The following is a 238,408-nucleotide window of genomic DNA, read 5'->3' on the forward strand; positions in this document are numbered from 1 at the left end:
CATAGCATATGAAGAATCAAAAACATTACTATAATTACTATAATTACTAAATAAAAACATTACTACAATTACTATCGGTAAAACTGCAACTTATTTAACGGTACTATCAAATTTAAATTTATCTAAAATTTATTCAAAATAATTCCATTAGTCAAAACCTGCGATATAATAATTAATTCATTCAGATTTGTATTTTTAAAAACATGTCTTTATTTTTTAGCGGCAAAATAATTGTAAGTATTTGAATATTTCCTTTAATGATAAATGAAAACCAAAGATTTAATTATTTATATTTATATACAGTAAGTTTTACGTCAAAGTGACCAACAGTAATATTTTTTAAGTTCAATAATATGAATAGAAAAAAATTCAGTAATTTATTCAGGCTGTTCCTTTTAAAAATACGTATCGTCCGGACTGGGAATCGAACCCAGACCATGTTAGTTACGCGCTAAGTGGTCTCCCAGTTGAGCTATCCGAGTCTATACCATATTCTGATCAATTTATCAACATATTGTTTACACTGGGATCGATATATATCACGAAATAAGATTTCTGGGATCATTTTGCGCAAGTTATTTAGCAAAAATATATTATCTAGACTATTAAAAAAAAAAAAACCTCTTCATAAAATACTTATATGTACTTCCGATTTGATTTAATAAATTAATTTTCTTATATATATTTAAAATTACGTTTGTTAAAAATTATAAAACTAATTATTTACCTCTTTTTAATAAAAGAATGAAGTTCTTAATGACATTGTAATTTTCCGATACATAGAATTGGTCAGCAAGATTCTTAATGCTGACAAAATCCATTAAAAAATGATTATTTCATAGAACAATTGAACTTGATCAGTTCCCTTTAATTGCAACAAATAAACTAAAAAATATAAATTAAATAATTAATTACTGATCTTAAGTAAGTAATTCGATTTTTTTTTATGATTTATAAAGAAAATTTACCAAGAAAATACAAACCGAAAATTTCCTTAATGACTTTTCTTCTTGACTTTTTAAATAATTGTTGCAAAAAAAAACTAGATCAAAATAAATTCATGGGGCAAGTGCGAGAAAAGGGAAATAATTTTTTAAAAGTATGGGGTGGAAATCGCGAAATTTATGAAACTATAAAACCACGTCTGTTTATTAATTATTTTTTTATGTTCTTTGGGTATTTAAAATACGAGTGATTGAACTGAAACCTAAGTCCGAATGAAAACAATCAGCATCTGAATGAATTTTTGGTAAAGACAGTCTCAGTTCAATAGCAAAAGCAAAATTAGGAAATTATGTGAGCTCACAACTTCGACTCGAGTCAAAAATAAAGAAATAAAACTTATGATTGAGTAAAAAAATATAGCATGCAGAAAGTCACTCACCACACCAAGAAATATCCAGAGCAGCAAACAATTCTTTCAATTTCTGAAACACAAAACAAAATTAATTAAAATTAATAATTTTTTTTAGCAAAATAAAAATTTCGGATTTTTTTAATTTAATTAAAAAAATGTTTACCACGGCGGACGTATTTCTGCGCTTACAGCATCCGGAACCAGCACGAGATTCATGATGATCGGAACCAATAAATTAATTTTACTCTAATTAATTCTCACTAAAGTTGATTTTATTCTCAAAGCATTTTTGGACTGACTGAAAAATTTGTAAAAAATAATTAGAAAGACAAAAAATTAATTTTTAGTCCTGCGTAAAAATTTATGATCCTAAAATTTGAAGACAATTAAAAAATTTAAGTTTTTTTTCAATATATCAATTGCAAAAAAAATAAAAATATCCATATGTAAAAAATTCAAAAAGCTGTAAGTGAAAAATTTTTTTTTATAATTTATCCATTCAAAAAAATCAAAAAAATATTAGACATTGACCAACTTTATCATGAAATATTTTTTGTATTTTTTTCAAAATCATAAATTAAAAAAAAAATATTTTCAAAATTGCACCTGTAGTTTTTTGATTTTCTACATGTGCATATTTTTATTTGTACTTTTTTTTTAATTCAGATGTTGAAAAAAAAAATCGAAAAATTTTTGTCTTCAAACTTCAGGATCATTAAAATATTTCGAATTGACAATAACTTTTTTTTTAATTCTTTAGAACGTGACAATAAATATGAAATTTAAATTAATTACTGAAACGTCAGTGAAGAAAATGATGACGAACAATCATTCGAACAAAGACTCAAGCTATCCAAAATATATAAAATATATTGTTGATATTAAATATACGGTCATTCGTATCAATTAATAGCAACAAACAAACTTGATGACTTATGAAAGGGTAAAGACATAAATTGTTTACTATATACTTAAATAAATAATGAAAAATAATTAAATGAAAAATTTTTACAAAGGGGTTAAACTTGCCGTCAACTTCTCAACCGCTTTCTGCTTGCGGTTGTTCTTTTAACAGCGACTTTCATAAGCTATGGCGCTGATGTCTGCTTTCAGAGTTTGAATTATTTTTGCAGCGGCCATTTTTGTTACTAACTATTTATAACCTGAAGTTGGAAGACGATTAAAAATTTTTAGTTTTATTTTTCTAGTAATTTAATTTAAAAAAAAAAAAAACTAAAAATATGCACATGAAGAAAATTTAAAAAGCTACAAGTGAATTTTTTTAAAAATACATTTTTTTTTATTTACCATTTATTAGTATCAAAAACCTGAAAATTAATTATAATTTTACGATTAATTTAACAAAATACTCATTTTTGAAAATTCAAAATCGATATTGAGTAAAATAAATTTTTTAATTTAAATTCAAAAATAAAAATGTTAAGTAAACAAATTTATGATAAAAAATAAAAATTATTGCTCAGATAACTTTTGAAAACAAATATAATAAGTAATTACTTGATTATTAATTAAAAAATTTTAGCTGTTAATTGTCAAACCGAAACAATTCGGACATTTTTTTAAATTTATCCTTTTTAAAAAAATTAAAAAATTATTAAACGTCGGGAAACTTCAGTATCATCAATTTTTTAATTCTAATTGATTAATTAATTAATTATATTAATTACGTTTTTAGAAAGTTATTAAAATATAATTGAGTTCTAAATGACGTAAATAAATTAAATTGAATGAATTAATTAATGGAGCTTACATCAAAGATGTTTTCTGAGCAGCCATGACAGTTTTAGAACAATCTCTCAAAGTCACTTTAACTTGAAATCGACGGTAATTTGATATTGTACCTGAAATTTGCTGCCCATTTGACAGCAAAAGTTGGAAATAATTTGCAGTTTATTTTTTTTCAATTTAAAGGTTAGTTTTTACGAAAAAAAAAAGTCGGTAAATTTCATTCTTACCACTTCAGAAAGTTAGCAAATTTATGCATGAAATTGTCTACAATTTGACGGAAAAAAAAAATTTATTTTTTTAAGTCAAATTAATAATGAATTGATGTAAAATTTTTTTGAAAATTGACGACAACTTTTATCTAGTAAACTTTTGAAGTGAAGTTGCGTTCTATTGCGGGCAGGAAATTTACGTCAAATTCAATAAGAAGTTGCAAACAAATTGTCGTCGAAAATGAAAAGTCTGAAATTGACGGAAATTTGACAAAAAATTCAAGGAAACTTTTGTGAAGTAAACTTTTGCTAAAGCAACTGTGCTATTATGGATGGGTGACTTCTGGGTCAAACTTACCGTCAACTTACCGTCAACACTGACGGCAGTTTCTGGAACTACGCCGCTGACATTCAAAATTTGAAAGTTCAAAATTATTAGCGCGTCAGCTTTAAGGCGCTGCGGTGGCAACGGTTAGAACGGACATGCGTAGAAGCCCAGAGCTCTGTCCTGCTGATCGGTAATCGCTGTCGTCGTTCGTTAATGAATCTTAGTGAAATAAAGAGGTTATTTATTAAAATATTAAATTCTTACATCTCTAATTAGTTCATATAAATCATTTAGTGACCAAAATTTATTCCAAGACAATAACTGAAGTGTGTCAGTGAATGTGACGTTTTTGAAATAATTAAATTCAGTGTTGGTTTTTTTTCTTATCTGCACCAGATTCGTTGTTGAAATTTAAATACGAGAAGAAAAGTAATTAAATTTCTAAGAATAATTAAAATTATTATTTTGAAGTGAAATTTTGAGTTTTGTCATCAATCAGTTGCATCAATTTTATAAATTCAGTGAAATTTTTAAGTAAATTTTATTAATTTGTGACAGGACTCGTTGCTGACAAGAAAACAGTAAAATGGCGGCTAAGTGAGTAGTTTTTGAAATTTTTCAGATGTTTTATAGTTTTTGTTCAAAATCAATTCAGTCAACTGTTAAAAGTTTCTCTTATTATCAAATATAAGACAAGTTGATATGACAGACCAGGTTAGTAATTTGAAACGGAATTCATTAAAATTCTGTTTACTCAAAAAACATTATCAAAAATATATACTGTGAGTTTTCAAATTTTGGAACGAATAGATTCGGCAAAATTTTCGCAGAGCCAATTAGCTAAAAAAGAAATTAAAAAAATTTCTGAAGTTCACACCTCAATCTCTCATTTTTTTTTTAATCATTACTTTTACTTTATAATACTATTTTTTTTTATGTATGCAGGTTAGCAATTTGATTTCTGTATTTCTTATTTACTTTTATGTATTTTTTTAAATATCCCAACTTTTTACACTGAAAAAAAAAGTATTATTTTCCAAACAAAAATTTCTTGGTTTAAGAAATCCGTTGAAAATATTTATTTTATTATTTTTAATTATCAAATTCTTGAGAAAAGAGCATCAAATTTATTTTCGTTATTATATGAATTTGATATTATACTACGAGTAAACAAAAGAATAGCTTTACTTGAATTAAATAAAATTTATTTCCTTCAATTCTACGAATTCTCGAGACAAAATTATATATTCTTGAAAATTATCAAGAATATATGTTCTTATATCAAGTAAATATTCTCAATAAAAGTATTTTTTTTTCTCAGTGTAGAGGGCCACTTATATGTTGTGAGCTGCTGTAAGATGCTGTACCTCATCTAGGGTCACGTAAATTTTTTTTTTGAACCATAAATTGAATTTACTTCATTAATTTTTATGCCCACTAAGAAGTTCAAATTTTTCGATAATTTAAGATTTTTCCAGTGGGAAATTATAAACAACGATTTACTTCATAACTTTCTTTTGAGATTTTTTGTTACTCGCATTTTCGCGATGGACAAGAGTGCGAAATTACTATTTTTGAGTTTGTTGAGCTCAAAAATATATTAATGACAGCATTTTCGGGCTCAAAAGCCCAAAAACATTGGGAAGTTTTCGGGCTGGTCTGTAGGGTCAGACGGTTTTCAGATTTTTTTCTTGAAAAAGTTTATAAATCATTATAGAATAAACTTTTTAGAACTTGCCGTTGTTCCTAAAAAAAAAAAAAAATAATAATTCTCTTCAATATCCTAAAATAGTAGAAATTTTTTTTTGTACAAGCAGTTTTCAAACTTTTCAAATATTTGATTTATTTGTTGTTCTTTAGGCTCTCGAAATTTTTGAAGCTTTATTTTTTTCTACTTTTCTCTATCATATACGAAAAACAATTAAACAACTGAAATTTCCCGTAAATTTAATTTTATGATAAATTGCATTCATGTATGACCACTTTTTGAACTTTATTCATTAATCTTCTGTAAAGTTACTTTTTCCTTTATTCTCTATTCAGAGAAGGGTCAATATTTAGCTTTAAATGTTTCTCCTTACCGACGATACACGAAAAAGCTGTACGAATAAGGGAAGATTGAAATTATAGTCAGACCGTTAGGGAAGAACTTTACCGACGAGGGTTACATAACTTTTTGGGATGACCGCTAGGGTCGCTACTACTAAATATCATAATTTTTATTCTTTTCGCTTATATTACGTTAACACGAACTTTACCAAATCAAAACTAAATTTTATGAAACAAAAATTGTACAAAAGGGGCAAGAGAAGTTAGCTTATATCTATGTTACATATAAGCTCTTTTTTCAAGAGGGGTCCATTTTGCCCCATCCTCTATAAATAGAATTTTTTTCTTTCCAAAAAAATGTGAAACTTTTTAAAAACTAGGAATTATTTTTGTCAAATTTTCGGAATTATCACTAATTATCGATGTTTCGAAGGCTTGAAAAACTATATCAGCTATCCTCAGGATCAAGTGTGTGCGTGTGTAGGAATTCTCTCTTTAGAACGAAGCAACCGATTCAGAGGGACATCGCGACAATCAAAACTTAATTTGAATTAGGGTTACAGATATTAGATCATTCAGAAAAGTAGATTTTTCAATGTTATCAAAATATTCTAAAATCAATCCATTTCATTACTGACAGCAAAAATTTTTCGAGTTGGCCTTTATTCTGTTTTCCGTTTTTCTAATTTAATGAAATTTAAGCCTTGATGAATCATTCATTTCTGCCTAAAATTTTCAATCTTTTAATTTCCAAAAACATAACTTGAAATCGATAGAATCAATTACTTTTGACCTGATTCTGATTTCTTCATTCTAATGTTGAGATAAAAAAAATTTTTGAGCTTAAGAACCTTTAAATCGGATAATTCTTGCAATTACAAGCACGTCAATATATATGTGACCATGGGAGGTATCGACAAAACAACAAGGTAGAGTACATGGATACGATTTTATAAAATAAAGAGAAATATAAAATTCGACCACTCCTGAGCGATCATAGAAAAAAAGCGAGACGAATGTATCAATGGTGAGTGAGAAAAAATATAAAAGAGAAAAGAGATAAAATGCGCAGGACGGGAGTTAAAACTATAGGAGAGGGAATGAGAGAATATGAGTATAGAGGTGCGAGAGTGAACAAGAGACGACAAGTGCAAGGCAGAGACAGAGTGCAAGGGAATATGCAGCAACGCGAGGGAGATGAACACATATGTATCCTGAAACAAACGTTCGATCAGGGTGCCGATTGTTGCCAATCATACGTTGCCGCGGCATTCCCCTCTGTCCGCGGTCGGCCGCGGATTCAGTTCTGGGTTTTTACGCGACCTGACAACGACGTTGTGTCTTCGATTCTTTCAATATCAATACATTCAGTAGAACATACGTTTTTCCGAGTCTTAAATATCATACGCAGTAGCCGAATTAACGGCGGTATCATGGCTCGTTCGGGGTGCATGAAAGAAGTGAACGGAAAACCCCGGTCATCGACTGACGATGACAGTATCCAGTGGGGGTAACGTGGTGGGGTGTCTTTGTTGGTGTGAGAAGGGCTTGCATGTTTTTGCGGAAAACGTCGGTACGGAGCTGCCGTTGGCATGTGATGATTGATGACGATGGCTAACTCGCCGGCGAGCCTATGCGTGAGTCTCAAATATATGTGCGTACTCTCCCTGTCACCCCCTCTCGGCAATACAGTGATTCAAACTCGCGTCCTAGTATTCGTGCTCACTCTTATCTTCGGTCTCTTTCTCCACGCATTTCAATTATTGAGCTTTCATCGCATTCGTACGAGCATATTTGTGAGTAATCCGAGTGTGATGGAAAACAATTCGATGATTCCAAAAAATACCAATTGGTGTGTTTCGTCCGACGAGAATAAAAGGGAGGGTTGAAGAGAGAGAGGGACGACGACTAAGCCTGTATATAATTCATCAAACAAGGACGAATATCATCATGAATGCTTGTGTCCAGTTTAACGAGTTTCAACTCTTAGATCTTGAACCCGACACCTGCTCACTACTTCTACACTTTCATTGGGGTCATCGGTTACATTGTGCTATTGTACAACACAAGAGACCTATTGCTGCACTTAATAACTAAACAAGATTACAATCAGCTGGACTCTTGAGAATATTGTCCTGATAAGTGTCCAGAAGATATAGGAATATCCTCGTGAGATTGAGCCCAATCGTCGCTCAATTATTTAATCGAACTCAAACGCGATTGATAGGCATTAAGGGTCGCCTAGAGGATTTCGCCGAACACATGTACTTTAGTGACGCGTACATATTGCTCTTAAACACCCTTGAGATTTTCATCAACGGTTAAGATAAATCAGGTGGAAATTGGGAAAAATATTACCTTCGACTAATTATAAGCCTGCCCGAAATGACCCTCTTCTCCCCAGTTACTGTCCAAGCTTCCCCTTAACTGTTTTTAAAATTTCGTAACAGATCCCCCCGTTCAAGTTTCGCGGGATAATTTAAAAATCGGGACAGTGACGTTTGTAGCAAACGTACACACAAAAAATGGATTTCTTATAACGGTTGAGGACAAAACTGAACCCATGGTAGTAGGGAGTCTGAAATTCCAAGAAAAATTTCCCCTACGTCCCTTAAACCAGGCTTATAACGAGTAGACTACTTAGAAAAATCAAATAAATGATAGAAAAACAGCTCGTTTTTAGGAGAGGGAGAGAAGTGGATGCTTAGGGTAGTATATGTAGTCACGTTGCGTGATACAGACATAGACAGATTTCTAGAACACAGTAGGTGTGATAGGGGAAGAGTGGAGCTTTTCTACGCTATACGTAACATCAGGGCTTGTAGATGATAGTGCGGAGGGCAGATCGGGCGCGCGTGCGCTTTTTCGAAAAATCAATAAAAGGTAAAACGTGCCTAATGCTGTGCTACCGCGAGTAGACTCCGCCTTCATCTACTAGCAGAATGACCAAAGGGTGGTGGTTGATCGTCACACAGATACCGGGTTCTCTCTCCTCTACTGCTATCGCCTGAGATAGATTATCTAGATAATTTAGACAAAGTCGGGGAAATATGACAGAGAACAAGTTTGTTGCCGGACAGAGCTCAATAAACTTTTATTACTTTCAACATTACGTATTAATTACTTTTAATTTAAAATAATTTCCAGCAAATTTGTTTGCGCGCAACAGCAAATATTTTTGTGGATAACTAATTTTTTTACAGGATAAAATTTTTTTAATTTAATGATGATGATTAATGATGGATTTGGAATAGCAAGGAGATGAAGCCAGGAAATAATCAGTTGGAGGTCATATAAGCTGACGATGATGCATCAAGAGTACGTCCGGTATAGGTGGAGGAAAATAGGGAATGCGAATGCGGCTTGCCATTATTAGATTGTGGCTTGTGCTTCAGGCGTCCTACTAGATTCAGCGCGTTAGCGAGTTCGGGCCGTTGAGTGTTGACAAGTCCGCATCCTCCGTACCTTCAACGTAACTGTGTAATTGTAATGAGTTTAGAATCTCCTAACTCTGCTGTTGTTTCTTTATATCATTTATTTAAATTGCAGGTAAATGAACCGCAAAAAAAAACTAATTACTATAAACCATTTAGTAAAGCAAAATTTTTTTTAAGTCAGGATGAGTGGGAAAAGATGGACCTCTTGGTTTTTACTTTTTGTGATTTTCAACCATCAAATCAGTTTATTTTTGTCTTGTCTTGAACAAATTCATGGACATTTTTCCCAAGCTTTAAAAAAAAATTCTGGGGTACAGCCTCCTCCAAAATAAAAAAAAAATTTTTTTTTGGTTTTTTAAAATTGTTTTCAACGCTAAGAATTTAATTCGTTCTCTTGACAACTATTTTTTTTTTTTTTTACACCTATTGCAATACAATTGAATTTGAATTTGAAATTTCCGCCAAAATAGAGAAGAATACACCTAAACTTAGCAAAAATAAAATAAAGTCTAAAACTAATGATTGTAACTGTCTTTATTGCAATGGTTTTTATTCGGAATCTAAGAAATCATGGGTTCAATGTAAAAATTGTAAGAAATGGTCTCATGAATCCTATGCAGGTGTCGATATTATTTCGATTATATTTGTGAATACTGTAAAAATTAGTCGAATTGAAAAATTAATCAATTGAAAAAAAATTTATTATTTTTAAATATTTTCAATGGCCCACTTTGCCCCAGGTATCATGCGTAGGGCTAAAAATGTGCGAATATATCGGATTTATGGTAATTAGAAGAAAAACAAAAAAAATCTTTGATCAAATTTTTGGTGGGGACCTTTTTGCCCCACCCTCCCCTATTAAGTCAATGCCCGTTATTATGAAAGCAACTTATTAATTACGAGGATTGAAATAGCAAAATGGTATGATTGGAATTAAAACTGTTTGGGAAAGAAAAAGGACAGAAAAATTTATAACTTTTATCGAAGCGTCGACTGCATTTGATTAAAAGGTTCATTCGATTTCATGTCGGGTCCAGTTGGTCCCTCGGAAACTACTACTTTTAAATTGGCACTTTGTAAATTTAAAGCCATTAATCAATTTGGAATAAGTTTGGCAAATAAATTTCTAATAATAAACTTGTCCATCTTTGGGGAAAAAGAAAAAAAAAAAATATTCTGTAACCCAACCATTAATTGTCTTAGACACTTAAACGATGGTAAACATCAGAGCTCGAGGAAAGGGAAAGCTCGGGAAAAACGGTTCAAAAAGTTTTTTAACAGAGTAACAAACTTTTTAACGAGCAACCAAGTCGCGATACCGCAGCAATTTTCACGATTTTGCTAGGACTGTACGTCGAGGTAACCCTTAATGTTTAACCACCCCCACGGTAGTCATGACAACCTGAACGTAGTATTCCTCTCCGACGGCACCCCCTCACATCCAATGTTTCCCTCTTCTCCTAAAAACATGAGTGTAGCTGCCTGATCACGTGATAGCCAACACTGAGGCAGAAGAGTGAAGGAGTAGAGTAGAAAGAGATAAAGAGCAGGCAGGATGTCGATAGAAAGTGAGGATAGAAATAGAATAGAATAGAAGGGGTAGTTCCTAATTGCACTAGATGGGTGGAGCATTAAAGGGGCTCTAGAATTGATGCTGGGATTTTGAGGTTAGGTTAACTTAGCGCTCCTGCACCCGCGCGCCCCCCTTTCTCTACTCAGAATCCCTCTGTTCGGTCACTCTCAAGCTCTATTCCTAGCTCTCATATCCGGAGAACTGAACCAGGGTTGACAATCAAAACTTAAATTTTGTGGTGAATCCGCCACTGTTGTTTTTCAAAAATAACTTTTCACACGCTAGAGTAAATAGTAATCCTCAAAAATACTTGGGCTCATAGAAAACTGACTTTAAAATCGAGAAAATTCGAGCTCTCACCCAAATTTTATAAAAAAAAATTTTTCAAGATTCTAAAAAAAAAAAAAAAGAAAAAAAAAATAAAAATAAAAAAAAAAAAAAAGAAAAAAAAATTCGTATTCTTTTACAATTTTTTTATTTTTTATAAATTTTCGATTTTTTTATTTTTATAACTTTTGGACTCCACCCTAAAAGTTGAGGGCGCTCGAGTTCCTCTTTGGCAAACGATGAAAGCGGACGATGGGGTGAGAACCAGAGGGAGTTCGCCGGACACACGACGCTCTCGATCGATGTAGGTAAAGCGCGCGCAGCTTTAGGATTTTTTAAAAATCTACCCGCCAACAAGCTCTACTTTCCCCGCCATATCTTCCTCTATCTATATTTCCCCTGCTATACTTCCTCGTTGTCTAGGACTCATTAACATGGAAATTAAAAATTCGCTTACAAATTACTTTATCATAATTTAAATATACTCAATATTTCAAAAAATATTTTAATTACATTTTTACATAAATCCAAAAAAATTTTTAAATATTAAAAAAAAAAATTTCTTTTCTTGAAATTTCTGACCATTCACAGCAAAAACTCAAAAAAATTTTTATGACGAATAATTCCACATTTTACTTCAAATTTTAGAAAACTTGTAATTTTGTTCAAAAAATTTCTCAAAAAAAAAAAAAAAAATTGCAAATCAGAATCTCAAGTCATTATTTTTAAATATAGGTTCGATAGCACTAGTAACGCCATCTATTGAAATTTTTATTTTACCAATAAAAAAATTAACTCTTTGATGTTGAACTAAAGTCTAATAGATGGCGCCACGAATTCTTTTCCATGCGCTCGGAATATTAACAGAAAAAATAATGTACCGATGTGTTTTCTTTTAACTCTATCCTTCAATCGGATATGTAGTTTGTATTTTTCTAGTTTCTACCATTTTTCTTAATTAACTATCTATTCCTCTTTTCCACCCTTTCCCCCTCTTTTTCTCTTTCCTTCTCTGTCTAGCCTCTAATAAAAAAACTATGATCAAATTTTCCCTCTTTTTTACCATTTATAATTACGATACGGAGAGGATTTGTCCACTAGAATAATTAATTCTTGATCAGTTGATCTTAAAGAACTTCTTTGATTTTTTCAAATTTTGACCATCAATTCAAAATTGAGACTAAATTCTATCCTTTTAAAAAACTATGTCTGAACATTAACACAGTCGACGATTCGTCATAAGACTGGTTTAGGGAAAATAGGGAAATTTTTCTTCGAATTTCAGTCTCTCCACTACCGTTTAGTGTCATTCTCGACTACTCGTTATAAGCCTCTTTTATTTTCTTTGAAAGTAATTCATGGTTACAATGATAAAAGATAAATTAAGTTTTACTCTACAAACCTAAAAAAAGTGATAATTATCGAAAAATAGTGTTTATACACTATTTCACAGCTATTAGTACTACTTGGTATACTTATGGCTGTGAAACAGTAAATAGTCCCTGTTTTAGATTTAAGGAGTACTCACTATTAATTGCATTATTCTCCGCAAAATATAGAAAACGATCTGATACGAAACTCAAAAAGTAGTTGGAGGGGGAGGTGCTTGGATTCAGTAACTGCCGATAAGAAAAAAGGCTCATTATGGGGAGGCTTATAACCGGTTGACTGTAGCCAAGTTAAATCAGCTTGAAAGTATTGTAAGTTCAAGAAAAACATCATTGTCTCTTTTCGACGTATATGTAAATGCGAGAAATGTTTTATCGATTAGGTTTTTTTATAAAAAAAGTTGTAACTACTTTGTTACACACATGGATTCACGAGTCGCAACTGAAAGTTCCAGTCAAATGACTTTCTCATTAAAACTTTGGCAATTTCACACGAAAACCATGTGCACTAGAAATGTCTCGCAGGCTTTTGGATTATTTGTTTGCTATGAAGGACAGTATATTTTGTCATTTTATATGCTGGATTAATTTTATGCATTCGAGAAACAGGTTTTCAGGGGAAAGAATCATAAGAAAGGAAAAGAGAGCAGAGAGAAAGAGGGAAAGCGATCGATTGATTTAATTTTGCTAAATGGTAACTATCCAAAAATACAGTTGACTTCCCGTTATAAGCTTCTACCCCATAATCGACAGTTACTGCATCCGAACGAATTCTTTAGAGTTTTGTATCAGACCTCCCCCAACGTAACATTCAAAATCACATAAAACGGGCTTATAACGAATAGTCGGGAACAAAACTAAACGTATGAAAGTGGGGAGCAGAAATTCCAAGAAAAATTTCTCATAGCTCTCCTAGACCAGGCTTATGACGGGAAGTCAACTGTAGTGGCTTCAGCATAAATATGAATGTGATTCATTGACAATTTGTGTTTACATAATATTATATCTTAATGATACCGAGAGAACTAACTAGTGAGTACGCTAAAGCTATCGTTGTTGCCGCGAGATAATAAATTATTCGAGATAGATGATGTAACCACGCCACAACGGTCTGGACTTGCTCACTGCACAATTCTGTTCTCTGCAACCGGGTATTTATGCAGAGTCTGGTCCCCATGCTTCATACCACTAGTAGAGGAGCTGGAACTCTACTTTGAGTTATGTTGACCACGTTGCTCTTGATAGATTTTACAATTTATGATCAGCTCGTACACATCAAGCCGCACTACCTTATGCATTAGTCTTCAAAAAATAATATTCCCTCTTCGAGAACTATACACTGCAACAAAACGGTGTAGTCCACGATACCCTGGTGTTATTGAACCCCAAAATCGGTGGCGATGTTAAGATTTTTTTCTGCAATCGTATCCTTTTAAGAAATATAGTTTTCAAACAGGTAATAAATTGCCATTGTGTAAAAAAGTAAACGAATTTATTATTTATTTTATTAATGATATGTTTAAATACATTATCAGGCAATTAAATATGTAAAAGCATAATTTATTTTTAATTCATTTCCACAGGATCCTTTTTTGCTCGTTGTGGATCACAGTCTGGATTTATTATTCCTATTGATCATCTGCAACAAACATAATTCATTCATTAGTACTGTTATATATTTAATACTTTACAGTGAGCTGTAAACTTATTAAAAGTTGGATTTTCAAAATGCAATCCACAGGAATTCTTAAAAAATATTTTTGAACTCTACTGTTTTTTTAGTGAGATAGAGGGTGGGTCAAGATGGGGTACTTAAGGAAATGGTACGTTTTTGGGAACAAATGTTAGCTTGCGTTGAAAAACAAAAATTCATTTTTTGCGGGTAAAATGGAGATCCCTAAAAGGGTGAAAAAGAACTATTGGACGCAGAGGAAGAAAAGTAAATTTTAATTCGGATCCCCGAACGCCTTTATTATCCGTCAAAAAAATTCCCGAAAATCACCTATTTTTTCGATCTAATAAATGTTTAATAAATGTTTATCAAGTATTGTTTTCGTATGCAATTTTGTTTTTGAATACAGGCCATGCATTCTTAATTTTCACTTTTAATGACTATTGGCTACAACGACCAATAACAGGAAGTCCCTTCGATGTCGTTATAAACGGTTTCCCAAAGAAGATATTTCATACTATTTTTGTACAAAACAAAATTTTTCAAAAACAGTAAAAAAAAATTCAAAAAAGTTAAACCTTTATTCTCTTTGAATAGAAATAAGATCAATTCGATGATCTAAATTAATGAAAAACAAAACGACTTTCAATTCAGCGAAATCCACGATAGCAAACAATTAAAACGTTATTATCGCATTACTCATTTCAAACAGTACTGAAGTTAAGCGAAAAGACTGAGGGAAACTGAAGACTAGTATGAAATACTAATGCAATTAAATGCTCCCGACAAGCTCTACGCCTTGTTATTGGCACTTCTCGAGCGTCCAATTCTATTACGGTTCGGTACCTCGTATTCGAAATCATTCCCCTTACTATCTTTTGCAGCTCTTCACACCCATACCTCGGACCCCAAGAGAACCCACGGAACAAAGCAAGTGCCCAGTTGAAATCGTCCGATACATAGCACAAGGACTCTGAGAATTCGCGATATCACTTTCCAATAGTTGTACTGGAATGACTCCGAGCATTAGAGGAACACTGTCTCGCCTAGCTGTTCAATCGTCAATTAATTTCAACCTATATCGTACATTCTCAAAATTCTATTCCTTCTATTTCACCCTAAATTCAAAGAATATTTTTTTTCTTTATAAAATAACGTAATATAGTAAAAATAGTATTCTTTTAGAGTATATTTGATAAAGTTTCAATAAAATGTCTGAAACACACAGTATAATCCATAAAAACATCGAATTGACTCAACGTTACCTAAAATTTTCTGGTGTAATCTTAACATTTTGTTTAATGAGGTCGTTATTTATTTATTATTTATGAGAATATCTTTATTTGAAAACGTGTATGATAGAGCATACCGTAAATCATTGGATGTGCTTGATAGCACAAGATGAGAAAATTAACTTTGAGTAGTACAGATGTCGAGGCGGGCCGCGATGAGAAGCTAACACCTTGTTAGCTTGACAAATTTAGCTCATCTCAGAGTATTCTCCCACCTTGGGTCACGCGGTTTTGTCGTCTCTTCTCTGTTTCACTCTGTCACTTACTTTATATCTCGGTCTCTTTCTGTCTCCCTGTGCATGTTTACTTCAACGTTGACTCTAACGCAGTCCAATTCCATTTTGCTTGCACCCTAGATAGGATGTTAGCATCACGGTATATCACAGAAACTCGCCCTCTGGTATCTTCGTAGATGCCGCGGCTATAATTTCGGTCTAACTCAATCTGCCTTTCATCTATGCTTAGTAATAACGCTCATATGAATATATATTCAGACATACATGCCTACAGTCAGCTATCGATCACTTTATTAACGATCTTAAACTTTCGCACTTTGAAGTCAAAAAAAGTCATGAATAAAATGATTCAAAGTATTTTTAATACAAATAATTTTTAAATTTGGTATAAATATATTTCTGAAAACGCTCCTGGCTGAATTCGGCAATTAAGATGAGAAAGATACACATTTATAAGAAACTTTGCATTCTACACAATATTATTAGTCAATGGTGTTTATATTAGTGTCCACTAGGAATACCCTATATATATATAGACTTATCAAGCTGTCCTAATAGCCTCATCGAGATGCAAATGTATATAGAACTCATGATCTTCTGCACCCCTGTTATCATGTATTTACCTACGAATGACCAAACAATCGTATTTTCTGACCCATAGATATAATGGTATGAAATAATACTAAAATATCATAATCATACCTAAAAACATTTATTTTTGTTATTTTTAAAAATTCCGCAGTTTTGTCACCTTAACGACATTTTCGTCATCACTTCGCAATGCAAAAACTTCCTTGGGACGAATAAAAATATTTTGCGCTAAAAAACACTTTTTTTCTATGTAACACACCTTACATAGAAAAAGATCTTATTATGCGCGGAAAATTGATTTCCTACGACCATTACTCATGACAAATGAAATCAATTCTTAAAATTCTGTTATTAGTGCTCTATGTAATCAACAAGGTCTATAATGAGAAAAAAAATTTTTTTACATATATGCAACAAAGTATAGAAATGTGGAGTGTTCAAATTAAGCCACATCTAACTATTCAATTCGAAATTCAAATCAAATAATATGAATTTCCGAATAGTTCAATAAATTCAATTATTCGTGACTTTTATGAAATTTTTCAGTTTTAGAGTCGAATCGCATAATTCGTAAATTCGAATAACTTGCAACCCCTCATAAAAATTTATCATAAAACAATGAGTTATATTATTATTTGATAACAAACATGTATCGAAATATACGAGCAGAATTTTCAGTTAATTATTTCCGGAATTATATTTCTAAAGTATATGACAAACTATTTTCTTCAGCAATTTAGCCTGTGGTGTTTAGTGTGCGCATAACAAGTATTTCAAAACCGGACTCTAAAGTCGCCTTATCTTTGTCAAGCACTCAACCACATCTAATAACTCTCGCTTTTTCTTTAAAGTTCTTGTGAGTTATAATATCCGCTAAACCAGCAAATAATATTCTCTAGTTTCCTATTTACTCATAATGTCGCTCACTTACTTTGCATATTTAATTTCAATAATTAAAATAAAAACTAAATTGTCGTAAAATTTTCTCTCATTTGCGGAATACGGAATTGATTTAAAATTCAAAATAAATTTAAAAATAATTCTTGACCGAGACTTGGTCGTTGCTTTGGATGGTGAGTGCAGGTTAGGTTTAAGCAACTCTGTGGAAGTTGCGGCCAGGGTTGGTCCGTTCTCCCGTGGTCAAGCAACGAGAGTGTAGAAAGGGGGACGGGGGTTGGCGAACAGCAACTATTATAAACTGTAGCACCTCGAACTACCGCCTCTGAGCCACCCTCTTGTCTCGGTCATATACCGTCGTGGATATGCTCGCCTACGTTGCCCGCCGCTACCCCACCAAATAACCCAAAGCCTGACTAACTAACCCATACCTACTGTGTTCACTCTCTCGTACTTTCCTGTCTATACTAAACTTAACTTACTCTGTCGGTTTTTCCTCATCCTCTCTTATTTTACCCTCTAATCAATCAACCCCCTGGCATCTCGTTGCTGCCATCAGAAACTCAACGGACCCAAACGTGAGACAAGTTCTTGACTTAAGAGATTTACTGTCATGGAAAAATAGTAAACCATCCCTTGTGCTCTACTTTTAACCTTTACTCACTTTTTATGCACGGAAAAAAAAATTCTCAAGTGAAAGTACATTTTCTTGATTCAAGAAAATTTTTTTGAAAACATCAATTTTCTTGAATAAAGTAGAAATTTTTGACCAAAACAAATTTTCTTTGCTCAAGAAAATCTTGAGTGCATTCCCGAAGACGTTTTTTTGACTCAAGATAACTTTTGTCTGTGTATACAATAACTACCCTACACAAAAAAAAGTTATCTCAAGCCAAGAAAACGTTTTCGGGAACCAAGTTACGATTTTCTTGAGCAATAAATTTTTTTCTTGCTCCAAGAAAATTTTTCTTGACTCAAGGAATTTTTTTCTCGCCTCAAGAAAATTTTTCTTAACTTAAGACATTTTTTTTTCGCGCCAAGAAAATTTTATTGGCTCAAGAAATTTTTTTCTCGCCCCAAGAAAATTTTCTTGGCTCAAGAAATTTTTTTCTCGCCCCAAGAAAATTTTCTTTATTAATTCATAATATGAAAAATTTATTAGGACAAGTAAAAATTTCCTATGCCAAGAAATCCTCTTTTACTGTGTAAGTAGATGATCGAGTAAAATACATTATATTTATTTAATTCGATTGTACTTTATAGTTTTCACTAGATAAAATTTTGAATTGATAATTAATAAATAATAGGTGTTTGGAATTATTTAGAAATTTTAAGTCATAGATATGTAATAAAAGAATAATATTGGCTAAATTATCAGAATAAGCAATTTTACCTGCGGCTAACCGCGTTCATTCAGTTGGGGTGGAATCTATGCTTTTCTAACGAGGAATATCGAATCCATTATCGATATCATGTTTACAATACTGCAACCAATATTATATATTACATTATAGTAAAAAATTTTTAGTTGCACACTTTTTGGTGTTAAACTCAAGTCAAAAATATCTGATATATATATGGAGGTACAATAAAGATGTCTCTGTATTAGCACTATATTCTAGTTCCTAAAGCGAGGTTTCCGGTTATGTCGAGACTTTCATCCAGAGTTTCATCCGCGAGGAATATTCAACCATTCTGTTAGATTCTCTATTCTCCCTTGAGAACTCTCGTCCCCTTTCCTCTTGTTTCATATATGTACCACAGTGTGGTGCCTTCTCGTTCTCTTTTCTCCAATCGTAGCTCCAGCATCAGAACCTCAAAGTTTCGAGAGCTTGCCGCTCACTCGGGAGAACTCTCGAGAGAAGTGAGAGGATAAGAGACAGGGGGTACTAGAGAATTGCTTCGAATGCCACTGTGATTATATATTGTTCGTAAAGAAGATGGCGTCCGGGTCGATTCTCTACCAGACGATAATAATCGTGCAATACTCAAGAGATGAAAGCAATTGATCATTCTACCAGGAATTATTAAAAAATATTTTTTCTTTTTTAATTAAATTTTTAGTTTTTATGTACCTCAAAAAAAGGATTTTTGGCGTAAAAAATTTTTACTTGCCTCAAGAAACTTTTTATTTGCCGTAAGAAATTTTTTGCATTATGAACTGAAAATTAGAATTTTCTTGAAACTACAAAAAATTATATGGAGCCAAAGAAGAATTGTCTTGAGTTAAGAAGAAATTATACTGAGCCAAGAAAAACATTTTCTTGAGTCAAAGAAAAATTGTCTTGAGTCAAGAAGAAATTAGATTGAGCCAAGAAAAATTTTCTTGAGTCAAAAGAAAATTGTCTTAAGTCAAGAAAAATTTTCTTGAGTCAAGAAGAAATTAGATTGAGCCAAGAAAAATTTTCTTGAGTCAAAGAAACATTTTCTTGAGTCAAAGGAAAATTGTCTTAAGTCAAGAAAAATTTTCTTGAGTCAAGAAGAAATCACATTGAACCAAGAAGAAATTATACTGAGCCAAGAAGAAATTGTCTTGAGTCAAGAAATTTTCTTCTAAACCTAAGAAAATTTTTATTTTAATTGAATAATGTAAAATTTTTCTTACCCCAAAAAATCCTTTTATTCTGTATAAAATTTTCCGTTAATAGACAAGGGTAAATACGTAAATAATGGATAAAAATTTAGTTACCATTAGAGGAGTTGGTTTAAGGGCAGGGATAAGAGATTTTGGGACAGCGAGAGTTTAAAGACAAACTACCTCAGTGTTTTCCCTCACGGGTTGGGAACGTCGGAAATACCGTAGGAGCATTCTGAACAGTTAATTAGCTGAATAATGCAGCGGTAATCTAGTGAAAATTGCATGTACATCGACCACGCTCAGTTTCAACAACTTGATCATCTAAGCGAGAAAAATTGATGATTTTTTTATAGCTTATACGAGGTCTAGCTTATAAACTATTCACAGTCTCTATTATTGAGATTAGATCTAGAGTGAAGATAGACCTTATAGAAACTGTGTTAAGTCGAGAAAAATTATAAAATTAAATATAAAAAGATGACTTTTATAGTTTTAATTTTATTTATTATCCGCTATCGGTAATTGAGGCTGCTTATAAACTTACTTAAATAAATATTCAATGAATATATTAGAATTGGATTACGAAAATGACTTTATCTTATCTTAAAATAAGTGAACGAGAAACTATTTTACTATCTCAAATCAGTCTTCCGTATCTATTGTTCATTGAAGAATATGTTAGGTGAACTCCTGTGTGACTCACTCCAGTTAATCGGAAGTAATTATATTAATTGCATGGCACACCCCGGGAGTCGTTACGCAGACGGTCCACTGGCTCGTCGCGCAGTTAATTCAGGCGCAAGGCGCGTGTGCCCACCCGAGATACTCTACGGTGTAACTGTCAGAAGGAACTCGAGCGCACAATTAAACCTGTAACCAGTTAACATCTGCCAGAGACGTTCGGTCCTTCGAGTCGTATAGAGAATACAAATCGCATATTTGTCGATTACATACCTTCGCTATATTTATATGCACTCTATTCTTCATAATAAACTAGTAAACAACAAAAGTCGTTTTTATCTAAGGGTAGTCTTTTTAAATTTGAGTACTCATTTTTTACAGTAGAGACTTTGTCATTAGTCTGGTTTAGGGGATGTAGGGGAAATTTTTCTTGGAATTCGCGTCTCCCCACTACCATGCATGGGGGAGGGGAAGTGGCTTATAACGGGTAATCAACTGTACTAAACATTTTCAAATAAATTAGTCGTTTAAGAACCTCATCATCTAGACTCATTTTGGAAACATGAATGAAATGTAGACTTATGTTGTCATTTCGTACTTTTGTCTAACCTCAAAGGTCCGATTGGTCATTGTACAGCAAGTCTATCCCCAGTGCATCCCCTACATTTCCTTATTGCAAGTTCTATCAAGCGTATATTAAACAATGGAGTTGCCTAGACATCAGGCATCAACCCAACCCAGCCACCCACCATCTGGATATGTGCTCACATACGCGATGTACATTTCTAATCAAGGGATATTGTAACTGCGGTCTAACCTCCAAACACCACTGGCCCCGCAGTTCTCTTTTGCCCTCGCAGGTGCCACATCAACATCCAGCTACTTTTACACATATTCCTCAATTCCCTCGCGCTTCATATAAAATATTCCCATGTTGGCATCAAATTGCCTATCTTTGACTCAAAACATCTAAATTCCTACAAAAATGATAACTGATATAATTTTAAATGATTTCATGCAGTTCATGCAAGAAGAGACATCAAGATGATGATCTACAGCAGAACACCCTTTCTTCAAGTCACAAGAAGTCAATGGCAGCTAACTGTCGAAAAATTATAAATTTTTTGTTTGACCAGCACCAAAACTTGGAGATTCAATGCCTGTCTTTTGCAGCCGAAACAAGCCAATTTTAGACCCATGCGACTAGTAGGTAAACAATCGAGTTTTTTATAAGCAACGAAAATTGTAAATTACATAATAATCGAATGTCATTCTATCCAACGAAGTTGACATCTGAATTCGAATATGCACTATTGGTTCTAAATTATATCGGCTCCAGACACTAAGACTGAGTATCAATACTGGTAATCATGAAAAATATAGTGTGACTCAGGATAAAACATGACTTTCGACTTTTTGTGATGCCAGTCAACTTTACCCAAATAGGATCATACTATTCGCTTTGATTTTGAAACCGAATAATTTGAATTTTTGAATTAAGGTTCCCGCGGGTAATTAGGCCTTTCGGGTAATAAGGCCTAAGTGACAAATGATATTTAAAATAACCCCCTCCGCTAAATGCTACTCTAGTAGAAGGGTCTTGCAACTTTCGATTCTATTCAAAATCTCCCTTAGCTAGGCCTTATTACCCGCCGGTACCTTATTTGATTTAAATTTCCCTTATTAGGAGACCGAGAAGCAATTGGGACAGGAAATAGATTTAGAAAAAATAATAATAATCAATTGACTCTAAAAAAGACATGACTTATAAGTTTGGAATTTAAGTTTGTTGTTGAGAAAAAATTTAAAAAAATAAGATCTTAAAATATGTAAAAAAAATTAGCATAAACACTGAAAGCAGGTATGATCCGCGTCGGCGTCGTTGGTATCGACGTCTTGAAGTTTGCAAGTGAGTGGGACAACGAAACCTCTAAACTCACTCTATATGCTGGAGTCGTTTCCTTCCCCTTACTTCGAGAACCCCGCGTACTTTCAGTCGCAGTTTCTCAGCTCAACCCTCCTATCCTTGCTCGCTTAGAATCCCACCCTAGGAAACCGAGCAAACTCGAAGCTGCAGCTCTCGCCAACCCACACAAACATGGCGTCGTCGAGGACAAGAGAAGCGCCTTACAACCTTCCGTCCCTTGCTAGACCATTCAACCCTTACGGCCCAATACCTTCCCAACAATGCGTGATTTTGCGAACAGCGGATCTGTATTATTGCTCCAGAGGATTCGAGTAACAACCAAGAAGAGAATAATAACCATTTCTCTAGGTCTCACCATGCCTTATAATGAACCCGATCGACTGTACTTTGTATTATTCAAAATGTATGCAATACTATGCAAATTTTATATACATATATCTACTCAGGGAAAAATGAGATTCAAAAATACATGAAATAGGCTAGACTACCAAACTTTAAAAAAATCACAGCTTTTTTTAATTAGTGTAGTCTATACTTGGAATATTCGTAGTCTAACACAAAAAATAAAAGTCACTTTAAAAACCGAACTGTGTAATTTATAAGAACTATTACTCAGTATAATAAATTTTTTAGTGGTTAATTTTATTTTTACATTCTAGCATAACATTTTCTATCAATCTGTTTATATTTTTTGTAATGCCAGCATAATAAAAATTACTAAGTTATATTTTTCGAGAAAAAAGAGAGAGTGGGAGAGAGAGCTTTGTCTCTCAACAGAAGACTTGACTAGTTTAGTGACATGGCGTAGGATTGTGGAGCCAGGTTTCGAAGTTCATTTTTTTTCCGAGTCCCGGGCGCGATCACTGGACCTCGCAGTTTATTGGCGAGTCCTCTATCCACTTGCTGGCAGGCCTCAAGTGAAATTACATTTTATTTACACGTATTTATCGAGTTGTCGTTTGTTTTATCGAAATATTAAAAACTGTAGTATATAAAGTAACAATCGTTATTCCTTTATAATATTCCGGCGAGGAAAAATGAAAATCATGATGTTCATTTGTATAATTCGTTGCAGCGATACAGTTTCTATAGAGCAGCCAACAAATTTTATTATGCTGGCACTATAATTTTTGTATAAATACTTGTAATATGAATAGCTGAGGTCAAATGAATTTTTACTACTGAGTTATTGAAAAATGAATGTTGGCTGCATCAAATATTAATTGAACCATACATTTATTATCGAATCAGAAATAATTTTTATTTAAATTAAATGAATATAATAAAAAATACTGCAAAGTTTATTGTTCTTAAAATATTAAAAAGTGTAATCATAAGATTACGAATAATAAAAATCAGCCGGTGATAATTTGTAACTTATTCATTTTTTTGAATTTACATTAAAAATTAGAGGCTTAAAAAATTACTATACTAAAATTACAATTACTATCAGATGTCTTTTCATAAAAATTTGTTAAAGTATTTTATTTCGTGAAATATCCGGGCCATTTTTCTCCGTGTAAAATTTTATAATTTAAATAAAATTATTAACATAATGAAAAAGATTTTAGCTCCATCAAATATCTTACGTAGAAGAAAAATGAAAAAAAAATGTGACAAAGTAGCATATTATATGTCTAGACGCTGTACTATATTTAAAACCAGTTTAACTGCAAAGAGGAAGCTGCTATTTCTGGACCACTCGATATTCTCACGCTACTTAACTGACCACCGGTCATTTTGCAAGATACGCTTGACTTTTCAAAAATTATTATTTCTACTTTAAGATCAACTAACGGAGACTCGTCTGACTGGTTCAATGCTACCTATCCTTATCTACGAGTAAGTATTTAGCAAGTGAAATAAATGTTACACTATCGATTAAGTAGAGTAACATTAATAGTAAAATAAAATTCTAAAAATTTAAACTAAACTAACTTTTTTATTTCATGTATTTAAAAAATTTTTTCCCGCTAATTAAAATTCAAAATTACCAGATATCAGAAAATTCCAAAGTTTTCAAAATTAATAACTCTGACCCAAAGATAAGAACAAAAAGAAGTTAACGATAAAATTTCATGTAATAAATTGACAATTTTTTGGTTTTTTTTTTTTTTTAGAAGGCGATTTTAATATGAAAGTAAAGTGGACACACAAAAGTAGCTTACTAGTGAAAAAGTTGTTAGATCACTGAATGTTCTCACGAAATCTTCTTCTGGTCATCTCCCTAGTCTATGAATATTGCGGAGCAAAATGAGAAAAGAAATAAAAAGAAGAATTTCTGGATGCTAAATTTTACCGTGAGACTTGGAACTGGTTTAAAAAATTGCGAGTGACCAAAGTGATCGTCTCTTCAGCAGTCTTAGGGATGCTGCATCAAGAGCAGCATCCCTAAATTTTTATATAAATTTTCTCATAAATTCAAAATTTTTTTTTGCAAAAACGGAAACTTATTTTTTGACATCGGCTGCAGTTTTCCAGGTAAATTTTAATTTCAAATTTTCGCGGGATACAATTTTGTTTTCAGTACACAGTTGAGTTTTGTGTTAAATTTAACACTCAAATCGGCTAGACAATTTTTTGTGTTAATTTAACAAATTAAGCTTGTGTTAAACAATAACACAAAATTATGTTAAATAATTTAATACACGGTTGTTGACTTGGACATTTTTGGAGAAACAACAAAGTGTTAAATTTAGTTAAACAATGTGTTAAATCTATATTTTTTTGGCTTCAATTTGCTAGAACGTCGAAAAATAACATAAGTATTTTGCAAAAAAGTAAACAGGAGTAAATTTGATTTAAACTTTGTGTTAATTTAACATATGTATAGTGTTAAATTTTAATAACTATGTTATAAATATTCCTGATTAAGCGGATAGAAGCGTTACTAAAATCAAACACTGTGTGTTAATTTTACCTAGAAAAAATGTCCTAGTTAACAACCGTGTGTTAAACAACATAAAATTTGTGTTATTGTTTAACACAAACATAATATATTGAATTAACACAAAAATTTAGGACGTAACTTGTGTTAAATTTAACACAAAATTTCAAGAATTGTTTTGTGAAAATCAAGAGTATTTTTAACATATTTGTGTTAATTTGAGAGTAAAATTTAAAAAGTGTTAATTTTAAATAAAATGAAATTTTTGTGTGTTAAAAAATAAATCGATCAACGCCGGTCGATCAAGACAGTGTGTTGAATTAACATTTTCAAGTTTTAATTTAACACTTTGATGAATCGTTTTTTACTGTGCACGGTGTTAAAAAATTAACATTAACAAGACAATAACAGTGTGTTAAATTAATACTCGACAGTATTAAAAATTTAACACTCTTTTACACTTTGATAAATCATTTTTTACTATGTATTGTGTTAAATAATTAACACAAATAAGATGTCAGTGTCAAATTAACACTTAAGTGTTAAAAATTTAACACTCGATTTTTTTACACTTTGATGAATCTTTCTTTACTGTGTACTGTGTTAAATAATTAACACAAACAAGATAATATCAGTGGTAAATTAACACTTAAGTGTTAAAAATTTAACACTCGATTTTTTTACAATTGATGAATCTTTCTTTACTGTTTACTGTGTTAAATAATTAACACAAACAAGATAATATCAGTGGTAAATTAACACTTAAGTGTTAAAAATTTAACACTTGTTTTTTTTACAATTTGATAAATTCTTTTTTACTGTGTACTGTGTTAGATATTTAAAACAAATAAGATAATAACAGTGTTAAATTAACACTCGAGTGTTAAAATTTAACACTTCTTTTTTTTTTAATTTTGATAAATCTTATTTTACTGTGTACTGTGTTAAACAATTAACACAAAAAATTTACTCATCTACTTTTCCTTCACAAATTTCACACGAAATTTCCAACTGTGTGTAAAATATATACTTTTTAAGCATAAACTTTTATCTTATGTATAAAATCTTAGGTTGACACGAAAGTTTAATATAAATTACTCAGTACCACGTGACAACCGGGTTGAATAATGTGGATAAGTGTAACAATATCCCGTTGTACCGTTAAATGGATATATTATTAGACATAACACTAGCGTCAATTTTAATACCCTACCTTTACTTTAGAATATTATATCGTGTAACTTTGAAGCTGAAATTATTGATTTAATATTCTCGGAAGTTAAGCTTAGAGTTTACATATAGGACAGATCGTCTCCGTTCTCTATATACATTATTTTATCCACTTGTAAGCCAACACACAATGACGTCGGTCAAAATTCAGATCTTCAAAGCCGGTTTATCACCTAAAAGAAGTTATTTAACATTAATCAAGTTTCATTTTATTATTTAACGTTGCTGCACCTCCTCATCTTGGCATTATTATTATTAACAAAATGATGTCAATAATAAACTTTAGACCACTACTTCTAAGAGTAATAAATAGTTTTCATTACGTCAACAAATTAAACTATATATATGTATATATATGCCTTCTTGTTAAAATTTTACGGGAGCAAATAACATTGCAGCATTACGTAAAAGTAAATGACCTGTATACACCCACTTGATTGGTATACCCGAGAGCTGTGTTTCGAGTGACTAGAGTTGAGTGGAAACTACGAGAAGCCAGTGATTACGTCGATCGTCGAAAGAACAAACTCTGGATTGGATTAAACACCTCTTTCTCCGCTTCCTCGTCTTGCCGCCTTTAACATTGAGTTTGTAGTCTCGCTTTTACTCCATACTATTTCCATTTACCTGTTTTCTCACCACACAGTTTACCGTTAAGTTCCCAACTTGTCGTCGTATACCAAACGGTTCTACCCGTGTATTAAAGTGACAACACCAATGCTAGAATCTTTTTATTTTTTATTTCATACCGACGAAATTACCTACACTGTAATAAAAAAATGTGATGTTGGAAATTATTTTGATCGTGCAGAGTTGGAATTAAGTCACGCCTGTAAAGACATTATTTTATAGAATCGTCTTCTTATAATTAGCTAATTGGAATTTTGATTTAACAGATGAATATTCTGTTGATTATAACTTTGCAGTTTACTGATGGAATTTAGAACCAATAGAAACATTGTCTCATGTTATTTTCAAACCACGACTGGAGTTAAATGTATCATCAAAAGCCTTAATACCGCGACCTTACACCGGTTTTGAAGTAAGATACCCGCAGGTAATAAAGCCTAAGTTACAGAAATGATATTTAAAATAACCGCCTCCGCTAAAGGCTACTCTAGTAGAAATTTATCTGATGATTCATCTCTAACACCAATTTTATTAAGTATAGTTAAACTATTCCAGTTTGTTTAACCCGTAGGTCTTATAGAAGCTGAAGTTAGCGGCAAAAATAAGTAGCGGCCACGCAAAAAATTACTGGCCGCTACTTCTTACGGCCACTTGCTTCAGTTTTATGTAGGCCTTATTATCCTATCGTAGTAAAGTAAGGCCTATTCGTATGGTTTTTGTAAAAGTATAATTTTTTGTTTGTTTATGGTAAAAATTACCATTTCTTCATTACATTTTATGGCTAATTGAAATAAAGATTAATGATACACAGATAATTAAATGCAATATTTTCGATTCTATTCAAAATCTCCCTTAACTAGGTCTTATTACCCGCCATGTCCTTACATCATATTTTAAGTCTTTTCTTGTAAAAAAAAAAAGTTTTTATTTCTTTCAACTTTTATCGGGTATTAGATCCAGTTTCATAGATTGATATATCATAATTTTCAAAAAAATTATCTGTAACCTCAAAACTTCAACCCCGGTTTTTAAGAAAATATGTATATATAGATGCGTATATATATAGTAAGTGAAACTGGCTTGGTATCTATTCTCCTTAATTCCCGCGAACTAAGATGGCCGACAAACCACACGGGTACTCGAGTTCTATTAGAGCAAACGGTCGTCGTAGTTGAACCCCCTATAGGAAGAACCAGCGGGAAGGAGAGAACGAGAGAGAAAGAGAAACAGAAAATGGTACTATGGTCCCCTTGGATTGGAGTGTAGTCTCTATAACGCTTGGGTGAGGATAATTTTCTCAATTTCGCAGTTTCTCCCGAGGGGTCGGTTGTTAAGGGCTCGAAGTGAGATTCCCTGGGTCGTCGTCGTCGTGGGTGGCTGGGTGGGATTTCTGGCTGGATGTTCAAGGAACGAAAGAGAGAGAGAGAGAGAGAGACGGAGAGTTAAAAGGCTTGCTAAAGGTTAGAGCATAAGATAGTTTGATAGGCTTGGTTGCCAGGAGACCTCTAGAGAAAGCCTTAGTCCAAGCTCGAACACTAATGCCCTGGAAAGCTCGTCTCTTGCATCCTGCACTCATACTCCTATTGCTAACACCACTCCCTCCCTCTTACTTTATCAGCTCTCTCTTACTTTGCTCCCTATCTTTGTCTGTGAAGTACACTACCTATATATGCACTAGATATAACTTATGTATGTATATCTATCGAACTGGGAATATATACGCGAGTACAAAGTAAACGGAATTGGCGCTGATGCGATAGTGCACTATCAAAATATATATCCATATACTTGTATATACATGTATATAAATTTGTAGCAGTTGCTTACGTATCGATAAAGATAATACTCCACCGTTCGTGCGCTTTCCCGGTTTATTTTATAATCGGCCAAATGACCTTCTATTATTTGCATTAGTATTTATCTTATCGAAAATTAAAACTCATTATTTGTGACAAATTTAATATGACAAGTACACGCTGAAAATTTTAGTTAAAATTTCCCGAAAATTATACCTGTATGAAGATAACACATATGGTCAAAATATATAATAAATATCAAAAAATATATGTGACCGATTTAACTATATTTTTTTTTATATTAAAAAATATAATATGCATCATATACGAGTCCATATTTGTTAGCATATATAAAATATATGTCAATCATATACAAAAAATATATTTTCATCATATATGAAAATATATATTCTTGTCATATACAAAAACTATATTTTTATCATACATAAAAATATATATTTCTATCATATACGAAAAATATATTCTGATCATATCTAAAAACATATATTTATATTGTGTATGGAAAAAAAAGTTTCTTATTCGCATGACCCACTCTAATTAAATTAGATCTAAATTTTAATATATTCTTTAAATTGCAGATAAAATTCTCGAAATTAGTTAATTTTAAGCGAATATATAATATACCCATATATATATACATACACCGAATAAGATATATGCTTAAATATAACAAAGAAAATATATAATGCCATATATAATATAAATGATATACTACCATATATTTCATTTCATATAAAAATTTTATATTTTTCGAATATAAAAGGAAATATATCAATATAATATATTATAAAGTGAATGTAAATGTATATATGGCTTAATATAAAAAACATATAAGTTACATATATGGAATACATATATTTACTACTGTATATAATTTTATATTAAATCAGCGACAATCTCTATATGATTTTTTATAATATATCACATATTTTTTGTTGCAAACATATATGATTTTATATATTTTAACTATATATTATTTTTTCATACGGGTAACACAGACAATTTTAACGGAGTCAGGTAACGGGGGGGGGGGGTCTGTTACAACACTCAAAAAGTAAAGTGAAGGAAACTTATAACGGGTAGCCTGTATTTTCAAAATTTCCGTAAAATTCTCTGATTGTAGAAGAGGAATAGTAGTTTCGATAAAAAAAATAAAAGTAAAGTATTAAAGTATTAAATTACACTTAAAATAAGATAATGTATTTAAATATATGTAAATAGTGTAAAGAAGAATGGATAGATAACACTATATAATATTACTAATATCAAAATATCTTTATAAATTATTTTTTACGACGGTAATCGAGAAAGTTTAGTTTGACTTTATTGCAAATACAACCTGTACAAAGGTATACAAGACACTCATCCATGACGTAGTTGCACTTTAGTACATTGCTGAGCTCTCAAGAGATACACGTTCAAACGGTTTTATTCATATACATAGCGACCTATAAAGAATATATATACATCTATGCATATAAATATATATATGTGTGAATGTATTTCTATGTATGCATATGTGTCTGTTTTGCACGATGAGAGAAGTACGTATAAGGTAGATACTCTAGTGGCCAATGGCTGGACGGCTGCTATTCCGTATAGAATAGTTTTACCGATAAGACCCACCGTGTTTAACAGCCTCGAGCTAAAGCACCCGACCTGAGTGCTCTCTCTCTTTCTCCTATTTGAGTTTCTTTCTCTTCCTCTTATGATCCTTCTCTTACTATGAATCCTAGATGCAACTCGAGTTGTCTACCATGAAATCTCCCAGTATCCATAAGCTACCATCTAAAAATACAACAAAAACTCACTAAAATGTACATAAGACTATTTCAGGATTCAAATGAAAACCCTAAGATAAATAAAAATCGCATTTGTAAATGAAAAAAACATTCGTTGTAGATATCTGAATTTATTTAGATAAATTGTGAAAAGATAGGCAATAAGGAAAAATGAGATTCAGAAATACATGAAATAGGCTAGACTACCAAACTTTAAAAAAATCACAGCTTTTTTTAATTAGTGTAGTCTATACTTGGAATATTCGTAGTCTAGCACAAAAAATAAAAATCACTTTAAAAACTGAGCTGTGTAATTTATAAGAACTATTACTCAGTATAATAAATTTTACAGTGGTTAATTTTATTTTTACATTCTAGCATAACATTTTCTATCGTCTGTTTATATTTTTTGTAATGCCAGCATAATAAAAATTACTAAGTTATATTTCTCGAGAAAAAAGAGAGAGTGGGAGAGAGAGCTTTGTCTCTCAACAGAAGACTTGACTAGTTTAGTGACATGGCGTAGGATTGAGGAGCCAGGTTTCGAAGTTCATTTTTTTTCCGAGTCCCGGGCGCGATCACTGGACCTCGCAGTTTGATGGCGAGTCCTCTTTCCACTTGCTGGCAGTCCTCAAGTTAAATTACATTTTATTTACACGTATTTATCGAATTGTCGTTTGTTTTATCGAAATATTAAAAACTGTAGTATATAAAGTAACAATCGTTATTCCTTTATAATATTCCGGCGAGGAAAAATGAAAATCATGATGTTCATTTGTATAATTCGTTGCAGCGATACAGTTTCTATAGAGCAGCCAACAAATTTTATTATGCTGGCACTATAATTTTTGTATAAATACTTGTAATATGAATAGCTGAGGTCAAATGAATTTTTACTACTGAGTTATTGAAAAATGAATGTTGGCTGCATCAAATATTAATTGAACCATACATTTATTATCGAATCAGAAATAATTTTTATTTAAATTAAATGAATATAATAAAAAAACTGCAAAGTTTATTGCTCTTAAAATATTAAAAAGTGTAATCATAAAATTACGAATAATAAAAATCACCCGATCATAATTAGTAACTTATTCATTTTTTTGAATTTACATCAAAAATTAGAGACTTAAAAAATTACTATGCTAGCATTACAGTTACTATTATCAGATATCTTATAGAAATTTGTTATAGTATTATTCCGTGAAATTTTCTTCGGGTTGTTCTCGTATTAAGTAGAGAAGTACAAGTTTAGACAGACCGTGAAAAAAGTAGCTAAGAAATTTTGAAGAGAACAGAAGAAAGCTATAGCAGTGGATCAATAGAAGAGACTAGTTGATATGTATATTCAAGTAAGGGTAGTGGAGGAGATCCGGCAGAGTAAGAGGGTGGATAAAAGGTGTAAAAATCTTAGACCCCCTCTTGGATGCCTGTGGAGGGAGAACTGACCAACAGAGTGGGGTAACCTTAGACAAGAGGCGTGGTCTTGGCATCGTCTATATTATCTCACCGTTTCTCGGAGCACCCTCACACCTTCTCTACTCCATTTTTCAGGAGATGCGCAAGCACACCAGCAATCCTTATGAGGGTAAGCAGCTTCTGCCCACCACAAAGACAAAGACGAAGACACTGAATAGCACACGAGTAATATCCTTAAGTTATCTCCCAACTTGCCCTCGATTTTTATTTTTTCACCTTTTTACGTTTCTTTGTTTTCTCTCCCTTCTACTCGATCGACCCACAAGTTCACTCATCCCTGATTAAACTGTACGCTTAACAAATCCCGCGATATCGCACGGAATTACTTACAATACTGACGTCCGCTCACGCCCGGGCTACTCTAGAGCTTTTTTATCGACGGCGACGACGCCAAAGCTTTAGGAGAAAATAATATGAGCAACGTGCTTTTTTTTTTAACGCGCATGCGGCTCAAGAGGGTCGTTGACCAACACAAATACACTTTAACAATTGTGGTGGGGCTATTACCATTCCAAGTAAATAAACTTTAGTGCGAGCGAAAGTGAATTTATAAAGAGGACAAAAAAAGGAAAAAGGAAAGAATTGAAAATCGATGACCTGATAAGCAAAAGCGAAAGTATACACATTCATACTAATTTTTTTTATTTTTAAATCACCGCGCAATAAATGTTCTATTTTAAGAATTCGATTATTTTAAACCATTTCCTTATGGGAGGGGGGGGGGTACTTAAGGAAATAGTAAATTTTTCTTCTATTGTAAATTAATAAGAAATAAAATCAACTGATCCCGCATGAAAATATCATATATGGCAAACATATATTAAAAAATATATGTTACAGAAACAAATATATGTGACAATATATGAAATCATATATAGAACTATATATAGATTTTGGCCGATTTTATTATATTTTTATATATGTTTTCTCGTATATGATTTCATATATTTTCATATAACTTCAATATATTATTTATATATTTGAAAACTTATAATTTTAATATATTTAAAAATTAATGTTATTTATATATGGAAACAAATAAGAATACATATATAATTCATCATTATATAGCACGATATATGTACCATGTATTTAACTTTATAAATTTTTGTATATTTTTCGATATATAGAACCATATAAATCTCTCCATATATGTGAGAATAAATGAAATCAATTCTTTTCTGTCTTTCTCTCTCTGTTATAAGATTCAAACATTGTGTTCACAATATATCTGTGTGCTAGCTTACAAATTTACATATATAATTATCAATATATGTAATACATATATGCGCTAACTTATAAGTTTACATATATGATTATAAATATATATAATACATGTATTAACTTATAAACTAACGTATATAATTAATTATATTAAAACTTACTATATTATATATAAGAAAATATATATCGTTTTTGGCCACTTATATGGTCCCATATTGATTATATATTTTTCCATATATATTTATCATATATAGTATTTTCATGCGGGATTTCATACTATTGAAAAAATTCAAAATGATGCTCAGTTATATTTACAGTAAAAAAATGTTTTTCATAAAATTTGAAGGGTACACAAAAAATGATGCTCAAAATTTTAAAAGTTTGTTGTTTATTTTCGATTAAAAATTAGTATATTCGATCCTAATATAAAACCAGAATCATTATATATATTACAAAATGGCTATTATTTATATTAAAATTTGATACACAGAAGAGCGAAATTTGTAATTTCATATATTAAAATTAATATGAAAAAGAATTGATAAATTGCTATCTAGTTATTGCTATTCAAATAAACAGAAAAATTTAAAAAATGAGGAACCGAAAAATTAGTAAACGTACATATTAATATATAAAGATCTAGTATACGAATTTTTCATTTTATTATTTACCACTTATTCGATATATGTATATAATAAATTAATTTATAATAACGAATAAATAACATTTTATATTAATTATTAGTCAATGGGATAGAATTTATAAAATAAGAGTTAAAAATTTTCGGTATTTTTATGAGCAACAAAATCAGTATCTAGTATACTAATTTTTCATTTTATTATTTACCACTTATTCGATTTATGTATATTGTAAATTAATTTATAATGATGAATTAATGATATTTTAAGCTAATAATTGATCAGTGATATCGAATTTATAAAAAAAAACTTTGTAACTTTTGGAATTTCCGGCTGGAAAAATCAGTATCTAAGATACCAATTCTTAATTTGAATCATTACTTTTTGATAGATTATGCCATGAATTAATAAACTTTCCCTAATAAGTCACTTATACCTAAAAGTAATAATATTTTACTTTTTGAAATAATTGATAGTAGTTTTTAGGAATCTACAAAAATTAATAAACTACTTTGTATTTAGCACATAAAAGTACTAATTATTGATAACAGGTTCAACTTTTTCCTATTATGTATTAATTATCAATATTCTGTTTTTTCCGTGTGCTTTACATTCTGAAATTACTCCACAAATTTCTTAAGCCCACTCCCCCTCCCCTAATCATCGATTAAGTAGTTAAAAATGTTCAATATCATTTGTTGCTCATTGATCAAAATTATAACCAGTAGCACTGAATAGTGTCAAAAAGCAGTTACATCGTATGAAAATTATACCGATGGATAATTTACACCATTATTTCACACTACACCATGTAAAGTTCTCAGGGGCCATTTGTACACCAAAATTTCTTACAGTAGCTGATGGCTTTCTGAGGAAATAAATTTTTTCATGTTTTTAGATACGCCAATTTGTCTAGCCTTTCCCAATTGCATGTGGTTCGATAAATCAGACTCGATAAATTTGATAAAAAGTATTCTCTAATATAAGAGCTGTTTATAGATCCATTAAAAAGTCGTTAGAACGCCGTTGGGTTGTAGAGTTTCTAGAAATAGTTGGAGGTTGAGGTCATAAGAAACACAGCTTTGTTTGAGCGGATAACCCTGGGACATAAGAACTCGACGTAAGGGGGGTAGAAGAGACGACAGCTGAGGAGAGGTCAAGAAGGCTGAGGCGAGAGAGGGTAGTTCTCATGGTACTAAGTTGTATTGATCCTAGGTTGCACAGAGGGTGGAAAACCAGGCAGCCAGGGATAGTACGTGTTCTTAATCGCCAAGTGACCGCCCTACCTCTCCTACTTTCAGTTCCCACCCTCAAGCAAAGGCGACCGTGTTTCCACAGGTTTCTCTTTTCATTCCGCGGCTTCCCTCTACCTCGTTCTCTCTTTCCTGCTGTCTTTATCTATCTTACCCTATGCAACTCTCAAACTTATTGTGTATGTGGATGTAGGCGTACTAACACACCCTACTCTACCCACTATCCCCTCAAGCGTTTCTAGTTTCCGAGCTAGACCAAAGGGTTGTTTGCAAATTATCTTTTAAGAAAAGTTAAGAAAATTTTCTTAATTTTCAAACCGAATTTTTTTTTCATTAACTTAAATTATAAACTTTTATTTGTAACCGTCAATTACATCGACAGAACTATTAAGTCTGACTTGACAGTAATTGATTTGCCAGAATCAGGTTATACTGAATTTAAATTTTCGCTCCAGCTCTCATCATTCAGCCGGATTTCACATGGGATAAAATTTATCTCACGCACTTTTAACCCTCACTTTTGTATTCAGTTCTCCGTTTCAAATGATCAAAATCAAAACAGCATCTCTTTCATCTTAAATTTCTTAGCCAGTTCTACCGGTTTTTTTTTAAATTACTTTTAGAATGGAACCTGTAAAAGTTATTTATTAAACTTGGTTGCATTTAGAAGATTATTTAAAGATATTATACGTTATAGGTTTCTTCGTTGTGTAAAAATTCAGTTTAATAAATTTTGTTCTAGTTATGATTAAGGTAGACAAAAATTTTCTGTACGTAAGTATCATGCATAATGATACGAAGGAAATAATGTCATTACTCAGGACGACATTGACATAGGAGAAGAGAGGTATAACCAGATGGCAATGACCAACTCTACGTAGGCGAATGCAATTTGAAGAAGAGAGAGAGAAAGAGAGAGAGAGATAGAGATAGAGGGATTTTCACGAAATACCAGGATCCAGTATAGTCTCAGTTGAATTATGCTTGTATTTCCCGTCAGCACATCCGATGATGTCTACGGTAATGTAACTGAAATGTATGAACATTTCGTTGTAGTACATGCTTGTTGGCTGTGCATACAGACACTCTTCGCTCTCTATCTCTCTTAAACACATGTCACCCAGAAGTATGCTACAAGTTAACGTGAGAAGGTATTTGTGCTACACAATTTATTTCCGAGCATATCCGTGAAGTTCTGAATACATCCATATCCTTCTGTCCCTTCCATATATTCCATCTTCAAATTTTACATATAAACAGTGAATCATTGCTTCAATTTACATTGCAATTTCTAATTGTTGATAAATTTTACCGTCATCCCAAATTATAGTCATTGTGCCGTAATTCGATTATGGAGATGAGGGGCAAAATTATGTACTCGGAAAAAACAGAATATTGAAAATTAATACATAATTGTAAAAAGTGTAATCTGTTATCAATAATTAGTACTTTTATGTGCTTAATGCAAAATAGTTTACTAATTTTTGTAGATTCCGAAAAACTATCAATTATTTCAAAAAGTAAAATATTATTACTTTTAGGTATAAGTGACTTATTAGTGAAAGTTTATTAATTTATGACATAATCTATCAAAAAGTAATGATTCAAATTAAGAATTGCTATCTTAGATACTGATTTTTACGGCCGGAAATTGCAAAAGTTACAAACTTTTATTTTATAAATTCGATATCACTGATCAATTTTTAGCTTGAAATATCATTTATTCATCATTATAAATTAATTTACAATATACATAAATGGAATAAGTGGTAAATAATAAAATGAAAAATTAGTATACTAGATACTGATTTTGTTGCTCATAAAAATACCCAAAATTTTTAACTCTTATTTTATAAATTCTATCCCATTGACTAATAATTAATATAAAATGTTATTTATTCGTTATTATAAATTAATTTATTATATACATATATCGAATAAGTCGTAAATAATAAAATGAAAAATTCGTATACTAGATCTTTATATATTAATATGGACGTTTACTAATTTTTCGGTTCCTCATTTTTAAAATTTTTCTGTTTATTTGAATAGTAATAACTAGATACCAATTTATCAATTCTTTTTCATATTAATTTTAATATACGAAATTACAAATTTCGCTCTTCTGTGTATCAAATTTTAATATGAATAACAGCGATTTTGTAATATATATAATGATCCTGCTTTGATATCAGTATCAAATATACAAACTTTAAGTCAAAAATAAACTACAATTAAAATTTTGAGTATTATTTTTTCCGTATGGAGTAAATTACTAATGCAAAGTTTGGTCTTTCATATTTTGGCGGTCGCGTGACATAAATCTCACCTTTAAAAACCAAAATTAGCTGTCAATAATAAAAATAAAAAATAAAATAATAGACAGAAATGCTGAAGTCTCCAAATGATTTCCGAATCAATTTGGTACTCTCCAGCATTAACTTCCGTCACTAAAATTTCTCCAATTACCTAGCAAGATGGATTCATAACTCGATTGTTGGCGTGACGATCCTCTCCATTCTCGTTATCCATCCTCGTCTAAATTTAAACTCGTATCTCTAATATCTGCAATAGCATTGAAAATCAGTTGGACACAAGTACAGAAACAGATAAGAGTGGGGCTGGCATTTTCATCAAGTTCCTCAGAACCGACGGTACATATCTATATATATATATATCTTTATATATATAGGAGAAAATGACTCACGTTTCTACTAGTACTGAGATACACCTGAATGCCATCCCGTGGATGAGCTTCAGCCAACAACGTACAGCAAGCCAACCCGGCAAAAGCGATTAATTACTTTGAGCAATTTGCTCACCAACTCCACTCAACTCGTAGACCAACGCTATTCTCATTTCACTGAGCGGGGATGACTATGCCGAACCATCTCTCTTTCTTTCCCCATCCTATCCCTTTTCCTCTGTCTCTCTCACTCTCTTCCTCTTTACTATTTTCGACCCACACATTTTGAGCTTTTCTTCGTGTGCTTTCTCACTATGCCCACAAACCGGGAACACAAGACCGGAAGGGTGTCCAAGGCTTGTGTAACTTTAACGACCAAATCGTATACATATATACACATTTTGCAACAATGTTGATATACAGAAGAAGAAGGGGCAAAACGGAGTACTTAAGGAAATAGTAAATTTTCGCGAACTCTAAAGCGTCGCATTTTTTTTTTTATGATTTCGAAGTGAACAGAAAAAATTTTCATTTTTTGCGGGAAAAATGGGTAGACATTAGTCATCAATTTGATGATAATTTCCGAGATTTTTGATATTTTAAATTGTTCTATAAATATTTAATACCCCGTATGAAAAAACAATATATGGTTAAAATATATAAAATCATATATGTTTGCAATAAAAAATATGTGATATATTATAAAAATATATATAGAGATTTTCGCCGATTTAATATAAAATTATATACGGTAGTAAATATATGTCTTCCATACATGCAACTTATATGTTTTTTATATTAAGCCATATATACATTTACATTTACCTTATAATATATTGTATTGATATATTTCCTTTTATATTCAAAAAATATAAAATTTTTATATGAAATGAAATATATAGTAGTATATAATTTATATTATATATGGCACCATATATTTTCTTTGTTATATTTAAGCATATATTTTATTCGGTGTATATATATGTATATGGGTATATTATATATTCGCTTCAAATTAACTAATTTCGAGAATTTTATCTGCATTTTAAAAAGTATATTAAAATTTAGATCTAATTTAATTGGAGTCGGTCATACGAATAAGAAACTTTTTTTTCCATGCACAATATAAATATATGTTTTTATATATGATCAGAATATATTTTTCGTATATGATAGAAATATATATTTTTATGTATGATAAAAATATAGTTTTTGTATATGACAAGAATATATATTTTCATATATGATGAAAATATATTTTTTGTATATGATTGACATATATATTTTATATATGCTAAACATATACGGACTCATATATCATGAATATTATATTTCTTAATATCAAAAAATATATCAGAAAATATAGTTAAATTCGCCACATATATTTTCTGATATTTATCATATTTTTACATACATTTTGACCATATATGTTATTTTCGAGATTTTATAGAAATTTTTACCCTATGAAAAACAAATGAATTCTGTCATGTAAATATTGAGATTAATTAATATAACAAAACTTGAAAATTAATTCGAAGCGCGTATATAGAATCTGACCGCATAACTATACCATTATACGCTTGGGACATATGGGGAAAGTCAATAAAGATAAACCACTACATTTTATTCATGCATATAGATATTTATATTGAAACTAAACTTGGTAATTATATGTCACTTTAATAATGAATTAGTCATAAATCATTAAAATTATGATCATGAATAATCGATACGTGAAATCACGTGAGAATTTTATGTGCCGGAAAAAAATATTTTTTAGCGCGGGAAATATTTTGAATTTTAAATTGACGATAAAAATTTTTGTCTTCAATTCATGCGACTACACAGAAAAAAAAAATTTTGAGTGGAAGTTAATATTTTTTGATTCAAAAAAATGTTTTTGAAATTCCCAATTTTCTCAAATTAAATAAAATCTTTTCTGAGAAAGACAAATTCTCTTGGCTCAAGAAAATCTGACGGGAAAAGAAAATACCGAAAAGAAAATATTTATTTTCTCATTCTTATTACAGCAATCTTAGTAGTATCCGAGTGATGAATATCTTAGGTTTTGTGTATTTTCTTTGGTACATTACTCCAGCTCTCTCGAGTAACTCGCAGCCATCTTTGCTACCCCTTGCTTTTCATTCTAACCCTCACGGTAATTTCCCCTGCTAGTAGCGAGCAGACCACTACCCCATCTTACCCTTCAGCTCATGGTGAATACACCCCTTCTCTTCTCTCAAGTCATCCTGTGCGCTCCACCTCCTATCAATTTACCCCCGTCAAATTCACGCAAGCTAAGAAACGCCCGGAGAAACTTGTACATATTAATATATATTAATGCTATTCTTTTATTTAAATCACACCTAAAATTATTTTGATTGATCGATCAATAATAATCAAACAAACGCGTTAGGAATAAAGAATTTCTTTTCAAAAATTTCTGTTCAAAATAAACACAAAATTTTTAGTAGGACTAGAAAAAAAATTTTTTTTTTATTTTATGGGAACATATAAAAATTTTTTGCGCCAAAAAAATTCTTTTTTTCTGCATACATGTATATATATATATATATATATATAAATGCGGGTTGAAAGTTATAGAACTTAGTGCAGTGTAGAAGCTCAACGATCAATACTAAACAATCTATATATATGTGTATATATATATATATATATATATATATATGAGTATGTTTGTATAAGTATTCAAGAGTATTAGGGAGTACCCGAGTGTACATAGTAAAGGAGGTCAATAAAGAGAAATAGGAGTAGAAACATCCCTAAGGAGCCGATAGTTGCTATCGTAGTGTAGAGAGAGTAACCCTTTCTATCTCTAGTATCCTTTACTGTTTCTATCTACATTGAATGCAAACTCCTGGACCTCTAGAAACTAATAGTAATTCAAATATTATAATACGTTTCTATGAAAAGCGTTTTTACCAATATTTATCAAATATATGTTGAGGTTCTTTAGCAACGTTTATTAAGGTACTTCTACATTCACAGAAGTTCACGGTATTTTTTACGTACTTTATAGAAAAATCACTATAGGAAAAGTAGCTCGATGGTATGGAATTTAGGTAAAGATTACTGATGACGTGTAATTTTTCTAATGCATCCTTTTACTGTAAAATTTTCTGCGTGTAATAGAAAATTAATATAATGAGTTGAGGACAGCAACATTTATTTACATATACAATGCAATGAAAAAGTCAGAAAATGGTGTTTTTGCCTGAGAAAAGGGATGGAAACCCAGAACTACGCACGACGGGGCTTCATTCATGAAAGTGTTTTATTGTTTCAGGCACGACGCGCCACCGGAGGATGAGGGAGACCGGATAATAACAACGGGAGGAACCGGAAGGCATAAACTCAACGTAAAAGTGTCCGAGCATTTTAAATATTCGGGCATTTTCTCATCATGTTCTTCGCTGAATTATCGAAATGTCATCCGATAAACAGAAAATTTTTTACATTAGTCACTATTAGGACCAGGATTTTAGCTTTGATTTAAAAATAACAAAAATTTGAATCATTCATTATGAATCTTAATTTTGGAAGTACGGCGGAAATATTGATCGTATAAAAAAATTTTTCAGACAAAAATTGTAGGAAATTTAATTTTTCAGAGAAAATGTCTCTTATCATTTTTTTATACGACCAATATTTTCACCGTAATTTCAAAATCAAGATTTTCATAATCAACCAAATTTTGAATCATTCATTATGAATCTTAATTTTAGAATTACGGCGGAAATATTGATCGTATAAGTAAATTTTTCAAACAAAAGTTGTAGGAAATTTAATTTTCCAGAGAAAATGTCTCTTATCATTTTTTTATACGACCCATATCTTCACCGTAATTTCAAATTTAAGATTTTCATAATTAACCAAATTTTGAATCATTCATTATGAATCTTAATTTTAGAATTACGGCGGAAATATTGATCGTATAAATAAATTTTTCAAACAAAAGTTGTAGGAAATTTAATTTTCCAGAGAAAATGTCTCTTATCATTTTTTTATACGACCCATATCTTCACCGTAATTTCAAATTTAAGATTTTCATAATTAACCAAATTTTGAATCATTCATTATGAATCTGAATTTTGGAATTACAGTGAAAATATTGGCCGTATGAAAAAATCATAAGAGACATTTTTTCTAGAAAATTAAATTTCCTACAACTTTTGTTTGAAGACTTTTTCTATAAGACCAATATTTTCGCCGTAATATCATCATTTGAAGCATTCATTTCAAAATTAAGGCTAAAATCTTGTCGCGTCATTATATTTTTAAAAAGTCACCGATTCAGCCATCAAATGAAAGTTTCTGTCTGAATTTTCGTCAATCCCGATTGGTGGATTCAACGCATGAAATATTTCCACCCCTTGCATTGTATCTGGACTAAAGGCTACACCTTTTGTAACCCTTTCCAACCCCTTCATTCGACATCTACGCACACGTAGCATCATATGGGATTGACCGAATTTCCAAACCCGTTTCGGGACAATACTTTTACTGCGTCATACTTTAAGTATAAGATTTCGTAATGCGAATTTTTCAACGAAAAAAATGACCGCTCAAGATTTAAAAAAATATTCTACCAAATGAATTTTCAGTAAAAAAAAAAACGAAGTAAATCAAAGCGATGAATTATTAGTATGTGCGCTTAATTGAGTCAGTGTGAAAAAATATATGAGATTAAAATATAAATTCAAAAAGAGTACAGCCGCAGAAATTAGCATTCTTAGAGTATTAACTGAGACGTAAGAGGTGAGCGCGTAATCTGGGTGCCCGAAGGAAATAGAGGCGCCCAGTAAACCACACGATAAAACGGCAGACACGGCCACAACTACTTGGGAGTACCGTCGCCACTTGACTCTTGTTCGTTTTATTTTGTTACTTTTTATTTATTTTCGTTTTCCCTCGACCCATGTAAGCAACCAGCGGGTGAGAACGTGCTAAAAAAAAAAGTAACTAATATAATACCTAACACAAACAAAAACAAACCATTCATCATTTTTTTACTTTCTACTGGAAACGAATTAAATTAACGAATCAATGTTGGGATTAATCAAACTAATTAGTATTATAACTATTTAGGTAAAATTCGTTACTTAAAATTTAACTTGATAAATTATTCCTAAAAACTGTCTAGCCAACATCTAATTAACTTTAGATATTCATTCATTTTTTATAGAAACATAATTCGTTGAAATCGATAGTCTAAGAATTTACATATATACATACATATTTACATGTCAGTGTTTCCGAAAGCATACCCCGAGTCAAAATTAGAACAGTAATTTAAGCCTCTGAGTTCTATATGAGGGCAAGGAGGTTAAGATTATGATAACCTGTACTTCAAAAAGGTAATTTGAACCTAAACTTGATTTTGTCCACTTTTACAATGTTTAGGTTCAAAGTATGAATTTAAAAGGACAAAATTAGCATCCAGAGCCTACATTTTAAATGTGGAAAAGATTTTCAAGGGATCGCGTACGATAGGTAGAGAAAAAGAAGAAAAAGGGGACCATTAATTAAAAGTGGGCGCCATGATCGGAAAAAAATTTGAAATTTTAAAATTACACTAATAAATGTTCGATTGGAAGATTAAAAAAGTGTCGTAAAGGAAAATAGAATCTACCGAATTAGAAAAATGCTGAAAAAGAATCTCCTGGCGCCGGGACTTTAACCCAAGACCTAACGAACATCAAGCATGAGCGTTGCAGCATTCCCGCATGACAATATCATATATGGTAAACATATATAAAAAAATATATATTACAGATATAAATATGTGTGATAATACATGAAATCTTATATAGAACTATATATAGATTTTGGCCGATTTTCTTATATTTCTACATATGTTTTCTCTTATATGATTTCATATATATTCGTATAACTTCAATATATTATTTATATATTTGAAAACTTATAATTTTAATATATTCAAAAATTAATGTTATTTATACATGGAAACAAATAAGAATACATATATAATTCATAATTATATAGCACGATATATACCATGTATTTAACTTTATAATTTTTTGTATATTTTTCGATATATAGAACCATATAAGTCTCTCCATATATGTGAGAATAAATAAAATCAATTCTTTTCTGTCTTTCTCTCTCTGTTATAAGATTCGAACATTGTGTTCACAATATATATGTGTGCTAGCTTACAAATTTACATATATAATTATCAATATATGTAATACATATATTCGCTAACTTATAAGTTTACATATATGATTATAAATATATATAATAATGTATTAACTTATAAACTAACGTATATAATTAATTATATTAAAACTTACTATATTATATATAAGAAAATATATATTGTTTTTGGCCACTTATATGGTCCCATATTGATTATATATTTTTCCATATATATTTATCATATACAGTATTTTCATGCGGGAATAAAATCATTTTTTTTAATGTAAATAATTTAAAGTACGTAATTATATAATATAATATTAACTATTGTAAACCACAAAAAAAACTGTTTCAAACGTTTGAATACAATAATTGTTTAATTATTTATCTTTCAAGTTAATTACTCGGGATTATACCTACAGTGAAAGTACATTTTTTATTGTGTCCAATAAGCGCTTGCACATAGCCTACGAGTATGTCCCCAAACCACCGAGAGTGTGGCCAACAAATTGTTTACGAAACGGCCACACGTTAGTTACTTTCATCGTTTTGTGCACTTCCAAGTTAATTATGATATACATTTTTAATCGGGTAATTTATATAAAAATTTAACGTTAAACCCATACTGGTACAATGAATTCTTTAAAAGTATCTTCCTCAGTAAAAAAAAAATTTATAATTAATTTTCAATTTAATGTACTGTCATTGACCTAATACATGAAGAATGAGTTTGACGTTGGCTACAAACTACAAAAATGAATAAATAAATGTATGAGTTTTAAAATTTTGTAGACGATCTTTAATTCGATTGTTGATTTTATATTTTTGTAATCAATTGTTTATTTAAATAATTAACAAAAAAACTTTAAAAATTCGATAACTCAAGTTAAGCTGCGATGAATTTGAATAATCATTTATGAAAAAGTTTTATTACGAAATGAGCATGATAGTAATTATTAATAAGTGCTAGCAATGTATTATTGATGTTGTAATTACCGATTATTTGAAAAAAATTGTTGTCAATTTTTAGAAATAATAATGAAAAGTTGTGAGTACACTTGTACCGTTAAACTTAAAAAAATTTAGAAAGAAAATGCTGTACGGAAATGAAAATAATGAAAGTCATATTTCACGTTTCTATAAATTTAAAAATTTAATTTTTTTGGAAGACTATAAAAAAATCTCCATATTGGATTGCTTAGTCTAATACAGAAATTTAATTTCAAATTGATTTTACAATATCATTTAAATAATAATTAATGAGTGTTAATTTTTTCAAATATTTTCCATTAAGTGAAGCCACTACAACTCGGAAAATTCTTGTATAAAATTACATTTTTATCTTTCATTTTTAGAAAAAACCATAGACTTAATTGCGATCTTACGAAATCGATTATTATACCTTTGGAACGCCATAAAAAATAAACTAATCAATTAAAAATAAAGTTATAATAGTGTTAATTAATGATTATTTCATAATCTACAACATGAATTTTACGAAATTGAGTTATGTCTTATCATTCGGAAGTAATCCGATGATAAAGCTGCGAAAGTAAATTTCTTTGATTTTTTTCAAATTTTCAAAACCATGGTTAGAAGAAATCGTTGAAATAATAAGTTCTATAGCGGAAATTATTGCTAGTCGCACGAATTTTTAAATCTATTTTATAAAAGTGAGTTATAACTTCCGGTTCAGAAGTTTTTCAAGGATAAAGCAATAAAAGGTCATTTTTCGGAAAATCAAAAAAAATTTTAAACACCATAACTTTCAAACTAATCGACCGATTTGGCTCATCTTTGAACCTGATCAAGACAATCGTCCAAAGAAGAAGTCTATCAAATTTCATAATAATCTGATCAGAATTTTAGCCACAATCATCCAGAAGGCGCGTTATATCACATATATATACATTTTTGAATCAAAGGTATTTTTCGGCATTTCTCGACAAAATACAACATATTATATCAAAATTTCGGGAAAATTGCGATTTAAAACCCTCTACAATAGCTCTAAATCATTCAGATCAAACTCATTTTTTACAGTATTATAAAGTCCTTATAAATCAATTAATATAAAAATATATGTTTAAGTTCTAACTTTTGTAAAATATACTATATTCCAAAAATCCACTATTAACATTTAAAAATGTGAAAAACCAACATCTGAAAAATGTCAAAAGGAACTTACTAACCATCAAATCAAATTGACACCCGAAAAAATTAAATATCTAACTCTATGAAATTTTCAAGCCCGTTACAATATAACTTCACAGAATATTAATTTACGATTGAGTTAATTATCCATGTATCAGCCTACCAACAGTATCTAACTCTCGAAAATCCATTTTATCATTAAAATGATTCTAAAACATAATTAATTTTTTTTTCAATGATATCAATTTATTATTAAATTTGTTCAATAATTATATAATTTTTATAAAAAGGTGAAATTTGCTGAGTATCAGTATTTAACTCGAAATTTCTTATTTTTGAATTTTCGAATTTTTGATCAATAATTCTGCGCATCAAAATGAGACCCATAAATTTTTAAAAAATATTTTTGTTTCGCAATTTTCAAGGGTCACATTTTATCCTAAACTTTACTAATTTTAAACAGTACAATCATGTCTATAACATGAGAGTCCAATGAATAGTATTGAAATTCATAAAAAAATGATTTTGTAAAACAATTTTTTATTCATGTTATCAAAATTTCCATAGAATATAATAAATAGCAACAGAAGAAGCAGCAGCTGAACCAACGGTCCAGCGATGCCACCATCTGCTAAACCGGTTTGGTCATCTTACTGTTAAGTAATGTCCAGTTTCGCAAACAGCTTCAAGACCGGTCATCATTGTCTACCGATGGTCCATTATTGTTCACTGTCGTTTCATCAGGATGCTGGAAAACAACCCTCGATACACTGAGTCAAGCTGACCAGTTAGTCCGGAGTTTACACTGACTATTACCATCGCATAAAACTAACCCTTGATTTTTGAATAGCAGGACTGGTTTGCAAGGGAACTTTTTATTCTTACATTCCAAGGGAAATCAAAATCAGTCTTCAACGAGATTTTATACAGTGTTGAACGTTTCTTCAGGTGTTTTGCAAATTAAGAGTTATAAAAAAAATTTACACAAATGGTAACTATTTAATGGATTCCAAATCATCATTTAATGATGTGACTCCATATATATTTGTGATTCGTGAACGCTCAGTGTCATAGTAATGAAAAAATAATTTGTTAATATTCAAATTTAATTCGCTCATATTTTTTTTTATTTTAAAAAAGCTCTATTTCGATGGAAATAATTTTTATTTAAATTTTACGCGGCATTCTTTGAAATTCAAAATTTTTTTATTTAGCAATTAGAAATTAGTATTTATATGGTATTCATTTTAGTTAAAAGATCTCATTGTGTAAAAAATTTTAAGCACAAAAAAGATTTCTATCTGACCGATAGACAAGATATCTCTTATCGTCTTGAGCTTTATCTGAAGCTTAGTGTCTTAGAATGTAGGTGACTCTGGTCATCAAACTATTAAGACGGATCAATAATAGAGCTTTCATTTCATATAGGTAATACTTTAAAATGGACGCTTAAGTTAACGTTTTACTCAAATGTTTTAATTTATTAAAAACGAATTTTTGAAATTTTTCGGTATCGAAACACTCACAAGTGCTCTGATAGGCATTCATAAAGTTTATAAAAATATTTCTTTTTTTCTGTTTATTTACAATTCAATAATTTTGATTACAATTAAAAATAATTGCAATATTTAAATATTTGAAATTTTAAGCTCAAGTATAATTTGAAAATTAATTTATTAAATTTACTTTTTAATCGTCTCATATAATTAACGGCTGACATGAGAAATTTAAAATCATTGATTAGATATTTTAAAATATGTATTAAAAAAATCAAATTATTAACAATATATGTGTCAAAATGTGTAACTATTTTACTTTTTAATTATTTGTAATCGATTTATTCTTTTTGAAATCTTAAAAGATAGATTTTTTATCAATTTCAGTTAACAAAAATTTTTAGGTATATTTTTTTTAAAATGTAGCTATTGTAGAGGGTCTCATATCGCAATTTTCCCGAAATTTTGATATAATATGTTGTATTTTATCGAGAAATGCCGAAAAATACCTTTGATTCAAAAATGTATATATATGTGATATAACGCGCCTTCTGAATGATTGTGGCTAAAATTTTGATCGGATTATTATGGAATTTGGTAGACTTCTTTTTTGGACGATTGTCTTGATCAGGTTCAAAGATGAGCCAAATCGGTCGATTAGTTTGAAAGTTATGGTGTTTTAAATTTTTTTTGATTTTCCGAAAAATGACCTTTTATTGCTTTATCCTTGAAAAACTTCTGAACCGGAAGTTATAACTCACTTTTATAAAATAGATTTAAAAATTCGTGCGACTAGCAATAATTTCCGCTATAGAACTTATTATTTCAACGATTTCTTCTAACCATGGTTTTGAAAATTTGAAAAAAATCAAAGAAATTTACTTTCGCAGCTTTATCATCGAATTACTTCCGAATGATAAGACATAACTCAATTTCGTAAAATTCATGTTGTAGATTATGAAATAGACATTAATTAACACTATTATAACTTTATTTTTAATTAATTAGTTTATTTTTTATGGCGTTCCAAAGGTGTAATAATCGATTTCGTAAGATCGCAATTAAGCTTATGGTTTTTTCTAAAAATGAAAGATAAAAATGTAATTTTATACAAGAATTTTCCGAGTTGTAGTGGCTTCACTTAATGGAAAATATTTGAAAAAATTAACACTCATTAATTATTATTTAAATGATATTGCAAAATCAATTTGAAATTAAATTTCTGTATTAGAGTAAGCAATCCAATATGTAGATTTTTTTATGGAATCTCTCAAAAAATTGAATTCTCAAATTGATTGACATAAAAAATATAGCTTTCCAACAGATTTTTAAATAACAATAAAATAAATTTCAAAAATTATTCTTAATAAAAACAATAACAATTTTTTTAATTGTCTTAAATATTCAAATTGTATCAAAAATTAGAAATATATGAAGAAAATTTATTATAAATATGTTGTTATCCTCATAATTACTCAAAACTTCCGTAAACTTATTATAAATTCATCAAGTATCTGGCCACGACGGTACAAATGAATTCAAATGCGAGAAGTCGGTCAATCTTAAGACGACAGCTGGAGTTGAAGGAATTCATTAGTAATCTCAGTTGACTGCGTACTTTCGTAAAAGCAACAATCGAGGGCAAAGCCAGTGGTCCCATGAACAGATCCTTGCTCTCGCATGCTTTTGTCTGTGATAATAAGCCACCATTGTTAGCATAGGTGGATTTCAACCATAGTTCCCGAGCGTTATTGTCCATCGGTCTTTCCTCAACCCGCGTATAACTTCGAATCTTTGAGATAAGAGCTAGGAATTGTAATCAAACCTCTCTCTCAGTCTCTTTGTTTCTCCTCTCGCATTCATGACGCACTTCTTAGAGTACGCACCTTATCGTCACATAAACTATCCCTCAATCTTGGCAACCCTTTGAAAATGGTCAACAACCATCTCTATTTATACCAAATATTCGTCATCATAATTGACTACTCTGTTGTTTCATCATATTAATGGACAAAACAATCAATTCATTAAAATATATTTGTACAAAGAATTCCTAAAATATGTGTTTTTACAACTATTGTAATACAATTGAATTTAAATTTAAAATTGCCGCCAAAATAAAGGAGAAAACCCGTATGAAAATAACATATATGGTCAAAATATATGTAAAAATATCAGAAAATATATAAGGCGAATTTAAGTATATTTTCTGATATATTTATTTTTATATTGAAAAATAGAATATTCATCATATACGAGTCCGTATATATTTAGCATATATAAAATATATATGTCAATCATATACAAAAAATATATTTTCATCATATATGAAAATATATATTCTTGTCATATACAAAAACTATATTTTTATCATACATAAAAATATATATTTCTATCATATACGAAAAATATATTCTGATCATATATAAAAACATATATTTATATTGTGCATGGAAAAAAAAAGTTTCCCATTCGTATGACCAACGCCAATTAAATTAGATCTAAATTTTAATATACTTTTTAAAATGTAGATGAAATTCTCGAAATTAGTTCATTTGAAGCGAATATATAATATACCCATATACATATATATACACCGAATAAAATATATGCTTAAATATAACAAAGAAAATATATGGTGCCATATATAATATAAATTATATGCTACCATATATTTCAGTTCATATAAAAATTTTATATTTTTTGAATATAAAAGGAAATATATCAATACAATATATTATAAGGTATATGTAAATGTATATATGGCTTAATATAAAAAACATATAAGTTACATATATGAAGTACATATATTTATTACTGTATATAATTTCATATAAAATCGGCGAAAATCTCTGTATGATTTTTTATAATATATCATATATTTTTTGTTGCAAACATATATGATTTTATATATTTTAACCATATATTGTTGAGGCTCTTCTTGCCCCACTCTTCCCTACAAAATTCATTTATTTAGCGATAATGAAAATAGTGTTAAATATAGAAAACAAAATAAAAAATATAGTGTAGATGATAAATATAAGATTGATGAGTGTACAGCGATGCAGAGAACATGTGCAGTAATACTGTAACCCCACAGGAACAAAGTTACACCGTGTACAAAGGAAGAAGAAAGTTTTAAAGAGGAAGAGAAGGATGAGGATAAGAGAACACGAGGGGGCTAAGGGGATGTGTTCCTCAGGGAGCAACGAAGTTCAGTGATTACCTAGGACTCTCATAGGAACAGAGTTTCATACTTTGGCTATACCAGCTTCGGTAACCTAACAGTATACTAGAGTAACTAAGGCTAGGCGCCTCGCGGGGGAAGAGTAAAAGGAAGAGAGCGAAGAAGGATTCGATGCAGCCTCTCTATACTGCCAACTTACTCCCATCCAACGATCGACTTTGCTAGAGGGGAATCACCGTGATTGAGAGGACTTCCTTCGACCTTTAAACCCTTGCCCGAACATTGATACACTTCCGAAACTATTAGACAATAATATCTATTCAGAAAAAAATAATTTCGCGCCCGAAATATTTTTATTTTAAATTCAAAATTTAAATCATTTTTTCGCGCCAAATCCTTTTTTTCTTTAAAAATTAAAAAATGTCTCATACATTTTCGATCTAAAAAAAATTTAAGAAACAGCCTAAAATAAAAAATCTAAGAAACACCCTAAAATAAAAAATCTAAGAAACACCCTGAAATAAAAAATCTAAGAAACACCCTAAAATAAAAAATCTAAAAAACACCCTAAAATAAAAAATCTAAAAAACACCCTAAAATAAGAAATCTAAGAAACACCATAAAATAAAAAATCTAAGAAACACCCTAAAATAAAAAATCTAAAAAAACAGTTTACAGTCACATATATTTTATTACTTAAAAGCTATTGCAACATGAAAATCGAGAAATGATAGTAAATTTGAAAAATGCCAATGAAAATATGAAATATTGTAAAAATAATATTTAAAGTAAAATATTAATTACGGTCTTTGAAGGGTATCTACCCTCTTCACCCAAGTTTCTAGAAAGGTTTTGGAACGTCAAAGCCACCGCAAAGTCCGAGAGGATTCCCGAATGCTCTAAGGACGAGACGTTCGTTATGGGCATAACTCAATATCGCTGTACGTAAGACTTCGTGGACCGATAGGGCTCCCAAATGGCTTGTACCACCCTTAACTTTACTTTAAGCGATACACCTCTTGGCATATTAAGAATGACGCAACTATCATTTTTTAGACTGCATTTAAATCAACAAAATTATATAGTGAGTGAATATGGTTTTTTTTTATTTCTCAAGTACTTTTAATTTTAAGTAAAAAAAAACTGGTATACAACGAGTTTATTAACTTCAATTTACCCTTTTGAGTCTCGCCAATCTTTCTACGACTTAATGCCACTGATTACGTCTAGTAGAGAAATAAAAAACTTAATAATTTGAGTCAGACAAGTAACGCTAATAAATTCACTCAACAATTTTCTATGATCAAGAAATAATTATTAGAAATTGCTTATTAAATATTATTATATAAATTGCAATATATATGACCAATTATCTTGTATTCATTGCCCATAACCATTAGATATTTTATATAAATTATTATTGATATCAAATAAAAAAAATTAATTTTCTTGACGTTCAATAATTTTTGGATTTTATTCAAAACGATAAATTATAAAAAAAAAATATTTTTAAAAATTTGCACCTATAGTTTTTTTAATTTTCTACAAGTGCATATTTTTTTTTTTTTTTTTTTTTGTAATCAATTCGTTGAAAAAAGTTTTTAATTGTCTGTAAATTTCGGGGTAATTTATAAATTTCGAAACTTCTAATGACAAAGGGAATTTAAATTAAAAATAAATCGATTTTACAGTAAAAAGATTCAATAGTCAGTAATACATGAGAATATAGAAAAAGAGAGAATAAATCGCGCACCGAGATCGCGTAGGGGAGATAAGTTGGTCACCCAATCAACCCCTGCTTCGTCTTACTCACTCGAGTAAAGTTATCTTTCTTGTTCCTACCCTAGAGGCAGTTAGAGTTTACTACCAAACATACAATCCCCTATACAATATTCTTACCCTCTCGACAAGGACTTCTGGACCAATCATATTCATTTTTAAATGCATACTTTCGATAGCAGTTATTATTTTTAAAATAAAAATTATACTTTCACTATTCAAAGTTTTGTTTCCTTCATCATTTATCCAAGGAGGGGAGAAGGGGTGGGGCAAAATGGGCTTATATATATATTACATATATTTTTTTCTTAAATGACCCATTTTACCCCACTTTCTCTTGTATATTTCTTTGTCGCAAATGAATTCCTTAGATTTGAAAAAACATTTTTTCTTCGGTGATTTATTTAAAAAAAAAAAAAAGAATTTTTGGCGCGAAAAATTTTTGTCTTCAATTCGTAGTAATTTTAATATAAAAATACTTTGCGATAATAAAATTTTAAGGCGACTGTTTTGCCCTCTCTCTCTTACCCCTTTAAATATATATACATATATAGTTTATGAAAGCTTGTAGACTTCTTGTTACTCTACTAGTTAATTAATTCTAGTGATTTAAGATGACAACGCTCCAATGAATTTACAGATTGAAATAGTAAATACTCGAGAGAGATAAGACGAGAGATTGGAGTTTCCTTTCACGAAATTGCTCGCTCTTATGAAATTGCCTAGAGAAAGATAAATTTTACCAATCAGCCCTTAAGACATGCTCCTTATTTAGTTACCAAGATTCGAGGTACAAAATTCATTTATTTACGATTTCTTATTCTCATTTTTAGATACATTAAAATTTTTTTTGAACTTCCCGCTAAAAAGTCGACGATTTTCGAAAAATTCGAGGATATTGTTTTCACCCGATTTTCAAAAATTAAAGTTTTACAAATGTCGATGTTTTGTCCCTAGAAAGCTATTTTGACTAATGATTTATTCGTAGCGGAAGTAGAAAAAATATAAAAATTCCGTAGAATAGTTCAATGGAAATTTTTTATTATTAACATTCTCTTAGTCGCTCTGTTTACGTCATTTCTAGCTAAAGATAGTTTAGGTAGCCTTAGTATTTCGAGTTGGCAAGATAGTTAAAGCTTAAAGGGTTACGCGAAGCAACAAAATCTTTGGGGATGACCGGGGTCGCGGATGATCGGGGGCGGAGAAAACGGAGATTCGACATCGACCAAAAGGGTATTAGGAGAGCACCCTATCCGAATTTCCGTGAGCTAACTACTTCGAATGTCTACGGAATTCCGTCTTGGTATGGTCTTAAGCACAAAACTTTCTGGCGGTTTATTAAATTAATAAATTGTTGCTTTTCTTAAAAAATTTTTTTTCACATTATTGAAAAACTTTTTTTATATTTAATACGCCTTTCTAACACACCTTTTATTTTCGGGTATTTTCCTAAAAATCATTTTTCAACAATCAAAAATTGTAAAAATCAAACAATATAATTATGATACTGAAGTTAGCAGACGTCTAATAATTTTTGGATTTTTTTTTTAACTATAAACCATAAAAAAAAAAATATTTAAAAAAATTGCACCTGTAGTTTTTTAAATTTCCTATATGTGCATATTTTTATTTTATTTTTTTGCAATTGATTTATTGAAAAAAAAAAATTCAAAAATTTTTAAATGTCTGCTAACTTCAGGATCGTATATAATTTTAAAAATAATTACTTAAGTAAATTCGAAAGTGATTAAAAAATAACATTAGGTAAAGACTACTTTTGAAAATTCAATTACTGGACTAATTAATCTGTAATCTGATCAGTTTTTAATTTCAATAAACTTTCTAGATTAGAGCAGAGTTTTTTTTAATTAATTCAGATCTCGATTAATTTCCTTGATTCCTGCAGAAAATTTTCGATTCCTTTGCATTGAGTGATTCATTACTTATCATAAATGAATCGTTTATTTGAGAAACCCATAAGTCATGTTTTTTTCGAAATTGGGTTTTTTGCATTTTTGGGTTCTTTGGATGTTCCCCCATAAAAATTATTAAAAATATCCATCAAATCAGTGTTTAAAGAACAATTAACGGGGTGAGAAATTTTATTTTATTGAGAAACCCCATAAATCAATGACTTATGGGGTTTTTTAAATAAACATGCAGTTTTAGTTTTATAGAAATAATTTTTTTTTTTATTTAAAATTCGCGCTTTTTTTGGAAAAAAAAATAATATGACTGATTAAAATACTTAAATTAATTATTATTTTTTGTAATTTCTGAGTTTCAGAGTTTAAATGCATATTATATACTTCATTTTATCAGTCTGATAAATTATTTGAGTGGAAAAAAAAAACAATGATTTTATAACTTTTTCTTCCGTTTGGTTGAGAAACCCCATAAGTAAATCAACTTTAAATAATTTTTTTAAGTAGTTTCAATTAAAAAATTAAATTTTTCTTGTTTTAATATTTTTCAGAGACGCAAACATTATTTTCTTCAATTATTTATTTACTACTTCACTGGCAAGTTTTTCCAGAAAAACTTTTTTTGTGTTTTCTGAAAAAATTTTGTTCTCTTGACTTATGGGGTTTCTCAAATAAACGATTCAAATAAAAAGTAATTTTTTTTTTTTTTTTTTTTTCAGCGGAATTCAAATTTTTTAGATTGAAGAGTTGAAAAATTCAATTTAGTAACAACTTGGAGGTCAAAAAAATATAAAATGATATGATTATAATAATGTATGATTGAGTGAAAGTTTTTCATGCAGATAGAGCTTAACATGAGTATTAAGATTGAATAATTATATTTCATGTGATTGTGTTAACTAAACTTTTGTGAAATCAAATGACCGTATTAATCGCATTATCCAAGGTTTTCAATCATCTTCCAAGAAATTAATGGGCATCTGGCACTCCCTCGTATCTAGACGATATCACGAGGGTTTACCCTGGACGTGGACAAAGATTCGCGCGAGAAATAGAAGAGGATGAGGACGTACAAAATGTCGAGATTGGATCGCCGGCAATAAATAGATGATTGAAGCCGCCCGTTGTGACGACGGAAGGGATATGAAATTAATACGAGGCTATCGAAATTCTGGGGGTGGTGTTTCTCACTAGCATACGCTATAGAGCCTCGACCTCTTTGCTTACTAAAGGTATTTCTGGAATCCTTAGGCCGTCCAACCGGAAAAACCCCTTCCACGCGAATATCAGGGAAATTGGATGGGGTCTTCGTGTTTGCTGGATAATATCCAATAAGTAACCTATCGGTAATGATAATATATTTTACACTTTGCATAACAGTATTCACCTTACAATTATCGTATAAGTGAAATTCTCTTTGATTTTATTTTTATGTTATCTTCGATACCTTATTTTTTTGTATACTTTTAGTTTGCTGTACACAAGAAAAAATGAGACTCAAAAATACATGAAATAGGATAGACTACCAAACTTTAAAAAAATCACAGCTTTTTTTAATTAGTGTAGTCTATACTTGGAATATTCGTAGTCTAGCACAAAAAATAAAAATCACTTTAAAAACAGAGCTGTGTAATTTATAAGAACTATTACTCAGTATAATAAATTTTTTAGTGGTTAATTTTATTTTTACATTCTAGCATAACATTTTCTATCAATCTGTTTATATTTTTTGTAATGCCAGCATAATAAAAATTACTAAGTTATATTTCTCGAGAAAAAAGAGAGAGTGGGAGAGAGAGAGCTTTGTCTCTCAACAGAAGACTTGACTAGTTTAGTGGCATGGCGTAGGATTGTGGAGCCAGGTTTCGAAGTTCATTTTTTTTCCGAGTCCCGGGCGCGATCACTGGACCTCGCAGTTTGTTGGCGAGTCCTCTATCCACTTGCTGGCAGTCCTCAAGTGAAATTACATTTTATTTACACGTATTTATCGAGTTGTCGTTTGTTTTATCGAAATATTAAAAACTGTAGTATATAAAGTAACAATCGTTATTCCTTTATAATATTCCAACGAGGAAAAATGAAAATCATGATGTTCATTTGTATAATTCGTTGCAGCGATACAGTTTCTATAGAGCAGCCAACAAATTTTATTATGCTGGCACTATAATTTTTGTATAAATACTTGTAATATGAATAGCTGAGGTCAAATGAATTTTTACTTCTGAGTTATTGAAAAATGAATGTTGGCTGCATCAAATATTAATTGAACCATACATTTATTATCGAATCAGAAATAATTTTTATTTAAATTAAATGAATATAATAAAAAATACTGCAAAGTTTATTGTTCTTAAAATATTAAAAAGTGTAATCATAAAATTACGAATAATAAAAATCACCCGATCATAATTAGTAACTTATTCATTTTTTTGAATTTACATCAAAAATTAGAGACTTAAAAAATTACTATGCTAGCATTACAGTTACTATTATCAGATATCTTATCATAAAAATTTGTTAAAGTATTTTGTTTTCTGAAATATTCTCCGTGCGCGAAAAACCGCAGCTATATATTACTTGAGAAAATTGCAGTCACGAACTAAAACATGACTATTATTACTGAAAAATTCCATTTGTTTGAAAAACAGATCGAAAAATTCTAAAAAAAATTAATAGATATGACGTAAAGTTATTTTGTAACTCTAGTAATTTAAAAAGTTTTTGTTGTGTCATGTTAATAAACTACTTCAAAGTTTCAGAAGCAAATTGTTTACCAGATTCAAACATTAACTTAAAAACTTTTCCCGCTACTACATAAATTTGGTTAACGGCAATCTTCTCGGATAAATTTTTAAGTAACTGACCTAGATTATGAACGCTTTTTTCTACCGTTCGTATTTAGCTATTGAATTAAATAAGCAAATCATGTTAAATTTATGTAAAAGAATGACATTTGTTATCATTTAAAATGCAAGATTAGTTTTAACCTCATAATGGTGCAGAGTTTATCGTTATTGTGATTTTATATTACTCAATCGTTTAAGCTGTGTACATAAATAAATAATAATTTTTATGACAGCATTTTGTTAATCGAAATAAGTAATTTGAAATTCGAACAACTGCTCAGTTATCATCAATTCTTTATTTTAAAATATCGTTATATGACTTCACGAATATTAAAAATTTCTAAGTAAGCATAAAAAATATTTTAAAAAATTAATTTTAATTTAAAAGAAGATAAAAATTTTCTTAAGACTGGAAAAAATTTCTTGTCAAAATTTTTTTTCCTACAAGATTTTCTTAATCTTATGAAAATTTTTGTCTGCATATCATAATGTAAAATATTTCTACACCACGAAATTTTTTTTTTTTTTCGAAATATAAAAAATGATATTTTTATATAATTTCAGTGCATAACTATTTTTTTTTTTACTGTTTTCGAAAACTTTTGTTTTTGTAAAAAAATAGTATGAAATCAATTTTATTTTTTTTCTTATCCACGGAAAAAAATGATGTTCAAAATTTTAATAATTTGTAGTTTATTTTCGACTTAAAATTAGTATATTCGATACTAATATCAAAGTAGGATCATTATATATATTACAAAATCGCTATTATTCATATTAAAATTTGATACACAGAAGAGCGAAATTTGTAATTTCATATATTAAAATTAATATGAAAAAGAATTGATAAATTGGTATCTAGTTATTACTATTCAAATAAACAGAAAAATTTTAAAAATGAGGAACCGAAAAATTAGTAAACGTACATATTAATATATAAAGATCTAGTATACGAATTTTTCATTTTATTATTTACCACTTATTCGATATATGTATATAATAAATTAATTTATAATAACGAATAAATAACATTTTATATTAATTATTAGTCAATGGAATAGAATTTATAAAATAAGAGTTAAAAATTTTCTGTATTTTTATGAGCAACAAAATCAGTATCTAGTATACTAATTTTTCATTTTATTATTTACGACTTATTCGATTTATGTATACTGTAAATTAATTTATAATGATGAATAAATGATATTTTAAGCTAAAAATTGATCAATGATATCGAATTTATAAAATAAAAGTTTGTTACTTTTTCAATTTCCGGCTGGAAAAATCAGTATCTAAGATAGCAATTCTTAATTTGAATCATTACTTTTTAATAGATTATGCCATAAATTAATTAACTTTTACTAATAAGTCCCGAAAATGTACTATTTTCAGTTACCCCCCCCCCTATATAAATTATAATTAATCAGTATAATTACTATCTCAATATCAATCGAATTTTATCTATATTAATAAAAAAAATTAGAATTACGCAAATTCAATACTGATATATTTATCATATTATATTATACTACGTCATAGATTTAATATGACCCTCTCCAGACACGCACACTCATACCCTCATATATTATATATATGTGCGCGCATGGATAAATTCCATGCGTGGAGATATTCTATATATCTATATAAATATAACCTCTGCGGAGATTAAACATGTGGGTATGCGTCGTCAAGTAAACCGGTCTTCACCAACTTGATTTCTTTATTCAACGCCTAACTCACGTGAAAAGTATATATACAATTTAAAATATAATAAATTTATACTCTTAGTTGCAACTTTTTTATATTTTTTAATTTTTAAATCTTGCGCCAATAAATAAAGTAACAACATATTAATTTTTAGATTTTTCAACAGAGGAATAACAATGGACGCACGTGGTATTGTACTCTCTGGCACAAATTTAGCAAAGTGAGTAAAAATATCAATTAACTTTTTATAATTGACAATATTTATGACATAGTATACATTTAGTTACTTATTTTTATAAAAAATAATTATTATTTCATAAATTATATTAATAAAAAATATGTGTGACCTTGAACTTTAATGAGTAATTAAATATAAGAGATATATATAAATTTCATATATTTTTCAGAGAAATTCGGGATTCATTAGCAAAAGATGTAGAGAAAATTAAGTCAAAACTACCCGACTTTTCACCAGGACTGGCGATTGTTCAAGTCGGAGGGCGGGAAGATTCAAATGTCTACATTCGGATGAAAATAAAAGCCGCTTCGGAAATAGGAATAAATGCTACTCATGTTAAGCTTCCTGACACTACGACCGAAATGGAACTGCTGAACAAACTTCGTAAATTAAATAATGATCCACAGACTCATGGTATTATTGTGCAAATGCCGCTTGACAGTATAAATAAAATAAATTCAGACTTGATCACTGATGCTGTTATACCGGAAAAAGATGTCGATGGGTAATAAATGATTATCAATATTTAAATTTTATATTGTGCAGTAAAAAATATTGTATTCGCGACCCTCGCTTGAGTTTTCTACATAAATTTTGTGTTAATTTTAAAGTAACACTTAGTAAATGTTTTTAGCTTCAATTTTTATAGTAGACAACACTCTACTGTCTGTTTTTAACTCATATATGCATTTTTTTTACTGTGTATTATAATTGGTAAATTAATTTCAAACCATTAATTATGATTTAAACGATTGTAGACTTAATACCATAAATGAAGGCAGAGTAGCTATTGGAAACATGTCTGGATTTTTGCCATGTACTCCAAATGGTTGCATCGAGCTTATAAAGAAGTAAGTGCACTATTTCAGTAACATTCTCTAGTAGCATTGTTTTAAAGAAGTTACTGGACGAATGTCCTTTAGAAAGTTTCTTATGGAAGATTTGAAGAAGATAGATTTCATAAGTATACTTACCAAAGATTTCATCAAATCTTGCTTAAGATTTTTCTTAAAGACTTACGGAAATTTGTAGAAATTCCCGTATGAAAATAACATATCGTCGCAATATATGTAAAAATATATGATAAATATCAGAAAATATATGTGGCCAATTTAACTATATTTTCTGATATATTTTTTTTACATTTAAAAATATAATATTCATCATATACGAGTCCGTATATGTTTAGCATATATAAAATATATATGTCAATCATATACAAAAAATATATTTTTATCATATATGAAAATATATATTCTTGTCATATACAAAAACTATATTTTTGTCATACATAAAAATATATATTTCTATCATATACGAAAAATATATTCTGATCATATATAAAAACATATATTTATATTGTGCATGGAAAAAAAAAGTTTCTTATTCGTATGACCAACTCCAATTAAATTAGATCTAAATTTTAATATACTTTTTAAAATGCAGATAAAATTCTCGAAATTAGTTAATTTGAAGCGAATATATAATATACCCATATACATATGTATACACCGAATAAAATATATGCTTAAATATAACAAAGAAAATATATGGTGCCATATATAATATAAATTATATGCTACTATATATTTTATTTCATATAAAAATTTTATATTTTTTGAATATAAAAGGAAATATATCAATACAATATATTATAAGGTATATGTAAATGTATATATGGCTCAATATAAAAAACATATAAGTTACATATATGGAATATATATATTTACTACTGTATATAGATTTATATTAAATCAGCGAAAATCTCTATATGATTTTTTATAATATACAATATAATATATCATATGTCTTTTTGTTGCAAACATATATGATTTTATATATTTTAACCATATATTGTTTTTTCATACGGGATCAGTCTACAGCAATTCGTAACCAATATACGCACTGTATAGTAATGTTCTGTCAGAGCTGCTGCAAAATTTCTTAAGATATCAGGTTTCTTCATCTCCGAGCCCAAGCGCAGTTTCTTAAGCAAACCCAGTGATCTTCATTTAAATTTAACGTGCTACAAATAGTATTATCACTTGATAAAATTATATCAAACATTAAGTGGGCGCCACTGAATTGACTAATGCTGAATAGACAACTTACGAAATAACAAAGAGAGCAGCCATGTCCTAGTATCTTAAGCAATTCTGCAGCATGCCTACTGACTTATTTAAGCTGTCATACGGAAGTATCTTGCCTCAGACTTGTCCAAGACAAGATACAGATTTACTTAAGGCTTCCTTATGAATGCTAGGGATATTACTAGGGATATTTAAAATAATAAATTGTGTTTTGTATTAAGGAGCGGAGTTCCCATTGCTGGAGCAAATGCTGTTGTTCTTGGCAGAAGTAAAATTGTCGGCACACCAGTAGCAGAATTATTAAAATGGAATAATGCCACCGTGACTGTTTGTCACTCTAAAACTAAAAATTTACCCCAAGTTGTGAGTATCATTCAAAACGACTCGATATTGCTACAAAATAAATTTTAATTCAAATAATAATTATAACTTTTCGGTATTTAGGTATCGCAGGCTGATATTCTTGTTGTGGGTATAGGTCAACCGGAAATGGTAAAAGGTTCTTGGATAAAACCCGGAGCGGTTGTGATCGATTGTGGAATCAATTCAATTCCAGGTAAATTTACTACTTTACCAAATTACGTAATTGTGTAATCTTTGAAATGATCAGAAAATTTATTTTTAGATGCGACTAAAAAATCTGGCCAACGACTTGTCGGAGATGTCGAGTACGAATCAGCAGCAAAAGTTGCCTCGTACATTACTCCAGTTCCAGGTGGTGTTGGTCCAATGACCGTTGCAATGTTGATGAAGAATACGGTAATTTCGGCAAAACGATCAGCAGAAAAACTTGTCAGTATTAAGTGGAACATTTGTCCATTGCCATTGAAGATCCAAAATCCAGTGCCAAGTGATATTGTAATTTCTAGAAGCCAAGAACCCAAACCAATCACCTTCTTAGCTGATGAAATAGGCATTACTCCTGATGAAATAAGTCCATATGGTTCCAAAAAAGCCAAAATAAGTCTCAATGTTTTGAATCGTCTGAAAAACCAGAAAGATGGAAAGTTAATTGTCGTTGCTGGTATCACTCCTACGCCATTTGGTGAAGGCAAAAGTACGACAACACTTGGACTGGTCCAAGCACTGACAGCTCATCGCAACAAAAACTCGATTGCAACTCTCAGACAACCCAGCATGGGTCCAACGTTTGGTGTCAAGGGTGGAGCTGCTGGTGGAGGCTACGCTCAAGTTATTCCTATGGAGGAATTTAATTTACATTTGACTGGAGACATTCATGCGGTATCGACTGCTCATAATCTTCTTGCTGCACAAATTGATGCTCGATATTTCCATGAATCTACACAGACGGACAAAGCTCTTTATAATAGACTTGTACCGGCTGTCAAAGGAGTCAGAACATTTTCGAAAATTCAATTAAGAAGACTTGAAAAACTCGGAATCAATAAGACAGATCCTAATTCATTAACTGATGAAGAAATATCGAAATTTTCTAGACTGAATATTGATCCAGAAAGAATTATTTGGCCTAGAGGTATCATTCGTCAAGAAATTATTTTTTTCTATGTAGTAAATTTTAAATTAATAGTAATATTTCAAAAAATATTTTGTTTTAGTTGTGGATTTAAATGACAGATTTTTACGTCAAATCACTATTGGTAAAAGTCCAACAGAAAAAGGTATAACTAGAGACACATCATTCCGAATATCTGTTGGGTCAGAAATCATGGCGATTCTTGCATTAGCGACTGATGTTGAGGATATGAAAAAAAGACTAGGTAATATTGTTGTAGCATTTTCAAAAACTGGAGAGCCATTAACTGCTGAAGATTTTGTAAGTCAACTTGAACTGTATCACAGTCGACTACCCATCATAAGTCTGATCTAGGAGGCATAAAGATGTGCTCTTGACAAATTTTCATTAATTTGGTAATTAATGAACGAAAAACAGGGCAGGCTTATGACGGGTATTCTGTAATTTATCAATAAATTAATAATTAAAACAAATTCATGTAATAGGGTATGACTGGAGCAATGGCCATTCTTTTGAAAGATGCGATAGAACCGAATTTGATGCAGAGTTTGGAAGGATCTCCGATTTTAGTACACACAGGACCATTTGCTAACATCGCACACGGGTGTTCTTCTATTATTGCTGATAAAATAGCATTGAAACTCGTTGGACCTGATGGTATCGTCGTAACTGAAGCTGGCTTTGGTTCAGACATCGGCATGGAAAAATTCTTCGACATCAAATGTCGTACTTCAAAGCACATTCCCAGTGCTGTTGTCTTGGTGACAACGGTCAGAGCTCTAAAAATGCATGGCGGTGGTCCGACTGTCACTCCTGGAGCGCCTCTGCAAAAAGAATACGTAGAAGAACATCTTGATCTAGTAGAAAAGGGCCTGTCGAATTTGTTCAAACACATAGAAAATGGAAACCAATTCGGTGTCCCGGTTATCGTTGCAATAAACGTTCATTCTACAGACACTCAAGCTGAATTACAGCTCGTCAAAGATGCAGCTCTTAAATACGGTGTCTGGCAAGCTGTCATTTGTACCCATTGGTCTAAAGGCGGTGAAGGCGCACTGGATCTAGCAGATGCTGTCATTCAGGCAGTTGAACAACCCAGTAAATTCAAATTCCTTTACGACTTGGACATGAGCATTGAAGAAAAAATAAAAACAATCGCCAGCAAGATGTATGGCGCTGGTGATGTAATTTTAGCTGATAAAGTCAAAGAAAAAATATCAAAATACAATGAATTAGGGTATAGTAAATTCCCACTGTGTATGGCAAAAACTTCTAATTCACTGACTGGTGATCCGACAATTAAAAATGCGCCTAGAGGATTCCCGTTGGAAATTACTGATATTTTTGTATCCACTGGTGCAGGTTTTATTGTACCTATGGTTGGAGAGGTATATTATTATTTACTCTATTGTTTTTTATTGAAAGTAGAAGTATGCGAATTTCTGATTGAAAACTACGATTGAATCCAATTGGAAAATCCTAATCGGATCCAATCGGAAATTTTAAAGTCCTCATCCATAAGCGAAATTCTATTTGAGGTCTGGTAACTCGAGAAATTTTTTTGCTTAATTCGAAAGTTTAATATATTGAGAATATACTGTGAAAATTTCAAACTAAAATTCGAAATAGGAACGCGTTTTCAAGAGCGTCTTATAGTTGCGCGCCGAAAATACTGAAACTTTAAACGCATCTCAGAACGTTTTTATGGTCAGCCCGGGTCCTAACCTTTTTTTTTATTCAACCTATTGGTCTGAAACTTAAATTGATTATTCTACACACTTGTAGTTCTCGTCAGTACTAGAATTTATTTTTTTCACCCCTAACTTTTCATTTTACAACCTTTTTATGCAAAAAAAAAAAGATCTTTTTTTCAAAGTCCACCATTAAGACTAATTAAGAATTTTTAATTTCAGATATCCTTAAAAAATTTTTTCTGTTACCTTGTAAACAAAAACATACTAAAAATGCAAAAATTTTCATTTGTTCCTTCTAATAATAAGGTCCTAAAAAAGCATGAAAAAGTGCGAGTTACTAGACTACCTTAAAAAAAATTTTTTTTTTTCTAGATTATGATGATGCCTGGTTTATCAACAAGACCAGCAATTTATGATATGGATTGGAACAGTGAGACAGATGAAATCGAAGGTCTATTCTGAAAATTAACTTGTTATGATTCTACTGCCTAATTATTGTTAAAGTTTATATTTTTTCACAATTCTCAATGTTATATAAAACAGTTTATAATAAAAATATACTAATAAAAAATGAATATTTTGAAATATCAAATAGTTTTGTTTATTACAATATCTACAATGAATTATTAACATAAATAAATAGTATATTGTGTAACGAGTGAAATAAAACGATTTCAGACCAGAGTTAGATTGACATCACCCACAGTCTGAAATCGTATTTTTTTCTGAGTTTCACACTATTTTTCATTAATACCTGAATCGGAACTTAAAGCTTCATTGTCAGCAATCTCCCCGAAGATCAGAAAGTTTTTCGCATTTTGAAATTGAACTCAAATTTGATTTTGACTGAATGTAGACTCAAACTTAAAGTTTCGATGCCGGTTTATAGAAAAGTTATTTAATCTTCGCTATGGCCCGGAACTTGGCGGATCTTGATCGAGGATTTTCATAAATCTCTTCTTCAGTAGGAATCAAAATATGTTTATGAAGCATTCGCCAGGGGGATTCAGTCATCGAAATGACCTCACCGTGAGAGAAAACTTTTCCATAATTTTGAAATTGTAACGGCAAACTATTAGCAGCATTTTCAGTTATGTTCCCCGCAAGATGACGTTTTACAACAGTGTCTTCGAGTGAATGAAAAGATATCGTAATAAGACGTCCACTATTTTTCAAATATTTCTCAGCAACTAATATTCCATAGTTTATTTCATTTAACTCATTATTAACGAATATCCGCAAAGCTTGAAATACTTTTGTCGCTGAATGGGCGTATCTTCCAAGTTTGTCGGTTCTAAAGTCGCTGTCAAGAACCGACTCTACAAGACGCGCAAGCTCCCAGGTTGTTTTCAAGTTTTTGAACATATATCGAGCTTCAATAATAGCACGGGATATTTTTCTATACTGTTTTTCTTCCCCATAATATTTTATAATCCGAGATAAGTCTATTTCCGTACATCTTTCTAAGACATCAGCAGCTGTCGGCTCATCCGGGCATCTGAATCCATCCATCCGCATGTCAAGGGGACCATTTTTTGACAAAGAAAACCCACGCTCAGCAACATCGAATTGCATTGAAGAACAGCCAAAGTCAAACAAAAAACCGTCGATGCTATTTGGCAAAACTTTGTGCTGTTTTAGCAATGATGGCAACTCGGAAAACCGTCCAAGTAAGGGTACGATTTGTCCAGGATATTTTTCTGCCATAGCCTTGGCATAATTATGCGCAACTGGGTCTCTATCTAATGCGAAGATTTTAATGTTCGGTGCAGACTCAATAATTCGTGTCGAATGACCACCAGCGCCAAATGTCATATCCACGTACGTGTCACCAGCAGAAGGATTTAAATATTTGATGACTTCGTTTACCATGACCGGTGTGTGAGGTCGAGTAGGTTCTTCTGATGGCTCGGGCGCCATTAGAGTAAAACATCTTACGCTATAGTGCAATCTATTTGTCAGCAACTTTTTTATCTGTATCCCCATTTTTCATCAGTTCGTCCTTTACTTTTTGAAAAATGTTACGGTTATGCGACTTGAGTTGCTGCAAAAATTCGGGACTTAGTACGTAATTACACTGGTCAGAATTTAAAGTAGTTGCTGAACTATTGAGCTTCCGAGGATATAAATTTGCGTAATGATTTGATGATATTCTTTGGAGGCTGGTGTAATAACGATCACACTGTTCTTTTTCAGCCTTAGTCTGTATTTTACCGGGAGTGAATCCTAATTTTATTTGTTCCCTAATATGGTGTCCCAAATCCCTATTGATGAAAATAACCTTCATTATAATGTCTTATTATTTTTTACCCTTCAATAGTCATGAAAATTTGTTTAAATGCATGTACCCAAGTGAGTATTGAAGGGTTAACTTTTATTTCAATATTAAAACGATTGAAAAAAATGAAATTTTTAAAATAAAGTTTAGATTAATATAAAAAATAATTACCTTCCAGGTTTTGATTTATCTAGAGGCCAAGTTTCCAGTAGTTTTATAAAATTTTTATAAGTGCCGGCCATAATATTTCATTTAACTGGTCAATAAAATTAGAGGTTATATCTTACAATTTATTTTTAAATGATCATAATATAAATTTACCATGTGAGCAAAAACTGGTTTTTGATCTGATCTTATATTTATAAAATAATACACTACACTAACACGTGGAAGTAAAATAATTTACTGACTGTTAACATCTGATTGATGCTAAGTTAAAAGTAAATTAACATCATTAAGTTAACAACAACAGGATGTCAACTTTGTAAAAAAAAGATTGAAATTGTCATCCATAAATTGATGACGAGTTGCCTTTTATACAGAAAGTTAATGACAATTTGGATGCATGGAAATGTGCTGCAAGCAGCTGTAGTGTAACAGATACGGAACTTTTTAATTATTTGCGCGGTAAATTTAAATATTTGAAAAATAAATTATTAAAAATTAGAGAAAAACTAAAAATCTGATGTTAGAATAAAAAATGGCGGCAGAGTATGATAGAAAAATATTTAAAAAATTAAAAAAAAACACATGAGTGTTTAAACAAACCTTGATGAGGAAATAATACGCAGAAGGGTGTCCTGATACACGTGGAGATTTAATTTAAATTGCTCCAAGTGCTGCAGCTAAAAAAAACGTCACTTAACTGCTATTTCCCACCAGACGATGCCAGATGATTTTATTCAGGAACTTGGAAGACATCAACATCGTAATTCGCAACACTCTACACTAGCACTGTACACTCAACACTTTACGACACCACATTTAAAATTTTACAAACTGCACATTTTAATTAACTGCAATACTGTGTTGCAATTTAAACGTAAAGAAGGATCTGGACTCTTGCCGTTGTCGACGATACTGACTGCCGCTATCGAACCATCAGTTGATACCCCTCCCTTTTATAAAATTTAAACGTCGAATACAGCGACGCGGGCGAATACTCAACTCCCCTGATAGCCAAGTTGGCGAGAAACTGACGAGAAACTTGCAGCCGCAACTGGAACCAAGTTGATCGCCAACAGTTGGTACCTCCAATAGTTGATGGACATTTTCTGAGAAAGTTGGTGGCAAAAGTTGTAAATCCAAAAAGTTGACGATCACTTTCTGAGAAAGTTGGTGGCAAAAGTTGCTTGCAAAAGTTGGTGATCATAAGTTGACGGTAAGTTTACTTTCAATTTCCTCAGAAACTTGCATTACAGTTGCGGCTCCATACTGCCGCCAACTTTCTGAGAAAGTTGGCGGTAACTTGTAGCCAAAAGTTGCAAAAGCTGAAGTTGTCGATAACTTGTCGTCAAGTTGGTCGGAAACTAATGAATGACCAACTTTTTCTCGATCAACTCGTGTTATCAGGGTCTACTAAAAATTTCTTTACTCAAGTACACAGACGACATTTATACTCAATGACAACTACATTCAATGACAACTGTACTTCATTATATATTTGTAATCATCACATCTATATATCTGATAACACGAGTTGATCGTGAAAAAGTTGGTCATTCATTAGTTTCCGATCAACTTGACGACAATTTATTGACAACTTCAACTTTTGCAACTTTTGGCTACAAGTTACCGCCGACTTTCTCAGAAAGTTGGCGCCAGTATGGAGCCGCAACTGGAATGCAATTTTCTGAGGAAATTGAAAAAAAACTTACCGTCAACTTATGATTGCCAACTTTTGCAAGCAACTTTTGCCACCAACTTTCTCAAAAAATGTCTATCAACTATTGGAGGTACCAACTGTTGGCGGTCAACTTGGTGTCCAGTTGCAGCTGCAAGTTTCTCGTCAGTTTCTCGCCAACTTGGCTATCAGGGTAAACGTCGAATACAGCGACGCGGGCAAATACTCAACTCTACTGTATCTTTACTCAATAATTCACAAATAAGAAAGATTGTCGATAATGAAGTAACACATAGATAAGACTATTCGGAAGGTCAAGAACAAAATGAAAAAAGTATTTGAATATTAAATAAAGGAAAATTAATTTCTTAAATAAAAATAAAATGTTTTCATCAATTTTTACTTTAATAACGGTTTAAAAAATATTTTACAGAGCGTTTTTGTTAAGCTTTTTATTTATTTATAATTAATTAGTCATTTATACTTTCTCATGATGTATTGGTCCGAAATCAATGAAAAACAATTATTAAAAGAAAAAAAAATTTAATAAATAAAATGTTATTCATTCAATGAAAAATTTATTCAACATCAAGTAGGTTGCCGTATACATTTATGGGGCTTCTTCGCTGCGTTCGTTGTAAAGTGCAGCATTAACGTTAACGCACACATACAGACATTCGGACATCATTCTAAAAATAGTCATAATATTTTCCTAGGACTTGAAAACGTCGAGATCTCACGAAATTTTAGAAAATCATAGAATTTCTTAGCGGAAAGTTAATAGAAAAATTACCACACATCGAATTTCTGTCAACTTTTTGTTTTAAATTGTTTCTAGCATTTTGAAAAAGAAATATTTAACAATCGGTTTTTACCGACGCCGACTACTATTTTGTTTTTTTGTGCACATCAACTAGACTAACACATGAAAAAAAAATCTTAATTTAGTATAAGCTTAGTGAAGGGGGACTGATAATAAAAACCCCCTGTGATTTGCGCGCGCATCAAGTTATTCTCAGTATACTGAAGCCTAGCACGATCGAACAAACTAAGTTCAGTCCCGAATTGACATCGATCTGAGTCAGTCGACAGTTAAACTATAAATTTATAATTAACATAATAATATTTTTTTATTAAATTTACTTACAACTTTTACTTTAAATAATTTAATGATTATTTATTTATAATTGAAAGTCTTTAGATTTTATAATTTGCGTTATTAATTAATACAATAATGAAATTGAACATAATAATTACTAGTGCTAATAAAACTTCAAGGGATTTGATCGAAATAATAAATAAAAAAAATTGTAAGTAATTTGTTTTAAATTTAAAAAAAAAAATAATTTGACTTCCACTTAAAATAATATTTTCTCTGGGTCTTTTAATCTAAACAAATCAAGTTAGTAAATTAATAAAATTAAAATAAAATAAATATTACGATAAATCTCCTTGAGGTTTTTTAAAAGTAGATAATTTAAATAGCTTACAATCAGTTTGCCACTTGTATATCTGTCAAAGGAAAAAGTGGCAACGCTGGAGTTTAATTGTCAGTAAGAAGAGATTTAATGAATCATTGAGTTCACTGCGGCGTTGTCGGATCTCGGATCTACGTTTGTCTCAGGTACGATGTATAGTTTAAAATGATGCTGAAAAATAGTTATGACTGATTATGTTAGCAGGTATAAGAACGCCAGAGCTTCTGGCCACACAGAAGCCCCAACCTTTTCGGTGTCTTAAAGAAAAGTAAAAAAATTATTTATATAATTATTTTACTAATTTTCAGACTAACGTCACAGGATTAAAGGCGTAAAGATTAGTTTGAAAAAAAAAGTACTTGATGTTTTTTTTTATAGATGTAATACAGAGTTACGACCGGAAACTATTTGTATTTTTATAAAATTTAAAATTAATTATTAAAGAATAAAAGATATTAATAAAATTTATACGTTTTTGTAGTAGTGAATAATTTGTAAGTGATATGACTTCTAAGAGCAACCATCTTTTCAATTTTCTATTTGAATTGTATATTTGAGAAACCCCATAAGTCATGCTTTATCAAAATTGGGTTTTTTGCATTTTTGGGTTCTTTGGATGTCCCCCCATAGAAATTAATAAGAATATTCATCAAATCAGTGTTTAAAAAAAAATTAACAGGGTGACAGAAATGTCATTTTATTGAGAAACCCCATGAGTCAACAACGTATGGGGTTTTTCAAATGAACATGTTCAGTTTTAGAGTCATAGAAATAAATTTTTCGTTTTTATTCAAAATTCGCGCTTTTTTGGAAAAAAAAAAAAATAATATATGACTAATCAAAATACTTGAATTAATTATTATTTTTTGTAATTTCTGAGTTTCACAGTTTAAATGCATATTATGTACTTCATTTTATCATTCTGATAAATTATTTGAGTAGAAAAAATAAAAAACAATGATTTTATAAGTTTTTCTTTCGTTCGGTCGAAAAACCCCATAAGTGAATCAACTTTAAGTAATTTCAATTAAAAATTTGAATTTTTCTTGTTCAAATATTTTTTTCAAAGACGCAAACATTATTTTCTTCAATTATTTATTTACTACTTCACTGGCAAGTTTTTCCAGAAAAACGTTTTTTGTGCTTCCTGAAAAATTTTGTTTTCTTGACTAATGGGGTTTCTCAAATAAATGATTCATTCCGTTTCTATGTTTAATTCATCAATACGATCTTTTATAAATTTACAAAATTCATATATCCTATGCAGTTAATGGAAATTACCAAACTTAAAAAAAATTTATGTTTTCACAATTTATGAGTTGAAATTACACTTTATTGAATGTGTATTTGAATTATTGAAGTTATGTAGTAATGGTTCGTTTTGTGAATTTACTGTTTTTAGCCACTTTAGGGCCAGTTTCGGACACTTGAAAAAATTTCAATAAAATGATTTGTAAAATACACCAAGAAAAAGAAAAATAGATACACAATAATTTGTTAAGTTACATAGTAATATTTTCTTCTGGTCGTATAAGAATTTTTACTACACGCAAATAATTTAAGAGTTAAAATTACCCATAAAGTTGGGTACTGTAAGGAAATCTAGCCACCCGTATGAAAAAACAATATATGGTTAAAATATATTAAATCATATATGTTTGTAACAGAAAAATATATGATATATTGTATGTTATAAAAAATCATACAGAGATTTTCAACAATTTAAAATAAAATTATATATAGTAGTAAATATATGTCTTCCATATATGTAACTTATATGTTTTTATATTAAGCCATATATACATTTACATTTACCTTATAATATATTGTATTGATATATTTCCTTTTATATTCAAAAAATATAAAATTTTTATATGAAATGAAATATATGGTAGCATATAGTTTATATTATATATGGCACCATATATTTTCTTTGTTATATTTGAGCATATATTTTATTCGGTGTATGTATATATATATATATATATATGGATATATTATATATTCGCTTCAAATTAACTAATTTCGAGAATTTTATCTGCAATTTAAAGAGTATATTAAAATTTAGATCTAATTTAATTGGACTGAGTCATACGAATAAGAAACTTTTTTTTTCTATACACAATATAAATATATGTTTTTATATATGATCGGAATATATTTTTATGTATGATAAAAATATAGTTTTTGTATATGATTGACATATATATTTTATATTTGCTAAAAATATACGGATTCGTATAAGATGAATGTTATATTTTTTAAAATAAAAAAAAATATATCAGAAAATATAGTTGAATTGGCCACATATATTTTCTGATATTTATCACAAATTTTTACATATATTTTGACCATATATGTATTTCCGTACGGGCAATAACTAAATTTTTACTATGTTGTGAGTAGAAATTGCACTTGATGCACATGCTATTGAGTAGTATATTTTACGATGTGTATGGGAAAAATTCATATATTTACCACATGTCGAGTCAATGATTAGTGTGATTTTGCCTCACGTTAATATTTTTTTTTTTACATAATATTTAACTCAAATTTCCAAATTCATTTCAAATTGATGATAAATATACTGTAAAACGATTCCAGTCGTTATCTCATAAAATTCTGTAAAGTAAACATTGTAATTAATATAAAACCAATAAATGCAATTGATTTTAAAAAGTAATTTACCTGTATTTTATTTGTGACATAATTATCTCACTAGTTTAATGCTCTAGCATCAGCTACTAGAATTGAAAATAATAAATCGCTGTACTCTTCTAATATCCCACTCAACAATTTTAAAAATGATGAATATTTATTTTTCTAAATCACAAGTCACCAGCGTTAGGATGAAAATAAGACTTTTGAAGCAGATCTATCAACTTGAAATAAATAAAAATATTAGACAAAGCATAAAAAGTAATAAAACGCAATGACAGTGAGAGACATCAATCATCAAAATATTTCTTGAAAGAAAAGCAATGAAAAAAACGAATCTATTATTTACTGAAACGTCATTAAATAAAACGGCAACTACTTGATTTAAAAGTGGAAATTGAAGCAAACGATATGAATAACAATAGTTTAATCAATGGTTACCTGAATTTAATAAATTATCTAATCAAGATTAACAAAACATTTAGAAATATATCTAAAGAAGTCTTAATAATTTAAAAGGCAAGCTAGACAGCTTATAAAATGAGATATTAGTCAAAATTAAGAACTTGTACGAGAAATCATTTAAAGTTTAAAAATGAATAAGTTCAGTTATAATCCTCACAGAATAAAATCTAATTGATATCTGATTGAGAATTTACAATGTAACTAAAAGTTAATTTAAAAGTCATACTGTAAAATTGTTACAGGGGCTGATTTTAAATCATCTGAATCCTTAATACTTGAACTGAAAGTAAATTTCAAGCAGAGGATTTTAAATCCTAAACAAATAAAAGTAACGCAACTTAAATCAGAGCATACTAATATTATGGATTTATGATGGCATTTTCCAGAGAGCATTAGAAAATTTATTAGTATCCTGATGTGGGTACTTACAGACAAAATAAAGATCATTTTCATTTAGTCACCAATCACGACATCAATCAACTAGACAATATTCTAGAGCATCAGGATCATCAGCAATGAGACCAAGTGTTGCCGTTGACGGTACTCCTTCCGTTTCTCTAATCGAAAAATAATAATTTAATTAAAACCAAGATGACTTCACAATTGAATAATGTTCATTCAAACAAATTTATTTTATAAATTAATATTATTAGTAACTTTATTACTTTAATTTGATCTTTGAGGTTATGGAAATCGATAAACAGATGAATAGAATAAATAATCCAACCTCTTGGTGTTATTTTTCCGATTGTTGACAATTAAATAGAAAAATTTCAAATTTTGTTTTTTCTTTATTAGCTGTTTTCCAAAATTAGGCCATGTGCCAGTTATAGCTTTGTTTTTTTTTCGTTTATTTCTTTATTCCTATTCTGACTTTAATGGTGGTTCCCGCGCTAATTTAACTTTGTATATGATTTTATGTTTTTTTCTTTTTGTATAAGTTGAAATTTTTACCGTTTGTTATTGTTATTCATAATAAATTACTACGGTTTATCCTTCGCTTCATTAAGATTTTGAAAATTTTATTTATTTTTTTTCAACAGTCTAATTCAAAAAAGTCTGATTCCATTAAGTCTCAACAACCCCTCAATCTTGACCCCTGCTACAAGTACACTGTCTTTCACCTCATGCAACACAATGTTTGAATTTTCAGGAAGTTCCCACCCTTCATTGTCTAGCTGTCAGACTTTTCGGAAACAGACTGTAATTTTCTTCAACTTTTTTCGGAAGTTTCGCTTGCCTGGGAATTTGATTTTTTTTTTTAACGATAGCTGGAAATGTGGTGTAACCATATTCAAAAGTACAAAAATCCATTATTCTCTTATCCTGTTTTGCCCACGTTCCTCCTATTTATATAGATTTATATTTTAATGAGTTAATTTATTCAGGAAACAAACAATTCCCGACTAGAATTTCTTCCTGATTTGCTTAAAGTACCATAAGGACTTTGGTAGTTTAATATAAGGTTTGTTTTATTAGGGCAAACCTGACAAGTTTCTTTTCAGGACCTCATACATCCAGTTATAAGAACCTATCTCTTTTTTTCAGCGAGCCTTATAAATATCACATCTTTGAATACTAATTATTATTTGTTTATAATTAATTACAAAAATTACCTGAGAAGAACAGCTAATTTATTAAGGGTATTGATTGATTGGAAATTAATCAGCGTGAATAATCATAAAAATCACTTAAGAATAAATTACATTTGAATTTTAAAAATTTCGTGCTGAGAAAATTGAGTGCACGCGTCTCTTTGAAACGCTTAAACAACTGTAGATTTCAAATAAGAAAGCGCGATACCGACCTTATCATACTCACACAGAGTTTCGAGGGATTATCTTTGTTGCACTTATACAATTAAAGGAATTTTGAATAAACTATTTTTGGAAACAAACTATAATTTACAAAGAAATAATTGCCGCGCCTTTTATTAAGATTAAGGTTTATGATATTAAGTACCGGAAAAAATTGAACAGGAAAATTGCGTGTCGTTGATCTTTTTAAAGGGCTCCCATCTATTTTGCGATATTCGAAACAATATCGGAATTTTTTATTGATCGCGTCGTATGTGAACGATTGATCCTAAATTACAATGAGATGATTGGTCAAATTTTATTACCGGAAATGACTGCGTCAGCCATGTTCGCTCACAAATGTTCCTATTGGTCAATCATGTAACGGTGTCCGCGGATTAGTTGAATTGCAAATTAATACAGCCCTGAGGTACATATTACGTAACTTAAAATAAAATATATTTCCGGCCACATAGACAACGTTTGCTTCGTCACTCGCTTAAACTTTTCAAGAAAAATAATTTTTTGTTTTGGTAAAAAGTGTTTTTGCTTTTCGTTTAAAAAAAAAAGTGATTTTTTTTACAACAAACGCAGTTTTTACGAAACACGTGTAGTTTTTTCAAAAAAACAGTATATTTTGTAAAGAAGATTTTTTTTTTTTATTAAGTGATTTTTTTTTTTTTTTTATAAAAAACAATTATTTTTTTTTTCACCAAATACGTGATTTTTATTTAACACGTGGTGCTCATTTAAAACAAAGATATTTTTTCTCAAGAAACGTTTTTTTTTTGGTTGTTTAATTTTTTGAAACATTTTTAATAACATTATTGGTCTATTTTTTTGGTTTTTTAATTTAACTTTTCTGCAATTAAAAAGTGTTTTTTTTTCTTTTTGAACAAAAAGTGATTTTTTTTTTTTTTTATATAAAACTGTTATTTCTTTGTTCACCAACAACGTGGTTTTTATTCAACACGCGGTGGTTATTGAAAAAGAAAAGTATTTTTTTTCAAGAAAGGTTTTTTTTTTGTTTTTTGGTTGTTTAATTTTTGAAACATTTGCACAATTAAATTATTGTTTGATTTTTTTGGTTTTTTCATTAACTTTTGTGCAATTAAAAAGTGTTTTTGTTTTTTTTTTGAACAAGAAGTGATTTTTTTTTATATAAAACAATTATTTTTTTGGTTTTTATTTAACACGTGGTGTTTATTTAAAAAAAAGGTATTTTTTCTCAAGAAAGGTTCTTTTTTTTGGTTGTTTAATTTTTGAAACATTTACAATAACATTATTGCTCTATTTTTTTGGTTTTTTAATTTAACTTTTGTGCAATAAAAAAGTGTAATTGTTTTTTTTTCTTTTTGAACAAAAAGTGATTTTTTTTTTTTTTATATAAAACAATTATTTCTTTGTTCACCAACACGTGGTGTTTATTGAAAAAAAAAAGTATTCTTTTTCAAGAAAAGTATTTTTTTGTTTTTTGGTTGTTTCATTTTTGAAACATTTATACAATAAAATTATTGTTTAATTTTTTTGGTTTTTTAATTAACTATTGTGCAATTAAAAAGTGTTTTTGTTTTTTTTTTTTTTTAACAAAAAGTGATTGTTTTTTATATAAAACAATTATTTTTCTGATTGCGAAGAACGTCATTTTTACTTAACGAGTGTTGTTTTTTCGAAGAAAAAAAAGTGGTGTCGTTTGAAAAATAAAAAGTTTTTTTTAACGAAACGTTTTTATTTTTGTTGTTTACTTTTTGAAACATTTAAAAGTCCATTATTGCATAACTTTTTTGGTTTTTCATTATAATTTTGAGCCATTAACTTTTGTGGTGTTCATTTTGTACAATAAATTTCAATATGGCGGCAGCAACAAACAACAAGTAAGTTTTTATATCACATTACAGATGTCGAGGGCATACAATTGTTTATTATAAGTATTATTCTTTTATTTTATATTAATCGACGCTTGTGCGAGAAAGATTTAGGCAAAGAAGAGGGGGAAGGGGCAAAATTTTGTCCTAAAATTTTTTTTAATTTATAATTGTTTTTTTTTTCATTTATCCACCATTCATAAAATATTTATTAAGAAATTATTTTTCCTTTACAAATCATCATTCACAGTTCTCAATATAATTAGGAAAGAATTTTTTTTTTTATTTAAATTCTCATTGTTTATTTTATAAACAATTTGTAATAAAGTGGCGGAAGTGTAGACGGTGTAGACTCTACATTGTGCAGTGTACTTACTGGATAAGGGTAAATTAAACGAATGTTCAGGGAATATTCGGATATCATAACTGTTAAAGCTACCGCGTGATATCGAATCGGTTTGGATTCGATTCCTACCATGAGCAAACCATTTATTTTTCTCAAGTTTTTCAAAGATTTTCAAAGATATAGGACGATATATTTTTTTAAGTAGTCATTTATTTTCTTGAACCGAGACTACGTTTTTTTTAAATCAAGAAGAAAAATCATCAATGGGAGAATTTTATGTCTTCCGTTAAGTAAATGTTTTCGTGATTCAGGAAAAGTTATTTTATTAAGTTAAGAATATAATTAATTCAAATCGAAATTAAAATTTTCTCATTCCAATAGACCGTTGTCTTCAGTCGATAATGTAGTTTTCTAAAACTGAGATGAAATATTTTTCTGCCACACAAAAAAATTTCATGGTTTGAGATATTGATGTATATATTGTGACAATTTACTATACTCAACAACCAAGACAGAAAAGTATCTTGTTTTGATAGTTTTTTTTTACTTGATTAGAAACAAAATATATTTGACTTAAAATGAATATTCTTAAACCATGATTATTTAACTTGAATTAAAATTTAATTATTCTTGATACAATATTTGTATAATATTAGTCGAAGAAAATGTTCTCGGATTAAAAAAACCCAATTACTCAGACCAAGAATAAAAAAAAGAAGGCAAAAATTATTTTGGGCCAAGTCAGCCTTTTTTTCGGTGTATTTGATTTAGTAAAAAATCTATTTTAAACTAAAACTTTCACTGAGCTGCCATTAAATTCTTACTAATCCAGATTGTAAATATTGTCTCCTTAAGGTAGTTCACTCGCAAAACGACTTTTCTTAGGAATGCGATGAAATTAAAACATATGATTAACAAAAATGTCTAATATTTAATGAAAAAAACACGAAATTTTTTCATCGATTGTAAGACGAGACATTATCAGTCAAAAAGTGCATAATCAACATGCTGAAGATCTACCAAGTATAAGAAAAACATGTAGTTTCCTAAATATCTTGAAAACGGTTCTTACCATTTTTTTAAAAAACTTATCCACTGTTAAATGAAAGAATTAGAAATTTTTTGAAAAAAACTCTGAATTTCTTGACCGATTTGTTTAAAAAATATTGATTTTTAAATTATAAATAATTTTAAAAAACTTGACGTGTAGTGGGTTACAGCAATCACAACTCGGCAACGTTGCAGTCGTCATACTTAACCCGCGGAAATTCAAATGTCACTTAGTTAGGTTAATTTTTGAGCATGAAAGTATTGGAGGTTAAAAAATGTTTGGAAAATTTTTCGAAATAATTTTTATGATTGTTAAACATTCAATGATTTTAAACAAACAAAAAAATTATTTTTTGATATTAACTTATATTAATGATAGCTCGGCTACCTAATTCCAAAACACAGTAGGTGATAAATTTTTCAAAATCGACTTTTTAGTATCGTTAGTTCTAATGGAGTTTTTTGAACATGATTCTATGCACATCTAAAAAATTTTATTTTTGTCAGTTACTGTGTTTTGAAATAAGTCAGCCGAGCTTTTTTAAAAATTTTAGAATTTTTTAAAATTATTATATTGAAAGTAACACACATCGAACAATTATTCGCGATATTCTTGTAAGTTTAAAAAAAAATTATAAAAATATACAGAAAAATTAATTCTATCCAAAATTTGTGATTTTCAATAAAAACAAACTTCATGTATATTAAGCTCACACTACATAAAGATTCCTACTCATACATTCAATCTATAGACTATTCTATATGAATGTTTACAGCGTTGCCACATTTATTATACTCATCAGTGTAATTGCATTAGTGTGTATCTGTATATTTAAAACTAAAATGTATTGGATACAGTCTCTCACAAAAATGTATTATTCTCGCATTGAGGACACGCAAAAAAAATGAATTATAAAAGTTAGTAATTGATAGCTAAAACTTTAGAACGTCGTCACAACTTAATATCATTTCAAACAGTAATTTCGTAGTTTTATTGAATATATTATAAAAATCTTAATTTAAATATTGGAATTTCAAGTTTATATGCAAATATATCATGTTACAAGTAATATAATTCACTGTTTGGTAGATAAAAAAATGAAATTATAATAATTTAACGGTTCAGCTTCAACATTCGATGTTTGGAACATTCAAGTTTATAGTAAAAAAGTAAAAAAACATTCAGTATGATAAATAAAATTTTCAATGTCAAACAATTGATTTTATGAACAACGGTAAATAATTATTACTTTCTTCAAATTGTCAAAAAGTATATTTCAAGCGCATCAGTTTTTATAGCTTCAAACAATAAAATTTAACTTGTGTTTGTACGCTTTTAATGTATGTAAATGAATTAACCTAGAGTATTACTGATGCACGGCTACATCTATATGGCAAGATAACGTATTTTATCATTTCAAACAATAAATTTTAAAGACCAAAAGTGACTATTTTTTTTTTTTTTCATATCAATATATTTTAGAGAATTATTTTTATATATTTTCGCTTTCAATATTATATTATTCATGAATTACTTTCTTTGATGCGAGTTTATTGTTCAAAAATAGAAATGAATTGAAAATCCAATGAAAATTATAATTTATTTTTTAACGTGTATCTTTAACTTTTTGCAGTGACGATTACGCTATACTTTTGGTTAAGAATGTCGCGAGTGAACTAACTTAAATGTAACAATAACTTTTTTTTTTTTTCCAACGATATCCTAGTAAACATATTGAGGTAAATTTGACGTCAGAGTGATTTTACGCTACATCATAATTTACGTAAGATATAAGGCACGAATTAGTCAGGTGTGACTCATTATTTCACACGTTTTTACGTAAGATTATGATGTAAAACTAACGACGTATACATGACGTCAATGTGATGTCTGTATGATGACAAAACAAGGTCATGTGTTCACTGGGATATATATATATATATATCGTTGGAATGTATCTGTACATTTGTTTGTGGATTTATTTCAACTGTTATCTTAAAATCTGCGATCTTTTTTTTGACCACTGTGGGATTCGAACCTACGCCTTGAGAATAATCCAATTCGTATGCCAGCATGCTAACCGGTCAGCTACAAGTATCGCTCAAATTTCTCGAAGTATATGCCAAATATAAAGGAAATAAAATAAAGTTGAGATTATATCATCACTATCCTATCATCAGAGTCCGCAATTGCTCAAGTCATAAAATTGATAATTAATTAATTATCATCAATTAAAAGTACGAAACTCATTTTGTGTATAACTCAATAAATAAATTTTATTTTTTATATTGATCGCTCTCGTTGAATTGCTCTCCTTTATTTCGATCGAGAGTAATGACTTATTCAACGGAATATTAAAAATTAATGCTAATTAATTGAAATCGTAATTACAATGCGTAATTTAATTGAATTTAGACGCCAAGGTGGTAGTGCGCGCAGCCCAGGAAGTGGAAAAAGTGATGGGCATAAGTACGGCTCTTTTAAATTGGCAGAAATAATTTAATTTTTTAATTAAAATTTTTTTTGAAAAAGGCATAAAAAGTGGTAGTTCCTGATGTGTCTACAGGTGCGTACTGTTACGTAGTTGCATTTCAAGGTTAAATTAAGGTTTTAAATAAAGACAGTTTTATTTAGTTTCATCATGTACGAGTTAAGTTATAATATAATGATTATCAAATCGTTCCAGTATCGGGACATTTCACTTGGTTCTAAAATGTTATGAAGTAAAATTAATAATCTTACAAATCGCACTAATCGGGATGTAAACGAATAATTATTGCGAAATTCATATAGTCATAACTTGAGTCATGTGTGACTTTTCTGTTGTTCCCAGATAAAAATCACTATCTACTTTATACTCATATTTTTTATTTTATCAACTGAATTTTACAGAATAAATAAAAATAAATAAAAGTTCTACAGTAATTTATTGTTTAAATTGTAATATTCAACTTCTACGCTCACAATTCTTTAACTGGAAATTGTAATATTATCAAAACGATTTTTAAATATTGTTATTTCCCGAATGATCGTTGTGAAAAACTTACGAATTGTTACCATTCTTTCTTCAATTTTTACAAATCTGCATTATAATTTTTTACAAACCGTAAAATTTACAGTAATGATTGTAAGAATCAATAAATACATGGAGCTTTATATTGTGCATAGTAATTTGTGATTTGGATTGTGAATTTCCTTTTGGAAAGTAATTTTTATTTTACGACTTTAAATATCATCTAATTTTAAGCTCAGTTTTTTTTCCGTGTATGGTTTAATTTTTACAGACATTTGTTTATGAAAAAATGAATTACTGGAATATTTATAAAATTATATCGTTTAAACTATTGAAGTTACGGCTTTTATGATTCAAGACAATTTTATAGAGTAATTATGGGACTACTCGAAAATAATTTTTTTATATTTTTAATTGGATTTGTTCATCATTTTTTTTATCTATTTAAATTATTACACGGTTCAGAATACATTTTCTGGATTTTATTGACATTATAATGTTCTTGCTGTTTTCTTTTAATTTTGAAAGTTTTAATTTATCACTCAACGTTTGTAAAAGCAAAAACTCGAAATATTTTCCAGTAGTGCAGCCAAAAAAGCATTTACGAAGACATTTCTAAGATATCCCTGAAAATGTCTTAAAATTTCCCAGTCTCTAAGTCGACGCGGGTCTAAGATATCGGGTCAGATATCAGGTGATGTCCGGTAAAACTGTCATTTTTTCAAAAAAATAAAAAATTCCAAAAAATTCTGTCTCTGGACTTTCAAATTTTTCTCTTGGTCTCTAGGATATTTCTGTAGATGTGTAGAAAATTATAAGTCGACGCGAGTCAAAGATATCTGGGTCTGTATTGGATAAAGTATGGAAACCTTTAAGTTCTTTTAAATTATTATAAGAAAAATATTTTTAATCAAACATCGTCACTGACTTTGATAATTTCAAAAAAATATAGATTATATAAAATTTTCATCTCAATCTGGGCCCGATGTTATGACTGTAGATGACTTTGGAATACCCTTCATACTGATCTGCCAGTTTTGTTGGCTAGTTTCAGCGACATGACATAATCAGTATCTATTTGAGACACAGATATGGTTCATTTGAATGAAATACTGGTTTGTTTATAGTTAACAAATCGGTATTTGATGGCGCCATTAGCCGTCGTGAAATTTTTTTTAACCAAGATTTGTTAACTATAAACAAATACATATTTGAATGAAATAAATGATTTTGTTCAGTCAAATAAATCTATATACTTGGCTCAAATAAATTGTGCTATCAGTGTACCCCCAATAAACAGCATTTTTTTTTAACAAATTTTTATCGTATAAACATTTTTCAGTCCAAAGTCGATCGTAGATGGGATAATAATTTTGATTTTTTTGTTGCTTTTTTAGCGTACTCAAGGTTATTTTTCAAACCTTTGAGGATGGTTTTACGGCTGAGGATGCAAAAGCGACGAAAATTTCAGACACAAAAGTGCAATGGCGAAATATCGCGCTTAATGTTGAAGCCGTTACCACCTCACCGGAGGCTACAATGGCTGCCATTAAAAAAGGGCTGACGCCAGGACTCGAACCCCTCATCTTCCTCTATGGCAGAAGCGGCTCCGGCAAAAGTGCCACTGTGATGGGGCGTCCAGGGGCTCACTTCAGGGGCTTAGCCTATGAATGGTTCGCGCAAGATGCCAACGTCGGTGTTCAGTAAGTACACAGAAAAAAGTTTATCTTAGAAATTAGTGTTTAAAATTATAACATGGAACCTGGGTGTCAATATGGGAAATGTAAACATTCCATGCAATAAGTTTTACCATACATGTTATAAATTTTTTAAGTTTAAGTTACGGTTTTTGAAGTTTAGCTATTAATTTTTCTTGCATAGACAGTAAGTTTCGATATTTATTCTATAATTATTTACCTTTTAACTGTTAATGAATCATTTATTTGAGAAACCCCAAATAGTAAATTTTTGCTATAGGAGTTCTGCTCACTACTGTAATGTGGTAAAGCTTTATAGGCTCCACAACTACTTAATGCAGTAAAGAATACTTATTTTGTGGTTTTTGGAACCACACCATTTTAAATAAATTGGTATCTGTAACTATTTTTGGAGTGTACGATACCACATTACTTGTACAATCTACTCCAATGTGTGGTAAAATGATCGAAAGAAAATAACAGCTCTACCTACATTTTTTTACTCCATTCTATGGGTAAACCTCGACTCGAGTCACTGCATTTGATAATGTCTATAAATAATATTATAAATAATAATATATATAATTAAAAGTAATAGTATATATAAGTGAGAATGATTGATACCTTTGTTATAAATAATCGCAATTTTTAAAATCATTGTTTATCGAGTATTTACTATTTATGGGAATTATAACTTTTAAATTATGTTTTTTATATTTTCTATCATTAAAAATTAATACTTAATTATTCAAAGTTAATGCATATACGAGAATTCATAGATTATAAATATATTTTTAAGATTATCCTTATCCGGTATTGATAAAATGATGGCTATAAAAATTTGAGTCTTTATTATTTTAATTGTTTCAGCTCTCTAATACATAAATGAATAATTTTTTTTCTTTAAGGGTGATGGAATATAAACTATGTGGGTACCGTGACCTGGTGATGGGCGGGAAGCACCATCAACGTCCGATTGAAAGTTTGGCGGTGGGGGAATTGAAGGATGTTCCCCACATACTGTCAAAGGCAGCCAGGTCAAGGACACTGATGAATAGCCAGTCGTCACGCAGCTTCGTCTCTATCACTTTGGTAAGTCATTTATTTATTAATTTTTCATAGCATTCATTTTTAGTTTTAAGATTCTTACATGAGATACTGTTACTATTATTTTTAATTACTATTATTACTATTTCTAATTTTATTATGGTTTTAAAATAGTGGTATTAGGGAATTTTGATAAGAAGTGTTTGCGAGTATGTTTTTTTATCTCAAAAGAAGTCTACAAATTTTTTTTATAGAAAATTATAATTCAAAATGATATATTATTTAGATTATTTTATGTGTCGGGTTCAGTTGAGATTCTCGTCGCTGATTTAGCGAAGAGTATGTCCAGGTAGTCTGTAATACCAAGACGTAGTCGGTATATCAAGATCAGGTCTCAAAGCTGGGCCCGTTGGATGCAAAAATAATCGAAATAATTATCCGTAAAAAGTTCGTTATTTTTTATATACTCGCGATCACTTCTTACGATTTTGAGAAAACGGTAATGACTTTAGAAATATTAAAAATATGTCCCACAATGTTTTTCGATGCCATTGCAAGTTACTTTTCCAGTCCAATTTTATTCAGACTGTGAGTAGCTTTTCAGCCCCGTCTGTGCCAAAAACAAATCAATTACTCGTGGATAATGATTAATCTGCGTACGATTATAGTGACAATGAAGGGCTGATGTTTTTGAATAACTCCAGGACGTCACAGTGGTAAAAAAAATTTTTGCTTACATGAAAATATTTTTAATATTTTTTTATTAAGGAATTGGAATTACAATGACTTAATTTGGAATTTGAACGAGAAACAATATTGCAATTCGAAATTTCTACTGAATTAAGAATTAAAGTAAATGCTCATATACACCGAAAAAAGTGCATGGTTGTGGTACACTGATGAAAAGGGAGGTGATAAAAATTGACTCATTTTAACTCCGTCCGATGTTAAAATGAAGTTACACAGGTGTAGGCGTAATTCGACGATGTTAAAATACCGGTGTTTACTATATTTATATTGTGATGATAATTATATCGAATTAGACTTACTAACTATAGAAGTATGTTTGTTATAATAATTTTCTTATGAACATGCTAAATAAGAAACTGTGAAATTTACTACTAAATAGTCACCCTAACTATACTTTTCTATTATAATAGAAACTGAGTGTACTGTTAACTAATATCATATCAGTCAACGAAACTACAGTTGATAGTGGAGGTTTAATTCACGGAGAAAAAAAAAACTCTAAAAATTACTATTTGAAATTATAACTCGGAACCCGGATGTCAATATGTAGAATTTTAATATTCAAATAGTAAATTTTATAATAGGTGTCGTCTATTTTCTAAGTATCAGTTGCAATTTTTTAAGTGCAAATAGCAATTTTTCTTGCATAGACATTAAATTTTCCTACTTATCCTGTATTTATTAACGTTTAAATCGTAAATGAAAAAATTATTATTTAGAATGATAGTATTTACTGATCACTTTATTATTATTTTACTTGTCATTCGCAATTTCTACAGTTTATTTTTTTTCGTGTTCAACTATGCTTTTTATAGTTTAGAAAACCATTTTTTTTCTCAGTGTACCTAAACAGTATCATTAATTGCTCATTTTAACTGTTTAATGCATTTGTATAGTTTTTATAAAAAAAATTTCAATTAAAAAAATTATCGTTGATTAATAATTTGTCAATCTAGATATATTAAAATATGATGTATCAAGTCATTTTATGATAGATCATAAATTTAAATTATAAGTGACTGTTTGGTGTAAAAGCAATGTGTTAAATTAGCATAAAAAATTGACTGGACGTTTGGGACACGTAAATTGTGTAAAAATTAACACAAACTTTTCAACTGTATGCAAAAATTTTTTTTCGCCTTTTTTAGGGGGAACCCTATTTTACCCGCAAAAATATTTATTTTGAATATCATTAAAAAAAAACATTAGCGTATTGAAGTCGTCGAAAACTCCGTTTGCCCCCCCCCCCAACTCCATATTAAATTTTAATCTGTTAAAAAAGAATTAAATAGAATTAAATTATTACATCAACCGTATTGAAATTTCGATTTTCAATTACGGTCGAAGCACGGTAACTTCAGAGTAACGAGATTTAATAGGCAGAAACTGATATCAGTCAATTCTCTACACCGAAAAATATATCTCACGAAAATTACTTAATTATTAAATAATAATTACTATAAAGGACTGAGTAACACGCGAAACCATTAATGAAAAATATAATTTTTCCCTACGAATATACAAATTTTACCTAGCTAATGCTATATTACAAATATTTATTAGAAAGGTTCTTAAACTTAATTTTAATTGTAAGTATTCGCTAAATAAATTTGAGGTTTTTCCGTCTAATTAATACGTAAATTTGACTTGTAGTATCTTCTAACTATATAGCTAAATCTACAATTATTGATGATAAATAGAAATTATATGTTTTATTATTTGAACTTAATATAACTATTATGTACATCGTAATTTTCAATAACCCGATGGTAATAGTTATCGTCAGCCTAATTAATAATTTCTATACAAACTAATAAAGAATTTAAAAACACGGAAAAAAGAAAACAGGAATAATTACAGTATAAAATGTAAAAACAAGCTCTTTGATCTCAGGACTATAAAAATTATATTGCAAACTCGAATTTGCGCAATGGAATAAACACAATAAATTGTAAATATATTATTACTTTTTGATAAATGAAATTTTCTTATTTTGAAAATCATGTATTCGTCTTTAAAAGTGTAAAAATCACCATTTGCCAAAAATGTAACAATTAAAATGTCGAATTATATTATTTATTAACTCATTGAGTGAAATTTCAAGGGTGAGTTATCAATTATAGACTATAATAGATAAAAAGGAATTATTACATTTCACTCTGTAATTTTTAAAGTATGTACATTGAATCCAGTTGATGATTTAGCAATCACGAAGTTTTACAATTTAAAATGTAAAATTTGCATTGCTCAATTTCTTTTTTCATAAATTATGATTTTATAAAATTTTATTTAATCGATGTTCTTTATCCTGTTATAAACTTATTTTAAATATCTGTCAGTTCAGCAAAACAAAAGAATGTGGCTTTTGCTAATCATTTGTTTGAATGCTTTAATCATTTTGATATGAATAATCTTGTAATTGATCCCAATAACTTCAGGAATTCGGGGAATAATCACGTAAATTTCTATAAATTAAATCGTATATCTTACTCGCAATTAATCAACGACATTCGTCACAATGCAAATTATGTAAATTATGACGCTGAAATCTTACCGCAAGCTCTTCAAGTATGTTTTGTCTTGGTTTAAAGTTTTTTTTTCCGAAGTTTTTTACATTCCCCTAATAAAAATGTTGTCTCTATCTGATGTTTGACATTATTTGATATTAAATAAAAAATAGTATATTTAAAAAGTGAACATTAAAAAATAATCAATTATAATTTGTTTATTAATTTTTATCGAGAAAAATTATCCTGAAAAACATATGTCTAAATTAAAAAAAAAAATACCACTGGTTAGAGCTGTAAGATTCACATGCCACAATAATATTAGTTGCTATTCAAGTGTGATTATTTGAAGAAAAAAAAATAAATATCACTATATGAAACTGTAATTTTTAATGCATATCAAGTAATACTTCAAGGAAATAAACGAAAAATTACAGTATGAGATAGTGACTTAAATACATTGTGAGACTGCAATATTTCAAATTTAAAATGTAAAACTTACTGCATAGACCCAAACTGTAATTTTTACCGTTTCGTTTGCGAAGCGCTGCGTTGCTACTTGAAAATTTAATAAATACTGAACAGAAAGTCAATTATTCCTGTTTTCTTTTTTCCATGTATCGGCGTCACAGTCAGAAGCTTGTCTGCATGTGATTTTCTCTTCTTTTAACTAGATAAATATATGTTATGAATTTGACTTAAAACTTAGATAATTGTTATTATTTTGATGATGATACTTATTCATTTCAAATTATCAACAATAGTTACGATATTTGAAAATTTTTATTATATTCAGACTTAAATTATTATTTATTTCAATTATTTAGAGGACAAAATATACATAGCTATGATATGGATATAAATTTGTATAAATTGATCCATTTTTTTGTGTCGGAATTTTCACAACCTACAATGATAACAATTAGCATCATCGAGAAAAGTTTATATATATATATATATATATATATATATACTATATAACGATTCTTATCATCACGATAGCGCCCGCAATTCTTAACGGATCTTAATGAAATTTTATTACTTATTTATTGGACGATTACCTTGATCAAGTTCGAAGATGAGCCCAATCGGTCAATTAGTTTGGAAGTTGTGGGTGTTTGAAATTTTTTTTGATTTTCATGAAAATAAATTTTCTGGCTTCATCCTAAAATAATTTTTCAACTGAAAATGATAACTCAATTCTGTAGAAAGTATCTAAAAATTTAAACGATTAGCTTCAATTTTTATTGCAATACTTGATATTTTGAAACATCTTTTCTAACAATTTGATGATATCAAAAATTTCACAAAAAATATAAAAAGCTTATTTTCGCAGCTTAGTCGTCTAATAACTTCTAAATAATAAAGCATAACCCATTTCCTTAAAATTCATGTTTGAGCTTACAAAAAAAGTATTAATTACACTATTGTAGCTTTATTGTATTTACATATATAAGAAATCTATCTTTCCATTCCGGGTAAGACCGGATGGCTCTTTTTTTTTTTTATTTTACTCGCAAACCACTAATTTTATAACAAAATTGAATAGGGTTTTTTTTTTTTATAAGGAATCTAATTTCTTACAAAAAAAAGCTATGCAGGCCACTGTAGAATTAGTTGTTTTCGAGATAAATCCAATTAAATATCCCAAAATTTGAAAAATCGCTGCTTTATCCGAAATTTAAATACTTTACTGAATCGCTTGCCTAAATTTTTTTTTGTAGGAAATGAAATTCCCTATAAAAAAATTTCGTACAATTTTGTTGTAAAGTTTGTGGTATACATGTAAAATAACAAAAACCATGAAATTCCAGAAAATTTGGCTTTAAAATTTATTATCGGTGAGACTGGTTTCTTAACATAAATTGGCTACATGCAATTTTAAAAAGAAAAGATTCATCTGTCATTTTCACCTATTGCCAATTAAATATCATGAAATGCTGCGAAGCTATAGATAATTGAAAAAAATAAAATTAAAATTTACGTGTTAATTAAATGGGAAAATTTCAAATTTATTAAGTGAGTACTTGAAATTCAAATTAAGAGCTAATCTTTGGTCAGAATTTTTTTTTATGTTTAGAATATTATCTCCTCAATGGACCAGAAAAAAAATAGTCATTTCAAACGAAGCCCCCTAATATTTATCCATAAACTTCGTTGCTAAAAATACAATTATTTAAAAATTTATTTTTGTTATTTGATATTCTTGAATACCAACTGCTTTGTATTTAATAATTTTATCAATGTTTCTTATTTATTTTTTCAGTTCGATCAATCAAACGATAATAGCCGTGTTACTATTATAGACATGCCAGGGACTAGAAACAGAACGGCACTAGACGTAGACGGCTACTCAAAAGACGACATAGACAGATTACAAATTGATTCTCAATTTATTATGAAAACATTAAATTCATTTACCGACATTATTTCAATACAAAATAATACTTCTGGTGGGAATCACCTCTTCACGCCATTAGTCAATAGAATAGACTCGACAGAATTTAATAACATTTTTTTAATTGCTTGTGCCGCTGGCCCCTTAAATGATGAAAACAGCAAGGAAATCTTCCATTTCCTTGCTAAAATTAAAGGTTTACCGGATGATTATGAGCTGGGAAGTTCTCGAACTCCCATAGCTCCGGCTTCTATGGCGAGAAATACTCTCGCGACTCCCGCTCAGCGAAGCTTTCAGCGCTCACCTATTGATCAGCTACGAGCAGTAAATGAAAAGCTGAAGGCGGAGCTGGACGCAGTTCAGAAGAACTATGCTGAGGCAAATGAACGGATTGCAGAGTTAACTCGGCAGAATACTGAGGTAACTCAACAGAATGATGAGCTAACTCAACGGATGGCTGAGTTATCTCTACAAAATGTTAATTTGTCTCAACAAGTTGCTGAGCTGATCGAAACGAGGAATGGACTTCAGCAGATTATTATTGAGGTAAATAATGACCGGGCTGAAGTAAAACGTACATTGGATGAGCTGAGGCAACACAATATTGCAGTTGAACGAGATCTTCAGGAGCGAATAGCAAATGAAAGAAATCTTCAGTTGCAAATTGACGAGCTGAATCGGCGCTTCAATGTACGCCGTTCCTCGATTTCTGTGGTGGCGCGAAGAATTTCTTCAAGTAGTGCGCATAGTCATTCTGACAGTCACGAACGAAACAGCGACGTACCGGACCGTAATAATGGGGCTAGCGATGAACAAAATCCTGACCAAGAAAACGACCCGAACGAACAAACTGACGCTGACGACGACAATAACAGTGAACACGACGGGGGTAGTCATAGTAGTACCGCGGCTGAAAATCTATCTGGAAGTGATGGGGATGAAGAAGACGATGACGACAACGGCGACGCGCCCGCAGGTAACGTTTACGACGCCGGAAACGATGATCGGAGGGCCACTGATGGGTCTGACAACAGTAATGATAACGATGGTGGCGATGCTGCCGGTGGTGATGGTTATCTGGATAACCATGATTGGGAGGCAGAATTTTCAGACCCAACAAAAACTGCAATGGGAATTGAAGGCTTGATGGTACCTGCTTTCCGAGTGAATAACAAGTACTATCAAGTCTTCGATAAGGCTGAATTTTCTGCCCTCCAGTGGGAACGGATAATCGTCGCTACTGACACGGGGAGGCGTCGCTGCACGATTTGCAATATAGACATTTGGACTAGCAGAATCAAAAATCATGTTTTTGAGAAGCATAGTTCAGGTCGTCTATATTGTAATAAATGTCGTTTATCATTTTCTGGAGTCGTTAATGTCGTAGACCATCAGAAAAAATGCAAGGGAGTTATTTATGAATGCCATCGTTGTAATGAGAAATTTAGTTCGAAACCTTCGGCCGCCAAACATCGTAAGGAATGTACGCCGGAACTCCCCGCCGACCCACGCCTTAAATCCCGGCCTCGTAAACGTTACTAGAACCTTAGATAATACGCGTGTTATTTAAGGTTCTTTATTTCTATTATTATTATTATTATTATTATTATTATTATTATTATTATTATTATTATTATTATTATTATTATTATTATTATTATTATTATTATTATTATTATTGTTATTATTATTATTAATATTATTATTATTATTATTATCATTATTATTATTGTTATTCTTATTATCTATCCTATATTATTCAGAGAATATAACTATTATATATATATAATTAAGAGAGAATTAGAAAAATTTAATCTATGTCATGTCTTCTGTGATAATAACAATTAAATAATTTAATTTGGTATCAGTGAAAAAAAAATACGTTAGACGACTAACAAAAAAAAATATCAATGCCGACTTTTCTTTTGTTCCATGACTGTCCAATCATCGAAATCAATAAGTTTTTGAATTAATGATGAGATTTGTCTTATTAAAATTTAATGATAATAAAAATTAACAAAAGATTCTAGAGTTAATTTTACAGATCTATTAAACAATTAAACTCAAATCATATTTAATAAATATATCAATAATACTTAGGCACTCATGTAAAGACTGTTGGTCAATCGTTGTTGTTATTATTATTGCTATTATTATTATTATTATTATTATTATTATTATTATTATTATTATTATTATTATCATGTTTAAAATAAAATAAAGAAATCAAACTGTGATTAGAAAAAATATATAATAGAAGTAATATACATTTTAATTGAAAAAAAAAAGGAAAGATATTAATCGAAACATTTTATCAAAGAAAGCAAATACTGTTGACATTGTCAAGTTATAACATATGATTTAAACAGATGTAATCGTTATAATTATTTCAAATGATCTAATTAACAATACATATCAATCATTCGATAATATTGTCGATTTGATAAATTCATTAATCAGATATTTATTTAATACTTTCCTGAGGAACAATTAAATTTCGTTGAAACTGTGATTGATTTAAATTCTGAGATAAATTTTTTATATTTATAATAAAGATTATTCGTTTTTTATATTATTTTTATATTTTTCTAAAAATTATATGTTTCATATTAAATTATATATATGTTTACCTAAATATACAACATTTGTATAAAGTCAAGAATTTAAATTACAAAAGATTGTTTATAGCGAACATTTTATATGTCAATTTAATAAATTAAATAACAGTATTAAATTATAATCATTGTGAAATCCCTTATTTATTTTCCCTATTGTTCTATTGACGTAAGTAACTATCATGTGAGAGATGCTTAATAATATTGATTGTTTAATTTTACGCGGATAGAATAAAATTTTAACAAATAAATAATCGAAAATTGAATTAAAAATTGTTTTTAATGCAGTTAAATCAGTTTGAGTTTAAAATAAGTGGATAATATTTCCTTGAATTGTTATCAAGAGCACGTTTTCTAAATATGCAGTACAATACGAGATAAAATTTTACAGTAAAACTATAATCGTGTGTAAGATAGAGTGTAGATGAAATTTTGATTTTGAGTTTGATAAAAATAATTTTTTGAAATTTCCGATAGTTTATAAAGTTCTTCTTACATAACTTGATATATATATATATATATATATATTTTTTTTTTCATATCTATTCAAACTTCATGTAAGCATCGTTGTCATAAGTTATTTCAGTACTTAAACAAATAAAGTACAATTTACATTAATAAATAACAATTAGAAAAAAACATGAAAAAAAGAAAGAATGAAAGTTAGATTTTGTTAAATGGAAGAAGGCTCACCAGGAAATTTAGCTCCATAATTAAGTTGAATGTGTCTTTTAAGCACATCAAATTTTTCACTGATAATTAATTTGTCAGGTTTGCAAACTTTAAACAATGAAGCCAGAAATGCCGGACTGCCATCAAAGATTCACATTTCGAATAATTTTTGGTAAGTGTTTGTGGTAAGAGATGATTATGGGTAAAGCTAGTATGCGTAGTAAATTAACTCTGATCAGAGTATGAAGGTACAGTAAAAAAAATAAAACATGAACGATTATTTATAGTTGATAATTTTTATTTCAATTTAAGAATTTAAATAACAATATTAAAGTATAATCGTTGTAAAATCTCTTATTTACAATTATTAACTGTTATTATTAGACCAGTTATTTGTTTAGTATTTTCTTTACAATACAGAAAGAATAATATTAATTGAAACATATTTTTGAGGAAAAAAAAAATACAGACGACATCATCGAGTAATACTGTTTAACTAAAAAACAATTTAATCACTATCACCATCGAACCGTCAGTTGATACCACCCCCTTTTATAAAATTTATACGTCGAATACAGCGACGCGGGCAAATACTCAACTCTACTGTATCTTTACTCAATAATTCACAAATAAGAAAGATTGTCGATAATGAAGTAACACATAGATAAGACTATTCGGAAGGTCAATAACAAAATGAAAAAAGTATTTGAATATTAAATAAAGGAAAATTAATTTCTTAAATAAAAATAAAATGTTTTCATCAATTTTTACTTTAATAACGGTTTAAAAAATATTTTACAGAGCGTTTTTGTTAAGCTTTTTATTTATTTATAATTAATTAGTCATTTATACTTTCTCATGATGTATTGGTCTGAAATCAATGAAAAACAATTATTAAAAGAAAAAAAAAAATTTAATAAATAAAATGTTATTCATTCAATGAAAACTTTATTCAACATCAAGTAGGTTGCCGTATACATTTATGGGGCTTCTTCGCTGCGTTCGTTGTAAAGTGCAGTATTAACGTTAACGCACACATACACTGATAGAAGGATTTCTTAGTATTAAAAAAGATTTGTTAATATTTAACAAATTATTTCTTAACGGAGCTTTATTTAAGAAATATTTATTAATATTTAACAAATCATTTCTTAAACATCATTTTTTTGTATTTAATAAATATTTCTTAGCATCTAATAAACGATTTGTTAATATTTAATAAACGATTTCTTTCCATTTAAAAAATGATTTATTAGTATTTAATAAATCACTTTTTAACATTTAATGAATCACTTTTTAATAATTAATAAATAAATATTTTATATTTAATATATTTTTTATTATTTGAACAAATTTTTTTTTTATATTTAAGAAATTATCTATTAATTTATTTATTAAAATTTAATTCATAAAATCACACAGTTCAAGAATATATATCTATATATGTTTTTGCATGCAGCTACACACATTCATTAATATTTGTATTTATAAACAAAAATAACTAAAACAACCATCGTATAAAATTTTCTGTTCTTTTAATTTCAAAATACAATTTCATAGTAATTAACACTATAACTAGAATAAACAAATTAAAATTTCTTATATTAAACTACGCTGAGAAATAACATAAAATCCGTTTGATAATACATGTGTTTTTAATGGTTTTATATTTGATTAAAATTGAACTGAATAAAATTAACAAGGCTTCCATATTTTCATAGTTATAATATGGATGACAATTTACAAAAAACTTCTGATATAAATATTATTTAAGTATATGAGAGCTTCAGTTGTAGGTTACGTTTAACCAACAATGCAAGCTAGAACGGAGTAAACAATATGACGTCGCAACGACACACACATATAGCTTTTTTAATACTTGTACACCACTACAGGCTCGTGTGTAGCCCTCTACCGACAAATTCGTCTAAGAAATATTTATTAAATATTAACAAGCCTTGTTTGGTGCTAACAAATATTTCTTTTATGTTAATAAGGCTTTGTTAGCATTAAAAATATTTCTTAATAATAAAGAAGTTACTTATTTCATTATAATAAATATTGTTAATAATTACTAAATATTTGTTAAATCCAAAAAAGTCAGTTGAGAAAAATTTAATAAATCAATTTATTACTCCTAAACAAATCCTTCTATCAGTGTGTAAAAAGGCGATCGCAGTAAAAACAGCGCTTGCCGACAACATGAAGACACGCTCAAAGTGTTGAGAAAATGAAAATTCGGAAAAACAAAATGAAAGTTTATATTTCTAATCGCAAAAGAAATTATATGCGATAACAAGACGATCTTTCCGTGGGATTTTATAGTAACTTGACTGTTTAGATTTTATTAATGAAATTTTACTAATCGGTTTAAGAGAAATAGGAAAAGAGAGTTGCCTAAACATAACAGGGTTTAGAACTCATGTCGGCCAGCAAGAAAAATACATAAACTTCTCAATCGTCATAGGCTGCCGCAAGTTGCTGTCCTTAAAATTGTTAACGCTGCACTTTACAACGAGCGCGGCGTAGAGGCCCTATTAATATATACGACAAGCCGGATACAACACTACCTACTTCATATTGAATAAATTTTTAATTCCATGAATGACATTTTAATTATGAAATTTTTTTTTCTTTTAATAATTTTTTTTCATTGATTTCAGACCAATACATCATGAGAAAGTATAAATGACTAATTAATTATAAATAAATAAAAAGCTCAACAAAAACGCTCTTTTAAAATATTTTTTAAACCGTTATTAAAGTAACGATTGATGAAAACATTTTATTTTTATTTAAGAAATTAATTTTCCTTTATTTAATATTTATTAGATGCTTTTTTAATATATTTTTCGTTATTGACTTTCCGAATGATCTTATCTATGTGTTACTTCATTATCGACAATCTTTTTTATCTGTGGATTATTGAGTAGATGTCTTTGAATATAGAGGGCTTTGAGTAAACGCGTAGTAGCGGCATTTTAGCGCGAAATTTCAAAATTTAAATTTAATAATTTTATTAAAATTGATTTGGGACAATAATTATATTAATTTATCAATTATTCTTATTACTTGCGCAGTAAATTTAAATATTTAAAAAATAAATTATTAAAAGTAGAAAAATTAAAAATTGTATGTCAAAATAAAATGGCGGCAAAATATGATAGAAATATTTTAAAGATTTAAAAAAAAGCATCCGTGTCAGCTGTCAGGTATGTTGCTGTAGTAAACCGAAAATTAGGAACAATTAATTAATTATTACGCCTTTAATGAACGTGACAATCGACACTCTGTTGTAAAAGAGAGGATTTTACTGTACCCACCTTCATAGATATTGATAACGAACGCATGCGCAAAATAGATTCTACAGTAAAAGAAAAAAGTACACACGCGTGTGTTGACAAATATAAATTTATGCGAACGTTAGTTTGTTTTCATAGGTTATCTTTAAAAATTTAAAACAGTATTATAAAAAAAAAAATAAATAAACAATCATGGTATGTAAGAATAATTAAAATATTAATTAATTATATAAAAGTGGTAATAATTATAAATAATTTTTTTAGGCTCGTAATGCTGAAAAGGCGATGACAACATTGGCTCGCTGGAGAGCAGCACAAAATACTGATGGATTTAAAAAAGAACCAGAGCGAAGACCTTACCTAGCATCCGAGTGTCGTGACCTGAGAAAAGCAGAAAAGTGGAGAATGCAAATAATTAGAGAAGTCGCTAAAAAAGTTGCGCAGATTCAAAATGCTGGGCTCGGTGAATTCCGGATTCGGGATCTTAATGATGAAATAAATAAATTATTGAGAGAAAAGAAACATTGGGAGGCACAAATTAAAGAACTCGGGGGTCCAGATTATTCTCGAGTTGGTCCGAGGATGCTGGACCATGAAGGACGGGAGGTAAATATGAACTTGATTGCTTTTTATGTTGGTAAAAGAATTGAGTATAGAGTACCCTAGTAGCATTCTTAAGGAAGTCTTACGTAAATCTGTATCTTGTCTTTAGCAAGTCTGCGTCATGAGTCTTGGACAAGTCTTAATTTTTACTTTACAAATATTAATTTTAAATTTAAATAAGGGTCACTGGGTTTGCTAAAAAGACTGCGTTTTAAATTGGAGAGACTTGGAGATAAAGAAACTCGATATCTTAAGCAATTTTGCAACAACTCCGTCAGGACATTGTTAGATAGTGTGTATGTTGGTTAAGAAATTTGCAGACTTTCTACAGACTCTTGTAAGTTTTTTATCTAATAGTAACCCTCACAGAACTCCTTAAGTCAATACTACTAGGATACATTGAAAAACAATAAACTAAAATTTAAATGAATCAGGTACCTGGAAATCGTGGATATAAATATTTCGGAGCAGCTAAAGAGCTACCAGGAGTACGAGAATTATTTGAACAAGAACCTCCGGCGCCTCCTAAAAAAACACGAGCGGAATTAATGAAAGACATCGATGCAGATTATTATGGCTACAGAGATGACGACGATGGGATTCTTCAACCATTGGAACTTAAAACAGAAACTAGCAAACGTGATATTAAAATCAGTAGTTGGGTTTATCAAGAAAGCAACGAAGCTGATGAAGAGAACGAAATTGAAATCACGTCGCAAAGATCTATACCCAGTCAAGAAGAAATTCAAGAGGCTTTGCTAGCTAGGAAGAAACAAGAATTACTTGAGAAATATGTTTTATAATTATTATTTTTATTAAATAAAAACCTTGTATATATATATATTTATACTTATATATATACATATTTGTCCATAACTAATTCAAACTTTTCATGATCATTAATTTATTAACTGGATCTAGAGGTACTAAATTTTCATCAATTCAATTTTTAATTTAAATAAATCACAAGAATTTAAAAAAAAAAAGAATAAGAATTTGCATGAATTAAAAACTATGAAAATTTTCTAGCAAATATTAATAATAGAATCAGTTTCCAATATTTATTTTAAAATTTTATTACACGCTGACACTTGCAGATTAAATTACCAAATGTTAAATCCCTGTGAGTGTCATTACACAAATTATCAAGTAGCTGAACATCTGTTTTACTGAAGCAATTCAAATATGAAAATTATTTTCTCTACTTCGCACTAATTCAACTTAATAGCAAACCATTAAATTATAATTACAAACATTGAAATTTTTATGTACGTTTTTGAAAATTATTTTTGTAATTATCATACTTTGTCAAGTTGTAAAAATCTTTATAAGATATGTGCAGCTTATTATTTAGCATGTTTTGATGTTGTTTCAAAAATCCCTTTATTTAATTATCAAGAAAAAAATGATAAATTGTTAAACCAACTTCGATTTTATTTCGAAATCACTTTTCTTGTTCAAAATTCAAATATTGACTTAAACCCTGGTGGATCTGAATTACGGTAAATTACCGCATTTACCTAAATTACGGTAATTACTGTAAAATGCGGTATTACGATGGCATATTTGCTGCATGTTATGGTACTTTACTAAAACAATATAGGTTAAGTATGCGAATTTTACCGTAATTTGCGATACTTATACCGTAGACACAGTGAAATACCGTCATGTTGTATAAACCCGCAATTTAACGTAAAATACTGCAATTTGCCGTGAAAACTAGAGTTACTGAAATTTTTCCAAATACACAAATTACGGTAATTATCGTAATTTGCAGCCAATTACAATGCTATACAGTAAAATACCGTAATTTTATAGGAGACCTGCAATTTTCGGGAAAATCCTATAGTCTTATAGCAAATTTACGGTAATTTATGGTACCTTCACCGTAAAATACTGCAATTTACCGTATAAACTAGAGTTTGCTGTAATTTTTCCATATGCACAAATTACGGTAGTTATCGTAATTTACCGTATTTTTGCAGTAAATTACAATACGACACTAACCCGCAAGCTCACGATAAAAGGCAGCGATTTTACGGTAAAAAACATTTCTGTATAATTTTTCCGAATACCGTAAATTACGAGAATTACCGTAATCTGAATCTGTTAAGTATTTTAGAAAAAAAAATTGTAATATTGTAATAAATTTATTCATGAGATATGTTAATTAAATAACTGTAGCATACGTAAATATATTTGAAATTTTGATATATTTTTTATACTGAAATTATTATTATTATTTTTTTTTTTTTTTTTAATGTGAATCTTTTATATAATATATGTACGTTGAAAGAATTATGATTGGAAATTTAAAATCTTTATATTATAAAAAGTTAATTATCGTAATTATATTATGTTTATGGTAATTAAATACAATGTTTTGATAGGTTCTCTTTATTTTATCATTATGTTTATATACTGATACCCAATTTTAGTTTTGTTCAGTATCACAAGTATCACATCCAATATAATTTATTTTTTAAGTACAACAAGATTTAAAATAAATTATTTATCTTTACTAATATAAAAATTTTAAAAATTAAGTAATGATCGTGAAAAGCTTAGACTATATATTTTATTTAATAAATTATAATTTTAATTGACAAACAATACTCGATAAATATTATTTTTAATATAAACTTATATACGAAGAGAAATTTATGGTAACAATTACAATATATTATGGGGATGGTTCCCATATCTTGTGGTAACAGTTTTTTCATATTGTTTATAGGAATGATAACCATTCAAGTTATGAAAACTATTCCTATCTATATTAGTTTCATTCGTATACGATATCGGAATAGTTCCTATAAAATTATAGTAATAATTACTATGTCAATATGCTTCATGGTAATGGTTCTCATACTGCTACTATGATAATCGTTACCATATACTGTGATAGTTAACTTAAAAATTTATAATGGTAATGATTACCGTAATGTTATGGTAACCATTTCCATAATATTATGAGAATCATTAGCATAATACTGTGCTAATGGTCACTATATTTTATGGTAACTATTACCATATCGTATGATAACTATTATCATAATACATGGTAATATTTACAATAATTTATGGTAATTGTTACTGTGATATATGGTAAATACTACTATATAGCTCGGCAACTATTACTAAATAGTTTGGTAATCATTATCACATAGAATAGCAAATATTACATATAGTATAATAACGATTACCATAACATATGGTAATATTTACAATAATATACGGTAATTGTTACCGTGGTAGATGGTAAATACTACTATGTAGTATAGTAACTTACCATAAAATATGATAATAGTTACCGTAATATATAGTAATAGTCACCATAATATATGGTAATATTTACAATAATATACGGTAATTGTTACCGAGATACATGGTAAATAGTACTATATAGTATGGTAACTATTACCATAAAATATGGTAACTATTACCATAAAATATGGTAACTATTACCATAAAATATGTTAATAGAGACTTTTATAGTAATTGTTACTATACTATGACAGGTAGTTATTACCACAATCCATAGTAGTATAGGAACAATTATTATAATTATAGGAATTATTCCCATAATTATGGAATCTTTTTTTAGAAATTATAAGCATATACTCCATAATTTCCAGTAATTATTACACTGCGGAAAATTCTCATTAAATGTTACTATGGGTGCATTGTAACCCCGGACCATAAGAAAACTGGTACAAAATGTACAAGTGTCCCATAGTAAACGTATGCGCATAGGTCCCAATCGTGTCGTCTGCGCATACCGTTTACTATGGGACAATTGTAAATTTTGTACCAGTTTCCTTATGGTCCGGGGTTACAATGCACCCATAGTAAAATTTGAAGGAAATTTTTCACAGTGTACCATAACATCATGGGTTAGTTTTTTATAAAGATACTAGGAACGGTTACCATAATTTTCTCTCCGTACCCAATTAACTTACGTAAATTTATTAATTTCATAATATCGAAATACACTTTTATTATTTTAGTTTTTTTGTTTATAAAATGCGACAAATGTAATATATTAATTATTTAATAATAACATTGATTACAGTAAGTTTCTTTTTTCGTTTTGTGCAGTAGACAAGTTTCAATGAAATGACATTGAAAAAAAGGGTGCTTTTGAAAAAACGTGGACAAAAATCCAACAGTTGTTCCATTAACATTCTTAAAAATCCAACAATCGACAAGATTAATTTATCAAATTTTTTATATTTTTTTTTACCTTCATCGCACTTAATAAGCAACGACAGGTTGACAAAAAAATTTCTATCAGACGATAGTTAAATTATTAATATTCAAAACTGCGGTTTTAAAAAATTTTGCGATTGCATTAATTACAAAGTGATCATCACTTTTACATTCATAATCAAAGTATGGATCTAATTACGATCCTAATATTCAAAATTTTTCTTAGCAATATTACATGTAAACAAATTACATTATTTGATCACATTAATTTTTAGTAAAAATGTAGACAATCTAGTTTTTATTTTTTTTCTTGGCTAATGTTTCTAGTTTGCAAGGACATTTTTTTATTAAATAGATTATTTCGATTTTTATTCAGGCAATGTTTCGAACTTTTTTATTATAATTATTTACCAAATATCGAAGGGAATGAAGTAACAATATGATAGTTGATGCTATATTTTGATAAATAATAAATATTTTTTTTTATATTTATGATTCTATAATTACTTAAATTTTCACAGCATTGGTTTCATATTTTTTGTTTCTGGCAATTGATTGCCGTGATATCATACCGTTTTCCAATACATCGTATTATTATTATTTATATAATTATTATTCTGCTTTGCCTATATATTATTAATTATTAATTTATCAAGATTAAATGTTCTCTATTACTGTAGCCAAATAGTATCACAATCTGCATTTATGAGGTGCAAGATGTGAATTGTGCGTCGTTGAGTGTTATTCTAAATCGTAACATTTCTTCACGTTACAAAATATGTTTTCTTATTTTTATTTAATTTCCTCTTGGAAAGTTAATTCAGATAAATTAATATTATTAAATAAATATTTAAACAATTATATACTTTTTTTCACCATATTTTTACCGAAAGTTTAAGTTTATGCTCTGTTTAGAAGAAAGTCGTTCTCTTAACGTCTGAAAGTCTGTTCTTTTATGAGAAAACAAATAAAAATTAGCGTATGCGCCATTTTCAACAGAGAAAAAATTTCATAATTCAATTGCGAAGCTATGAAATTGCACAATTCAATTGCGAAGCAATAAAACTGCACAACTAAATTTTGAAGTAACCCTACTTCTAAAATCCGATAGATTCTTGTAGCTGTATGTATCAGGTTCTATACTTAACTATAGCACTTCTTATAGAACTCATTCATTCTTATAAAATCTCTATAGGAATTTATGAGAATCTATTGGATTCTATGAGATTTTCTAAACAGGGAATAAAATTGCACAACTCAATTGCGAAGCTATAAAATTGCGCAACTCACTTGCAAAGCTATACAATTGCACACCTCACTCGCAAAGCTATACAATTGCACAACTCACTTGCGAAGCTATGAAATTGCACACCTCAATTGCGCAGCAATAAAATTGCACAACTCACTTGCAAAGCTATACAATTGCACAACTCACTTGTGAAGCTATGAAATTGCACACCTCAATTTCGAAACAATGAAATTTCACAACTCAATTGCGAAGCTATACAATTGCACAACTCACTCGTGAAGCTATGAAATTGCACACCTCAATTTCGAAGCAATGAAATTACACAACTCAATTGCGAAGCAATTCGTCAGTATGTACCGATATTATTAAACACAATTTAAGAAATACACATCCAATTGATCTACTTCATTTTTTTTTAATTTGAATTCTTATACAGAAGAACTCTTTTGAAAATCACTATCCAAACCTTTTTGGCTTAATTATAATTAATAAAAACTTAAAACTGACAATTCATAAGAAAATGTAACTGCCATTTTTTCATCATTATTTTATTTATTTTGCATATAAAAGCGCCATCTATTGATCACTTTTTGAATGAGTCGGATTTTAAATTTTTTAAACTTTCGGATAAAAATTTGGTGAAAAATTTTCTCACACCACAAAAAATAGGATGTTCCAATCCACGTGTTTGCCGCACTTGCCTTCGGCTCGAGCAGCAATTACGTGAGTTGTAATGTCCTACTTTCCTCCTTGGTGTGTAACATACTATTACTTTTTAAAATATTCTTCATGGTTTAATGTTCTGATATTGTGCTGAATTAAATTCACAATGAACAAGCTTTTATAGAGGATTAAAGGCACAAAAAGTAAAATTTAAAAAGTTAAAATTGTTATTGGCATCAGGCACAAATGGATAGAAAATGAGAAAAAAGATAATATTTGTGCTCTTATGAATTAAATTCAATTTGGCGAGTGACTTTTTTTTTACAATTTATAATATTATTAATATAATTAAAATATTATTTATTTGTTGCCTTTGCCGATTTAAAAAAAAACAATAACGTCATTTTATGACGAATTGATAAAAAGATGATGCTGCCCACAGCCGATGACACAAAGCGTCACGATATATTCTTCATTGAAAGATTGACGACAATTATAACTTATAAACTTCATTATTTTATTGGGCAGTAAAAAATTTTTCTCGAAGATATTTTCTCACAAACGTTATCTTCAATTCTAAAACTCAGTGTTTCAGAACTTGATCCATATCTCATGGTAACATCGACGACTATCCTATTATTCAGACGAATAATCAATCGTCACATCTGGAAATAATTTCCAGTTAAATAAACTTGTCCATAAATTTTAAAATATTAAGCCAATTTATGGACGTAAAAGTGAATGCCAACGCTGGACTTGAGTTGGTTGCCTTGCAGTTCGCATATCGTTCCAATGCTGCAACTCTTCAGGTCCAGAACTGTTCAACCCAAGGCAAAGCCAACCAATCATTTCGCGTCCTTTTTTACCCATCGCGGAACGTCGACGATTATATACTGATACAAAGAGCGTAACATCACCCAGCTGAAACAATGCAACCTGAAATATAAAAGTTTCTTTGTAAAGTGGATTTGGTTGTGCTCGTCTCAGTCCAGTTTTAGATCGGCCCATTTCGTGACTATTGGTGTCGACCAACGTAAGCTTGACATATGTATCTGGTGGCTTCGTATCACTACCACCCCCACCTCGAAAATGCGATCCTTTTATTATTTCTACCGAAAGACGACCGGTAGTGCCGTTGTAAGCGAGACCAATAAGAATTTCAGCTATACTTCCACCTTTCATACTACTGCCGTACGGGGGTATCGTTGGAGGTGCATACGATTGTACAGACTGTTGAGACCCTGTCGAATCACTTCGGGTTAAACTTGTAGTCGTACCCCATTCTTGAACCTATTAGTTTATTTAATTAATACTCTTATTTATTGTCTAATAAAGATGTTACCATTTAAAGCTTACACAGTTTTTTCTACAGTGTACCCATGTAACAATTTTCATTACGTTTCTGGTCAAAACAAATACTACATGGATTTGCCTAAAATGGCATACACAATGTTGTAGTCTTGTACTATTTTTATGAAAGTTTGCGTAAAACCCCTAGATGTCTACGTTTTTATGTACCTATCAATCTGCCACAAGATTAATGCAAGATTCTTAGACAAGAATGTTGCAGGACTTGCGCATGATATTGTACAAAAGAACATTGAAGATGTCTTGCTCGAAATGTGGTAGTAAAGTTGCTTGCGCGTATTTTGAACGTCTGCACCAGAATAACGTGCAGACACTAAGACATATTCTGCAACAGATTTGCAGAAGATATGTCAGATTACACTTTACATCATTTCTGTCACTTTATGCGGGATTCTGTATCGTAGACCAATAGAGGGGATAAAACGACAGACAGAAATGAGATAGGCAGTGTAATATGACACTTCTTCAGCAGGTCTGGCGCAAGATATGTGTAAGTAAGATCCTTAGTTACATAAAAACATGGACAACTAGTGTTCTGATGACCAGGCTGTGGCAAAATTGCTATAAGATTGTTATATGGGTATATGTTATACATTAGATTTATGAAATTACCGGTGAAGAAGGTGGAGGTTGTAGAGGCAGACAAAGCGTTGTTTCTAATTGAAGATTTATTTGATCAAAGCAGACTCTAGCTTCACCTAAAAGCCGTTCTCGACGCATTCGACCACTCCAAAGGTAAACTCGAAGCCTCACTCCCATTGCATTGACGTCTTCGGGATTAACTCGAGGCAATAGAAAACTTTCCATGTACTGAGGTGATGTGCCCTGACGAACTCTTGTCTTACGTCTTTGCTTCTTTGATGGAAGCAAAACAAGACGTACTTGACTTCCTCCGATACCTGCGGGATAGTTTCGTCCTTGAAGAACTTGAACCTGAATTTTATTAAATATAATTTTAATTTAACATATGTTTATATAGAGATAATTATAATGAAAAAAGTTTACTAACAGTCATTTCTCGCATTGGTGCATCATACAAAAATGCTACTTCAAGACTTCCTATTTCTTCAGTTAATCCACCAATTGGTGTGATTTCACTTGATGATGGACTACAAATTTCTTCTATTACTTTTTCGGACTCTCGTGTCTCCATTAAAATATTTGGAGACCCAACTTCGACCACGCACTGAAAATTAATAAACAATTCAACTCAATTGTTGTTATTTACTACAATTTTTTTAAATATTGTAATAAATACCTCTTGCTGATCAGGTGAATGTTCTTCACTACAGTTATTGGAAGTAGCAACTGCATCTAAATAAAACGTTTTCAAAATTAAATTTATATTATTATTCCAATATTAGAATTATTTATTAAAGAAACCCCATAAGACCTCATTTTGTCCATAAAAAATGAAAATTTGAGTCCCCGAAAACTTATAGCATAACTTTGTACCCTGTTTGGGCCCTCCCCACCCACATAATTTATTTTAGCAACAATAGTTGTTGTTTTACTGTAAAAGTAGCCTTTTCTTTCGAAAAATTCCCATCTCTAGCAGATCATAACTTTTATAATTTACCGTAAAATGTGGCGCCCAGAGCAAATCGCGGTAATTTATGGTAAAATTCTGTATTTTATGGCAAACTTACCGTAAAATCACGCAATTAACGGTTTTCGAACTAATTGCCGTAATTACGGCATTTTACCATAGTTTACGGTATTTTACGGGAAATTGCGGTCTTTTGCGGTTAAATACGGTAGTTTACCTTAATTAGGATTCGCTAGGGTTAAATCCACACAAAAGGGTCAAAAACTACTTAGAGACCAATATGTTTATTGGTTTTTATGAAATTTTTGACCCATTAGAGTTAAATTTATGAGAACTTTTCGATAGAGTTATATATATAACCTTCTTCCAAATAAATGGTTCATATATGATGAAATCTTACCAACAACTGTTGGCCCATCTTCAGTCTGAATAGTAAGAATATTTGGTGGATGTTGAGAAAGGGAATTTTGTAATCGTCGAAGTGCATCTTCTTCCGAATCTGAACTAGTTTCAGGATCAGAATACGTGAAGATTTTATCTAAAAATACAATTGATCGAATTAATTCACTGAAAAAATATTAAGTGCTCATGTGAAAAAATGATTAATACCCAAATTTTTAGAAATTGGAGGTGTCGTGAAATCAGAACAATTCGTATCATTTAATGGTACACAAATTCCACCAAAACGAGCTGTTTGAGAAACAGGTGTAAAAGTCCATTTTCGAGCTAGGTATAAAAAGAGTACTAAGAGAAGAGTAACGAAACCGGCTACTGCTCCTAGGAACGCAGTTACTCCTACCGAACCTATAATTCATTATATATTTAAAAATAACATTATTTTAATCACATCATTTATTACCCACCGGTACCTTATTTTAAAAATAAATCATAATAGAAGGATTTCTTAGCATTTAAAAAAATTTTTTAGTATTCAAGATATCATTTCTTAAATAGTAAGAAATATTTGTTAAATTCAAAAAAATGATTTGTTAAATACTAAGGAATTTTTTAAAATGCTAAGAAATCCTTTTACTAGTGTAAAATTTTTTAATTAAATTATTTATCTATTTAATTATTATTATATGCATTTTGTAGAACTCAATGAGTTAAAAGAAGGTCATTGAAGGGAGTGGATGTATGAATAAAGAGCAGTCTATGTATGTATTGCGCAACATATATGTATTTTCGCGAATCTTCCAAGTGTTTATGTATGAGTGCAGAATAAAATATTGAAGATACATGTATATATAACGAAAAAAAAAAAAAAAACACATACCCATGATATCAGATAGTTCTAGAATGGGCACATAGAAAAAAAGTGTGTCGATAAGAAATTATTGGATGTTTACATAATTAATGACTGTGTTGATATGTGTGTTATAATAAGACCTTGAAAATATAATGGAAGGTTTTATGTCCACGGACACTAGTGTATGAAATAATTGACGAGAAAAGTGGACTTACCCGATAAGAAATGGTCTGATCCAGTGAGAATCATTATTGTTGGGTGTCTTTATTTTCACAGAATTACTTCACGGCTGAAAAATAGCCATTGTCGGATAACGAACACATTATCCAAAACTTAAAGACAGTTGTCGCGTTTGTTTGATTACAAACGTGGTTATACTCAAAATAATACGTGGGCGGGGGTATAAAGCACTCTGTTGCTCACCTGGACGTGTTCACAAGGGTTGAAATGTGTGATACGCCTGCGTGACACCCTTTTTATAATGTCGTCTATGCGCAAGTTTTTACTCGCAACTTTATTTTAACCCGGTTAATTCAACAGTGAAATTTTATTTTTTTGAGTATTTAATAACTTTTTAATTATCCGCTATAAATAAATGTGTTTTGTACTTCATTGTGGGAATTTTTACATGCAAAAATTTAAAATAATTATTAAACTTAAAATCAAAGTTTTTGAAATTTTATTTTCTCTTAATTCAAAAGAATTATAAAGACAAAAAATTTATATAATTGCGCCAAAAAATTTTTTCTCGTCCTAAGAAAATTTTTTTCAACTCACAATGCAAAATATTTGAATCGTTTATTTAAGAAACCCTATAAGTCATGTTTTTTCGAAATTAAATTTTTTTGCATTTTTGAGTTCTTTGAATATCCCCCCATAGAAATTAATAAAAATATCCATCAAATCAGTGTTTAAAAATCAATTAACAGGGTGACAGAAATTTTATTTTATTGAGAAACCCCATAAGTCAACAACTTAAAGGGTTTTTCAAATAAACATGCAGTTTTAGTTTTATAGAAATAATTTTTTCTTTTTTATTTAAAATTCGCGCTTTTTTTGAAAAAAAAAATAATATGACTAATTAAAACACTTAAATTAATCATTATTTTTTGTAATTTCTGAGTTTCACAGTTTAAATGCATATTATATATTTCATTTTATCAGTCTGATAAATTATTTGAGTGGAAAAAATAAAAAAAACAATGATTTGATAACTTTTTCTTCCGTTTGGTTGAGAAACCCCATAAGTCAATCAACTTTAAATAATTTTTTTAAGTAGTTGCAATTAAAAAATTAAATTTTTCTTGTTTTGATGTTTTTCAGAGACGCTAACATTATTCTCTTCAATTATTTATTTACTATTTCAATGGCAAGTTTTTCCAGAAAAATGTTTTTTGTGTTTCCTGAAAAATTTTTGTTTTCTTGACTTATGGGGCTTCTCAAATAAACGATTTAGATAAAAAGCTAAGTAATTAAAAAACAGACGAATAAGATTAACTATGATAAAGAATGTCAAAAAACCCACAGCAAAGTTAATTAAAAAAAAAAATAATATGAATGATCTTATCGTCGATTTTAATTTGTTACTTACAGGTTTCTTCATCGTATTCACTTAACTTGTTATTGTTGACGATTTGTGAGTGGAATTTTTTTAAAAACACTTTTAAGATATGGCTGAAGAATGTGGCTCAGAAAATAACAAACAAAACATATTGCATGATAAACGATTATTACTTATATAATTGCCGAAAAAGATGGTAAGCTCTGAACAAAAATAATTTCATCGATTACGTCATAAAAAAAAACAACAAATATCAAATACCTTCGAGCCTTTTAAGATTAAAAGAGTATATTTATTTTTTATACCGCAATCGAAGTTACAATCAGGTCATAAAAAATTTATTAAAAAAAAAATTCGAATTTTGAATATAAGAAATTGCATGTAAATTGTTTTTGAATTTTTTTTTATATTTGAAATTTAAAACTGTTGTTTAAATAAACTGATCACTTTTTTTTTAATATAAAAAATTAATTTTATTAGATTAAAAAGATACTCTACGGAAATAAGTTACCCTGATTAAAAAAAAATTGAAAAGTATTAAAAATGATAAAATTTGAATTCTTTTCAATACTTCTTAATGTTAGTATTCAGAAGTATTGAAAAGAATAGCCCACCACTACATTACGACGTCTTTTCGAAGGCGTTTTCAAGAAGTCTTATAATGACTTCTTAAAAGTGTCATTTTTAGAAACTCTTAATTAAGAGTTGCTTAAACTGAGAGATAATAGTCACTAGAATAAAGCAACAGCAGCGAGAGTAGTTTGGTGCTCGCCACTAGATCGCGCCCACCTTTTGTACAGTGTCCCTGGTAAGAAACTTATTTCAAAAGTATTATATTCAAAGCTTGGGAACGATTCTGGTATATGTATTTTAGAAAACCGAATTTTTCTCTCAATGTAAATTTGGATATATTTAATTAATTTCATTTATTGTAATAAATCAAGAAAGTCTCACCGTTATTTTTCTTTATTCTTATTTGAAAACATTTCATGACGACAGTATCTCATTTAAGAATCTCAAAACTAAAAATGAATGCTAGGAAAAATTGATAAATGACCTACCAAAGTGATAGCGATGAAGCTACGTGACGATCGGCAATTTAAAAGGGTCCTGGACCTGGCTGCGGTTGATAATATGCGGGGAATATCCTTCAATTCCCCCACCGCCAAACTTTCAATCGGACGTTTATGAAGTTTCCCGCCCATCACCAGGTCACGATAACCGGCTTGCTTATATTCCATCACCCTTAAGAAAAAAATTTAAAAAATTATTTATTTATATATTAGAGCGCTGAAACAATTAAAATAATAAAGACTCAAATTTTATGAGCCAACTTTTTATCAATACCTGATAAGAATAATCTTAAAAATATATTTATAATCTATGAATTCTCGTATAAGCATAAACTTTGAATAATTAAGTATTCATTTTTATTGATAGAAAATTTAAAAAACATTATTTAAAAGTTGTAATTCCCATTTATAGCAAATACTCTATAAGCAATGATTTTAAAAATTGCATTCATTCATAACGAAGGTATCACTCATTCTTAATTATATATACTATTATTTTTAATTATATATATTACTCTTATCCAAAAAATTGAAGGAATAAAAAAATTTTTTTTCCAAAAAATGAAATAAAACAAGAATTTTTTACTTTTTTTTTATGTTTTATCCGGGGGTTTTTTTTTCGTTTTTTGAAAAAAAAAAATTTTTTTTTTATTTACTTTAGATTTACCGAATCACTAACGGGAAGATTGAAAAAAATCCGAAAAAAATTAATTTTTTCATTTTAACAATGATCACACAAATTAAAAAACAAAACTTGTTCTTCTAATTATTTTATAAAACTTTGAGCAATCGGCCCGGTCAAACGGTTCAATGGATCAATCTGAAAATTTCCGGGGTTTTTGGAGGTACATTAAGCTGTGAAATCACATGGCAACATTACTTTTTTTATCGATATTTACAAAGTAACGATGAGTTGACTAAAAAACCAGAAAATGGTCTTTTTTTGTGAGTTTTTCAAATTGATATTAAGTATGAAAGAAAATTTTTTTTCAAAAAAATTGAAAAGAGAGCCTGTCGGGTATTCATTCAAGTTTATTAAACTGCCCTCTAAATAACTGTGCGACCATTAGTTGCTGAGATATCGATAATCAAAGACAAAAGAATCCTTTTTTATTTGAAGGCTGATATCTCAGCAGTATATTGTCAAACAGAGAAACAAAAAAAAGCAAATTATAGTCGAGAAAATTTCCTACACAAGTCATGAACTGTTTTTTCAAAAAAAATTTTCTTGGCCCCGTAGACCTAAAAAAACAAAACCAAAAAATTTAGAAAAATTTTGCCTCGGCCTTTTTTTATGATTCCGCGAAAACCGTGGCTCAGAAAATTATTTGGCTGAAAGATCTTTAAACAAGACATTTCAAGCTTCATTTTTCCTTTTTTACTTTTTTGATACGATCACTTTTCATGATAATACAGACTTCAAAAAATCGCTAAAAATTTTATAAAATTTTCTTATCCTTTTAATTTTTTGGATAAGTGTAATATATATAATTAAAAATAAGAGTATATATAATTGAGAATGAGTGATACCTTTGTTATAAATAATCGCAACTTTTAAAATCATTGTTTATCGAGTATTTACTATTTATGGGAATTATAACTTTTAAATTATGTTTTTTATATTTTCTATCAATAAAAATTAATACTCAATTATTCAAAATTAATGCTTATACGAGAATTCATAGATTATAAATATATTTTTAAGATTATCCTTATCCGGTATTAATAAAATGATGGCTATAAAAATTTGAGTCTTTATTATTTTAATTTTTTCAGCTCTCTAATACATAAATGAATAATTTTTTTTCTTAAAGGGTGATGGAATATAAACTATGCGGGTACCGTGACCTGGTGATGGGCGGGAAATATCATAAACGTCCCATTGAAAGTTTGGCGGTGGGGGAATTGCAGGATGTTCCCCACATACTGTCAAAGGCAGCCCGGTCAAGGACCCTGATGAATTGCCGATCGTCACGCAGCTTCATCGCTATCACTTTGGTAAGTCATTTATCAATTTTTCCTAGCATTCATTTTTAGTTTTGAGATTCTTAAATGAGATACTGTCGTCATGAAATGTTTTCAAATAAGAATAAAGAAAAATAACGGTGAGACTTTCTTGATTTATTACAATAAATGAAATTAATTAAATATATCCAAATTTACATTGAGTGCAAAATTCGGTTTTTTTGAAATACATATACCAGAATTGTTCTCAAGCTTTGAATATAATACTTCTGAAATAAGTTTCTTACCAGGGACACTGTACAAAAGGTGGGCGCGATCTAGTGGCGAGCACCAAATACTCTCTCTGCTGTTGCTTTATTCTAGTGACTATTATCTCTTAGTTTAAGCAACTTTTTTTGTTTTGGTTGGAGCATAAAAAATTCTTGCGTTAAATAATTGTACTCATTCCGAGAAATTTTATATTCTTCAAACAAAATACTGCAGATTGCTACAAAAACTCATACATCTCGCTCCAAAAAAATATTTAATATTATCAGCGCTTCACGCTCAAGGCATGCAATTCAAATTTTATCATTTTTATTACTTTCCATTTTTTTTTTTTTTTTTAACCTTTCAATACTTTTTAATTCCTTCTATTACGGAGCTTTCACATCCCATATTAAGAAAAATGATTTATAATTCACGTACAGATATATCTATATATCAGACAATTCAAATAGTTGTAAATTATTTCGAATTGTTTCGAATCATTTCAAATCATTTTTTCAAATCAAAGTTTGTAAATCGTTTTCAATTTTTTTTTTTTCTGGGTACGAAATCTCACCCGGAAGTGATTAAATGATGAAACCACGATCGGATTTCTATTTCAAATTTGATTAAAATAATTTTGAATATCTGCAGTAACATTTATTGAAAAAGACATATCGTTGATATTAATTAGTTAATTGCATTGTTTTTTTTATTCTTCGCTTTATTTGTCACAATTTGTTATTTCGATGGAACGTTCTTAATACTACTTAAAAAATAATGTAATTAACATGATAAAAAATAAAAAAACTGCGTCATTTCATACGTGTCAGTAGAACTGTGGTCAAAACAAAAAATATCAGAGGTATATAATGACTGTCACGATGTAATAAAATTCAGTTCCTTGAAAATAAGTATCAAACAACGTCGTTACCATGAATTCCTTATTGATTTGTTTCATTGTTGCTGTTAGCTTGAATCAGGTAAGTTTTTTTAATAAGAAAATTATATTTTCATGATACCAAAATATTCTATTACATGAGCATTGATATCATTATTTAACTCTGTCAATAAAAGGTATTATCTGCATCAGTTCCGGCAAATCCTGATACCAGTAAACCAAATCCGGGATCTGATGATGTGGTGGCCCAAGTAGTGTCCAAGTTATCTGAACAAGCAGGATCATTTAAAAATATTTTAGATAATGTCCGACAAAAGAACATAGATCCAGCTGTCGATTCCATAAAAGATATTGTGAATAAAACTAATAGTGTTATATTCAGTACTGAAACAGTGAATAACATAAATAAAGTAACCAATTCTATTCAACATAGCGTATCAGATGTTAGTAATTCAGCTTCTAAATCTGTAAACACCGATGATTTCTTTGCATTATTGCAATCATTAAGACACGATATATCAACTATTGTAGAAAATCACAAAAACGATGTTCCGGGTGGATCAAAAATTGTAGATTCCATCGATAGTATTCTTGACATTCTCAAGAATGGAATTGAAAAAACTGATGTATAATTCGATTAATATATAAACCATAAGAAATGTATATCAAATTTTTATCGATAATAAATCAATGATAATTTGAAAAAAAATTGAAGTTATTATAGTAATAATTTCTCTTAGTTTTATCATGTTATTATATTTTGTACACATTTTTGTGTGTAGTCATGTAGGGCAAGTATGCGCAAACCCATGCGTTAAAGTCCAAAATAAATGGATTTGCGTACACTTATCCACAGCACACACTCGTCCCATATACGACTCTAATGATAATAACTGATTATTTTAAAATTTTACACAAATATGAAATGAAATTTTTCATCTTGAAGAGAATAATGTTAGCATCTGAAAAATATTAAAACAATAAAAATTTAATTTTTTAATGGCAACTACTTAAAAAAATTATTTAAAGTTGATTGACTTATGGGGTTTCTCAACCAAACGAAAGAAAAAGTTATAAAATCATTGTTTTTTTATTTTTTCCACTTAAATAATTTATTAGACTGATAAAATGAAGTATATAATATGTATTTAAACTCTGAAACTTAGAAATTACAAAATTAATAATTAATTTAAGTATTTTAATCAGTCATATTATTTTTTTTTTCCAAAAAAAGCGCGAATTTTAAATAAAAAAGAAAAAATTATTTCTATAAAACTAAAACTGCATGTTTATTTGAAAAACCCCATAAGTCATTGACTTATGGGGTTTTTCAATAAAAAAATAAAATTTCTCAAAATAAAATTTCTCACCCCGTTAATTGTTTTTTAAACACTGATTTGATGGATATTTTTATCAATTTCTATGGGGGGATATCTAAAGAACTCAAAAATGCAAAAACTCCAATTTCGAAAAAACATGACTTATGGGGTTTCTCAAATAAACGATTCAACTGTCTCTTGTGTTTAAAAAGTTTTTTTCTATTTAAAAATTCATAAATTAATTTTTTATCCAGCATCTGAAATTAAAAACTTCCATTCGATTTCAAAGCGAAAAATATGGAATTTAAATTCGAAAAATTATTTTTTAATCCAATAATTGTATGGAAAAATTTCAATTCACTTTTCATTCGTAATACGAGATTAACAATTAAAATTTTATTTTTAAACTGGTATTTAAATTAATAAAATATTTAAAAAATTACACTTTATACCAAAAGACTATACTTCGGGTGTTTTCGGTTTTTACTCCCACTCTAGTATTCTATGTACTAAATGTTCTCCCAGTTTCCTTTGCGCATGCGCAGTTTTCAGCAATCCATAGAGAGAGCGATTTCCGAGGCCATTCTTTTTCTAAAACGAGTTTATACTTACAGACATAAACATGCCTTTAGCTGCATGTTTGAATAATTATGAGAAAATAAATTTTTATAAAATCAACGAAAATTCTAATTATCTACAATATTTATTGTAATTATATTCTTCATTAAAATAGACAATACAGTGATAATAACTTTGGTACATATATTTATTTCCATAAATAGAACTCGATAAACTTATTTTAAAAATTATAACCTAACTAAAAAAAAGTAAACATTAAAACATTTAACTGCTCATGCAATAAAAATAAAGTGAAAACAATGTAAGTACATTTAATAGCAATTCATATATTATTAATTTGTAAATATCAATTGACCATTGAAATATTTTTGGTATAAAAAGCAATTTTAAAAAAAGTATATTTTATATTTTTAATTTTTGTCCAACAGGAGAAACATCAATATGACCTATATGATGTTGTTACGATTGAGACCCTACAGAATAGTTAAATTATACAACTGGAATAAATGCCTACATAATTTGAACAACCGGTTATATTGCAATGCTGATAAGAAATTAAATGATTATCAGTTAGCGAAGTTGAACAGAAAAGCGAAAAGAAAAGCGTTCAGAATGCAATTAGCACAAAATATCCGGGCTACGAGGGCTAAAATGGAGGAAATAATTGAGAGGGAAAATATTTGGACAATTCCGAATTTTCTTTGCATTGGCAGAATCATGACAACACCATATATAAGTTATTTAATAGTGTGTTCACATAATTACCATGTAAGGTATTTTTTAATCATTATATTTTATTTATATATTTTTTTATTTTACCTGTATTGAAACTGCGAGTTCCAATGCCTATTTAGACAGTAAAAACAAACCAATCTCTTGAAGTATTGTCGATTAAGTTACGACGAATGTCCTTCAGCAAATTTCTTACGGAAGATTTAAACAAGACTTGAAAAAGATAGACTTTAAACAATATTTTATCAAAGTTGCTGCAGAATTGCTTAAGATATCGAGTTTCTTTATCTCCAAGTCACTCCAAGTTCAAACGCAGTCTTTTTAGCAAACCCAGTGAAATTAATAATATTCGATAAAATTATTTCGAACATCAAGTGCGCGACATTGAATTCACTATACTAATGCTGACTAGACGACTGATGACGTGGCGAATATAACTATGTCTAGGTATCTTGAGCAATTCTGCAGTAAGTATAATTAAAGATTTACTTAAGGTATTTTGCCTCAGACTTGTCCAAGATTGATGATGCAGACTTGCTGAAGACTGAAGATACAGATTTATGTAAAACTTCCTTAAGAATACGAACTATAGACACGATTTATCAGGCAAGAATTGATCAGTTTCTGTCTTGATTTAATCTCCGTCCAAATTGCATTTGCTTACTTTCTAAACTTGTTAATATTCATGTCTCTAAATATTAAAACTCCCAGTATAAATGCAGATAAAATAAAAAATGTGCGAAGCACGGGATAAAACACGATTTTTGACTTGGATTAATTCTCGTACTCCGACTCGAATGGCCAATGATCCTCTTTAAAAATCGCATTGTTTTATCTGTTGTCTCGCGATAAATATATTGTTTAGCAGTTTATTATAAAAAATAAGTAATATAAAATTATTTTTATAGGCAGCGTTATGGCTTCTAGGATTCGCTGGATTTACTGATTTAGTTGATGGGTGGGTTGCTAGAACTTGGATTTCTCAAGCGTCTAAGTTGGGCAGCTTTTTGGACCCGATGGCTGATAAATTACTTGTGGGAACACTATTTCTATCATTAACTTGGGTGGAATTAATACCATTACCTTTGACGTGTCTTGTTATAATGCGTGACGTTATGCTGATTGGTGCTGCATCATATATACGATATAGATCATTGCCTGCACCAGTAAGATTATTTATTTTTTTTTATTACAGTAAAAAATATTGTATTAAAATCAACATATTTTATACTCTGTCTTATTGAAATAATCAAATGTTTTTTTATTTCAGAAAACTTTAGCAAGATATTTTGACCCTAGTCATGCTACAGTTCAACTGGCGCCTACATTTATAAGTAAATTAAATACTGCCGTTCAATTATCACTAGTTGGTGGTACTCTAGCAGCGCCAGTATTTCATTTTATAGATCATCCTATTTTACAAGGATTATGTTATTTAACAGCAGTAACAACAGTAGCTGGTGGCATCAGTTATTTGATGTCCAAAAACACGTATAAATTATTGTCGAAAAAATCATTTAATAACGGATCGTCATCGTAATAATAAAGTAGTTCGTTGTTGTTTTTGATGTTGTTATATATTTTTGATAAAAAAATAAAATGTTAATTTGTTTAAATTATTTAATTAATCAACTCGAATATTTGCAGTTGGGGTAAATTTAAGATCCAGAGCCACCACTTGGCTGGTGAAAGAAAATCCCAAGCATATTAAGAGAAAGTGGAGTAAATCATGATTGGGTGAAAATTAGTCGAACATTACTTAATATACATTTATTTTCTATGATTTCATTAATTTTAATATAAATATTTAATCATAATATGGATTAGGTGGTTTATACATTTCATATGCGAATTCTTCTTCAAAAACGTTGTCTTGTTCAAGTCCAATATAATCTATTTCAAGTCTAAATGGACCAGAAATTTGATCACCGACAGTGATGCTAAATGAGGAGAGATTATGAATAGGCACTGGACCTTGGGTATCTTGAACCCTACCTTTATTAGCTAACAAAAATCTAGAAAATGGTATTTTTGCATACTGCCAATAAGGCCCACCTCTGGTATACAAAACGAAACTGTGAAGATCATTCCACATGATATCGAAAGTATTTTTCGGGTGAAGATTGAGCATATAAGTACGTCCATCTCCACGAATCCTCATGATAAGATGAGTATATGAACCCCACGGTAAAGTATCTTCTCTGTAAAAAGACTGCCTGACTTTCTGAGACCTCAGGTTACAATAGCCACCTTGTTTTTGTTTACCATCTTTTATAGGTCTCGTATCAAGTACACCAGAAAATAATCCTGTGCCGCTGGGAGTTAATTCCAACCTGGAAAATTATATTTACTTTCAACATTTATGGCTCTTTGGCTTAGTATTGGCCCTAGTTTTCTTAAGGAAGTTCCTCGATGAATGTCCTTCAGCAAGTTTTTTACAGAAGATTTAAACAAGACTCGATGAAGATGTCGTTCATAAATTAATTTTCTAAAGATTTCATCAAGTCTTACTTAAGATTCTTCTTAAAGACTTACGGAAATCTGTAGAAAGTCTGCAGCAATTCTTAATCAATATACTATTTAACAACTTCCAGTCAGAGTATCTTGTATCAGACTTGCCCAGGATTGATAATACAGACTTGCTGAAGACTGAAGTTACAGATATACCTAAAACTTCCTTAAGAATGCTACTAGAGGAGATTAACAAATTATAAGATATTTGATAGAATATTCCAGAGTAACAATTAAAATTTACATACTGTGCAGTTGAATACCCTAAATTATAGTCTTTGTCTGATGTCACAGACCAGTGATTAAGAATATCTGGATCCCCATCAAATTTCCATTGGACATCAACCTCACCTGGTAACAGACATAACGGCGGGTCCATACGAAAATTTTCTATAGTTTCATCTTTAAATAAATTCAACTCGTGAAAAACATTAACACAAGCTTGTTTTATCTTTCCTGTAAAATTTTGTGGCATTTTCGGCGTGTAATCCTCGAGTAAAAAAGGAAATCCTCCTTTTCTATCGCTCTCATGAAATTTCTTTAATTTAGTAGTTGTGTGAAATTTTTTGAAATGGTTTTTTTTACTCAAATTTGATAATTTTAAAAATCGGCTTGTCATTTTTAGTGTTCTGTTTAACAATTTGATTTGAATAAATCAAGTCACTAAATTTTTTTTGAGCGACCTGTCAACACTGCAGCATTTAAAAAACACTGTTGACTTTTTATGTTTTTATTTTAACTTTGGCAGAATTTAAGGTTATAAAATAGGGTTTCATTTTGCCAAACCCCTCCGCTTGAGAGCAGCATAATAGCGAATTTGGTCGAGCGCACATTTTTAAATGTCAAATTTAAAAAGACAAAAAATTTGTTCTAGAGTGATTAAGGAAAAAAAACTCAAGAAATTTTCAAATTTACAATCAATTATATGATGTTTTCGACAAATAATATAAATGGCAGATCATAATAAATATACAGTATATTTGTCAGTTAAATATGTGTTTTGGAGTTGCTACTAGTGTCGCATAATCATCATATATATTCGATATCAGAGAAATGAAAAAATTATACAGAATATAGGTAAGGATGTGCTCCTTTTTGTAAAGGAAAAGCAACTTTTACTTTTCCCAATGATGGAAAACGTCGGGCGATTTGGGAAAAGACTATAAATGTAAATGTTCGGTCTTCGAAATCGAGATTATGTTCTAACCATTTCGCAAAGGATGTTAATTGTTGAAAAAAATGAAAGTTATTACACAGGTAAATAAATAGTTGTATTATCTTCTTTTAAATGTGCAACATTTCATGTGAGATATTTATTATTATTTGTATCCATATTTTTAGATAAGTTAAGAAATTATTTTCAACGTTAAATTTTTGCGCACCATCGAATGAGCTATAATGCTGCCCTCTGGACCTAGTTTGACAATAACGGAACCCCATTTTAAATTTAAAAACATTTTCTATAATTCCATGTATTGGTAAAATCAAACACTACCTAAACATCTTTTACGCAGTCATGCAACACACATAAAAATATATATATACATATATACAGTACTATGAAGAATGAAGAACCTATAAGTCACTCACACGTGGCGACTAAATAAAATATTTTTAAAATTAACATTTCACAAATTTAATACTAACTAACAATTAATGTTTCATTAATGGCCAATTTTAAATAATTTGAAAAGAGCGCTAAAAAAAAGTGACGATTTTATTTATTGTTATTATTGTTGTTACATTTAAGTTAGTAAGCAAAAAATTATTATAATTTAACAATGGAATATTTTCATATATTTATTTATTTATTATCAATTTCAATTGAGAATTTGTCAGTAAGTGGAGAAAAAAATGACAGTAAATTTGTTGCGACACATGAATGGCAAACTGTAAAAAAAGGTAACTGCTTTTAAATATCATTAGTATTCAAGATAATAATGTATTGAAAATTTGAAAATTGTATTTATTTATTTTACAGGCCAGCCAATACCAAGAGGCCTTCATGTGAGACATGATTTTCAAACAGGTGTAACAGAAGCTAAATTAGATGATGAAAAAAAAGACATTTCGCATCGTTCACTGGCACTTCATTCAGAAGCATCAGAAAGTGATGATAACTTTGTTAAAAATGATAATGAACGCAGTAAATTGAAAATATCTTTAGAGGAATTAAAAACGCGCCTGAAAAAAATTAAAATTGATGCTAACAATGACTTAAAACATGTAATACTTTATTTTTTATATTTTTAAATATTTTATGCTAATATAAATAATATCAATATTTTATTTTAAGACTGAAGATGTCAAAAAAAAATTCCGGAGTTATGAAGAATTAAAAGACGAACTGAAATCTGTTGACATGAATGTTACAACAGATTCAGAAATATTAATTGGTCTTTTTGAACGATTCAAAATTTATGATCGTTCATTAGCTAGTGGGACTCTACAGAGTAAAGAGGTTGAAGATATTTTACATATATTTAATGATCTTGAATATTTACTCCATCAAATAGATATTGCTCAATTATTTGCTGATATGGAAGGGTGAGTATTTGTTTTACAGTCGACTAGCCGTCATAAGTCTGGTTTATATGGAAAAAATAGATAGTACTGGTTATTGTTTTGCGCAATATACTAATTTAAAATCGAAAATAAACTAAAATCTGTTAAAATTTTGAACATCATGTTTTTCCGTGTAATGGGTTGTCTGGTATGAAACGTCTTATTAGTAGTTAAGTAGAGGCAGTTTGGACTCAGAAACTGCCGATTGAGAAGAAGAGACTTATGACGGATAGTCGACTGTATTATATTGTGTATTAGTAAGAATTAAAAAACTATAATGAGTATTAAAAATAACAGAATGTCAAAAATAATATCGCCATGTCTGAACACAACGAATGACGATTTAAAATTTGAAGCGTTGAGGGTTCTCGGTACTGCTGTTCAATTAAATCCAAAAGTCCAAGCAAGAGCTTTAAATAATGATCTGGTGCAAAAACTTTTGCATTTATTATCAGTAAACAACAAACAATTAGTGAGATCGAGATGTTTATTTGCGTTGGGTGCTTTAATAAGACAATTTCCATCAGCGCAAAAAGCATTTATTGATCATGGAGGATTAGAAATATTTGGTAAAATTTTAGAAAATGATCAATTACCGACACAATTTAGAGCGATTAAGCTAATTACTGACTTAGCAATAGAAAGAGAGTTTATAAATAAAACTGAAGACGAAGGACTTCGGTTGAGAAAAATTCGAGAATACAAAAAAACAGATTTTGAGCAAAAATTATTGTTGCATAATTACTGCAAATATTTATCGAGTATTGTAAAGAAAAATTTCCAACACGATATTTCTCTGGATTCCTCAACGGAAATGAATGAATTTTTAGAAGTAATACTTGAGAATATGATTATTTTAAGTCCTACATGTAAAGATGAGTTTCGTAATATCGAGCATGGGCTTTTTTCAACATTAAATGAAATTCTTAATTATTATAATAAAATAAAAGAAGGAAATTCTCAAGTTTGGCAAGAAAATGAAATGCTGGAAAATAATTTTCAGAAAATATTAAAATTTAAAAAGCTGATATTAGATAATTTTCACGATGAACTGTAATGTGATGAAATAAAATTTTAATAACATTTTTTTTTTTTTTAATTGTCTAATTATTAAATATATTAGATAAATAATAATTTTTCCAAGAGATTATAATACATTTTATTTACAAATCAATTTTACATAAATTTCATTGTAAACATTTTCATAATTTATTCTAATAATTACTTTCATTAAAAAAAAAAATTTAATTATGACTGAACTAATTTGTGAAAATAAACACTCGAACGTCATCTTTTTTCTTGAAAAAGTAACAGTTCAGCCCTATAATACTATAGATAAACCTGTTATCTTACTAACTTAAGTATATAGAAACAGCAAGTAAAAAAATGAATGCCAAATTTTGTATTATCACAAGAAAATAAAGAAATTTATTATTATTTTATATTCTTAAATCGAATTTGTTCGTTGAGTGCTAATCTTCTTATCCATCACTGGCTGTAAAGTTTATTAGTTATCATAAACTATACAAGGAATTAACAATATGAAGTAATTGATTAAGAAATTATAATGGAAAATATCACTTTTAATTCTTTTTAAAAGTTTTTTTTCGGAGATTTAATCCGTTGCTATAGAAAAAGATAAAAAAAAAAAAATATTTCAAAAATTGAAAGTTTCAAACTACATTTTGATAATTTCATTTCTTTACATTATTTACAATAAAGAAATATAAAAAGCAAAAAAAAAAATAATGAAAAAAAATTGTAGTCGACTACCCGTTATAAGCCATTTTCCTCCTATCATTAAATACTGAGTCCAAAAAGATTTTTCTACTTAGACTCTGAGGAGTTTCGTACCCGATACCTCGTTATAAGCCTCCGGTAAAATTGTCAAAATTATAAACTAATAATAGAAAAATTTAGTGGAGAGACTAAAATTCCAAGAAAAATTTTTCCTATGTCTCCTAGACCAGGCTTATGACGGGTAGTCGACTGCATTTAGAAACATGGCTTTGCCTGCGTAAGTTTTGTGAAAGAATTGAGTGTTGGAGAAAATGAATCAACAAGTACAAGACTTCGATAAAAAAATAGAGTATATCTCAGCTACTCGTTCCTAACCCACCGTCGTTTTAACTTTAAACATATTTGGGATAATACAAACTTTTGTAACCGAATATCGATTACTTTTCTTAATCTTTTTCCCTTATCTTTCAATCACAAATTATCGTCAATATTGCCATTATAGTAATACCACTAAGTAAAGCTCCTAATTGTTTCATAGACTCTTTTGGATTAGATTCTTTGAGCAATTCTGGTAAAATAGTTACTAATCCAATATGTAAAAATCCACCTGCGGTAAATGGCAAAATCCAACTGGTTCGTGACTCTGTAAAAAAATACAAACTTATAAAATTTTAATAAGTTATAAGGTACCCACGGGTAATAAGACCTGACAGAAATATTTTAAATAACCGCCTCCGCTAAAGGCTACTCTAGAAGAAGGGTCTTATAGAGATCTTACGACAAATTTATAGTCCCGATACCAAGTTCCCTGTCTTCTATATTTCATCATCCGTTATATGCTGTTGCGCAGAAGAAATTATAAAAAACAATCTAGTCTTCTGACTTTAAAAAAGTATTGTTGCTAAATTTAAGTGATGATTCATCTCTAATACCAATTTTATCAAGTATGGTTAAACTATTCCAGTTTGTTTAACCCGTAGGCCTTATTACCCGCCGTTACTTTTCACCAAAGATTTTTACGATAATATAATTTAATAAAATTATCTTACCAACTCCACTACCAGAACATAACACTGCAATAAGTGCTCCGAAAATTCCTCCAGTAGCAGTCATAAGTTGTGCTCGTGCCGCATCCCATCTATTGAACCCACTCTTCAGTAGAATAGCAAAATCACCAACTTCATGTGGTATTTCATGAATTAATATAGCAAATGTCGTAAGTGAACCGAGTCTAAAAGATACCAAAAAAGATCCACCTACTGCAAGGCCATGAGTAAAGTTATCAATACAATTGGCTAAAAGATTTAAATAACCGCTGATATGTTTCGGTTTTTCTTTTACCGGTTCATTTAAATTTGATAATTTATCCGGAATACTTCCGTTTGATGTCAAATTATTTGATACGTCTGTTTTCATCCCGCCGTTTTTAATAGAAGTCCTATTAAAAACTTTAGTCGGCTTTGCTGAATCATTTAATTCTTTTCTCTGCATTTCTCTGCACAATTCATTGTAATCATTTGACTTGTCATTTTTATTTGAATTGACGGAAACGAAATTAACGTCATAGTCTTTCTTTCCCGGAAGAGTAAATCCTAAATTTTTTGATAACTTTTGCTTCTCTTTTATCTGACCATTAACAGGCATAAAATTATTATTTTCAGTTTCGCTGTCACATTCTTGACTTTTAATTTTTACACAATCAATATCTTGATCATCGTCTGTTTCTTTGTCATCAGTTTCCATAAATAATTTTTCGGCGATAATGAAGACTAAGAAACCAATTAAAACCCACAGCCCACAAACCATCGACGGATGCCCATGAACTGTTTCTGTGAATAGTAAGGCAATAAGTTTGCAATAATATACTTTTATATATAACATAAATATTATAAATCTGATCTATTGATACAAGATAACCCGCAGATAAATAAATAAAAAATGTTACGTGAGTTTTCCTTGAAACTATTTAAAGTTAAATTTATCTACTTATAGATAATTAAGCATTTGATATATTATTTGCTTTTTATAAACTAATAAAAAAATAATTGATTAGAAGAAAAAGAAATTCGAAGAATTTCATGTATCGGGTCCCTATAGAATAGACTTAATATGCATTGTGTAAAGTGATGTCTATACAATTACGAAAATATAGTCTACATAATAGAACAGAATGTTGATGTCATTTAAAAATTTATGATTATAAATATATGTGATAACATGAAATCTCAACTAAATGACAATTCACTGCTGCTTTTGTAAATTTTCTAGTGATCGTAGCAAACAATCATATATAAGCATTAGTCATTCGGAAAATGTCGGGTGCAAAGTTCTAGTACTTTTCATTTTTTTTATTGTTCATATAAAAAAGTGCCATCCAGCCATACCGGAAATGGAAAAATATGTCTTATTTCAATCAGTTTAAAAATTTAATTTTATGGGAATTTTATAGAAAATCTAAATATTGGATTTTTAACTATAATACAGAAGTTTAATTTCAAATTTATTTCACATTATCATGTAAATAATAATTAATGAGTGTTAATTTTTTTTTAACCCTCGCTTATTAATAAAAATGATTTAATCCATGCTAAGTGTATACTAGTCAATTCAAATTGTTTTGAATAATTTTAAATAATCAGAGCTTCATTCGTCGCGCCATGGCGTTTCGCCGCCATGGATTTAATATTGCGGTGTTGCCAAGTATCATAACTATGATTTTTCAAAATTCAAACCACAAACTTACGACTAGACAACTGTAATTTTTTTTAGAATTTTTTTACTAAAATAAAAATTTTTTATTAAATAAAAATATCAAAGAAAGAGATGAATTAAATAAGCTGGTATTGAGTAGCTGGTAGTAACTGGCAACACTGCGCAGAAAATCTGAACAAATTAAACGCCCGTTTTCTAGTTTTCTCGCCTAAAAAAATTTTTTTGAGCCAAGGAATCGTTTTTTTCTTTGTGCTTATAATAGAGACTAAAATTTAAAATGTAAGTAATTAATCTTACTAGCATTTAATGACTTATTTTCCCAAGCTTCTGGAAGCAGATGGAGAAAGACATCTCCCAATAGGCCACCAACAGCAAAACTCAGAAGCATCTTCAATGTTTTAGCACCAGCTGTAATCCAATAAATATAAAATTAATTACTATGTTTAATTTTCAGTATACTATTAATAATCAATGAGCTAAAAAACTATATTAATAAATTTGGCGTAATTTATAAAATATTGCGTCATATATTTTTGCCGTGTTTAATTACAAGCAATTTATTTACTAATCTGTTGCGGTGTTAATTAAATATGACACTTTTTAATTATCTAGTCCGTATAAAGAAGTTAAGAGTCTATAAACTTTTTTTTTATTTTTTAAATAAAATAGTCTTTTATTGTAATAAAGCATACAATAGAGCAATGCATTATACTATTGATTTTAAAATCGATTGTCTACTAGTAAAACGATTCCTATTAAGTTTAATAAAAATAAACTTTAGTTGCATAGCATTATAAATAATTTGATTGTAATTAAAAATAAGAAATGATATATTTTTAATTCTTATCTTTTTTAAAAACATGTTTTAATTTATTTTAATAAAATAACAATAAATAAATTAAATACAATAAAAAATGACAAACAATTGTTAAATTTATCAAAGTGAACATTGGATTTATCACATAAAAATAATACAGTAATATAAAACTCATCTCTCTTTTACGTAGCAGAGCGGAAAAGATAGTACTCATCAGCACATGAACTGTCATTGTGCCAGCTAATTTTTTTCCTTTATATTATTTTTATTATTATTACGATATAAAACCGAGACAAAGCATCGTAGATTAAATGCATAGAGGTATATCGCGGACTGTATTTTTATTCTCTGTACTTTATATCGTACTATTAATGAATAATTAATATAATCATATGACTGACTTAATATTTATAAATTTAAAAATTATATCGCAACTAGAAAACAATTTTTTATCTAGACGTAGAAATATAAATTGATAGTACAGACATTTATCGCAATATGAGTTATCACAATCAAATATTTACATTTTTTAAAGTTATTTTTCTCAATTAATATTTTATACGGCATATTTTTTAATTATAAAAATAAATAAGGATGACATCCATGTCTTCCTATAAAGAGTGGCCTGTAACTTTTTCCTTGTTGGAAATAACTCAATGCAATGTCAATGTTTTTTATTCATGACAGTGTCCTCTAGGAGGAGGAATGCCCAAAAGTCCGGAAAAAAAATTATTTTTTGAATTTAGACCCATATGAAGATAAATGAGGATGACACTTTCCATGTCTTCTTACGAAGAATAGCCCGTAACTTTACTTTTGTTGGGAATAACCCATCACAATATTAACGTTTTTTGTTCATTATGATGTCCTCTAGTAGAAAAAGCCATAAAAAGTCCTGGGAATAATTTATTTTTGGAGTTGAGACCCATATTATGATAAATTAAGATGAATGAGGATAAATGAAGATGACTATCCATGAAGAGTAGCCCTTAACTTTGCTCCTGTTGGGAATACCCCATTACAATATCAACGTTTTTTGTTCATTATGATGTCCTCTAGTAGGAAAAGCCATAAAAAATCCTGGGAATAATTTATTTTTGGAGTTGAGACCCATATTAGGATAAATTAAGATGAATGAGGATAAATGAAGATGACTATCCATGAAGAGTAGCCCATAACTTTGGTCCTGTTAGGAATACCCCATTACAATATCAACGTTTTTTGTTCATTATGATGTCCTCTAGTAGGAAAAGCCATAAAAAGTCCTGAGAATAATTTATTTTTGGAGTTGACCCATATGAGGATGAATGAGGATAACTATTTACGAAGAGTAGCCCGTAACTTTTTCCATGTTGGGAATAACTCAACGTAATACTAACGTTTTTTGTTCATTACAATGTCCTCTAGTAGGAGGAATATAAAAAAGTCCGGGAAAAAATTATTTTTTGAATCTAGACCCATATGAGAATAAATGAGGATGATGGTGTCCATGTCTTCCTATAAAGAGTGGCCTGTATCTTTTTTCCATTGGGAATGATTCCACAAAATATTGGAATTTTTTAAATCAACACATTTCACTGTTACTTAAAAATTTTAAATCCATTTCCTATTTAACCCTTTAAAAGTGTTATTCAGTACAAAAATTGTAACTATCAATATTTATTGAGTGTTAATTTAAAATTAACACAAAATTTATGTTAAAAAGTTAATCGATAACCGCGGAAAAATTGTTAGAAAAATGAAAATAAAATCGATATTTTATAAATGTCAATTTAACTTAAAAATTTTTAAATTAAACACAAATTTAGTATTGAATTTTAATATAGTCTGTGTTAAAAAATAATACAAAGATTGTGTGGACCGTTTTTAACACGCAGTATGTTGACTTTATCACAATATCTTTCACTGTGTGATTTATATATATATATATATATATATATACATATTTATATGTGAATGCGAGTACTGACCTCGTACAAAGTACTCGTATACTTTTATTATCTTAAATAAACCAAATTAATTTAAATTAATTCATTAATGTAAACACCTAAAATATGAAGACACCAAAAATTTTAAATAATTGAACGCATAAATTTAAATCGACATAATTTATTCCGTAAAAATACTTAATAATAAACAAAATAAAAATACTTACGTCCATGTTTAAGATTAGTTCCCTCATCAATGGGAATAATGAACAGCGGGAAGACACCAGAAAGACCAACCATAGCACTTCCCAGTAAAGAAAATACCCAGGGTTGGTATTCAAAATAATCAGCGACATTATTCCAAGACCTCCAAATATCATTAGTGGCCATTTCATAAACAACATCCATGCTCGTTGAATTATTGTCGCATTCGATCATTATTATTTTTAAAAATAATAAATAATCTTCACATATATTACATATGCGTGCAAATATATCAACTAACTCTGTTCTATTTAATCTCAATTGAAGTCTTGTCAACTAGATGAATTTAAAAAATATAAAACAGTACTCTTATATTTTTTACTCGCAGAACAAACACTTTCTCCGTTTATAGATATCACAGATCATTAAATGTTTAAATAATTTAAATTACAAATTTACGTCCCTTGTATACAAAAGTTGTCGTCCTTGACACTGGCCTGCTTGCAATTATATTTAATCAATTATTTACAAACGTTATATTTTATAATTTATTAAAATATTAATTGTCTATCAATTACCAGCTATTAGATAATTTAAGTAGCGGTGATTTTTTTTTAAGTGTCAATTATTCGGCGACTACACTTACAGGCGACCGACTAGCCTACACTGAGGACTGAGTACGGTACGCAAAGTTAAAACATCGGTACAGTGATTGATGCTAAGACTCTTCTATTATTCCATTTTGCCTTTGATTAAACGATTGTGAAGATTCGAGTCTACTGACCGATTATTCAGTCAGATTTTTTATGGACACGGCTAATTGACATAAATAGACTTATTTATATATCACAAGTAATACAATAGCTTTTATTCAACGAGATGAAGACCAACCTTATGCACTTATTGGATGCACTAAAGCAAACTAATGAACAATATCATCACACTCATGTTTTTATATCCACGAACTGCAGTCACGGCGTAGCTGCGCGTAAATTGATGCGCGAATACAACTATGCGGTATGTGCAACTACTAGAAATAATATAAATAAATATATTAGTGAGAAAATGAATTTATATGCGCGGGGGAGAGGGGAGAGACACATTGAGAAATTAATGGAATTTAAAAATATGCATGCGATTTTAAATCAAAGATGAATTATTTTTCAGGAAAATATTTTTAAAAATGTTGAGGTTATCGACGGAGCATTGGTTCGTAATATTTAAATATTTTAAATGTTTTTTATTATATGTTATAGATTATATTATACATGCATTTTTTTGTATGATAAAGTCAGTCGGCGTCTAGTATTCGGATTTTTTAAAAATGAATTTCAATGAAAATTTTCAAATCGCACTTGGAATTTTTTAAATTTTGACATGAGATGTTTAAAAAAATTTTTTTTTTTTTTTTGGAAGTGATTTATTGAATAACTTCGAAAATTACATCTGCTCACTTCGGAATCATTTAATTTTAGATACGAATAATCATTCAAATTAAAATTTTTAAAATGCCGATTAAAAAATTCATTTTATCTCAATTTTAATATCTATAATTGTGGATGATAAAATATATTTTTATATCAATATCATGTCGATTATAATGATATTATTTTTATTTATTTATGATTATATTTATAGTCTTTGTAAATTGTGATATGATTACCAGTAGTTGGTATTTTCAACATGGCGATTATTGGCGCGACGAAATAACGGCATCATTACCCTGGTTACAATTACTGTATTCTATATACAAACAAAAGAATTGAAAAGCATTGGAATTATTGAAAAGAATTGAATTTCCATCATTTTTAATTATTTTCAATCAATATTTTTAAACGAGGTAAGTTGAGTTGATGGTAAAGATTTCAAATAATAGTTTCAAATGGGGTTCCGTTATTGTCAAACTAGGTCCAGGGGGCAGCATTATAGCTCATTCGATGGTGCGCAAAAATTTAACATTGAAAATAATTTCTTAACTTATCTAAAAATATGAATACAAATAATAATAAATATTTCACATGGAGTGTTGCACAGTTACGAGAAGATAATACAAATATTTATTTACCTGTGTAATAACTTTCATTTTTTTCAACAATTAACATCCTTTGCGAAATGGTTAGAACATAACCTCGATTTCGAAGACCGAAAATTTACATTTATAGTCTTTTCCCAAAAGGCCCGACGTTTTCCATCATTGGGAAAAGTGAAAGTTGCTTTTCCTTTACAAAAAGGAGCACATCCTTACCTATATTCTGTATAATTTTTTCATTTCTCTGATATCGAATATATATGATGATTATGCGACACTAGTAGCAACTCCAAAACACATATTTAACTGACAAATATACTGTACATTTATTATGATCTGCCATTTATATTATTTGTCGAAAACATCATATAATTGATTGTAAATTTGAAAATTTCTTGGAGTTTTTTTTTCCTAACTCTAGAACAAATTTTTTGTCTTTTTAAATTTGACATTTAAAAATGTGCGCTCGACTAAATTCGCTATTATGCTGCTCTCAAGCGGAGGACTTTGGCAAAACGGAACCCCATTGTCAATTTTAAAAACTTTAAAATTAGCGAATAACATTTAAAAAATGCGCATCATAAAATTTAAAAATCAGAATGTCTTTTTTTTTTATTTTTATATTTTCAATTTTTCAAATCGTTTGTTTGTAATTTTAAATTTGAATATAATTTTTTAGGTTAACATTCTGCGGCAGACTTCAACTGGATAGAGTTTTATTTTTAGTAAAGTCGTTCATGACTGAGTTGCAGCGGAACAAAAAACATCGATATGCGATTAATCGATTCTTTTAACCCATCTCTACGTCTCAGTCCATACTATATTTGACATCGATGGCAGTTTTGTGTTGATTTTCATTTTTCATCGTTTTGCTGAAACTTAAAACTGTTCTGTTTACAAATTCAGCAACAGTCGAAAAAAAGTCGTAATTTGCTTTTTTACTGATCTGATTATAAAAATGTTTTCGCAAAATGGCTGTTATTATGTACACCTGCTCGAATATATACTGTTTAGTTAAGTGTAACCTTTTTTTTAAAAAAAATAATTTGTATTAAAAATTATTGACAAGACGTTTGTGGCAAAGGACACTAACTCATGGGATGAATATTTTCCAAGGATTAAATAAAAATATATTTCGTAGCAGCCGCTGGCGGCACGAATTTAAATATGTTCAGCAAAAAATTGCACGTAGACGTCAAAAAGTCGACGTTGAAAATTCAGGATGTGAAAAAGGATAGTGCTACAAGATTCAAACACTTGAAAATTGTATTAGGTGAGACTCAATTACAGAACAATTATTACATTTTTTAAATTATAATTAAGATTTAAAATTAATTGCAAAACCAGTCTCAGCTTTCCTGGAATTTTTTAAAAGATTTTTGTTATTTCACTCCACGGTGAAGTATTAGACCAATTAAATTCTACGAACATGACTATCAATTTTAGATAAAAGAAATGTCACTAATCTTTGTAATTGTATCGAATTTTTATTCATCAATTTTTTACTAATGATTTTGTTTAAATATTAAAAAAAAAGACAATAGCAAGTAGAAGAGAATTGAGAATTCAAAAGAAAAAAAAATAAGTTCTAATTGTATGTTGATATTTCAGAAAATTTTGATACTGATGAAGCAAAAGGATTTTTCGAAGGAAATTTCAGTCATGTTTATTTCATTCTACATGATTGTTTTGTGACAGCAGAAGCCAATTTACGACAAAGAGGTAAGATTTTTTTCATTATTACTTATAGTTTTTAATGATATTCTACAGTATGTTAACTATAATTATTAACTTATTTCTTGCTGCTTACTTTACACAGAACTATCTTTTCATCTTGGTAAGCAAAAATAAGAATGATTGAATTATTAAATATATTCCTTAGTAGCATTGTTTTAAGGCTGGGCTCACCTGTCGAAATTTCGAATTTTAGATTTATAATTACGTTCTAAATATATGTGGGACTGGAATGATGGGAATCTTCCGAGGAAATTCGTCTTTTGCTTTTCGTTGAAGCTAAGAAAATCACTATTGATAATTAATTAATAAATAATTATAAATCTTAAATTCAAAATTTTGTTAGCTGCTAGTTTCTTACGGAAGATTCAAACAAGACTTGAAGATGGATTTCCTATTTGCCAAAGATTTCATCAAATCTTGCTTAAGATTCTTCTTAAAGACTTACGGAAATCTGTAGAAACAGTCTGCAGCAATTCTTCAGCAACGTTAGAGTTGCTGCAGAATTGCTTAAGATACTGGGTTTCTTTGTCTCCAAGTGACTCGAAGCTCAAACGCAGTACCTTAAACAAACCCAATGGCCTTCATTTAAATTTAAACTTCTCTGATTTAATAATATCACTCGATAAAACTATATCGAACATTAAGTGGGCGCCACTGAATTTACTATACTAATGCTGAATAGACGACTCGCGAAATAACGAAGAAGGCAGCCATGTCCTGGTATCTTGAGCAAATCTGCAGCAAATCAAATAGTTCTTCAGCAAGTTGTACTACAGATTTACTTAACGTATCTTCTGGAAGTGTCTTGCTGAAGACTGAAGATTTATGCAACTTCCTTAAGAATGCTACTAGGGTTATTCAAATTATCGAATCTGTAACAACTAACTCTACTTGATTCATAAACAATTGAATTTTAAATTGATACTTTCAGTACACAAAGCTCACAGAGAAGAATTAGAGCAAGTTCTCCTATTGTTAGAAAAAATACTGATTTTACTACCAGAATTATTAAACCGAAGATGGCAATGCCACAGCTTAGCTAGAATTTTACATAAACTATTGCACCCTGGCAATAGTTGGAAGCTCAGGCGACAGGCGTTAAGGTTAAACACAATGTTATAAAAATATTTATTTATTCAAGTATGTATGACTTTATTTATTTCAAATGTATAGGTTTTTCATATTATGGTATCAAGCTTTGGGAGATAATGCTCCGGATCACATTCACCAAATGTTTGCATGTCTAGTTCCTAATTTTTCATCTCATCTGCTATTCCGACATCCAGAGCACCGAAAAAATAAAATACACTCCGGTATTACAGAGGAACATGAAAAACGCGAGTTTTTCGAAATTCAACATCCGTCTGCTGTTTTTCATTGCAATACACAACAAGGACCGGTCACACAACCCAACGGTACTCCCATTCTGCCTGTCCAGAGTGGAGAAAAACCCCTGGACAATGAGACTGTTAGATTTTTCGAAGCTCTACTGGAATTTATGGTGACCCAAGTTGTGAAACTTGAATGGCGAGATAAACATACACGACAGCACAAATGTTTTCAGTTTCTCTTAGAACGTTTCAAAGCCACATACTTACGACAAGTCTGTCCTGGGTTCAATGACAATTTTTCACTGTACAAGCCAAGCTTAGAACTTCCGACAATGCGACAGCCATCAAGTCAGAATGAAAACAATTATACTTTATGCAAAGTCGCCCTGATCAAATGGCTGGCTAATTTCACCCACATTTCAAAAAAAGACAGACCCTTTTCAAATCAATCTAATTCTGTTACTTCAACTGAAGACAACACTGAAATTGACGGAAGACGTGTCTCCGTTAGTCAGAGTACTGATTCAAATTCTTGGTCGTCCGAAATACCATTGTCTCAGCAAGATAATCATACACATGATAGTCAAATTGCTGTGATGTTAGTGCGAGACGTACTGTACGGAAGTCGCGAAAATGTTAATTTCGTACATGAAATTTATCGACAAGCATTTCTATTAGACTTTACTCACGCTGGCGCTATTAGAAAAGCGATTGCTGTTTACAAGGACTGGATTCAAATGAATGTAAGTCAATAAATAAATTTTTATCAATTGTACGTAAACTTCACTGATTTTATATGCCATGGTTTTAGGAAATCCCGCCTTTCATGCTTGAACCATTAGATAATCTCAAAGACCGAGAGAATGAAGATTCTAAGGCCAATAGTTTAGTAGAGAACGAGAATGACAAAAGTCCCTCTGATAGTTATCGTCTTACTCGTTTGAGAAATGACTCATATTTGGGAGCGATTCATCGTGAAAATTTATTCGTGAGGGCTGGCTTACAAAACGTACTTCAACTATTTATAACCCAAGCTTCTAATGTATTTTTCTTAGAGAACGTTAGTGGAAATGCTTCAGCAGCCCTGCTCGAAGAACAAATTGATAGTTGCAAAAGAGTTCTGAATGTCTATCGATATGTCGTTATGCATGCACGATTGGAACCAGCAACTTGGGATCAGTTACTTCGGTAAGTAAAATAATATTATAGATAAATTTGAAGTTTGCACTTTTGGATTTCCCAGCATCTTTTTTTTCAATGTAGACAATGATATAAATAAATTTTTCAGAGTTTTATTACAAATAACATCATTAGTATTAGGAGAAAAGTCACGTCGTAAATCTCATGATAGTATTGGCGGGAAACTTGCACCTGCAATATTTCAAACACTTATTGTTACATGGATAAAGGCAAATTTGAACGTTGTCATACACAGTCAACTTTGGGATCAATTTCTCGAGGTCTTGACCTCACTCACTAAATGGAAAGAATTAATTCGTGAATGGGCTGTAAGTTTTCATTTGTACTTTAAATGACCGAAAAATATTTTCGTCGATTTGAAAGAAGTTTACTCGTTTTAGAAAACACTGGACACATTAACAAGAGTACTAGCGCGGCATGTTTATAATCTGGATCTTAATGACTTGCCTTTAGAAAGAATCAGTGAACAAAAATCAAAGAAACGTCGCGGTGTAGGATGTCGTGCATCAGCAAGTAGTGTTCAATCACCTCGAAGATGTAGCATTGACCGCGAAACAGACCCATCTTACAAAGAAAACATTCCTGGTATTGATTGTAATAATGCTTAACTTCATAACAAATATTTGAAACTGATCGATGTTTAATATTTTAGACAATTTATCCAGAGAATTTAGAAAATGTAGACCGCTTCCGCGAAGTTCGAGTGACAACAATATATGCAGTTTAAAAAATCGAGCCAAGTCATCAAAAAGTCATATAGATGTAGTTCAATTTGAAATATCAGGTAAATTAATAAATAGGAATTTGAATTTGGAGATACAGTTTTCAATCCTAATTATTTTAGGACATACACGACCGCATGTAGTGTTGCCATTATCAGTCGAAAAGGATATGATTAAATTAATGTCATCAAATACTACTATGAATGATCATGAGAAAATAATCGGAAATACGAGAAAGACATTGATAGGAAGAAGAACAAAGTCGTTAGACAGTGTCGTAGTAACTGATTGTGAACCAATAACTCGGTGTCCTTCACCAACACCAAGTAGTGGCGTCGATAGCAACAAGGACAGTCCTATTCAAATTGAAAATATTGATGGAAACAGTATTGGTATGCAACGATTACACAAAATCCATAATTACACTCTATATTTTTATACAATTTCTAAATTATATACGACCTTTATAACTTTTTTAGACACAAACGACGTATCGGAAAAGAGATCAGTTATGGCTGGTGGCGGAGTACGTGGATGGTTACCAGATGTTGCGGTCGTATTGTGGAGACGCATGTTATCAGCTCTTGGAGATGTTAATAATATCCAAGATCCAGTTTTGCATGGCCAAGTTATGGACTACTTTATACAGCTTACTTATACTTTGATAAAAATTCGTTTGAATCAAGGCGTGTCAAGTGATTATCAGGCTACTTTACCTGCTCCAGAACTTATACCTCCTTTAACGGTCATTTCACCATGGTGTTTTAAGGTAAAAAAATTTATAACATCAACACTACCCTAGTAGCATTTTTAAGGGTCTTCTGTAAATCTGCATCATCAGTCTTGAATAAGTAAGACAAGATACTTCCGTAAGATCCATTAGCTCAGAATTGTTTATGATATCAAGACGTGGCCCTCTTCGTTACTTCGTGAGTCTATTCAGCATTAGTATAATAAATTCAGTGGCGCCCACTTAATGTTCAATATTCGTTAAAACTTGCTGCAGTTTCTACAGATTTTCGTAAGTCTTTAAGATGAATCTTAAGCAAGACGATGAAATCTTTGACAAGTATACTTATGAAATCTATCTTCTTTAAATCTTCCGTAAGAAATTTGCTGAAGGAAATTGTCTAGGAACTTACTTAAAACAATGCTACTAGGGTACTATCAATGCGTGTGCTAAAGCGTGCATTTATATTATGATTTTGAGTTACATATTTATCAACAATCAATTACATTATTATTTATATGATAAAAAATTAATGGGTATAAATTATAGATCTTTTTTCTAGGCTATTCAATTACCAGCATCTTATGAAGTTGGAAAGCTTGCTGCTTATCGTTTGATTTGTGTTCTTACTACTCAACCTTTAGACATTAATTTACCTAAAGCACATTTAACATTATTTTATCGTGCCCTTCACTTTGGAATTATGAGCAATGACATCAAAGTTATTCATGTTATTATAAAATATACTGGCCCGAGATTATTTAGTCTTAACTTACCCGGATCTAGTCTCCTGATTATGGACTATATCCATGCAGCGAACATGATATTAGAAAATCAGGATATCGATGCTCCAAGAACAGAAGCAGTATCTATTTTAGGATCATTATTATCTCTACCGATTGTGCTTGAAAAGTTGCCAGTTCTCAAAGAGAATGGATCAGATATTGAAACATCAACTTGTCCTGAAGCAAATCAACTTATTTTAGAAATTTTGCTTCGGAATTGTAGACGAGAACCAACTGGTATCGCCCGTTGTATTGCTCTTTCAAGCATTGCAATGTTTGCTTACAGAGAGTTGTGTCTTCAATCACAGCATCCACGAGTTCCTGAAGCGATATCAGTACTTCTACAAAGTTTAAAAGTAATTTTTGTTTATTATTTTCTCTAGAATATTATTAAATTTCTTATAAAATGTATCTACTTATAGGGTAAGAGACCCAGTACCCGATAAGGGAACTAGGGCCCGATCACTTCATGTATTTATATGTCTATATTTATTAGAATTTACTAAATATAGATATGCAAGTACATGAATGATCGAATACTGGTTCTCTGATCGGGTACCGAGTCTCTTACCTTATACGGAAAAAATTGGTGATACTAGAATCATACCATAGCGGATATGAAAATATCACACCTATGAAACAAGTCTAAAACCACGTGATACAAACTTTGTACCATACTTCGCGCATGCGCGAATAAACCGTCAATTTAAATAGTGATGATTAGGTTGTTCTGGATTTTTATTTTCAGTTTGTTCTCATAAATGATATCTTATTTCTTACTTTAATAGCTTACATAAAAATGATTATATTTTAAAAATGTTTATATAGGCAACACATCCATCAGTGGTTCAAACAGCTTGTGATTCTCTTGGTCTGCTTTGTAACAAGTCAGACGTTCTTTTACAGCTTTATCCAAAAGTACCATGTAAAATAATTCAGGTAAACTCATACTTTTAATAATTAACCGTCAATCGCATCGTTTTTCCATCCTTCGTCACTCGCGTGAACGCTACAGCGTATACTTAAAAATTTATTTATTGTCAAAATTATGGGGAATCAAAAAAAGGTGATGTCGCGCTCATTGAACGAGTGACGAAGAGTTAAATAATCAACAAACATACATGTATATAACCGGAAATAAAATTTTTATATTTAGGTCCTCTCAGAAACTTTAGATACTTTAAGTGCACGTGAACGTCGAAGTTCTTTAATTACATCTATGCTTTTTTGTTTGAGTGAATGGGCAATGCATTTAGGTATCGTCATATTAACCACCACTTTTCAAGGAAAATCCTTATTATTGACACTTTTTACAGTACGTATACTTCTAAACTAGTGAAAAAATTCAAAAAAAAAAAAAAAACATTCCTTTTATATTCCACTTATTGCCAGGTTTTAGATAATATCATTCACAATAAGTCTGATAAAACAATACAGGATCAACATAAACATAACAGACATAAGCATGACGAGAAAGATGATTTTAATCCCAATATTATAGTTGATAACTTTGGAGAAGAAAGTAACGTTAATAAATATTTCCGACCAACAAATATCCAAACTATTCAATTAGCTGCTAGGATGGTAGTAATGCATTTAGTCAACCATTTAGGACACTTTCCAATGGGAATCGGTGCAGCTCGTTTATCATCCACGATAGTTGAATTAGATGATGTTCCAGGTATTGACAGTGATGAGCTTTCTTCGGCTGTTTTTCACGCGCCAAATATCCAACTGTTGATGCTCTCGAATTCTATCATCATGTCATTTGTGGAACTGACAGCACTGAACTCATCTGACGTAGCACTAGATTTTGTTACGGCGCCATCAATAGTCAGAGTTTTATTACGGGACTTAGCTGGTAAAGCAGCTTGGGACAGTTCTATTTTGTATAACGAACTTTGTGTTAGCAAGGATACAGACTTTAGCGAGCCAATGAAAAACATTGGATGGCTGTCTTTGCATTGTGAAGAAAACCAAGATAATTCAGTGGATGTTTTGTATCCTTTTCAATCTATTCCACCCCATGTTATAAGACATCGTGAACCAAACATCCTTCCAACTTTTGCAAACGCTGCAAGTGACATGGATAATCTAGATGATCTTCTTTGCTACATTGGACATACGAGTCCTGAAGTACTGACTAATCCAGAAATAGCTCTGAACTCTCCAGCGAACCCACCACCGATTCATTGCATGGAAAATGAAACCATGGCAACAATTTTGAATCAACGTAATACCGCTCGAGAATACGTTCCGAACTGTAGTCAGCACATCAGTGCACCTGATGTTATCATCAACCCAACATCGCCTATAGCATCGGCTCCATTCCATCACAGTAGACTCTTTTTCTCGCACTTAGGTCTCTCTGGGTGGGAACAACGGCAAAAGCTTCATCTTCTCGCTAAAAACGAAAAGCTTCTGCGTGAGCTTCGTAACTTAGACGGACAGCGTTCGCGAGAGACCCATAAAATGGCTGTGATTTATGTAGGCCCTGGCCAAGAAGACAAAAATTCTATTCTCGGTAACGTTATCGGTAGCAAAGAGTACGAAAATTTCGTTGCTAGATTAGCGTGGGAAGTAGAGTTAGAAACGCACACCGGATTTCTCGGTGGTCTAACACCTGGCAAAGCATCCGGTGCCACTGCGCCCTACTTCGCGACGTCTTTTTCGGAAATTTTGTTTCACGTTGCAACTCGGATGCCATTAGATAGTCCAGAAAGTCTTTTACAGAAAACACGTCATCTTGGCAATGACGAAATCCACATTGTTTGGTCAGAGCATTGGCGCGACTACCGCCGAGATATTATACCTACTGAATTTTGCGATGTTTTAATTGCAATCTACCCATTGCCAAATAAGTTGTACAGAATCCAAATATCCCGTAAATCGGAAATTCCGTTTTTCGGACCGCTGTTTGATGAATGTATAGTAGAAGACCAAGTACTTCCAGGGCTTGTAAGAATTACTGCCTTAGCAGCTAGTCGAGCTAAAAGATCTACGTTGTCGTTGTATCAACACTAGTAAGTTATTTCTTAAATTTTCTAGTAAGCGTGAGTCGAATTCACACTTACTTGAAACTTTGATTACAGCTATGAAGAACGCGCTCGCTCAATTGATGTTGTAATGAGAAACTACAAAGAATCAACAACATTTGAGGAATTCGCTACTAATATTTATTCTCCTGTTCCCCCGAAAAATTCTTTCAGCGGCGTTTCATCAGTAACAGGTTAGTTTATTGAATTTAGTTTTTTCAGTGAGTAGTTGCCATAATTTGTGATTCTTCAGACTCCATTACTACCAGTGTACAATCTATAGCATCTTCAAACCTCGCAGCTGCGCTTCTGGACTCCCACCAGGGATGCTCTAATGTTCTTCGCGGCAATACTGCATTTAGCGGTATAGATGTTCGCATGAATAGAGGTGACTAATTATGATCATTAATTTCTATCTTTGTAAAAAAGTTAGTAATAGTTACTTGACTGTTTTAGTTTTTACGACGATATGTAAATATATTTTAACAAAAATTTTAACAGTAGTTTTTTATACTACCCTAGTAGCTTTCTTAAGGAAGTCTTACATAAATCTGTATCTTGTCTTCAGCAAATCTGCATTCAGTCTTAAATAAATCTGAGGCAAAATACTTCCATAAGATACGTAAAGTAAATCTGTAGTCATGCTTACGAACTATTAGCTCACTTGCTGCAAAATTGCTTAAGAAACCAGGACATAGCTGCTCTCTTTGTTACTTCGTGAGTCATCTAGTCAGCATTAGTATAGTAAATTTAGTGGCGCCCACTTCGATCTATTTGAGAAAGCCCATAAGTCAAGAAAACAAAATTTTTCAGGAAACACAAGAAAAATTTTTCTGGACAAAACTTGCCATTGAAATAATAAATAAATAATTGAAGAGAATAATGTTAGCGTCTAAAAAATATTCAAACAAAAAAAATTCAATTTTTTAATTGAAACTACTTAAAAAAATTATTTAAAGTTGATTGACTTATGGGGTTTCTCAACCAAACGGAAGAAAAAGTTATAAAATCATTGTTTTTTTTTATTTTTTCCACTCAAATAATTTATTAGACTGATAAAATGAAGTATATAATATGCACTTAAACTCTGAAACTCAGAAATTATAAAATTAATAATTAATTTAAGTATTTTAATTAGTCATATTATTTTTTTTCCAAAAAAAGCGCGAATTTTAAATAAAAAAGAAAAAATTATTTCTATAAAACTAAAACTGCATGTTTATTTGAAAAACTCCATAAGTCATTGACTTATGGGGTTTCTCAATAAAATAAAATTTCTGTCACCCCGTTGATTGTTTTTTAAACACTGATTTGATGGATATTTTTATTAATTTCTATGGGGACATCCAAAGAACCCAAAAATGCAAAAAACCCAATTTCGAAAAAACATGACTTATGGGGTTTCTCAAATAAACGATTCACTTAGTGTTTGATGTAATTTTATCAAGTAATACCATTGTTAACTTATAGCATTGTAAATTTGAATGATCACTGGGTTCGCTAAAGGAACTGCGTTCGAGCTTGGAGATGTAAAACCCCTATTAAGCAATTCTGCAGCAGCTCTGGCTAAACATTGTTATACATTACATATATTATTCAAGAATTGCTGCAGTTCCTACAGATTTTCGTAAGTCTTCAAGCAAAATCTTAAGCAAGACTTGATCTATGAAAGTATACTTGAAATGAAATCCATCTTCTTGTTTAAATCTTCATGAGAAACTTACTGAAGCACTTCGTCAAGTAACTTGCTTAAGACAATGCTACTAGGGTTATGTATGCATAAGTATCAGAAATTTAAAGATTTTTTAAGACAATTTAAGGCCATTCTCCAAGGGTGCCCCTCCACCTTTTTCCAAAAAATGTGGCGCCGCCTGGTGACCGGCAGCCGCACTAAAAAAGTACTACAGCTGAAAAACTTTATAATTAAATTAGAATTATTTAGAATAAGCAGATGCAAAAAATATAAATTTTATAATGAATAAAAAAATTAAGATTATTTTTTAAAATCATTAATTAGTTTATGAAAAATTTAAAACCTGAGATTGGAAAATGATATTTTCATTGACCTTGAACTGTCAATATCATATTTATTTTATATGAGTAATTAAAAAATAATTTTAATATTTATCTAAAAACGGCGAACGTACAAGTAATTTTAAAGACACGTAGAATATTAAAAAAATTACTTACAGTAATTATAAATACCCAGTTGAGCGTAGTTTCTTTAATATAATTCAGCATTATATTTGCTATTTAGTAATTTTTTATTTTGACAGATGTAAACATCAAGTCTGTACTATTTTGTGGGCGCGTGCAGGGCGATCAAATATAGTAGTGGGAAAAATTAAATTTTTAAAAAATTCATTTCTTTCAGAAAAAGTAATAATAAAATTTTATTTTGCACGCCGCGAACGCGAAACGGAGAGGTTGTGCTTTAGAACGGACTTGTCAAGGTCACGCGATTTTTTTATTTATTGGTATCAATTAATTGAATTTCGCATCATTAAAAAAGTATTAAAAGAAGATATGTACCGTGATTGTTTAATAATGGAATATTAATTTGACAAATCATAATTGATATTAATATTAAATTTCGTTCGAACCCTTATGTGAAAATTTAAAAATAAAATAGATAAATAAACATTTTAATTTGTGAAAGTTCTGATCGTAAGAAATTATTGAAGATCAAAACCTTTCACATAAATTTTTCACTTATCATGACGCAACTTAAAAAAAATTTTGGCATACTTAGTTTTCAGACATTGATAATATTATATACCTGTACCCTCACGGTTTTGATTCACCCTGGAAACGCCCCGGAAACACGATGGAATCGCGGTGGATCCACGGCGGTTACACGGTGAACTTTTTGTCATTTTATCACCGTAATTCCACGTACACAACGTAATCACCGTGGATACACTGTGGAATATCGGTGAATACACCGTGGAATCAGCGTGGGTACACAGTGTTACCATCATGGAAAAACCATGTAACCATCATGTATACACGGTGATAAAATGGCAAGAACCACCCTGTAACCACCCTGGATCCACCGTGATTCCACTCCTAGGGTGTATCCAGGCTGATTTAAAACCGTCAGGGTAGCTAAAAATCAGTTAGATATGTCTATTCTTTGTAAATAGGTACACTAAAGCCCTTAAAATTCTAATAATGGTCTAAATCCGGCCAAAAGTAGCTGAAAATCAGCTAGATTTGTCTATTCTTTGTGAATAGGTACACTTAAGCCCTCAAAATTCTAATGATAGTCTAAATCCGGCTAAACGTAGGTACAAATCAGCTAGATTTGTCTATTTATTGTGTATAGGTACACTTAAGCCCTCAAAATTCTAATAACGTGCCCCAAGTCTGTATTGAGTCTATATTTTCTATGGAAGCTTCAAAAACGGCTGCTGAAATAACGCTGGCCCATAAATATGAAAGAAAATGATTATTCTTCTTAATATCGAGCCCCAAGTCTGTATTGAGTCTGTATTTTCTAAGGAAGCTTCAAAAAAGGCTGCTGAAATAACGCTGGCCCATAAATATGAAAGGAAATGATTATTCTTCCGAATATCGAGCCCCAAGTCTGTATTGAGTCTGTATTGAGTCTGTATTTTCTATGGAAGCTTCAAAAAGAAACTACGCTCAACTGGGTATTTATAATTACTGTAAGTAATTTTTTTAATATTCTACGTGTCTTTAAAATTACTTGTACGTTCGCCTTTTTTAGATAAATATTAAAATTATTTTTTAATTATTTATATAAAATAAATATGATATTGACAGTTCAAGGTCAATGAAAATATTATTTTCCAATCTCAGGTTTTAAATTTTTCATAAACTAACTAATGATTTTAAAAAATAATCTTAATTTTTTTATTCATTATAAAATTTATATTTTTTGCATCTGCTTATTCTAAATAATTTTAATTTAATTATAAAGTTTTTCAGCTCTAGTACTTTTTTAATGCGGCTGCCGGTCACCAGGCGGCGCGACATTTTTTGGAAAAAGGTGGGGGGCACCCTTGGAGAATGGCCTTAAAATCCCTCTGACAATGATCAGATTATATTTACTTCATATTATTACTACTAATTTTTTCGAGTTATTTAAACATCATCTTTACTATTAGACTCTTTAAACACATACTTCTGTTTTAGCTTCTGATGGTAGCAAAGTTCTACAAGACAGCCCAGCTCTTCACGGCATTTCACCTAGACCATTGAAAAAAATGTCTTTCAAATCAAGTCCAAAGCCAAGAAACAGTAACCAACATTTAACTCCACCAGACAGTCCAAATATGAGTAAATTTAAAATCTCAAATTAATCGTAATTTGTCATCTTAGACTAGTTCATAGATTAAAAATGGACAATTTATTACTTTTTAAAATTTAAATCAGCTAGATAAAGGATTGCTTTTTTATAAAGAGTCATGAAATAATTAAAATTAATTATTGGCCTCGAAGTTTCATATGTTCCGTCCTTAGATTTACTTTTTTTTGTATTAACATTTCAATTGTATTTTATAATGATAAGTTAGCAATAGGACTACAGTTTCGCTGTTTTATTTAGCAATAACCATAATATATTTTACTACAATACAGTTTGTTAATTCGATTTTATTTTTTAATTTATAATAGCTGTAAAAAATATTTAAGAATTTTTATTAATGCTTTTTAACCCTTTGTCATTCGTATGAGAGCACGCCGCCGAATTAAACCGAGCGCGGCGCTGCCGAGTCTCCGATGTCACACATAAATGAAAAAAATAACTACTTTTGTTAAAAGATTCAAATTTTTATTTATTTAAAATTACAAAGTACTTTTTTATAATGAAATCAACCCTGGTATATTTGAATTTTAAATTTCCCTCGTCTTTTCAAAATTATAAATAGGTCTGTGTATTTTTTTATACCGGATAAGAAAAATTAAATTTAACTGACACAAAATGTAAAGTGTCTTATTAAATTTTTATTGAAAAGCTGTATTAATATTTTTGTGAAAATTATGCATCCAAAATTTAAATGCGCATTCACACTCGTATAAAACTGCGCGCAATTTTTCAAAAAAATTTTTTTTAACTGTTTTAAAAAAATTCAAAAATTAGCAGACGTCGGCTAACTTCAGTAATCTGTTCGATGCATACTTGACGCGAGATACTACCGTGTATCTTTTGTATATGAAGTTTTATAAAATTATTTTTTCATGGAAATTTTTTGAATTAATTTCAGAACGGCTGTATTATGTCTCGGAGTTAAAAAATTGACATTAAAAAGAAAAAAGTAGGAACTTTTATTGTAAAATTTAACAAAATTGAATTAGAAAATTATTATTTACTGCAATAATTTCTCTACACTTTTTATAATAATTAGTAGCACCTAGTTTCCAAATTGCATATTTAAAAATATTACTATTTGCCGCGCTTTTTTTATACTTTCAATTATCTATAAAGTATTGACTAAATGTGAGGCAGAATCTGGATAATTGATGTCAATTGATCAGTAAAAAATCGCAGCTGTCCAAAATTACACCTAGAAAATTTTCGAAAAAATTAATTAAGAAATTCTTTACCGTTTCGCATCAAATAGAAGTCAAGAGAAAAATTTCGTACAAATTTTTTCCAATTAACAAATCGGATGTTATTTTAAATCACTACTTGCAGTTTACTTACAACTACAAGCGTTTATTTATTGATATTTCCTAGGAAACTTTTTGACGTCAATTATCAGTCAGTTTCTCGTAATCTAACATTAAAAATTTACTCTGACAAAAGTTATGAAAAAGTTTCTGTCAATTAACAGAATAACTTCTTGCAGTCAACTTGACGTATAATTCCGGCAATGCATATATTCATGTAAATATATCAGCGCATGCGTATAGTTTATTTTTCGAAAGAGAAAGGGCATTTGAAACGTCTAAATTTCCAGGAAATTTCTGTTCCTCCATCAACTAGATGTCAAATTTAACAAAATTCGATTAAACTAAAATATACTTTTACTTCATCAAATCTAACTGCAAATTGACGTCAACTTATGAATATTTCTGTGAAATCTTTACTAAACTTGACAGCAAATTTCAACTAAAGATTTTCAAAACTACATCCCCTATTGTCTAAAAACTGAACAACAAATAGATGCACATTTGAAATCTATGCTTAGCAACTTGTAACTTACCCGAAATTGACAGCAAAAGAAAGTAAATTCTGCTGAACAAATATAATGACCGAAGATCTTTCACACGTAATTAAATCATTTTGATGATAAAAATGAGTTCGGGTATCTTCGGTTTCGTGAAAACTATCCAGTAAAAATATTCGGTGTACAGTGACTTATGAAACTAGTCCGAATTCGTTTATAAACCAGACTATTCCTTAGTTCCTGAGTAGTTTTTCTATAGAGAAGGGAAGAGAAACAGAGAGCTTTGAATAATGACGTAAAAAATGAGAAGGAAGAAATAAAGAATGATCAGCGATGGGAGGAACGTGCGAACCACGAACCGTCTCAGTATTGTCGACAAGAGAGGCTCTTCTTAGGCGATAATTTTTTGAGGTTTCTTTTGCGTTGTTTTTTTTTTTTTTTTTTTTTTTTATTTATTTTTTTTTTTTCTTATCAACATTAAGTTGTAAAAAAACTTACAGATTTAAAAGGAATGGTGGCCACAATAGCGGATGATAACTTTACCATAGACATATAGAAAACAATAAACCGGCGTTGATATAAATTATATATATATTTATATCATATGAGGAAAACGGGATCCAAGGCATGAGGTCTCCTTCGAGCCACAGACGTTGGAGGTTTCCTGAAGCCAATGATATTTTGTTATAAATTTATTGTGATCTGTGCAGTATTGCGTTAGCTAACGAATTGACACATTGTTGACTTTGATGGAAATGTAAGAGCATTAGCACATTTTTACCCGACGTTTAATTCGTGAGTGTACTGATGACGTTTCCATTCGTGTCATATAACGCTTTCGGGGTTGAAATGTAGATCATTATGGAATGTGCCAGTGCGTAGGTGTTTTACTTGAAAAAAAAATATATCCATATATATGTTTTTTTGCAGTGGATTTGAATTATCAAGTACTCAATGGATACACATAAATTGCTACGATTATCCAAAATACCTTTGGGTTATTTTTGAATTTTAAATATTTTAAGATTGATAGATTTACTGAGCATCGAAAGTGCAATTTAAAATGAACAGCTATAATTTTAAAAAATTTAATATTTTTATATATTTTAAGTATACGATATATTAATATATATAAGAAAATATATTTACTGACGAATTACTGGCAAAAATGATGTACTGGTTCATGTAACAAAAACAGTTAAACAAAAAGGTATTTAAATTTAATTTGTGAACTTTGATTAAAAACTCCGATTGAATCTGATTGAAAAATTTAAATCTGAAACTTGGAACGCCCCCGAACAGTTCTGATACTACTCCGACTGAGTTTCGGTCGAATGAATTGTTTACTTGAAAAACCATAAGTCATGTTTTATCAAAATTGGGTTTTTTGCATTTTTTGGTTCTTTGGATGTCCCCATAGAAATTAATAAAAATATCCATCAAATCAGTGTTTAAAAAACAATTAACGGGGTGACAGAAATTTTATTTTATTGAGAAACCCCATAAGTCATTGACTTATGGGGTTTTTCAAATAAACATGCAGTTTTAGTTTTATAGAAATAATTTTTTTCTTTTTTATTTAAAATTCGCGCTTTTTTTGGAAAAAAAATAATATGACTGATTAAAATACTTAAATTAATTATTAATTTTGTAATTTCTGAGTTTCAGAGTTTAAATACATATTATATACTTCATTTTACCAGTCTAATAAATTATTTGAGTGGAAAAAATAAAAAAAACAATGATTTGATGACTTTTTCGTCCGTTTGGTTGAGAAACCCCATAAGTCAATCAACTTTAAATAATTTTTTTAAGTAGTTGCAATTAAAAAATTGAATTTTTCTTGTTTTAATATTTTTCAGACGCTAACATTATTCTCTTCAATTATTTATTTGCTATTTCAATGGCAAGTTTTTCCAGAGAAATTTTTCTTGTGTTTCCTGAAAAATTTTGTTTTCTTGACTTATGGGCTTTCTCAAATAGATTCAAATTTAATTGGAGTTTTTAATCAGGATAATTAATTAAACTTTATCAGATGAATTCAAATATTTAATGTAATAATAAAAGTTAAATCTACAGGATGGATCCCGGTGGGATATCACTATGCGGGAGAAGTCATCAAAATGTCGCACTCACTTAAATTATGTGAGGAGCACAACAGAAATGTGCTCACGTGATCCTCCTGTTCTGCACCCTGCCCTTTCTAAGGCCAATGGTAAAAGTTCTAGTCTCCAATCAAGTTCCCATGGTGAATCTCGAAGCGAAGGTAATTTGCTTCCAACTCCTGGCGGTAGGCTTAAGTTCTTCAAAGATGGAAAGTTTATTTTGGAGCTATCACACCGACGAGATGGAGAGAGAACTACGTGGTTTCCTGTTCCTAAGAAGACCTTCTGGCCTCCAGCTAGCACTCCGCCCAACAAACAAGAAATCACGTCTCTCAGCGGTATGTCAAAAAATAAAACTCTTCAAGAGTGGCGACAAATTTTCCTCAGATAGTAATGAATATTTTTTAAATCTAGATGATAATTCATCGATACAATCGAGTCCATGGCAGAGAGACCATTGTTGGAAGCAAGCTCGTCCTCGACGCTGTACCACTTTGGAGTTTAATTTTTACTACAGACGAGATCCTCGTACTCAAATATCTGCTCCAGTTAATTTGCTTGTTCGCAAATATCGACGCCCCCTTGATCCAACGCCGTTGCAGTTAATCGCAGAACCGAATGCAACTCATAAGAAGACCACTCATAAAATAAGGAATAATGCTGCGACTGGCAAAACCTTAAGTCTCATTATCGATAAATTGTCTCGTTTGGATCCGAATGTCGTTTCGCCACGAAAACGAATACTGCGAGAGCTAGAAAGAGTGACTTTGGAAGATCAGGCTTCTAAAAGGCGCGCGACACCTCAGCCAATAACTTTATCGACTACGATAATTCCTACGACGACGAGCACAACTATACCTTCGCCAAAACACCTCTCGTCGTACAGCATAACGAGTATTTTAGGAGAGAACAAGCCAAATCCTGAATCGGGTTTTTTACGAAATTTACTAAAATTAGACGATGGACACGCTTTTAATTACTTGACCAGTAATTTTCATCCACGAACAAGAGTTGATCCTTTTATTGGATCTGCAAACACATCGGTTCATCACCCATTTTATGGAGTCCCAGTGCTTCCCCCTGGTACATACAGAGCACCAGGACTGTGGATGCATTATCCCCCACCCGTACACTATTCACCTCGAATTCATCCAACTTATTTACCACCACCAATTCACCCATCATCTCCTCCCGTTCATCATTATAAAGAATATAGAGAACAAACTCTCACACCTCCGTCAGGTAGGTAAACCTTATTTCATATTTATGTGCCGACTACGCAGTAAAAAGTATTCTGTTAAAAGCAACATAATCTGAGTGTTAGAAATGGTCAGATTACTTGTGTTAAATTTAAACATACAATATGTTATTTTTTAACACAGACTGTGCTAAATTTTAACATACAATATTTGTGTTATTTTTCAACACGGACTGTTTATGTTAAATTTGAACACACATTATTTGTGTTATTTTTAACACAGGCTATTTGTGTTAAATTTGAACCCAGAATATTTGTGTTATTTTTTAACACATACTATTTGTGTTAATTTTTAATACAGACTATTAGCATTTAATTTTAACATACAAAATTTGTATTATTTTTTAACACAGGCTATATGTGTTAAGCTTAAACACATAATATTTGTGTTATTTTTTAGCACAAAATTGGTGTTAAATTTCAACACAAAATTTGTGTTAAAACCTTAACATTAAATTCATGTAATACGAGAAGTGAATTGAACCTTTTTAAATGTTAGTGTCGACAAAAAAAATGTTAACTTTCACTTTTTATTTTTGTACCATGGATATTCAGTAAATATAATTTGAATATTATTTTGCGGTCATCAATAGTGACAACAATTATCATTTAACATTCAACTATTTTTTGACAGTAAGCAATATTTTTATTAGAGTCAAGATTTTGAAAAATCACGTAATATTTCATAGCAGTTGTAAATATAGCTAATCAATTAATTTAAAAAAAAAAAAAAACAAACACATTTTTATTTAGCGAAAAAATAATTTTAACATTCCATGAAATAATTCGAAATTGCTACTAAATCTTTTTTATTCGTATGATAAAAATTCCAGCTTTTAGTAAATGGTAAATTTAACATATTAATAATTAAAATTTTTAAGTTAGACATTTATAAAATGTCGATTTCACTTTCATTTTTCTAATAATTTTTCCTCGACTATCGCTTGACTTTTTAACATAAGTTTTGTGTTAATTTTAAATTAACACTTAATAATTGTTGATAGTTACAATTTTTGTACTAAGTAACACTTTTAAAGTGTTAAATAGTAAATCGATTTAAAATTTTTAAGTAACAGTAAAATGTGTTCATTTAACACAAAAAATTAAACACGGGCCGTTTTTAACACAATATTTTTTACTGTGTACAATTTTTTTAATATATGATATTATTCCTTTATTTTTTATTTTTATTCTTAGATATGCCCTTAAATTTATCAAAGCATGCAGGTTAAATCTCAGGATCCCATAAAATCGGTGCCTTAGTGACGAGCAAACTTAGATGTGTATTCACTGCCGGAAGAACAATAATACGACTGTAATATTTTTAATTGTCATATATATATTCATATATATATAATTATTTTTTACTTTTCTTCTACTAGTAGTTTAAAGAAGTTTGACTTTTAACCCTTCCAATAACCACACTAATTTTCATTATAGAGCGCACAGAATCTTGATGGAAAGAGAAAGAGATTTTAAAAAATAATGTAAATATTAATTTCATTTCATATTCTGTTTAAATTAATAGAAATAAAATAATATTGTAGAATATTATTTTTAAAACATTAACTCATAACTACAGAAAATTTTAATATTTTAAAAGTTACGTTTAAAATATAAGTTAGGAAAATTGATTTTAGTTATTTATTATAATCAAATCTTTCACTTTATTCAGAAGACATTTTCTAAAATTTACCATAAATCTAACCATTTACTAATTAGATTATTAGAATAAAGTATGAGAGTTGAATGATTTGATATTTGTAATTATTTTAGACTCGTAATGAAATTCTATAAACATTCTGCGAATTTCAAAAAATTAAATAATTAAACTTATATACTAAATTGGAAAGTTTGATAAAAAATATTGTTTCTTTGCACAAAAAGTATTTGAAGAAAATTTCTTCTTTTTTTTTAGAGCGATTTACATAAAAATTACGTTTTTCTCAAGCTTCAGTTCAGTCTATAAGAGGTAGAGGATTGCCGTAAAATTTTCCAGTCAATAGGGTATTTAAAATTAATAAGGTTTTTAAGGCTTAATAAAATGAATTAAAACCCCATTTTAAATACGTCATATGCATAAAAGCGCGTAAGGTAGCCATACGATGGACGCGCATGCGCAGTAACCTTAATTTACCGTAGGTAACATTAAAAAGCTGTATACTGTACAAAATGATTCTATTTGATTAAAATGAAATTCTTGTTAAATTAAAATTATTCAAACAATTGAAGATGAGCCTTTTGAAAGTAACTAAAATAATTTTTAATAAAAAATTCAGCATATGTATGAATTTAAAAAAAAACTACTCGACTTTTTTCAATTTTAAGAAACAAATCAAGGCTTAAATATTCTGCCCTTATAAAAAAAACTCCGATTGAATTCAATTGGATTCTAGCCGGATTTAATAAGAAATTTTCGATTGTCTTTCAATTATTCGGAAAGTTCCGAATCAATTCTAATGAACCTGATTAAAAAATTTCACTTGGTTTTAATCGTAATTTTCAATCAATCATTCTGAAAATTTTACGGACAGTTTTCTACCACCTATAGATTACATGGAGAATTTTTTGAAATGCTATGTCCTGCTTAAAAAATCTGATAGATTTTTATAGCTGTATGTATAAGGCTCTATACTTAACTATAGCACTTATAGAACTCATTCATTCTTATAAAATCTATAGGAATGTATGAGAATCTATTGGATTCTATAAGATTTTCTAAACAGGAGGTGTCATAGTAAAGCCGGATTATATCACAAATTACTGTAACCATTGTAAATTTTACTGTGGTCATAGATTATTTAAACTTCCGTCAGGTGGCCAACATGGTCCGGCTTTACTATGACACCATATCACTCCAAACAACAATAATTTCTCCGTATATGTACAGTACATAAATGCAAGAGAAACAAACTGAATTCGCAATTTCAAATGATAAACGATTTTTGATTAATTTTGGTGTCAAAAAAATTAAAACCCAAAAGAATAAATGGAAATAAAATTTAGTATATATGCGTGAGTGTGTGCGTGCGTAATAAAAGATTTTCTATCTACGCTAAAGTAAAGGAGCCTGAAAACATGTTTGTAAATATAATGTATAAACTGACCTTATCAAGATTTAGGCTCTTAAAGATTTGTAAAGTATTAAAATTGCAGAAGAAATGTTGTTTGCAAAAGAAAGTTAAGGAACTATTGGAGGCTAAGTGCAATGAGTGATGTAAAATCTAATGTAAAACTCTTACTTTATATTATAATAGACTCAATTTTTTAGTTACTCGATTTAATTTATCTAATCGCTAAATGTTTGCTCGATATAAGCTTGCATCGGCACGGACTATTACGTCAAAATTGAATAAAAAGTCATATTTATTTACAGTGTGAGTTTTACAGTATATAAATGATATTCACTTCGCCTGCAAATATGCGTCCTCATAACTACTATTGTAGTTGATAAATTTTAGACGTATTATACTTTTTTTATCTCTTTATATCATTTTAAACCAACTCTTGTTGTTACTTTAATAAATATTAATATGATTTCTATCATGATGAACAAACAATATTATATAACAGTTATTCATTGTGAAGGAACTATGGAAGTTGAAGGTCTATGTACAGATAAGATGATACACTGTATAACATGATTATATTTATAGAACTTGGGTCATTATTATAATTATTATTTTATTATAACTATTGAAAATTGTAGACTATCAGTGTCGTTTTATACCCTCTCTAGCGGACCTGAATAACGGTAAATTACTATTTTTACCGTAAATTGCCGCACTACTGGCAAATTTACCGAGAGTTTACGGTAATTTACGGAAACCTACACCAATGTACGGCAAATTGTAGTAATTTACTATAAATTGTGACAATTTCTCGTAAATTACGGTATTTGGAGTAAATTACCATATTTAAAATGGCAAATTTGTCGCAATTTACGGTAAAAACACGTCAATGTAGGCAAATTTTGGCAACTTATCGTAAATTGCCGCATTGGTGTTATTGCGCTTTACGGTAATTTTGGGCTATTTACACCAAATTACGGCACATTGTGGTAATTTCTCGTAAATTACGGTGTTGATAGTAAATTATCCTATTTAATATGGCAAATTTGTCCAAATTTACGGTAACGTATGCCAAGGTATGGCAAATTTCGGCAATTTACCGTAAATTGCGTCAATTTATCGTAAATTATGGAATTTCTCGTAAATTGCCGCATTTATGTGATTGCAGTTTACGGTAAAGTTGGGCAATTTACATCAATGTACGGCAAATTTCGGTAATTTACTGTAAGCTGTCGTAATTTACGATGAATTTCGGCAATCAATCATAAATCGTGTCATTGATCGTAAAGTACCGATTCCATATGGCAATTTTGCTGCATTTACGGTAATTTACGGCAAATTGTGGTAATTTACTAAGCTCAACTGTAATTTTCGGACTTTTTACCGTTAATTCTACAGTTATAAATTAAAACACCACGTTTGGTCATAAATTGCCGCAAGACTGCTGTTATCTTCCGGTAAATTACCACAGTTCTGCCGTAAAATACCGAAATTGACCGTAAGTCTTCCGACTACCGTAAATTACGGTAATTATCGTAATTTGCTGTAATTCAAATTCGCCAGGGCTATTAAAACAGTAATTAACTTAGCTAATGAAAATCCAGAGTCCAAATGCATCGCAAATTAATGTAATTGATTGACATAAGGAGTACGAAGCGTGCCTTAAAACTTTTTAGAACATACATTTCAAAAGATAAATATACTTATAAAAGTATTATAGAAAATTTGAGCAACGGACATTGCTACTATATTCATATGCCTGCATATTGTTGTTAAATTAATCAATCATCATATATTTTATGTCGTATATATCTTGTAAATCTGACGTAAATTTATTTATTTGGTTATCAAATAGGGCAGCGGTGTCGTTTTTGGCCAGTTTTGGACACTTTGAAAATTTGAATTAAATAATTTGTAAAACATGCAATGACATTTATTCTCTAAAGGTGTTCCAAGATACTTTTATCATACTATTGCAATGATAGTTTTTTTTTATACTAATTCATTAAGCAAAACAGACTATCAAGTGTCCAAAAATGGAGCAGTGGCCACAAATGGTACTTCTACTCTAATAGATCAGAAAAATTAAGTGGGTAAACTCAAGCTCTACAAATTGAATATAGAACTCTTAGTAACGTAACAAATTTTAATATTTGTAATGAAAAAAATGTATAATTAGCAAACAAATAATTGTATAGAACTACTAATTTCATAAATAAAAATATTTGATAATATATACAATTTTTTAATGTAATAACAAATTTATTAATCAAATTTATAGACGCAAATATATATTGGACCAGTAGGATGGAAAAAAGTGGCTTGTTTACAACTTCTACTTGAGACGTAACTCGATAATTTTTTTTTTAATTATCTAGATGCTATTCATGTAACTTTTGTACAAAACTGTAAATCGTTTGACCCTGCAGACTAGCCCTTAACATACGTTCAAGATATCCCTGATTAAGAAAAATTATTTGAAATGATTCAAAATAATTTGAAATTATTTAAAACAATTTGAATCGACTAATATATAGATTAGGGTGGCCCAAAAAAAACGACTATTTTTTTTTTTTAAGTCACTTGTGAAAATTTGTTGGTTTACGATGTTTTAAGAAACCTCTCCAAAAATCAGCTCGATGAAAAATTTTAAAAAGATCACGAATTTTGAAAATATCAAAAATGATCGAAATTTGAATTTTTTATTTCAAATTTTTTTTTTTATGGCAGCAATAGTTTATATTTGTGAAATCATGACCACGCTGAAAATTTAAGCCCAAAATTTGAATATTTAAATTTCGCTCAAGAATTTTGAATGTTTCCGAGTGCTGTCTTTTGAACGTTTTCGAGCGACCCTTGAATATTGATAATAAAGCTTCTCGATTTTTTCACCATCAATTTTCATCACAACGAATGGAAATATAACCCGAGAAATAGAAATATAAGTTATTTACATACTTTTTTATTTTTTAATTCAATTTTTAGGTTTTTTCGCTCATTCAAAACTTACCAAATTTTATTGTTTAAGACTGTCCTGTATATTTTTGATTATGCAAAAGTTATATTTTAGTAAAATGACGATAATTGAGTTATAAAAAAATACAAAAACTAATTCAAAGTATTCGTGACATATTATTAGTTAATATTCAAAATTCTTGAGCCGTTTGAATATTTAAATTTTGGGCTGAAATTTTCAGCATAGACATGATTTTATAAATATAAACTATTGCTGCCACCAAAGAAAAAATTTATAAGTAAAAAATCCTAATTTCAATAATTTTTGATATTTTCAAAATTCGTGAGCGACCTCTTAAAACATTTTCTTTCTACTTTATTTTTCGCGAAAAATCAATGTGTTATGAACTCAGAACCACTTTTAGTTTAAAATTTTTTTTACCAACCCTTTTTATAAATATTTTTTGCTCCTACTCTTTAAATATTTATATTTGAGCACCCAGATCATTATTTTTTTTTTTTATCTAATAATATTTTTTAAATAAATCCATTCTATTGATTCGAATAAATTTCTCAGCAACAGAAATAGTTTTTTAAAATTTGAATTCAAATAAATTACGGGACTTTACACGATAACTTCAATTACTGCTGTCAGATATTGCGACAGAACTAATAAAATAAAAAACAAGAAAGATTAGATGTCATTCAGGTAGAAAAGAGAAAAACTACTTATATTATCCCGCCACGATTAGTTGCTTCATCCCCACTACAAAAACCATGAAACTTAAGTGCTGCTAATATCGGACGAAGTCACGGGTCGCTCAAGTATGGCGATTCAGTCGCTGTTTATAGTGCTAGTATACCGTTTATGAATGCCTCTCATAAAATATTGCCAGAGTTTCTATAGTAATCGATAAAATTTGAAATATCTGTTATTTATAATGATAAAATAACACTTGGTGTCCTATAAATATTTATAAATCTGATAATTTTAAAAGTTTAAAAAAAGTGGGTTAAACAATAATAAGAAGAATTAGATTTAAAACAATAAACAGATTCGACGCCTGCCGTAGTGATGGAGGAAACGAGTGTCGCACTCTCTGCCGACGAGGAAATGAACCTCAGTGACAGGCTTGAAAACGTTTGCCACGAAAAAAATGTAAGTATTTCATATGTAAGTGCAATTCCAATAAGTGCGCGCTTTAGTCGATGACGGAAAAGAAATTTCATCTGCGCATGCGCTGATAAACGTAATCTGGGAAACCAATAAATCATTTTTTGATACTAATACTAGCAGACAAAAAAATTATTTCTTTTTAATAAACAAATTAGATACTTTGAAAAATTTGAAAATTGCGCATCTGAAATTTGAATTATTTTTCTGCGTATGTTATAAAAATTGTACTTATGATCCGGAAGTAGACAATTGGATTTTTTTTATACAATTAAAAAAAGAAAATTAAAAAAACTAGATGCGATTTTTTGAAATTTTTTTTTTTTAATTTTATTATTTTAAACAGTTCAAAAATTATTAGACGTGGGCTAATTTTAGTATCTTTACTTACGAGTTCTTTATAAAGAATGCAAAATTCATGTCTGCTACTTTTTTTGTCGTAATTATTTCATTACTGAACCCATGTCATCAAAACGCATTATATTTTTTGCGGGGATATTTTTTGAAATGATTATGTTAATTATTACGGGGAATTATTTAATTATTTTGTTGGTAAAAAAAAACAACAGGTTATAAGGGAATATATCACATGAATGATAAAGACATGTATTATACGCATAAATGTATAACATCCGGTGGGAGATGGCGTATCTCGTAGTGGGAGTCAAAACTAAGAGGTATCGGGTTCTTATTAGACGAGTACAATACTGGCTGATAATTCTTGAGCGGTAGCATAGAATCGGTAAAAAAAAAATGTCTCAAAATAAAAATATACATGACTACTTTCATACAAATATAAAAATAAAAAGTTGTAAAAAAAAATTCAATATTTAAAAATATATGTATATTAATAAAATGTAAAATTATAAATATGTATTGTAAAATTAATGAATAAAAAAAAGTAACTTAAACTAAGGCGACAATCGAAAGAGCTTGTTGGCCATCAACTTTCCTGAAAATTTCAGATCGTTTGAATATGTAGACTCCATAATATTGGCAAATTACGAAAAAAAAATTTTTTTTTTTTTTAGTCTTTTAGTGATTTTTCAGAAACGACTCGAACGATCAACTTCAAAATCTAATCATCTCTAAAATTTGATAAAACATGTCGAATGCCGAAAGATATTGCGGGAGAAAGAAATGGTGAATAACGGGTTTTTCCAAATATTTTCGAAAGGGCTGAACCGATCGATTCCAAATTTTAATCAGCTTTAGAATTCAATAAAACGCGCAGATTGCCACCCCAAACATCAAAATCGGTTAATTAGTTTAAAAGCTATCGGCGTTGAAAAGTTAAAAAAATAACATCTGTTATTTTTTCCGAATAAATCAAAATACAATGTACTAAAATATGTCTGAAATCATATCAACTTCCACTTTATGGGCTCTTTATATCATATAATGTCATCTAACTTGATCTTTAATTTAAATCATATTATGGAAAAAAAAAACAGTTTTTAATATTTTTTTCGGATTTTTCATATATTATTGCTCTGACCTAAGTCAAAACTCATTTAAATATTGATTTTGATCACTGACATTGATTTTTGTCCAATACATTCAATTTATTGAACATAATCGGGAATAAAATTTAAAAACCGTTCTCTGTTAATGATTTTCGATTCTTAAATTTTCAAACTTTAGCATAGAACGTAACTAGTTAGAGCTTGAAAAGCTAATAAAAAACAATTGCATGTAATAGGATTTTTGAGCTCGAAAATATATTCACGCTTATGTTTTCGAGCTCCTTGAACTCCTTGAGCTCGAAAACAGCGGAAAGTTTTGGGGGTGGCTCGCAGGGTCAGGCAGTTTTTAGATTTTTTATTTATCTTTTCTTGAATTTTGAATTTATCTTTGCAATTATTTATTTATTATTTTTTCTTAAGATCACTAATAATTATAATTATTATTATTATTATTATTATTAATAATTATATATGACAACATAAACTTATTCGATATTATGAGCACGTGGTGAAATTCTTTTATTTATAGAGGTTATACTTTATTTAGATATTTGATTATAGATGTCATAATTTATTGAGATTTTTGAAATCGACGGTTTTTCATAGATATTTTGTTTTTAGAGATGTTTATTTTTATATAATTTTTTTATAAAGATGTTTAGTTATACAATATTTGTTTGTAGAATTTTTCTTTTTATAAGAATTTTTTCGTAGTGATTTATAAATCTAGATTTTTTTTTATTCACTAATTTTACAATACATATTTATAATTTTACATTTTATTAATATACATATATTTTTAAATATTGAATTTTTTTTTTTACAACTTTTTATTTTTATATTTTTACATTTGTATGAAAGTAGTCATACACATTTTTATTTTGAGACATTTTTTTTTACCGATTCTATGCTACCGCTCAAGAATTATTAGTCAGTATTGTATTTATGGAAATAGTACTGCAATACAGCTGAAATTAAATGTATGATCTTTTTTCTTAAATTTTTTTACCCGAATTTACCACTAAGCAGCAGAACAAACCGAGTAACAATAAAACACATATTTTGTTAGCTTTTAATTAAAACGAGAAGTTTAGGAACAAATTCTCGAATTTTAGATTTCTATTCATTAATCGATTAGTATTACAGAGATTGTTTTAGCTTCCGGAATACATAAGATGAACTTCTGGAAGATAAATTTTTTTAGATGTCCTGATTTTTAGAAATTTTCTGTAGAATTCCTTAGAGAAGATTTCTTCAATAGTAACCCATACAATTATTTTGTTCAAGGCTTGAGCAACCTTTGGTCTCAAGTTCGATAGACGTTAATGTCTTTTCCTACCTGTGTCTTGCTGCAGACACTTGTGGCCAGATTTCAATAGCAAGTCTAGTGCGTCTTACACAAGAAATTCCTGCCAGATTATCTCAATTCTGGAGGAAGACTATAGTTGCGCATGGCTTGCTCAAGATCTGCTCAAAAGTCAAAATCAACCTTGAGTCTTAAGCAGATCTTGAACAAGCCATGCGTGAGTACCTGCCGTAAGTTACTGATGCAAGAAATGCGCCAGAAACTTTTCAGCTGCACTGTATCTTCAATATTCTTGTGTACAATGCCTTGAGCAAGTCATGCACAAGTCTTGATGATTTCTTGCTACATGATCTTGCGACCCATACGTGGAAAAAGACACTAGTGACCAGGGATTTTGCTCAAAGCCTGGCACCAGAATCTTGCTCAAGCATGTGTTAGACGAAGGATTTTTTCGATAGTAAATACTAAAATTGTATCATATCTGCATTAAAGCTACGAGTTACGTTAATATTCAATACTTATTTTAATTTCTAGCCAACCAAATCTTCAAACATGGATTCCCAAAAATTCGAAAGCGGAAGTGGAAGCGGAGATCACGAAATGAGTCATTTGGACGACGGTACAGATACTTTAGCTAAAAAACGAAAAACTCGTCGCGGCAAACCGAAACATCGAAAAATTAAACCTTACAGAAAACAAGAATCTTACAACCACAAGTTACGAGTTCGGTCCAATTCCAGTCGAGTAATAAAAAAACGTACTCAGCCACCAGCTCCTTATAATACTACCCAATTTCTGATGGAAGACCACAGCGATCTACCAAATTTAGAACAAAAATTGGCAGGTACCAACACCGAAGTTCCAAAAATTATTCAAAAGCCCTTAGTATCAAGAACAAGAGATTCCAGTTTTAGCATCGATTCAGACGAAGATTATTTCTACTCATCTCCAGAAGATGAGGAAGAGTTTCTAACAAAAGAATTTTCCAGCGCATATGAGGATCTCCATGCAGAAAGACTGAGTGCTTTGTCCAAATCTGAACTGATTCAAGAATACATCCAACTTGAAGCAAAGCTTGATATTCTTACCAAGCGATTACGAAGCAGAAATTTCCAGCAAACTGAAGAAAAAGAACTAGACAACAAAATCAGTACTACCTTAGCAGCAGATTCATCAGAATTCGAAATGGCGAAGAAACTGAAAATATGCCAGCAAAGAATAGACGACTTGATACAACAGAATGATCAGTTGAGAAGAGACCTAGAAACGCTGAGAGGAAAGCGGAGACAAAGTTCCATTTCGAGTGTTGATAGCGAAAGCGACAGTGATAGCAGTGGCAGTTGCAGTTGCTCAGAAAGTAACGGCTCTACTCATTATCAATCTGCAAGGCATAATGTTGATCATAAAACCAGCGGTAAATCAGCGAAAAGTGGCGACAACACTGAAGCCATTAATATTTCTTCTTCAAGTCCTACCAAATTTTTAAAAAGTATTTCCAAGGAACTAACTATCAATTCCAACACAACCACTCCAAATGCTGGTGTGCTGCCAACTTAAAAATATATATCACATTTAAATTTTTCTTTTATTAAGTGTGTTTTATTTTCATTACAACATTATTAACTTAAGTTTTTGTTAAAGTAGACATTTTTAGATCTTTGATTTGAAAAATTTGTTTAGTTTTTTTATTTATTCAATTTTCGTTTTGTCAAATACGAATCAGAAATCTGTTTACAAAAATAAAATGTTTCATTTGTGAATTATCAAATATTTCACGATAAACAATAATTCCAACAAGAAAACATTCTATCAACAAAAGCGTAAGAAATATCGCAGAGGAATTAATAAATATAACTAAAATATTGTGTAAATCAATTTTTATCATTAGAAAAAATTATATTTTTAAATGCAGTGCATTAAAAACAAGAGTATTATTATAAATACTATTGGTATAAAGAATGTTATGTAGCGCTATAAGTCACGAGAATTTTGTTAATTATACGATTGTACAGAAATTAGATAATAAGAATTCGCTGTGAGCTTATGATCTAAAATTATAATGCTATATTTAAACATCATGTTACTGTAAAATTTCATTTGTAAAATATTTATTCAGTTTATAGTTTCTTTGATTCTTGTTTCGAGCTAATCCCGGCATATTCATCATTAACTTAGTAAAAAATATTGTGTTAAAAACGGCCCGTGTTTAATTTTTTGTGTTAAATCAACACATTTTACTGTTACTTAAAAATTTCAAATCGATTTACTATTTAACACATTAAAAGTGTTACTCAGTACAAAAATTGTAACTATCAACATTTATTAAGTGTTAATTTAAAATTAACACAAAATTTATCTTAAAAAGTCAAGCGATAGTCGAGGAAGAATTATTAGAAAAATAAAAGTGAAATCGACATTTTATAAATGTCTAACTTAAAAATTTTAATTATTAATATGTTAAATTTACCATTTACTAAAAGCTGGAATTTTTATCATACGAATAAAAAAGATTTAGTAGCAATTTCGAATTATTTCATGGAATGTTAAAATTATTTTTTCGCTAAATAAAAATGTGTTTGTTTTTTTAAAAGAAATTAATTGATTAGCTATATTTACAACTGCTATGAAATATTACGTGATTTTTTAAAATTTTGACTCTAATAAAAATATTGTTTACTGTCAAAAAATAAATGAATGTTAAATGAGAATTGTTGTCACTATTGATGACCACAAAATAATATTTAAATTATATTTACTGAGTATCCATGATACACAAATAAAATGTGAAAGTTAACATTTTTTTTTGTCGACACTAACATTTAAAAAGTGCTGAATTCACTTCTCGTATTACTCCATTTTTAACACAGATTGTATCGATTTTAACACAATATTTTTTACTGTGTATCCTGTACCAAGTAGATGCTTCACGGAGAAAATGTCATTGTAATCTACTGTTAAATAATTGTTTTATGATGGTACATCATAACTCTTAAAAAATCCTGTTGTATTAAATTTTGTTAAAAAATTACACTCTAAAAATCATAAAAATGAAAATAACAGTCAAAAAACTATATTTATTCCTGTATGTCTTCTTTATATTTGCTTTTTAATAAAATAATTATTACAGAGCTGCTTACTTATTTATGACATGGAAGTTCCATCGAAATGAAAGTTTAATAAATTTTCTACATATGTGATAAATTTCCGACCATAATAAATATACAGTATATTTGTCAGTTAAATATGTGTTTTGGAGTAGCTACTAGTGTCGCATAATCATCATATATATTCGATATCAGAGAAATAAAAAAATTATACAGAATATGGGTAAGTGATGTGTTCCTTTTTGTAAAGGAAACGCAACTTTCACTTTTCCCAATGATGGAAAACGTCGGGCCTTTTGGGAAAAGACTGTAAATGTAAATTTTCGGTCTTCGAAATCGAGGTTATGTTCTAACCATTTCGCAAAGGATCTTATTGTTGAAAAAAATGAAAGTTATTGCACAGATAAATAAATAGTTGAGTTATCTTCCTTTAACTGTGCAACATTCCATGTGAAATATTTATTATTATTTGTATCCATATTGTTAGATAAGTTAAGAAATTATTTTTAACGTTAAATTTTTGCACGCCATCGAATGAGCTATGATGCCCCCTGGGTCTAGTTTAACAAAAAGGGAACCCCATTAGATCGTTAATGAGTATATCAATATTTGTTCTTTCTAATTAATTTATTAATATTATTAGATTTACATAACATCTATTTAATAGATTCAGTAAAAAATGAAAAAGTTTTAACAATTTTCTTTTCACCCGTTTGAAATCTATTCTAAATAAATAAATTAATTATTATATGATTAAGTGATTTTTATAATTCTTTTCGTTTGTGAAAATAACAAGACAATTATTCGTGACTATTCATGTTGAAATCGATCTAAATTTAAAAATGTAGATAAACGTAGTTTACGATAATTGCATTTTAAAAGAAATAGATTAAAAAGAAAAATCAAGTATTTGCACATAAAAGTTATTCTTACAGTCAATTACTAAATGTACTGTCTTTTATGCATCTAGTTGCAATTTTCCAATCAAACCTTCTAAGCTCTTAATGCTAATACTATCAGAAACTTTGTCTTTGTACTGCTTTTCGATTTGATTTGCTGTCCATTCACTTAATTTTATCGCTTCCTTTTTCTTCGACAGACTGCACTTAGGAGATGTTGCGAGATAATTTGAAGACTGAAACGCAATGTAAATATTTAGATAAATCAAAGATCAATTAAAATTTATCAGACAATTAAATAATTAGTATGCTTACTAATAATAAGCCATAGAGAGCTCGTAGATTATTACTGTTCAGTTTTACAGCTTGACTGAAATATGCTTTAGCGATTTCGATATTTTCGAAGCCACCTTGAGAATATTTTATTTCAGCATACCGCTGATAAATAAGGTGGTTATGTGGGTTGTGGAGAATGAGCTCTTCCATGCAAAATGCAGCTTTGCCATACTCTTGTTCCTTCAAGTATAAATCACAAAGTTCGTGCCAAGCTTCTTGATCACTCATAAATCTTAAGAAAATAAATTTCATTGTTTAAATAAAACATTTTAAAGACTTATTGAGAAAATTAATTGATTATGGTTAAGAATTATATATTATTCAAAAGCTATTACTAACAATCAGTATACCAGTTTAAATTTATTGTGAAAAGGTCAGGCGATCGATAAGCGCGACAGCGTTATTTTTGTATTTTAAAGTTTTTGTCATAATTTTGACAATGAATAGAGGATCATTTCAAATAGATTTTGACATTTGATAAAAAAAAAATACTTACACTTTAAGGTACTCCGTAAGCTCTCTGATGGCTTCGGTTGTTTTACCACGAGCTTTATAAATAGCAACTTTACGTTTTCTTGGTGCTGCATTTGTTTCATCTCTTTTAATAATTGATTCCAATACCTCTAATGCTTCATCGTATCTAAACATTTATATCATTAGTTATGATATATAATATATATATATATTAGGGTATTGTATTTTTAGACATCATTGTTTACATCTGTGCTAGTCAAAAAGTTGATAATTTATAGAAAAAAAAACAATATTTCCACCGAAAAAAAAAAATGTCTGAAGTTGGTTTTCCTATTAATTATCAGTTTTTCAATTAGAACAGATTCGAAACATCAATGCTAATAACAGAAACACCGGAGTATGAGTAATTTTAAAATAAATAATTTACAATTCCAAAGCTTCCAAATGCATAGCATGGTATTTGTGTACTCTTAAACTACCAGGAAATTCTTTCATCAATATTTTACTGCAGTACTCCGCCAAAGACAATCTATAACAATCCAATGCAGCCACACAAACTTGTTCCAAAATCAAGTACTCTATTAGAAAATAAAAAAAAAATTCATATAGATATACAGTGTAGGGAAGTAATACACAGTAGTATGCTAATATTCTCAATCTCTCGCTAATGTTATAAACTTTAAAATATCATGTTTCTGCAGATCTTTACTTTTAATTTTTAACCGCGCGAGTTTTTCGTTCAACTCATGCTATTTTTTGATCTGAGTATATTTAGGATATCAGAGAGAAAAAATTTATTTCAGAGATGTACTAATTGAAATTTGAAATAAATAAAAAAAAATAAAAGTTGTTATACTTTATTAACAGTCAATATATATTTTTATTAATCAAATTCTTAATATCTTATCTTACTTTCATTTCCAAGTTGTTCCATTTTATCCATCAGTACAGAATGCCAAATATCTACTATCTCTCGGCTTTTTCGTTCTGAATTTTCTCTCCATGTTCTTAGTAAGCTTCGTGCTTCTGTAAATATAGTACTCATATTTAATATTCGTACATGATGAAAGATTAATTTCAATCGAGTTAAATTTTTCCAACACAATTTTTATCGGGTTGAAAATTTCATTGAAAAGGGGATAGTGTAACGAAAGTGAAACTGATTTTAAAACATTTGAATGTCTAAAAAACTAATGCCTTGTACTTTTTCAAAGTAAAGCTTATTAGACGACTCATAAAGTAACAAAGAGGGCAGCCATGTTCGGGTATATTAAGCAATTCTGCAGCAAATCTGAGCTAGATCTTCAGCAAGTATTGCTACATATTTACTTAAGACATCTTACAGAAGTATCTTGTCTCAGATTTGTCCAAGACTGGTGATGCAGACTTGCTAAAAACTGGAGATACAGATTTACGTAAGACTTCCCTAAGAATCCTACTGGGACTGATGATGCAGACTTGCTGACGACTTAAGATACAGATTTACATAAGATGTCCCTAAGAATCTTATTAGGGCTGATGATGCAGACTTGCTGAAGACTGGAGATACAAATTTACATAAGACTTCTTTAAGAATCGTACTAGGGTGACAGTTTCATGTCATTATTATTGTCAACAAACAAAACTGTCTGTATAGACGTCGAGAAAAATGAAAACATTCCAGTTATTGCTGTCAACAAATTTGTCAATAGAGAAAATTTTATAACCAGACTACCAGCGTATTTTTTGGACTTTTAGTAGAGGTACAGGGAATATTCGCTACAAGGAAAGCTGTCAGTTGAACTATATGAAAAAATTGTTTTTTTTTTTTTTTAATCGCAATAGAAGTATAACAAAAATTAAATAATTACCTGAATAAGTCAAATTGTCATAGTTCTCAGGCATATTATTAAATGTATTTATAGAATAAACTATAGCAATCAATATCTGGTATGAATGTAGGCAATCCTCTTTGATTATTTTATTACTGAAGTAAGCTCAACAAGCACCGAGAACAGGGATGATATTGACACATATTCAATTCTTCAATTGCTAACCTCAATGCAAGTTGACGGAAATCTACAGCTCTTAACGTTAAGTTGACTACAAAAAGTTGGTATGCATATTGACAGCTGTCTATTTGAAGCTAACTGTTCCTAAAACTTTCACTATTATTTGCAGCTACTTAATGACAATTTGCATTCCAGTTACGCTTCGAGCCACAGCTAGGTCTGCAAATTAACGTTAACTTGGGATTTGTAGATGATATAGGAGGCTCTTTGACCAAGTTGCCACTTAAACTGCAAATTGTTATTGATTGGAATTTTCATGAGTAAAAATTTACCAGACATCAGACAAATTTAAATTTATAAATAAAGTGCAAATTGATGACAATAAAGTTAATAATGTTTTGATGTTTTTTAACAAAAAAATAGATATTGAAAAAAATGTTTGAAAAATTGCACTTCTAGTTCATCAAATTTTCTACATGCGCATTTTGTTACAAATATTTTTTTTTATTATGTATCCATTAAAAAAGTTTTGAAATTTAAAAAGGCTAACTTTTTCTGAGAAACCCTGGTTTTTTTTTAGAATACTTCCAGAGATGTCACTCGTCACCCGACAAGTAAAATCTCGATACAGGGTACATGAACTACCAAAAGTTGACATTAATTTAATTTCGAAATCTAAAAACAAATTAACAGAGAAAATTAGCAATAAGTTACTTGTAAAAAATTGAAGAATAAAATGCACTTTTAAATTTCCCGCGAAATACAAAAAATAAATTTCAAGTACCAAAGTAGGAGTACTTACAAATTGACGACAAGTTGACATCAACAAATGACTACACACTTTTTACAGTCAACTTGGGGTTTACTTCTGTCGTAAATTTCCGTCAACTTGCAGTCAAGATGGCTGTCCGTATCCGGGCAATCACAAATTATTTATTTTTAAGACAGGCTCTTATTAAAGTAGTATGTGTATATAAAAAATTTGTAGAGACCGGAGTTAAAAATTGACGGCTCAAACAGAGATAATTCAACCTTGTCCGAAATATTATCAGAAGTTAATTTTTTCGTATTCTCAAAAGTTGTAATTCTTCTGAGAAAATTGTTTTTTTTTTTTTTAATTCTTATTTACTGTGTAAGTGAAACAAAGAGTTGTTATTGTTGTGTGAAACAATATAGGTGAGATTTTTTCTGCAATTGTAAAATTTATTGAAGTTAATTGTCTATCAAACAATTATTGATGAATTGTTTCGTCAACAATGAAAATATAAGGTAAATAAAGTGAATTTAGTTAGTTTACATTTTTGGAAATTGCAAAGTTTTTTTCAGGACTGACACAGTAAAAAGTATTGTGTTAAATGCCAGTGTTAAATTTTTTATGTTTATTATTTTACGTTAAATAAACACATTTGACTTTTACTTTAAAATTTTAAATTGATCTACTATTTAGCATCTTAAAAGTTTCTGTGTTAAAATTTAACACAAATAATTTGTGTTAAAAAATAATAAAAATAGTTAATGCTGAGATTTTTATACAAATTTTGTGTTAAAATTTAAAACAAATAGTCTGTGTTAAAATTTAACACACAATTTGTGTTAAAAAATAATGCAAATAGTTGATGTTGAGAATTTAACACAAATTTAGTGTTAACATTTAACACAAATAGTCTGTGTTAAGAAATAATACAAATAATAGATATTGGGATTTTAACACAAATTCTGTGTTAAAATTTAACACAAATAGTCCGTGTTAAAAAATAATACAAATAGTTGATGTTGAGATTTTGAAACAAATTTTGTGTTAGCATTTAACACAAATAATCTGTGTTAAAAAATAATACAAATAATTGGTATTGACATTTTAACTCAAATATTGTAAGGACCGTTTTTAACACACAGATTATGTTAACTTTAACACAGTATTTTTTACTCTATAAGTTTTAACGTAAAAATTGAATCTTGAATGTAATGAATGATAGTAAAGTAAGCAGACAGCTTAAAATTTTCAAATCTTTAAATTATCAACCTCATTATTGATAGAATATTATTTAAAAATATACACAGAGGTTTTGAAAAGTCTCATGCTTTTTTCAAATTATTTATTAACATGAAATTTATTAATTAAAATTTTTTAAAATTGTCAACTGTCCGCTGATTTTACTCTAATATTGAAGATTTCTTCAACTTTTAATTTTCTACATTTAAAATAAAATTTTTCAGAATTCATGAGCTCGTGATAAAATCAGCAGCATTGATTAATGTCTCCGAATCTAACAGACAGTGTGTCTGGCCCAAATATATTCAGAAGTGCAAGTGGTCACCAACTTTTTCTAGTTGAAAAAAGCGATTCGAATGGCGCATTACTTCACAATCGAATTTTAGAATTCCAGTTATACAACAACAATAAACTTATCAATTTTTGGTTCGATATTCCAATATTGTTGTTGAGTATATTTTATTGGAGCACAAATTTCCAATGCTTCGCCGCTATTTTTGTCGCAATTTTGCTTATAATGCTAAAATGTAAATTTATTATATTGGCTGTGAAAAATGGTAAGTAGTATCCATCATTTATGACGAAAGATTACACATAAGATTATTAATCAAATTTTTTAGATACTTTGCTAGTTGTTGAATCAGTCGGAATACAAATCATCAAGAAAAGAGTTTTGAATTGCTTTGAATCAAACATTTTTCTTCCTTGGAACACTATCAAAAACGTATTTATTCATGAAGTTATAGTTGGGGTAAGAATACTTGACCAAGTAATCGAAGTCTGTAAGTCGGATTCCATTAACTAGAAGCTTGAAGCATGAATTAGTTGAGACAAGCAAATATTCGATAAATCGGGATTCCCACAAAATTTTCACTCTGTAGATTAACTGACCGTTAATGGAATGCGACTGTAGTAAAATTGATTGATTCGATAATTAAATATTTGTTTAATAATTTTAGCATAAAGTCTTATACTATTTGGCTTTCATAACAAAAGATTCGTCGAATGACAAAGACGGAATAAAATTAGTTACTCTATTCAGTCAACTTGAGCCTGAGAAAAAATGCCTGGAATACATGTTCGAACGTCTGATAAATTTGATTGGATATACCGAGAAAAAGAACCTCTTTTAACGGTACCTGGGTCTTATTGGCTATGTCACAAAAAAAATATCTACAAATTTACTTTCAAGTATCATCGGCATTCGAAAGACAACAAAAATTTTAATCATGGAAAAGAGCTGATGAAAGTCATCCGTCGAATTATAAAATCTCAGCCACGTCAAGGCCAGCAATTTGGTACGCGACATCTTCTGGTTACTTACAATCATTCATCGTGGACTAGACAAGACAAAATGTTTGCTATGCTAAAGTTTCGAGAGAGAACAAACGCAACAGCTTTTTCCCGCGCTTTTGTTCTTACTGTCAAGCTTCTTTCTGTAAATTTAATTTTTCAAAATGAAACGGAATTCGATGAAGATCTGGTTGAGTATGACGACAATGTGAAAACAAATAAGTGGAATGAGCAAAATGATTCGAAAGAATCTAATGAAATTTCACAAAATATTAAATCCATGTCTACAGATAATTTAGAAAAAATGTCTGATGAGTCCACGGAATTTAAATCCACAAACTCTGATAGCGAAAAATATACACAACCTTTTTCTAGTGCTACCGAAATTTCTGAACCCATGAAAAAAAGTAATGTTTCATTTTTCGCAGACCTTAAGAACCTGCCTATTTTAGAAAGATACATTTCGGAACAGCGAGATCCTACTAAACCTGATAGTTTTATCAGCAACAATGAAGAAGGTTTTAATGAAGTGCACGAGTCCATAGACATGCCATATCAATATTTAATTGAACGAGAAATAGAGCGAACAAATTCAAAAGCTATCGATGATTTGGATATGCAACCGGTTACTAAAATTGCAGCAGAAAAACCTAGGGATGTACGAAATGAGCCCGCGATATTTCGGGCCAAGGCTTTCTCCACTTCGAATATTATCGATAACGCAACAGCTCGGTCAGCCAACATCACAGATCTTGTTATGGAAGGCCTCATGTTTACGATTTCCCAGAATCAAGACAGTATTACAGTTCTAGAACAAAAAACGAAATCGGAACCAGATGAAGTTCTAGAGAACTCCGAGAAAGCTGAAACAGTAAAAGGCAGCAAGCATCTTATTAATTCAAGTTTATTAAAATTAGAAAATTTAATTACCAATATCGAAAAGTCAAATCATAAAACATCACTGGATCGTGGAAAAGATAAAATTACATTCCCATCTAATATATTTTGTAAAGGAAATTTAACAAAACAGGAAAATTTTAAGATATTTCCTAATAAACCAGCCGACAGTTCAGATAAAGCTGATATGAATATTCCCATTTTTACTGATGTAAATAAAATGAAATTACCGGAAACAAAAATTAGTGAATCCACAAGTTCGCAACGATTGCCAATGATTTCTCAGCAAAAAGAACCCGCATTTACTGGGATCAATGATTTTAGTAATAAAACGCATTGTATTTATAATGATAAACCCAAGTACTCCAGTTACGATTCTTTGGATTCTAAGCCATCAATGATGGAAAACAAAGTATTAAAAAATTCGACGAAACAAAAAATAAATTCAAATGAAGAAAAATATTCAACGTTAAATGATAGAATTTATAATCAGCATGAAAAATCAGAGACTGATGATGAAGATGAAGAAATCATCCCGGAAGCTCTTCAAAATGACCAGTCAGTTTGTCATAAAATAGACGAGACTATTTCATCATCAATTCAAATCGAAGAAAGTAATCTTCTTATGGATGATGTGGAATCTGAAAAACAATCTCATTTATTAAACGAAAGCCAATCAATTAATCGATTAAATACACCGCGAGTAATCTCTAATGAGGCGGTTCAGTATGACTTGTCATCGTTACGCACACCAAAGCCGCAAGATTTGAAATTAAGCTCGAGTAATGAAAGCTTCAATGCTAAGAAGAAATGTAAATACAGTTCGGAACCCTGTTCTGCGGAAAATGACCGGAAATCGTGTGAAGAAGTTACTGTGAGTAATCGTAAAAAACTCGTCGCAAAACGCCGACTGTGTAAACAACAATTGGACGCTGACAATAAAGACATTACGATAGACATGTGGAAATTTTTACAAGATATAACGCATGGTGTAAAAGTTGTTTTACGACGATTAAATTTATCAAATATTAGCAATAATAAAAACAATTGAAAAGTATTAATATGTAAATGTATAAACCTATAGTTATGTATTCTATATAAATTTATTATGTAGTCAACAAAAATTTATTAGTTTATAAATTATAAAAACTTCTACAAGTGAACAAATCAATTTGAAACTCTTGACTTTAATGGAATGTTAAGTTAAGAATTTCAATAGCTTTTAAGGTATTTGGTGGTTCTTTTGGTTTTTAGGCTGATTAGACTTTAAAATTTATTAGTAGGGCAATTTCAGACTATTTAAAATGTACATTTTTTCAGAAGCTTTTTTTATAAATCAAAATATACTGGAGACATAAACTGAAATTATCATGAAATGTGAATTTAATACAAATTTTTTTGCATGATATTGAAAATCATTCTAATTACTCCCTAAAACCCTGTGTTCAAAAAATTCCAGTTTGATAAGAAGTCAATAACTCAACTATTAACAGCATTCTTAAGGAAGTCTTACGTAAATCTGTATCTTCAGTCTTTAGCAAATTTGCATCATCAGTCTGAGGCAAGATAGTTCCGATATCTTAAGTAAATCTGTAGTATTACTTGCTGAAGATTTAGCTCTGATTTGCTGGAGAATTGCCTGATACCAGGACATGGCTGTCTTCTTTGTTACTTCGTGAGTCGTCTATTCAGCATTAGTATAGTAAATTCAGTAGCGCCCAATTAATGTTCGATATAGTTTTATCGAGTGATATTTTTAAATCAGAGAAGTGTAAATTTAAATGAAGACCATTGGGTTTGCTAAAAGTACTGCGTTTGAGCTTTGAGTCACTTGGAGACAAAGAAACCCAGTATCTTAAGCAATTTTGCAGCAACTCTAACGTTGCTGAAGAATTGCTGCAGACTGTTTCTACAGATTTCCGTAAGTCTTTAAGAAGAATATTAAGCAAGATTTGATGAAATCTTTGGCAAATAGGAAATCCATTTTCAAGTCTTGTTGAATCTTTCAGAAGAAATTTTCTGAAAGACATTCGTCAAGTTACTTGCTTAAGATAATGCTACTAGGAATATACATAGAAAAAAGGTGAACATTAATTACAGTCGGTTTAATTTTGAAAGGAGGTGGCATTCGATAAGTCGAAATTTTCAAGAAATTTCTGCTCCGTAGACTAACTCTACGAGTTAATAGAAGTTGACAGCAGAAAATAACACTTTCTACCCTCTAAATTATTATTTATTCGAAAAATAAATATTACAACGTAAAAAACTTTTTCTCGTTAGAATCGACAATCTTTGGAAGCAATTAATTTATTGTCGGCATCGTTGATATGAAGTGAATCAGGAATCACTAAGTTGAATGAAATTTTAAATAAGCGATTCCGTTGTTTTTATTTGATTGAATAATATTTTTAAATTTTCAACTTCTATGGGTATTGTTCTCGCAAAATTACTGTTTTTCTTCTGTTCTTTCCGCGTTGAAAAAATGTCTCCTATAATTGTTTCATGCGGTTCTATTAACGAGGTATGTTGAACTTGTGTCCTGGTTGACTTTAATGGTTTCATCTGCGTGATAAAAAAAAATGAATTATTTGCATTAAGCCCTGTTTAAAAATATTGATTGAAAAAGATGAAATTTGAATTCTTTTCTTGCTTTTTATGATAAATCATTTATTGTATCTGCGATTCGTGTTTGGAATACACTTCCTCGAGCCTTATATCTCTCCCTACATTCATGGAATTTCGTAGTGCTGTATACAATTATTTTTTTGAACTAAAAAGCTCGAATTGAAATGCACTTGAACATGGAACTTATTTTTACGATTATATTTAGTGTTATCTTCAGTTTTATCTTTATTATAATAATTATTTTTGTTTTATATGATCAAATATTGTCATTAAATATGCAAAACTAATGTAAATATTTTGTTTTTCAACGGCCACAGATCTAGATCTCATGGTTGAATAAAATTCATTATAGTTTGCATGAAGTGGCCGCTTCTCAATTATTTTCAATCAGTATTTTTAACCAGGAAAAACCTTATACGAACTTACATTTATATCGTTAGTAATATGCAAGCAATCTTCAAAAATATTTGCGCATTTCGAAGGATATCGTTCCCTTAAAGAACATAATTCAAATAGAATATTTTCACATTGCGGCTTTGATCTGTCTAAATAGAATAAAAAAATTACATTTTTAAATTACACTTGAATAGATTAGTAAATTCCTATTGGGTTGAATTTGCATAACTTAAATTCAAAATTAATATTGATATCTACCATTATCGTCCATTTCTGATGTTTTATTTTATTGTACAAACTAAAATTTACTCAGTAGATCTTATTATTTTTTAAACTAGTTCAGTTTGTAAACAACCATTTCTTAACGTCAGTATAGCCCGTGAATCAGTGAAAGTTTTCTTTTATTTTACCGTAAAATTTCGAGTAAACTGAGTTACTGACTCTACTTTTTTAATTGTTTAGAATTTTCCCGCGAGGTTGCGCTACTTCACAGCTGCCATTTTTAGCACAGAAATTCAAATGCATGCTTTTGTTCTAACAAGTAGCACTTAAATGCCTGGTCCCCCCAAACTCTAAAACTCAAGGGTGCCATCGAATTGTCCTAAAAGCTAGTTATCTACAGTGCTACTGAACGTCAGTTGCTGTTTGTTCCCTATAGAGCTACGAAGCGGTTGATATTTATGGCGCATGTATTTGATTCCAATGATTGTTTGAGATAGAGGTTTTTTTAGTCTTTTAAATTTAGACACTGCCATATTTCAATGCATTTGACTTTAGAACCACTATAATTTCAGCACCAACGTATTAAATCTCTTATAGATTTAAGACCTATGATTTTTATCATCTCTTATACTATACACCTACATTATGATGAGTCTTGTATTATTCATGACCGTGTAACTTAGAAAGCTTATATAAAATCATCTCTCACTTATAAATACATAGATATTATAACGCAACATATTTAAGTGACTTATGTATTAAGTGTCAAGCTAATTATGTACTTGTCATAAGTAATATCAATGCAATTGGCAGCTAGTTCGATTTAACTCCACAGTAGCTTTAAGCCTTCAACTAAATGCTGCCAATATATTACGTCCCCGCAGTTTTTGTAGACCTTGTATGTTTGTGTCCGTAATGCTTAGCAGCTTTATAATTACGGTTACCATTAAATTATCAACAATGGTAGTTAAGTGCTGTGTGAATAAATGTCAGTAGTTACATATTCCCTATAACGTTAAATTTCTTTGATATTTATTTCAGATGTATTTAGAATTCAATGACTATTTGAGATAGAGGTTTTTTTAGTCTTTTAAGTTTGGACACTGGCATATTTTACTGCATTTGACTTGAGAACCATTATAATTTCAGCACCAATGTATTAAATCTCTTATAGATTTAAGAACTATGATTTTTATCATCTCTTATACTATACACCTACATTATGATGAGTCTTGTATTATTCATGACCGTGTAACTTAGAGAGCTTATAAAAAAATCATCTCTCACTTATAAATACATAGATATTTTAACGCAACATATTTATGTGATTTGCGTATTGAGTGTCAAGCTTATTGGGTACTTGTTATAAGTAATATCAATGTAACCGGCAGCTAATTTGATTTAACTACACAGTAACTTTAAGCCTTCAACTAAATGCTGCCAATATATTACGTCCCCGCAGTTTTTGTAGACCTTGTATGTTTGTGTCCGTAATGCTTAACAACTCTATATTTTCAGCCCAGGTATACTTTGTTGCTATTTTCAAAAATTTTACCGACCGCTACGATTGTCGGTTGTTGCCGATAAAGTAAATTTGGAATGGTAACTTGATAATACATTTAACACTGTTTTTTAAAATTCATACGAGGATACGTCGGTCGGTGCTGCTCTCTTGTGAATATTTCACAGATCTTTTTGTTTCAAATATTTATTATAACCAAATGTTTCTCAAAATTCTGAGAGGTATATTTTCAATGGTTCAAATACAAAAAAATAATTTTTAGAACTTATTAATTAACAATAAGAATGCCAGGACGTTCCAATATAGGAGAAATCCGTCTGTTCAGTAAAAATAAAGTTTGAATTATATTCGTAGCTCAAGATTATTTTTAAAATTTTTGCGTAGAGGTGGGCGGTGCAGAGCGGCCCCCCTAAAATTTTGATCATAAAAAAATTTTTTTTTTTTTGTCTAATTACTATAAATCCGATATATTTCCGCATTTTTAGCTCTACCTATTACACCTAGGGCAAAATGGACCAGCCGAAGATTCTGAAAAAATAATTCTTTCAAATTTTTATCGTCAAGTTAAAAAAAATTTAATATGTTAATCCATTTTTCGGATGATTCTCTATAACTGGGGCAAATTTGGCCTCTAAAAATATTCGAAAATAATAATTTATATTTTAATTGATAAAATTTTTTAAATAATACGAAATGATCTGTAATTTAAAAAATCAAAAAACACGTTTCTATAGGGTTCAAAATAATTACAAATAAGAAATATAGAATTGTTCTTTTTTTTTTTTTTTATTAAATAATAATTAATAATTAAGCTAATCGAGGGGGAACGATTTATCACAACTTAAATAATTTTTTTTGAGTTATATGAAACCAAACATAGTTGTTAAGAGAAAGAAATACATCCTTAATGATGAAAACAATTTAAAAAAAAAAAAAAAAAAAAAAAAAAAAAAAAAAAAAAAAAAAAAAACTTTTTATCATTTTTTGGAGGGGGCAGCTCTGTCCCACAAAAAAAAAAAATTTTTTCCAGAATTTCGGCAAAATGTCCATAAATTTGTTCGAAATAAGACAAAAGTGATCTGATAGTTAAAAACCACAAAAAGTAATAATTGGCTTAGGAGGGCCGCTCTGCCCCACCCTCCCCTATTCATATCTGGTGATCTCTTTTATAGTTTTGGATTTATTTTGGGAACGAAGTTCCTTATGGGGCGTTGCGGAGGGGTATCCTTACTGGCAAAAAACGTTCATAAGGCGAGAAAAAAAATCTGTCTATCGGTTGACCCTGCGGGCCAGCCCCAAAACTTCCCGGTGTTTTCGAGCTCCTTGAGCTCGAAATCATTATTGTAAACACATTTTTGAGCTCTTCGAGCTCGAAAATACTTTCGTATGCCATTGTTTTTGAAAAAAAAAAACCGTTTTTTAGCATTTCTTTTTCCCGCGATATCTCGCGAACGAATTAACCGATTTTGATGGTTAAGGTGGCAATCGACGCATTTTATCGAATTCTAGAGCTGAGTAGATTTTGAAGTCGATCGTTACAGTCGTTTCTGAGAAATCACTAAAAAACTAAAATAAATTTTTTTTTTTTCGTAATTCGCCAATATTTTCGAGTCTACTTGATCAAATGATCTGAAATTTTTAGGAAAGTTGACGGCCAACAAACTCTTTCGATTGCCACCTTAACCATCTAATTCGGTTCATTACTTTAAAAGTTACAAAGAGTTTACACACACACGCACACACACACACACACACACACACACACACACACACACACACACACACACACACACACACACGCGCGCGCGCACACACATACACGCACTCGGACATTATTCTGAAAATAGTCAGAATATCTTCCTAGGACCTCAGTACTTCGACATCTGATGAAAACTCGATTTTCGAAAATCGAGGTAAAAATAATTACTTCCCGAATTTTTCGAAAATCGTCGTAAGATTTGTATGTATAGTCTATGTATGATGGCTATACAGTGTCTAATGTATAGTCTACGGTATGACTGTTAGTATAGTCGAGAAGATGAAAACCTACGGTAAATAGTCACAGGTCTCCTAAAAATATGGTTGATGGCTTAAACGATCCGAAATGGCTTCTAGAGAAAACATTGATTGGATTTTTTCTGGACAAGAAAATTACAATTGTTAAAAACAAAAAACCGTTAAGCAAATTAACCGCCCATCTTTTTGGCCAGAAAAAATTCTGGTGTCATCTAGACACTTCAAAGAATATGATTTTTTGGTAATGAAAGTTGTATCACCATTTTTCAAAAAGTTATTCAATTGTTAATTAACATTTTTTTTACGGGTTTGTGTTATAATAAAAGGCGGTATAAAATTTTAAATAATTAATCTATAAATTTTTTGCTTCTTAAAGCCCTTTTTATAAACATACTCAACAAGATAACGTCATGAAAGTTTATAAATTACTTTTTTTTCATTCATTATTAATTTTTGAAGTAACGAAAAAATTAAAATTCTAAATAATGTATGTTAAATAATTTTTTTTGAAACTTTAAGCTATTACTGATTTCATATACTTGTTAGGCATTATATGATTACTTTTCAAATTTTTTCATGCCATTTGTTTATAAATTTTTTTATTAATTAAATATTTTAGAAAAATTTTTTTTCACCATATTGTTAGCGTAAGAAAATAATGATTTTTAAAAAATAATTTTTTCTTAAAAACAATATCTTATTGTTTATATTCGTTTCTTTCATATTTGGATTATTTTAATAAATAATTCAGAAATCGTTTTTTTTTAAAATCATAATTAGCATTTCTAAACACACTACTGGAAAAAATTAAAGGATAAAAAAAAATCTGAAATTTATGGGCGATTTTCAACAGCCCATGTAGGAACTTACAAGCTCTGACAACGGGGCTAAGCACGGACCAGGACTGGGTAACCCAGCTCTGGCTCCCCAGTGTCGGCCCTAGCTAAGGCCCAGGACTGGGCAACCTAGCTCTGGCTTCCCAATGTCGGCCCTAGCTTAGGTCCAGTCGTGGGCAACCTAGCGCTGGCTTTCCATCCTTGGCCCGAGATTAAACCAGAACTAGTAAGCCCAGCTCTGGCTTCCCAATGTCGGCCCTAGCTTAGGTCCAGTCGTGGGCAACCTAGCGCTGGCTTTCTATCCTTGGCCCGAAATTAAACCAGAACTAGTAAGCCCAGCTCTGGCTTCCTAGTGTCGGCCCTAGCTAAGGCCCAGTCGTGGGCAACCTAGCGCTGGCTTTCCGCTGTTGGCCCCAAACGAGACCCAGTCATGGGTAACCCTGCTCTAGCTCTTCAATATTGGCCCAAGCTTGAACCAGAACTAGTTCACCGAGCTTTGGGTTTCCACGGTAGACCCTAGCTAGGACCCAGCTATGAATAACTTTTACCCATACAGGAAGCCCCCGAGTTGAACGACGGGGCCATGCCTGGGACATTATTGGGAAGCCCGTCTTGGCAAACCTATACTGTCCCATGCCTGGGCCATAACTGGTTAATTAGTATTGGCCATTCCAATGATTACCCAGGCTTGAGCCAAGACTGAATACCCTAGCTTTGGCCAACCCTAGAGTCACCCTAACATGGGCCAAGATTGAATAACCTAGCCTCGGCCGTTGGATGGTTACCCTAACATCGGCCAACACTAGATAACCTAGCCTTGGCCAAGCCGAGAGTCACCCTAACTTGGGAATTATGGTGGTAGAGTAAGATAATTAAGCTGGGTTCTTGATAAATAATCAATTAAATTTAATAAATTTTATTTTAAAAAATTATGTAATTATAATATAAATAATACGAAATTATTTTTTTCTTTCTTAATCGAAAATATAGATTAAATTGCTCTTTATATTTCATAAAACCGAGTAGTTGTAGTAAAATGAACAAGTAGAACATATAAAAGTTTCAGTTGAACGTTAGTAGGTTCGTCCAGTAGCCAGCGTTCAAACCCAGCAATCAGAAGGACGGCAGTTCGCGCCCAGAGCCCAGCAGAATTTTCACCGAGTTTTTTTCACGTTATTTACTTCACTTAAATAGTTTAAACGTTAATGATCACACACTCTAGTACTTTAATAATAATAAATTTTTTTTTGAATTGAATTTATGTGTTTTTTCGATGCATGGGCCAAGTCTGGCAACCAAGCATGGGTCAGGTCTGACAACCAAGGTTGGGCCAGGTCTGGCATGCAAGCATGGGTCAGGGCTGGCAACCAGGCTTGGCACCCAGTTATCATTCCAGACTTCTACTAAGGCTGGAACAAGGCTGGCTTACAAGCTTGGCCCAGAGTTCAACATAGTTGAACCAAGCCTGAGCCAAGCCTGGGCCCGTCGTACTTTCCTGTCTGGGTCGGGACAACAGATTTTTAGCGTCTCCCAAAAAAATTGTTACAATGCAGTGATTTTTTTTAAGCGAAAAAGTTTGTCTTTTCTTTTCAAAATTTTCATTTTTAATTTGTAATTAAACAGTGTCTTGCATCATAAATTCAAACTATTTTTGAAAAATTGAGCATAATCAGTACGATATGTTCGAAGATATTGCAAAAATCAAAATTTTCAAATATGTTTTTTTTCGGATAACTTGTAAAGTACTTCATGGATTCATTCCAAAATATATCCAGCTCTAAAATTTACAAGGTACGTCGAGTGCCACCTCAACCATCAAAATCGGTTAATTTATTTCAAAATAAACCGCTATCGAAAGAATTGCGAAAAATTGTTTCTAATTAAATTCAAATTGTTTAACTAATCAATTAAAGTTGTTTTTGAACGTTAATGATTAAGAAACTGGATTGAATGCCACCTTGAACGTCAAAATCGGTTCATTATTATAACCGGGCAGCGTTGGTATACGACATGAGAGTGCGGCTCTCTCGCTGTCTCTGTCTGAATTTGGTCTTTTTCTGTCTCTCATATTACAGCCTGATTGCTAAGTTTGGCTGGGTTAAGCGCTAGACCACAGGGGATGATTTCGCGCAGCAGGTGACCGTAAGTCGGTCATGTGCGCATAATTAGGTAGGGGTCATCGGAGGTTGGGACCTGAGACGTCTCGATCAGGATCGACATTCAAGTCCAAGCTATCGACTCGACATTTAAGTGCAGGCAATCGATTCAAGTGCAGGCGATCGATTCAAACGACACTCAAGTCAAAGTGCTGATACATACAGCCTCGTTACTCGTTGCTCGATTGTGAAAACTGTAAAAATTCTAAATTATTTTGCTCTCTCTATAAACTGGTTTATAAAACCAAATTTTGTTAAGTTGATTATCTAAGTGATTTGTGTGAGAGTATCCAGCACCAAGTCCAACATCAACAGCCAGGATCCGGAAGAGAAGGTCCAACATGCAGCGGCGTCCAATACCATCAGTACGTCGAACACAATAAAATCCAGATAAGATTTATGATAAAATTATTATATTTTTATATCTCTCTCTTCAACGTCAATCTAGTGTGAATAATTATTATTTATTTCCCATGTCCATTAAATCGTTACATGTAAATAAATTTATTTTGTTGTCACTAGACACTTATTTATTCATAGAAGAAATTTAATTTATATAAAGGGGAAATTTGTAAATATTTGGGGATTTGGTTAAATAAAATTAATTATATATAATAATTAAATTAAGTCTCAAAGAAATTACTTTTCATCACCAGTGTCTTAGAGAATAAGTTTAATTTCAGCCGCGTGTCCGGTCAAAACGAGTCGACCTACTCTCTGAGATCTATTTCCCGCATTTCAGAACCAGCGATATAATAATTATAATTTATATTTATAATTAATAATTAATTATTGAATCGGGAAATTTTGTAACTGTGGTTCGTGGCTACTGGACACGAAGTAGCCAAGGTCACCGTTATATTATTTCTAAAGATATTGATGACGATAAGTTAAAAAAATAATATTTTATACCATTTCTTTCGGATAAATAATAATAAAATGTACTAAAATATGTTCAAAATCATTCCAACTGTTAGTCTTATTGGTCTCTCTTGATCACCTCATAATTAAATGCAACTTCATCTTTAATTTAAATATAAATAAAAGAGCTGATTCCATTTTGAAATTGATCTATATATCAAGAGGTTGAAAGTTATATTTGTATAACTATTTTTTATACAAAATTTTATTTTAAAACATTCTCAAAATCTACCTGACCAATCGAATTTAAATTCATAGGGCTTCTGTTAAATGTAGAATCCTTTTATATTCCTTTGTATCATTTCAATAGGACGGTTTGCTTAAAAGTTTTAAGATATTGAAACACATACATACACGCGCAGAAATCCATCTGGAAATCATCAGGATAGCTTCTTAGGACTTAAAAACGTCAAAATTTGATAAAAACTCAATTTTCGAAAATCGGACTGAAATCATTAACTTCCCGAATTTTCATTGCGGGAAGTTAAAAATTGTCCTAGGATTTAAATATTATCCAACCATTGACAAAATTGGTTGTTTCTATTTAATACCGGTCTCTTTGCGTAACGTCTTCAGAACATAGAAAAAAAAATTATGGTTCTTCTATCCATGATATTATAGTAAAACATGTGTAGTAGCGAGTACTCGATATGTGCTAAAGGGCACTACATAAATAGTACTGATTTTACTATACGTGTGGTTCAGGTTATTCCAAGGTTATTCCTTTACTCCAATTTGTAGTAACCTAAACTACAGCTGCTGTTGTAGCAGCTATAATTTCTTGTCCGTGAAAGTTTACTTTTTATAAAAAAATTTATTATGTGTGTATTTCAGATATATAAGATGCTATGAACGTCGAGCTCACGGTTGTCCTGCTCGGGGAAAAATAACAAATGATGAACTTGATTTATCGATCGTTCATAACCATGTAAGAAATCCTCAGTTGCAGAAATATTGCATCTTTCAAGATGCATTGTTTATTGCGGCAACGGCACGCCCTTATAGATCCCTGAAAGTTATATTTGACCATTTGAGTGTGCAGTAAGTTTTTTCAGTAGCTACGATTTTTTTTTCGACACATGCATGCACTTATATAAATATATATATATATATATATATATTTACATATATTGTGTCATTTTAAGGCTATATTTTTTTTTTACTGCTATACCTGAAAATCTGGAAGTATAAAGAAAATAAAAAATTATGCCGCTGGTCTAAAGGGTTTAAGTCTAATAGCGGCTTAGCTCATCAAAAAATTCGATTTATCATTTAAATAACACGAGAAATTTTTTGTTTTTAACTTTGAGTATTTTTAACTCGTGAACAAATCAATAGATTGAATTGACTAATACACATTTTTATAAGAAATTGAACACTCGACAAAAAAGGTCCTATCATTTTTCGATCGATCCATCTGTTCTAAAGGTTATTAGAGCTCGAAGTCAAGTTATAGTAAATTTCGAGATCTTTTTACTTTTCCGGCAAAACTATCAGACTTATCATAAAATGTTGTAAGGTCTTTTTTGTTGACGATTTTATTTTCTAAAAATTATTATCAGTACAGTTTTTTCAAATTCCGCATTGTTTTCTAGTTACTTTAATTTCAATATCAAGCTCTTGTAATCGATCAGAACACTACTTTTTTAAGAGCTTGATATTAAAATTAAAATAACTAGAAAACAATGTGGAATTTGAAAAAATTTAACTGATAATAATTTGTAGGAAATAAAATTTTGTACAAAAAAAATCCTAGAATATTTTGTGATAATTCTGATAGATTTGCCGAAAAAGTAAAAAGATCTCGTAAAAATACTCTAAGTTAAAAAAAAAATTTCCCGTATTATTTAAATGAGAAGTCGAATTTTTTGATGAGCTAAGCCGCTATTGGACTTCAAACCTTTAGCCCAGCGGCACAATTTTTAATTTTCTTTATACTACCAGATTTTCTGATATACTAGTAAAAAAAAAATTTAGCCTTAAAATGACACACCCTAATATTTATATACATATATATATATATATATATATGTTTGTATGCATGTATGTATATCTACAATTATAATTCCCATGCTGTATCATCAAGTTTAGCTATTTTGTTTTTTTTTCGAGTATGGTCTTCTATTATTAAAAATTTGATTTATTTTTTTATCTTTTCATTAAACTTATTCTTTATTCTGTCTACCAAATGCGAATTTTCTCATTATCTACTTGAATTCACGTTAATATCGGATGAATAAACATATATTCTTATATATAGAAATCATGAAGCAGCGTCACAATTCACATGGCGGAAAATGCAGCCGCTTATGGAAAGTTGGCGCCGCAGTGACCGACCACCTCGTCCACCGATTCCAAGCAATCTACAACAGTTTGCCGATTTTTTAAACATGCCACAGTGGGCCTATAATTAACTTTACTATGAATAATTTTTAGTTTTAAATAATTCACCAGAAACAATAAATATAATCATAAATTTTAACGATTTGAGAAAAATCTCTGCTCCAATTTTTTAAATGTACATCAATAATAAATTATGAAGCAGAAAAATTAATTATTTAATTAATAAAATTTTACTGAAGTAATCATTACAGAAAAAAAAATTAATCAGTTGATAATAAAATAATTGCACATTAAATTTTTGTCAATAAACAATTAAATTATTGCACTTCAGTTTAATGGTACGGTGTTACAAATTTTTTTTAATTAGTTGGATTTATTTTTTAATTAATGAACACGGGGTAATCGATATTCACAATCGATATAATTGCGGTCTTAGTTTTTACTTTTCATCATTTTTTTTCTATTTTTTTTATAGTAAAAAAAAAAAAGTAATAAATTTAAAAAAAAAAAAAACAAGTATTTTTTCCTCCTTCAATTAACAATTAATTTATAAAAATAATTAATATTTATAATAATAATTATTCGACAATATTTTATTTACTTATAAATGTTTTACATACTTGCGAGACTTTTTAGTTTATTTTTATCAAATTCGAAATTTAATTAATTTATCAACTAATTAATTAATCAATTAATTATTTTAACGTTGCACACTAATAGATTTTACGAATTTAAATAAGCAATAAATAATGCATACTTTTGCAACTAATTGAAAAAAAAATAATTCAGTAAATTATTTACACAGACCACCCGTTTATTTAATAATTTTTGTATTTTCTCTCGTATTGAATTTATTACAGTTTTTATTATTATTTTAATCATATTATTTATTTACGAATTAATTTATCAAATTTACACAAATATGGACACTGTTAAAAATAAAAAAAAAGTACGGAACGTATCGGAAATGAAGTCGTAAAATCAAAGTGTATTTTTTTATATTTGTAAATATTTTTACCTATCAAAAAAAGTAATAATAATCAACGAAATAATTAAAATTTATCATCATTACAAACTAATAATAATTTTATTTAAAAATTATTTAATTTTTTTTTTTCACACATATAAAATTATAAATAAATAGAGTAAATAATTAATAAAATATAATTCATAAAAAATGCACGTATTAATTTTTTCATATTCGTCCTTTTTTTAAATTTGATTTTACCAATTATTGACTCTAATATTCTATTTATTAATAATTTTAAATTTATCTGATATCTGCTACATTCACACTTATCTTGTAATTTACAATAAAATAGATTTGATTTATTGCAATAATAGAAGTGACAAAAACTGGGTTAATAATTAAGAAAAATGGTCGGCACATGTTTTTCAATGTGTTCAGGAAAAGAATGACGTCTGTAAGTTTAAAAAAAAATAATCACAATAATACAATTTCCCTAATCAAAAACTGCGATTGAAAAATTCTAATTGGGTTTTAATTGGAACTTTCCGATTGGCTCAATCGGTTTGAATCGAGTTTAAGCGAAAAATAATAAATTTATTTTCCGATTTAATCTGATGAAAAAATTTCAATCGGATTTAATGAACGTTGTGATAAAATTATTTAATAATATTTTCAGAAGAGAACGAGAAGGTTTATTACGCATTTCAGAGATCGATGGAAAACCTAAAAATCAAAGGCACAAAAAAGCTGATTTCACTAAAATAATGAAATGTTTTCAAAGATCCAGTGTAGGTAAGTCATTTGCGGATGATCCTAGTGAGTTGAGACCAGATCCAGTACTTATGCTCACTGTCAGATATTTATTTAACAAGTACATTTATTAACTAAAATAATTTATCTGTCAAAAAATAACCCATATTAATTAAATATGATATGTTTTTCCAGAGTTTCACTCCAAAAAGGCATACGCTGGAGCTTAATTTATGAATTAACATTCAACAGGATCCGGGCAATAAAACAAGACATGATCATATAGAGATTAGATTCAACCAAAAGCATTAAAATTTTAGAACCAGTTTTTAAATTTCATATTTATGCTGCTGAAAGGTAAAAAAAAAAATTCAATCATCATTTATTTATTGAACTTATCTATTACAACAAATATTCTGTTTTAAGAATACGGAAGAGACCTTTAAGGAATTTTGTTCACAAATTAAATGATCAGCATTTACTGGAATTAAACGATTAGTCGTCCTGTACGACGATATCAATTATGCCAGCGCTGACGTTCACGAGGAAAAGAAACCAACGAATTAATTGGAAAAAAAAAAAAAAAAACAATTTACCAACAACCATTGAAACTGTATACCTCTTGCTTTATGAATTTGTAATAAATTTATACCATAATTTAAAATGTTACATAAGTATTTTTAGCAATAATATTACCATTCAAGTAATTGAATCAAAATAAAAAAGAAGAGAACCGAATTTAAAAAATATATATATATAATGAAAACAAAAAATGTAAAACAGGTCTAATAAAAGTTATTGTTGATGATAAATCTTTGAGTTAATTAATAAAATACTGTGTACTAAAATTAAAAACTTACATTTAACATGTATCTTATTATAACAATATAACAATATAAAATATCAATAATTGTAATTAATGAACTGGAACAAAATATCCAATTTAAGGACATTAATATGTAAATATATACATATGAGCCAATTTTTTAAAGAATAATAATAATGAGCTACGGATAATTATAATAAAATTTTGGAAATGTTAGTTTTTAAACTTGAAAAAATAAGACTTTTACTTTTACTTGAAATTTAGGTTTGAAAATGTCAAAGAATTTAAATTAAAAAATTAAACTTAAATCATATTTAAAATCCTTCTTTGCAATTAAGTTTTTCAATAATTTATTTCAAAGAATTGAAATTATTTGTTTTAAACGTGAGAATCTGACTATAACTTGCTCGTATTCTAAATTTTAACCACTCCCTTTCTTTCTGCAGTAAACTGTTTTGAAATTACCATTAAATTACCTACTTTGCCAACCGAAATGATAAAATTACAACAGTCAATACTGTATTTATAAATAGCAACAAAGTATACCTGGGCTGAAAATATAGAGTTGCTAAGCATTACGGACACAAACATACAAGGTCTACAAAAACTGCGGGGACGTAATATATTGGCAGCATTTAGTTGAAGGCTTAAAGTTACTGTGTAGTTAAATCAAATTAGCTGCCGGTTACATTGATATTACTTATAACAAGTACCCAATAAGCTTGACACTCAATACGCAAATCACATAAATATGTTGCGTTAAAATATCTATGTATTTATAAGTGAGAGATGATTATTTTATAAGCTCTCTAAGTTACACGGCCATGAATAATACAAGACTCATCATAATGTAGGTGTATAGTATAAGAGATGATAAAAATCATAGTTCTTAAATCTATAAGAGATTTAATACATTGGTGCTGAAATTATAATGGTTCTCAAGTCAAATGCAGTAAAATATGCCAGTGTCCAAATTTAAAAGACTAAAAAAACCTCTATCTCAAATAGTCATTGAATTCTAAATACATCTGAAATAAATATCAAAGAAATTTAACGTTATAGGGAATATGTAACTACTGACATTTATTGACACAGCACTTAACTACCATTGTTGATAATTTAATGGTAACCGTAATTATAAAGCTGCTAAGCATTACGGACACAAACATACAAGGTCTACAAAAACTGCGGGGACGTAATATATTGGCAGCATTTAGTTGAAGGCTTAAAGCTACTGTGGAGTTAAATCGAACTAGCTGCCAATTGCATTGATATTACTTATGACAAGTACATAATTAGCTTGACACTTAATACATAAGTCACTTAAATATGTTGCGTTATAATATCTATGTATTTATAAGTGAGAGATGATTTTATATAAGTTTTCTAAGTTACACGGTCATGAATAATACAAGACTCATCATAATGTAGGTGTATAGTATAAGAGATGATAAAAATCATAGGTCTTAAATCTATAAGAGATTTAATACGTTGGTGCTGAAATTATAGTGGTTCTAAAGTCAAATGCATTGAAATATGGCAGTGTCTAAATTTGAAAGACTAAAAAAACCTCTATCTCAAACAATCATTGGAATCAAATACATGCGCCATAAATATCAACCGCTTCGTAGCTCTATAGGGAACAAACAGCAACTGACGTTCAGTAGCACTGTAGATAACTAGCTTTTAGGACAATTCGATGGCACCCAAACTCAAACCAGACAGGGGGCGAGGCATAATGACAGCAAGTGAATATGACTAAGATATGTCATGTAGATAATTCTTATGGTAGTTTAAATGATGGTTTCTGATGGTCAATAGTATAGTCGGTAGATTAGTTTTGTAAATGTACTTTACCCCATAGCTTGCCTTCGATCAAACTTATTCGAATTGTAATGATTTGCATCTCCATTGTTAGACTAAACATTTTCAATGAAGAACAAAATTAAATTCCGGAAAACTTGTCAATTAATTGTTATTTTTTCCTTCATTCTTTTATTACTTCAGGTAATAGTTATAAAATATTTTATGATTAAATACCTCGTTTAATATTGCAATACTATAATTATAAGACTTTTATTTGAAACTATTAGGTCTACTTTATGCTGCAAGAATATGAAAATGAAGCTACCTCAGGTAAATATTAAAAATATTGAACAGACTTTTTTTATTTGGCTAAAAATGAGTTATCATTTTCTACCCTTATTAAAAGAAATGATTTAAAACGATTAGAAAAAAAAATTTTACTTTTTACTGCTTTTGAATGTCAAATTTTTTTACCCGACCAAAAAATAGTTATGAAATTTTGAAAGAAAAAACTTTTTTTTTAATAAGCTATAACTTTTTCAAAAGTTTTATGTGTAATTTTATTGGTAGATATACCAATTGTTTTATGGTGGACACCCTTTGGTTCCGATGAACAATTAAGAAAATGTGGAGATGTCAAATGTTATTTTACTAAGAATCGATCGGTTCTAACGAATTCTCGACTTCAGGTATTTTTATTCATGATTCTAAAGTTAGCAACCACTCAACAATTTTCGGCTTTTTCTTTGACAACCCAATTACAAAAAAATTGAAATTTCTTTTTTATAATTTATTGCTTTGGAAAAAGTCCAAAAATTATTAAACGCTAGCTAACTTCAGTATCATGTTTATGTTCATTTTTAAAATAAAGTCATACATGAATAATATAATTCCTACTCTTATAATCAGGCCATTTTATTTTACGGCAGTAATATTGAATTCAATGATTTACCATTTCCTCGACAAACCAACGTAAGTTGGGGTTTACTTCATGAAGAATCTCCAAGAAATAATTTAATTTTAGTACAAGAAGAAGCACTTCAATTATTTAATTACTCAGCTACATTTAGTCGATTCAGCGACTTACCGATCAATTTGGTTGATTTACCGAGCAAACAAGAGTTATTAGGTATTTTTTCAACAACCAATTGATTTATTCTTTAATAATCTTTCTGTTTCAATGTACAGATAAAAAATATTTTTTGCCAACATCGGAAAAAACGCAACTGATGAAACAAAAAAATTTGGCACCAGTATTATTTATTCAATCGAATTGCGACACAATGAATGGCCGTGATTTGTTTGTTTCTCAGTTGATGAAATATATTCCAGTAGATTCTTATGGATCTTGTATCAACAATAAGCTTTTGCCGAAAGAATTACAAGAAAACTATCTCAATAAACTGAATAGTCGTGAATTTTTGAAATTTGTTGGGCAGTATAAGTTCACTTTGGCAATTGAAAATGCGATTTGTGAAGATTATATCACCGAAAAATTGTGGAGACCTTTAATAGTCGGTTCAGTACCCATCTATTATGGTTCGCAGTCGTTCAAGGTACTTTAATAATATTCAAACTGTAATCCTTCGTCACTCGCTCAATGAGCGTAACGCAGCCTTTTTCACATTTTAATGTTTTTCTCATAAATTTGACAATGGATTATTTTTTAATAGGACTGGCTTCCGAATAATCATTCAGCCATTGCTATAAACGAATTCAAAACTCCCAAAATACTTGCAGAATACTTGCGAGAGCTTGTAAATGATGACGTAAAGTACGATAATTACTTAAGGCATAAACTAGTAAAAAATGGCATTACTAATAGTTATTTACTCAATATCTTACAAAAGAAACCAAAAAATCTTTTTAACAATTTTGGATATTATGTCAAAAAATTTGAATGCTTTGTTTGTAAAAAATCACTATCTTCCATTAAACCGCACACGGTAACGAAAAAACATTATAATTGTTCCAAGCCAAGAAACATTTATACAAATAAAAAAAATCAATGGTCAGTTATGTGGGAAATTGAGTCTTGTGCTGCGAAACTTTTGTATCGTTTGTTTTCTCAGAACAAAACAATCGATATCAATAAATTCCACAAAGAAAAAATTAAAATGTACAAAGACAAAAAATGTCTTTAATTGAAACCTTAGTATTAAAATAAAAAAGTCTTTTATTTTTATGGTACTTGCATTTGAAAATTTATCGTAACTGATCTTAACGTAAAAAAAAATTAACAAAATGTAATTTTATAAATGTTATATTATAAATTTATAAAAAATCTAAAGCGAATTAATTAACTCTCGTTATTCTCTTTCAGTTTTACAGGCGGACTTACATTCAACAATTCACAAAAATGATTTCTTATTGGTCTCAATTCATCGGGTGATTTACCCCAGTCCGTTTCATTTAATCCAGACAATACATCAGCCAAATTATCTTCTTTGATGTCCATATCTTCTCCATATAGAGTTAAAGCTTCATACAATCGAAGTGCTGTTGTTTTTCTGATTGCTTGAAACTTATTACAGAGCAAAATACTTAATTGGACGAATGCTTGTTTGCTTACTGACCCTTTAGCCTGAAAAATATTTATTCAAAATTAAAGTTATTGTCTGATTAAAAACTCCGATTGAAAAACTCTAATCGGGTTTAATCGGAATTTTTAATGAAGAACACAGTCATTAATTTGTCAATAAAATACCTGTAAAAGTTGACAAAATACGTTGATAGCACTTATAATTAATTGAGTATTATTCATAGATTGTTTTTCTCTTTTAACTAATGACAGCATACGTTTTGAAAATTCGTTCTGAGTATCATCTAAAATACTTTGAATATACCCAGAGCTGAGAAGTCTATCTAAGAAAGCAAGGATCGACCTTATCATTCGCTCATCACCATGGCTTTTATCAAAAATGTTCAATATTTCATTGCATAATTCTCTGAGCCTTTTCTCATCCGTTTCATTCAAATATGAGAACAACGAAGTACTTGAATGCTTTACCAAAGATTCACTCAAACCTCCAATGCTAAATATTATGCCGCGCAAAATACACTCCATGTACGGTGGAAAATCCAACATCTTAATAAAGCGAGGAAATGTATCAAGTTCAGTCATCCAATTAATACTGTCTTTGCATTCATTGTATGGAAAAATATTTTTCAACTCATTGTGATATGGAATATTAGGTATTATTGGTGTTGAATATAAAAGGGCGTAAAAAATTTTCCCTGCGTGAATTCGAGTTCTGTCAATACGTTCGACAGCTTGTTGCGCGATTCCACCAATTATTTGAGTCGTCAACGTATCGTCAAAGAACGCAGTGAATTTAGATCGTGAAATTAAACTTGTTAGTTCATAGAGACCAGACATTGCAGCTTCACGTACCCAGGCTCCTATGTCACCTCGACTGTCGATTGTATATTCTTTTAACGCAAGTAAATAACAGTCATAAAGTTTCGGAATAAGTGCCCGAAATTCCTCATTTTCAATTTCTAAATTCTTAATTATTAGTGTAATTGATTGTATTGCATTCTTTCTACTTTCTGCCCAGTGAAGGCTTTCTTTTGTAATTTTCGAACAAGCAAAAAGCGCTTCAAAAATATCTTTTAATCTCTCTTGCAGTATAAATGGAGGGAAGTATCCAATAGCTTGGGCGAATCCGATTCTCCGACTTTCGTTATTAGACTTCAAATTAAAAAGGTAGCGATCAATAACTAAATCGCGCTTTTTTTTACTTTCATGAGCATCAGTATAATATTCAGAAAAAAATTGTGTATGCGCCTCAGCAGCTTTAGATTTAACAACAGACACGTCGTGATTTAAACAGTCTTCAAGAAGGTCTTGCCATTCGTCGACAATGTCCGATGAATGAATGGGATAATGTACAAGAGAACATTTTTTAACTAAAGTACTACACGCTTGTTGCATTAATTCGCCACCAAGACCTTTGAGTTGTCCGCGGGCTCTAAATAAAGTGATGATTTTTTTTATTCTATCTAATTCGGACGCACCGATGATACTGGAAATTTCTCGATTGAAGTGATGATACAAAGCGTCAATTATTTCAGCAATTGCTAGTACAGACCCATGTCTTACATTCAAATCAATTGAATTCAAAGAGTCATTCAAAATAGGCAGTACAGATTCGATCATATAATTCGGATTGATAGGCGTTAAATTATGCAGCGCTTTAGCAGCAAGTTCTCTGATTGTCGTGTCCCAATGTTCGATTTTACGTTGAACCAAATGATCTATCATTGGAATGGTATATTCTTCATACTGGGATATATGAACACTTACTTTAAGATATGCTTGGCTCCTTATTCCAACTTCGAAGTAGTCAGCGACTGTTACAATGTCTATTCCATGAGGAAAGTTACCTTGTCGACCGACGTTTTCTTGAAAAGCCGCAGACGCGGCGCGCCGACAATTTATTTCTCTGTCGAAGCAAGTAACCATTAGTAAAGCAGCTGCTATTTGCTGGACATAGGGTTGAAGTACATCTGGCTCGAATGCGCGCGCGAAAGACCAACAGACATAACAAGCGGCGTCGCGGATTGCTGACCCTAGAGAACCATTTACCCGGGGTTCATCGAAGACCAATGCCTTTAAAATTACCGGAATAACTTCGTTCAGTCGGTGGGGTAACAACAGCCCCCTTCTTCCTAGTTCCGCTAAGGCTAGACATCCTCCATGCCAAGCTGAATCCAATTCTCGATCAGAAAATAAATTCAGAATAAAACCTACTACTTCATCAGCTAAATCAACTGGTAATCGTGATGTTATTTTGCCAATGCCTTTTGCAGCAGACCATCTAATATCTATAGTTTTACTTCTAAGACCTTGAATCAACTGTTCAATTATTTCTTCAAGAACTGAAGGCACGTCTTGATCATCACTATCCATTGTTACGCTATTATTGACATCAATGTTTTCAATTATTGTACATTTATTTATATCTGATAACAAATTTATTTTTTGCCCAGATTTCTGATACTTCCAAGTGACGACTTTGGGTCTTAACAACACGAGCCCTATACGCTGGATAATTTTAATTGCATATTTACCTATTAAACTATTCGGGCTTTTTAAACAATTAAGCTCCATAACGTTATCGAATAACATTTGACAGTAAGGCTTCAGATCATCACGTGGATTGTGTTTCAATATCGATGCTAAAACTGCCAATGGTCCGTAACTTGAAGGATCATTTTTTAAGCATTTCAAGCACCACATTATCATTTCTTCTAAGTATAGTATCTTGACATCAGACCGAGTCAGATAATTAGATATCAAAAAGACGGCAGCAAATAAACATGAATCCTTGACCAAGCAATAACGTTTGCATACTACCAGAATTCTTACGAGGATAGTTTCTGATGGGTCCACTGAACTCGAAGTTTCCAATCGTGACAGTGGAAAGGGAATTTTCGAAATTATTGACAGCCATATAAGAAGAACGTATCTGGTTTCCCATGTTGATAGGTCAGAAGGGTCTTGCTTTTCTAACATTCTCAAGACAGGCAAGAGATCTGCTACCTATAGATACACAGAAAAAAAGGATTTCTTAGAACAAATATCTTTTACTCACCCTAAGAAAATTTTTTGTTTCACTTCATGGTACAAAATGTGGTAACTATACTCAACACATGCTTGAGCAAGATTCTGGTGCCAGTGCCTTGAGCAAAATCTCTAGTCGCTAGTGTCTTTTTCTACGTATGGGTCTTTCGCAAGATCATGTAGCAAGAAATCGTCATCAAAACTTGTGTATGACTTGCTTAAGTCATTGTACACAAGAATATTGAAGATATCTTAGATACGGTGCAGTTTAAAAGTTTCTGGCGTGTTTCTTGCGCCAGTAAATGAAGCTGAAGCTAGCGGCTACGCAAAAAATTTCTGGCCGCTACTTATTACGGCCGCTAGCTTCAGCTTCATTGACAGTAACTTACGGCAGGTACTTAAGCATGATTTGCTCAAGGCCCAAGGTCAATTTTGAGCTTTGAGAAGATCTTGAGCAAGCCATGCGCAACTATAGTCTTTCTCCAGAATTGAGTTATAATCTGGTACGAATTTCTTGTGTAAGGCTTGCACTAGACTTGCTATTAAAATCTGGCTACAAGTATCTGCAGCAAGACACAAGTAAAAAAAGACACTAACGTCTATCGAACCTGAGACCAGGTTTGCTCAAGCCTTGAACAAGATTGTTATATGGGTATATAGAAGTGCTGCCTACATTGTTGGTGATAAAAAAAAAGTAATTAAGATATATACTTCGTTTTGATGAAAAACTTTTTCTAGTGGATTAAATTTTTATCGCCAAATGTGTAGGCAGCTTCTCTTCTACATAATTACCCATATTTTTTGCGCCACGAAATCCATTTTTTCTGCGTATGTCTAAAGGATTAAAAATTTTTTGTAATCGTAATTATTTAAGAAATAATTTTACCTCATGGGGAAGATAAGTGACGAGTTTTTTGTACGTCTTAACACTCATTAAAAGAAATAAATATTTAAAAGCATAATTTTTCATGTCATCAGAAATAACTTGGTCGTGAATGATTGTCAAAATATTCCCAATGATGTCTTCCAAATACGGATCAAGGAGGTGAGGTTGATCCTGATACTGAGAGACGATAAATTTAAATCTCTCGACATTTTTTTCTATTGAACTGATAGACAAATTAGGAACTCGAAGTTGATTTATCAAGCTGTTGATTTCTTCGGTTTCTTTGAAAGAATTGAAACCACAACCAATAATTTCGATGTCAGAACTTTCATTTATCGTCATGATGCTCAGTTAATTATTATCAAGTTATGCATTCGGAAATGATAAGGAGCTTTGCTTAAAATTATTTTTATTTAATTTATTACTATTTTTAAAAGATTTAAATATTGAAATTTGTCGTTAATGACAGGTTTACGATATCGACTGAACATAGCGCACGTTCAGCTTAGCACTGAATACATAAACAGTATGCAGCAAATCAGAATGACCAAGTCTATATTAGGAAGTCGGTCTAAGGTGGGGATTAGACTTGAAGTAAAAAAAAAAGTAGACATTGCAACAAAAACACTTTTCATCAGCTGCGATGTATTTCTTTAAGGAGCGTAATGTTTTATTTTTTGAATCAAAGTGAAACAACACTGAAATATTTCAAAAATATAAAATTCCATTGTCCCTTTGTCAGTCGCTCAATGGGGTTCCGTTTTGCCAAACTCCTCCGCTTGTGAGCAGCATAATAGTGAATTTGGTCGAGCGCAAATTTTTAAATGTCAAATTTGAAAAGACAAAAAATTTGTTTTAGAGTTAGGAAAAAAAACTCCAAGAAATTTTCAAATTTACAATCAATTATATGATGTTTTCGATAAATAATATGAATGTTGGAGTTGCTACTGGTGTCGCATAATCATCATATATATATTCGATTTCAGAGAAATTAAAAAATTATACAGAATATGGGTAAGTGATGTGCTCCTTTTTGTAAAGGAAAAGCAACTTTCACTTTTCCCAATGATGGAAAACGTCGGGCCTTTTGGGAAAAGACTATAAATGTAAATTTTCGGTCTTTGAAATCGAGATTATGTTCTAACCATGTCGCAAAGGATCTTATTGTTGAAAAAAATGAAAGTTATTATACAGGTAAATAAATAGTTGAGTTATCTTCTCTTAACTGTGCAACATTCCATGTGAAATATTTATTATTATTTGTATCCATATTGTTAGATAAGTTAAGAAATTATTTTTAACGTTAAATTTTTGCGCGTCATCGAACGAGCTATGAAGAGCCCCCTGGGCCTAGTTTAACAAAAGCGGAATCCATCCCTGATTAAAAGAAACGATTCGAAACGATTTGTGATGTTAAACTTCCATAAGAATGGTGATTCAAAAGTATTCAACGTATTCAAAAGCATTAAAAACTGTTTAAAATTTTTTTTTTCAAATCGTTTCTTTTAATAAGGGATTGTAGTAAGAGATTCAAAATTTCAGGCTAACATCAATCTGACGTCAAATTTAAGAAAATTACCAACTCGATACTTCAACAGCAAGTTTATACTAATTGTGGACTTTAATTTTTTTGCCACAATATGAGTTCTGTTTTCCATAGTTCAAATTTCTAAAAACCTTCCAGATGGCCAAGGTTACTCTGCAAAAGTTTGCTTTTTCATTTTGCTGTTCAATACCAGCCTAAGATTTCGGGCAAAGTCCTAGTTTGTTGAGCAAATTTCTTTTCAATTTGACGAGAAATGTGTCAGTTTTCTGACAGCAATATGAGTGCACATCAATGAAAACTGACAGAAAGTTGACCACAAATTTTCTTTTCCTTTTGCTTGCATTTTGCTCTTCAACATTGGGTGTAGTTTCAGGCAAACTTAAAAAATAGCATTGGTTGTATCGATAGATGTCAATGTCAGTCAAGAAAAAATCATTATAAGTGAGGTTAATATATTAATGATGATTCAAGTAGTCGAAACTTGACACTTTTTTAATTTATGAGTTTGTATATTAATAATTAAAAAATGCCTGAGCGAGACTCTCCAAAATTTAAATGTACGGGGTCTTGAAAAATTATTTCTGGTGATATGAAGTTTGTTTTGTTTATAAAAATGGTAAACTTTTCAGATGTCTGATGTTATTATTCTTATTATTATAAGTGTGTAGACAGTAAAAGAAATTGTGTTAAAATCAAGATAATCTGTGTGTTAAAATTTCAACTAAAAATTCGGGTAATAAGAGAAGTAAATTCAACACTTTTTAAATGTCAGTGTCGACAAAAAAAATGTTAACTTTCACATTTTATTTTTGTACCATGGATATTCAGTAAATATAATTTAAATATTATTTTGTGGTCATCAATAGTGACAACAATTATCATTTAACATTCAACTATTTTTTGACAGTAAGCAATATTTTTATTAGAGCCAAGATTTTAAAAAATCATGTAATATTTCATCGCAGTCGTAAATAGAAAATCAATTAATTTCTTTTAAAAAAACAAACACATTTTTATTTAGTGAAAAAATAATTTTAACATTCCATGAAATAATTCGAAATTGCTACTAAATCTTTTTTATTCGTATGATAAAAATTCCAGCTTTTAGTAAATGGTAAATTTAACATATTAATAATTAAAATTTTTAAGTTAGACATTTATAAAATGTCGATTTCACTTTCATTTTTCTAATAATTTTTCCTCGACTATCGCTTGACTTTTTAAGATAAATTTTGTGTTAATTTTAAATTAACGCTTAATAAATGTTGATAGTTACAATTTTTGTACTAAGCAACACTTTTAAAGTGTTAAATAGTAGATCGATTTAAAATTTTTAAGTAACAGTAAAATGTGTTGATTTAACACAGAAAATTAAACACGGGCCGTTTTTAACACAGTATTTTTTACTGCACAGTCTTTGTAAATTATTAGTTTTTATTAATAAGCAATAAGTGTATGAACTGCGAATTAATTGAGTAAATTCCAAATTTCAGAACATATATAATTTTGGAACAGGAAAAAAGTCTAGTGATTAAAAGAAAGAACTCTTAATCATCATTCATAAAAATGTATCCATTACATTTGATTAATCGATTTATAGAAAATCTTCAAATCGATAAAGTAAACCGATGAAGTTTTATTTATAAAAATAAAATTTATGGTACAACGAATAGATGAAATAGTTGACAAAAATTTCATCTTAAACAATGATAAGTCTGAGTAAATAATAAAAAGTAATAATATGAAGATCTAACTTATTACCAAAGCGTAATTTATCACGCGAAAGATGTATTTGTTAATTCTTATTCACTTCGTATGGTTGAACAACTTGATCAGCGCCAGTACAGTCGTCAAACCACAAGATTTAACAGAATCCGTCCAAATAGCAAAATGTTGTGATATGAATGAAATCATTCTTGATGATAAGTGCGCACTGTTAACCGAAACCAATGAGACAACAATTTGGAAGCCTGATTTTATAGACGACAATTTTCCAATTAATAAAAAACAGCAGCCTAATTTTCATTTTAAAATTGGGTTACCACTATGTCGCAGTACTGAACATCAGTGGCATGTTTACTATAATCCGCGTAGTCAGTATCAAGACCTTCTTGCAATTTTACCATCAGGAAATCTCCGACACATTTTGCATGATCGCTGGAGTGCTACGCAAAATCAAAAACCAGGTTCCCATAGTTTAGTAGATGACGACAGTATCACCGTAGAGTCCCTTCATTTTGATTACGCATTCGGACACTACTGCGCAGACAAGGCTGTTCTCAGCGAAAATGCTCTCGTTACAACTTACGCGATGATTTGTGTCCCTGCAGTCGCTTGGACGGATTCTAATTATCTAATTAAACATGTAGTGGATCCAATAACTCGTGCGTTTGCAATAGCATGTTACTTGTTCGTAGCTATTGTGTATTTTGTATTACCGCAATTAAGAGATCTTGTTGGTAATATGATTACAAGTATGACAATGTGCCTTGCAGTGAATCAAATCGCAGTAACTGGTAGGATATTAACAGAATATGGCAGCCATGTTAGTTTCCTTATTGCTGGTAAGTCCCATAGCTTATCGCCACAATATCATTTTTGCAACACCTGCTTTGAAAGTTCAACTTCCGAGCGCTGTAAGTCGCGTCGGAAGCGCCAAATATAGTCATCCTTGCCTTTACATTTTACTTAATCGCACTTGTGCGCTAAATAGCCTATAACTTTACTATACTAATGTGATAATAAGGGCAATGTTCCGATATACACTGTGAGGTGTGATCTCCGACATGTACAGTAGAACCTCGATAAGTTAAAATTCAAAGGAAACGTTAAAACATTTGAGTTATCGAGTTCTTTACTTATCGAGAATTTAAGTTAGAGAGGTTATTGAAATAAAATTTTGTAACTTAACGAGGTTTATCGACTTTGGAAACTTGAGTAAAAGAAGATACATTTAATTCAATAGAAGTGACATTTATTGATTTATTTCTTTAAGTAAATTCAATTCTTTAAGAAAAAGTCAGTAATATTCTTTTGTTTCATGCATTTTTGATTTTCTACTTCAATCATTCTTTCGATGTTATGTAAACAAGAGAAAATTTCGTCGTTAATGTCTTCACAACGCTCAATAAATGCTCATAAATCATTGATGGCTTTCCTTGCGCCACTATTGAGATTGGTGGATCTGGTGTTAGATCATTTAAAATATTTTGAAGTGTTCAATTTTCATTTCATTTTAAGTTCCGTTCGTTAAGAGATTTACTGGAAGAATGAAGTGAAGATAAATTAAGCTTTTGACAAAAACTTTTGTTTGTATACATACTCAATACAATGACTCACTGATGATACTTTAAGTTATGGAGGTCACCAAAATATTATTTTAAGTTATCAAGGGCGATGCTCAAAATATTTGTTTAAGATATCGAGATTTTGTATTTTAAGTAATAGAGGTATTAGGCTGGTAAGGGAACGGAATCAAAAAATTTTTTGAGTTACAGAGGTTTTGAACTTACCGAGGTTTGAGTTATCGAGGTTCTACTGTATTAAGAGCACTGAACAGTGCTCGCAGTGTAATATCAGAACATGACTCCAAGATGTCACGATCGGTGACTATTTAATTTTGCATTCTATAACTAAAGACGTGATTGTACTTGAAGCGAGTGAAATGCCACCACACGTTGCGACGACGTATTACTTTTTGTCGCTCATGATATGCATAGCATACGATAGACAAATATTCTTGAAAAATTTAATTTAAAATGAAATTTTAATTTTTTACTTCTCGAAAATTGAACTTTCATAGCAGGGTTTCAACAAATAATGTATCCTACATATGGACTACGAAGCGAACGACAATTCTAATCCCGCCATTCGCTTTGAGGTTATGATTCATTGACTCATCAGAACTCGTGTCAATGCATCTTAAGCCTTACGCTCATGTCGCGACGATTGTTAAATTATTCGCTCCTTAGCCCACATGTTGCATAATCTACTAATATAAATTTTAACTAAATATGTTTTCTAATAGATTCAGTGGCTTACATATCATTGCTATCGGCATTTTTTTGGCTTAATTCTCTTGGTTACTTTGTTTGGAACACATTCAGATCGCGTAATATATTTTTGCGTGTTTCTGATGGCCAGAAATACTGCTATTATTCCATGTATGTTTGGGGATCTACTGTGACCATAGCTGGGACCGCAATTTTCGCACATTTCACTTTAGAGACAAACAAAGTGATTGTTGAAGATGAATTTCATCATGTACAGGAAACCGTTGGATGGTTGGGAATGTCTGTCCTGTTTACTTCTGTTGCATTTACAATAATTGTCAATATCTGTTTTACTTTGATGACAGTCAACACAATAAAACAAAACGGTACTTATGGAAGAATCCAACACAAAATAAAATATAGTTTTAGAATGTTTACGTTACTATTCGGAACTTTAAGCTTGGGTTGGCTGTCTCTTCTGATTTCGCAGTTAAAATATGATAATTTAATCTACTGCCATATAGCTGTCAATTTCGTACAAGCATTTGCAGTAGTATATATATGTGTATTTGGACAAAAAAGAGTATTGTTTCTATTAAGTAAAACGTGCAATTGTTGTATCAGCGAACAAAACACTTCTGACGAATTTGATTGGGGTGAAGAAATGACAGCTATCAATGCAGGATATTGATTTTAATCAGCAGTACCTTTGTAGTTAAATGTCAGCACGAATCGTTGAAACCAGTCGAATTCCATTAACTCGGTTAATCTATGGAAGAGTGAAAATTCTGACTTATCGAATTTCACTTCTCTTTTTAAAAGTAGACTACACGCATGCGCTGTTAAATCACATGTATGCGTAGCACGTAGTGGGGGTCGAGATTGATGGGAAGTCCCGAGTTAATGGAATCAGACTCAATGGACTTCGAGTGTATGCTAAAAAAATTATTTTATTGTTAAGTAATCGATTAACTGAAAAAACTTGGAAATTAACGATTCCAGAAAATACTAATAAAAGTGGCCTTATTTAGTCATAATTGGTTATTCTCATTTGTAAATTTATATTTTCGTAGTTTAAACAAATTTTGTACTTAATATATTTTGTACATGAGTATTATATAAAATAATGAGAATACTTCTCAACTCAGTGGCATTCATCACCTATTTTTTTAACTTTGTAAGATTTGAGATTCTCTCGTAATAATAAGATGGCAATAATTCTCAATTTTTTTATTTATAATATTAAGATTTTCAATATAATTACATGTACATCATCATATTTCAATAAATTCTAGAAAGTTTCTAAATATATTCATTAATATAATAATGAGTATATTTAGCATTCATATCACATTAAATATTATGAAACGTATCAATTATTTATTTAAAGTATTATTTGTTTTTCTATTTAAAAAAAAAAAAAATGCTGTTTTTGTTTGCGGGAAAATATTAACAAAAATATAAAAAAAAAAGTAACCTTATGTGACGTAAATCTTTTATTTTAATCAATGATTGATACTAGAAATTTTCAATTTTTTTGGATGACGGATAGTTCTGCCCGATTCACTGTCTGTCGACTCTGATTCAGAATCGTTGTAATTCCCAATATTAACTGATTCCACTTTTGTTCCTTCGCATGATTCAGCAGCAAAATTTCCAGTTATTTTTGCTTTTTCTAATGTACGAACTGTAAGAACTTATATGTTAATGAACAATGATATTTATTAAAAGCATGAGAAACATATTCCAAAATTAATGAAACAGCCATTACCCTAAGCAATATGGCGAAAGATTACATACTTTGTGATTCTAGTAAGATATTCTGCCGTTTTAAATCATCAATGTCTTGTTGGTGTGAAGAATTTTTACGTCTCATGAATTGGATATATTCAGCAGCTTTTTTCAAAATTTGTGCTCTACTCGCAACTTTTTCTCCTTGCAGAGAAGGTACTGTATCTCGTAGGCTAGAAAAACTATCTTTTATATGATCCCGACGTTTTCTCTCCAAAGCATTGTGATGAGCACGTTTTTCAGCCTGCATTTTAAAAATATGTTTATGAAATATAGTTTTTTGTCTTATAATATTAATTTTACTTATAGCTAATTTTAGCTGTTTATATTAATGTTGCTAAAAATCAAGGTTTTCAAGTTTTTATCTACAGGCTCTAATTACGCGAAAGTAATCATAAGACAATGAAAAGATTCAGGAAACGGCAACCCTGCAGGCCCGAAACTTTCTAGCTTGAAATAGTCAGTCATTTCTGAACTTCCCTGATTAAAAATTCTCATTGAAAAGGATTGAAAATTATTTAAATTCTTTTCAATCCATACGGAGGTTTTGGAAAGTATTGAATGGAATTGAAATTTTGATCATTTGAATACTTTGTAATTCGTAAAATGGAATTCAAAAGTATTGAAAGGAATTCAATCTTTCATCATTTCAATACCTTCCAATATCGAATTATTTTGGTATTGAGGATTCAGAAAGATTCAAAAATGTCAATTTATTTTAATTCTTTTCAATCCCACACTCGATCCGAAATATCGAACTATTTTGGTATTGAGAAGGATTCAAAAAGATTCAAAAATGTCAATTTATTTGAATCTTTTTCAATCCCACTCTTAACCCGAAATGTGAAATTATTTTGTTATTGAAAAGTATTCAGAAAAATTGAAAATTTAAATTCATTTGAGTCTTTTTTAATTCAAGTCTTAACCCGAAACGTGGAACTATTTTGGTATTGGGAATGATTGAAAATATCAATTCTTTTGAATCTTTTTCAATTCCTCGGAAGTTTAGAAATTCTTATACTATTTTTGGATTCAATATGATCGAAAAGTATTAAATTTATGTCCAAATGAAAACTTTGGGGTATTGAAAGTACTCAAAAAGATTCAATTCTCATCTTTTTCAATCCTTTTCAATGAGTATTTTTAATCAGGGTTTTGCAGTTCCCCCTATTCCTAAACATTCAGTTGCGCATAAGCTATTATCCACTTGTTCAATCCCTGATGAATTTTCTACTCTTCAAGATGTCAATTTCTTTGTTTTTATGAGACAAATCAAAGATGGATCCATGCTCGCGATAAGAAGAGATAAGTACTAAGAACAACACAAATATCAGGTGTACCTGGGAGTAATATTGCGTGTTATTAGATGGTCTCTGCCTAGAATCAGAGTCATCGCCATCCTGGAATTAAAAAGTTGATTAAAAGGAATTTTGAAATAAGAATGTAATCATTGTAATTAAATAAATTTTGAGAAAATATTCAACCCAACTGGTCAACTTACATCACTTTCGATATCAATATCACGGTCGTCGTCACTCATCATGAATATTTCAAAAATTATAAAAAGGAACGCTCAATAATTCAAACGGATGATAATTTGCTCCGGAAATTTTTGTGAGTTTTCATGGAGATAAATTTATGGAGATTTAAAAGTTATTTCAAAAAAGAGAAATAGTAAACATTCTCTAAGTCAAAAATATATGTTGACATTTTTAATTCTTCCGTTTGTTGTTTTTCATCTTCTTATATATACGAGTTTAAGAAATCTACTTTTTTTATGATTTATGAGTTAAAAATTTTAACATGCGTTCCTACGCACGTGAGTTGTAACTTATAAGAATTAAAGATAATATGAAAGAAATGTCTACTTTATTATTGTAAAATTTAAAAGTGACGTGAATTGGTCTATTTAGTCAAGCACGATGAAGGTTATATACCACAAACAACAAAAGTATGTAGATAGTCTTGGAGATATACACTGGTCACGTGACGAATATTACTCACTTTTTTTTATCGCCACAAAACGGTGTGACCGATGAAATTTTGACAAACTGTCAGTAACTACCATCTTACAGAAAAAGTTTGAATTCAAAACTAAAATGAATATTTTAGCATGATCCTGAAGTTAGCAGACAATCAAAAAATTTTAGATCTTTTTTTTCAACAAATAAATTGCAAAAAAAAATCTAAAAAAATGTACATGTAGAAAATTTTAAAAACTACAGGTGCAATTTTTCAAAATATTTTTTTTTTTATAATTTATTGTTTTAAAAAATAATCCAAAAATGGGGTTCCGTTTTGCCAAACTCCTCCGTTTGAGAGCAGCATAATAGCGAGTCTGGTCGAGCGCAAATTTTTAAATGTTAAATTTAAAAAGACAAAAAATTTGTTCTAGAGTTAGGAAAAAAAAACCCAAGAAATTTTCAAATTGACAATCAATTATATGATGTTTTCGATGAATAATATAAATGTCAGACCATAATAAATATACAGTATATTTGTCAGTTAAATATGTGTTTTGGAGTAGCTACTAGTGTCGCATAATCATCATAAATATTCGATTTCAGAGAAATTAAAAAATTATACAGAATATGGGTAAGTGATGTGCTCCTTTTTGTAAAGGAAAAGCAACTTTCACTTTTCCCAATGATGGAAAATGTCGGGCCTTTTGGGAAAAGACTATAAATGTAAATTTTCGGTCTTCGAAACCGAGGTTATGTTCTTACCACTTCGCGAAGGATGTTACTGTTGAAAAAAATGAAAGTTATTACACAGGTAAATAAATAGTTGAGTTATCTTTTCTTAACTGTGCAACATTTCATGTGAAATATTTATTATTATTTGTATCCATATTGTTAGATAAGTTAAGAAATTATTTTTAACGTTAAATTTTTGCGCGTCATCGAACGAGCTATGATGCCCCCTGGACCTAGTTTAACAAAAACAGAACCCCATTGCGAACGTCACTCACAGACTTATTCAGAAAACTTGTGACGTCTCGTCAGACGTTACCTAAAACTTGCTGGAAGTGAAGGCTTTAAAATTGACAGCAGGTCAACATCACTGACAGTTTACTAATTTAACGTCAAATTTCATCTATAGATTTCCGTAAACCTGCAGTCTATTCTAGCCAGAGCAACGGAAATTGACGTATATTAGCTGTCAAATTAAAAGACATCTTAGTAAACTTTGAATTCAAATTTTCCTTGCGCAGCCGCTTGGTAAAATTACAAACAAGTAAAATATCAAAATGTCAACAATCTGACGTCAAATTAAAGGAAACTTTTGCTGAAAAAACTTGCGGGCAATCCTGGCTATCTAGGTTTTAATAAAAAAACGATTAAAAAAGTATGCTTACGTTTACTTAATACAAAAGGGATACTTCATATGTCTGGCCGCCATTATTTGGACATTTAATCACAATTTCGATGCATGAAAATTGACTCGCGGAAACGTCAAGGAACCATTAACTCATTTACTGTTACAAATAACGTCAAGGTTAAGAAGGTATAACTTTGGGTGTATTAGTTGGGATTTGACAGTTGTGAGGAACGTAGACTAAAAAAAAAACGCCTTCGCCAACGTAGCATGTCTACAATGAATCCTGAATAGTAAGTCAATATAACATTATTCCTCTGTGTTTTTTTACTTTAGTCATCAGTATATTTTTAAACCAATACGCAATTATAATATTTCACTCTAAAAAGTATTTATACTTTTTTAAATTTTATGATATCTGAACAAAAAATTAAAAAATGACGAAACTGAAAGTAGCAGACATTAAATTTTTTTTTTTCTTTCAGTAAACAAAGAAAATATTTTCAAAAATTCGAAAAAAAATTCTGTGCGTCGAAAAATTTTAATTTCCTTGTTTTTAAAATTCAAAAAATTTTCTGATGTCTGCTGCTATCAGTTTCGAAAAAATAAAATTTGCATCCAAAATTTTGATTAAAAATTTTCCCCTTTATCTAAATTTTTCGCGACCAATATTTTCATTTTTTTTTATTTCTTTTATCAGTCACATTCCTTGTCATCTTTTATCTACGCGATGACTAATTCTATCTAAAGTCTTCTAAAATAATTAAAAATTTTTTTTTGTGCACTCTGCAAAATTTCTTTGTATTTTGATCTCCAATATTTACAACCAGCTGTTCCATGTCTCTATTTGTTTTTCCTACTGCTACTGATAATTTTTTACTCATCGAAACTCATCCTGATACTTAATAACATTTTTTCAGCGACTATCTTTTCAAACTTCTTCTTATTGGAGATTCCGGTGTAGGAAAATCATGTTTGTTATTACGTTTTGCTGATGACACCTACACGGAGAGTTATATTAGCACTATTGGTGTTGATTTTAAGATAAGAACTATTGATCTCGATGGGAAAACGATAAAACTACAAATTTGGGACACTGCCGGACAAGAACGATTCAGAACTATCACGAGTTCATATTACAGAGGTGCACATGGAATCATAATTGTTTATGATTGCACAGATCAAGACTCATTCAATAACGTTAAGCAGTGGTTAGAAGAAATAGATCGTTACGCTTCTGATAATGTTAACAAGCTGCTAGTTGGAAATAAGTGTGATTTGAATGTCAAGAAAGTTGTCGATTATGCTACTGCGAAGGTATAACTTCGTTTAAATTCAATACTTATTGAAAGCTCTGAATCAGTTTTTAATCAGGAAATTATATTAACATAATTTACTATGACAGGACTACGCAGATCAATTAGCCATACCATTTTTGGAAACGTCGGCAAAAAATGCAATGAACGTCGAACAAGCTTTCATGACAATGGCAGCAGAAATAAAAGCACGAGTTGGACCACCATCTGGTACGGATGCTGATCCAGCTCATAAAGTAAAGATAAATCAAGGTCGCGATGTTGATGCGCCCAAGTCTGGATGCTGCTGAAATTTTCATCTATTATTTCCATTTAATTGACTGCGTAAGTATTTTAAACTGTTAGATTTTATAAGGTAGTCTAGCAGAATTGGATACTTCATTTGTCCCACTATTTTTCGTCTTTAATTTACATACTTTAAGATATTAGCTCAGATTTATTGCAGAATGGTCAAAGATACCTGAACATGACTGCCCTCTTCGTTACTTCGCGAGTCGTCTATTCAGCATTAGTATAGTAAATTCAGTGGCGCCCACTTGATGTTCAACATAATTTTATCGAATAATAATACAGTAGATCCTCGATAAGTTAAATTTCAAGGAAAATGTTAAAACATTTGAGTTATCGAGTTCTTTACTTATCGAGAGTTTAAGTTAGAGAGGTTATTGAAATAAAATTTGTAACTTAACGAGGTTTATCGATTTTGGAAACTTGAGTAAAAGAAGATACATTTAATTCAATAGAAGTGACATTTATTGATTTATTTCTTTAAGTAAATTCAATTCTTTAAGAAAAAGTCAGTAATATTCTTTTGTTTCATGCATTTTTGATTTTCTACATCAATTATTCTTTCAATGTTATGTAAACAAGAGAAAATTTCGTCGTTAATGTCTTCACAACGCTCAATAAATGCTCATAAATCATTGACGGCTTTCCTTGCGCCACTATTGAGATTGGTGGATCTGGTGTTAGATCATTTAAAATATGTTAAAGTGTTCAATTTTCATTCCATTTTAAGTTCCGTTCGTTGAGAGATTTACCGGAAGAATGAAGTGAAGATAAATTAAGCTTTTGACAAAAACTTTTGTTTGTATACATACTCAATACAATGACTCACTGATGATACTTTAAGTTATGGAGGTCACCAAAATATTATTTTAAGTTATCAAGGGCGATGCTCAAAATATTTGTTTAAGATATCGAGGTTTTGTATTTTAAGTAATAGAGGTATTAGGCTGGTAAGGGAACGGAATCAAAAAATTTTTTGAGTTACAGAGGTTTTGAACTTACCGAGGTTTGAGTTATCGAGGTTCTACTGTATTATACTCATTTATAGAACTTTAAATTTCAATGAGGGCCATAAGTACTGCGTTTGAGCTCGGAGTAACTTGAAGATAAAGAAACCCGTTATCTTAAGCAATTCTAACAGAACATTATATAGTGTGTCTATTAGTAAAGAATCGCTGCAAACTCGCAGATTGTAGACTTTATATCTAAGAATTTACTGTCTAAATTTCAGGATCGCTAACCGTTTAGATTTTAAAGAAAAAAATTATTGAAAATCGACTTAAAATACAATGCTCTTATGGAAAAATGGGCGGTTATGTATATCAACAAATATCAATATGTTAAATTATTTGCAGTATAAAAGAACTATAGATAAGAAAGATGATACTTGCAGCAATTCGTCAGTATATTAAAAATACTATGTATCGCTTCATCCTAAAAAGAAAAATTGAAATTAAATTCAAATTGTTTTTCTTTATAAATATTTTCTCGCCATAACATGACACGACGTTTGACCTATTCCCTTACGTCCTTGCTCATACGCCTTTAACGACCTATACAATAAAGTTAATTCGTTTAATAATTAATATAATTTTCATATCTTTCAGAATAACATCGTTAAGCACTAAAAATTTGATGCACATTTAAATTAATTCGAGAGGCGTGCATAACGATAATGGTTGATACGACGAAGAAGCATTGAAAAAAGTACAATTCAACAAAAAAAAAAAAAAAAAAAAATTAACATACCGTAAGAATGTTATTAAACATTTTTTCATCACTTTTTTTAAACAAGTGATTGTACAAATTACAAAACTCTAAAAATAAATTTTTACACTTTTTTTTTTTTTTTGGAAAATAATCAGAAATCGGTACAGGAAATAAAAAAGTAAGTTTGGGTAATACATAAATAACGATTGGTGAATAATTGTCTTTTCTTCGTTGCATTGACTCAATATAAATGCTATTTGTTATGTTAAAAAGATCGTGCGATAAAAGGTGAATTAATTTCGATAAATATTTAAACTAAAAAAAATAATAAACTTAATAACCATGTATAATAGTGAAAAAACTTATGTATTGATAAAAAAAGATAATTACAGGCTTTTTTATTTTTAGTCTCTTTGTAATGTTTATAGATAATTATTTTCGTTGTGTTGAGATATCTTAGGACCCTCGTATGTTTTCAATAATTAAATACGTTTTATTTTACATGTGCATATTTAGCGATACTTGCATCATAATTATGATTTAAGTTGATGAAAGTTAACTTTATGTTTTTATTAATCGTACAAAATAAGTGCAAAAGCGCGTAATGTAATGCGAATAACAACTTTGTTTAATTAAAAATAATTGGAAAATTAAGTTTTCTCAACATTTCATACATATACTAGTGTATTTACGTATTGTAAAATGTTAAAAAAAATATCTATAAGGATGTGGAATCTACTAAATGTTGCGATCTAAACTTATTACTTTGATATTTTTCAATTTGTAACATGGCTATTAATAAAATTGAATAAAATTTTCTTTTATCATAGAAAATGATTTCATAATAGTGAGTAGCTTTCTTTTCAAATTAAAACGTATCTATCAACTGAGAATTAATATATTTGTAACTATTGATAATCATAAGGCTTGAAATTTTTTGAATAATTTCAAAAAATGAGTTTTTTAAGCCTCGTTTACGTTTTTCCATATACTAGTATATTTTTCTGTTTTGAATTAACATCGGAAATGTAGTATAGGAATACAGTCGAATTCCATTAACTCAGAACTTCCCCTCAATCTTGAGCCCCACTACGAGCTACCCTATCTCCTACCTAAACTATACATTTGTATGTGTTTGTGTATATTGTCATATGCATCATTCATGTAAACGTAAGAGCGCATGCGTGTAGTTTACTCTTTAAAGGGGAAGGGGCATACGATAAGTGGAAGTTTCCAGGAAATTTCCACTCCATAGATTAACGGTCCGAATTAATGGAACTCGGTTGCATTGCAAACTGCTTTTTTATTTCTAAGATTTACTACTCTTAGTTTTTATAAAAATTATATAACTCATATGTTAACTGATTATATATAGGTTGATATAATATGTGACAAACAAAAAGAAACAGGCTATACTAATTATTGCGCACGTTGAGTTTGTTTTATATATTAAGTATTCACTGTCAATGTGCATATGGATAATTGATTAGAGAAATTTGTATAATTGGATTTATCCCAAATAAAAACTTATTTTGCAAAACTTCAACATGGAAACATAACATAGCTTACGCTTTATTACTTAAATTGTCCCTGATTTAAAACTTCGACTTGGAAATTCTAATTGGATTTGATCAAAAAATAATAAATATTTTTTTATGATAAAATCCGATTGAAGTTTAATCGGATACTTGGGATGTTCGTGAGCAAATCTGATTGAATGCTTGTTTCCGATTGAATCTAATAGAAATCCGATTGAGTATCAATCAGGACTCTTAATCAGAGATTGTAATGACTATTCGTCAATCAGAGCATTTCTAGCGTGAATATAAAAAGTAGCTAGGAGAACTGGGAGTTGAATCCAGAACATGTCGGTTACGCGCTGGGTTCTCTTCCACTCGAGCTATTTGAGCCTATGCAATAGTCCATTCAATTTATCTATAACCATTAGGCCACACCGTCCATCGTGCGGTAAGATTTTTTAATTATTTTAAATAATGCTGTTAAGCAGGAAAGTAATTTGTTAGCATAGTAATTTTTAAAGTCATCAATTTTTATAAGGTACCCTCGGGTAACAAGGCCTAGCTAAGGGAGATTTTGAATAGAATCGAAAATATTGCATTTAATTATCGAAGTGTATCATTAATCTTTATTTCAATTAACCATAAAATGTAGTGAAGTAATAGTAGTTTTTACCATAAACAAACAAAAAATTATACTTTTACAAAAACCATACGAATAGGCCTTTTTTTACTACGGTAGGGTAATAAGGCCTACGGGTTAAACAAACTGGAATAGTTTAACTATACTTAATAAAATTGGTATTAGAGATAAATCATCACTTAAATTAGCAACAATACTTTTTAAGAGTCAGAAGACTAGATTGTTTTTTATAATTTCTTCTGCGCTACGACAGCATATGATGGATGACGAAATATAAAAGACAGGGAACGTGGTATCGGGACTATAAATTTGTCGTAAGATCTCTATGCAAGACCTTTCTGCTAGAGTAGCCTTTAGCAGAGGCGATTATTTTAAATATAATTTCTGTCACTTAGGCCTTATTACCCGCAGGTACCTTAGTTATAAAAATGCAGTATATTTTCTGTATAATGTTATTTTAGCAGGTTAAGTATTTTTGAAGACACAAATAACTAATAATCTTTAATCTTGAAAATGTATTAAACAATGAAAATTTATTTAAAAATATTTCCAAGAAATGTTGTTACATTTTTTAATAATCGTATAATATTTATATATATATATATATATAATATAAATTTAATTCATCAGTAATTGATGTTTTCAAACAGTATTAAAAATTCAAATAAAACAAATAAGTTTGAGTGACAAGCTTTATAATCTAACATTCGAATCAGATGTTTAGTAGAAGTTAGAAAATTTAAATTTATGGTTATTTAAGAATGCATGATATCTTATCAATAGTACTTTACGTTCCATTATAAATTTAAAAAAAAACGCCTATCTGTACATACATCATTCAAGTTATTTGTCAGCCCAAACGTATTAAAAAAAAAATATATTTTAATCTTAAATGATAGTGTATAAAAATAGCTTGCAAATTGTATTTTACATTTTTTTTTCTTTTCTATAAATAGCTGTCATTTTTGTTGGGATACAAGTTGGACACTTTTTTATAGGAACCCTGATTAAAAACTCCGATTAAAAACGATTGAAATTTTTTAATCAGATTTGATTCGAAAATAATAATTTTTTTTTTTCGATTTTCATTTAACTCAATCGGAAATTTCCAATTAAGCCCGATTAGAACTTTTTAATCGCATTTAATCGGAGTTTTTAATCAGAGAGTCTATTGAAGTGTCAGACAATATATTTATGACCTCAAAAGTTCTTAACTCAATGAATGCTGAGTTGAACAATAATTTTTCGGGTTACAAAAAGTATTATTAGTAGTATTTAAATTGAACTTGAAACAATAAGTGTTACTTAAATGAAAATATATTATTGATTATTGTAAAATCCTTTAAACTTGATGAAGTCAAGTTAATGTACATCTTGTCACACTAGATATCTTCAATGCTTAGTGATCCCCATTTATGTTGATGTCTTCTAGCAGCGTCGGCAGGTCGACATATATTTTCTGCTTGGCAAAAAAAAAAAAAATGATAATGAGGTTGAAAAGAATTATTAGACATCATTAGAGGAAGAAGAGCCAATAGAAGCTTATAAAATAAAAACGAATGTTATTCTCATTGTCTTTGTGATATTTTCTGGTTTAATTGTGACTTTTGGAAGACAGAAACCTTACCTTATCTATAACAATTAAAACATGAATAATTCGGAAGTAATTTTAAGACTAAGAAGTCACTATAAAGAAAAAAAATTCCTTTCGCAGCTTAAAATGAAAATTTAATAATAAAAAATACTTGCTAATTAAAGGATAATTTGAAACATACTTTTAGTAGCCTAAATAACCAGTGAATTTGAGTAAAATGGGCGGAGCATATCCCTACTTAATAATTTAAGCCAATAACTAACCTATCATTTTTCTCTCTTAGTACGTTACTTCAGATTTAGCTTCTTTATTAACATGGCTATAATCTCTAGACTGCGCATGCGCATTTAATTATTCAGCGCACATATGTGTAAATAAAGGTAATAGCTGAGTTCTATAATATCTATCCTAAAATAGTTGGTGTTGTCATGGCAACAGTTGCTATGGATACTTTTGTCATAGCAACAGTTGCTATGGGGACTGTTGTCATGGCAACGGTTGCTATAAAGATGGTTGGTCATGTTAGCAGCTAATAGGGACAATAAGCATCCATGATGAATATTTTTAATAACGACTTTTTCATAAAGAAAGCGTGGAAGGTATTTATCAGTTTTATAAAGTATAAATATTTTTTCATACTGATAAAATAAATTATTTTTATAATGACTGCATGGCACTGACTTTAGACATTTAGCGACGTTGTTCTGCTTGCATTCATCATGTAAACTATTTTTTTAATTTAGTGACATCGAATATTGGAACAGGATTCTGCGGAAGACCAAGAGGGCGATGATTAAAGATAATAAAAAGAGGCTAATACAAAATGTCGGACAGACATAGGCCGTAGTGGGTCTTTGAGCTAGTCCTGGAGACCTGTCGACCAATCAGTAGTCTTGGAAGACATCTTTAGATTACTGTAATGGGATTCCGTTTTTGTTAAACTAGGCCCAGAGGTAGCATCATAGCTCATTCGATGGCGCGCAGAAATTTAACGTTAAAAATAATTTCTTAACTTATCTAACAATATGGATACAAATAATAATAAATATCTCATATGGAATGCTGCACAGTTAAGAGAAGATAACTCAACTATTTATTTACCTGTGTAATAACTTTCATTTTTTTCAACAATAACATCCTTCGCGAAATAGTTAGGACATAACCTCGATTTCGAAGACCGAAAATTTACATTTATAGTCTTTTCCCAAAGAGCCCGACGTTTTCCATCATTGGGAAAAGTGAAAGTTGCTTTTCCTTTACAAAAAGGAGCACATCACTTACCCATATTCTGTATAATTTTTTAATTTCTCTGATATCGAATATATATGATGATTATGCGACACTAGTAGCAACTCCAAAACACATATTTAACTGACAAATATACTGTATATTTATTATGGTCTGACATTTATATTATTCATCGAAAACATCATATAATTGATTGTAAATTTGAAAATTTCTTGGAGTTTTTTTTCCTAACTCTAGAACAAATTTTTTGTCTTTTTAAATTTGACATTTAAAAATGTGCGCTCGACCAAATTCGCTATTATGCTTCTCTCAAGCGGAGAAGTTTGGCGAAACGGAACCCCATTTCGCCCAAATCGTTATAAAATCGGTCGTATCTATACCATTCTGTGTACATGAGCTGGAAGAATCTTCGTCGGCGGGAGTCAACCGTTTTCAGATTTTTTTATACATGAAAAAAAAAAAAGATTTAAAAAATCCAAAAGTGCATGCCTCGAACTCTCATGTTATATTTTAAAAAGTTAAATCTCAAAAAAGTTTCAATCACCCGATTGAGCGGAAAAGTTCGAATAAACTCTTTCATTTGATTATAGTAATAAAAAAAATTCAGAAAAAAATATACTCAAAAGCGATAAATTCCCATGGGTTTCCCGGAAATATATATATTATACTCCAGCCGACATAAATATCTATTTATATCAATGAAAAGTACGGTAATCAATAAACTAGACTAACCACAGGATTGTGAACGACATTTATTATTCAATGGTGCCATTTTGTAACAACGGAAGACGTACTTTTGTTACATGATTAGCAAGAAGTAAATTTAACTATTTCTCCACATGAATTCTATAACCAGTTAATAATATCTCTTCATTGTTCAACTCGCGCATGAACACTGAAAATATTTTCACTTAATTATTTATATTCTTAAACTTATTCAAAAAAATAATCTTGCTTATCTATTATTTATTTACTAATAATTATTTTAGAAGCTGATTTTGGTTTAACGAAACAAACATAACCCGCACTCACATCGCAACCAGAGATGAGAAGGTTCATAAGAACGCTATTGGATTGCCGTTCCTGTAGGTTTTCATTGTCACCGTTGATGTCGCCACCGATATCGTTCCCTTGAAAATGTTCCATGCCATCAACCAGATGATTTAATTGTCCAGATTTCATCGTACTTGATAATTCATGTTCTTCTATAAGTTGTTGCAACAAACGCATTTTGCTTCGTTTATTATTGGCAGTTTTAATCTCATCAATACGAGGACTCTTTCGTTTCACACCATTTACACCGGCCGTAAATTCAACGGCGTGAGATAAATTTGTGTCTGATGATTTTGCGACAGTGATAGATGGAGAATTATCTCTCATCATGTCTTGATACTTCATGCGTTTATTCGTGTCTTCTGTGTTCAATGAAGACGTCTCGTGCAGACGTTTATTGGATCGCTTGTATCCTGAATTAAATAATTCAAAAGTAGAGACTTGATGATTTTAGTTTTTATAAATAAAAAAAAATTACTTACCAATTTTCGAAGTCTGGTCGAGAATCTGATCTGAATCCATGGAAATGACATACTCGTGTTTATCTTGATCATTATCGTTCTTTAATAATTTCGCCAAACTAGATTCTTTGTAATAATCTGAACGGTCTCTCTTTGTATTCCTGTGGAAATATCAATCATAAATGTAGCAATTTATAACTTAGCCATTAAACTAATAAGCATAAATTTATTTACCAGTTAGATTTATCAGGAGGTTGTGTCGGTCCCCACATGACCATATTGTCACTGATTAGCAGCTGTAAAGCCTCATCTTGGTCAGACATAGGAATATAAGGTGCGCGTGACACAAGTTCATCATCAGCTATTACTTCATCTATATTTAGCATAAGCAATTCATCGTCTGAAATTCCAGATCCAACAGCCACATTATCAATATCAGAACTATGCAGCGAATTCGTGCTGAACAACTCGGGACTTTTACTCGGCGAATGCGAGAAAAAGTTTGTTGAGGATTGAGACGAATCGAGAACCGGGCTTGAATTCCTACAGAAAAAAGGGTCATTCTCGAGAGTATCTCCAAAATTGTCATGTTTTTTTATTGTATCTTCAATAAGTTCAGTGTTAGAGTCTGGAAGTTCTGTCGGTATAATTGGGCTCAACAGCGTACAATAGTTTTCATTACCAAACATAAACTCATCGAGCATGTCTGAAAGGAATGGTGTATCTTCAAGAGGAACGCAAACGTCTCCTGGCGTTGGAGCCAAATGAGTAAGGTCTTCTGGCTCATCTTTTAGCACTAAATAGATGAAAAAAAAAAATAATAGTTAGTGATGATAGGTAATAATGATGAATTCCGAAGTACTTACTCGTTAGTCCTGGTTGATCTTCACTGAAGGTGAGGAAACCTTTGTTCATATCCTCAGTTCGTGGAGCGAAAATACTTGCAGTTGCTGTTTGTGGAGACGAACGATTTGTAATTGATAATGGAGTGTCTTGATCGGATACAGATTCAATGGAAGAATTGTCTGATTTGCTTCTACGAGTCTGATTCAAGTTGTAATCAATCACAGGTTTATTCTAAAAACATTTAAACATTTATTGTTGTTGTATGAGTTGCGATCGTATTATCAATAGCAATAACTTAATATTTATTATGAAGATGATAAAAAATCTTAATGCATACCTGGAATAACCATTTCTTTGAATCTGTCAATTTGTTTTCAATCTCAGAGCTTACAGGAGCTAATGGTCGAGCATATTCTTCAGATACAATCAGATCACCATCTTCTATTAATTGATATGGAATCGATGGAGATGTCACTTTTTCTGTAGATTTTACAGAATCATAATTATTTTGTACTTCTGCAGATCTTATTATGTCTTCGTCAACTTTTTTAGCTTTTTTCAGATTATTGAGAGAGTTTCGTGCTTCCAATTGGCATATGCTGTACACCTCATCTCCATATTCAATATCACTAAAAAGATAAATATTTTGTTATTACTACTTTAATAACTATGTACACTTCTAAGATGATTACAAAGTAGTTTACTAATTTTTCTAGATGCCTAAAAACTGTTATCAATTATTTCAAAAAGTAAAATTTTATTACTTTTAGGTATGATACGTGACTTATTAGTGAAAGTTTATCAATTTATGGCATAGTCTATTAAAAAGTAATGATTGGCCAAATTAAGAATTGTTATCTTAGATACTGATTTTTCCGGCCGAAAATTGCAAAAGTTACAAACTTTTATTTTATAAATTCGATATCACTGATCAATTATTAGCTTAAAATATAATTTATTCATATTTATAAATTAATTTACAATATACATAATTCGAATAAGTGGTAAATAATAAAATGAAAAATTAGTATACTAGATACTGATTTTTTACTCATAAAAATACCGAAAATTTTTAACTCGTATTTTATAAATTCTATCCCATTGACTAATAATTAACATAAAATGTTATTTATTCGTTATTATAAATTAATTTATTATATACATATATCGAATAAGTGGTAAATAATAAAATGAAAAAATCGTATACTAGATCTTTATATATTAATATGTACGTTTACTAATTTTTCGGTTCCTCATTTTTAAACTTTTGTATGTTTATTTGAATAGTAATAACTGTAGATACCAATTAATCGATTCTTTTTTATATTAATTTTAATATACGAAATTACAAATTTAGCTCTTCTGTGTATCAAATTTTAATATAAATTTATATACTAATTTTAAGTCGAAAATAAATTACAAACTATTAAAATTTTGAGCATCATTTTTTTCCGGATTTAAAATAAACAAAACGATATAATACGGAAAAGCAATTAATGACAGTTCACGATTAAATGCAAATGAATTATTTACTATCTGTAATTCAAGCATGAATCCGAACCTATTGACATGATCGATGCATACAGAGGTGAAGACAGGTTGAATATGTAGCGAATATAATTAAAAATAAAATGACGGCCACAGTGCAACTGGTAATTGTTGCGTAACGGAGCACGTGCAAATAACACAAAAAAAAATACGCAGCACATTAGTATAACTGTTCTAGTACTAAAGTTTCGTGGATAATGTATCAGATATTTTCCATGATAAACAAATGAAAATAAATTTCCACAATGAATTCCTCATTGATATACAAACAGAAAAAATTAGTTGTTTTTTACTTTAGCAAGAATAGAGTATTACATGAGATTTTAAAATTCACGAGATTATAAATAAATTACAATAGAATGATTTTTGTCAAAAATAAAAATTTATAAACGTTTGATCTTTTTCTCACCTCAAATAAATAAAAAATTAATTTTATATAACGATTTCGATGAAAAAAAAAAAAAATACCGTTAGTTCCACAGTAAAATTTGTCTAATCCACAGAAATATATGAAGAAAATAAAATCTTGTATTCGTATTTACAAGAGTTACACAATATTTTCTCACTTGTCACTGTTCTTATAGTTTCTCCTACTCTTACTTTAAAGAACCTCTCTTCTTTGCTCTTCTTCTCTCCCTGATATCGTCACGACGATGACCAATTTGGTCGTTGATATTTATATGTCGACGTATGTGTACAAGATAGGCAAAATGTAGCAGTCAACGCTAATTCACCTTTACCCGATAAGTTCGTGATGTTTACTTCAAAAATAACAGATAAAATACTTTTTTCATGAGCGAATAGAAGAAGAAGAATCCCATTGGAAAAATACTGAAATTCCGGCGTTTAAAATTAGACTTAAGTAAACAAAAAATCATTATTTTGTCTCAATGAAAATAATAAATTAGATTTCCTTAACGAATCTATAATTAATTACATTTAGAAAGAGATGACAAATTGAAGATTACATAAAAAAATATTAGAAGTTTGCTACAGATATTAACGCATGTATGCGCGCGTCAGTGACCTAGTTATTGTTTAAAGTCTTAAACAAATAAAATTTTTGTATTTTTACAATTTATTTTTAACATCGTTTATATTTCTTAAGACAAAAAATTAAGCAATTAACGAAAATGAAAATAGCTGCCTCCAACGAAAAGTAAAAAATAGTTTTCGGAAAATAATTATCTCAGAATTACTGTGATATGAAATGATTCTTTTTCGTTAGATAGAGCATGATTAAATTGTGGCATTGTAACACTTTCTGCAGTAGCTTTCATGAAATTTGTCTATTGTATTTTTCACGGTGGGATTTTAAAAGAATTTCGCCATAGTCTATAATAATTCGAGTAGGTTCCAAAAATACCATCGGTTCAAAAGTTTATATATATAACGCGTTATTGCGACGACAGCGCCCACAATTTTAAACGGATTTAATGAAACTTGACACACTTATTCTATGAATGATTATCTCGGTTAAGTTCGAAGATGTGCAAAATCGGTCAAGTAGTTTATAAATGGCGGACATTTTAAATTCAAAAAATGCTCATTTTGGATTTTTTCGTGGATAACTTTTTAACGAAAACATTTAGTCTTATTTTTAGAAAGAACGTCAAAGCGCAATAATTTTTTTGTACTTGATAATATCAAAAAACCGCAGCCTTTTATGACAAAATCTTATAGTTAAATATTGTTATGAAAATTTTTTTTTTTGCGCCTCTTTATATATTTATCACTTTGTATTCATTGTAAGGCCCTTAGGAAGCTAAGGCTTCAGGGCTTAAAAATTTTAATAAATAAATCTCATATTATCAGAGTCATGTGGAATAAGTGTGCACTGTGGGTAAATGTGCGCAATCATTCATTTTTGACTAAAACTAATGGGTTCGCGCACACCCACTGCGCAGAGTCCACATGCCTATTAGTTTGGCATCTAGTAATTTCTAAATCAATAGATACTAGTACGCTAATACTACAGTAATTATTGTAACTTACCTCAATATATAATTGACGCAAACAATAGATAACGGTTTGCGTTTTTTCGTGCAGTGAATGAGAGTTGCTTGAGTGACTACCCACGCATAGCCACCTGTCCTGCCGAGAAATCGATATGCTACAGTTTCACATTGTCCTTTGCTGAATACTAAAATAATAAAAAAAAAAAAAAAAAAAAAAAAAACTTTTAATAACTTTTAATTTATCCGAATTTCAGTCGATTTAAATTTGCCAAGAGGTTCGATATGTCGAAACCTACTAACTATATGACGGGGTTGATTCAAATTTAATTCGGTCGTGTACAAATGACAAATGTTGTTTGGGGAGTGAAAGTTAATTTCTCACTGTCAATCATTTCTATGCAAGTCACTCGATCCTGCTTTTTTTAACTTCAAACTAAAAGCACATAGAATAATATGACTCGGATATTTTACGGCAAAATATAGAGGTTGCTAAATAAGAACTATAATAGTTTGATTGAAAAAATCTATGCAATAGCAACCGGCATTATTGGGTTAATGACGTTTTATTCAAGTCTTTCGTGATTTTAATTACAATATCATATGCAATGATTCTTGGTAGAATGTTATGGATTGGAATATTATTAAATACTTACGGCATTTAAAAGATTTGTCAAGAGCATGGTTATCAAGAGCATGATGAAGCTCGAAAATTGATTTACCGATCAACTCATTATTATTCCAGCCGAAATGCTCTGCCAATCTGAAAATATATAATAAAATCTATTGAATAAACTTCTATCATTGGTAAAAACTGCAGGTATAGCCTACACGGAATATAAATTCTGACTCTCCCAATCACAGTATCACTTTCCGAATTTTTCAAAAACCGTCGAATGTTATTGAGCTCAAAAAGTAAGAAGGGTCGGTCCATCGAGTCGATTGTTTTTTTAGACCCTTCTTTTATATTAACAATATAAAGTTCAAATCAATGTCAATGGATACGAACCTTTCATCAGCATAAGTAAACTTCATATTAAGATTGTGTTTAGATAAGAATGTTTGACGACCAAGAGGAATCTCAATGTTACTTGGATGAGGTATAGGACACCCTACCACAACTAATGCAACACCAGATGAAAATTGTGAAGCTTCTGTTTCGTTGCCATTTTGATCTTCGATCATTGATGTTTCACATGATTCACCATTCATTGCAATATCAGAAGTAACCATTGGGCGCCCAGTGCAATGAATTACCTATTTATGAATAATTATTTAAAGAATCAAAATAAAACAGAAAGATTGGTATTGAAAACTCAAACGATAATTGTTTGTCTCCAAAAAATTAACTGATATTCTAGAAATCATAAAATACGGCCTTCTACGCACCTCTGCATCAACTAATTACTAGAAAAAAAATGTAGAAGGTCCTAATTAAAATTTTCGATTTAATTTCAATCAAATTCGGAACTTTCCCATTAAATCTGATTAGAATTTTGTAATCAGATTCAATCAGTTTTTGATCAGGGGGCTGACTTTGGCCATTTTTGAAATGAGGGTACAAAAATAAAGTTTGATTGCTAAGGAACTTCCACTTTCAGACTTGTGCGCATGAAAAAAAGAGGCGGGAATGCGTGAGCCGTACTATGTCGTTAAATACAATTTTCGAGGTCATGATTTATTTTGAGCATATTTACAATCAAATGTTTACATTCGTTTTCACCGACTGCAGGTAGTAAAAACGGAGGAATTTATGCATTTGCTTGAAGAGTTATAATCTAATTTATGTAAAAGCTATTTTAAACGATGTAGTAAAAAGCTAAAATAACTGAAATCATTTCAAAGTAAAGATTTGAAATTTCAAATCAACGCGCTCCGGTTATAATTTGACTTCAATTTAAATTACAAGTTTTTAGATCTCAGTTTATTTTTTTGAAGACAAAAATTATACTTAAATTTTTGATTATATGAGAATAATATGTTTTAGTATAAATATAGATGCTTACTTTATAAGAAGCACTTTTAAGATTAACTTTTTTCCCTTTATTCGTTAACGTGCATTTGAGTCGTATAAAAAAATTACAAGAACATTTTTCAGTAATGTCTTTGGGTTTCATTGATAAAAACTCTCTTATTTCATCATGATCACAAGGATGGCTATAATCATAAACACTCTGGCCCATCATATCCAACTGAGAGATTCCTAGATAATCACTAACATTTTCAGAAAGATAAACCATATCTCCATTGCTGGCAAGAACTAACATAAATCCATCCAAAGCCTGAGAGAAAAATTCGTCTCCAATTGTTGATTCTGTTTTTGCCAGAGGCTTATTTAAGGCGGTGGCAACGCTACGAATTTTTAAATACGCGATTGCTAGTCTCATCACACTCGATTTGTCTAAGTGAGCTGTTTCATCAGGGGAAATAGGTAACGCTGCTGCCATGTTTACAAAGATATCTGTTTCACGACTTCTCCGACATCTCGCTGCGTCTCGTGATTTTTCTTTCCTTTTATCATTGCTCCTGAAATATAATTTTTCATCAGTTCAAAGATCAGAAAATTTCAAGTACAGGGAATCCCATAAAGTTAGCTTCTATTAACTCGGAAGCTATTATGACTAATTTCACGATGATGTTCGAGTGTTTGTGTGTGTATCTATTGAACGGATAAACCGATTTTGATCGTTAAGGTATCATTCGACGCGGCTTATTAAATTCGGTAGACTGAGAGAATTTTAGCTTAATCATAACCAGCTTAATCGGTAAATTCGTTCTAGAGATATCGTTGAAGGCATAAATGGTAAAAAAGCTCAACGAGTTCTAAAACAGTGGAAAGTTTTGAAGCTGACGTGCAGGATCAACTGATAGACCGAATTCTTTTCCCAACACCGAACCTCAAGTACCGACTGTTTATGCATTGAGTGTATATTTTCTGTTGAAGCTTCAGACAAGTCTTCTGAAATAGCGCTAACACGTAGAAGTGAAGAAAAATCGTTTATTTTCCAACACCAAGCTCCGAGTACCGATTGTTCATGTAATGAGTGTGTATCCACAACTTTTTCGAGCTCACCGAGATAGAAAAGAGCGGGAAGTATTGAGGCTGGCCCGATGGGTCAAATGATAGACCGATTTTTTGTTACTAGCATTTCGAATAACGATTCAATTGTCGAGTATTTCAATATTATAACAGACTCTAGAGATTGGGAGTGGATAAAAAACCATTGATGTTTTTTTTTACTGCAAGACCTACAGGTTTGGAATCGGGTGCAAATATTATTCACGCTTATAATTATCTACCGTTACTGAAAGATACTTTCATTTTTGTAGCTATACGACCCATAAAAATATATATTCATATTAAAGTGTCCGTTTATTCCCAATTACGTTTTTTTTATTTGTCCATGATAGAAATAATTACTTTGTAGGCCAAAAATGATAAGATAATAAAAAAAAGTTTATTTTAATCTGAAAAGTTGATTTGGCCTATCTTAGTAATTATATATATTTATATACATGTACATGTAATTTATTTCTTTTCAGATATCGTACCGATCTTCTTATCCTATTTTCAGATAGTAAACGTATTAACGAGCTAAACCAGGTATATTTGTATGCACATATATATGAGTATGTATATGTGTGTCACCGAATGTGTGTGGGTGTATATAGGAAACAGAGGGTGGTGGGGGGGGGATTAGTACGTGGATATAATTACAATACAAAAGAAAATTTATAAGATGTTTTACATAAAGATGCTCGCTTACGCCTCAATACGTTACATAATTCATTCTAGACTATTAGAACGAGAATGAACGAAAAGATTCGATTATTTCCGAACGAAGAATTTAAAAGATTTTAGAGTACAGTCGAATTCCATTAACTTGGAACTTCCTCTCAGTCTTGACTCCAACTACGAGCTACGTTGTCGCTACCCGATAATATACATTTACACGTGTTCTTATAAATACATATATGTGTCATTTATGTAAACTTAAAAGCGCATGCGTGTAGTTTATTTTGAAATAAGAAGGGGCATTTGATAAGTCAGAATTTCCAGCAAATTTCCGCTCCTCCGTAGAATTATTGTCCGAGTTAATGGAATTCGACTGTATTTTAAATGTAATTTGATTAAAAATTACTGAAATATATATAATTCTCAAGAACATGGAGGTGTAGCACCGATATCTTAAATTTTTTGTAGTAATGAATCATTACCAGGTATATAACTAATTAAGAAAAGCGATTAGGAAACATTAAAAAAATTTTTTTTCAATAATGTACCCGCGGGTAATAAGGCCTGTCGGGCAATAAAGCCTAAGTGACATAAATGATATTTAAAATAATCGCCCCCGCTAAAGGCTACTCTAGCAGAAGGGTCTTGCATAGAGATGTTACGACAAATTTATAGTCCCGATACCACGTTCCCTGTCTTCTATATTTCATCATCCGTCATATGCTGTCGTAGCGCAGAAGAAATTATAAAAAACAATCTAGTTTTCTGATTCTTAAAAAGTATTGTTACTAAATTTAAATGATGATTCATCTCTAACACCAATTTTATTAAGTATAGTTAAACTATTCCAGTTTGTTTAACCCGTAGGCCTTATTACCCTACCGTAGTAAAGTAAGGCCTATTCGTATGGTTTTTGTAAAAGTATAATTTTTTGCTTGTTTATGGTAAAAATTACCATTACTTCATTACATTTTATGGCTAATTGAAATAAAGATTAATGATACGTTTCGATAATTAAATGCAATATTTTCGATTCTATTCAAAATCTCCCTCAACTAGGCCTTATTACCCTCCGGTATCTTACTTTCTTATTTTTTGGTAAATTTTAGATCCTCCTTATTTCTCATTATTAAATTCTTTTAGAAAGTTTCAAATCACTCGTTATTCAACTTTCTAAATACTTCGATAACTTTTAATCACCAGATAAGTCAACTTTTTCGATTTTTAAAATACTCGGAACGATTCAAAAATATAAATTTTTTTAAAATACTTTCAATTAATTACTTAATAATGAGTTTCATTTTGTACCAATTGAGAAATATTACAATTTTAAAATACTTTCAAATTTTATCTAGTAATTAAATATTCCAATTTTGATTCATGAAAAGTTTTACAAATATTTAAAAATACTCAATTTTTTTTAAAAACTTCCAAATACTTTTCAGTCACTAAATTTTTCTAATCACTGAATACTTTTTTTTTTATTTTTTTTTTTTTAAGAATTCAAAAAAATCTTAATTTCCGATTTTTTTGTATTTCTTCTTATCAAGGATTTAATAAAAAAAAATTTGAATCTGTGGATAAATATTTAAATTGTCACCATAACCCACCTTCTTTTTTCCTTCAACTTCTTTTTCGACTCCATCATGTGATTTGTATGTCAAAATACCGTAAATCAAAAATAAAGTTCTTTGATTGATTAATGTCGATGATTACAAAACTTCCGATATCAAAACTAACAAATTTAAAAAAATAATTATTTCTTTTAAATTAAAAAAATATAAAATCAAACTGCACAGAAAAATATTACACCCTTAATGTTATTTTTAAAATAATTAACAACAAAAAACTGAATATTGAACAGGTAATTTTTCTTCAGCACATAATTATTGTAACTTGTACGTGAAACAAATCAGCTTATTAATATTCATTTTTTTTTCTTGTTCTTTTTGAACTTTGTGCTCCTTTATTTGTAGAATATCAAATAAAGAAGGCGAATTATATTCAATAATAAATTAAATTGTAATTTTCAGTCAATCCATGATTATCGTGTTTCGTGTCCTTACACTTTAAGGCTTGCGCACATTTAAAAGTACAGGTTACTTTTTGAACACGTCACAGTGTGGGCGCCTCAGGGGATTCTCCAGTCCATGACTGCAAATTGTTGTCAACTTGGAAACTCGCCTGAAATCTATTTCGATCTGTAATTTTTAAAGTTGGCGCGGACAAATCGACTTTTTGAAAATTTTTTTAAACAATTTGTTTGTTTGTCATTCGTTCTTGATTGTTTGGTACGAAATTATCATTTGTTCAATTTACAAAGTTTTTGAATAAAGGATTTCAAATTTATATTGAAATTAGCATTAATTAACGTTAATTTTTATGTGTTTTTTGTTGCTGCTCTTAGATTTTCATTGATCGAAATTCAAATTTGTTAGGTTGGTGGATTTGGCGCGATTTTCAAAATGTTAAATTTTGAATTCAAATATTTCGTACGTAGAATAAATTAGCTTTTATTTTGCTGTCAATTACAGACCATAGATTTCGGTCGCTGAATTAAAAAATGATGACAATTGCAGTCAAAGAGGAAATTGAAAATTTTTTGAACCCTGCCTGCAAATTGTTAACTTGAAAATTCAACGATTGAAATTTACTGCAAAAATTGGATGCTAACTTGCTAGAAAAAATTCGAAATGATGAGCGGGAAACTTTCTGTCAATTTTCCGTAAAAAATTATGATTCTGAAGTTAACAATTAGCAATTTTCAGATGTTTTTTTTAAAAAGTCAATTAGAAAAAAAAAAATTGCACATGCAGAAAATTTAAAAAACTATGGGTGCAATTTTTCAAATTATTGCTTTAATAGAAACAAACTCTGATAGCCTTCCTAACCGTAAGTTAACTACAAGCTACTGCCGTATTCTGAAGCCAATTTAAAGGAAAGTATTATCCAGTCAAGGTTTGCCAGAAATTTTCTCGTTAAGTTAGCCGAAAGTGTTTTAATAATTAATTATAAATATAAAAACAAACGAGCAAACGCTATTTTTGGTGGAGTATTAACAAACAAATCAAGGTAAATGGAAAAAAAAAATAAAAGCGATTGAAAATGAGTATAGTCACCGCTAACTTCAAATAAATTTAAAAAAATTCATTTAAAGAAAAATAAAAAACGAACAAATAATTATTTATAGCGAACATTGACGAAGAATCAACGAACGAATTGCTAAAAAAAATTGGCCAAAAATTGAATTCCCCCCGCCAACTTAAGGGAGCTATTTTTGGATTTTTTTTAAGCGATAAATTATAAAAAAAAGTAATATTTGAAAAAATTGCACTTGTAGTTTTTTGAATTTCCTACACGTACATATTTTTGTTTTTTTCTTTTAAACGAGTGAAAAAAAAAATTTTGAAAATTTGAATTGTCTAACCAGTTATCTAAAGATTTCGGTCAAATTGAATTTGTAAATTGACGACAATTGTCATCAAAAATGGCTACCGAGTTTTTTTACCCGACATTTATGCTTGCAGCTGTCAAATTTCCAACCCAAGAAAAAAACAAAAATAGAGACACAGACTGGTAACCTCTCTGTTGCCTCTCTCTGAAGGAGGTTGTCAATGATCTGTAATTTTAATTGAATATAATTGTTTTAATCATTACATAAATATACAAATCAGCGTTTCACTTTTCGAAATGGCATTTTTTATTTCGAATAATGTCAGGGCTTTTGCTCGTCTGCTGTCTGTTCCACTGTCAAAACGTGAGTAACCCTTCGATTGTCCTCAAAGATATTGTGCAATTTACTTAATTATTTGAATATTTCAGGTTGTCTATCAACTTCAGTCATCCGGAGTTCCCAGACGTCAACAGAATCCGAAGATGAATCACGAGTATGTGAGTATACGTGCTCTGTCTTTGTATACTTGATAATTTATCATCACTTTTGTTTTTAGCCATCGTACGAAAGTCCTTCGCAGATAACATTGATTCAATAAAAAATTTCGGTAAATATGTCGCTGATTGTTTGCCGAAATATGTACAAGCAGTACAGATGGCAAGCAAAGATGAACTTGAGATCCTTGTTGCCCCGCAAGGAATTCGTCCAGTTCTATCATTTTTGAAAGAACATCAAAATGCTCAGTATACTATTTTAGCAGACCTTACAGCGCTTGATGTTCCAAGTAGACCATGCAGATTTGAAGTTTGTAGCTTGTATTTAAAAACCTACTCAGAAAACAAGGGTTTCTTTGTACAAAAAATATTTAAGGAACCCGCGGGTAATAAGGCCTAGTTGAGGGAGATTTTGAATAGAATCGAAAATATTGCATTTAATTATCGAAGTGTATCATTAATCTTTATTTCAATTAGCCATAAAGTGTAATGAAGTAATGGTAGTTTTTACCATAAGCAAACATAAAATTATACTTTTACAAAAACCATACGAATAGGCCTTTTTTTACTACGGTAGGGTAATAAGGCCTACGGGTTAAACAAACTGGAATAGTTTAACTATACTTAATAAAATTGGTGTTAGAGATGAATCATCATTTAAATTTAGCAACAATACTTTTTAAGAATCAGAAGACTAGATTGTTTTTTATAATTTCTTCTGCGCAACAGCATATGACGGATAATGAAATATAGAAGACAGGGAACGAGGTATGGGGACTCTATAAATTTGTCGTAACATCTCTATGCAAGACCCTTCTACTAGAGTAGCCTTTAGCGGAGGCGGTTATTTTAAATATCATTTCTGTCACTTAGGCTTTATTACCCGACAGGCCTTATTACCTTGAATTGTAAGCAGAAACAAAATCTTGGGGTGAGAAAAAATTTTCTTGAATTTAAAAACAAATTCTTGCTCTGAAAAATTTTATCAGTCATGAGAAAATTTTTATCAATTCGTAGTACAAAATAATTTTGTACCAAATAATTTTTTCTAGTCCTAAGAAAATTTTTGTCTTCAATTCATAGTACAAAATAATTCTTGTGCCAAGAAATTTTTTTTTCTGCGTAGAAAATTTTCTACTTATATATCTAATTAATTTTTAATTTGTAGCTTGTATACAATCTCTTGTCTATTCGATTCAATACTCGAATCAGAGTGAAATCTTACACTGATGAGCTGACCCCAGTAGATTCTGTGGTTTCTCTTTTCAAAGCTGCTAATTGGTACGAGCGAGAAGTGTGGGATATGTTTGGAATTTACTTTACTGATCATCCGGATCTTCGAAGAATCCTCACTGACTACGGTTTTGAAGGGCATCCATTGAGAAAAGATTTTCCGCTCAGTGGATTCGTTGAGGTTTTTATTTGTTTAGATCTACTTTTCAGAAAACCACTTATGCTTCAAGTAAAGACATGACTAAAAATATGTATTTATGTTTTTAGGTCAGATACGATGATGAAGTTAAGCGTGTAGTTGCCGAGCCTTTGGAGTTGGCACAAGAATTTCGCAGGTTTGAATTATCAACACCCTGGGAACAGTTTCCCAATTTTCGAAAAACTCACTCATCGGAAAAAATTGGGGATGAAAAAACTGAATCGCCGCCAAAGTAGAATAATTTGAACGTAATGTATTTAAATTTCATTAGTCTAATAAATTAAATGTACAAAAATAAATCCTTTTCTAATCTCTAATCCAAAAGTGCACACCTCTCTCAGCAAGTTTTTAAGTTTTTATTAATTACAATTAAACCAAAAAGAGTTAAATAGTGATTTACTCAAGGGTTCTTGTAGTCACCGTACTAACGCTAATAGAAAAAAAATTGGGTCCGAGAGTTATCTTGATCACAAGAAATCAGTTAATTAATTGACATTAGAGCTCCCCTCCACTAAATTATTTATTTCAAAAATAACATATTAAGGAATTAACTTTATGTTGCATTATAATTATTCCTCAATAAATTCTCTATATGATGATATAAGTTTCAACCTATTTTAATATACTTTAAAAAGTGTAGAGATGATTGAAAGCACGTGAAGTACCCGAATAAAATCCAATATCTATAGAGCACACAGCGCTTAAAGTGTGCAGTCATGAGAATTTTAATTATTCATGAAAAAAAAAGAAAACTTAGTAAAACATCATGTTCTCAAATTAAGTTTATTATTAACTTATATACTCCAAACAATTCTTACATAATGGCATCTGAGAGAATAGTATCGCATAACTCGTAAAATTAAAATTATGGCAAAGACGTAGTATCTATCATCGGAGTTTCATCAACGACGTTTTCATTAATTTCATCTTTCGAATCCGTCTCACTGTCAAACTCTTGTTCACTCACATTTTGTTCGGATAACTTATACTGAAAGGCGGATCGTGTCAGGTCGACTTCAACTGGAAACAAGTTCGTAGACAAAATACTTTGGATTTTAGAATAATACGTAGCGAGACCCGAAGCAAATTTTTGGAATTGCCAGACAATATCCTGGACATGTTTGTTGTCTAATAGCTCTAACTTTATTAGAACATCAGACCTTTGTTTCGCAAACTTTAATCTAGCTTCTTGTCTGCACCTCAAGACTAGTCTGTACTCATAGTTTCCGGTTTCCACTCGGTACAAAGGTTCTTGAAGAGCAATATAACTTTGTTCTTCGTCGTCTAGTTCTTTCACTTTCAAACAGTAAGACAAATACTCGAATTTGGCATCAGCGTACTTGCTGATTGTTAATCGGGTGTCAGGAATTACTTTGTGAAGATAAGTTCCTAGATCATTTAAAATAGGTTTCAACATCTTCAGCATTAACTTTCCGAATTTTTCAATTTGTCGATGCTGCTCTCCGAATTGTCTGAATGCTTCGCTCGCGCGAGGCTGAGGCTCTTTAACTCCTATCGATACGAAACAATCTCCAAACACTGAAAAAAATCCATATATTCTCATTTAGGGCATATTGCACAGCTCTAAAATTTGATAATACCTTTGTGAATTTGAATCAGATCAAAAAACGCATGTAACATAGATTTAGCATAAGCTACGAGATCCTTGTATAAACTTTCAGTACGTTGTAAAATTAGAAGCTTCTGCACTAGAGCATCATTACACAGAATTGCTCTAGATAATCCAAGAGCATCGGCTGTTGCGTTACCCATACTCTCGACCAACCGATGCTTCACCTATAATTTTTATTTAAATAAATTAAAAGCTACTATACAGCAGAATTCCATTAATTCGGACAGTTAACGGAGCGGAAATTTCTGGGGATTCCCGAGTTAACGGATGCCCCTTCTCCCTCAAATAGTAAATTATGCGCATGCACTCTTAATCTACATGAATGATGCATACATACATACACGGAAGTAGCATCGGGTGGGGGTAAAGTTTGAGGGGAAGTTCCGAGTTAATGGATGGGTTCTAATCGCTGCAGAGTAAACTTACTTTTTTTAACGCTATGTCTAATGTTCGTCCTTGACGAGGATCAGCATGAAGTTTATTATAATTGATGCTCACTTGATTTTCAGAGGTTTGAATCATTGTAGCAACTTCCTCTTTCGTTTTTCCTTTGACTGATGTCCCATTTACAGAACATAGCTCATCTCCAGATTGCAAAGTACCTTCTAAAGCCGCAGGTGTATTGTCAAATATTTGAACAATATACAAACAAGGACAATATGGCGACCCACCACCAATACTGATCCCGATTAAATTACTCGCATTTTTTTTAATGACTACATTGCCTGATGTAATAATCATCCCCCTGAAAAATTCCAATGATAATATTGATAATATTGTCTAATATGAATAGTATTTTTCTATTATCATAAATTTTAGATGTTTGTAAAATGAGGTATGATAGGAAATTAATCTGATCTGGGTGCGGCTGCTTGCGAGCTAGAATTATTTACACAGAAGTTATCAAATAAATAAATTAAATTTTTATTTACATTTATGTACACTTGTTGAAACTAAAACTGTAGCGAATGCGTCTAATTTATTGAATCTACTGAGTAAATGCGTCGTAATTAATTAGGCAAGAATATAAAAGCCTGCGAACGCGAATTCATCAGATTTAACCCAAGATTCAAAGTAATTTTATATTTCGAATTAAAGCGTGTTCTCAATAAACATTTACTTCAAGTCCGAGATGTTTACTGGAAAAAATTGCAATTAATGAACGAATTCAATTGATAGCGACCGCATGATAATCCTAGCGGATATGATGCACGTCGTGACGCGGTAGATAGCGAAGTTACAAGCTGATATGAACTACTCGACTACTTAAAAGCTGAACAGACATGTAATCGGCTTCTACATCAGTAGCCGCGTAAGGTGTGACTCATGCAGCATGGTTGCCTAAGCGAACTTTATTGGTTAGAGAAAGCGCTAATTAACTGCAAGCTGCCAAATTAGTCGATTGGCCGAATGAAGCTGAAGCTAACGGCCGTATTAAGTAGCGGCCACGCAAAAAAATTGCTGGCCGCTACTTATTACGGCCTCTAGCTTCAGCTTCATTTAAATTTCTGCAGGTGGCCAACATGGTCCGGCTTTACTATGAAATCATAGCATTTCAAACAAGAATAATTTCTCCGTGTATTCGCATTTCTCTCTGTTGAGATATTTGCTTCATATTAAAATAACAAAGTTCCTGAACTTCTTAAATTAAAGAAGAGGAATCAAACTAAGAGTTTTAAGGTGGTATGACTAAAAAAATTTGTTAAAGGCGGAACTTCTGAAGATAAAAGATGTGAAAATTTTTTTTGCCTTTGGTTTTTTTACTGTCATTTAAAAACTATCAGTGATAAAAATATTTGAACTCAGGATCTGAAAACGAGAAACATCAAGCTTCAATTTGCTTTTCTTCATTTATTTTTTGTTAACCCTGGGGGAAATTTTTCGGTCTTTAGAACTGAAAATCTTTAGAACTGAGTTTTTCAGACTAAAGTCCGAAAAATTTCACCAGGGAAGCTACAGAATTTTGAAAATTCTAAAAATCAGTTTTTTTTTTTTTTGGAGATCTTTAAATTTTGTGGTGTATTATAAATTCTATTTGACTTTTGATTTTAAATTTGTATCTCTCGATCAGAGTGCAACCGGGTACTTCAATGAAAAATAGAATACGTGTAATTTCAAAATTTTAAATAATCAATTTTTCATTACAAATAGTGATTATTATTTTACTAATGAAATTGTCACGTTATTCATTGACTTCAATTTGTAATAAAATCGCAACCCTCCGAAAACTAGACGTACCTCGAAAAATTTTCAATACGTCAACAAACACAAACATTCAAAAATAATTTCTAGTTCTATTGGCAAAAAAAAAAAATTTATTTCAACTAGTTTTCATTACTAACATTTTGTCCTCTTCATACAAAAAATCGTCGTCGAACTCCATCTCATTATTTTTCTGTTATTCAATCACATTAATTTTTATTTGTTTTCATTTGACTAGAAAATAAGATGACGTTTACTCAATTATGTTTATTATCGAAATAATTTGATTCGAGTATGACAAAACCTGCAGATAATCGAAACTCGCTAAATTTCCTTCGATACAATTTAAATACCACATTGACTACTAGTTGACAGAAAGCTACAGTCGGAATTGGACGTCAAGTTGCTGTAAAAAAAACTTACAGTAGATTCGTTATGAAAAATTTCATTACCAGGCAACAATTTTTCAGATTGACAGAAAATTGCAGGAAAGTTGGCGGCAATTTAGGACAGGATCTTTTTGCAGTTAACTTATCGTCAAATTTAGACCGTCAATTTCCGTCAACTTGCACTGGGGGTTCCGTTTTGCCAAACTTCTACGCTTGAGAGCAGCATAATAGCGAATTTGGTCGAGCGCACATTTTTAAATGTCAAATTTAAAAAGACAAAAAATTTGTTCTAGAGTGACTTAGAGAAAAAACTCCAAGAAATTTTCAAATTTACAATCAATTATATGATGTTTTCGATAAATAATATAAATGTCAGACCATAATAAATATACAGTATATTTGTCAGTTAAATATGTGTTTTGGAGTTGCTACTAGTGTCGCATAATCATCATATATATTCGATATCAGAGAATTTAAAAAATTATACAGAATATGGGTAAGGATGTGCTCCTTTTTGTAAAGGAAAAGCAACTTTCGCTTTTCCAATGATGGAAAACGTCGGGCATTTTGGGAACAGACTATAAATGTAAATTTTCGGTCTTCGAAATCGAGGTTATGTTCTAACCATTTTGCAAAGGATGTTATTATTGAAAAAAATGAAAGTTATTACACAGGTAAATAAATAGCTGAGTTATCTTCTTTTAACTGTGCAACATTCCATGTGAAATATTTATTATCATTTGTACCCATATTGTTAGATAAGTTAAGAAATTATTTTTAACGTTAAATTTGTGCGCGTCATCGAATGAGCTATGATGCTGCTCCCTGGGCCTAGTTTGACAAAAACGGAACCCCGTTTAAGGATAAAGATAGGAACTAGAAACTGACACTAGTAACTTAGTAAGTATGGTTATGATTTAAAAAACAGAGCTCTTCTGTTTATTAATACATGACAGTGTTTATATATACTATAAATCTAAATATTTCCCAGCTACACTTTTTAGCTGAATCCCAATATTGACATGTAAATATTATAGATATTCAAAAAAAAAACAATTGAAATACATTCTCATGGTTATGCATAGTAAATTATTATTTACTTTTAAATAGTTAAATTTTATTTTAAGATTCATTTCAATTTTTTCTGTCAGTCGAATTTTTTAAAAATATTTCGAATTTTGTTTTTAGATGTTCTTTTTTCAAACTTACTATCACACTAGTGTTGCTGCAAGCTGTCGATGGAAGAAAAAAAATCGGCAATTAGATTTTTAATAAATTACTGGTTTTAAATCTTTTATTAATTTGTATGAAATAAAAATGATTTCGCTAGTAATTTTCAAAAGGGTTCTTGTAATAAAAGATACAAAGCATCTAAAAAAAAATTTAATTTATTATATGTTTCGAAAGTTTTCGAAGTTTCGAAGATTCCTACTGGACCATTGACAGCCCTGTTTAAAAATATTGATTGAAAATAATTAAAAATGATAAAATTCGAACTCTCTGATTCAAAAATCTCATTTAGAATGATTCAATTCATGCTAAAGTGTATATCTATATATAGTCAATTTTGCCAACTTTGAATTGTTTAGATAGTGTTTGAAGTATTTCAAATTAGGTTTCTCAATCGGTTCTTTTCAATGATTTAAATTCTTTTGTTTGTATAAATAGATATACAGTTTGCATGGAGTGGCCGCTTCTCAATTCTTTCAATCAGTATTTTTAACCAGGGAGCACTAATTTTTGGAATTACGACTCGTTTTAAATCAATGAAGTAATGAATCGATTCAATGCAGGCCGATTTAGGTTTTTATTAATTACAATTAAAACGATTTACTCAATTATGAATTTATATCTATATAGTATAAAAATTGAATGGTTTTGAATAATTTCTAATCGTTTTGAATCGTCTCTTTTGATCAGGGTCTCAGTCTTCACGTTTGTTTTTCAATCATGATTCAAAAATTGTGTTCGTTTTATCAACTATTTTTAAATTATCTTGTAAATGATACGAATTTTGTTCTAGTTGACCATATTTGAACGAGTGTAAAATGTTTTTTACGTGAATAAACCAGCTGGGATCAAGTAAACGTTAGCAGAACACATCTCATTGCTTCGCAATTGAATTGCGTCAAAAGCATTTATGGTTCGAAATCTTAGACTATTCTAATTTTTATAAACAAGTAAGTTACTTTATAGTTTTATTCAAATTTGTTACTCAGTAATGCAATATATTAACTACAATGATAAATATTTTCACATGATAGTTTCAAATTTATGGGTTGTCATTGCTAAAGAGTGTCATTTGTCTAGGTCCTGGACCAATAAGATACGTTCAAGACTATGGATAAACTAACAGTTATTTCAGGAACATTGTTTCTTGCTGCAGATATATTTGCTATAGCTAGTCTTTCTATGCCAGATTGGATTATTACCGATATAGGCGGTGAGTAATTGTAATACAAATAATTTTATATTTTGAGTAGAATTGGGAAAAGTCAGGAAGAAACTTCTCAATGAAAAGTTTATGTATAAATTGAGAAAAATATAAATAGCCTAAACTGGGAGTCGAACTCAGACCGAAAACGTTTCTCAACTAACAATTACTGCTTTCAAATTTCAGGAGATACTAGACTAGGATTAATGTGGTCATGCATGACTTTATATAACCGACCTCAAGTATGTTATACACCAGATTTACAACCTGAATGGTTAATCGCGCTAGCTTGTATATTTGTGGGATGTATTTTAATAACCGTCACCATTATTTTACTCGTTTGCTCACATTGGGACCGCCATGTGATCCCGTATGCGCGATGGGTCGGATTCACAGCAAGTATGTGTTTTAAATTAGTACCGTATAAAGAGTAAATTTTCATTCTACTTTATATTTTTTCAGTGGTTCTATTTTGTTTAGCAGCAGTGATCTTCCCCATGGGTTTCCATGTGGATGAGATTGGGGGCCAACCATACCAATTACCCAACTCTCATCAAGTTGGAATATCTTATATTTTATTTGTATTAGCATTGTGGATAACCGTAATATCTGAACTGTTTGCTGGCAAAGTATGTTTGCCTCACTTCTGATAATTTACTTATTTTAAATTGTATTAAAATTAATCTTGTTTTCAGTGATAAATAAAATTGTTATACTATGTTATTAATATGAAGTATTGCATGTATTTTGAAATTCAAATGACTGTTAATGAGTATAAAGTCTACAAAAGAATGAGACTTTCTTCCACTATTTAGCTATGGTGAAGTCATGGCTGCACTAACGCGCATGCGCAGTAATGCCTTCATTGTATAAAAATAGGAGAAAAGCCCATTTTCTTGAGAACAACTACAGTTTAATAGTAAATCACAACCTTCTACATCTTAATTAGAAAAATCGTCTACGATTTTTATCGTATTTGATTTAAATTTCCTAATCGTTTAGGGGCTGTGAGCGCACGTTGTAGGCAATCCCCACTTTGGGGCCGCGGGTACGATTTTGTCCGACTTCGCCGTTAAAGGGTTAAACCGAATTTCATTTTTTTACTACAGTTGATAACAAGTTCAGCACAAACCCAATAATGAGATTTCCATTCCAAGTAACAAGTATTTTATTTATTTTTTTTTCAATACAAGTTAGTGTGAATACATCAACTCACATAAAAATATATTTTTCTAATTTTTATGCTGTTCAATGCATTAATTTTCAGTTTTTAATTTGTAGTTTAATTATCTTCATAATTCCTGTAATTTTTTAATATTAAATATTCTTTAATATAATTCTCATTTGCAATCTAGTCGACGTCTTCACTCATCCCATCACTGTCGTTTCACCTGAAAGACTTTTAAAGTTTTTTCAGATAGAGGACGTTTTCCTATTCAGGAAATTTTCTACTTCGTAAAAGTTTTCAAGCCTCAAATTTATTCGGAAACTCCCGAACCACACAAAACAATTTACATATTAAATTATATAGTTAGTCATTTTATTGTCACCAATCTTGCTGTGGTACTTTATAAGTAAAATTATCACTAAAAAGAAGATTTATTTCCGGTCCAAAGTATGGCATTACGTAGTGTGAACCATCTGCAGGACCAACTATTTGAGTTGATATAAGAATCACGTCGCAGAATTGACCGATAAATAAAAATCCCAAGGTACTTAATTTCAACAATCCCAATGCTGGATATCCAAGATAAAATCGGTCTATTCCGAACATTCCGAGGAATACTGATAGAAGTACGGATGTTTCAAAGGAATATCCATTGCTGTTAACAAAAAAAAAATGAAATGAATAGATCACTATTAGTAAAATTTTTATTGTTTTTACATAAGAAAAAAAATTATATCGGCCCTCCGCACGGAAAGAACAAGATGTACTGGCTACCATCCCAGATTATACTCAGTTACATCTGAGGTAAAAAAAATTTCAGATAGTACCCAGTATAATCTAGATTATAATGAGTTGCATCTTCATTATACTCAGTTTCTTCTCAGATATTACTCAGCAATATCTCAGATTATACTGGTTGCCATTCCAGATGATAACCAGATACAGGGGAAGAGAAAGTGGCATCTTTTTGCCTCGGCCAACAATTACACGTGATCTGAGACTTTTCTTATTTTACTGTCCTAGATATGTATTTTACTATTTTATTATGGTGACAATTTTTATGACGTAAAAAATAAAAAATAAATATAAACTAAGAATTAACATTATATACTACGACAATTTTCAACAAGAAATAAAAAAGTAATATCCTAAAAAATGTACTCATGTAGTTTTATAATAAAAAATTAAGCATCTTACGTCCATTTGCAGGGGATTTCCTTTTTAAAAGTATTATTCAAAGTTTCCAAACATATTAAACCATCGGCTGCTAGACAGTCAACTAAAACAAAAAAAAAGTTAAAATGATGTACAGATGTCTATTTAATTGTTCCAATTTAATCTCGCTGAGCTCGAAAATATTATTTACAAATTTTTGAGCTCTTCGAGCTCTCGAAACGACTATCTTTTACTTGGATTAAAAAAAATAGAATTCGCCAAAAAAAGGAACTTCTTTTCTACGATATCTTCGAAAGAAATCAACCGATTGTCGTTTCCATAGGTACGTTGGAAAATCAAGTAAACTGAATCAGAAAAAATATTTTATATCGTTGTAATACCTTTAGCTTTATTTTTTTTAGTACATCCTCGAATTTGTTGAGTGGTCCTGTCAATAATATCGTAGTTAGGATGCGGACAAATGTACTGGCCTATTCGCAGGTTATTACAATCAACTTTATAATCATATTCTGTTCCTTGAATATTAATCGCGAGTACGTTTATGATAATTATTACGAGCAGGTAAAAAGACATTGTTTTTTCATTGCAAACATGGAAAATTTAAATTATCCTTGACGAAAACATTATTTTTTCAAATTTCAATAACATAATCAAGACTGACGAATTGCAGCAGCACCTCAGAGCCACAGTTAGCTTACTAGAGAGTACACTCGTCACGTGACGAGATATCTCTGACTTTTGACCGTCAAAAACGGTTTTATGACCGCAAACCATCACAAATTAGTGTCTTACAGAAAAATTTGAATTTTATACTAAAAAAAATATTTTATTGTATAACCCTGATTTTAAAAAATGATTTAATCTATGCTAAGTGTATATATTAGGGTGGCCCAAAAAAATCGAGTATTTTTTTTGTTCGTCTCTTATGAAAATTTGTTGGTTTACGATGTTTTAAGAAGCCTCTCCAAAAATCAGCTTGATAAAAAATTTTCAAGAGGTCACGAATTTTGAAAATACCAAAAATGATCAAAATTTGAATTTTTTTTCGTCCTCGTGGCAGCAATAGTTTATATTTGTGAAATCATGACAACGCTGAAAATTTAAGCCCGAAATTTAAATATTTAAACCTCGCTCAAGAATTTTGAATGTTTCCGAGTGCTGTCTTTTGAACGTCTTCGAGCGACCCTTGAATATTGATAATTAAGCTTCTCGATTTTTTCACCATCAATTTGCATCACAATCAATGGAAATATAACTCGAGAAATGGAAATAATAAGTTATTTACATACTTTTTTATTTTTTAATTCAATTTTTAGGTTTTTTCGCTTATTCAAAACTTGCCAAATTTTATTGTTTAAGACTGTCCTGTATATTTTTGATTATGCAAAAGTTATATTTTAGTGAAATGACAA

General features: G+C 30.1%; 28 protein-coding genes and 5 long non-coding RNA genes across 63 annotated transcripts; 19 read left to right on the top strand and 14 right to left on the bottom strand.

The window, feature by feature from the left end:
* The first annotated feature begins 24,045 nt into the window (after positions 1-24,045).
* LOC103575932 (uncharacterized) lies at positions 24,046-41,482 on the top strand. Its single transcript, XR_549336.2, has 3 exons — positions 24,046-24,133; positions 24,412-24,772; positions 41,227-41,482. It is a non-coding gene; the product is annotated as an uncharacterized LOC103575932 (long non-coding RNA).
* Positions 41,483-59,123: 17,641 nt separating this feature from the next.
* LOC103575930 (C-1-tetrahydrofolate synthase, cytoplasmic) lies at positions 59,124-65,305 on the top strand. Of its 2 annotated transcripts, none has more exons than XM_053741629.1 (10): positions 59,124-59,236; positions 59,363-59,416; positions 59,604-59,939; positions 60,193-60,285; positions 61,746-61,887; positions 61,969-62,080; positions 62,150-63,019; positions 63,102-63,319; positions 63,505-64,407; positions 65,086-65,305. In XM_053741629.1, exons 2-10 carry the CDS (start codon positions 59,373-59,375, stop codon positions 65,173-65,175), a joined length of 2,808 nt encoding a protein of 935 aa, XP_053597604.1. In that variant the 5' UTR covers positions 59,124-59,236; positions 59,363-59,372; the 3' UTR covers positions 65,176-65,305. The 2 variants fall into 2 exon arrangements, with proteins under 2 accessions (XP_053597604.1, XP_008554155.1); XM_008555933.3 differs by having other exon boundaries at positions 59,125-59,236; positions 59,351-59,416.
* An 88-nt stretch (positions 65,306-65,393) lies between these two features.
* Positions 65,394-66,699, bottom strand: LOC128668489 (probable methyltransferase-like protein 15 homolog). Its single transcript, XM_053741630.1, has one exon. The coding sequence runs from the start codon at positions 66,697-66,699 to the stop codon at positions 65,608-65,610; it is 1,092 nt and encodes a 363-aa protein (XP_053597605.1). The 3' UTR covers positions 65,394-65,607.
* On the bottom strand, positions 66,665-67,300 carry LOC103575929 (ubiquinol-cytochrome-c reductase complex assembly factor 2). Its single transcript, XM_008555932.3, has 2 exons — positions 67,163-67,300; positions 66,665-66,977 (listed from the first exon to the last, which is right to left on the bottom strand). Exons 1-2 carry the CDS (start codon positions 67,231-67,233, stop codon positions 66,665-66,667), a joined length of 384 nt encoding a protein of 127 aa, XP_008554154.2. The 5' UTR covers positions 67,234-67,300.
* A 2,498-nt stretch (positions 67,301-69,798) lies between these two features.
* On the top strand, positions 69,799-70,780 carry LOC103575927 (uncharacterized). Of its 4 annotated transcripts, none has more exons than XR_549333.2 (3): positions 69,868-70,144; positions 70,320-70,458; positions 70,514-70,780. It is a non-coding gene; the product is annotated as an uncharacterized LOC103575927 (long non-coding RNA). The 4 variants fall into 4 exon arrangements; XR_008404166.1 differs by having other exon boundaries at positions 70,517-70,780; XR_549331.2 differs by having other exon boundaries at positions 69,799-70,144; positions 70,320-70,780.
* A 1,319-nt stretch (positions 70,781-72,099) lies between these two features.
* Positions 72,100-75,815, bottom strand: LOC103575928 (uncharacterized). The gene is made up of 4 exons (XR_549335.3): positions 74,101-75,815; positions 73,865-73,992; positions 73,001-73,194; positions 72,100-72,934 (listed from the first exon to the last, which is right to left on the bottom strand). It is a non-coding gene; the product is annotated as an uncharacterized LOC103575928 (long non-coding RNA).
* Positions 75,816-81,913: 6,098 nt separating this feature from the next.
* On the top strand, positions 81,914-92,023 carry LOC103575923 (kinesin-related protein 7). The gene is made up of 3 exons (XM_008555927.2): positions 81,914-83,209; positions 84,112-84,295; positions 89,774-92,023. The coding sequence occupies exons 1-3, from the start codon at positions 83,046-83,048 to the stop codon at positions 91,445-91,447; spliced, it is 2,022 nt and encodes a 673-aa protein (XP_008554149.2). The 5' UTR covers positions 81,914-83,045; the 3' UTR covers positions 91,448-92,023.
* A 4,550-nt stretch (positions 92,024-96,573) lies between these two features.
* On the top strand, positions 96,574-97,936 carry LOC103575924 (pre-mRNA-splicing factor ISY1 homolog). Its single transcript, XM_008555928.2, has 3 exons — positions 96,574-96,689; positions 96,759-97,100; positions 97,532-97,936. The coding sequence occupies exons 1-3, from the start codon at positions 96,687-96,689 to the stop codon at positions 97,898-97,900; spliced, it is 714 nt and encodes a 237-aa protein (XP_008554150.1). The 5' UTR covers positions 96,574-96,686; the 3' UTR covers positions 97,901-97,936.
* A 1,737-nt stretch (positions 97,937-99,673) lies between these two features.
* On the bottom strand, positions 99,674-109,144 carry LOC103575925 (synaptotagmin-14). The gene is made up of 8 exons (XM_014444243.2): positions 108,979-109,144; positions 107,603-107,972; positions 106,748-106,942; positions 106,539-106,676; positions 105,848-105,903; positions 105,599-105,775; positions 105,202-105,522; positions 99,674-104,511 (listed from the first exon to the last, which is right to left on the bottom strand). The coding sequence occupies exons 2-8, from the start codon at positions 107,634-107,636 to the stop codon at positions 103,945-103,947; spliced, it is 1,488 nt and encodes a 495-aa protein (XP_014299729.1). The 5' UTR covers positions 107,637-107,972; positions 108,979-109,144; the 3' UTR covers positions 99,674-103,944.
* Positions 109,145-113,106: 3,962 nt separating this feature from the next.
* LOC103575922 (uncharacterized) lies at positions 113,107-113,847 on the top strand. The gene is made up of 2 exons (XM_008555926.2): positions 113,107-113,215; positions 113,310-113,847. Exons 1-2 carry the CDS (start codon positions 113,168-113,170, stop codon positions 113,763-113,765), a joined length of 504 nt encoding a protein of 167 aa, XP_008554148.1. The 5' UTR covers positions 113,107-113,167; the 3' UTR covers positions 113,766-113,847.
* A 1,206-nt stretch (positions 113,848-115,053) lies between these two features.
* On the top strand, positions 115,054-117,671 carry LOC103575919 (probable cardiolipin synthase (CMP-forming)). 3 transcript variants are annotated; one of them, XR_008404158.1, is made up of 6 exons: positions 115,054-115,332; positions 115,460-115,799; positions 116,672-116,929; positions 117,034-117,313; positions 117,411-117,500; positions 117,591-117,671. XR_008404158.1 is itself a non-coding variant. In XM_008555924.2 (4 exons), coding segments are annotated over exons 1-4 (870 nt in total). In that variant the 5' UTR covers positions 115,054-115,330; the 3' UTR covers positions 117,304-117,382. The 3 variants fall into 3 exon arrangements, 1 of the variants encoding a protein (XP_008554146.2); XR_008404159.1 differs by having other exon boundaries at positions 117,034-117,310; XM_008555924.2 differs by lacking the exons at positions 117,411-117,500; positions 117,591-117,671 and having other exon boundaries at positions 117,034-117,382.
* LOC103575920 (complex I intermediate-associated protein 30, mitochondrial) lies at positions 117,514-119,028 on the bottom strand. The gene is made up of 2 exons (XM_008555925.3): positions 118,523-119,028; positions 117,514-118,096 (listed from the first exon to the last, which is right to left on the bottom strand). Exons 1-2 carry the CDS (start codon positions 118,891-118,893, stop codon positions 117,571-117,573), a joined length of 897 nt encoding a protein of 298 aa, XP_008554147.2. The 5' UTR covers positions 118,894-119,028; the 3' UTR covers positions 117,514-117,570.
* Positions 119,029-119,449: 421 nt separating this feature from the next.
* LOC103575918 (nucleotide exchange factor Sil1) lies at positions 119,450-122,291 on the top strand. Its single transcript, XM_008555923.3, has 5 exons — positions 119,450-119,531; positions 119,616-120,176; positions 120,256-120,500; positions 120,571-120,821; positions 121,137-122,291. The coding sequence occupies exons 2-5, from the start codon at positions 120,056-120,058 to the stop codon at positions 121,894-121,896; spliced, it is 1,377 nt and encodes a 458-aa protein (XP_008554145.1). The 5' UTR covers positions 119,450-119,531; positions 119,616-120,055; the 3' UTR covers positions 121,897-122,291.
* Positions 122,292-122,522: 231 nt separating this feature from the next.
* On the bottom strand, positions 122,523-130,533 carry LOC103575917 (zinc transporter ZIP13). 3 transcript variants are annotated; one of them, XM_053741443.1, is made up of 6 exons: positions 130,306-130,533; positions 128,819-129,270; positions 128,264-128,737; positions 125,589-125,699; positions 123,629-124,408; positions 122,523-123,222 (listed from the first exon to the last, which is right to left on the bottom strand). In XM_053741443.1, exons 3-6 carry the CDS (start codon positions 128,472-128,474, stop codon positions 123,047-123,049), a joined length of 1,278 nt encoding a protein of 425 aa, XP_053597418.1. In that variant the 5' UTR covers positions 128,475-128,737; positions 128,819-129,270; positions 130,306-130,533; the 3' UTR covers positions 122,523-123,046. The 3 variants fall into 3 exon arrangements, with proteins under 3 accessions (XP_053597418.1, XP_053597420.1, XP_008554144.1); XM_053741445.1 differs by having other exon boundaries at positions 128,264-128,740; XM_008555922.3 differs by having other exon boundaries at positions 128,264-129,270.
* On the top strand, positions 129,432-144,663 carry LOC103575936 (ral GTPase-activating protein subunit alpha-1). 5 transcript variants are annotated; one of them, XM_053741442.1, is made up of 20 exons: positions 129,432-129,449; positions 129,879-130,080; positions 130,949-131,542; positions 131,881-131,991; positions 132,089-132,106; positions 132,938-133,109; positions 133,180-134,080; positions 134,149-134,525; positions 134,626-134,845; positions 134,918-135,122; positions 135,190-135,321; positions 135,382-135,651; positions 135,739-136,028; positions 136,552-137,130; positions 137,603-137,713; positions 137,931-138,089; positions 138,167-139,797; positions 139,867-140,003; positions 140,093-140,197; positions 143,971-144,663. In XM_053741442.1, exons 3-20 carry the CDS (start codon positions 131,437-131,439, stop codon positions 144,135-144,137), a joined length of 5,691 nt encoding a protein of 1,896 aa, XP_053597417.1. In that variant the 5' UTR covers positions 129,432-129,449; positions 129,879-130,080; positions 130,949-131,436; the 3' UTR covers positions 144,138-144,663. The 5 variants fall into 5 exon arrangements, with proteins under 5 accessions (XP_053597417.1, XP_053597414.1, XP_014299668.1 ...); XM_053741439.1 differs by having other exon boundaries at positions 140,063-140,197; positions 143,971-144,662; XM_014444182.2 differs by lacking the exon at positions 143,971-144,663 and having other exon boundaries at positions 140,079-140,186.
* On the bottom strand, positions 136,863-141,692 carry LOC128668433 (uncharacterized). The gene is made up of 3 exons (XR_008404160.1): positions 140,253-141,692; positions 137,059-137,115; positions 136,863-136,951 (listed from the first exon to the last, which is right to left on the bottom strand). It is a non-coding gene; the product is annotated as an uncharacterized LOC128668433 (long non-coding RNA).
* Positions 144,664-146,095: 1,432 nt separating the features above from the next.
* Positions 146,096-154,614, top strand: LOC103575916 (uncharacterized). Of its 3 annotated transcripts, none has more exons than XM_053741248.1 (5): positions 146,096-146,357; positions 146,447-147,156; positions 148,014-148,389; positions 148,466-149,297; positions 150,507-154,614. In XM_053741248.1, exons 3-5 carry the CDS (start codon positions 148,050-148,052, stop codon positions 150,556-150,558), a joined length of 1,224 nt encoding a protein of 407 aa, XP_053597223.1. In that variant the 5' UTR covers positions 146,096-146,357; positions 146,447-147,156; positions 148,014-148,049; the 3' UTR covers positions 150,559-154,614. The 3 variants fall into 3 exon arrangements, with proteins under 3 accessions (XP_053597223.1, XP_053597224.1, XP_008554143.1); XM_053741249.1 differs by having other exon boundaries at positions 148,026-148,389; XM_008555921.3 differs by having other exon boundaries at positions 146,099-146,357; positions 148,466-149,293.
* Positions 154,615-156,253: 1,639 nt separating this feature from the next.
* LOC103575915 (protein HEXIM1) lies at positions 156,254-162,409 on the top strand. Of its 2 annotated transcripts, none has more exons than XM_008555916.3 (2): positions 156,254-156,494; positions 159,816-162,409. In XM_008555916.3, the coding sequence occupies exons 1-2, from the start codon at positions 156,411-156,413 to the stop codon at positions 160,836-160,838; spliced, it is 1,107 nt and encodes a 368-aa protein (XP_008554138.1). In that variant the 5' UTR covers positions 156,254-156,410; the 3' UTR covers positions 160,839-162,409. The 2 variants fall into 2 exon arrangements, with proteins under 2 accessions (XP_008554138.1, XP_008554139.1); XM_008555917.3 differs by lacking the exon at positions 156,254-156,494 and adding an exon at positions 158,829-159,738.
* A 101-nt stretch (positions 162,410-162,510) lies between these two features.
* Positions 162,511-166,278, bottom strand: LOC103575914 (ER membrane protein complex subunit 2). The gene is made up of 6 exons (XM_008555915.3): positions 165,945-166,278; positions 165,007-165,120; positions 164,522-164,672; positions 164,117-164,260; positions 163,600-163,852; positions 162,511-163,520 (listed from the first exon to the last, which is right to left on the bottom strand). The coding sequence occupies exons 1-6, from the start codon at positions 165,976-165,978 to the stop codon at positions 163,344-163,346; spliced, it is 873 nt and encodes a 290-aa protein (XP_008554137.1). The 5' UTR covers positions 165,979-166,278; the 3' UTR covers positions 162,511-163,343.
* A 716-nt stretch (positions 166,279-166,994) lies between these two features.
* Positions 166,995-171,611, top strand: LOC103575911 (uncharacterized). The gene is made up of 4 exons (XM_008555913.2): positions 166,995-167,354; positions 168,303-168,635; positions 168,699-168,829; positions 169,038-171,611. Exon 4 carries the CDS (start codon positions 169,142-169,144, stop codon positions 171,317-171,319), a length of 2,178 nt encoding a protein of 725 aa, XP_008554135.1. The 5' UTR covers positions 166,995-167,354; positions 168,303-168,635; positions 168,699-168,829; positions 169,038-169,141; the 3' UTR covers positions 171,320-171,611.
* A 916-nt stretch (positions 171,612-172,527) lies between these two features.
* On the bottom strand, positions 172,528-173,691 carry LOC103575912 (uncharacterized). Its single transcript, XM_053741324.1, has 3 exons — positions 173,548-173,691; positions 173,320-173,438; positions 172,528-172,830 (listed from the first exon to the last, which is right to left on the bottom strand). The coding sequence occupies exons 1-3, from the start codon at positions 173,558-173,560 to the stop codon at positions 172,633-172,635; spliced, it is 330 nt and encodes a 109-aa protein (XP_053597299.1). The 5' UTR covers positions 173,561-173,691; the 3' UTR covers positions 172,528-172,632.
* A 6,079-nt stretch (positions 173,692-179,770) lies between these two features.
* On the top strand, positions 179,771-183,407 carry LOC128668380 (uncharacterized). Of its 2 annotated transcripts, none has more exons than XR_008404111.1 (3): positions 179,771-180,406; positions 181,797-182,003; positions 183,223-183,407. XR_008404111.1 is itself a non-coding variant. In XM_053741218.1 (3 exons), exons 1-3 carry the CDS (start codon positions 181,590-181,592, stop codon positions 183,374-183,376), a joined length of 450 nt encoding a protein of 149 aa, XP_053597193.1. In that variant the 5' UTR covers positions 181,082-181,589; the 3' UTR covers positions 183,377-183,407. The 2 variants fall into 2 exon arrangements, 1 of the variants encoding a protein (XP_053597193.1); XM_053741218.1 differs by lacking the exon at positions 179,771-180,406 and adding an exon at positions 181,082-181,678.
* A 1,086-nt stretch (positions 183,408-184,493) lies between these two features.
* Positions 184,494-185,611, top strand: LOC128668386 (uncharacterized). Its single transcript, XR_008404125.1, has 4 exons — positions 184,494-184,729; positions 184,952-185,067; positions 185,221-185,382; positions 185,452-185,611. It is a non-coding gene; the product is annotated as an uncharacterized LOC128668386 (long non-coding RNA).
* A 1,049-nt stretch (positions 185,612-186,660) lies between these two features.
* Positions 186,661-189,840, top strand: LOC103575910 (alpha-(1,3)-fucosyltransferase B). 2 transcript variants are annotated; one of them, XM_053741230.1, is made up of 7 exons: positions 186,661-187,211; positions 187,283-187,858; positions 187,945-187,987; positions 188,228-188,346; positions 188,567-188,786; positions 188,846-189,213; positions 189,331-189,840. In XM_053741230.1, the coding sequence occupies exons 2-7, from the start codon at positions 187,784-187,786 to the stop codon at positions 189,799-189,801; spliced, it is 1,296 nt and encodes a 431-aa protein (XP_053597205.1). In that variant the 5' UTR covers positions 186,661-187,211; positions 187,283-187,783; the 3' UTR covers positions 189,802-189,840. The 2 variants fall into 2 exon arrangements, with proteins under 2 accessions (XP_053597205.1, XP_008554134.1); XM_008555912.2 differs by having other exon boundaries at positions 186,661-187,858.
* A 64-nt stretch (positions 189,841-189,904) lies between these two features.
* LOC103575909 (tubulin-specific chaperone D) lies at positions 189,905-194,830 on the bottom strand. The gene is made up of 3 exons (XM_008555911.3): positions 194,113-194,830; positions 190,365-193,205; positions 189,905-190,241 (listed from the first exon to the last, which is right to left on the bottom strand). The coding sequence occupies exons 1-3, from the start codon at positions 194,452-194,454 to the stop codon at positions 189,957-189,959; spliced, it is 3,468 nt and encodes a 1,155-aa protein (XP_008554133.1). The 5' UTR covers positions 194,455-194,830; the 3' UTR covers positions 189,905-189,956.
* A 930-nt stretch (positions 194,831-195,760) lies between these two features.
* LOC103575906 (probable G-protein coupled receptor Mth-like 5) lies at positions 195,761-200,791 on the top strand. 2 transcript variants are annotated; one of them, XM_008555905.2, is made up of 3 exons: positions 195,761-196,274; positions 197,152-198,222; positions 199,686-200,791. In XM_008555905.2, exons 2-3 carry the CDS (start codon positions 197,445-197,447, stop codon positions 200,339-200,341), a joined length of 1,434 nt encoding a protein of 477 aa, XP_008554127.1. In that variant the 5' UTR covers positions 195,761-196,274; positions 197,152-197,444; the 3' UTR covers positions 200,342-200,791. The 2 variants fall into 2 exon arrangements, with proteins under 2 accessions (XP_008554127.1, XP_008554129.1); XM_008555907.3 differs by lacking the exon at positions 195,761-196,274 and adding an exon at positions 196,283-196,564.
* Positions 200,792-201,123: 332 nt separating this feature from the next.
* Positions 201,124-203,504, bottom strand: LOC103575907 (protein max). 2 transcript variants are annotated; one of them, XM_008555908.3, is made up of 4 exons: positions 202,943-203,504; positions 202,782-202,841; positions 201,451-201,685; positions 201,124-201,346 (listed from the first exon to the last, which is right to left on the bottom strand). In XM_008555908.3, the coding sequence occupies exons 1-4, from the start codon at positions 202,982-202,984 to the stop codon at positions 201,156-201,158; spliced, it is 528 nt and encodes a 175-aa protein (XP_008554130.1). In that variant the 5' UTR covers positions 202,985-203,504; the 3' UTR covers positions 201,124-201,155. The 2 variants fall into 2 exon arrangements, with proteins under 2 accessions (XP_008554130.1, XP_008554131.1); XM_008555909.3 differs by having other exon boundaries at positions 201,124-201,337; positions 202,943-203,482.
* A 1,229-nt stretch (positions 203,505-204,733) lies between these two features.
* Positions 204,734-209,619, top strand: LOC103575908 (ras-related protein Rab-1A). Its single transcript, XM_008555910.3, has 4 exons — positions 204,734-205,052; positions 205,680-206,076; positions 206,165-206,399; positions 207,971-209,619. Exons 1-3 carry the CDS (start codon positions 205,030-205,032, stop codon positions 206,363-206,365), a joined length of 621 nt encoding a protein of 206 aa, XP_008554132.1. The 5' UTR covers positions 204,734-205,029; the 3' UTR covers positions 206,366-206,399; positions 207,971-209,619.
* Positions 209,620-210,848: 1,229 nt separating this feature from the next.
* Positions 210,849-224,761, bottom strand: LOC103575904 (hypoxia-inducible factor 1-alpha). Of its 4 annotated transcripts, none has more exons than XM_008555903.3 (11): positions 224,285-224,761; positions 220,945-221,464; positions 219,948-220,195; positions 219,595-219,701; positions 218,979-219,126; positions 215,773-216,064; positions 215,456-215,666; positions 214,824-215,385; positions 214,611-214,750; positions 214,108-214,541; positions 210,849-211,692 (listed from the first exon to the last, which is right to left on the bottom strand). In XM_008555903.3, exons 1-11 carry the CDS (start codon positions 224,320-224,322, stop codon positions 211,633-211,635), a joined length of 2,760 nt encoding a protein of 919 aa, XP_008554125.1. In that variant the 5' UTR covers positions 224,323-224,761; the 3' UTR covers positions 210,849-211,632. The 4 variants fall into 4 exon arrangements, with proteins under 4 accessions (XP_008554125.1, XP_008554124.1, XP_008554126.1 ...); XM_008555902.3 differs by lacking the exon at positions 210,849-211,692 and having other exon boundaries at positions 213,810-214,541; positions 224,285-224,409; positions 224,487-224,761; XM_008555904.2 differs by lacking the exon at positions 210,849-211,692 and adding an exon at positions 213,810-213,970.
* Positions 224,762-226,216: 1,455 nt separating this feature from the next.
* LOC103575903 (NADH dehydrogenase [ubiquinone] iron-sulfur protein 3, mitochondrial) lies at positions 226,217-228,307 on the top strand. Its single transcript, XM_008555899.2, has 5 exons — positions 226,217-226,431; positions 226,497-226,565; positions 226,625-226,872; positions 227,731-227,976; positions 228,063-228,307. The coding sequence occupies exons 1-5, from the start codon at positions 226,365-226,367 to the stop codon at positions 228,228-228,230; spliced, it is 798 nt and encodes a 265-aa protein (XP_008554121.1). The 5' UTR covers positions 226,217-226,364; the 3' UTR covers positions 228,231-228,307.
* Positions 228,308-228,758: 451 nt separating this feature from the next.
* Positions 228,759-232,206, bottom strand: LOC103575902 (PRKCA-binding protein). 2 transcript variants are annotated; one of them, XM_008555897.1, is made up of 4 exons: positions 231,970-232,206; positions 230,054-230,372; positions 229,596-229,791; positions 228,759-229,533 (listed from the first exon to the last, which is right to left on the bottom strand). In XM_008555897.1, the coding sequence occupies exons 1-4, from the start codon at positions 232,008-232,010 to the stop codon at positions 228,860-228,862; spliced, it is 1,230 nt and encodes a 409-aa protein (XP_008554119.1). In that variant the 5' UTR covers positions 232,011-232,206; the 3' UTR covers positions 228,759-228,859. The 2 variants fall into 2 exon arrangements, with proteins under 2 accessions (XP_008554119.1, XP_008554120.1); XM_008555898.3 differs by lacking the exon at positions 231,970-232,206 and adding an exon at positions 230,560-230,900.
* A 248-nt stretch (positions 232,207-232,454) lies between these two features.
* Positions 232,455-235,379, top strand: LOC103575901 (uncharacterized protein C16orf52 homolog A). 8 transcript variants are annotated; one of them, XM_053741350.1, is made up of 6 exons: positions 232,455-232,892; positions 232,977-233,118; positions 234,242-234,398; positions 234,483-234,661; positions 234,839-235,051; positions 235,115-235,379. In XM_053741350.1, exons 4-6 carry the CDS (start codon positions 234,559-234,561, stop codon positions 235,300-235,302), a joined length of 504 nt encoding a protein of 167 aa, XP_053597325.1. In that variant the 5' UTR covers positions 232,455-232,892; positions 232,977-233,118; positions 234,242-234,398; positions 234,483-234,558; the 3' UTR covers positions 235,303-235,379. The 8 variants fall into 8 exon arrangements, with proteins under 8 accessions (XP_053597325.1, XP_053597322.1, XP_053597323.1 ...); XM_053741347.1 differs by lacking the exon at positions 232,977-233,118; XM_053741348.1 differs by lacking the exon at positions 232,455-232,892 and having other exon boundaries at positions 232,904-233,118.
* Positions 235,380-235,812: 433 nt separating this feature from the next.
* On the bottom strand, positions 235,813-237,763 carry LOC103575900 (TM2 domain-containing protein CG10795). The gene is made up of 3 exons (XM_008555887.3): positions 237,377-237,763; positions 237,018-237,099; positions 235,813-236,475 (listed from the first exon to the last, which is right to left on the bottom strand). The coding sequence occupies exons 1-3, from the start codon at positions 237,567-237,569 to the stop codon at positions 236,199-236,201; spliced, it is 552 nt and encodes a 183-aa protein (XP_008554109.1). The 5' UTR covers positions 237,570-237,763; the 3' UTR covers positions 235,813-236,198.
* Positions 237,764-238,408: the final 645 nt, after the last annotated feature.

The sequence above is a fragment of the Microplitis demolitor genome, chromosome 8 (genome assembly GCF_026212275.2).
Source record: "Microplitis demolitor isolate Queensland-Clemson2020A chromosome 8, iyMicDemo2.1a, whole genome shotgun sequence".
Lineage (NCBI taxonomy): Eukaryota > Metazoa > Arthropoda > Insecta > Hymenoptera > Braconidae > Microplitis > Microplitis demolitor.

What these genes read in the sequence shown, in the direction of transcription:
- LOC103575930 (XM_053741629.1), top strand. Translation starts at nt 59,373, where the DNA reads ATGGACGCACGTGGTATTGTACTCTCTGGCACAAATTTAGCAAA. An exon ending in AAGAATTATTTGGCCTAGAG is followed by an intron (nt 63,020 to 63,101) that starts GTATCATTCGTC and finishes ATTTTGTTTTAG; the next exon opens with TTGTGGATTTAAATGACAGA. An exon ending in CATTAACTGCTGAAGATTTT is followed by an intron (nt 63,320 to 63,504) that starts GTAAGTCAACTT and finishes TTCATGTAATAG; the next exon opens with GGTATGACTGGAGCAATGGC.
- LOC128668489 (XM_053741630.1), bottom strand. Translation starts at nt 66,699, where the DNA reads ATGGGGATACAGATAAAAAAGTTGCTGACAAATAGATTGCACTATAGC.
- LOC103575929 (XM_008555932.3), bottom strand. Translation starts at nt 67,233, where the DNA reads ATGGCCGGCACTTATAAAAATTTTATAAAACTACTGGAAACTTGGCCT. An exon ending in GATAAATCAAAACCTGGAAG is followed by an intron (nt 66,978 to 67,162) that starts GTAATTATTTTT and finishes TTTCATCAATAG; the next exon opens with GGATTTGGGACACCATATTA.
- LOC103575923 (XM_008555927.2), top strand. Translation starts at nt 83,046, where the DNA reads ATGGCTGCCATTAAAAAAGGGCTGACGCCAGGACTCGAACCCCTCATC. An exon ending in GATGCCAACGTCGGTGTTCA is followed by an intron (nt 83,210 to 84,111) that starts GTAAGTACACAG and finishes TTTTTCTTTAAG; the next exon opens with GGTGATGGAATATAAACTAT. An exon ending in GCTTCGTCTCTATCACTTTG is followed by an intron (nt 84,296 to 89,773) that starts GTAAGTCATTTA and finishes TTATTTTTTCAG; the next exon opens with TTCGATCAATCAAACGATAA.
- LOC103575924 (XM_008555928.2), top strand. An exon ending in TGGACCATGAAGGACGGGAG is followed by an intron (nt 97,101 to 97,531) that starts GTAAATATGAAC and finishes TAAATGAATCAG; the next exon opens with GTACCTGGAAATCGTGGATA.
- LOC103575925 (XM_014444243.2), bottom strand. Translation starts at nt 107,636, where the DNA reads ATGATTCTCACTGGATCAGACCATTTCTTATCGG. An exon ending in ATCAGACCATTTCTTATCGG is followed by an intron (nt 106,943 to 107,602) that starts GTAAGTCCACTT and finishes AATGAATTATAG; the next exon opens with GTTCGGTAGGAGTAACTGCG. An exon ending in AACCTCCACCTTCTTCACCG is followed by an intron (nt 104,512 to 105,201) that starts GTAATTTCATAA and finishes ATAAACTAATAG; the next exon opens with GTTCAAGAATGGGGTACGAC.
- LOC103575922 (XM_008555926.2), top strand. Translation starts at nt 113,168, where the DNA reads ATGAATTCCTTATTGATTTGTTTCATTGTTGCTGTTAGCTTGAATCAG. An exon ending in TTGCTGTTAGCTTGAATCAG is followed by an intron (nt 113,216 to 113,309) that starts GTAAGTTTTTTT and finishes TGTCAATAAAAG; the next exon opens with GTATTATCTGCATCAGTTCC.
- LOC103575919 (XM_008555924.2), top strand. An exon ending in TGTGTTCACATAATTACCAT is followed by an intron (nt 115,800 to 116,671) that starts GTAAGGTATTTT and finishes TTATTTTTATAG; the next exon opens with GCAGCGTTATGGCTTCTAGG. An exon ending in ATAGATCATTGCCTGCACCA is followed by an intron (nt 116,930 to 117,033) that starts GTAAGATTATTT and finishes TTTTTATTTCAG; the next exon opens with AAAACTTTAGCAAGATATTT.
- LOC103575920 (XM_008555925.3), bottom strand. Translation starts at nt 118,893, where the DNA reads ATGACAAGCCGATTTTTAAAATTATCAAATTTGAGTAAAAAAAACCAT. An exon ending in TTAGGGTATTCAACTGCACA is followed by an intron (nt 118,097 to 118,522) that starts GTATGTAAATTT and finishes ATAATTTTCCAG; the next exon opens with GTTGGAATTAACTCCCAGCG.
- LOC103575918 (XM_008555923.3), top strand. Translation starts at nt 120,056, where the DNA reads ATGGAATATTTTCATATATTTATTTATTTATTATCAATTTCAATTGAG. An exon ending in ATGGCAAACTGTAAAAAAAG is followed by an intron (nt 120,177 to 120,255) that starts GTAACTGCTTTT and finishes TTTATTTTACAG; the next exon opens with GCCAGCCAATACCAAGAGGC. An exon ending in CTAACAATGACTTAAAACAT is followed by an intron (nt 120,501 to 120,570) that starts GTAATACTTTAT and finishes TTTTATTTTAAG; the next exon opens with ACTGAAGATGTCAAAAAAAA.
- LOC103575917 (XM_053741443.1), bottom strand. Translation starts at nt 128,474, where the DNA reads ATGATCGAATGCGACAATAATTCAACGAGCATGGATGTTGTTTATGAA. An exon ending in AACTAATCTTAAACATGGAC is followed by an intron (nt 125,700 to 128,263) that starts GTAAGTATTTTT and finishes ATTGGATTACAG; the next exon opens with CTGGTGCTAAAACATTGAAG. An exon ending in AAATAAGTCATTAAATGCTA is followed by an intron (nt 124,409 to 125,588) that starts GTAAGATTAATT and finishes TACTATTCACAG; the next exon opens with AAACAGTTCATGGGCATCCG.
- LOC103575936 (XM_053741439.1), top strand. Translation starts at nt 131,437, where the DNA reads ATGTTCAGCAAAAAATTGCACGTAGACGTCAAAAAGTCGACGTTGAAA. An exon ending in TACCATGTAAAATAATTCAG is followed by an intron (nt 137,714 to 137,930) that starts GTAAACTCATAC and finishes TTTTATATTTAG; the next exon opens with GTCCTCTCAGAAACTTTAGA. An exon ending in TATTATTGACACTTTTTACA is followed by an intron (nt 138,090 to 138,166) that starts GTACGTATACTT and finishes ACTTATTGCCAG; the next exon opens with GTTTTAGATAATATCATTCA.
- LOC103575916 (XM_053741248.1), top strand. Translation starts at nt 148,050, where the DNA reads ATGCGGGAGAAGTCATCAAAATGTCGCACTCACTTAAATTATGTGAGG. An exon ending in AGAAATCACGTCTCTCAGCG is followed by an intron (nt 148,390 to 148,465) that starts GTATGTCAAAAA and finishes TTTTAAATCTAG; the next exon opens with ATGATAATTCATCGATACAA. An exon ending in CTCACACCTCCGTCAGGTAG is followed by an intron (nt 149,298 to 150,506) that starts GTAAACCTTATT and finishes TTTTATTCTTAG; the next exon opens with ATATGCCCTTAAATTTATCA.
- LOC103575915 (XM_008555916.3), top strand. Translation starts at nt 156,411, where the DNA reads ATGGAGGAAACGAGTGTCGCACTCTCTGCCGACGAGGAAATGAACCTC. An exon ending in ACGTTTGCCACGAAAAAAAT is followed by an intron (nt 156,495 to 159,815) that starts GTAAGTATTTCA and finishes TTTAATTTCTAG; the next exon opens with CCAACCAAATCTTCAAACAT.
- LOC103575914 (XM_008555915.3), bottom strand. Translation starts at nt 165,978, where the DNA reads ATGCCTGAGAACTATGACAATTTGACTTATTCAG. An exon ending in GGAACAACTTGGAAATGAAA is followed by an intron (nt 164,673 to 165,006) that starts GTAAGATAAGAT and finishes ATTTTCTAATAG; the next exon opens with AGTACTTGATTTTGGAACAA. An exon ending in CTTACGGAGTACCTTAAAGT is followed by an intron (nt 163,853 to 164,116) that starts GTAAGTATTTTT and finishes TATTTTCTTAAG; the next exon opens with ATTTATGAGTGATCAAGAAG.
- LOC103575911 (XM_008555913.2), top strand. Translation starts at nt 169,142, where the DNA reads ATGCCTGGAATACATGTTCGAACGTCTGATAAATTTGATTGGATATAC.
- LOC103575912 (XM_053741324.1), bottom strand. An exon ending in ATATTACTAACGATATAAAT is followed by an intron (nt 172,831 to 173,319) that starts GTAAGTTCGTAT and finishes TTTATCACGCAG; the next exon opens with ATGAAACCATTAAAGTCAAC.
- LOC128668380 (XM_053741218.1), top strand. Translation starts at nt 181,590, where the DNA reads ATGTGTAGTAGCGAGTACTCGATATGTGCTAAAGGGCACTACATAAAT. An exon ending in GTGGTTCAGGTTATTCCAAG is followed by an intron (nt 181,679 to 181,796) that starts GTTATTCCTTTA and finishes TGTGTATTTCAG; the next exon opens with ATATATAAGATGCTATGAAC. An exon ending in TTTGACCATTTGAGTGTGCA is followed by an intron (nt 182,004 to 183,222) that starts GTAAGTTTTTTC and finishes TCTTATATATAG; the next exon opens with AAATCATGAAGCAGCGTCAC.
- LOC103575910 (XM_008555912.2), top strand. Translation starts at nt 187,784, where the DNA reads ATGAAGAACAAAATTAAATTCCGGAAAACTTGTCAATTAATTGTTATT. An exon ending in TCATTCTTTTATTACTTCAG is followed by an intron (nt 187,859 to 187,944) that starts GTAATAGTTATA and finishes TGAAACTATTAG; the next exon opens with GTCTACTTTATGCTGCAAGA. An exon ending in GAGCAAACAAGAGTTATTAG is followed by an intron (nt 188,787 to 188,845) that starts GTATTTTTTCAA and finishes TTCAATGTACAG; the next exon opens with ATAAAAAATATTTTTTGCCA.
- LOC103575909 (XM_008555911.3), bottom strand. Translation starts at nt 194,454, where the DNA reads ATGACGATAAATGAAAGTTCTGACATCGAAATTATTGGTTGTGGTTTC. An exon ending in TCACTTATCTTCCCCATGAG is followed by an intron (nt 193,206 to 194,112) that starts GTAAAATTATTT and finishes GTGTATCTATAG; the next exon opens with GTAGCAGATCTCTTGCCTGT. An exon ending in TATTTTGTCAACTTTTACAG is followed by an intron (nt 190,242 to 190,364) that starts GTATTTTATTGA and finishes AATATTTTTCAG; the next exon opens with GCTAAAGGGTCAGTAAGCAA.
- LOC103575906 (XM_008555905.2), top strand. Translation starts at nt 197,445, where the DNA reads ATGTATTTGTTAATTCTTATTCACTTCGTATGGTTGAACAACTTGATC. An exon ending in TGTTAGTTTCCTTATTGCTG is followed by an intron (nt 198,223 to 199,685) that starts GTAAGTCCCATA and finishes GTTTTCTAATAG; the next exon opens with ATTCAGTGGCTTACATATCA.
- LOC103575907 (XM_008555908.3), bottom strand. Translation starts at nt 202,984, where the DNA reads ATGATGAGTGACGACGACCGTGATATTGATATCGAAAGTGAT. An exon ending in ATATTGATATCGAAAGTGAT is followed by an intron (nt 202,842 to 202,942) that starts GTAAGTTGACCA and finishes TTTTAATTCCAG; the next exon opens with GATGGCGATGACTCTGATTC. An exon ending in ACACGCAATATTACTCCCAG is followed by an intron (nt 201,686 to 202,781) that starts GTACACCTGATA and finishes TTTAAAATGCAG; the next exon opens with GCTGAAAAACGTGCTCATCA.
- LOC103575908 (XM_008555910.3), top strand. Translation starts at nt 205,030, where the DNA reads ATGTCTACAATGAATCCTGAATA. An exon ending in TCTACAATGAATCCTGAATA is followed by an intron (nt 205,053 to 205,679) that starts GTAAGTCAATAT and finishes ACATTTTTTCAG; the next exon opens with CGACTATCTTTTCAAACTTC. An exon ending in TCGATTATGCTACTGCGAAG is followed by an intron (nt 206,077 to 206,164) that starts GTATAACTTCGT and finishes TTACTATGACAG; the next exon opens with GACTACGCAGATCAATTAGC.
- LOC103575904 (XM_008555902.3), bottom strand. Translation starts at nt 224,322, where the DNA reads ATGATGGAGTCGAAAAAGAAGTTGAAGGAAAAAAGAAG. An exon ending in AGATCAACCAGGACTAACGA is followed by an intron (nt 215,386 to 215,455) that starts GTAAGTACTTCG and finishes TCATCTATTTAG; the next exon opens with TGCTAAAAGATGAGCCAGAA. An exon ending in CGACCAGACTTCGAAAATTG is followed by an intron (nt 214,542 to 214,610) that starts GTAAGTAATTTT and finishes TATTTAATTCAG; the next exon opens with GATACAAGCGATCCAATAAA.
- LOC103575903 (XM_008555899.2), top strand. Translation starts at nt 226,365, where the DNA reads ATGGCATTTTTTATTTCGAATAATGTCAGGGCTTTTGCTCGTCTGCTG. An exon ending in CGAAGATGAATCACGAGTAT is followed by an intron (nt 226,566 to 226,624) that starts GTGAGTATACGT and finishes TTTTGTTTTTAG; the next exon opens with CCATCGTACGAAAGTCCTTC. An exon ending in GTAGACCATGCAGATTTGAA is followed by an intron (nt 226,873 to 227,730) that starts GTTTGTAGCTTG and finishes TTTAATTTGTAG; the next exon opens with CTTGTATACAATCTCTTGTC.
- LOC103575902 (XM_008555897.1), bottom strand. Translation starts at nt 232,010, where the DNA reads ATGGAGTTCGACGACGATTTTTTGTATGAAGAGGACAAAAT. An exon ending in TAGACATAGCGTTAAAAAAA is followed by an intron (nt 229,792 to 230,053) that starts GTAAGTTTACTC and finishes TAAAAATTATAG; the next exon opens with GTGAAGCATCGGTTGGTCGA. An exon ending in TCTGATTCAAATTCACAAAG is followed by an intron (nt 229,534 to 229,595) that starts GTATTATCAAAT and finishes GATTTTTTTCAG; the next exon opens with TGTTTGGAGATTGTTTCGTA.
- LOC103575901 (XM_053741350.1), top strand. Translation starts at nt 234,559, where the DNA reads ATGGATAAACTAACAGTTATTTCAGGAACATTGTTTCTTGCTGCAGAT. An exon ending in GATTATTACCGATATAGGCG is followed by an intron (nt 234,662 to 234,838) that starts GTGAGTAATTGT and finishes TTCAAATTTCAG; the next exon opens with GAGATACTAGACTAGGATTA. An exon ending in ATGGGTCGGATTCACAGCAA is followed by an intron (nt 235,052 to 235,114) that starts GTATGTGTTTTA and finishes ATATTTTTTCAG; the next exon opens with TGGTTCTATTTTGTTTAGCA.
- LOC103575900 (XM_008555887.3), bottom strand. Translation starts at nt 237,569, where the DNA reads ATGTCTTTTTACCTGCTCGTAATAATTATCATAAACGTACTCGCGATT. An exon ending in TAAAAAAAATAAAGCTAAAG is followed by an intron (nt 237,100 to 237,376) that starts GTATTACAACGA and finishes TTTTTGTTTTAG; the next exon opens with TTGACTGTCTAGCAGCCGAT. An exon ending in GAAATCCCCTGCAAATGGAC is followed by an intron (nt 236,476 to 237,017) that starts GTAAGATGCTTA and finishes TTTTGTTAACAG; the next exon opens with CAATGGATATTCCTTTGAAA.